Source organism: Erythrolamprus reginae, chromosome 12 (genome assembly GCF_031021105.1).
Source record: "Erythrolamprus reginae isolate rEryReg1 chromosome 12, rEryReg1.hap1, whole genome shotgun sequence".
In the NCBI taxonomy this organism is placed as follows: domain Eukaryota; kingdom Metazoa; phylum Chordata; class Lepidosauria; order Squamata; family Dipsadidae; genus Erythrolamprus; species Erythrolamprus reginae.
Genome location: NC_091961.1, coordinates 33,619,316 through 33,899,135, shown reverse-complemented (window position 1 = coordinate 33,899,135; position 279,820 = coordinate 33,619,316). Strand labels below are relative to the sequence as shown.

The window sequence follows — 279,820 nt, the reverse complement described above, 5'->3', positions numbered from 1 at the left end:
TGTATATTTGGAACACTTCGGGTGTAAAGTGTCACCCTCCTGGCTGCGGTGCGCCTGCTGGCACGATGCCCGCAGGCTGTTTTCGGACAAGCGGGTTGCAAGCGTTTGCCGAGAGGATTTGGGAACTTCGAGAACTTCTCCAGGGTAGCCTCCTGTTCCCATCATGGCTGGCCATATAAACCCCCGAAAATCTGCCCCCGGAGCCCAGGACAGCTTTCCCTCCCAGCCGACTGGACCCCAGCGCGGGAGGTCTTCCAGAGCCAATCTGGCTGGTAGCCACAGCTGACCTCCTCCTCTCTGCTGCCAAGTTATAGTTTGGCATGAAAGCAGCTGCCTGCAAAGGCCCCTGGATTGGGGCTGAAAGGCAAAAACGGAAGCAGTACGCCCCCTCCCGTAATTGGGTGGGGTTTTGGCCCTTCTCCTCCCTGGTTCCAAAACTCTCCAAGCAGGTTGTCCACACCACACTCTGTGTCCAAAGTCCACTGGCTCTCCCATCGTTCCTCTTTGTTGGACCCAGGGTCCTTCTGGGACCCAGACATGTGATGGGAGGAATCCTCGGAGAGGGGCAGTATTCAAATCCAATAAATGAATGAGTGAGTGAGTGATTGAGTGAGTGAATGGATGGATGGATGGATGGATGGATGAATAAATAAATAAATAAATAAATAAATAAATTTACTTCGTTCTCAGAAGAAATGATTTTATTCTCCATCCTAATTATCCCCCATCTCCTCCCACTTAGGACTGTATGACTGTAACTTGTTGCTTGTATCCTTAAGATTTTTATTAATATTGATCAGTTCTTCATTGTTTATTTGACCCCTATGACAATCATTAATTGTTGTACCAATGATTCTTGACAAATGTATATTTTCTTTTATTTCCACTGAGAGCATCTGCACCAAAGGTCCTTGTGTGTCCAATAACACTGGGCCAATAAAGAACTCTATTCTATTCTATTCTATTCTATTCCATTCCATTCCTTTCCTTTCCTTTCCATTCTATTCCTCATCTAAGAAAGCCCTCATCTTGTATCTCCAGAACCTGGTATTGGTTTAGGAGACTTCTTCAGTCCTGGTCAAGAAGATTGGCTTGTAATGCTGAGGGTTTTCTCAGAGCTGAGCTCAGCTGATGGGGGGCATGCCCAAATCCTGCTGGGATGTGCTGGGCATGAACCCATGTCCAGGAGGAGGAGAGGACCCCGTCCATCCTTACTTCTCATCCCCAATTCGGCCTCTGGCCTTTCCCACTCAAAGCGCCTGTGAAAATCCCGCCTTCCTTCCCCTGCCCCCACTCCGAGTGAGCCATGGTGGCCAAGACTCGGCTCCCCAGAAGAGCTCTTTTCATCAAGCGGGCGCCTGGCTTCGCTCGTCCAGGGGGTGACATTTCAGCTCGCCCTCACAAAGCCAGATTGTGCTCCTCCATAGATAGAAAGCTCGGAGAGTCCGGCCTCTTCAGAGCCCTTTAGCGGGATGCAGATCTCATTAGCTTCAAGTGGAGGAGGGCAGGAAGCCGGCTGCCTCGTCAACACTGCCTCCCTCCCCTCTCCACCCAAACGGGGCTGGGGGGAGATGAGAGCTAAGCCAGCATCCACTTAGGCAGCCACGCCCATTCCTGACGCAGCCCCACCGGCTCTGCAGTGTCTTGTATAGGGCAGTATTTCCCAACCTTGGCAACTTGAAGATATCTGGACTTCAACTCCCAGAATTCCCCAACCAGCCTCCAGGTTGCTTCTTGGGACTCCTTTGCTTCCCTGCCTGCCCCTGGGCAGAAGGCCGCAGCCCCTGTTTCCCCTGGACAGTCCCTCCTGAGTAGTCATGACTGACCAAACACGTTCACGTCCCCATATTCCCGCATCTTTCGCAAACTCCTTAAAACCCACCTCTGTCGTCAGGCATGGGGAAATTGATTCCCCTGGGCCGTTTCCGTTTTATGTATGGTTTGTCTGAGATATATGGCTGTTTTTTATATTAAGGGGTTTTAAAGTGTTTTAATCATTGAATTTGTACTGTTTTCTTGTTGTGAGCCTTTCCGAGTCTTCGGAGAGGGGCGGCATACAAATCTAAATAATAATAATAATAATAATAATAATAATAATAATAATAATAATAATATTTGCATCATGTCAAGCCCTCTGCCTGGCGTATCTCAGCCCTGAGTGAGCCAAGCAGCATCTTCCCAGGCCAAGATTCGGAGACAATCTTAGGCTGCCTTTGATCTTTGCTTGGAGAACCAGTCTCTTTCCACATCAACCTCCTTTTTGGCGTGGAGGCTGCGTGCTTTGCCTTAGGCTTCGCCCGTGATGCAGGCATTTCGTCCCCTTCCCAGGTGGCTATTTGATCCGGCAAAAGCATCTCCAACGGGCCCGTGCATGCGACGGAAGAAGGCAGCCTGTAATTAGGGCTGTGTTATCCTACCTGCAAAAATCCAAAGACCACAAGATGCCAGCGAGGAGGCAGAGGGAGTGCTGACTTGGCTGGCCAACAAGCCCAGATGGGTCATCCTATCCATGAGTAACTGGCCCCCACCCGCCTCTGCCCAGCATTGCCAATCCATGGCTGTGGGGAAGAGTCAGGCAAGGAGGGGCATTTTCTAAGCCCTCATTGCCGGCTGGGAGGGTATAATTTCCTGGGTTGCTTTTTGATTTGGTTGGTTGGTTAGTTGCTGGATTCTCTCCCTCCAGCTGGAAAAAAAAAACCACTTTTGAAATCCTCTCTGGTGTCATTGCAACCGATGCCACCAATTTAGATTGATAGTCTGGGGGAGGGAGCACGTAGCTTACCCCCCCTCCTCTCCCCCACCCCAGTCCCTTTTCTGCCTTGGTGTTTGCCCACAGGGACGGAAGATAAAGGAGGCCAAAACAGGAGTCTTAAAATAACCCTCCATTTTCTGGGGAAAGTTTTGGGGATTTGTCGGGAATAGAAACAAACCTCGTGTTTATAATATTTGCGGCAAAGCCAGGAATGTTTGGGGTTCAACCAAAGCCCTCTGGGTGAACATTCAGCATTAACTGACCAGTTAGGGTATTCTCATACCACGAGAACATAGAAACATAGAAGATTGATGGCAGAAGAAGACCTCATGGTCCATCTAGTCTGACCTTATACTATTATATGTTTTGTGTATTTTATCTTAGGATGGATACATGTTTATCCCAGGCATATTTACATTCAGTGACTGTGGATTTACCAACCACGTCTGCTGGAAGTTTGTTCCACGCATCTATTCCTCTTTCAGTGAAATAATAGTTTCTCACGTGGCTTCTGATCTTTCCCCTAACTGACCTCAGATTGTGTCCCCTTGTTCTTGGGTTCACTTTGCCATTAAAAACACTTCCCTCCTGGACCTTATTTAACCCTTTAATATATTTAAATGTTTCGATCATGTCCCCCCTTTTCCTTCTGTCCTCCAGACTGGACAGATTGAGAACTTTGACCCAAAGAATAAGACCAAGGAAAGAAGACCCCAAATGGCCTCGGGTCCCGAATTTTGTGCCCTGGCATAAATCTCAAGAGCCCGTGGCCTCCATCCCACCCTTGTTTCACGTCCAGGGAGCGTGGCACGTGGCAAACTGCACAAGAGGGAAGCCAGGAACATCAAAGGAGTGACCTTTATTTGACCAGCCCGTCCCACGCTGGGGCCAAATTCAGACCAGATGTCTTTATTTGCAGAAATGCTGGCACCGAGCATTCATCGAACCTGCCTCGTCTTTGCCCGAAAGCGCAAGGAGCTTTTGTGGCTGCGAAACCACAATTTCCTGCCCTGTGATTGAAAAGAGAGCGGAATGGAGAGGCTGCTTGGCTCATGACACTGCATTAAAACCAAGACTGCAGGTCGTGAACTCAGCTCGAAATGCTTCCAGCCCGGATCCTGTCTGAAAAGGCTGCACGGCAGGGAGAGAAAAGCAGACGGCGCAGAGCCTGCTGCCTACCAGGGCCTGGAAGGACAAATGGTTCCAATTATGGGGGAGACGCGGCCTGCCTGCCTGCGTGTTAGAGCAGCAAATGCCTTGGGGGAGACGCTGCGCTCCTGTTTCATGGGGTGGGGGGAAGTCTGCCTCTAAGCATTTACATCTGCTTAAGAACAACAGAGGGCGAGAGGAAGGGGGCTGCAGAAGAGGCTGACCTGCCCACAAGCCCCCTCCACTTGCAGGGAGAGCAGCGGGAGTGGGGGTCTCCCTCGGGATAAGGGGACACACCGCGTGCCAGGTCATGAGATGGCTTGTTGGGTTGACTTTTGGCTGGTGCCATTGCGGTTGGTGATGGGAGGTCTAAAACCTAACATGTTGCTCAGAAACAGCTGGATGTGGCTTGTTAAGAAGAAACATGGTTTAATTTAAACCTTCTTTCTGCCTTGAATGCCTTCCTCTTGACTTCAGCCCCAAAGGCTACTGTGCCACTGTCTCCCCTGTCCGTTGCAAGCCAACCCTTAGCCCAACTTTGATGTGATAAAGGTTGCGGCCCTGTTTGGACCAGAAGGTTCTGCACACTGTCACTCATGCCCTCATCACCTCCCTGCTTGATTACTGCCATGCACTCTACATGGGGCTACCCTGGAAGAGAGTTCGGAGACTCCAGAACGCAGCCACGCAAGCTGTTGTGCCTTGAGGGAGACATTACACCAACACTCCGTGTACTGCACTGGCTACCAATTAGCCTTCAGTCACAATTCCAGGTGTTGGTTCTCACCTATAAAACCCTACATGGCTTAGGACCAGACTATTTACGGGACCATCTCCTGCCGCATATGTCCTACAGACCAATCAGATCCCACAAGGTTGACCTTCTCTGGGTCCCGTCGACCAGGCAGTGTTGGTTGGCAGGTCCACAGGGGAGGGCCTTCTCTGTGGCGGCCCCGGCCCTTTGGAATCAACTACCCTCCAAGGTCCGTACTGCTCCCACCCTAGTGGCCTTCCAAATAGCCTTGAAGACCTGGCTCTGCCAGCAGACCTGAGGGCCGTGAGCATTAACATCTTAGTCCCGGCCGAATCAAGGCTCAATGGGTATGTTTGTATTGTTATTAATATTGATTGACTAGCTTCATGGGGTTTTATTGCTTAACATCTGACTTTAATTTTTTGTTTTGTTTTATTGTTGTATGCTGCCTGAGTCCTATGTGATTGGTAAGCATATAAGTCAAATTTTAAGTCAAAGTCGGAGAGGGGCGGCTTAATAATAATAATAATAATAATAATAATAATAATAATAATAATAATAATATAATATTCAAACAAACAAACAAATAGAGAAAGGGAGTTATGGGGGACACCGTACTGCAAAATCTTTGGAGCATGACCTTCGTCCTTTTGATGGGCAGTTCCAAGGGAGTCAGTCCAGGGACCGTGTCAGGGGTGACAATGCCCCATTCTGTTCTTGCTGCTGTCGATCACGGAGGACGCTCACGGCCAACTCCTGCTGTGTCTGAGGAGTATTTGGAGACACCACAGCTGTCCCGACAGAAGGCCAGCTGTCCTGATAGACTCTCGAGAGGGTGGGTGGGTGGAGGGGGGGTTGTCAGTGGCACTTGTCTACAAGTGTTCCTCAGCAACTGGCACCAAAGGCCTCCCTTCCTTGCTCAAATATGGCCATGGCCCTCTCTCTGCTGCCTGTCGGGTCCTGATGGGGAAAGGACTTCAAACTGATGCTTTGGGACCAGCATTTTGTAGGAGGGAGGAGGGGGGGGCTGTGGGGGTCCTTGGTAGTCTCTGAACTTGTTGTGTTCTTGAAGAGGTTTCATGAGCCGCCTGGGGAACATTATCGGTGCTACACAGGAGTGTAGGGTTTGTGGAGAGGAGGAGGAGGAGGAAAAGGAGGAGGAGGAGGAAAAGGAGGAGGAGGAGGAGGAGGAAAAGGAGGAGGAGGAGGAGGAGGAGGGCGGTGTGCTTGATGGCAATTTATGTAATAGTAAATAAGCACCATTAGATTTTGTAATACAGGCACGTCACAAAATGTCCAACTTTTATTTAAATGTTTTTTTCTTTTTCTGTGTGAGTTTAATTGTTTGTATTTTGTGTGTTTAAGTAAAGTTTACTTTTATTAATTTAAAAAAAAAAACAGAGTAGGGCCACTCTTGGCCCATGGGAAATGCCTGGGGGTCTCCTCCTTCCAGAATGAGACCCAAGGCCTAGGACCCTCTGCACAACAACCAACAATTCAACAATCAAGCAAGAAACCCAAAGAAACAAGGGTCAGGATTGGAGGAGCTCTTCTTTCCGTCCAGTATTTCTCCACCGTCCTCTTGCAAGGTTCCTCCTGCATCTCCATGGATCCTCCATTAGCTGAGCTTCTGGACTTGGCCGGTCCCCATCTCCACCTGCCTGGCCCTCCTCTCCCCCAGCCGCCGGCTGCTCTCTCTGCAGACAAGCCAAAGCTGCCAATTCCCCCCTCCCCAGGCTCAGCCGCCCCAGCACCGATCTCGCTTGAGTGCCAACGTCACTGTGCAGTGCTTCGTGCCAACCTCCTGCCCCCTTCTTGCTGCCAACTGCCGCTGCCTGGCACCTTCCTCCGGCCTTCATCTGCAGGGAGACCCAAGCCGAGCGGGATGTGATTCCTGGTGGGTGAAATCGGGACGGTTGTCATCAGCACGGCCAACAAATTGTATCAGGCAGCGCAAGAACTGGCTGGGCTGCAGCAGGTGCCTACGTGAGCCGCGAGCTGCACTTTCCACATCCAGGGAAGGCTGGGCGCCTCGATCCCCTCCTGGAGAGGCTGCGTTTTGCTTGCCCGACGCATCCCTTGTGCTGGGAAGGGGCTTCGTGCTGGCAGGGGCTTCGTCCTGTCCTCGCAGGCAGCCCTCCTCTCCTCCGTGCCCCACCTGGGAAGGAGTTGGAAGCAGGATCCGGGAGAGAGGCCGGGTTTCCTTGGCAGCAATTGGCACCCAGAAAGATTCCCTGCTGCTTTGTTCCCATGCAGGATGGAGGAGGAGGAGGAGGAGGGTGGGACGCTTGGGAGTCTCTGAACTTGTCGTTTTCCTGTAGATGTTTCATGACCCAATTGGGAAACATTATCAGTGGTAGACTGGAGAATAGGCAGAGATGGGTCAGGTACGCAGAACCGGTAGGAAAAATAAATATTTTTTTTCTTTTTCTCCCTTCTGGGCTCTGGGTCTGTTTTTCCTATCGCAGTAAATGAGGCTGAATGTCTATAATTTTAGAAGAGCTGTGCGTGTGTGTGTGTGTGTACATACACATGCAGTTTATATAGGAGACAATGTCTATTTTTGTGTGCCTGTGTGTAATATGTATGTACACATATGGCATATCTACATAGAATTAAAGAGTATATTTTGGATGTTCAGTCATAGTAAATAGAGAGGGAAATTGTCTTTCTTTGAGGCCAGGAGAGGCCAGGCACCCTCACCCAAACCTTTGAAGTGAGTGACGTCAACTTGGCCAACATTAAGCCACTCACATGACCTTTAAGCCACCGCTGGTCATATGAATGTCAAGCCACTCCCACCTGGTCACATGGCCATCAAGCCACACCCACAAAACAAGCCACACCCACAGTGTGGTAGTACATTTTTTGCAGTCCTTCACTGAGTATAGAGTTGGTGGAGAAGAAGGGGAGGAGCATGGTTGATGGCAAAGCCACTCCACAGTGCCCCACTTAGAGTAAGGCCACTCCTGGCCCATGGAAAGTTCCCAGGGGTGGGTGGGGTCTCTTCCTCCCAGAAGGAGACACGAGTCCTCCTCTCCCACCACCTGTACTGTCCACACACCCACCTGCTGACTGGATCCTCTTTTCAACTTCTCTACGTTTTCACTCCTGGGATTTATGCAGCCAGATTGCAAGTGGACCCGAACTGCCTGCGTGAAGCCCCCCACTGCAGTGCTCGTAGTGGGGAGAAGCACAGCTTGTTATTTTGTGTGCCCCAACCACATCTCCATGGACTGGTTCAACGGAGGTCCTGCAAAGACAAAGAGCTCATTTACACCAAGGCTTGGGAAAGGAGAAAGGACAAAGCCTTTGCTGGAGAGGGTGGAAAGTCCCAGCCAAGAGTGATTCATGGGTCTAAAATGTCCCTCCAGGGATGGGTGATCTTCCTCAAATGATGGACACTGTGGATCCTTCACTCCCCTATTTTCACTTTCCTATTCGAAACACTTCCCTCCTGAACCTTATTTAGAAACATATATGTTTTGATCATGTCCCCCCTTTACCTTCTGTCCTCCAGACTAGACAGATGGAGTTCATGAAGTCTTTCCTCCTGAGTTTTATGCTTAAGACCTTTCACCCTATTTGTAGCCCATCTTTTATCCATCTCTTTTTGTAGGTGAGGTCTCCAGAACTGGACACAGTATTCCAAATGGGGTCTCACCAATGCTCTCTACAGCGGGATCACAATCTCCCTCTTCCTGCTTGAGATACCTCTAGCTATGCAGCCAAGCATCCTACTTTCTTTCCCTAGTGCCTGACTGCACTGTTCACCCATTTGTAGACTGTCAGAAATCACGACCCCTAAACCCTTCTCTTCTGAAGTTTTTGTAGCCCGTCTTTGGACCCCTTCAATTTGATCCATATCTGTTTGTAGGTGAGGTCTCCAGAACTGGACACAGTATTATTCCAAGTGGGGTCTCACCAGCGCTCTATAAAGTCATGTCCAGCAACTCCACCTGAGGGTAGGTGGGATTCTTGCCCTCCAGCCATTTATCCCACCTAAGGTCGCAGGTGGACGCCGTGTTCTATTTGGCAGCCTTTGTTTCTCGGCACTGGCTGATTTGTAATAACTGTCAGATTTATTAGGGAGTCAGAAACGCTTCCCTCTCCGCAGCTGGAGAAGCTGTTCTAGCCTAAAAGTGGGAGGAATTCACCCTTTCGCTCAGACGCAATCAGGACTTATTTTCCCAACCTTGTTTTGTTGCTTTTGGGGGTTTTTTTGTTGCGCGTGGATCGCTTGATTTACAACCCTACAGACGGAGGCGTAGCTTGTGTCTCCTCCCCTTGAATTATATTCCTAGAGTGAGAAGCAACTTTTTTCATAAAATGGAAACCAACGTTGCATTTGTTATGCGGGTGTAAACTGAGCATATTTAACGCCTGGTATCCAGATATAAAACAACCACAACATTTGCATAAAGCTTCATTATTTGGGGCTGAGAATTGGAGAATAAAATATTGTGTTGGGCTGAACTTGGACTTTGCAGTCAGCGAGCATCAAGGATCCAGCAATGAGGGAGGAAGCGCATGGATTGGATGGAGGGAGCATTGCAGGGTGGCAACTCCTGGCCAGAACATCTTCTGCACCACTGTTGGTCCACTCCAGGCGGGACTTTCTGATGGCTCATCATAGTTAACCATGGACTTTCCCTGAGTAAGAAAAGCTGGATTAGGCCCTTCCTTCCTTCCTTCCTTCCTTCCTTCCTTCCTTCCTTCCTCCCTCCCTCCCTCCCTCCCTCCCTTCATTTATTAGATTTCTATGCTGCCCTTCTCCACAGACTCAGGGCAGCTGACAACAGTAACAATACAAAACCATATGAGAAATCCAGTAACTAAAACAATCTAAATTTATCTAAAACCGCAATAATCCAATTTATCTAAAACTCCAATAATATAAATTTATGTAAAACCCCTATTATAAAACACAATCAATCACGTTCATTCTACTAAGTCTTTGGAGAGGGGCGGTATACAAATCTAATAAATTATTATTATTATTATTATTATTGTTATTATTATTATTATTATTATTATTATTACTTATGCTCATGGCTGGAGCAGAGTATCCACACTCAACGGCTCCCTCTCTTAACACTTACGAAAGGCCAGGAGGGAAGGAGTAGTGTGAATCTCAGAGGGGAGCTGATTCCAAAGGGCTGGGCCCCCCACAGAGAAGGCTCTTCCCCTGGGCCCTGCCCAGCGACATTGTCATTGCCTAGCTGACGGGACTTGGAATAGGCCAACTCTGTGGGGCCTGACCGGTCACTGGGATTCGTGAGGCAGAAGCTGGTCCCATAAGCAACCTGGTCCTCAGCTGTGTAGGGCTTGTTATGGGAATCCGACGCAGCCTCTAAAGACCCCAGAAGTCTCTCCTGTAGAAAACCCCTTTGGTCAAATGTGGCCTCTGTTGGAAGAGTTTTCTGCATGCGGAAGTTAAACCCACCAACTCGCCACAGTTCACCACTCTACCTAATTGAAGTCTTCAATGAAAAACACAACAGCAGGCTTTCTTGTAAAAATATATTTTACTTTTCTTCTTATCAAAATGCTTCTCTAAATAACTCTACATTCTAAATGACTCTAAATTCTCTAAATGTAAAATCACTTTTGCATTTAACCACTGTAATAAACTATCCACAATAACTCTTATTACATCCACCACTGCAACCACTAAGCCCTAACTACAAACCACCCGGCACAAACCACTCTATAACAAACCACACCCATGCAAGGGGGTTACTCCTATTATATAAGTTACAGCCAATCAGGTTGCAGCACAATTACCAAACCCATGATTACATACTGACTATGGCTTACATCAGCCTTTCCTGTGGTTACAAACCATCGACTTGCATTGTAATATTACCTGCAGAAATATACTTATTTCTGGCATCTTCACATCAACTGGACCTGCTGGTGACATGGAGGCATTGTGGCTTGTTCCTTTTCCGAAAGCAAGGAAGATTCCTTGCTTTGCCTGCAGAGGGTCCCAGCTGGCCGTGGCATCTCCAGAGGGTGGGCAGTGGGTGGCCTGGGCTGGCTAAGAAAAGGCTGCCCTCCCCCTCCTCCAGGGAAGAAGCTCAGGTGCGGAACCCTGGAGGAGGGTCCTCTACAGAGTGACCCCAAGGCTGCAAGGAGGAGAAACCCAGCGGGGGCTCAAATCTCTTTCCAATCAGAACCGTTTTGCCCGAGCAGAACAAACATCCACCCAGAGTCACTTTCTGTTGTTGTTGTTACTGTGGCAACAACTCTGTGCACCATTCACGGCAAAATACAAAGGAATCGGCTCCTGTCTGACTCCGCGAGTCTCAGCTGCTGCTTTCTGCAAGAGGGGCACAAGCCTTCACAATGAAGGTGGACAATAACCCACGAGGCTCTGAGATAGACTGTCCTGGGCCAGGGAAGGTCTCTTCGAACTGAGAAGCCTCTTCTCTGCCCATCTCTCTCTCTCTCTTTTAGATAGAATTCTTTCTTGGCCAAGTGTGATTGGACACACAAGGAATTGGTCTTGGTGCAGTAGAAATAGTAGTGCAGACTTAGTAAATAGTTGGACAGTGTTGCAGGAATTATTTGTTTAGCAGAGTGAGGGCGTTCGGGAAAAAACTGTCCTTGTGTCTAGTTGTCTTGGTGTGCAGGGCTCTGTAGCAACATTTTGAGGGTAGGAGTTGAAATGGTATGTGACCAGGATGCGAGAGGGTCTGTAGATATTTTCACCGCCCTCTTTCTGACTCGTGCAGTCTACAGGTCCTCAGCGGAAGGCAGGTTGGCAGCCATTGTTTTTTCTGCAGTTCTGATTCTCCTCTGAAGTCCGTGTCGGTCTTGTTGGGTTGCAGAACTGAACCAGACAGTTATGGAGGTGCAGATGACAGACTCAATGATCCCTCTGTAGAACTGGATCAGCAGCTCCTTGGGCAGGATACTCTGCTTGCCATCGCATTTACACACACAACCACACAGAGCAGCTCAGAAGTCGCCCTGGTTGCTTCTCCCAAAGCCAACCATCTCTGGTAGGAAGGCTGAGGAAGCTCCTGGCCAGCCTGGACCCTCCTGCTGCCAATTGGGTCCTTGCCCCAGTTCTTGCCACGTTCCAGCGCTGGGAACTGCAGGTCTCCCAAGAAGCCCTGCTGGCTGGCTGGCTTTCTTGGGGCTGGGGGGCGCTTCCTCTGCAGCTCTTAGCTGGGCCCCAAGTGGGAGGCTGGGTTCCCCAGTCCAAGAGGCCCCTGGTGGTGGTCTTCTTCAGGACCCACCTGGATGTTACCTGAACTATCAGCCCGACTGAGAGTTGGCCAGCAGCCCTGAAGAGCCCCCAGCCTCTGCAACCACCTTCATCCCCACTAGATTTGGGCTAGAAAAGAAACATATTTCCCTCTTCTTCATTGAGGCTGGAAGGGGAGGAAAAAGCCATTAGAAAGACCTGAAATGCTCTGGCCTGCAGAGATGATGGAGAGAAAGATTCCTTCCTTCCTTCCTTCCTTCCTCCCCCTTCCTTCCTTCCTTCCTTCCTTCCTCCCCCTTCCTTCCTTCCTTCCTTCTTTCCTCCCCTTTCCTTCCTGCCTTCCTCCCCCTTCCTTCCCTCCCTCCCTCCTTCCTCCCCCTTCCTTCCTTCCTCCCCCTTCCCTCCTTCCCTCCTTCCTTCTTTCCTTCCTTCCTGTTCTCCTGCTTCCTTCCCTCCCTCCGGCCCCTCCCTCCCTCATTTATTTCTTTCTTTTTCTTTCTTTCTTTCTTTCTTGTTCAATCATGGCTGAGGGAATTTGCGTTTTGCAGATGCAGTTTCCTTCAGTAGCACTGTAAATTAAATTAAAGCTATTTACTCTGCATTTACAGGCTTGCAAATAAATCTCAGGAAGCATTTTACTGGGGAAGTGGGGGGAGTGGCAGCCGAGAAAAAGGGGGGCTGTATTTTCCAGGCCAAATATAACAAAACAACACACAAACCTTCATCTCATAATTACTTATTAGCCGAGGGAAAAGGGCGGACGGCGAGAAGGGCTGAGCCTTGGAAATCGAGCTAGCAAGCCCGAATGCAATGTTTTTCTCTCTCTCTTCTTGACCCCCAGATGTTGATGCAGGAGGTGGGGAGAGGAGGAAGGAGAGAAAGGAAAGCAGGAGCCCCCCCCTTTTTTAGCTTGTGAGTGATGCATGCTGGAAAGGGGAGAGCTCGGCATCAGGGCCCTCTCCCTGTTGGCCCCTAAACCAGACCTCTGAGCCTCCAAGCCAAAAATGATGCCGGAAGACAAAGAAAGCTGCTGTAACGGGTCCACAGGGCAGAGGAGGCCAGGATCTGGCTCAATTCTTTCCAGACACAAGTTGGGTGCAGCTCCAGCCGTGTCTAAGTTTACACCTGCCCGAGAGGTTGGGTTGCACCAGTGCCTGGACTGGCCGAGGATCGGCAGTGAAAAAGCTCTTCTGGGGGCGACTCTCTCCACGGCTGCTCTGGAAAGACCGGGCCCACCGTGAAAGCTGCCCTCCCTGATTTTACCCAGGCCGCTCCTGGCTCTCCCTGGGAGGCCTCGCCTGATGACCTTCAAGAGCCCCCGAGAACCCCACGGCTTCAGTCAAGCGTCTCACCGGAGTCAAGTGATTGGGTTGGATTGCTGTGGTTTTGGCTTCTTCTTTTTTCTTTTTTGACATTTTAAAATCTTTGTTATTTTAAAAGTATTTCTTACCCTTTTTCCTATGAATTATTTATTGCATACATAATACATTACTGAATTATGGTTTACAGCTGGTATGTGAAGGCACAGAACGGAACTGGTCCCATCCAAGCCTCCCCCACCACCACCACCGCCTTCCCACGCCCTGGAAGCTGCACACTCATCCCAGGCTTCGCTCTCCAGGCGCCCAGCCCACCGGGAGTCTTCTTCTTCTGCTGCAGGGAGGCTGCTGGAACTGGCTACCTCCTGCACCCCACCACCCCTTTTTCCTTGGGGAAACAAAACTGCTGTTTCCCACTCTTTAGAACCCAGGGGTCGTGACTTCCAACAGTCTCAGAAAATGGGTGAACAGTGCTGTCAGGGAAAGCAAGTAGAATGCTTGGCTGTATAGCTAGAGGTATCACAAGCAGGAAGAGGGAGATTGTAATCCCGCTGTATAGAGCGCTGGTGAGATCACATTTGGAATACTGTGTCCAGTTCTGGAGACCTCACCTACACAAAGAGATGGATCAAATGGAATGGGTCCAAAGATGGGCTACAAAAATGGTGGAAGGTCTTAAGCATAAAACGTATCAGGAAAGACTTCATGAACTCAATCTGTCTAGTCTGGAGGACAGAAGGGAAAGGGGGCACATGATCGAAGCATTTAAATACGTTAAAGGGTTAAATGAGGTTCAGGAAGGAAGTTTTTTTAGTAGGAAAGTGAACAAGGGGGCACAATCTGAGGTTAGGGGGGAAAGAACGTGAGAAAATATTATTTTACTGAAAGAGTAGTAGATACTTGGAACAAACTTCCAGCAGACGTGGTTGGTCAATCCACAGGAACTGAATGTAAACCTGCCTGGGATAAACACAGATCCATCCTAAGATAAAATGCAGGAAATAGTATAAGGGCAGACTAGAGGGACCAGGAGGTCTTTTTCTGCCGTCAATCTTCTCTGTTTCTATGTTTGTAAGCCCGTCCTTGGAAAGGATCCTTCAGGCAGATCGAAGTAAAGGGCTCCTTGGAAGGTCCAAACTCTCTGGTTCCTCCTTCCTGACCAGGGTCAGCTCCGTAGACCAGCCATCCGTGTCCTCCAAAACTCAGAAGTCTCAGCTCCGGCCATTTCCTTGAATCCAGAGAGGCAGAATCGTCCATCGTCTCCATAGTGGGGCCACCACATCCCAAATGTGTCCTCCAGTGACTTCTCCCAGAAGGTCCTTGGCAGAAGCTAAGAAGGGTGGTACCAGCTGAAGACCCAGCATGTGGTTCAAGTCCAGCCTGTTTTCTCTCCATGCCCTGCCAGAGGCCGCTTCGGGGAGACCATCTGTCCTGTTAAAGGGGAAGTTTGGAGTTGCTCTTATTTGGAGGGAACAAAATATGTCCCTGCTCCTTTCTGGCATCCCAGGAAATGAAGCCAAGACAAGTCAGGAACCTAATTCAAGTGGAGAGTTTAATATGAAAATGCCAACCTGAGACAAAAGATCTTCTTGGGACGTTTCCTGGGATGGGGCTTACGAAGCTGGCAGATGGAACCCTTGGCAAGTCATGCGCCAGCCCCCTACTTGGGCCCAAGGGATTAAGACCCAGATCTGCAAATCACCCCCACCTGTGTTTTTTCTTTTTCAGCCCTCTGCCCATCCTCACCTGAACTGGAGCCATTTCCTCAAGCTTCCGGGTTTCTCTTTGGAGGTTCTGATTTGACCTGCAACTTCAGGGATGGATGGCTTAGCCTGGCTGGCTGTTTTCCTCCTCCTCCTCCTCCTCGTGTGTCTTGTCTGTTGGATGGCAACCCTGCCATCTCCCTCTGCCCCTTTGGGAGAGCTTTGGAGTAAACATGCTTGAAATAAATAATTGCCACTCTCAGATCCCTCTGAGATACTTTGCAGGCCTGCAGGAGGCTTTCTGAGCTGTTCTGATGTAACACCCCCACACGCACAGAAGTCTCGGTGAGCAGGATGGTCAATGGGTGGCCTGGCTCTGAAGGGCTCAGCAATGTCGGAGGGGCCACTTTGCCTGGACAGGAAAGGTCTCATGGAAGCGGTCTGCAATCTCCCTAATGATGTCATTATTCTCCCACATTATTTTTAGGCCCTGCTATTCCTTCTTGCATTGAGCCTCATTAGGACCCTGTGGTCTCCTCTTTCCAGGCAGGAGGAAAACCCTGGCAATCCTTGGTCTCTCTCTGCTTGTGTGTATTTGTGTGTGTGTGCGTGTCGGGGAAGAGACTGACTGTCCATTTCCGGACCTCTCTTTGGCCCCCTGCTTCTCACCATCTCCAGAAGAGCCTTTCAGAGCGGTCTCTGCCCTTCTCGCCCCTCTTCCTCTGCCCCGTTTATCCCGTGGGCTCTCAGTGGGAAGGGAAGGCGTGGACGGGAGCAGTGGTGCCACGCAAGGGAAGATGAGGAGGGGGAGGCGGAGGAGGAGGAGGGGAATTCTGGGGTGCCATCAAGTTAGAAAGGGTGGAAGAGGGCAGGGGAGAAAGGTAGGGTGGCAAAAGGGGGGGGGGGGGTCTTCCCTGCCTGAACCCCCCAGATCTGCTGCAGGTCAGAATAATCAGCCGCCCAGAGTCCCCGGGGAGTAGGGCAGCATAGAAGCCCAAATAAATAAATAGAGAGCTGGGGTAGTGCAGCAGGTAGAGTGCAGTACCGCAGGCCACTGAAGCTGACTGTAGATCTGTAGGTCAGTGGTTCAAGTCCCATCACCGGCTTAAGGTTGACTCAGCCTTCCCTCCTTCCGAGGTGGGTCAAATGAGGACCCGGATTGTGGGGGCAATAGGCTGGCTCTGTTAAAAAGTGCTATTGCTAACATGTAAGCCGCCTAAGGAGAAGGGCAACATAAAAATTGAATGAATGAATGAATGAATGAATCAATCAATCAATAAACCAATCAATCGATCAACTCCGATAGGCCTGTCAATGGCTTGGTCCTCTTGGCTGGGAAGGGAGCAGCCCCAGAGACTTCCACCTTCTCATCATCAGAAGCAAGAATGGAACCACCAAGACGTCCCCTCCCATGTGTCACTAACCGAGGCCTCTTCTTGACTGGCGGGTCCTGTCGTGTCCTTTAACAGCCTTGCCCCTATGTGGCCCTGTTGAGCACTGCTGTCACCTTTCATCAAGGAACTGATGGAGTGGGGCTGCACTCACAGAATAACAAAGCTGGCAGGGACCTCGGTGGTCTTCCACTCCAACCCCCTGCTCAAGCCTGAGACTCCGTATCACTTCAGACAAAGCGAGGAAAGGTCTCTCTCATCTCTTCCCTTCTTCAGGGCAGGACTATAAAATAAAATAAAACAATTCTTGGCCTCCAGCTCTGAAGAAGGCTTTCAGCCTCTGAATTTGAAGCACGTGGTGGCCCTCCAACCCGTTTGGCCTCCCTGCCACACCTGCCCCACTGGTCTTTCCCTTCGCTGAAATGTCCTTTCTCTGCCCACCCCCCATCTCCAATAAAGGGCAGAAGGGCAGAAATGAAAGTCATGGGAAAGCAGCTTCCAGCCTTGGCCTGCCTCCTCCATCATCATCATCATCACCACCACCATCATCATCGCTTGAGTCTGGCCTTCCTCTTCAGCTGACCGACAAAATGGACAGCAGCAAGAGCAGAGGGGAGGGAGGGGCACTCGGGCCAAGTGTCCAGGAAACAGCCAGGAAGCTCCCCCCCCTCCTGGGAAGACTCAGGGAAGTTCTGTAGCGAGGCGGCCCTGGGGAGGGGGTGTGAGTGGGTGGGCTTCTGGATTGCCTTCCATGGCTCCCCACCCCAGATCCGATCATCACCATGGAGACTTCTGAGGCCAGCAAAGCCAAGATTGACCCTAATGAGCCGGGCCAATGGTCAGCTGTTTTGTGAGCATTGATGTATAATGAGAAATAACAGCATTAGCCGGGCATCGGTCTGCTCATCTGTCATAGGACAAGGGAAGTATTGGCACCTTGCTATGTTGCAGACAATGCTACTCATCAAGGCCCCTTGAGTGGGGTGGGGGTGGGGGTGAATCAAACCTGCCCCCAGGCTGAATCTGCCAGCAATGCCTTATCTGACCCCATGGGTGGGGATTGGAATGGAGGAGGACGGCGGAATGAAGGCCGAGCAAACCCATCGTAGGGACGTCCAGATGTAAAGGCCAAGAGATGGATGCCCCACTCCGGCCACCTCTGGGCTCCCAGGTGGCCCTTCTTGAAGGAGACCCACCATATATTCACCTAGCTGCCTTATCTCGAACAGATGGCTCTACCCACTCTTTGCATAGCAATCGCATTTAGCACTTAGACTTATATGCCACTTTATAGTGCTTTGACAGCCCTCTCTAAGCAGTTGACAGGGTCAGCCTCCTGCCCCCAACAATCTGGGTTCTCATTTGACCCACCTGGGAAGGAGGGAAGGCTGAGTCGACCTGGAGCTGGTGGTGAGATTTGAACCGCTGAACTACAGCCAGCACGTAGCGGAAGTAGCCTGCAGTGCTGTGCTCTAACCACTGAGCCTCCCCGGCATCTTAGCACCCGGTTATTTTCCTTATCCCAGATATTGTCATTTTCCACTCACTCTCCATCCTTCCTGCCCCACAGAAGGTCGAAAGGTTGGAAGCAAAGAGTTGCAGGGCAGTTTGGGGTCAGAAGGGCTCAGCGTTTGGCCTCGCCCAGAGGTTCAGCTGCCCCCTTGAAGGCCTTCCAAGGCCCGGTTGCTCCCTCTGCTCCCTCAGGTGGGCTCTGCCGCATCCTCTTGCAGGTGAGAGTGTGCGCAGGTGACCCCTCCCACTCTGGGCAGCCTCCCCAGGAGAGAGAGAGAGGCTGGATATCGGAAGCTCAGCAGTGGGTTGGATTTCACTGCTTAATGGTGCAAACTGCCTAAACGGGCCCTAAGTGCTTGGCGTCCACCCAACGTCCTTCACTTAGGCCAGGTGGAGTTCTTCTGGAGAAACTGAGCTGCCGCTAAGTCCCAGGGGTGCCCGCTCCCTCTTGACCTTCACTTTGTGGCTGGGCATTGTGCCATTCAGAGCCGGGTGGCTTCGTGTCTGGCTGGAGGCCAGAGACCCTTTGTCCGGGGGTCTTGTCCTGTTGAAATAGTCCCCTCTGTAGGTCTGGACTTTGGGGAAAGGGGCTTTGCCTTTTTAAAGGGTCACCTTTTTTCTCTTCTTCTCCTTCTGTCCCAGCACGAATCCCTCTCACCTGTGATTAGTGTACTGTATTTAAGTTCAGTCTGCTGTCTTCACTTGGTGGTCTCTTTCCCCTCTTTTCTCTTTCTTACTGTCCACACGTGATGGCGCATTATGTGCCCCCTTGTTTAGAGCGTTTTTATTGTTAGGAAAGGAATTATTTTCTCGGCATAGTTGCTTTGGTGTTGAACCAGAAATGTGTATTTTGTGGGTTTGCTTTTGATTTAAGAAAAACAAAACTATTTCTTTTCACTTTTCCACCGAGAGCTTGAATTGCTGCGCCATTGGCCAAAGGAGGGGCAGGAAAGGGGCTTCAGGGGCAGTGGGCCCAGCCAGCCTGGATCCCAGCCCTCATCAGAGCCTGGCCAGGAAATGGTCCTCAGTTCTGGCTGCAAACACCAGACAGAATAAGTCACGGGGTTAAATAAATGGGAATTGTTTGGAAGAGAAAATTTACTTTTGGTAGAGTGTTCATTTTGATTGTAGCTGTCCTTCCAAGAAGAGAAAGTTGTAATTTGTCCCATTTCTCTATATCTTTTTTGATTTTATTTATCAGTTTGTTATAATTATCCTCTTTCAGGCTTGATAAATAACTGGACGTTTATCCCACAACCCAAATCTGCTGCCCGATGAGGCTGCCTTTTGCCCGAGCCCCACGCCTGCCTCTGCGTCCCTCCTCCGTGGGTGACCCCCATCTGCCCAGAGGCCCCATTCCAGCCCCTCCTCGCCCTCTGAGTGACGTGTCCAGCCCCTCTGTAATGGAGCCCCCTCCCTCCTCTGCTTCCCCAGTGGACAAGCCCGGCTATTGTGCGGCAGAGAAAAGGGCTTTGCCGACTCCTCGGAGTTTCGTGACTGTGTTGTCAGCCGACAGGTTCGCAATCGGGGAGGACAAAAGTCTCCTCCACCAGGGGTTGTGATCCCTGGGCAGGAAACAAACAGAGCAACAAGAGGCAAAGAGGCTGGAGGACAGCAGTGGAGGTTGTCCCAGCATGTTCTGCGCTGGAGCTGCTGCCAAGACAAGGTCCCCGGTCACATTGGAAAGGCAGCTGGCAGCCTCAGACAACAGGTGGAGCCTGAAGGGGGCGGGGGGGGCACTCATGCGGCACAGCGGAGCCCGGCAGCGAAACCCACCCACCCCTCGGCTGCTGAGCCACAGCTCCAGGGCCCCCTCCCCTTCACGAGGAGGCAGCACATCACTGCCCCCCCCCATCCCAACTGAAAGGCCCCATGGGCTGGAGGGAAGGGGGAGATGGGAGAGTGTCCCAAAGGGCCTGGGGGTTGGGGGAGGAGAAAGCAGCAACCGGTCAGGGCCGGCAATCGGCCAAGGTGTGGCTGGCCACAGTGGGGAGGGGGCCGGACGGGCCCCTCTAGAGAGGGAAGTGCAGAGATGCAGTCAAGAGCCACCTGATATCTGGAAGAGGGTCCGCAGAGCAGAAGGGGTTTTAGGGGAAGGGATGCTGATGGAGACCCCCTCTAGCTACAGCCAAGGCCTTGGTGAGCCTTGGTGGTCCAGTGGTTAGAGTGAAGTACTGCAGGCTCCTTCTGCTGCCCAACAGATGTAGTTCAGCAGTTCAGATCTCACCATCGGCTCAAGGTTGACTCAGCCTTCCACCCTTGCGAGGTGGGTCAAAGGAGGACCCGGATTGTTGGGGGCAAGAGGCTGACTCTGTAAACAGCCCTCTGAGAGAGGGCTGTAAAAGCACCATGAAGTGATATACTGTATACGTTTAGGTGCTATTGCTTCATATCTGCACACTGTTGGTAGTTCAATCCTGACCAGCTCAAGGTTGACTCAGCCTTCCAACCTTCTGAGGTGGGTCAAACGAGGACCCAGATTGTTGCAATATGCTGACTCTGTAAACCACTCAGAAGGGGCTGTGAACCACTGTGAAGTGGTATATAAATCTATGCTATAAGGCCTTCTTAGTGATCTTGAAGTAGGTAGTCTGGACTTCCAGGAATGCCATAGACAGGGCAGAGGACGCTTCTTTAAGCTCCCTGAGCTAACTGACCACAACTGGCCTTAAGGGACGATTCTGCATAGTCATTGATGGAGCCAAGAAGCCCCCAGAAACTGCCCGTGTGTCGTCCCCCGCCCCGAGTCCAAGACTTGCCTTCTCTCAGACATGCACTCAATCACGTTCATCTTGAAGAGTCATTTTCCATGGAAACCAAATGACAGGTTTGTGTGGTTAAGGCAGTGCTTCCCAAATAGTGGGGCGGGCCCCCCTGGGTGATGCTAGGGGGGTGCATGACTCCAGGGAATGTGGTTTTTTACCACAGGGAGCAGGGTTTTTTTTGCACTGGACAATAGCAGACAGAGCCCAGAGCAGGAGATAGGAAGTGCAGATCACAAACCCTTAAGAGACACCATAGAAAAATATTGAACAGGGATGAAAAGAAAGGAGGAGAGAGACGGAGATCGTGAGACAAACGTAAGTCTCCCGAAAGCTAAGATAGGGAAATATGAGAAAGCATATGTAGCGCTTGGCTTCACTGTGACTACCGTGTGAGACGAGGAAAGACCGGGATGTTTACTGGGTCTAAAAATATTGGCAGTGGACATCATGAAGCCAAATAAATTAAGATGTCACTTAAACACATTACGGCCCAATCATGCTAATAAACCGCTTGAGTTTTTTCAGTGAAAACTTGCTGAATATTGCAAACAATTGTCCCAGAAGAGAGTTTGGGGGGGGGGGGCACAACACGTGTTATTTCTTCCTGGGAGGGCGTAACAGGGAATGGTTGAGAAGCACTGGGCTCTCTTGGAAACGATGCCCAGGAGCAGGTGGTGGACTAACAGCTGCAGCCTTGGGAGGGACCCATTTCCCCCCCCTTTTTTTGGCCCTCCCCGCCCCAGCTCTCCCAACGGACGGAGACTACAAAGGGGATACGGGTGTGGGATGCCCATGTGAGGCTGCAAGAGATTCTGATGCATTTCCAGCCAGACCAGCGGTGCAGCCTAATCCATGATGCATGAGCGCATTGATCTCCCTGACTCAGAACGTGGCTTAATGAGCCCCTGCTAACGGATCCTTTTTATTCCACCCCCCCTGCTAATATCTAACGGCTCCTCCTTCCACCGAGGCACCCTGTAATTGTGAGGGAGGTCTGGTCTCGGAGGCCTAGGGAGGGTGAACCCTGTGTTTTGGCTCCTCAGCTACTGGCATGTCGAAACAGAAGCTTCACTAAGCCAGTTATTAGGAGAGAAAGCAGCGTGGGTTGGGTTTTTTTTAATATACAGTTGTACCTCTACCTACGAACGCTTCTACTTACGAACTTTTCTAGATAAGAAAACCAGGTGTTCAAGATTTTTTTGCCTCTTCTCAAGAACTATTTTCCACTTACAAACCCAAGCTTCCAAAACTGTAACCAGAAAAGGCGGGGAGAAGCCTTCGTGGGGCCTCTCTAGGAATCTCCTGGGAGGAAACCGGGCCAGAAAAGGCAGGGAGAAGCCTCCGTGGGGCCTCTCTAAGAATCTCCTGGGAGGAAACAGGACCTCCAGCCTCCCTGTGGTTTCCCCAATCACACACATTATTTGCTTTTACATTGATTCCTATGGGCAAAATTGTTTCTTCTTACAAACTTTTCTACTTAAGAACCTGGTCACGGAATGAATTAAGTTCATAAGTAGAGGTACCACTGTATAGCGAGGAACGGTAAGAAGCAATGCCTTTATAATTCTTGGTGGGGCTCGTTTCTCATACGGAGCAGCCAGAGACGCCGACATATCTCAAAGCAGCTGAATTCTGGTGTGATCCACGGAAACAGGTGCCTGACTTTGGGGGTAGCTGGACCGCAGCCCATCCGGTTGGCACTCAGAAATTGTACATTACTTAGCAATGTAGATTATGCTGACTTTTTTTCCCCTGTGGCATTCCATCTGGCAGTCTTCAAAACCCAGGATTAATTATGGTGGGGCTCTGCATTCCCCCCTCCTCAAACTCACAACCTTTCCTAAGATGCTTCTGCTGACGTGGAGCAGGGCCTGGCCCATTTTTGTCAGGTGACAGAGGGCCGTGGCATAAATTCCCCGCTGAAACTAGGAGAGCCAGCAGTGTCCCCCAAATCCTGTCTGGCCGTAGTTGGAAAGCTCTGAGTCTCTACTGAGAGCTTTCTGAGTATCACAAGCAGGAAGAGGGAGACGGTGATCCCGCTGTGTAGAGCGCTGGGGAGACCCCATTTGGAGTAATATTGTGCTCAGTTCTGGAGACCTCACCTACGAAAAGAGATGGATCAAATTGAAGGGGTCCAAAGACGGGCTACAAAAATGGTGAAAGGTCTTAAGCTGCAAACTGATCAGGAAAGACTCCATGAACTCCATCTCTCTAGTCTGGAGGACAGAAGGGAAAGGGGGGACATGATCAAAGCATTTCAATATATTAAAGGGTTAAATAAGGTCCAGGAGGGTATTTGATAGGAAAGTGAAGCCAAGAACAAGGAGGCACAATCTGAGCTTAGTTGGGGGAAAGATCAGAAGCAACGTGAGAAAATATTATTTTACTGAAAGAGTAGTAGATGCTTGGAACAAACTTCCAGCAGATGTGTTTGGCAAATCCACAGGAACTGAATTGAAACCTGCCTGGGATAAACACAGATCCATCCTAAGATAAAATACAGGAAATAGGATAAGGGCAGACGAGATGGACCAGGAGGTCTTTTTCTGCCGTCAGACTTCTATGTTTCTTTGTTTCTACTTGACCTAGTGCCACCAGCCCCTCCCGAGGCAATCCAGAGCCTTCCAAGAACCTTTCCCCACCCCAAGGCAGCTGCTGTTGCAAGGAGGGGGAGGATGGGAGGGGGGGGGTCATGATGCCTGTTAGCAGCTGTAGGCACTGCACCAGGAGCTCCAAAGGCTGCTTACAATGGGGTGAGCCCCAGAGCTCGCAACACAAGCATCTCTGGAGAAGGGAAGGGAGGGGAGGTTCACGGTCCATTTGTAGGTACAACTCCTTTCGTCCATCAAGGCCACTGTGGTTGGAGAGCTTTTCCCTCAATGGTACCCGAGTCCCCAGCACTGTCACTTCAACCAACAGGCAGCCAGAACCAGACCCGCCATGTGCCCTGGACAATGCTTTCCAGGAGAGAGCATCACCACCACTGGGACAACTGTAGGCATTAAGACTGTGCGTCCGTCCAAATCTCTGAAAATCTTGGGTAATTTGTCAGGCAGGAATCTCACCGCTGGGAAGACATGATGCCAGGCAAGAGAACAAGTGGGGCCCCTCCAAGCCAGCCCCCTGGACCTATTTATTTAGGATATTTAGAAGTAGCCACTGCGTTTCCTCCCAGAAGGCCTAGGTAGACCTCCCTCCAGCTCCCCAGCAGCCCCCAAAGCAATAGCAATACCGTTTAGACTTATTGCAGAGTGTTTACAGCCCCCTCTAAGGGGTTTACAGAGAGTCACCCTCTTGCCCCCAACAATCTGGGTCCTCATTTGATCCACCTGGGAAGGAGGGAAGGCTGAGTCAACCTGGAGCTGGGGGTGAAATTTGAACTCTGAACTACAGCCAACAGTTAGCTGAAGCAGCCTGCAGTGCTGCACTCTAACCACTGCACCACCCAGGAAAAGGAAGGAAGAGAAAGGAAGGAAGGAAGGAAGGAAGGAAGGAAGGAAGAGCATTAGTGTTTAGACTTATATACCACTTCATAATGCTTTTACAGCCCCCTCTAAGTGGTTGACAGACTCAGCCTCTTGCCCCCAACAATCTGGGTCCTCAGTTTCCCGACCTCGGAAGGGTGGAAGGCTGAGTCAACCTGGAGCCTGCTGAGATTCGATCTGAAAAACTGCTGGCAGCCGGCAGCACTGCCCTCTAACCACTGGGCTACCGAGGCTCTCGGTCCTGTGCCCGTCTCCTCCCGTCCTCATTGCGGAGTCCAAGGCCGCGTCTCGTCCAGCCAGGTGCTTTTAGAGAAGACCTGCCGGGGAGTCAGGAGGAAAGTTTCCCAGAAGAAGTTGAAAGTCGGGCGAGATCAGAGGGGCAACCTCCCATCCACCAACAGGAAAATTGGTCTGACTTGAAAGTCTGGATGTCTTTGATTCCTTTTTCTCTTTGGGGGAGAAGAGGTAAACTGAAATAAGGCCTCTGAAGTTGTGGGGGGGGGGGCGGGCTCTCCTCGCCCCAGAGGAGGTGGGCGCAGCTGAAGCCAGTTCAAAAGCAGCCGAGGCTTTTGTGGGGGTCTCCAAGGTCGCGCACAGCAGGGTGGGGCCCCCGAAGGCCCCCTCTGTTGAAAGCCTCCATCCCACCAGGCACCCAGGCCTTGCTCCAATGCTGATTGGACGGCGCCTTTCCCTCCCCCCAGCCCCATTGCCTTGCCTTGCCTCCCCCTGACCCCTTCCCCTTCTCTGCACAGGGGGGGGCAGGGGGGGCCACGTGGAAAGTGGCTGTACGACTCGTGCAGAGCCTCCAAAAGGACTCTGGGGCACGAGAGGAAGAGGCGGTGGTGGCTCCGCAGAAGGATTTGACCTTCTTAATCTAATTTGCTTTAAATTTCAAATGATACTTCATTCTCTTATTATAAGGAGCCCTGCCATTGGCTGGCACAGATGACCGTTTCTTGTCTTTCCAATTGTAATAAATCCAATTCAAGCAGGCTCTTGATTTGGAATCTGTCACAACAAGACCCAGAGGGCACAGCTCCGCGGAGGAGCTCCTGGAGAGGGGCCATGGGAGGGGGCAAGGGGGGAGGGGGAAGCAAGCCGGCCAAAGAGATGAAAGAAGGTCCTCTCGGCCAGCCGCCACTTCTTCTTCATGCGAGACAGGGGGGAGATGCAACTGTGATGGCCCCTCGCTCGCTCGTTATTCAGCCCTAAAAAGATTACCGTGGCAGGGCAGACAGACTGGCTGCAGTGGTGTCTTCCTTCTTGGCCCAGGGGGTCCGTCGGGCTCTTTCCAGGCCTTTCTGCAGCTCTTGACTCAGGCTGCCTTTTTAGAATAGAATAGAACAGAATAGAATTTTTATTGGCCAAGTGTGATTGGACACACAAGGAATTTGTCTTTGGTGCAGATGCTCTCAAGAGTACATAAAAGAAAAGAGACATTTGTCAAGAATAATGAGGTCCAACACTTAATGATTGTCATAGGGGTCAAATAAGCAATGAAGAAACAATCAATATTAATAAAAATCTTAGGATACAAGCAACAAGTTACAGTCATACAGTCCTAAGTGGGAGGAAAAGGACGATAGGAATGATGAGAAAAACTAGTAGAATAGAAGTGCAGATTTAGTAAAAAGTTTGACAGTGTTGAGGGAATTATTTGTTTAGCAGAGTGATGGCGTTCGGGGAAAAACTGTTCTTGTATCTAGTTGTCTTGGTGTGCGGTGCGCTGTAGTGACGTTTTGAGGGTAGGAGTTGAAACAGTTTGTGTCCAGGATGCGAGGGGTCAGTCAATATTTCCACCGCCCTCTTTTTGACTTGTGTAGTATACAGCTCCTCAATGGAAGGCAGGTTGGCAGCCATTGTTTTTTCGGCAGTTCTGATTCTCCTCTGAAGTCTGTGTCGGTCTTGTTGGGTTGCAGAACCAAACCACACAGTGATAGAGGTGCAGATGACAGACTCAATGATTCCTCTGTAGAACTGGGTCAGCAGCTCCTTGGGCAGTTTGAGCTTCCTGAGCTGGCGCAGAAAGAACCTTCTTTCTTATGAGTGGGAGATGCAAAGGATGGAGGCCGTCAGAGCTGCAGAGGAAGCGTTTTGGTGTCTCCCCTAAGAAAAATCCCTCCCCATGGGCCTCGTGTCCAGAAGAAGGTCCTCAATGAAGGGTTTCTGGAAGGGGCCTAGAGTTTGAAGAGAAGACAAATGTTTTGGGGAATCTGTAAATATTGGGCCAGATGTAAACATCTACTTGACCAAAATGGCCTCTATAAACATATTGCAACCTTGGTCTGGTGGACCTGGGTGGAAGCTCCACTGAACTCCATGGGACTTCAAGAATAGCAATAGCATGTAGACTTATATACTGCTTCATAGTGCTTCTACAGCCCTCTCTAAGCGGTTTACAGAGAAGGAAGCATATAGGCTCCAACAATCTGGGTCCTCATTTGATCCACCTCGGAAGGATGGAAGAGGGAGATGGTGATCCCGCTGGTGAGACCACATTTGGAATAATACTGTGCTCAGTTCTGGAGACCTCACCTCCAAAAAGAGATGGGTCAGGAGGTCATTTTCTGCAATCAATCTTCTATGTTTTTGTGTTTCTAAGACTGAGTCAAGCTTGAGCCGGTGGTGAGATTTGAACTGCTGAACTACAGCTACCAGTTAGATGAAGGCGCCTGCAGTGCTGCACTCTAACCACTGAGCCCCCCCCCGGCTCTAGGGAGCCCTGCATGAGCTCTCTTCTAGGACCAGTCCTCTTGTGGGGTTTGTTTGGGGGTTTTCTGGTCTTTTGACAGCATGGAAAATACTTGGAGATATCTGGCCGCCCTCTGACCTGGGGATGCTTTCTCTGGAAAGGCTGCGCTAATTCTGGCCCTGTAAGCCTTGTGGAGCAGCTGCAGGCAAAGAAGGTGGGAGCTCGTGGCCTCTTCTTCAGCTGTTCTGAGCAGGCATGGCCGGCCCCTGGACCCTCCCTCCCCGAAGAACAAGTGGCCAGGCCTTGGGCTGCCTTTGTCTTGAGCCCAGAGACCACGCATGGTTCTGGGTGGAGAGCCAATGTTGCCGATGTCCTTGGATGGGCTGTGGAAGGGGGCTGATAATAACACATTTCTTCCACCTCTCCCGAGCCAGCCATTCTTTCCTTGCCCATCGGCAACCTCTGCTTCGGAGGGAAAGAAGACTCCCTCCCTAGAACCATGCAAAACGCAGCCGCGCGAGGGGTCATGGGCCTCCCTAGACATGCTTCTCCATGTTTCTCCAACACTCTGCGGACTGCATTGGTTGCCGATTGGTTTCCGGACTCAATTGCAAGTGTTGGTTATGACCTACAAAGCCCTACATGGCATCAGACCAGACTACTTACGGGACCCCCTCCTGCCGCATGAATCCCAGCAACCAGTGAGGTCCCACAGAGCCGGCCTTCTCCAGGTCCCATCAACTAGACAATGTTGCTTGGCAGGACCTAGAGGAAGAGCCTTCTCTGTGGGGGCCCTGGCCCTCTGGAATCAGCTCCCCCACCCCCGGAGATTCACACTGCCCCCACCCTCCTCGCCTTCTGCGAGAATCTTAATCCTTATCTATGCTGCCAGTCTTGGGACTATTAGATCTTGGCGAATGTTATGTGTGGTTGTTGTTTGAGGGGTATGATTGGTTTTTTTAATAATACTTTTATAGACTAGCACATTTAGTTTTTTAACTAATTGGATTTAGACGATTATATTGTGTTCTTCTTTTTTATGTATTGTAAGTTTTTTATCTGTTTTTATGTGTTGTAAGCCGCCCTGAGTCCTTGGACAGAGGCGGCATATAAATCCAAATGAATGAATTAATGAATGAATGAATGAATGAATAAATAATAATAAACAAACAAACAAACCCTTCCAGCAGTTTCCACTGAAGCCCCGGGACCTTCCTTGATGGCTCTCAGCCCTTTTGCATCAGTTACAGAGACAAGATAAATGGCTTGTTCCACCTCCCTTTACACGGCGCATCAGAGAGTTTGCTGATCCCATTTTTTTGACAAATACGCCACTTAAATTAGGAACAAATCTGGCATTCATCACAGGGAAAGTTGCATTACGGCCTGTGTGAGGTTGTAACTGTCTAGGTGTGTGTGTGTGTGTGTGTGTGTGTGTGTCCCGTGAAATCCTATGGCAGCAGCACATGTGCGCGAGGCAGTGAGAGCTGGCTCTCCTCTCCTCCTGTCGCTTGAGCATTCCCCGTCTCTCTTCCTCCATCTGATGGCAGGCAAGTGGGAGGCCCACAAAGGCCCAACTTCAGAGCTTCACCGCGGGGGGAGAGAGAGAGAGCCGTCCGTCCGCGGAGCTCTCCAATTTCCTTTCAGAAAAAGCAGTTAAATCCAAACGGCTTCCGATTGATTCTTCCTTTCTCGGGGTGGGTGGAATAGACTCTGAAATTCTCAAAGAGGGACAGGAGCTGCGGCCAGACGGCCCTTTGAATGGCTGTCGTGGAGCTTAGATGCCACCGAAGGCTTTGAACCTTCAAACGGAGCCTTAGATGCGCCGAGTTCAGAGGATGCGAGCAACTCCTCCATTGAGGTGCTCGGGGTGGGGTGTGTGTGTGAGGAAGCCCACTCCCAGAAACTCAGAACCAATTCACAGGTTCCCCCAAGACGCAGACCTCAGTCAGGGCAGGAATCAGCCGTTTCAGAAGGCTGCGAAAGGGAGGCTTCTCTGGATGCCTTCTGAGAAATCCAGCCATGTGGTATGGAAACCTTATTTATTTATTTATTTATTATTTGGATTTGTATGCCGCCCCTCTCCGAAGACTTTGCGCAGGGAAGGAAGGGTCTCTCTCCCAAAAGCCAGAGAACAATGGGGGTGTTGAATGAACAATGAACTGTCATGGGTTTCGCCCATATAAGAAGAGCCCTGCTGAATCAGGCCAAAGCCCATCGAGTCCAGCATTCTGTGTCCTACAGGGACCCACCAATTGTCCAGGGGGATCTTGAGCAGAAAAAGGAGGCAAGACCCTCCCTTTCCCTGGACCCCCAACCAATGGGACCCAGGGGAACCCTGCCTGCCTCAACCAACATAGAGGTGGCTCGTGGACATCCATTTCAATCACCACCTATGATACACTTGGCCTCCATGAATCTGCCTAATCCTGCCTTGAAGCTCTCCAGGCTGACAGCTGTCACGACCTCTTCTGGAAGGGAATCCCATCAACCAAGGACCCTCTGGATGAAGAAATATTACCCTTCATTTATCCTCACTTTCTTAACTATGAGCTTTAGGGAGGGAGCCCTCGTCCTAGGATTGTGTGATAGAGAAAATGATTTTCCACTATCCCCCTTTTCTATCCCCTGCATGATTTTATACCCTTCGATCAAGTCCCCCCTTCAACGCTTCCGTCTTTCGAGGCTGAAGAGACCCAGGCGTTGCAACCTGGTTTCATAAGGGAGGGGCTCCATTTCCTTGATCATCCTTGTTGCCCTTGCTCTTATAACATATAACACCTATGCTCTGTGAGCTACACTGGCTACTGATTGGTCTCCAGTCACAATTCAAGGTGTTGGTCATCACCTCTAAAGCCCTACATGGCTCAGGGCCAGACTATTTACGGGACCATCTCCTGCCGCATACTTCCCAGAGACCAATAAGAGCACACAGGGCTGGGCCTCCTCCCCTCGACTACGCAATGCAGGTTGGTGGGGCAGCAGGGAAGGGCCTTCTCTGTGGCTGCCCCGCCTCTATGGGACCAACTCCACCCCCCGATGTCCGTACTGCTCCCACCCTGCTGGCCTTCCAAAAGGCTACAAAGACCTGGCTTTGCTCGCAGGCCTGAATTGTCACCTATCATGGCCAAATTTGAGTGAATGGTTTGCATGTGTGTTGATTGGATTGCTGAGTTGTGGGTTTTAACTGGGGTTATTTTTCTAATTTCTCTGTGACTTCTTTTTATGGTTAACTGTCCTTTTTTATATTATTGTAAGCTGCCCTGAGTCCTTCAGGATTGGGCAGCATAGAAATCAAATAAATACCGTAAATAACTAACACATGTAGCTTTGGGGTTGGGGGAGAATGATGCCCCGGGTTTCTCTGAATGGTCACTTTGTCAGGGAGAGTGCGGAGGGGTCACCTTGTCGAAGAATGCAAAGCGTCTCCAGGCCATCAGCTGTCTGGAAATATTTGGGCAGGTTTCACTGCCTGGCTTGGAAGTGACAAATTGGTGTCATGAACATACAAAGGGGGGTCTGGATAGCTGGAGCCCTCGGCCTCCTTAGGACCCCTGGTGGGGGCAGCCATGGGAGGGGAGATGGCAGGGGGGCAGGGGGGACTGCGTGGCTGCAGCTGCCAGGGTTGCTTTTAGGACCCCCCCCTGACCCCTGGCAACAACCTCCCTTTCCACCAAGGCGGACGGAGTTTATTAATTGGACTTATGTATTAATTAATTGGACTTATGTATTAATTAATTTGACTTATTTATTTATTAATTGGACTCATATGCCGCCTCTCTCCATGTACTTGGAGCGGCTTACAACATTTCAATAAAAAATACAATATATAAAACACTTCTAATCCAATTAATAGAACTAATTAATTTAAAAATTATCTTAAAAAGCTAGACATTTTAAAAATCAAACATTTATATATAATATAAGGAATATAAGTCTAAACGCTATTGCTCGCTCTTTCTTTCTTTTTCTTCCTTCCTTTCTTTCTTTCTCTTCCTTCCTTCCTTCCTTCCGGTTGACTCAGCCTTCCATCCTTCCAAGGTCAGTAAAATGAGGACCCAGATTGTTGGGGGCAGGAGGCTGATTCTGTAAACGCTTCGAGAGGGGCTGGAAAAGCACTAGGGAGCGGTAGATAACTCTAAATGCTGTTGCTATTTCCCTTGATAAACACAGGGCAAATGTCTCCTCTTCCCTTGACCATCTTTTTCATGAGCGCATTTTCCTATTGATTTACTGTACCATTTTTATGACTGTATTTAAATGATGCCGTAATTGTAAACTGTGAAGGGAAGCAAGCTGTAAACAGAACATCACTAACCAATAAGGTCATTGTGTGGCTCTCATTGTGGCAACTCTTTGCATGAAGTCACCTCTGCCCTTGTTGCCTATGTTTTGCATGGTTAAAATTTGACCCCGTGGTCGCCAGAGGCTCAAACATCTACATACAGGTGTGAAATGGGAGCTGGTAAAAATGGCGGGGGAACCTGGAGCAAACCCATGTAGCATTTCAAGGGAAGACGGGACACAGAATTTGCCTAAGGCAGGGGTTGGCAAAGTGGGCTCTTCTATGGCTTGTGGATTTCAACTCCCAGAATTCCTGAGGTAGCACGATTGGCTGAGGAATTCTGGGAGTTGAAGTCCACAAGTCATAGAAGAGCCCACTTTGCCATCCCCTGGCCCAAGGTAAATGAAATAGCTACCTGAACTGCACCTGGCTGACGGTTGGAAATAAAATGGGAAGATTAAAGAGCTCTTAAAAGATCCTAGCAGACAAAGGATTTTAAAGCCCTTTAATCTTCCTGTTTTATTTCTTGTAGTCTAAGAAAACAAATCACAAAACAAAAATGTTGTGGTCTGCAAACATCTATATCTATAGCTGTCCCTCCCTTCATCCGTCCGTCCATCCATCCATCCATCCACCCGCCCTCTAACTGACTCTCCAATCTTGTGAACGCTGGAATAAGGACATGATGCGAAAACCGCCAAGCCCGGAGGCTGTTGTCCATTGTCTTGAGAATACCCACAAAATGCCGTAGCTGACTCTGGGCTTATGGCAATGTGCAAACCAGGCTGAGCCCCTCACGACTCACAAGAGGCCAGTGTGCGGAAGAAGCGCCATTGTGCTCAGCGGCGACAATTGTTGAATGGGCCAGAGGCCGGCAGGCTCAGACTGACATTTTAAGAATGTAGTAAAACGCGGCGTTGTTTTTAGAGCATGCATTTAAACTGCTGTCTAAAAAGGCTCCTTTTCATTTGGCAATTTAAAAGTGTAAGTGTGTGTTGCTGCACCTTCGCATCTTGCTAGTTGGCCTTGTTTTCCTCTGGGTTTTTCTTTCCTTTTTCTCTGCCAGAACTTCTATGCATCTGCTTGTCTTGCAGAGATATTTGGAGAGCAGGGCTGCCTCGTTTCTGTAACAAAGACCTTTGCACGGACCCCAGACCCAAAACCCAAAACCCACGAGCAAATGCATTGGACACATGGATGGATTTTTAAAAAATTCTCTTAAAAATCAGGTTGAGCAAACGTCAATTGTAAGTTATAAACTGGAAAGGCACCATCTGGCTCATGAAGTTAGCTGCATTAAAATGCAAAGATATTAACAAACGTCTCCCTATTTGAAGACTATTCCGTACGTAGTACAGTGGCATTTTGAGAGGGAGGGAACAGGAACGTGTTACCGTCAGGCGGTTCCTTGTATTCGTAACTTTCTTTTTCATTAAGTAGCTATGGCAACTTGGCACGTTACTCACCCAACGAGAGTGGCGATAGCATCTCCCCAGGCAGAGAGACGCCCTGCCCTCCGTGCTCTGCCGAAGGGGGCTGCGAGGGGGAGAAGGTGGGTCTGGGCAGGCTTTGCACCATGCTTCACCGGTGGCCCTGCTGGCATTCGGATTTTTATTCATTTATTTATTCATTAGATTTGTATGCTGCCCCTCTGCGTAGACTCGGGGCGGCTCACAACAATAATAAAACAGCATATGACAAATCTAATGTTTAAAATAATTAAAAAACTCTTATTAAAAACCAAACATACACACAAACGTACCATGCATAAATTGTATAGGCCTGGGGGGGAAGGAATATCTCAATCCCCCCATGCCTGACGACAGAGGTGGGTTTTAAGGAGCTTACGAAAGGCGAGGAGGGTGGGGGCAATTCTGATCTCGGGGGGGGGGGAGCTGGTTCCAGAGGGTCGGGGCCACCATAGAGAAGGCTCTTTCCCTGGGTCCTTTGTGGTTCAAACACCCAACTGGCACCTTGCCCAGGTGTCTGGCAAGATGGCCCCCTCCCCTTCCCCTCCCTTAACTGACTGAAGGCTCAGGTATTGGGGGAACTGAGACTCAAACACCTCCCATGATGTTGTAGAGTCTGACTCTGAAAACCAGGGTGGGGCTGGTGGGGCTGAGCCAAAGGAATCCCAATCAAAGTTTGTTTTCTTCCTCTTGTAAGTGATAGTAAAAGGCGACAGAGGGGAGCGAAGGAAAGCAGACTAACAGAGTTGAATGGGACCTTGGAGGTCTTCTACCCTTAAAAAACTTAAATCTTAAAAAACAATCAATACTGTACAGTCATAACTACACATAACTCTTAACGGTCAGAAAAGGGGATACATTAGTTGCCCCAGGCCTGGCGACATAGATTGGTCTTCAGGGTCTTGTGGAAGGCGATACATACCACTTATTATTATTATTTATTAAATTTGTATGCTACCCCTCTCCAAAGACTTAGCTGCTTCCTACCCTGACCCACTCATGCCAGGTGAAGCTTCCCCTCTGACCTGTGCTAAGGAGCCCCCCTTGGACAGGTCAGGAGGGGGGGCTTCCCAAACTTTACACCCTTCCCTTTTTCAGCAGCAGGGGGGGGGGGTTCCTGCCTGGTGCAGGGAGACCCCCGAGGGGATTTTCACAGACTTCCAGCCTTTGAAACCTGCCTTCTGCAATCTCCCGGTCACTTAGCGATGGAGACATCACCTGGGTTTGCTTTAACGGTTGCAATATTGATATTTATTATGCAAATTGGATTCCCTTACATCTGATGGTTCTGAATGCTTAAATTATTGTCCACCTTTATCCTCAATGTGAGTTGTCCTTCAATTTGACGCTTGAGCAGAACATGCAGCTGGCCACGGAGAGGAAGAAAGGAAGCAATTAAAGGAGAGTGCGTGTGCGTGTGTGTCCATCCATGTGTGCCGGACCTTCTTTCCCAAAGCCAAACGAGTTCAGACACGGAATCTTGGAACTCTTTGCTTGTTTTCCGGCCCCTGCTGGGCGCCCAGGTGCCTCTCGTGGGGGACGCGCTTGGCTGAGTTGCGGACTTGCAAAGGGCTCCCGCAGCTTTGATCTTGCAGGGGGCTCCTCGTTGGAGGCCCCTTTATCCAAACGAAAAGCTGAAAGTCCAACCTGCCTCTCTCCCCTCCGTCCTTCCCTGCAGACGGAGTCAGCGCTCGCCTCCGGAATCGGACCAGAGAGCGGCCTCCGGCTTCAGCGGGAGGGGGACTCCATCTTTGCTCTGCTGCAATGCAGGGGAGAGGCCCCCCGCCCCCCCGGGAAGGGGCCACGGCCGGAACATGGCTGGCTGAAAGGGGGCAAGGTCTGTGGGAGCATCTTTGCCTACACAGAGTTTGGCCTCCAGGCAGCATCACCCCCCCTGCTGAATAATAGCCTCCTTAGAGAGGCCAGGAGAGTGAGAGAGAGAGTGAGAGTGAGAGAGCGAGAGAGCAAGCTCTTTTAATCAGGAGATGGATGACCTGGCGAAGGGACGCTGCTCTGGGGCTCTTGCCAAAAGGAAAAACTGGGCCAAGCAAAACTCCCGGCCGGCCTCGACATAAAGGATGCAAGGGAGGAGAGGAAGCAGGAGGGGGCCCACGCGGGTGTCCCAGCTGCCCTCTGCCACACCACCAACAAGGGGACCAATGGGGTGCTCTGGGCTCACCTCCTGGCAGCCCCAAAGCCAGCGCCCCTCTGCAGAGGGTGCGAGAGTGATGGTCAAGGCATGCTGCATAGAAACCTAGAAGATTGACGGCCGAAAAACCCCTCCTGGTCCATCTATTCTGCCCTTATACTCATTCCTGTATTTTATCTTAGGATGGATCTATGTTTATCCCAGGCAGATTTACATTCTGTCACTGTGGATTTAGCAACCATGTCTGCTGGAAGTTTGTTCCAAGCATCTACTACTCTTTCAGTCAAATATTTTGTCACGTTGCTTTTGGTCTTTCCCCCAAATAACTTCAGATTGTGTCCCCTTGTTCTTGTGTTCACTTTCCTATTAAAAACACTTCCCTCCTGGTACTTATTTAACCCTTTGACATATTTAAATGTTTCGATCATGTCCCCCCTTTTCCTTCTGTCCTCCAGACTCTACAGATTGAGTTCATGAAGTCTTTCCTGATACGTTTTATGCTTAAGACCTTCCACCATTCTTGTAGCCCGTCTTTGGACCCGTTCAATTTGATCCATATCTTTTTGTAAGTGAGGTCTCTGGAACTGAACACAGGATTCCAAATGGGGTCTCACCAGCGCTCTGTACAGCGGGATCACAATCTCCCTCTTCCTGCTTGTGATACCTCCAGCTATGCAGCCAAGCCTTCTACTCGCTTTCCCTACCGCCTGACCGCACTGACCGCCCATTTTGAGACTGAGATGGAGTTCACAAAGACTTTCCTGATCGGTTTTACGTCCCGCGCCTGGTGGAGGGAGGCGTGGGTGTGGAGACAAGCAAGAGACTTGTTCACTGGGGGGCATGGAAGTCCAACCAATCAACCAACCCACTTGACAGGAGGGGGGCTCCAGGGGTGACCCAGGAAGCAGCGGCCTCCTTTGGAAGCACCACTGGGAGCAGCTCCCCAACACACACACACACACACACCTCTATTTATTTGTTATGTAAAAGACATAATTTGCCAACCGCATTGTTGACTATCACTATTGAGCAACCTAATATTAAGTCCCCCATCTACAGAGGGGGCAGCATACAAATCTAATAAACAAACAAATAAAAATAATAAATAAATATTTGTCGATTTCTCTAATTCTATTTAAATCTATTTATTTTAGCAATCTGTATCATTCTTTCAAAGTAAAGGAGATTTCTTTTCTATACAGTAGTTGCATTCACAATATTGCATGGAAATCAATCAATCAAACAAACGCCTGCATGCATCCACACATCCATCCACAGACGCTACCGGGCGGAGGTGCGGGCTGCCCTTGCAGGAGAGGCTCTGGCAGCTGCGCGCGGATCGGGAGCATCCCCGGGCTCTCCTCGCCGGGAAAGCGCAAGTCCCGGCCTGCGCTGAAGCGGAGGCGCCGGCGGGGCTTCGGGAGGGGCAGGGCGGACAGGCTGCGGGGCCTTCACCGGAGCTGCGCGAGGCCCACCTGCGACCAGCAGCCGGGCAAGGAGCGCTCGCCTCCCCCGCCTGCAAGCTCAGGCTCGGCAGGGCGACGGGCAGCGGCCTCTCCCGCAGCGCCAGGCGGGTGTTTTCCTCGGCCGGGCCCCGCTGAGTCGGATCCTGTCTCCTCAGGATCGCGCGCAGCCTGCGCCTTTTTCCTCGGCGGGGCGTTTCCCGGGCGCTGCGCCTGCGGGCCCCACGTTGAGAGCGGAGGTCGATGCGGGTGCGAGCGGGCGTGTGTTCTTTCCAGCAGCCACCGCCCCCATCCTCCACAGCCGGACGGGGAGCGATGGGCCCGCGAGTCCGAGGGCCGGCTCATTTGCGTACGGGGCGTGGCCTATCCCTCCGGCTCCGCCCCCGGCAGATGATTGGCTGTCCATCATGGGCGGGGCTTGCACGGGGCCATCCGGTTGGCGGGCGCCGGGGCCCCTCCCCGTGACGTGTCGCGCGCTCGGGGGAGGCGCCGTGTGGCTGGCGCGGCGGAGTTCGGGCGGCGCTGCCAGTGAGCCGAGCAGGTGCCCGAAGGATGGCCAGCCGCAGCCGGACGAGCGCGCCGCAGAGGCGGCGGCCGCAGCAGCAGCAGCAGCCCCGCCACCCACGGCCGCCCCCGACGCCGCCACCCGCCCTCGCCCTCCTCCTCCTGGCCGCCGCCGCCGCCGCCTCCATGCTGCCCACAGGTAGGAAGGAGCAGGGGCTTTGTAGTCCCCGCCGCCCGCCCGGGACCCTCCGCTGCCGCCGCCGCCCAGCATGGGCCGTGCAGTCCTCGCCCCCCAGCCCTCCCGGGAGACGCCGCCTCAGCCGCCGCGGAGGATGGGCTTTGGAGTCCCCGCCGCCCAGCGGAGCATGGGTTGTGTAGTCCCCGCCAATCCCCCTCAGCGGGAGCGGCGACACCCCCCCCCCCCCGCCCAGCCCTCCCGGGATGCTTCGCCGCCGCCGTGGAGGATGGGCCGCGGAGTGCCCGCCAACCTGTGGAGCCTCCCGGGGGAGCCGCGGGGGAAAGAGGGGCGGCCGTTGCCATGGAAGCGCCGCCCGAGCCCCGCTCAACCCCCCCGCCAGCCTCTCCACCCCGCGGGCCGCTTCTCGGGCGGTGCGGCGGGCAGTGGCGGGGGCTGCGGGGAGGCCCGATCCTGCGGAGGAGAGCCTGGGGACGGGTAGCGCGCGGGGCCGCAAGAGGAGCCGCCCGGGGGGCGGGAGGGAGGGAGGAGGAGGGCGCCCGGGAACAAAGCGCGGCCTTCAGGGGCTGGGGGCGGGGGGGGGGGGGTCGGTCGCCCAGAGTGGCTCAAGTTCCCTCCGGGGTCCGCGGGAGCCTCCAGGCGGCGTCCCTCCCTCGGGCGTCCTCGCCTCTTGCAGCCCGGCCGCTGGCGGACTCTGGGCAGCGCGGCGTCCTCCTGGCACGAGGTGCGGCTCGGGGTGCGCGGGCGCGGGGGTCTTGCGAGCGATGCTGAAATGGGGAGGGCCAAGGGGGGGGATGCACGGAGGGGGAGGGAGGGAGGCGGCCGCCCGACTCCAATTCTGCCGCCCTCCCCGCAGCCGTTCTGCACCGGTGCGGCGCCGATTCTGCGGGAGGGAGCCCGGCTGTCCGGGAAGGCGCTGCGGCTCTTCGGTTGCCGACTCTTTCTTGAGAATGGCCTGGCTGGACACGCGAGGCCTTTGTCTTTGGTGCAGGGGCGCTCAGTGGACCTGGAAAGAGAAGACGGAATAGAATAGAATATTGGAGAATAGAATAGAGTAGACTTCTTCGTTGGCCAGGAGTGATTGGACACGCAAGGGATTTGTTTTTGGTGCAGACGCTCTCAGTGGACAGGAAAGAAAAAGATTTTCAGCCTGGAGGAACATTTACGCATTAAACAGGGGCTTTGTTTTCGGTGTGTGTGTGTGTGTTTGTGATAGTGTGAAATGAGAGCCGGCTTTTCTCTCCTGGACATGACTATCTGTTGAAAGCCCATCGGACCAGTCAAGAGAGGTCTCCTCGTTGTGGCATGTTAGAATTCCGCCGTCCCCTTTTCCCTCCAGACCTGGTCAAGGCAAAGCGGAGGGTGAAGCTCCAACCGCCCTGGCCCTCTTTGGCTCCTCTGCCTGGGAATCTTCCGAGGGCCTGAGCCTTGGGACCCACTGCAAGGGGTCTTCAGAGGGGACGGAAAAGGGCTCGGACGGGTGCAGAGCAAAGACGGGAGGCTGCTCCTTCCGCTGGGCATTTATCAACTGGAAGGAGGCTTGACAGGCAGTGGAGGGGGCTCCGAGCTTGTGAGCCTCCAAGGAGCCAAGCGATGTTTGCCAAATCAAAAGCAGGCCTGACTGTTTCATGGATGAAACCGACCCTGCGAGGAGCATCCGAAGGCCCCTTCAGGGTTGCAGGCTCGGAATACCTGAGTCTCCAAAAGCGGCTGGGGGAGCCCTTGGCCCCCATCAAAGCAGGCGTGCCCCCACCTTCTGGTTTCCATTCTCCCTCCTCTGCTCACCCTTTGTATATCTTTGCCTTATTTATTTCCCTTTTCCTGACTGAAACAGTGTATTTACATCCTTGTTTTTCTTCCCCTTAACGGATACAATGTGAACCTAGCTGTTGCTAATAGTAGCACTGTTCAATATGTTAGCAAGAATGTGAGATATTCTCCTCTCTTCATTCCTGGTCTGGAAGAGGCCTCGCATGTGTCGTCGTCCTGTCCCCCCAGGGACGTGGGGAGATTCTGCACTTGGCAGGCTGCCCCCCCCATATCATTTGTGAGTCAAAGGACAGGCCTTCCTTTGGAGAAAACGGCCCTTGTGTTAACAGAGCTTTGGCTACGCGGTGCCCTTGGGTGTATCTCATGTCTTTCCCAGAGTCCGGAGCGGTTCTCCAGCCGAGGGGAGGAAGCAGGGGTCTGCATTCTCTTTGGTCTTGGGAACCAGCTGTGCAAAGGTTGGATTCTGGAAACAGTCTCCCACTGGATGGTTCAGTAACCAGGGCTGTGTTATTGAGCAGGCAGTAATTGTAGCAGAAAGCCCCAATTCTAGTTTGGATAATTGCAACAGAGCCAGGTCATAATTGAAACGTGTTTTTTAAAAAAAGCTGGTACTACTTTAATCTATACGCTCCTGTGGCTCCTCTCGCCTGCACATCACTCTGGCTTCTTAGTTAATGAAGCTTAGAAGCTGGAAAAAAGGGCCAGGATTCCGAGAGGGACTGAAACCTTGAGTTGGAACAGGCTGTGGACAGAGAGTGGCTACTGTGTGGCAACCCCCCTCCTCAAAACAACAGTGGCACACCAAGGCTGCGGTGCAAACAGGCTGACCTGGGATCGACTCTTGAGGGTGTGTGGGCCCCATGTGGAAGCATTGCAGCCGGAGTTCCTGCCCAGGCGGCCGTGTGGTTAAGGATCCCCATGCTTGCGTGATGCTTCAAACCATATAGTAAACAAAAATAAATATGGGAAGTGTATTCAAGCCGATGGGACAACAGCGTCACCATTAAGCTTCTCTACGGTTTGCCTGGTCCTTGTGTCGAGTGTTTTATCATTCAGAGGGAACAAATTGCTTAGGCAGCTCTCTCTCCTCTACTTGGTGCCTCCCCTCCCTGTCTTATTCGTGGTTCAATGCCCAGAATCCACATCTGGAGGCAACCAGGTTGAGGACAGCTGTCACCACACCTGTAATTTAAAGCCGGAAGGGCAATATTGCCTATAACCACGGCGGCCCTCCAAAATTACCAATCTCCAGATCGGTGATGAGCAGTTGTGGTGTTTTGCACAGATGCGACGAGGCGAATTTAGCTGGTTTCATTGTGATCGGCTGCCTCCCCTTCTTGCTTCCCACCCAGAACCGCTGCTGGTTGCATCATTGTTTAGAGTGCAGGTTTTTCTGTTTTCACCCTAGAAGCTGGGATTTTAATTAATTAATTAAATTAATTAATATATGTATATATTAATGTTTTTGTTGAATTTGAAAATTAAGGGAGACTACTAGGATAGATCTATTTTGGCCTTGTTCTGGCCTCATCAGCTAGCCATACCCTCACTAGGACTTGAAATTGCAGCCTTTGCCTTGTAAGGCAGAGAATTAACCTCTAGGCTACAGTATCCAATCCCTTCAGCTTTGTAATAGGGAAGGGTTATATGTTTTTTCTGTGTCGAATCACCCTGGTATATTGAGGGAGCATCACAGCTTCCTTTTTGCCTCTCGGCCCAACCTGGGGCCATTCCCAAGGCAGTTAGTTTACTCATTGCCGACAAACTATATTCTGTGTCACATGTTTTTGCTGAATTTGAAAATTAAAAATTAAATTAAAATTAAATATATATATGATTCAGTATTTGCAATAGCGATGCAGTTCCGGAAGAGCTTGTGAGTTGGTGTGGCACGTGTCAAAGGGAGGCTTGTGCGATTAGGGGGCGGGGGGGGGGGTGTCCTTGACCCAGCCATGCACAGAGGCTCAGCCTGTCTCAGCCAAAATCCTGGCTTTGTTGTGATGGGCGTCCAACGGGAGATAGGAGACCAATCTAGGCAAGGCACAGAACGGATGCTTGCTTATTTCCGGGAGGGATTCGGGTGTCCAAAGCCCTTGAAGTGATGGATGAAGGGGACGGTGTGGGCAGCATTGCAAGGCATCGGCCGCCTGGCTCCCTGGCTTTGCTGCTTGCCGCTGGCACCTGCTCCCTTGTCTCTTTGCTTTCCTTGGCTAGTGATGGTGCCTTGCCCTTTGCCCCCGGGGCCGAGCTGGTTTAATAATACGTCCTGCCAGGGCAGCAGGCAATAGACACGGTGCCTGCCCTGCTACTCAATGATGGTGCCACGCGTGAGACGTGTCAGCTTGCAACCCGGTGTGTGTGCGCCAGGTCAGAGTTAATAAAACGTATTTTGCTTTGGATCAGGCGTGCTGTTTCACTCCACATCAAAGAGGGCCCATTTAAATGCTATTACCATTCTGTTTGTGTGCACCAGAAATGACTTACCTAGTAATTTCCTCAGGGCTATGCAAAGAGTGTGCATGTGTCGGTGGGCTTTGGGCTGCCTTGACGGGAGAAACACAATAATTTTACCTCTCCCTAAGTGCCTTTCCTTTGACGGCATCTCGCGTTTTGCACAAAATAGGTTTGAGCGCCACAGCATCCATTTCCAGAGGTCCTTTCTCCACCCTTCAGGGCCAAAGATGGGAATGATACTTTAAAGGCTTTGTGAGTCCACATAGAAGATGGACGGCAGAAAAAGACCTCCTGGTCCACCTAGACTGCCCTTATACTATTTCCTGTATTTTATCCTAGGATGGATCTATGTTTATCCCAGGCATGTTTAAATTCAGTTCCTGTGGACTGACCAACCACGTCTGCTGGAAGTTTGTTCCAAGCATCTACTCCTCTTTCAGTCAAATAATATTTTCTCAATCAATATGGCTTCTGATCTTTCCCCCAACTAGCCTCAGATTGTGCCCCCTTGTCCTTGTGTTCACTTTCCAATTGAAAACACTTCCCTCCTGTGGAAAGGCAGGGGGGGTCCCCTGGGGGCATGCTTCCAGCAGGGTGGGGGTGACTGGTTGCAGAACGTCCATAGACCAGTCAACCAAAAGAAGGATATTCTCCCCCCTCCCCCCCGCTTGCTATTTTAGTCTCCATCCGTGGCTCTGAAACAGTTCTGGAGATACAGAGGGGGCTTGGCAGGGAGGTGCCTGGCTTTATTTTTTAAAAAATAATTTTTATTTACATATAACTGACATATACACACCAAAACACATACAGCTTTCAACCACGCTGGCTCCTTGATTGTTTCCTAAATTAAAGGTTTTTGTTTTAAAAAAACAACCAGCTTGCACAGCTCGGGTGAGAAGCAACAGTTTGTCGACTGCTCTGTGGGGTTGATTGTCTTCCACGACACCGGTGGAAACACGGCTGCCGAGGGGCAGGAGGGGCTCGGATCAGGGCGCTCGACAGCTTTCCTTCCGAAGCACCGATGTCCTCTACCTTCGGGAGTCAGCTAATTCCACAAGTCCTTATGTGCCAGTGCTCTCTCGAATGGCGTCTTTGGAAGGAGGCCGCTCTCGGCAAGGGGAAATAATGAAGTAGAAAAAAACTGACAACCAGGCTCTGATGCGGCAGAGAGGAAGAAGAAAGGAGGAGGAGGAGGAGGAGATCTGGGTTTGCAGTCAGTTCACACATCTTGGCTCCCTCTCACTACGTTGTCTGGTTTTGCTCAGAACACAGTTTTGTTTTCCAACACGGAGGAGGAGAATTTCCTAAAGATTTGGGACTTAGCTGTGCTCAAAAGGTCGCTGGGATTGCCACAAACCTGGATGGTCCCCAGATGGTCGTTTGTTGTTGTGTGAAGATGCCACATGCAGGAGACGGGTGCCGATTCTCCCGGATTGCAGCCCATGGAGCCTCTTCCTTCCTCGGTGCTGGAGAGCTCTGCCTCCACGGGGGACAAAAAACATCCAGGACGGGGCTGTTGGGTTTTCGTGCTGGATCCATTTAGTTTCAGCTCTTTTTTGGAGAGGCCTTTCAAGCTTTCTAAGTCTGGAGAATCTTCCGCCAGGCAGAAAACCAGCCGGGCCTGTTCGAAGGCCGCCTCCTATCCGAAAGACCACAGAAATTACTGCACAAATTGGGATAATTAAGGTTAAACTGACGTGGGGTGGTTATTCCAATATTTACTCTAGCATTATTATGTGCATTATTTATGGTGGTTGAATTTTGCTGTGAATATTAATGCTCGCCTTGAAATCTTAACGATGGGAACTAAAAATAAAAATTGCAGTGGCGGCCGTGCGCCTGTTTGGAAGTCCTGCTGAACTCATTAAAATTGATGCCCTCGGATGTGCTGGGAATGAGGAGCTTCTTCGCGTCCCTCCAGATCGAAGGCAGCGGGGTGGGTTGGACGTAGCTGGTGGCTGGTTGGCACAGAGAGAGAGAGAGAGAGAGAGAGAGAGGGACTCCCTTCTCTGGAGGGTCCTCCCTTTGGAACCCCTGAGCAAGCCCAGCATCACCCGGGCAGAAGGTCAGCTGGTCAATTGCATGGCCCTGGATCTGTCTGGGCCTCTCAATGAGGACCCTCTCGGAAGCCCCTTGGCCTCATTAGCATCATCACGTTTCCAAAGTTGCTTTTTCACAAAGCTTCTCATTCAAGAAGCTGAAGAATTGAAGGAGCTTCTTGCATGAGAAGCAAAACCCCTTCAAGGCAAATTCATTTATTTATCCATCCATCCATCCACTCATTCATTCATTCATTCATTCGATTTTTATGCCGCCCTTCTCCTTAAACCCAGGGCGACTTACAACCTGTTAGCAATAGCACTTCTTTTTAACAGAGCCAGCCTCTTGCGGGCATCGAATGCACGTCCTTCTTCACGCAGGTATCGGGTCCTTCTCCCCACCCTCCAAACAGTGCTGGTGCTGATGGAGGCTGCCTTGCCCTGGCAGAAGCTGTGGGGCTCCAGGAGGGATTCGCTTGAGCTTGGAGGTGCCTGCTTCCCCCGGATATCCGGCCCCGGGCTGGTCCCTTCGCCAGGGCCTGTGTTGGGTGATGAGAGAGAACATGAAAGGGCGTGTCTAAATCAATAGCTTCTTAAGCCTTCATAGGAGAGAGGATTTCTTTTAGAGTTTATGAGAGACTGTTTAGTGAAGGTTTGAGCATTCGTGATTTAGTCTCTGAGATTAATCCCACAGTAGGGTGGGATCTGGGGTTTTGAAGATAACTTCCCCTGCATTATTGCCTATGGATCTTATTTTTTTTTCTTTTTGTCTCCCAGTGTTAGTTCAAAACCAACTGGCTTCGTAATTATTTCCTCCCACGAGGGTATTTCCAGATGGATGGTTTCCAGGCATCCTGGCTGGCTGTCAGACCACCTTGTTGCTTCTGAGGGGGAGGGGACATCTAGGTCAATGATGGCGGAGGTGAAGTTTTGAGGACTTTGGTGTTTTTGCGATGCTGCAATTTCACTGATGCTCCCTTCGCTGGGAAACCCCACCTCTGGACTTCTGTTGCCAGCGAAGCGCTCATTTTTCTGATGCTGGGATTCCCCTGCAGCATCTCAAACACACAGAAGTCCAGAGGTGGGGTTTCCTATGGAGGGGAGCCTCAGGGGAATCCCAGCAGAGCAAAAATGGGCGCTTTGGCTGGCAAACGGGGTGAATTTGGGGCTTGCAGGCATTAGTCGCTTTTCCATTGATTGTTTCGTCTTACAAACTTTTCACCTTAAGAACCTTGTCCCAGAACCAATTAAGTTTGTAAGACAAGGTATCACTGTATTTGTTTAGCAGAGTGATGGCGTTCAGGGAAAACCCGTTCTTGTGTCTAGTTGTCTTGGTGTGCAGTGCTCTATAGCGACGTTTTGAGGGTGGGAGTTTGTGTCCAGGATGGGAGGGGGTCAGTCACGGCCCTCTTTTTGACTCATTCAGTATAGAGGTCCACCATGGAAGGCAGGTTGGCAGCCATTGTTTTTTCTGCAGTTCTGTACACTAGCAAGTGTTTGCCTGAGGCCCACGTGCCCTTCTCATGCCGATGTGATGATCAGTTATGGAAAAAGAGGACTTGGTGGAAACTGGGTCCTCTGAAAGAGTTGAACAAGGGTCAAATGCACAACCAGTAGATGAAGAAAGAGCAGAGGAGCCAAGAAGAAAGAGAAGGTTAAGACGGTGGGATGGATGGAGATCCTCAGAGGAAGAGGAAGGTGGAAGCGAGGATGTTTTGGAAAGAAAGAAAAGGGGTGGAAGTGGGAAGGGTAGTGAATATTCTCGATGGTCATTTTTATTCCGGCCGTTGACCAGCAGAAACGCTTTGGTAGAGCATGTTTTTGCTGTGACTCCTGGCCTTTGTCTTACCGGAAGGCTTTGATTTCTTAGCTTCAGTGCTTCTTTCTCTTTCTCTGTGCCAAAGGGGAGCGAGGCAAAGAGACTCTCTTGCAAGTTCCTTAAATGCCTTACTTTTGGTTCAGCTTTCGTGGGAGAGGAAGCGCCCTTTGCGGTCAAGAATCTCGACAAAATACGTTGCTATTTTCACTTCAAACTTGGAAAATCTCTTGCTCCCTTTACAGGAAGAGCTTTGAAATAAGAGCCACGCAGACTATGATGAGAGATATTTTAAGTCCATTTCACTCCAGCCCCACTTCCTTATTTTCGTTTTCTGCTGGACTAAATTGTTGTCTGGCTGTTCCAAAATGAAATGTTTTAAGACTAGTTGGCTGCGCTTTTTGCTTGGAAATGACAGAATTGCACTTGGACGCTTAGCAAGGCAGTCGATCCAAAGAGAGATTGGGGTGGTTGGTCACCCAGGGGCTTTTCTTTCCTTTATTGCAAGGCCTGGTTGGGTCCTTTTGGAGTGCAAATGAAAGATGGAACCCACCGGCAGCAACTCTATGCCGGCCAGCTGGATGTTGGTGTAGTTTCCAAAGTTGTATTTAAAAATGCCCAGAATTGGAAGCAAAGAAGCTCTCCAACAGAATAGAAAGACGTTTTGTCTTTTGTTGGCAATATCGTTATGGAGGTTGAAATGTTCTTGTTCATCTTTTGTTGTGAGATTGTCCAAAATGAATCCAGGAATGAAAAAATGTGTTGACCTCCAAAAACATTCTGGGCTTCCCAGCAGACCTACATTGGACCTCTGGGCTGCTCTGGTGGCATCTAGAAGCCATTTCTCCAAACTCCAAACGGTTTGGCATGGCCGACCACCGAGGAGAGTGTCCCAGCCCCTAAACAGACTTGATTGGCTTGAACTGATGGATCAAAGTTTACATGCTCCTATCACCGTTTGTGTCAAAGTCCCTCCAAATGACCTTCAGTTTGGGGGAGCAGTCTGGTCTTCTCTTTGGAGGACTCCAACAATATAGAAGATAGAAGACAGACTTCTTTATTGGCCAAGGGTGATTGGACACACAAGGAATTTGTCTTGGTGCAGATGCTCTCAATGTACATAAAGTAAAATATACTTGTCGAAAATCAGGAGGTACAACACTTAATGATTGTCAATAGGGGTCCAATAAGCAATGAGGAAACAACCAATATTAATAAAAGTCTTAAGGATACAAGCAACAAGTTACAGTCATGTAGTCCTAAGTGAGAGGAGATGGGTGATAGGAATGAGGAGGAAAAAACTAGTAGTAATAGTAGTGCAGACTTAGTAAATAGCTTGACAATGTTGAGGGAATTATATGTTTAGCAGAGTGATGACATTTGGGGAAAAACTGTTCTTGTGTCCAAACATTCTCTCCTGAATGTAATTTATTTCCATTTTTTTTAAAAAAAAAAGACTTGATGGAGGGTCGAAGGGTGTGGAGATTCCATACACATTCCCACGAGGTGAGAGGATGGGATAAATATATACATATATATTGGAATGTGGCCTTTCTTGACTTAAATGTTGAATTTGGCCCTCTTGTTCGAACGTGTTGTGCTCCTCCGATGGATGTTCAGGAGATGGTTGAGGAGACCCGTAGAAGCAGTGGTGGCTACCCTCCTGGAGGGGTCTCTTCCAGTGGTCCATGCCCCCCCACCCCCCGATGCAGGAGCTTGGGGGCAAATTGACCCTTGCTGGGCTTGAAAGCAGCTGCTTCTTTCTTCTCCCGTTCAGAGGCAGAAATATGAGCTGGTGTCGACCACCTCAAAAGATACATCAGAATTATCGGATTAAGCGTGAGAAACTGCTTGTTTTGGCAATTCTGTCTTGTAAATGAGCTGGCTTTGCAACTCCATTGCCGTGTGAGGACACTTTAAAATATTTGCTCTATTAATCTCCGAAGATGCTTTCTGTGAGCGGTTATGGGGCTTTGTCTGAAAAATGGAGTGGAAAATAAATTGTCCTCCAACGGCTGCTATAATAGACCTCTAAGGTGAGAAGGTTACAGATGGGACCCACTTAGATTAGAAACCTCATTCCAGGCGAGAATCTTCGGGCTCTGCGATTTATGGACTCTCTCAGTTGCTGTAAACATGTGGGTGGTCAGTCTTAAAGTATTGCAGGTAATCCTTGATTTGTGACCATCCATTTAACGACTGTCTGAAGTTATGACGGCCATGGAAAAGGTGGATTACGACCCGTCCTTGCCCCTACAACTTCTGCAGCTTCCCTGCAGTCGAGGGGTCAAAATTGGGAGGTTTGTCAAGTGACCTGCATTTACGGAGGGCTTCAGCATCCCAGGGTCATTCAGTTGCCATTTTGTGGTCTTAGCCGGGGGGGGGGGGTAGTGGGGGAAGCTGGATTTGCTTCACACTGCATGGTTTGCTCAATGATCATGGCAAAAACAGAGGTAAAATTGACCACAGAAGCCAGCATACAACCAGCAACAGGGCTGTGTTTGTACATTGTGTGTCAGGGCGGCATGTTAGCGCCCGTCTGGGAAACCAAGGGCTTTTCGACTTAAGAGCATAATTGCAATGATTGTGTGCCACCTTTGTGGTGTCACACATTGTCATTTTGTCATAGGGGTCAAATAAGCAAAATCAGGAAACAATATTAATAAAAATCATAGAGATACAACAACAAGTTACAGTCATACAGTCTTAAGTGGGAGGAGATGGGTGATAGGAATGATGAAAACTAGAAGTAATAGTGCTGCAGACTTAGTAAATAGTTTGACAGTGGTGAGGGAATTATTTGTTTAGCAGAGTGATGGCGTTCGGGCAAAAATGTTCTTCTGTCTGGTTGTCTTAGAGTGCAGTGCTCTGTAGTGGTGTTTTGAGGGTGGGAGTTGAAACAATTTGTGTCCAGGATATGAGGGGTCAGTCAATATTTTCCCGGCCCTCTTTTGGACTCAGTCTACAGGTCCTCAATGGAAGGCAGGTTGGCAGCCACTGTTTTGTTCTGCAGTTCTGATTCTCCTCTGACGTCCATGTCGGTCTAAGTGGTTGATAGGGTCAGCATATTTGCCCCACACAATCTGGGTCCTCACTTGACCCACCTCGGAAGGAGGGAAGGCTGACTCAACCTTGAGCTAGTGGTGAGATTTGAACTGCTGAACTACAGTAGCAGTTAGCTGAAGGAGCCTGCAGTGCTGCACTCGAACCATTGCGTTGTCCCGGAGAAAACTTGAGTTTAATCTTCAATCAGGACAACATGTCCCATGCTGGGTGGGCGGACGTATTGCTGCTCTGTTTATGCACATGCTGCTTACCTCTGGTGTGTGTGTGTGTGTGTGTGTGTGTGTAGCTGAACCTTTTGTGGGTTCTTCCCCCCTCCCCCAGCACCACTTAATCCCTTCTTTTCAGCTTTCCCTCTTCCAGCCTTTTGGTGCCAGCTGCTTTTCTGTGACAAAGCAGGGAGGTAAAACCCCATGAAACGCAGGCCCACCCAAAATGCAGCATTTTGCGAAACAAGGGCCTTAGTGGTGGCCAGGAAGCTTTTCTCTTTCCCAAGCTCAGGACTCCATCCCTTGTTGCCTGGGAGAAGCTGATTCTTTTTGGTTACTGAGATGGAAATAAGTAAAGTGGACATGCTGTTTTCCGGTTAAAGCGCAGGCGGCTTTGGGGCCGGTGGGATGCCAGCTTTTATTGGAAACTCTCAGTATTTAAGCCCTGCATTTTAAGTAAGAAAAAAAATATATAATTGTTTGGATAGGCCAGGATTGGGGAGGGGGGGGGCAGGGAGGAGGCAAACTGTTTTGTGCAGCTGCTTTAACACCAATATATAGAATGCTCCAGGAACAGGGTCCCTATGTAGAAAGCCCACCTGACAACTTTTCTCCTCCAGGCCTGGACTCTCCGGGCTTTGTGCCTGGGGGGAGGAGAGAAGGGGGGCTTTAAACCGCACTTTGGGTCAGCTGGGGCTTGGTGACCATTGAAAGTCTGGATCCTCTAAAGCAGTGATGGTAAACCTTTTTTCCCTCGGGTGCGGAAAGAGCATGCACTCATGCTATTGTGCATGCACAAGTGCCCATACCCCATAATTCAATGCCTGGGGAAGGAGAGGTAAAAACTCCCTCCCCCACCCCCCTGGACGCTCTCTGGAAGCCAAAAACGCCCTCCCAGAGCCTCTGTGCGAGCCAAGAATCAGCTGGCCGGCACACACATGCGCGTTGGAGGTGAGCTAGGGCAATGGTACGCGTGCCACCAGATATGGCTCCGAGTGCCCCCTGTGGCCCCCATGCCATGGGTTCGCCATCACTGCTGTAAAGGGGAGCAGCACAAGGGGGGCCATTTCAGTTGCAGCCGACCTCTGCTCTCCTTGTTTGCCCCTCTTCTGCAGTCGCCTGTCCAAGGAAACCCAGCATCGTCCGTCCTTCAGTCTCTGCTCGTCAGCAGGATTCTGGAATTAAATTGATTTGTGATACTTGGCTCCATGGTGAAGGTCTGTTTCCTCCTAATGTTTCTCTCCTTGTGGAGAGAAAGGAAAGTGGGTTTTAATGCAGAAGCCCCCGTCCGGAATGTTTCCACCCTCACCTGCAGGACAGAGCAGGTGGAAAGTGGCAAATCTTATCCCTGGAGATAGAAGGTGATCCGGAGGAGGAGGAGGGGCAGGGAGTTTCCTTGGTTTGGGTCCTTGCCCCAGCTCAGAGGCCTGGACCCTTGCAACACAATTCCACCTGGACCATTGGAGACCACTCAGGGTAGTGACAGGCAGGTCCAGGAGGTGAGCAGACGAGACCTTTCCTATAGAGAACGAGCCATTGTAGAAGAAAATATCAGCTCTGCTCAGGTGTGGCCCCAGGGGAGAAGGAAGAAGGCTCGGATCGGAGTGGGTGCAGAGGACCTCCCGTGGAAGGGCCTTTAGGCCAAAGAGGAGCCTTGTTGACCCAACTGACACATGACCCAGTCCCTTTGGGAGACCCTTCAAGGTCCCCACCCCAAGAGGCCGGGTCTTTGGATGCCCAGTCTAGTGGTATGGTGCTCCCCACCCCTTTGGCCCTTAGTTCATTTCACAGTGGCCTAGACACCTTCCAGGAGCTGCCATCGCATGCGAATGGGAGTCGAGAAGAAGGTCCACCAGTCCGTCCCACAGACGTCGGGTTGGGTTCATTGCTTCTTCCTAGCAGCCCCCAGAATATCAGGGCTGAGTGTGACACCCTCCTTCCTGGTTTTAGCCTCGCAAGGGCTGGGCAGCTGTACGTGTGGCCGATGGACCAACTCTAGCCAGGCATCCAGACGGGTTGACCTCGGTGCCGAAGGGCGTAAAAACGGCTGGATGCCAAGGGCGCCTCCCCATGTTGCATCTGGAACCTCATGCGAGGAGGATTCCCGCGACGACATCTCCAGGAACAGGAAGGGAGCCTACGTGGGTTTAAGTGGGAGGAGGAGATAATAATAATAATAATAATAATAATAATAATAATAATACAAAATAATTTATTAGATTTGTATGCTGCCCCTTTCCGAGGACTCGGGGTGGCTCACAACAACAACAACAATATAGTACAAATCTAATAATTAAAACTGTAAAAACCCACTGTCATTAAAAAAACAATAGATACTACATAATCATACCATACTCAAGTCTTACTAGTCAGAGGGGGTGCATTAATCTCCCTATGCCTGGCGACATAAATGGGTCTTCAACATCTTGTGGAAGGCGAGGAGGGTGGGGGCAGTTATAATCTCCAGGGGGAGTTGATTCTAGAGGGCTGGGGCCGCCACAGAGAAGGCTCTTCCCCTGGGTCCCACCAGACGACATTGTTTAGTCGATGGGACCCGGAGAAGGCCGACTCTGTGGGACCTAATCGGTCGCTGGGGCAGAAAGAATGGGGGGGTGCTGATGCCGAGTGCTCGTGTTTGGCCTGGGTATTAAAAATGGCAGGAGACGTTTCTGCCGTTATTGAAGTCGTCGGAAATTGGTCCCGTGAACTGACTTTTCCAGACGGATTACACAAGGAGCTTGAGATCTTGTTGGAAAACAAATAATTCATTCCGCCGTGATGAATAATCAACCCTCACCGTTTCATCTCGGGGGATTCCTTTGTTGGTGGCCATTTTGATAAGTTTGGTAATTGAAAGCTAAAAGCTATTACACCACCTGCGTGCCCATCCACCAGTAATTAAAAAAAAGGATGGTAGATAGGGCATTTTATGGGACTGAGTGGCTGAAGTCCCTTCCCTTCCTATCTTTAAAGTTGCCATTTTACCGCGGTCTCGGCCTGGGCAAGCTTCTTGAGTCGAATCTTATAAATATCAGTGAATTATCAAAATTTGCATACTATAATTTGAGACGTTAATAGATCACATTACTTCAGTGCAATCCAATTTAGGCAGGTTCCTTTTTTATTTTGCATATGTAAAATGCCATCTTTTTTTAGAGGGGCTTTTAATTAGATCTGACTGTGTCCGTGTAGGATTTAGATCTTAGGAGGATTTAATAGCAGCCCAAAGCAAAGAGCAGAACCTTCCTTTCAAAGCAGGCGGAGAAGAGAAGGGCAGGGAGAAGGGAGGGGAGCCACAACTGTCCTCCCTCCCTCTGAAGGTTCTCCCCAAATACGGTGGCTACTCTTGAGGGTAGATGGGTCCAGTAAATGGGGATGGAGGTAACTCAGGGCTTGGATGGGGGGGGGGAAAGGCCCCCGGGACACTTTTGGGTCTGCTTCCTGTTCTGAAATCGGATCGGATCCTGGTCTTCACACGTTGTGTTAGCAAAGAGATAAACCCAACACCCTCGCTTGAATGTCCTATTAAATCTCCAGACCCATCTTGAGTCCCTCTATTCATAGAAACATAGAAGACTGAATGCAGAAAAAGGCCTCATGGTCCATCTAGTCTGCCCTTATACTATTTCCTGTATTTCATCTTAGGATGAATCTATGTTGATCCCAGGCATGTATACATTCAGTGACTGTGGGTTGACCAACCACGTCTGCTGGGAGTTTGTTCCAAGCATCTACTCCTCTTTCAGTCAAATAATATTTTCTCCTGTTGCTTCTGATCTTTCCCCCAACTAACTTCAGATGGTGCCCCCTTGTTCTTGGGTTCCCCCTGGAACCTTATTTAACCCTTTAACCTATTTAACTTTGGAGAGCATCTCGTGATTTAATACGATGACAAGAGCAAGTAGTGGCAGATGGGGGATGGCTCTGTGGCAATATTCTTGAGCCGTCCAGTCTGAGTTTTCACGTGTACGGTTGCTATTCCAAAACACCCCAGAGGAAAACAGAGGGAAATGTCGGTGGGCAGACAACGTATTTTAACCTGTGGTGATCGATGTGCCCTGGGTATAAGGCCAACGGTGCTATGTGGCAGAGCATCTCATTATAGCCCCATAAATCTCCTTTCTAAGCTAAAGCCCCAGTGCAGCCACCTAGGTTTCTTCTAATAGGCCTAGAAGCCTTGTCCCCCCCATGCAAATGGGATTTGCACACCTTCTGCGGGACACAGTCAGCTCTAATTCTTAATGCTCGCCTGAGGCTCACAATGCCCGGTTCTTAGGGAAGATGCTTTTCCACATCCCAACTCGATGGATTATAAGCAGAGGCCTTCAAACGTGTCAACTTTGAGACTTGTGCACAGCTGGCTGGAGAATTCTGGGAGTTGAAGTCCACAAGTCTTAAAGTTGACAAGTTTTGGGACCCTGTCCAGCCTTAGAAGCGGCAGAAAGAGGGGTGGGCTCCGGTCATTCTGGATTGCATGACATGGTGTGATGTTGGGCGTTGAAGACCTTGGGTTGCCGTCCAGAACCAGCTCTCTTTATAAGGCAGAGCATGTAGTGGACCTTCCGTAATTGAAAGACTGAGCAAAACAGAGGCTGCTAGTATTGGTGGATCAGCCTGGCCTCTCCTGCGTTTTTTGCAAGTGCCGGGGGGGGGGGGGGGGTTTGAGATTAATGGGTTTCTGAGCACAAAGAGCTCCATGGATTCCAAGAGGGGCTGGTTCCTTTGGCATAAACGCCAGTTCTCTTCCCCCCCCATTTCGAATCCTGATAAAAGCCAAGGCAGAAAATTCTTTTTGGCTAAGGCTTAATCTGGCCGGCTCCGCTAAGGAATTAAACATGCTCCCACTCGTAGTGTAAATGATCTGAAAATGATAAATGCCTTCGCCGGGGAAAAAAAGAGTTTCAAAACAGTCTTTCATAATCAGGAAACATTTTTTTTCAAAAAAAAGAAAAGAAATATCCCTGGAATGCTGTCTGAGGTGGTTTATTTACAGCCCGTGCATTAAAGTGAAAAAGTACAGGAGGGGCCTTAAGTGGCAGGCTCCCTTGAAATACGGCTTGCTTTAAATAACAGAATCACTCAGGCTGATTGGTTGGGAGGAGCAGCCCAAAGAGGATCCTGAAAGCTTGGGAGTGGAAGGGAGGAGGGAAATTATGAAGTCAGGCCTGGATGTCCCCCCAACCCTTTCTCCGACTGAGGGGCTCCCCTGCAAAATGTTGTGCCTTGGAGATGTGAGGAAGTGGCACGTGATGGACACAACCCAGGAGGGAACATGCACAGCGGGCTCTGGATGGGTCCTTGGGAGCCCGTTGCTGTGGCTGAATTGGGTGGACGGGGGTCGACATTTGAGCTAGTGGTACAGAGGAGGTGCACATCTCCAGCTGAAAGTGTGGAGGGCACCATTAAAGTCATCCATCCATTCATTCATTCGGACTTATATGCTGCCCAACTGCCAGGGGGCTCTGGGCAGCTTACAACCAAATACACATAAAACCCGAGTCCTCAGAGAGTGGTGGCATATAAATCCAATAAACTGATAGATAGATAGATAGATAGATAGATAGATAGATAGATAGATAGATAGATGGATGGAAGGATAGATAGAGATATTAGATAGATAGATAGATGGATGGATGGATGGATGGATGGATGGATGGATGGAAGGATAGATAGAAATATTAGATAGATAGATAGATAGATAGATAGATAGATAGATAGAGATATTAGATAGATAGAGATATTAGGTAGGTAGGTAGATAGATAGATAGATAGAGATATTACATAGAGAGATTAGATAGATAGATAGATAGATAGATAGATAGATAGATATAAATAGATAAAGGTAAACAACAAAAGATTAAGAAGGAACATCAATCCCACCTGTTTACATGGCTAAGCTAGCAACAACCAAGCTAATTACAGGAGGGAAGGGAGGGAGAGGACTAACGAAAGCTTAGTTAATTTTAGTAGTTTTTAATAGAAGGCCCTTTCCCTCTCGGTCAGGCAGGACCTGGAGAAGGCCGACTCTGGGGATCCTTATTGGCTGCAGAGAAGCCTGAGATCCCTGGCCGATGGCTCACCTGTTGGTGTTCCTTCTGCCGGACGCATCAGAGAGCCCTTCTGCCCTTCCTGGACCCCAGACATGTCATTCGGGGTTTGTCTCGGGGCCACAACGGCTCTTTGTGAGCTTTTCTGGGAGAAAGAGGGCTAAGACGGGCGGCAGAGGTGGAAACGTGTTGCGTGGAAGACAATCGACATGTAAAGGACCCGCTCTGCATTTTGTTCCGTTTCTGGAGGGCCGGGCCTTTCAGGAGCAGGGAGTTTTAATATGAATCTGCCCCTTTGACACCTCCAGAGCTGGGCTCCAATATTTTGATGCGCAGGACTTGTGGGCTGGCGATGCTTGGTTTGAACTAATGACTTAAACATTCTTACAGCGGCTTTCATTGCCTTGTACATCAATAAAGGCGAGATGGCTGTTTAGCTGCATGGAGGGAGGGAGAATGTAGATAAAGCAGTCGACACTTCAAAATATTAATCAGCTCAGCCCCAGTCAGGTACTAGGAGGTTTTCTGGAGGAAAAAAAGAAAACGACTTTAAATAGCTCGGTATCCTTAGCTGCGTTGGTGTGTGACAGCTGGTTCCAGTAATTTGCTCTTATAGAGCGGTTTGTTGTAAATGAATGGCATGTTGAATATTTTACCACCATTTCAGATTATCTGAAGAATATTTTCTGGTTTACTAATTGGTAGCTAATGTTCAGTACATTCGTGTTGACATGAGCAAATGGATTTAAAATGATTTTGAAGTGAGCTTCATTAGGAGATGCTGTAATTCAGAGTCAACAAGAAATGTCAACCACTAGGCCTCCTCTTGCTCCTAAGGACCAGATAGCGTGACGCCAGCATCGTCTCCATCTTGGCAACTGCACAGAGCAAACCTTGCCCAGGCCTCTTTGGCTGGAAATGATGTGGGCCATTAACCCAACAGGGTTATTCGAAAGCAGGAAGGGATGGAATTCATCCAGGCAGCTGGTTTGCAGTGGTTAGAAACATAGAAGATGGACGGCAGAAAAAGACCTCGTGACCTCGGTTTGTCTCACTGTTATATTGTTTTTGTATTACTGTTGTGAGCCGCCTCGAGTCTTTGGAGAGGGGCGGCATACAAATCTAATAAATAATAATAATAATAATAATAATAATCATCTTCATCATCATCATCATTCATCATTCATCATCATCATCATAATCATCATGTCTGCCCTTCATGTCATGAAGAAATGGGAGGGCTGTGGATTTGGCCTGAAGGGGATTCTGGATTGAGACTCAAACGTGATTGCTTTGCGCAGATGTGTCTCAGGAGGAAGGAACAGCTGGAAGCAGCCCCAGTCAGTGGCGGCAGTGGGGTTGAGCTGAAGCAAGTAAGGAAGGAGTGGGAAAAGCCATGGGTTGTTGCCAGAGGAGCTATGGCAGTGATGGAGAACCTATGTCATGGGTGCCACAGGTGGCATGTGGAGCCATATCTGCTGGCGCACGAGCCATTGCCCTAACTCAACTCCAAGATTCACATGTGTGCCAGCCAGCTGATTTTTGGTTTGCTTTTTGGCTTTGGGAGGGCGTTTTTGGCTTCCAGAGAACCTAGGGGGGAATGGGGAGGGCATTTTTACCCTCCCCCAGCTCCTGGGAAGCCTTTGGAGCCTGGAGAGGATAAAACATGAGCCTCCTGGGCCCACCAGAAGTTGGGAAAGAGGCCGTTTCTGGCCTCCAGAGAGCCTGCAGGGGACGGGGGAAGCTGTTTTCGCCCTCCACAGGCATTAAATTCTGGGTGCGGGCTCTCAGGCATGCACGATAGTGTGCCTGCATGATTTTTCGGCACCCGAGGAAAAAAAAGGTTCGCCATCACTGAGCTATGGAGACGGCTCAGGGAGGTGGGTGCGAGAGACGCCAGCTGACATGAATATTTGATGCCTGCAAGACGGTATTGTGTGGGGATGTTATGGCAGGAAGCATTCAGCTGCCGCGAAGGAAGACGTGTGGCTCAGAAAAACCTGGATGGCCGAGGACTGTAAATCCCTACGTGACTCAGCAGCAGTGTTCGGCTTCAAGAGGTGGTAAACATAATTTTCTTTATTGAATTAGCTTCAACCTGGTGCTGTCAGGTCAGGGAATGAAATTTAAATCCCAGGTAGGACCGAAGCCCATCCTGGGGACACCAAAGGGGCCCTCTTGGATAGACACATAGAAGATTGACAGCAGAAAACGACCTCCTGGTCCATCTAGTCTGCCCTTATATTATTTCCTGTATTTTATCTTAGGATGGATCTATGTTTATCCCAGGCATGTTTCAATTCTGTTCCTGTGGATTTACCAACCACGTCTGCTGGAGGTTTGTTCCAAGCATCTACTACTCTTTCAGCCAAATCATATTCCCACCTTGCTTCTGATCTTTCTCCCAACTAACCTCAGATTGTGCCCCCTTATTCTTGGGTTCACTTTCCTATTAAAAACACTTCCCTCCTTATTGAACCCTTTAACATATTTAAATGTTTCGATCGTGTCCCCCCTTTCCCTTCTGTCCTCCAGACTAGACAGATGGAGTTCACGAAGTCTTTCCTGATAAGTTTTATGCTTGAGACCTTCCACCATTTTTGTAGCCTGTCTTTGGACCTGTTCAATTTGATCCATCCCTTTTTGTAGGTGAGGTCTCCAGAACTGGACACAGTATTATTCCAAATGGGGTCTCACCAGCACTCTACACAGCGGGATCACTATCTCCCTCTTCCTGCTTGCATCTCATTCCTGGTTCCTGGCCCAGAACTCCACCTGTTGCACCTGGGAAGCCTTTGAGGCCTGAATGAGATGCTGTCCTTCCACATCAGTCCTCCACAGCTGGGATTTTGGGTCTCCTGCCTGGGAACCGAGGGGTTAGAAGCAGCTCTTAGAGCTTGGAGCCTCTCTGGTGGCCCAGCCCAGTCTCCTTCCATAAAGGTCCGAGTTGGTAATGCTCTTCTTTCTTTTTGGCAGCAAGAAACCACTCAAAGATATATATATAGAGAGAGTTGAAAGTAGGTGATGGAGTGTAGAGAGAAGCCTTGAATCCAATTTCTCCGCACTTTCAAGAGATTGTAGGCAGTGACTCGGAACCGCCGACCTCCGTGGCCACTGTGTTTTTAGGCCTTCTGCCTGGACCTTCCTCAATTACAAAGCAATGCAGCAGAAATTGAGCTGTGCTACAGAACCGAAGGCGGACAAATGAGAAGGAGATGGGGATGAGGAGCTGGGTTGAGCACTCGACACGCAAGGGCCCCGGCGGCCTGACGAGTGACTCCTCCGCACGGCAGCTCTGGGTGTAATGGTGCAGCAGTTGTTGTTCTGCTGGGTTGGTTCCCGCGGCTTAAGACCCTCCAGTCTCATGGTGAATTCAGGGCACGACTGCCAAAGGGAGGAGTAGGTAGGCACGGGGGGGTTGTGCTTTCCTTGTTTTGAGGGCTGTTGACCTTTCTGAAGGATGCCAGGGTTTTGAGCAGGACTGACCCCTCAGTGGTGGACCACAAGGGGGGGAGAACCCTTATCCGAGGCCATCCATCCATCCATCTGCATAGTTCTTCAGTGGGTCTGACATGTATGCAATAAAAAATCTCTGCAAGGAGGGTGGGGGCAGTCCTAATCTCCGGGGGGAATTGATTCCAGAGGGCCGGGGCCACCACAAAGAAGGCTCTTTCCCCGAGTCTCTCCAGACGACATTGTTTCGTCGACGGGATCCAGAGAAGGCCAACTCTGTGGGACCTAACCGGCCACTGGGATTCTCTCTTCATGTGAATGTGGTGAAACATGCCTTGTTTCTGTGGCGGGACTTCTGTCATGGGTATATGCGTGAATCAAATTATTCACCTGAAAAGTCACGTTGCACCTTCAGAGGCAACGCCCTTGTCCTGCTCCACAGTCTTTGATGCTGGGGAAGGCGCCAGCCACAGATAGAGAAGAAACTGGGAAGCCACTAGGGGAAGATTCTGGTTGGGATCATTATTAAGAGCTTTGCTGGGGGTCTCCGCTCTGTTTTAAGTCTGGGGAGGGGAACGTTCAAGATGTAGAGGCTGCTGGGAGTGGAGCTGACATTATCGCTCCAGACCCTCAAGTCCTTCTGTTTGTTTATGTGTTCGTTTTAACGTGTTCATTTTGCCTGAGTTCATTTTTGTTTGCTCCACTTCCGGTCCATTTCCCATCTTGTTCTTTTCTCAGCTGTTCAGTGGCAGAAAACTAATGTGCTAAATATTTAACACTGTTAATTGATTCAATAGAGAGAGAGGGGGGGATAAAGTCCTGGAGATGGCTCAAAGCTGCGGTCAGCATTTTATCTTCAGCAGCTGAGCGATCCACTCGCCGTGACCCAAGATGGGCGGGTGGTGGAGTCTTTCGGCCGCCACATCCATGAAACTACGTCAAGAAACTTTTGGGGTTAATAGAAACCTAGAAACCTAGAAGATTGACAGCAGAAAAAGACCTCACGGTCCATCTAGTCTGCCCTTATACTATTTCCTGTATTTTATCTTAGGATGGATCTATGTTTATCCCAGGCATGTTTACATTCAGTGACTGTGGATTTACTGACCATGTCTGCTGGACGTTTGTTCCAAGCATCTACAACTCTTTCAGTAAAATAATATTTTCTCACGTTGCTTCTGATCTTTCCCCCAACTAACCTCAGATTGTGCCCCCTTGTTCTTGGGTTCACTTTCCCATTGAAAACACTTCCCTCCTGACCCTTATTTAACCCTTGAACATATTTCAATGTTTTGATCATGTCCCCCCTTTCCCTTCTGTCCTCTAGACTAGACAGATGGAGTCCATGAAGTCTTTTCTGATAAGATTTATGCTTAAGACCTTCCACCATTTTTGTACCCCGTCTTTGTACCCGTTCAATTTGATCAATCTCTTTTTGTAGGTGAGGTCTCCAGAACTGGACACAGAATTCCAAATGGGGACTCACCAGCACTCTATACAGCGGGATCACAGTCTCCCTCTTCCTGCTTGTTATACCTCTAGCTATGCAGCTAAGTATCCTACTTGCTTTTCCTACCGCCTGACCGCACTGTTCACCCATTTTGAGAGTGTCAGAAATCACGACCCCTAAATCCTTCACTTCTGAAGTTTTTGCTAACACAGAACTGCGAATACAATACTCGGATTGAGGATTCCTTTTCCCCAAGTGCATTATTTTACATTTGGAAACATTAAACTGCAGTTTCCATTGCTTTGACCACTTATCTAGTAAAGCTAAATAATTTGCCATATTACAGACGCAATCCTCTTCCAATTCGGTTTCTGGTCAAGGGTGTCGAGGAGGAAGTGCAGCCCCATTTTTCCCAGGGGACCAACCTCAGATTGGCCTGGCTCTCCTCTTGCCCTCATCCTGGCAAAAAACACAAATTCTGGAGCTCCTTTGGCCTTCACCGTGTGCCACGGGGTTAACTAAATATATTTGGAACATCGTGTGCTCCTGCTGCAGAACCCTTTGAAGAGACGATACGCAGAGGCCCAATTTAAGGGTGTTTAACATTTCTCAGCGCAGGTAATGCAATATTCCTCCCTGAGCTTTGAAAGTAATCTGCGGAGAGATCTGATATGAAGATGCACAAAAGGTTAGATGAAGGAAGACGGGAACTAAAGCATCAAACTGAATAGAAAACCGGTATTGTGCAACAGCATTGCTCTTTGCCATTCATTACCACAATTATAATTACGTGACTCAAACATATTTAATTGGCATCAGATCTTTTTTTACCACTGAATGGGTCCCATTGTTTCCCCTGGGGGAAACGCCCACCCCCCTTTCGGCTTCTCCATGGTGTGTGCGAATCTCTCTCGTGTACTCAAGAGCCCCCTTGTTTACCTGGAAGAGATGAATGGGATTACGATTCTTGTACGGTGGGATTGGCAGCGCGGCTCGAGGGAGGAGCAGACCCCCTCCAGACCCTCCTTCCCAAAGAGAACATTTGCGAAGCCGCCACATTCGTCCTGATTTGAGTGTCTCAGCAGACCTGGATGTGTTTGTGAGATGCCAAAGAAGTGGAGGGGAACTGGGTCACCAGGAGAGTCCACCCTGGGGTATTCTTTGGGCTGGATAAGAGATGACCTTTGGGGAACATCTGCTGCTTTAGCCCGTTTGGGGATCTGAGAGATAAGCAACCAAGAAGGGGGAATATATAGGATATAATGGAACTGGAAAATGTGCAAAAAACGGCAGCAAGAAGGATCAAGAAAATGGAGCCCCTCCCTTATGAAACCAGGTTGCAAGGCCTGGGTCTCTTCAGCCTTGAAAGGTGGCGTTGAAGAGGTAACTTGATCGAAGTGTAAAAAATGATGCATTGGATAGAAAGGATAGAAATACCAGGATGAGGGGGCCCTCCCTAAAGCTCATAGGTAAGAAAGAGAGGAGAAATAAAGGGAAATATTTCTTCCCCCAGAGGGTCCTTGTTTTATGGAATTCCCTTCCAGAAGAGGTTGTGACAGCTGTCAACCTTGATAGCTTCAAGGCAGGATTAGACAGATTCATGGATGCCAAGTGAATCAGTGGTTATTGAAATAGATGTCCATGTGCTGCCTCTATGTTGGTGGAGGCAGGCAGGGTTCCCTTGAGTACCATTTGTTGGGGGTCAAGGGAAAGGGAGGGTCTTGCCTTCTCCTTCTGCTCAAGATTCCCGTGGACAATTGTTGGGCCCCTGTGGGCCACAGAAGGCTGGAGTCGATGGGCTTTGGCCCCATTCAGTAGGCTCTTCTTAGGTTCTTATGTTCTTAGGAATAAAGGCCAGTGAGTGGTCCCAAACTGGTAGCTTTTTTATTAGGTTTTATGTAATGCCCGCTAGAACCTCCATGGTGCGGTTGCCAGTCACAAAAGTGCATTTTCTCTCTTACTGAACACAACTTTCTCCACGCTTAGCAGCTTAGAAGAATATCTCCGCCTGAGATGTAGGATAAACCAGTGGGGGACAAGTTAGGGTTTTGTCATTAAGAGAAGAAGTCCCTCTCTTTGCATTGTTAGTGGCAGCGCTACGGAGCATAAAAGCATCCTATGGGGTTGGATGAAGTCATGGTAGAGACAATTCATCCTATAAATGAATTCTCCGTTTAATAATGTCATACGTTTTGAACGTTTTGTGAATACTTTGTCTTCCAGTTGATGGCTACTGTTGGTAGTGAAATATACCAGTTTCTCTATATAGTAGAACCTTGAAAGTTGAGCATCGTTAATTTTTGTTGTGGTGAGCTCTGGCCCAGCTCCTGCCCCAAGGACTGTGGATGTGGGGGAGACATCCACATGCTGCAGGCCTGTTTTGCCCCCGGTGGAATCTTCTGATGAAGGCTCCTCTGACCAAGAAGACATGAGTGACAGGGAGGAGGAGAGTGTGGCAGACAGCTCAGAAGGAGATCAATTATCTAGCTCCTCCTTGGATTCAGAACAAGAGTTAATGATACAGCCACGCATGCGGAGAGAGCGATGCATAGGCAACAACAACTGAGAGATTATTATCAGAGAAAATGAGGCCACCTGTGGTTGGGTGGGGCTGTGGTCATTAGTGAGGCTGCTATAAACAGCAGCCTGTGGGTTTGGCCATTGTGGAGGATTATCTGATCGTTGTGTTTCGTGACTGCTTTACTGACTTTGACCTTTTGTGTGCTGATTTTTCCCCGCTTTGAAACTAAACCAGAACAAAGTGTGTTTCACTTTGTGAAAGAAGAAGGACTGTGAATTGCCTCACTGCTGCAAGCTAAGTATCACAGAACTGATAAGGGACTTGTACAAATTACCAGTTTGTTTGGAGACGAGTGCTCTTTGCTATACCAAAAGATGGCTTAGTTTAAGTGAATTTTCATTATAAAGAACATTGTTTTGAATTTTCAAACGTGTGTGTGTATCTGAAATTTGTACCTGTGAATTTTTGGGAGGATTCTACCAGAGAGCCCGACAGAACAATTTTCAGTAAGTCTTTCCCCAAAGAGTTGTAAGAAGAGACAGGACACATGTTTATGACCAAAATCCATAAAGACATCGAAGATGGAAAAAGACACAGCTCAGTAGAAGGGCTGTGAACTCAGGAAGAGGTTATAACCACAAACTAGTATGATTGAAGTGGTAAATATTAACTAATTCAAAGAAGACCAGGCAAAGATGAAAGGGTCTACTGGAATTGTTGGCAGTAGATAAGTCAGCATTGAAGATTCTCTTAACAAGAACTTCTAGGACTAGAAGATTATGATTGATCAGCCCTTCGGTCATGATCGGGTCAGTCAGCTAAAGGGCTTGAGAGAATATCTACTGGATTAGGACAAACAAGAGAATAAAAATCAATAGTGGTTCTAATCAAACTAGGCCAGGGCTAGATACCAATACAAAGAGTGGAGGATATCAACAGAATATCCAGACTGTTGCGCAATGCTCTTAATTTCCATGCTGTCAGAAGTGCTTAAGCTCACCCACCGCAGAGGAGAATCACGCAAGGAGTCGGCAGATGTTGGGGCTTGTTTTGGAAAAAGATGAGGAACACAAGACAGTATTGCTGATGCCTGCTGGATAATTGAGACAGCCAAAGCATATCAAAAAGAAGTCAACATGTGCCTCATCAATTATAGAAAGGCTTTGATTGTGTCAGTCATGCCAGGCTGTGGGATGTCTTTGGGAAAGTGGGCATCCAGAATACTTCACTCATCCTCCTTATGGGGAACCTGTAGCCAGGACAGGAAGCCACAGTCTACAGCAGGTGCCCAGATGTGCCACGTGATGGCCACACCCACACCCAGTATAGCAAGGGGGGGGAGAAGTCACGATACATCATGTGACAACTCCATGATGGCATCATAAAGCTGACTGCTAGATCGGCAGGTCAGCGGTTCAGATCTCACCACCGGCTCAAGGTTGACTCAACCTTCCATCCTTCTGAGGTGGGTCAAGTGAGGACCCGGATTGTGGGGGCAATACGCTGGCTCTGTTTAAAAAAGTGCTATTGCTAACAGGTTGCAAGCTGCCCTGAGTCGAAGGAGAAGGGCGGCATCAAATAAATAAATAGATCATAAATTATGTGATAATGCCAGTTTGACACCCCTGGTCTAGAGAGAAGAGGGCGAATCTGGCCGGTTCCCATTTGACCAAGGATTGAAACAAAGCGCTATGTTCTCCCTTTATTCGTGCTATTTGTATGCTGGGTAGGAAGAAGTTGGCAGTACTGATAACACTACTCTGGGTAGTGGAAATTCTAGCGACAAAAGTCCAGGAGCCCCGTAAATAAGAGAAGTAAGATTAAATTATAAAGAAGACCAAACTATTGATAACAGGTGCAGCCACCAGCCTTGGAATTGATAATGGAGATACTGAAAGGTCGGATTGCTTCTGCTCTGTAGGACTGTCTATTAATTCAGAGGTCTCCAAAAATGGCCACTTTAAGAGTTGTGGACTTCAACTCCCAGAATTCTGGGAATTGAAGTCCACAACTCTTAAAGTGGCCAAGTTTGGGGACCCTTGTATTGACTGATAATAGTGAAGAAAATATGCCAGAGACTAGAACTTGGCTGGTAACAATGAAGGTGTAGAGAAAGATATCCAGGGGCTACGATGTGTCTCTGCCTGCATAGATCAGAATTACGCAGCCCATGTTTCCCCCTGAGACCCTTTAAGGATGCAACATTTTGTCTTGGATGAAGCAGAAATAGAAAGAATATTGACCAATTTTACTGTCGACGTTAGATGTTCTGAAAATATCATGGATTGCCAAGAAACAATCCAATGGATTGTAGGAGAATTGTTCTGCTTCCACCCTTTTTGCCGCCCGTCTTTGGACCCGTTCAATTCGATCCATCTCTTTTTGTAGGTGAGGTCTCCAGAACTGAAAAACCTATTAACGTGGTTGCTAAGAGCCAACACCAACTTGATGGCCCACCATCTATTGTCCTAGCTACTCATTGCAATTGAAATGGAACTTGATGTACTTTCTTGTGCAGCTAGGCAGTAACTAGAGGCAGTGACTCTCTTCCTGTTGCTCCTGGTGGGTTTCGGAGCCTGTGCCAGCATGCGCCACTGAGCTAATGGGAAGGCTTTGCCCTGTAAGCAGAGAGGCCGGGTCGGCTAAGCGTTCCCTGGCCCTGTGTGCTCCTTGCGTTGTATTGCAATCCGTGGTCAGTGTGTTTCCATTGGCGGCTTTGAGCCTGTCGGATGCTATCTGGGAGGCCAGCCTTCCCCCCGGTCACAGTCCAGGGGAACCCTCTCTCCTCAGCTCACTGCCGCCAGATGCCGATGGGTTCCGGCTTCAATTTCTTGCTGGAATGAGTTCCTCACAAATACGGATAATTCCTCGTTTGATGTCTAGTCACTTGAATACCTCCCGGTATTCTTCACTGTCCACATCAAGTCTTTGCAATTTTTTATTTATCCTTGCCGCTGCGTGCTTATTCATTAGATTATATATATATATATATATATATTAGAGTTATGGTTGAGGTGGCACTTTCATTTCACTCTTCCCTTTGCAAAGGCGTATAACTTTCCAGGACAATTGCACTTGAGAGAAGAAAAAGTATGCTCCGGCAAAGTTTTTTAAAAAGGTTGAAGGGCATTTGATGTCGCAGAGGACACAATGGGACAGAAATTGTGGACAGATTTGGTTCCTTGGAATGAAATGGTTGAAACGGTGGTTTTAAGATTTGGTCTGAATTTGATTGATCCCATTTGACAGTACTTTATTACCATAATAATGATAATAATAGTAACATAAATGCTTAGGAATTATCTGCACTGCTCAATAAAAATAAAGGGAACACTTAAACAATACAATATAACTCCAAGTAAATCAAACTCCTGTGAAATTAAACTGTCCACTTAGGAAGCAACACTGACGGACCATCAATTTCATTTTGTTGTCAGCACATTCAACCTTGTACAGAACAAAGGATTCCATGAGAATATTTCATCCCTCCAGGTCTAGGATGGGTTCTTTGAGGGTCCCCTTGGTTTTATTTGAGCAGTGTATATACAAGGATAGTAGAAGGCAGTGATGGCGAACGTTTTTTTCCCTTGGGGGCCGAAAGTGCACTTGCATGTGCTATTGTGTACATCCCACCCCCTGTGCATATATGCATGACACCCCTGCACTGCCCTACTCCCTGAGCATGTATGCACAACCCCCCTTCTCTGTTCCCTCATTTCCCAAGTTCTGGTGGGCCCATTAGACCCTTTTTTGCCCTCCCCAGGCCCCAGAGGTTTTCCCCGCTCCCCGGGGCCCCCCAGAGGCCAAAAACACCCTCCCAGAGCCCCCACATGAGCGCAAAATCATGCACTGGAGCTGAGCTAGGGCAACGGCTCATGGGGCACCCTTGCCATAGGTTCACCATCACAGGTACACGGCCTACCCTCACCTGGAGAAGGTTTTAGTGTGTGGCATTTGAGAAATCTGTAAGTATCTTGGCTTATCTGATTTTATTTCATTTTATGCTTTTAAGTTTTATTTTTTTCATTTTGTTTGTCTGCAGATAAAGTGCTTGGCTGAATATAAAGACGGGTTATAAATAAAGAGTAATTTTAATCCTTGAGAAAAAGGAAATGAAAACACAGGCATCCCTACTCACAGTTTCCACCGTGGTGGTTTCGTGACCTCACTAATGGAGTGGAGGCTTCTAATCTTGAACATAAATTAGATGTGCAAAGCCTCCCCAAAGATTAGTGGTAGATTTGCCTAAGGCTGTTAGCAATCCTTAGAAGCTTAGGATGCTTAGAAACTGAACTTCTACAAGCCACACCAGCTGATTCAAGACAGAAGTTGGCCTCCCAAAAGCTTTGCCCTGAAGGTGTCTTGACCAGTGGCTGGAATGGACCAGCAAAACCCTACAGTAAAACGACTGCACCAAACCCCTAATGTTGATAAGGGAATGAGCGAAAGGACTAAGATTATGCTATGGCCATTTCAGGTTGCTCTGGAAAACGAAAAATAGGAAGGACACCAGAAAGGCCCCATAAGTAGATGCTATAGGCCAGTGATGGCAGACCTTTTTTTCCTTGGGTGCCGAAAGAGCATGGGTGTGTACTATCATGTATGCGCGAGTGCCCATACCCATAATTCAATGCCTGGGGAGGGCGAAAACAGCTTCCCTCGCCTCCCAGGAGGCCAGAAATGGTCTGTTTTCCAAACTGGTGGCCCAGTAGGGTCATATTTTGCCCTCCCCAGGCTCCAAAAGCTTCCCTGGAACCACGGGAGGGTACAAACACCCTCCTACATCCTCCTGGAGGCTCTCTGGAAGCCAAAAACGCCCTCCCAGAGCCTCTGTGCAAGCCAAAAATCAGCTGGCCGGCACACACATGCACCTTGGAGCTGAAAATCAGCAGATATGGCTTCACGTGCCACCTGTGGCCCCCATGCCATAGGTTCGCCAACACTACTCTAGGCCATGGAAAGTAGCCCCAAGGCCTTTGCTCAGAGCCCTTTGAGTAAGGAGATCTTAGGAAGGAGTTTGCACATCCAATCCTTTGTGTTGCGAACTCTCCGGGCTTTAGTAGCGTTCTGCTTTCCTGCACAGTGTTGTATATTTGCATTAATTGCATGCCACGGCTAAGTCACAACATGGAGGCTGGGCCACAATTAAGGAACAGTGTGAAGAGTTCTGTGCCTGCAAGTGAGCTTTCAATCTGTCGTGTTCAGCAGAGCCCGTCTCAGGCACTGGCTGCTGCCTCCCCACAGCCAAGGGGGGGGGGGAGAGAGGGGGAGAGGGGAGAGGAGGCTGCGAATGGAAAAAGAGGATCCGGAGCCTTCCAGCTCCTCAGCTTTTCCAGGTGGTTGACTTTGTTTTCTGGAGGCCAGAAGATCCTCTCGCCTCCTCTCGCTGGAGCGTGGCTCTCCACTACCTCCCCTCCCCAGCTTTGGCTTGGAGTCGTTGTTGCCCAGTGAAGGGCCGATCGTCTTCCGCACTACCGGTGCGCCCTTGGAGGTCAGCGTGGGTGCGCATGCCCATTGGTGTGAGATTTGGTTTCTGCACATGCGCAGCAAGCAAATTCTCGCATGAGGACATGCGCACGAGTGAGATTTTCACAGATTTTCAGCGATATTTTTGATTCCACGCATGCACAGAAGCAAAAAACTGGCAAAAATCACCGAAACCTCACTCATGCAAGTGTCCTCACGCAAGATTTCACTGGCTGCGCAACTGAAGCTGCGCACCGGTCCGCGTAACTAGCAGCCGATTCCTGTATGTTGCCCCTGTAAATTGGACAAAAAGGGGGAGGCTAAGGCCAGCAGCTGCTGCCAGTCATGAAGGGCCGAGCAGTGGAGGAGACCTGGTTGCACAGCTGCTGCTTGGACCTTGTGCGAATCATGAGCCATTGCCCTCGTGCCCTGCTGGCCAAGTGAGATTGGACACACAAGGGATTTGTCTTTGGTGCCGATGAAAAGGAAAGATACATTTGTCAAGAATCAGGAGGTGCAACACAGTGATTATCAATAAGCAATGAAGAAACAATATTATTGAAAGTCTTAAGGATACAAGCAACAAGTCACAGTCATGCAGTCTTAAGTGGGAAGAAATAGGCGATGGGAATGATGAGAAAAATCTAGTAGTAACAGTAGTGCAGACTTAGTGAATAGTTTGACAGTGGCGAGGGAATTATTTGTTTAGCAGAGTGATGGCGTTCGGGGGAAAAAACTCTTCTTGTGTCTAGTTGTCTTGGTGTGCAGGGCTCCATAGCGACATTTTGAGGGTAGGAGCTGAAACAGTTTGTGTCCAGGATGCGAGGGGTCTGTAGATATTTTCTCTGCCCACTTTTTGACTGGTCCTCAATGGAAGGCAGGTTGGACTGCAGAGCCTCATTTAGTGTGGCTCAGAAGGCAGCCCTGATGGCAGGGCAAAGGGTCAGCAGCAGAAGGGAGGGTCATTCCTGCTTGCTAGACCTGGAGCCAAGACCTGGGCCAGGCCACCTTCCCTTGGCCTTGGGCACCAGGCCTCCTCCCTTTCAACTGCCCAAGGATCGTTGCCGGGAGAATGTTCTCTGCCCCATTTGTAGGGAAAACGTTAAAGAAAGTTCTGATAACTGAAGTCACGTTTGCTTCCTATCCAGGCCTCAGAGGAGAAGTGTAAAAAGCAGAGAAACTTGACTGACAACCCATTTGGGAACCGTTGCCAGTGTGAGCCCAAAAGTGATATTTGCAGCTTACATAGCAATTTGGGTGGGTGTGGAGGAGGAACGAGAGAGAGAGAGAGAGAGAAGCAGGACGAAACCAGAGGAAAACGCGCTCCCCCCTTCAGGGCAGGCTGGGGGGCTGCGTTCGTCCGTCCATCCATCCAGGGGGCCAGTCCAGCCCTTTGTCTTAGGGGGGGTCGCTTTCCAAACGCTTTGTATTCCCTCTTCACACGTTGCATGAATAATTAAATTCTGCAAAAGCTGAAATAATTTTAGATGTTTACGTTCTCGCTCTTCCGGGTCTAGCAAAGTAGGTGGCTCTGCATATCCTTTTGGATCTGGTTCTAATTAATTCCTAATTAATTATAAGATGAAAGTTAGCAGAGGTTTGAAAAAAAAAAACCCATCCAGCTCTCCCCATAGGTGTTCAAGCGACAGATGGTGGCCGCATCACCAGGCTGGTCATTTTAAGTGCCTGCTGCACTCTGTCTTTGGGGCTTCGTATTTGGGAACTGACCGTAAAGGAGCCGTTTTTAAAAATTACGAGCCCTCGAATAAGGCACCGCAGCCCCCAGACGCAGAAGGAAATGAAACCACTAAAGGGAGGACACCGTTTTTTCTGGGGCATAAATTCCGAGCGATTGTCCCCATCCAGTTTTGGAAGCTGCAGCTCGCTCCTGTCTGTTGGTTAATCTTCGCAGTAGAGTGGGCGAAGAGAATATGATAGGCAGATATATTGTGTGTAACACTTGGCAGCCAGACTTGGAATTGGATTACAAGCTGCTATTCTAGCAAGTGAGCCCAAATGGTGTTTTTATAGCTTATCTCTCTTCATCTGTGTTCTGTGAGCTTTGCTTGCCAAGTGTTAACGGAAACATTCTCCACACTCTCAGTCCACCAGCTTCCCTGAAATCTCCCCCCCATCCTCCTCCCTCTCCCACTCCACAAAGCCCACGTCCTTCTAGCATTGATGATATTACCTAGTTCGGTAAAGAAACGTCTACAAGAAAAAACAAGCAAGCTCAGAGAGCACCAAGCACCTCACATTCCTCCTCCTCCTCCTCCTCTCCTTTTAAACAAGGTTCTGCTATCATAAATAAAAACTTAGCAGAATTGCAGATGAAATGAATTCTCCCCAAGTGCATGAAATGCCACCATTAAGTGTTTCAAAGGATTTCCCACTCGAGTCCACAAATTCTTATTGGTTTTAAGTGGGAAGAGCTCGCAGAGGGGTGGGGAAAAGGGCCTGAGATGATGACTTTGGATGCTGCTACTACCTAATTGTCTGTTTCTCCCTTTGGTTAGACAAAATGTGTTGCCTGAATGATGCTTAGCCAGGGGTTCTGCCAACTTGGACTGTTGAGTTCTCCTTATTGCCCATATATGAGTCTGAGTCCCATCCTGAATGCCCAGCATTCAATGGTGGTGGTGGCTACCTTCTGCCAATAATAATAATAATAATAATAATAATAATAATAATAATAATAACAACAACAACAACAACAACAACAACAACAACAACAACAACAACAACTCCTCCATGAAAGCAGAGCTGCAATCGAACAGGGGCCACAGACTGACTTATTTTTATTTATTTGTTTTGTCAAGTACATATTGGTGGTATACAAAGATATAACAATGTTTATATACATGATACAAGTAATAAAGATACATTAGGACAGGGGACAGAAGGCAGGCTGGTGCACTTATGCACGCCCCTTACTGACCTCTTAGGAATCGGGAGAGGTCAACAGTGGACAGTCTAAGGGGAAAGTTTTGGGGGGGTTGGTGATGATAACTACAGAGTTTCAGGCATTAGAAAATGGGATCTTTTAAATATTTTTGAACAGTAATTTAGATTTGTTGTAAATTGTTTTCACTTTGTTGTGAGCCGCCCCGAGTCTGCGGAGAGGGGCGGCATACAAATCTAAATAATAAATAAAATAATAAATAAATAAATAAATAAATAAATAACTACTCGGTTGCTAAAGTCGTATTTCCTGCAGTTGAGTTTGGAGCAGTTTACATCTGTTCTGTGCTCGTGTGTTGTTCTGGTTGAAGCTGAAGGAGTCATTGACAGGAAGGACGTTGTAGCAGATGATTTTATGGGCTGTGCTTAGGTCGTGTTTAAGGCGACGTAGTTCTAAGCTTTTTAAACCTAGGGTTGTCAGTCTAGTTGCGTAGGGGATTCTGTTGCGAGTGGAGGATTCGCAGCTTTCTCTACCTTTAGTATTGTAGCAATTCAGGTGTTTTCGGAAGAATGCCCAACTGCAAATATTGACGCAGCCTTGACAGGACGAGATAAGAATGGAATGGAAATGAAACTGGCCCACTGGGGAGATGGTACTGCACCACCACTGACCTTTTGGCCACACTGACCTCTCCTCTCTTCTCTCTGAATAAAAATCTGCATTGATCCCACATCCTTGGGGGAAAGGAAAAAAAAATCACTTTCCTAATCTTGACCGTTTTTTGCCTTGGCATCCCGGCCTTTGGCCATGGTAGACCCCATGCAGTTGAGAAAGGTCAGCTAGAGACGCCTTTCACTCTTGTCTTCGGGTGATTCTATGGACTTGCTTGGTTGCTGCATTTTGGGATGCCGGTGATGTTAACCAGAGACAATCTGCTCAGCCCCCAGGCCCAGCAAAGACCGCTGCAAGATAGGGTGGCAGCAGTGTTGTGCACAACCTCTACATGGCACAAAATGTGTACTAGTTTGAATGTCCCTTATTATTCATTTGTCATTTGCTCGCACAGTCATCACCATCACCACCATCGATTTAGAAACATAGAAACATAGAAGACTGATGGCAGAAAAAGACCTCCTGGTCCATCTAGTCTGCCCTTATACTATTTTCTGTATTTTATCTTACAATGGATATATGTTTATCCCAGGCAGGTTTAAATTCAGTGACTGTGTATTTATCAACCACGTCTGCTGGAAGTTTGTTCCAAGGATCTACTACTCTTTCAGTGAAATAATATTTTCTCACGTTGCTTTTGATCTTTCCCCCAACTAACTTCAGATTGTGTCCCCTTGTTCTTGTGTTCACTTTCCTATTAAAAACACTTCCCTCCTGAACCTTATTTAACCCTTTAACATATTTAAATGTTTCGATCATGTTCCCCCTTTTCCTTCTGTCCTCCAGACTAGACAGATGGAGTCCATGAAGTCTTTCCTGATACATTTTATGCTTAAGACCTTCCACCATTCTTGTAGCCCGTCTTTGGACCCGTTCAATTTTGTCAATATCTTTTTGTAGGTGAGGTCTCCAGAACTGGACACAGCATTATTCCAAATGGGGTCTCACCAGCGGGATCACAATCTCCCTCTTCCTGCTTGTTATACCTCTAGCTATGCAGCCAAGCATCCTGCTTGCTTTTCCTACTGCCCGACCACACTGCTTACCCATTTTGGGACTGTCAGAAATCACGACCCCTAAATCCTTCTCTTCTGAAGTTTTTGCTAACACAGAACTGCCAATGCAATACTCAGATTGAGGATTCCTTTTCCCCAAGTGCATTATTTTACATTTGGAAACATTAAACTGCAGTTTCCATTGCTTTGACCATTTATCTAGTAAAGCTAAATCATTCACCATATTACCGACCCCTCCAGGAATATCAACCCTATTGCATTTGTGGCAGTTTGGAGGCCCTTGCAATTGACTCCCATTGAAGGGACCTCGCACCTTCAGGGTATCCAAGGTGGAAGCTTTTTCTGAGCCAGCTAAGTTCTTCAAGGAAAAACAATTCCACCAGCAAGAAGAGAGGACGTGTGGCAGAGCTGTCACTTCGACTTAAAGAAAGATGACCTAAATAAATACCTTCCCTTGCCATATTTGTGACTTTCTTGTGTTGACTCTATAAACAAATTGACTGAACTTTGCAGGTAATCTCACATCACTAATAATGTTTCTGGAGAGGTTATTGGCTGCGTTCAGAGCTTTGGCAAAAGAAGAATTGAGCAAAGAAACTGGAAGATACACGGCCCGCTCTTGACGCCTGCTTCGGCTCTGTGGGCTTAACAAAGCACCTTCTGCCCCAAACACCCATTTTTAACACTTTGGAGTAATAAATAGGTCTTGGACACCCTCCTTCCTGGCAAGAAGGACCAGCCATTACCTGCTCTCAGCCTTTCCCGTCTGCAGCGACCGAGAGGATCAGCGGGTTGATTCTCTATCAAAGGCCTTTGCCTTTGATCTACGTTCTTGGCAGTTTTTCTGCCGGTGACATCTCATAATTAACCTGTCCAGATGTTGACAAGTGGCAAGTCTTGCCTGGGCAAGGCCTGGTTTTTCAGTTGCTCGATTATGCGGGGGGAGATGCTGAAATCAATTAGCTTGGCTTGCAGGTAGAATAATGGGGAATTCGCAGCTGGCTGGGAGTTGGCTCCTCCAATGGCTTTGCTGGGCATCCTGTCACTGTTGATTGATTGGCGGAAGATGGCTGTATTTTTCTCACTGAACCAAAACATTCCTGAGTTAATAAGTAAGATTTTAAGATATAAAATAAAGATAAGCAGAATAAAACTCAGCCATTTTGTGGCTTTCCACCCAGTAAAACTCAGTAACATCGTTGTCTCGGTGAAACGCTTCCTTTTCCCCATTAAGGGAGGTTGTTTTATGATTGTATCAACAAACATGAAGCCCCTTTTTTGGCTTTATGCAATGCATTTAATAAGGTTCTTAGTCTTAGTTAAGTTAGTGTGAACCTTCAAGGGCTTTAGTATTGTAGTTTTATTATTTGTTTATCCATCTTGGATGTTTTAATTGGTGTTGGTTTATTATCTCATTTCCCTGTTCCTTTGATTTTATGAAGGCCACCACAAAGAGCCAGATTGCAAGTTTTTTTGAGCTAACGAGGACCTTCAGAGGCATTTTGAGGCTTTCACCGGGTGAGTGTCTCAGGTTCTCAAGAACTGGGCCGTGTTCCTTTAGTTCTGGGATGTCTCTCCTTTGAATGTCATGGAAGCCGTGCCTAGGACTCTGTGACGGATCCCTAATGCCAACCGTGGTGCGTTACGTGGCATCCGGGAAAAAGGAACTTGTGATTTTAAGAGGAAAACATAAAGCTCAGAGACCCCTCCTGTGGGTCTCAATTGCAAGCAGCTTTTGGAGTTGAAAAACAAAGTGTATGACAACTGCACGTTGAGAGGCAGCCTGAAGCCTTTCGGTTCCTAGTCCTCAGTCTAAGAAAAACCCTCTAAATGGTTAGGGGATTATTGTTCCTCTTTTGGTGACGGTGGAGGCTTCTAATGGGGATGGAAAGGTTCCAAATTCCTCAATGAGGGGGATTGATGGGGCAGAAGGCCAGGTGGGCTGTGGTTGGCTTGGAGGACAAGAACCACTTCTGATTTTTGGAGCCATTGATGCCAATCAAGGAAATCTCAGACAAATGTGGTTGGGTCCCATTTGTTGGGGGTCAAGGGAAAAGGAAGGTCTTGCCTTCTCTTCCTGCTCAAGATCCCCAGGGACAATTGGTGGGCCACTGGGTGACACAGAATGCTGGACTCCATGAGCTTTGGCCCCATTCAGCATGGGTCTTTTTATCTTTTTATGTTCTCTCTGTCTTTTCCCTTCCTTCCTTCCTTCCTTCCTTCCTTCCTTCCTTCCTTCCTTCCTTCCTTCCTTCCTTCCTTCCCTCCCTCCCTCCCTCCCTCCCTCCCTCCCTCTCTCTTTTAGTTCAGGCAGGCAGGGTTCCCTTAGGTACCATTTATTGGAGGTCCAGGGGAAGGGAGGGTTTTGCCTCCTCTTTCTGTTCAAGATCCCCATGGACAATTGGGGGGGCCCTGTGGGACACAGAACGCTGGACTCGATGGGCTCTGGCCCGATTCAGCATGGCTCGTCTTGTGTTCTTATGAATCTTCTCTGTGGCCAGGGATGAAGGGAAGGGGTGAACCTGCTTCCTGGTGAACTCATGGCAGAAGGCTATCCTGAGTGGTGGGAACCTCCTGGAGATGTCAATACCTCCCTGCCACTTTGTTCTTAGGCATCATCTTAACTCCCCCCCTCCCAGCCTACGGAGAACGCTCACGAATCCACCCAGCAACGTGAGGCGAGATGGAAGGCGTGGGTGGAGATGGCAGAACCCGGCCTGTTTCTTTCTCTTTTGATAGTCTGGTGGAAAACACATCTCCTTGCAGAGCAGGGAGTAAATAAACCTCGGTTGTCATATCTATCAGCGGCTGAGCATGTGCACGCACACAGATGCCCAGGGGAGGGCATGGATTTTCCATTCAGTTCCTCGCGTCTCCATCCAGGAGGTGGCAGATCCAGAGGCTGTTGTGTTAATAAGCAAAGAGGGGCCATGCTTGAATCTCACAGCCACCTCCCCACCTGCAGCGCTGGTCTTCTCGAAGGTGCATCTACCTGCGTTAAGGACAAAAGGCCTTGGGCTGATGGCCGCCTTGAGACGGACATGGGGAGCCTTTGGGAACAGCCCCTGCCCCGTTTCTGACCCTCTGACCCTTTCGGGGTGTCAAGTCCTCTTAGGGCCCCCTCCCCCTCTCTATGGAAAAATGGAAGTGATCAGCTCTGAAGCTGATAAATGGAAACTGTCATTTCATTTTTATCCCCAATTATACAGCTCGGGACCAATTTTTCAGGTGGAATGTTGGAGCCATTAAAAAGAAATAAGTAAACTATGCCACATTCCATCATTTTCTGGCAGCTGCCCAATGGTCTGCGCCCTTATTACACATATATAGATATTTTTCTCTTGGTTTCTCCTCTTTTAACTCCCTATTGTCTTCCCTTGAGGCAAGAACATGGCCCCCCTGTCCGTCCTTCTTCCTCTCCATCCGTCTCTTTTCTTGGATGGAGACAAACCGCCTTGTCTTTGGATTCATAGAGAGATTCTTCTGCCCACAGATGGTTCCTTCTGTGGTCTCTTTCTCTCAAGGTGTTAAGGTGCTGTTGCAAGAGGTTGACTTTGTAGCGGGGCCCACTGGACAGTTTGGAAAACAACTCAATTTTAATAGTGTCGACAGAGCTGTCTCATTAAAAGAAATTCTTGCAGAAGAAATATCTCTTAGACCAGTGTTTCTCAACCTTGGGTGTTTGAAGATGGGTGAACCTCAACTCCCAGAATTCCCCAGCCAGCAATGTTGGCTGAGGAATTCTGGGAGTTGAAGTCCACCCATCTTCAAATGCCCAAGGTTGAGAAACACTGTCTTAGACCAGAGTTCTTCAAACGTGGCAAGTTTAAGACTTGTGGACTTCAACTCCCAGAATTCCCCAGCCAATTGGCTGGGAGTTGAAATCCACAAGTCTTAAACTTGCCACGTTTGAAGACCTCTGTCTTAGACATTTCCTTCTTATTTATCAAGGTGCAGACTTAGGTTTTGTGACCTATACAATATTGGGGGATGAAACAGCTTTTTGAACCTGATCCTGTTTATTAAAATTCTTCTTTTGTAGTATCGGGAGATTAAAAAAAAATCCAAATTTTTGTATGTTCAGTTATGCCTAGATTCTGGTTTGTGGTTCTCCCCCCTCCCATCTTTTTGGCTGATGGAGAGCTTCTTTGGCAGCTGTTAGAAACATCCCACTGACATTTGTGTTTTATTGTGTGTGAGTAAAATTATATGGTGCCTTGGTCCTTTCTTTGTTCCTCTCTGGTTTGTTGTCCAGACACAATAGCAAGGCGCAGCCACCGGCTTGGTACTTGAATAGAGCTCCACCGAGGAGACTTTTTGGGTCCCTGCCTGATTTCTTCCCAGGCTGAAAATCTGCAGGCTGCAGCCCACCCTCACCTTTGGACCGAAGGAGAAAGCCCTTCTTAAAACCCCTGCCATAGCTGCCCCCTGGTTGATGCGAAAGAGGCTCCACACAATTGGAAAAATTCTTTGTTTCATGTTAGGAAAGAAAATAGATGGCATCATTTAAAATGCTCTGTTGGAAAAAATCTGACAGAAGAACGTTTACATTTTTCAAGGGTTGCAGCCTTAATAACAAAAGAAACTGGGAACAATTTCCTCACCTGTTGATTTCCTCCAAAGTGGCCGAGACTCCAGGCTCACTGCTCCAACCCAACGCCCAACCCTACAGGACGGTTGGCCAAGGGAGCGATTCTTTAAACCTTAAAAAAGTCTCCATAGGAAACAGTGGGGGAATATTTTGATTTGATTTACCGGGTAACTGGCGTGAATCATTACTCCCGGATGTAAAGGAGGAAAGGAAATAGACCCCGTTTCGGCGAGCAGCCTTAGCACATTCACATTCTAATCTACTCCGTAGCCGGAAGATTATATTCTTTCCAAAGTCAGAGAAGATTTAGGCCGACAGAAGGATATCAGGGAATTTGCAAGCTGAGCCTAATCAAGTTAACATGCCAGGGAGCATGGGATGAATTCTTCCTTCTGTTTAGTACTGGAAGTGCCATGATTTCGCACAGGCAAGGGGCAGAATTTAAACCTCTCCGTCCTGTTTCCTCTTTGCCCCAGTGGAACCCATCAGCTCACCTGTCATTTTTCTACCTGCAATCCTGGGTTGTACCTGCTGGGGCTTCAGCATCTGTAGAAGCCCTTCCAGGTCATCGGCTTCTCTGTTTTGGGGCCGAAAACATGTTTGTTAACCAGCTTCCTTTAATTATGAGCCCTCTTGCGATTCATCCATTTCCAGATGGGATTGATGCTGACGTTTAGACTTGCATGCTGCTCTGAGTCTTCAGAGAAGGGCGGCATACAAGTCTAATAAATATTAATATTATTATATATTAACCTATTCCCCCATTGCGCATTTAAGGAGCTTTCCTCAGTTTTCTTTCCTCAGTTATGGTTGTTTGTGTGTTTAGACACACTGCATCCCATGAATATAAGACCCTAAGAGGAGCCCTGCTGAATGTGGCCAAAGCCCATCGAGTCCAGCGTTCGGTCTCCCACAGTGGCCCACCAATTGTCCATGGGGATCTTGAGCAGAAAGAGAAGGCAAAACCCTCCCTTTCCCTGGACCCCCAACCAATGGGATCCAAGGGAACCCTGCCTGCTACAACTCAAAGACAGGACGGAAGGAAGGAAGGAAGGAAGGAAGGAAGGAAGGAAGGAGAAAGACAGAGAGCACCTAAGGACCTAAGAAGAGCCCTGCTGAATGGGGCCAAAGCCCATAGAGTCCAGCATTCTATGTCCCACGGGACCAATTGAGCAGAGAGAGAAGGCAAAATCTTCCCTTTCCCTGGACCCCCAACAAATGGGACCCAAGGGAACCCTGCCTGCCTCAACCAACATAGAGGCGGCACATGGACATCCATTTCCATAACCTTTTCATGGCCCACCCTAGACAGCTATGCTCGACCTCTTGTAAGTCACCCTGATTACCCGAAGCCTCTTGTGGTCTTCCTCCGTGGATCCTCATGGCAGAGCCTGATTTAAAAGCGTGGCTGGGATGAGGAATTGTGGGGTGGGCTGAGAGAGTTGCATCCCTTCCCCGAGACCCCCTCAGCCTTTTCCCTGCTTGAGATGCAGTGTCATACTTGATGACCTCTCTGGGGGTGGGGCGAATTGGCCGGCTGCCCGTTGCTTACTTAAATATATAGATGTTGGCCTTGAAACAACTTGAGTGCTGGCAGGCTAATGAATTCAAGGGGCTTTCTCAATCCCTCTCGGTGTAAAATGTAATCCTATTAAAATAATTGAGTATTTCCAGAGCAGAGAATTCCTTCACCCGCCTGCCCACCAGGGAGATGGGAGTCATAAAAAGCGGGGTGACCTTAGGCGGGGTGGGGTCTCCATGCATTCCTTCTGGGAACTGTCAATCAGCAGGGCAGCTGGAGGTCATAACAGGCTGTGTCTCACAAGATCTTAGTTGAGTTGAGAGTCGAGTCCTTACTTCTATGTATGGGAAGCTTTTCAGGGTGGGGGTGGGCTTCCCGTTGGAGCCTCCATCTTGTGCAGAAGGCAAGGAATTCACCCTGATGGGGTTCAGAGGGGAAGCCTCCCTCTTTTGACATGGCATCCCAAAGCTCTCACCCCTGCATGGGAAGAACAAAACTTCTCCCCTTACCTTTCGGACTCAACGTATGAGATTAGTATAATTGTTTTTAGAATTGTTAGTTTTTATAATAATGGGTTTTTTAATATAGTTTATATTGGATTTGTATTTTATTGTATTTATTGTTGTTGTGAGTCATCGGAGAGGGGCGGCATACAAATCTAATAAATAATAATAATAATAATAATAATAATAATAATAATAATAATAATAATAATACTCTGCCTGGCAGAGTCAAGCAAAAATGAGCATAACTGTGGCTTCCTCAGCTACTGATATTTCTCCACGGCTTAGCCGTTTGGTACGACATTATCTACGACTGCGCCTTAACTAGATTGCAGGTTATAGGGAAATGTCAGGGAGATATCAGGGAATTTCAAAATGCTTTCCCCCCGGACACCTTCATTTTTGCATTTTAGTTTTATTTAAAATATTGAGGCAGTGCCTTCAGGACAGAATATCCACTGATGGGGTCCAATAGTTTGGAGAGAAGATAAACTGAGAAGGCAACCCCTTTTTCCGTCCCAGACTGGTGCAGAAAAAGAATGTTGTGTCCAGCAACGTGGGTGTTGTTAGATCAGCCGAGTGGAAATAGATGTGTTGGTTTTCCCCGTTTAATTAGGAAAGTCACCATCCCATTTGCTCTAACAAGCACTTGGAAAGAAATGAGAGGCTTTGATCCTCTGGGGGGCCGTTCTCAACCCTGGTCTTACTCCCAAAGAATGGGGTTCTCTTTCCCTTGAACAATTAACTGTCCACAAAATACACGTGGTGGTGCCGTTTGTGGTGTGTGCAGCTCTATTTTTAAGGAAATGGCTGCCCTGAGAATTAGGGAGTCCAGTGTCTGCGGCCGAGAAGAGGACTTCTGGTTGGGAAGTCCCTTGTGGCTGGAGTTAAGCTTATAGAATAGAAATAGAATGGAATGGAATAGATTAGAATTCTTTATTGGCCAAGTGTGATTGGACACCGAAGGAATTTGTCTTTGGTGCAGATGCTCTCAGTGTGCATAAAAGAAAAGAGACATTTGTCAAGAATCATGAGGTCCAACACTTAATGATTGTCATAGGGGTCAAATAAGCAATGATGAAACAATCAATATTAATAAAAATCTTAAGGATACAAGCAACAGGTTACACTCATACAGTCCTGTCCCATCCATCCATCCATCCATCCATCTCTATCATCCATCCATCCATCCATAGCTATCCATAGCTATCACCCACCCACCCATTTTTATAACAAAACACATGTGCCTTGAAATGTATCAATAAAATACATATACATTTTCAACATTCCACAAACCAATATCTTATTTTGCAGCCTTTCCAGCTCTTATTCTTCAGTCTGACCCAACCCTCCCATCTCTCAACTTCCACCCCGTCTCCCTCCTTCCTTCCTCCTTCTCTCCAACCTTCCTAAACTTGGCTTGGCCTGGAGAAGGAGCTCTTTGGAGACCCGCCATGGGTATTTTTGCCATTCTCTTGTGCTCGGGTACATGGAGTGAGGTTTTCTTTGCCGGATGGAAAGATGTTTTCTGTGTGTGTATTTCCAGAGCCAGCAAGAATGGAATCATGTTTAGCTATTAAGACCGGCAAAAAAGAAAATAATGTTGATTCATCTACTGTGGCATTCTGTACTTAATCCCATCCTTGCCAGCCAGTGAAAACCGCAGTTTAGTGTTTATTTTGTGGTTCTTGTTAAAAATTAGGTATTTACAACTTTCTGCTGGATGAATTCCCTCATGGGGACACAGTGGCCAAGCTGGCCCGGACACTTCCGAGTTTTATATCTTGTTTGTTCAGCTTCCCTTGCCCTTTATTCCTGCTTGGAAGATGGAATTTCATTTCTAATCATTGTCATTGTGGACAGAGAAGTTCTCATGGGCAGATTGGCAGCTCCAGATGCCAAGGAAAGAGGGAAACCGAGCCAGGATCTGAATTAGGAGCGCTGGCTTGGCCAGGATGGCTGCTTGGCGCCTTGGCCGCGGAATTTAGATTTCCGAAATTGCAACTCTATTCCTTTTATTAGGCTATCTTCATAACGCGCACATATTTATTTTAATTATTTTTTCCTAATGCGTATGTAAAACGCTAGACTTTCCCTTTAAAAAGCAACAGTCATTTATTTTATCTTAGAAGCATTAAATTAGCTGTCAGCCATGATGCACAGGTGAATGGTGGCTTTTGAACAGGATGGCCACGTTGTTCTTCCCAAAGCATTTTTCATCCTTTTTCTACGATGAAAGGAGGGGAGGGGAGGGGGCCAAACGGAACATTAGGGTGGTGGTCACACCAGGTGGGTGTCTCTGCTTGCCTCCACTACCGGCCTGGTTGCATCCACAGCTTCGCCTGACCGGCATGCGAGTCGGAGTGAGTTTTGCTTCTGTGCATGCGCAGGAAACAAATATTGTGAGAAGATGCACAGGTGCATGAGATTTTGGTGATTTTTTTGCTTCTGTGCATGCACGTCCTGCACATCCTCTCGTGAGATCTTGCTTCCTGCTCATGCACAGAAGCCAATTCTCGCTCTGATGTGCCCTCGCACCTGCCAATCACCTGAGTTTGGCATGCTGTGAGTCAAGGGCGGGGAGATGTCAAGTGAACGAGTCTAGGCAGTTTGTATTAATTTATAGATTTATTGTTTGCTTAAGTTCTCTACAAGAATCTGAGCTACTAAGGGTCAAAATGAAGAGAAGAGTCAGTGGGATTCACGGTGGGCTGGAGGGAGGTCTCTTGAGGGTGCACACAAAGGGTCTTGAGACAGGCTTGGCTCCCCCCTCCCTCGGGCCCAGCTGGGTCACCTCCTGCAGGAGAGTTGGTGTGGCAGCTGTCAATCCACTGGGTCCCAGTGGCCTTTGGGCTGAACCCTAAACATTCTTCACGCCTGCTCTCCAAGCCACCAAGCGAGTTTCTATCTGATAAATGGAACTTGCACGTTTTTCCCCACAGCCCCTTTACCCCCAGATTTGTTGTTTTATGGCTTGTAAACATTGCTTCCAGCCCAACTTGTTTTTCAGCATAATCCGGTCTTCGGCAAAGAGCGGCTGGAGGAGGAGGAAGGGGGGGGGGAGGGGGGAGGGGGGCCTGCAGCAAGCAGCTCCTTTCTACTCGGCCTTGCCTGCCCGCCAGCCGCCCCCAGCCGAGTCCCCCTTCCGCTCGGTGATTAACCCATCTTTCAGCTCTCGTTGGCAGAGGCTGCCGGGGATGGGAGCCGCTGGGGGTGGGCCCGGGTAGTTGGGAAGTGGGTCATGCCAGGATTAGAGCGTGCAAAACACAGTCATTTGGCTGGACAGCGAGGCCCTTCCGCTCCGTCAAAGGCTGTCCAGGGCAATCATGGAAGCGCAGCGGAGGCTGGCTCTCCCTCCGGCCCCACTGCAGAAGGGCGGCAGGAGCAGCCATGGATCGCTTGGGACCGATGCGGGAAGGCTTCAGCCCAAATCCAGCTGAGGGATTCGGGCCCAGTCCCCCCTCTCTCCTCTCAGCCCACCTGGCAGGCAGCTGTTACAGGGGGAGGGGGAGGAAGGAGAACTGAGGATGTTCCCCCACTGGAGTTATTTATAAAAATAGGACAGGCGGGATATAAATAAGCAACACATAAAGGAACCTCCATGTCCTCGCTTGGTTCTTTCGGCCCAGGTGGACTCGTTGAATTGGCGTAGATGGCAATAAGCCCCGAGTTTGGTGAAGTTTTAAGAAAACACAGGATCGTGGCCGTGTCCATTAAGATGCGAGAGGAAAACGCTTGAGTTGCGCTCAATGTTGCCGTTTCAACATGATGCTGCGCGGCCAGGCCGGAGAAGAGAGATACGGGCAGTGGTGGGCAGGTGCCGGTGCGCTCATGTTCTACGTCCCGGTAGGAAATTTCCCCCCCCCCCAGCATGAGATTTGGCTTCTGCTCATGTGCAGGAGGCAAAATCTCCCACAAGGGCCCTTGCGCGATTGATCCAGGTGCATCGACCCTGCCTGGCTCATGAGGTCTGTCTCCTTTACCTGCCTCTCTCAAGGGAAGGATGGTGGAGCTCTTTGTCCAGAATCTCCTTCCCAAAAGATGCCCTGGCACCTGGAACAAGCTTTGGGGCATCAATCAGGTGGGGAGGGACTCCTGTTTCACCAGATATTTTACATGTGCACAGCAGCCAGAATTATCTAATGAGCAGGCTTCCTTTTAGAAAAAGTGGGTGTCGCCTTGAAGCATCACTGCTCCAAGAAGGTTAGGACACTGCTGTTCCTTAAATAAACCTGGTGATTGTCAGCCATTTTCTAAGGCTTCCTTATCCTCGGACATTGCAAAATTCTTTATTTTGATTGTTTTTTACTTGACTCTGGTACCATTGCCAGTCAATCCAAATTGGATTCGCTTGGGCGTAGAACAAATGCTTGCTACCTCCTGGCTTAAAGGAGAAAAGCCATCCTTCCTGTTGCAACCTCCTGCACAATAAGATGTCATTCCGTTGGACTGGGTGAGCAACACCCCCTCCACCACCCTGTCTACTCAGTGGAAGGAGATGAGCTTCTATTGCCCTCCCGCTCCCCCCCCAAGTCCTTTCCATTGGGTCACAACAGCCTTCCTTCCTTCCTTCCTTCCTTCCTTCCTTCCTTCCTTCCTTCCTTCCTTCCTTCCTTCCTTCCTCCCTCCCTCCCTCCCTCCCTCCCTCCCTCCTTCCTTCCTTCCTTCCTTCCTTCCTTCCGTTGATTGGGATGGGCCTCAGGTTGCCCATGCAAAATAGCGATGCTTCTCCCATGGATTCCAGGCCGGAGTTTCACCTGAGTGGCATCCGGAGATGGTGTGGGTTGGGTGTGGGGCCATCTGCATGCAAAGCCTGCCACCCACCCCCTAGACCCTTTGGCAGAGACTTCGTGAAAGTCTTGTGCTTTGCCGGGAGCTACTTTGGCAAAGCCATGATGGTGAGGAGCCTGTCAACCTGGTGCAGAAGTTGGTGAGAAATCAATGGCTTACCACACTATCTGTAGAAGGCCTGATGTCTATGGGAACTTGGGAGGGGGGATTTTCAGGAGGGAACAGAGGCAGCCACAAAGCATTTTTTTGAGTGGTTTCAAGGCCATCCTAGGCCCACCCACCAGGGCGGAAGTGGAAGGAGGACTAACCACGCTGGCACAACCTGAGTGGGCAACATGACAAGTTTGTGGAAGGGGGGGCAGGGATGTGAACTTTCAACTGGGTGGGGAACTTAGATTCAGGTTCCCCAGTGTGGGGGCCAGAATGGCTCAAAAAATAAATTGGAAGTTTGACTTGGATTCTGACTTAGTTCGCATGTTACCTGGGACCTTGGAGGACTAATAGGAGCAGGGAGGCCATCCTGCCAGTTCCTCCTTTATCTTCCCCAAACTCTCATGGCTTCTGCAAGGAATCTTGTTCCCTCCCTCTGGACCAAAGGCTCCGGATGGGGCTGTGGGCTTCCTTCTCCAGGGGCCTCTTGCCTTGAGTCCGGGGCCTCTTCCTGAGACTCGGAGGTGGCTCCCCGTAGCTGGGCTTTCGATTACAGCCTTTGAGGATCCTCTCCCACAACTCCTCCCCCTAAGCCTGCAATGGGAACAGAAGCCGACCGGTTGAAATGTAAATAACTGATTTCTGGCCACACGTGTGACCTCCCTCCCTCCCTCCGAGTCCAGCACTAAACACCAAATCATAATTCTTGCCATTCCCGTAATTAAATCACACGCACAATGTTAAGTAATAAAACTCATTTATATGAAACATCAGAAGTGACACTGTCTCTCTGATTAGAGACAAATTTACAACGGTCGGTGGTAAACGTTGCGTCCAGCTACTCAATTCTCTTTCCAGAGCTGCCCATTTTCAAGTGCAGCCTGCACAATTTTTGGCCTGCACGTTTTAAACATCACAAAACAAACTCCTCTCCCGAGTCAAACACTCTCCCTTGGCCATTTTGTTTTCTCCTGTTTGCCTACGTTGTGGATGATGTCCGAGGCTGAGCTGGGTCAGACATGCCAATGGTCCTTCGGACCTCTTCCACAGGGGTTTTCTCTCCTCCCACCCTTCCTTCATTTCTTCCTCCACTAATATGTTGCCTTTATAAGGACCTGTGGAACCAACACAGCCCATGAAATTAAAAGTAAAATAAAAGCATAATATTGCTGCTGCATTGTTCCCATGACCTTGATAGCAGGAGAAGCCCCTGCAGGTTGCGGCAGGAAGATAGGTGGCCAGGGTTGGTGGATTGATGCAGGATGAAGCCCCCTCCTCTTCTCATTCGAGAGGACCTGAAAGGTGGGGAGGGGGGGCCAGGGGGCTGCTCCTCATCAGAATTTCCAAGGAAGGAAGAATCTGAATCCAGCTTCTGGAATCTTAAGAAATCCAGGTGCCTCCTGGACCCAGAAAGGTGGAAGGAAGTGGGGCAGGGAAACCCTTGCGTCACATGGGGCAGTTAAGACCATTGCCACGGAACGAGCTTCGTGGTCTGGCTTATCCTCATCCCCAACCATGGTGGTAATGCCATTTTGACCTCTATATTCTTAGCTGCCAAGATTTCCCCAGGGAAGACGCTGCCCCAGAATCTCAGGGAAAGGCAGAACAACGTCCCAAAACTTTGACCAGCCTGAGAAAATTCCTGCCATTTCAGAGTCATGGAAAATGATGGTGCTTTGAGAAGAGTCGTTTGTTGTTAGATAGTCCAATAGCTATGATGGAAAATAGCCTTGGGAATTTATCCTAGTTTTCAGAGTCTAAGACACACTTGCCTCCTACAAGAGAATGGAAATGTTGCTGGTGCGTATTAACTTAGAACTAAGGAGAAATTTCCTGACAGTTGGAACAATTAACCCGTGGAACAGCCTGCCTCCAGAAGTTGTGAATGCTCCCAGCACTGGACATTTTTAAGACGATTCTGGATCACCATCTGTCTGAAGTAGTGTAGGGTTCCCTGCCCAAGCAGGGGGTTGGACTAGAAGACCTCCAAGGTCCCTTCCAACTCTGGTGTTATTGTTATTTATTACACACTGAATACAGACATTTGTGGCCTCCTGAAGCCCCACCCCGCATGGAACAGATGTGCAGAGGGTTTGGGAGGTCTGCAGAGTGCTCCTGGGGGGCTTAACTTACCTCTTCAAGATCTGAGTGTGTCTTATAGCCCCCACCACCAAAAATACGGTGCTCGATAATATTAATGCTGCTGCATTTTAACTGCAGTTTGGAGCTAAAAGTGGTGGAACATATGAGAATGGGATGAGGTGTTCCCATCTCCACAGAGGACAAGATGTGCAACCTCCTGGTTGCACAAGACACGGGAAGAACTTGGCTGTGTGGTTCTTGGATGGCAACTCCTCTTAGGAATGGCGTGATAACCTCGGTGTTGTATGTCCCACTGGAGTTGCATTTGGTTTCTTCACCTTTCCAGCAGTGCCAAATACCTTTGATGTGAATCTCAAAATCTTCTAGAAGGGACGGTACATCTGCTGTGCTCAGCCCTATAACTGTGGGGAGAGGGGGGGCGAGGCTTCTCCCCACGGGGTCTCCAGCCCTACAGTTTATCCCTCCCAGCTTCCCTCCTGCCGCATCAGGTCTGTGGCAGCGGTGTGCACTGTAGCCGAACTGGCATTTTCGTGGCAGCTCTCCATAATTCATCTCCTTCCCTCCATAAATAATGCGGCGCTGCCACCACTTCAGTAAACTGTGAATAGCTTTCTCAGTGTAAAACACAAATCCGAGACGATTCCTTTTTTGTAAGGTGCGAAGTCAGAGCTTTGCCCAATTTAGATAAAGAGAGCTTACTCCGAGAGGAATGTTTGCCTGCGAGAAATAAATAAATGTCGACATAGCTTAGATTGGAGAGATGTTTGACTTCATAATAAGTTTGCCAGGCTACAGGGCTTGGATTTTCATTCCCCCGATGTCCGCAGTACATCGCTTGCTGAGCAACGTGGCCCTGGCTAGATGTGGCCTTACCTTCCGGCCTGAATCCGTGAAGACAGCACACCAGTGGCCATCTTCTTCCTCCCATAGCAATAGCCCTTAGACTTATATACTGCTTCCTGGTGCTTTTCCAGCCCTCCCTAAGCAGTTTACACAGTCAGCCTCTTGTCCCCAACAATCTGGGTCCCCATTTGACCCCCCTCAGAAGGACGGAAGGCTGAGTCAACCATGAGCTGGTGGTGGGACTTGAACTGCTGAACTACAACTAGCTGAAGGAGGGCTGCACTCTCACCACTGCCCCACCCCAGCTCTGTGAATGTGGAGTAGAGGGAAGCATGTATTATGTAGATCAGTGTTTCCCAACCTTGGCTACTTGAAGATATTTGGACTTCAACTCCCAGAATTCCCCAGCCAGCGAATGCTGGCTGGGGAATTCTGGCAGTTGAAGTCCAGTTATCTTGCAAGTTGCCAAGGTTGGGAAACACTGGTGTAGATGACCAAACACTGTCTTTTAGAAAGCAGGCACCTGCTATTTTGCTCATGCCTTTAAAAACAAAATAACAACCAAGACCAAATCTACAGCTGCAAAAAGTCTTTAATTGTGCTCTTGCCTTAAACACAAATCTGTGTACGCGCAGGTGAGAAAGCCACAGGTAATGAGTGAGAAACACCCATGTGCTCTCTTTTTTGTTTGTGATGGGAGAACGCCACTGTTGGTGCAGCCAAGAACACCCCCCCCTGTTTCCGTATTTGCACCTTGGAGAGAGGCGCAACCCCACGGGGGAAGGATGGGTCTATGGGTGTCCCCTGTGTGGCCGGCCAGGAGATGCTCCCCAGAGGCAGAATTGGGGGGGGACATGACTTGAGAAAGAGGCACAAGAGCACAAGAAACGATCTCTCGTTGTGGAAAAGGACCTGCCTGCTTTCATCTGGGAAGAATTAAAATCTGCAGTGTTGGAAAATACCGTAAAAGGCTTCCGAGAAGGAAAGAGCAGAAACGAGAAGCCGCCCCAACCAAGCCCTGCAAACCGGGGATGATTCTGGGGGGTGGGGAGGGGGATCCTTTGCCTGCTGCTCCGAGGGGCTCCCCGCATGCATTTAAAAGAGAGGCGCATTTGCTGCATAATAGCTTGAACCGCTGAAGTCACACTCGCGGTTACCTAGCAACAGGTGGGAGCATAACGAGAGAAGGAGGCGCGCATGTCACTCGTTGAAGTGGGTGAAAGATACAGTGTGCGGCTGGCTGCCTTCTCAGAAAAAACCCCCCAGGAGAAAACGGGAGTTTTGGCTTTGCATTTTGCTCAACGGCACTTGGGTGTGTCTGTCCATGGCTGTTTCTTTCCCTTCTTCTGCCCAGCTGATTCCTCCCAGTCCGTCTACTGCAGAAAAGCTAATGGCTGGTTGCAGGTCAACAAACCCTCTTGCTCTTTCCGAATTTCAAAGATTTTTACGCATTCCCACATTTGCCTCCCATCAGGGCTGGGAGACAGGCTGGTCCCACTGAGGGCTGTTGGCATGAACCCATTTGGGCTTTGATAAACGTCAACAAAGAAGCCTATGTTCAGTTCTGCAGACCTCACCTACAAAAAGATATTGATGAAATTGAAGGGGTCCAAAGACGGGCTACAAGAATGGTGGAAGGTCTTAAGCATAAAACGTATCAGGAAAGACTTCATGAACTCAATCTGTAGAGTCTGGAGGACAGAAGGAAAAGGGGGGACATGATTGAAACATTTAAACATGTTAAAGGGTTAAATCAGGTTCAGGAGGGAAGTGTTTTTAATAGGAAAGTGAATCCAAGAACAAGGGGGCACAATCTGAGGTTAGTTGGGGGAAAGATCAGAAGCAACAGGAGAAAATATTACTTGACTGAAGGAGTCGTAGATGCTTGGAACAAACTTCTAGCAGACATGGTTGGTCAATCCACAGTGAATTTAAACATGCCTGGGATAAACATAGATCCAGGAAATAGTATAAGGACAGACTAGATGGACCAGGAGGTCTTTTTCTGCCGTCAATCTTGTAGGTTTCTATGTTTAAGACACGATGACGTCTCTCCCTTTCAGGGTTCCTGGGTTTCTTGCTCTTTGCAGAAACACGATGCCCACTCTGGACACTCCCAACTTAGACAAGGCTGCATTGTTTATATCTCCCTTTGAGGGGCTTTCTCAAAGGTGGAGCAGGTGCAGGCAACCTCGGGATAAAACATGTGTGGCCATGTGTGAAAACTCTTTGGGGAGCCTTGAGAAAGCCGCGCCCTTCAACAGGGTCTTCGATCCAGAGCAGGCTCCATCCTCTCCCACCACGACCGACCTCAGTTCAGTCAATGCACAGTTGAGAGCAGTGTTTCCCAACTTTGGCGACTAGAAGAGATCTGGACTTCAACTCCCAGAATTCCCCAGACAGCATTCGCTAGCTGGGGAATTCTGGAAGTTGAAGTCCAGATCTCTTCAAGTCGCCAAGGTTGGGAAACACTGGTCTATAGAACTAACCGACAGAGGTGACCCACCTGGGATTCCCCTGCCGATCTGCACGAGAAAGGACGTATCAGGTAAGAACCGACGTCCAGGCTGTGTTGTTGTGCAGAGCAGTGGGAATCCAGGCTTTGTTGTTGTGCAGAGCAGTGTAAACATAGTTCCCACGTAGTTACTCACACTTAGAATCAGCCTCTCTCGCTGTCTCCAGAAAGCAACCTCCCTCTTATCTCCTCCTCCCTTTCCAGAGCTCCTCTGAGTAAAAAGGCTCTTGGGCTTCTACCAAGGGCCCATCACACTCCCCGTGTTTACCTCTTCCTTTCTCCCAGTTCCGCTCTCGAGATGCCGTGTAAATAATTGCCCGATAAGCAGATATCACTCAAAGTGCTGGAGTGCCATCCTGCTCTTCTGTTTTCAGTACTTTTATGGCTGTTGCATTTGGCACTTTCTTGGAAAAGGGAAAAAAACAACAACAGCTTTAACCACACAAGACAATTTCTATTATGAAAAGTTGAGGACAAAGTTCCGCAGAACTCAAGTGTCTAAAAAGAGACTCTCAAAACATCGGGATGAAGGATGCGAACCGAGTGCATTTGGGGGATCGAAACGCCGTATTATTGATTCTTGTTGCGTGTGGTTGGAAGTGTCCATCCACGGGGAGACATTTTCCCTGCAAAAAACCACCAGCAGGTAGGCTTTCTAATGGCTTGTTTAATTGCTAAGTGCCGCCTTGCCAATAAGTCCTCAGAAGTCAGCAACCACACACAGCTATGCTGAGCCACTATGAAGCGGGTGAGTGTGGCTAGTTTAGCCGTTATGGTTAACGCGAATGGGAGGAGCCTCCGAAGCTTTAGGCTAAGAGTTTTTAACCTTTTCCCTCGCTAGGTCGCTGGCTGTTGAACCTGGAGCCTTCATTTGTGGAAAGCAGGCTTCCATTAGGAATGGGATAATAATAATAAAAATAAAAATAACAACAACAACAACAACAGGGACCTTGGAGGTCTTCTAGTCCAACCCCCCGCTTAGGCAGGGAACCCTACACTACTTCAAACAAATGATTATCCAACATCTTCTTTAAAACTTCAAGTGTTGGGGCATTCACAACTTCTGGAGGCAAGCTGTTCCACTGGTCAACCGTTCTGACTGTCAGGAAATTTCTCCTTAGTTCTGAGTTACTTCTCTCCTTGTTTAGCTTCCACCCATTGCTTCTTGTTCTACCCTCAGGTGCTTTGGAGAATAGCTTGACTCCCTTTTCTTTGTGGCAATAACCCCTAAGATATTGGAAGGCTGCTATCATGTCTCCCCTGGTCCTTCTTTTCATTAAACTATCCATGCCCAATTCCTGCAACCATTCTTCGTATGTTTTAGCCTCCAGTCCCCTGATCCTCTTTGTGACTCTTCTCTGCACTTTTTCTAGAGTCTCAACATCATTTTTGCATCGTGGCAACCAAAACTGAATGTCATATTCCAAGTGTGGCCTTCCCAAGGCCTTATAAAGTGGTATTAACACTTTGTGTGATCTTGATTCTCTCCCTCTGTTGATGCAGCCTAGAACTGTGTTGGCTTTTTTGGCAGCTGCTGCACTCGGCTGGCTCCTATTTAAATGGTCGTCCACTAGGACTCCAAGGTCCCTCTCGCAGTTACTACTGTTGAGCAATGTACCACATAGACTGTACCTGTGCATCTCATTTTTCTTCCCTAAATGTAGAACCTTCCTTTTTCCACCATTGAATTTCATTTTGTTAGATAGCACCCATTGTCCACGTTTTTCAAGGTCCTTCTGTATTTTGAGCCTATCTTCTGGAGTGTTGGCTCTCCCTGCCAGTTTGCTGTCATCTGCAAATATCATGACTCCCCCACCTGTCCCCTCGTCCAAGTCCTTGATGAAGATGTTGAAGAGTCCTGGGCCCAAACTCAGAGCCTTGGGGTTCTCCACTGCATACACCCCTCCATATAGATGCAGTTCCATTGAGCGCTACAATGGAACTAGAAAAAGTCCGTCTTTCCTGCCTGTCCAGCTGAGGGTCCCCATTTCTGCTTCTCCGCTTTGGCCATCCCATCCGGGTTCCTTCCAGAGATGCTGTAGACCTCCACTGATCCCTTCTCTCCTAGCGACCCTGCGTTCCGTCCGTCAAGGGCTTCACCCCCAGGCATGGCCGGGCCATCTCCTCTTCCTTTGTCTCCGCCATTTAAGGGGATTCTGAACTTGGCAGCCCCCCCCAGCCTTCCGCTCTCCGTATCCTGCCGCCGCCGTAGGATGCTGCGTCTCTGTAGCAGATGGAGCTATTAGTGCGCTCTGCTATCTTGAAGAATTGCTTTCCCAGGTAATCAGCCAAGCTCATTTAGGTTGCCGGTTCCCCCACCTCCATGTGTCAGCTCGGAAAGCGGGGATGATTAATGGCTGCAGCCCGGATACTGCACTGGAAGAACCACACTGGGGTGTGTGGGTGTGTATATGTGTGTGTGTATTGGGGGGGGTGTTCCAGGGAGTGTCAGGACCCCAGGGAGCTTAAAGCCCTTGGATACAAAGAGAGGGAGGCGGGAGGAGAGGAACAGGGTGCATGGTGGTTGCGGTGTGCGGAGTTTCTGTGGCAACTGAGCATTGACACATACACACACACACCCTGTGCGAGAGGGACACACAGGAGCCCCTCCCCCCACTTCATGGCTGCCTCCCTGTTGTTGCCCTGCTGAAGTGACTCCACCGGCCTCTCCCAGCTTTTCCCTAACTGACTCCCGTCACGCTTGGAGGGACCCATCACAACGGAGATGAATACATAGAAGGAGCCTCTGTTAAAGATACAGGCCAGTTATATTTTAAATGAGTTGGAAGTAATTTTGGGGGGAGGGCGCGGAAATCAATATAGGTTAATGGTGTTTCTAGTCGGTGATTTTTATCTGAGAGCCCCTGTTTTTGTGGAGCAGGACTCCCGACACGAGCCACTGAGCCCAGGGGGGGGGATGCCCTGCTCGGAGGCTGAAAGGCTGGAGAAGCGGAGGTGGCAAGTGGGTCTTCTTGCTAAAGCGAGCAGGGGTTTTCTTGGGGGGGGATGAGAACCGCAGAGGAGGGATCTCCGGCAGAGGGGGCTCCCCTTGGCCCACATAGAGCAGGATCCGGCCTTTGTTGTTAGGCCTGAGAGCCCAGTGCTGAACTTCACAGGGGACCCTACATGCTCCTTATAAAGGAGAGAGGAAACCTTTTCTCCCACTTTGAATAGAATAGAATAGAATTTTATTGGCCAAGTGTGATTGGACACACAAGGAATTTGTCTTTGGTGCAGATGCTCTCAGTGTACATAAAAGAAAAAGGGACATTTGTCAAGACTCATGTCGTACAACACTTAATGACTGTCATAGGGGTCAAATAAGCAATGAAGAAACAATATTAATAAACATCTTAGGATACAAGCAACCAGTTACAGTCATACAGTCCTAAGTGGGAGGAAAAGGGTGATAGGAATGATGGGAAAAAACTAGTACTAATAATAGTGCAGGCTTAGTAAAAAGTCTGACAGTGTTGAGGGAATTATTTGTTTGGCAGAGTGATGGCGTTCGGGGGAAAACTGGCCTTGTGTCTTGTTGTCTTGGTGTGCAGGGCTCTGTAGCGATGTTTTGAGGGTTGGAGTTGAAACAGTTTGTGTCCAGGATGCGAGGGGTCAGTCAATATTTTCCCGGCCCTCTTTTTGACTCATGCAGTCTACAGGTCCTCAATGGAAGGCAGATTGGCAGCCGTTGTTTTTTCTGCAGTTCTGATTCTCCGCTGAAGTCCGTGTCGATCTTGTTGGGTTGCAGAACCAAACCAGACAGTGATAGAGGTGCAGATGAGAGACACAATGATTCCTCTGTAGAACTGGGTCAGCAGCTCCTTGGGCAGAGGGTTTGTGGGATAGAAAAGTGGGCAAATAAAAATGGAAATAACAATAGCAATACCAACAATATCGCTACAACCAGTTTTGCTCCAACAGAAAACTCTTTTTCACTGTAGCTTTTTGACATATCAAACATTGACGCCTCTCTTAATAAAGATAGTTGACGCTCGGGGAATTTTATATATTCATTTATTTGGCCTCGCAGAAAGCTGGATTCAATTTGTCTCACAATTTATGGCCTCTGCTTCTGCAGGAGGAGGCACATGCGCCGTCGTGCAAAGCCAGAGCGAGAGCAGCTTTTAGTGGGACTGCAGAGAAGTAGTGCCTGCGAAGGAGATTTATTTTCCCTTTTTTACCAAATGTATTTATTTATTTGTTCAATTTGTAAGGCACCTCACTCACCTGAGCAACCCAGGTGATGTACGGTGTAGGGCAAATGAAAAAGAGTAATAAAGAAGCTGCGAAGGATTTGCTGCGGTTAGGTAGATAGATACCATCTTGTGCCAGGTGTGGAAGAGGGCCAGACCCGATCCATGTGCCAAGACACGGTTCCATCTACTGGGTCTTGGAGGGGGAAGAGGGCTCAGCTCTTCGATTATTCCATTCCCTGTTATTTCACGCACCGCTGCATTTTGCGCCAGCTGAAGTCTCAGAACACTCTTCCAGGGTCGCCCCATGTAGAGCGCATTGCAGTAGTCAAGAGCAGCTGTTACCAGAGAAGCAGGAAGGGCCAAGCTGATCCGATCTGTCCAAGAATATAAAGACGGAATGCATAATGTGTAGCCGTGGCTTCACCATGGAAAGAGATGCGTGTTGCGTGGGGTTGTGTTAATGCGGCTAAGACACACTAAGCCAAATAGGGAGGTTTCCTCAAAACTCACATTTGTTTTTATTTGGGAAGTACCGGGTGCCTGTAGCAAGATTTTGAAGTTTAATTGCCCAGATGTAGATGGCAGGCAAGATGAAGCATTACAAGAAGACAGCTGTAGATGAATGGATCGAGAGAATAACCTCCGGGCATTTGCCTACGAGCAGACATGTATAAATGCATTAATTCTGAACCTTCTGACATCAAATATTTTGTATAGAAATGTTTAAGTGATGTTTGATCATTCTGAATCAGAGGACCTTTCCCTTTTTGCGCTTATGGGCGCTTCTGAAACCCCCTCACCCATCCCGTGTCCTCAGAAGTTATCAAATGCATTTTCCAGCAATAGTCTCTGATGGAAACCGGTGGCCACAGCCCCAAACTGACCTTCCTGCCTCTCTTCCCTGCCCGCCATGGGTGGAATTGCCTTCCGAATCCTTCGTGCTTTCCTGGAGGCCTTAATGCCCCGAAGCTTCCTTCTGCCGCGCTGGCAAGTTTTATTTCCCGGGTTTGCTGGTCCTCCTTCTGGAGTCGACTTGATTTATCATTTGAAATTGGAGGCTGCCGCCAAAGAGGTGAGCCTGGTCACTTGGAAGACTCTGGGGAGAAAGAGGCTCCAGCCAGACTCCGCACTGACTGCAGCTGCTAATTGAAAGGAGGCCTAATCAGATTTTTACACCATTATGTCCCCCCCCCCCCAAAAGAGTTTTTATGTGTTCAATGGCTCTTCGTGCATGTAATTTACAATCTTGATGGAGTGGAAGCCATGAGCCGGTATTGCTCAAGATTAAAAACTGTCTCTTTTGGCGATTCGGTATGTCCAGTTCAATGGAGATGCCCAAAAGCTACTGTAAATAAACAAATAATCCATGGTTGTGATTTAAGTGAGCCTTGTGGGACCATCTGATGATAGGCTTGTTCCAAACTCATAGATAAAAAGGATTCTTGAAAATACTGTTTTTCATGCTGTTATTTCTGAACTTTTGACTAATTTTGGGGCCATCTTGGCCTCGGGCCAGATCACCTGCATGAGTCCCAGCGACCGGTCAGGTCCCACAAAGTCGGTCTTCTCCAGGTCCTGCCAGCCAGACAAAGTTGCTTGGCGGGGCCAAGGCGAAGAGCCTTCTCTGTGGTGGCCCTGGCCCTCTGGAATCGGCTCCCCCCGGAAATTCGCACTGCCCCCACCCTCCTCGTGTTTCCCAAGAGTCTTAAGACCAACCTATGTCGCCAGGTCAATGAATGTGATGTGTGGTTGAGAACTGAATCTGCATGATTGGTTTTTAATATATTGGGATTTTAGGTTATGTAGTTTTAATTAATTAGATTTGTCTTTGTATTTCATTGATTTATATTATTTGCAGTAAACTGCTCCGAGTCTTCGGAGAGGGGCGGCATACAAATCTAATCTAATAAATAAGTCAGTCAGTCAATCAATCAATCAATCAATCAATCCTGACCTTTCTCTGCTTTGCCGAAAGAGTGTGTGTGTGCACTATTGTGTATGTGTGAGTGCCCACACCTATAACTCAATGCCTGGGGAGACTGAAAACAGCTTTCCCCACCCCCTACAGACCCTCTGGAGGCTGGAAACGGCCTGTTTCCCAACTTCTGGTGGGCCCAGTAGGCTCGTGTTTCCCCCTCCCCAGGCTCCAAAGGCTTCCCTGAGACAGAAAAGGGTAAAAACGCCCTCCCCCATCCCCTCGGAGGTTCTCTGGAAGCCAAAATCGCCCTCCTAGGGCCTCTGTGTTAGCCAAAAGTCAGCTGCACGGCACCTACATGCCCGTTGGAGCTGAGCTAGGGCAACGGCTCATGTACCAGCAGATATGGCTCCGTGTGTCACCTATGGCCCCCATGCCATAGGTTGGCCATCACTGGTTTTTAGGAAGGAGGTGTCCCATGGCCTGAGAATTCTTGCTTTGGGCTTCTAAAAACCTGGATCTGGTTACAAACTCCCCATTTTGCTTCGCTCTGGTGACCTTCCTTTTGGCTTTCTTCTAAAGCAGCGTTTCCCAACCTTGGCAACTCGAAGATATTTGGACTTCAACTCCCAGAATTCCCCAGCCAACTGGGGAATTCTGGGAGTTGAAGTCCAGATACCTTCGAATTGCCAAGGTTGGGAAACGCTGTTCTAAGGATCGTAGTGCAACAAGAAGCTGGGAGAGTGACCATCTGCCGGCAGGAGAGAGCCACAAAAGGAACACGGCGCTTCTCATTAAGATAAGGGGCTCGGTTGTCCTTGATATCAGAGTCAGCAAACAAAGGGGAATGAGCAGCTTGTGGGAAGAAGAGATCAAAAGCAGCAATTGAAATGCCAGTGGGCTCCTCCTTGACTTTGACTACAGGCCTCTCTTGAATCCTGGCTCTGGACCCGGCCAGACCAAGCGGTCAGCTTGCAAGGAGTAGCTGGGAAAGATAGGAACGTGGGCAGAAAGGGGAGATCAAAAGCCCCCGTGTTTATAGCCTCTGCAATTCAGAAATGAAGGAAAAAATGGGGGGGGGGAAGAGATTTGGCGGCCTCCCTTTCTCCCCACCGCCAAGTCTCCCCCTGGCACAGCCACCGTCCACTGGCAAAGGCAGCCCCTTTTGGTGGACGGTCACTGGTGGACTCCAGACTATGGCCAACGAGGTGGAAAAATGCAAAGCAGGGTTGCCAAGAATGAAGATGAGCTGAGATAATTCACTAGCGGTGGGAGAAGAACCCCCCCAGCATGCTGGAGATTTTTTCTTTTTTTTTATTATTATTATTATTATTATTATTATTATTATTATTTATTATATTTGTATGCCGCCCCTCTCCGAAGACTCGGAGTGGCTCACAAGATGCAAACATTGAAATATTTGAAATATTTTTAAATATTTAAATATTTTTTATTAATTTTCCACTTTTTTTTTAAGAAAACACAATAGTAAGTACAGAAGAAAATCAAAGAAAATTAAATTAATGATAGTATATATGGATATTAGCATTATATTAGCATTAAAGTCACTATATTTATATTATATTAATTGTACACTTGACTATCATTTGTCTCCAGTATATAAATTAGTACATGCTTTTTTCCCATTAACAAAATAATGTCATATACACTTCAATGATTTATAATGCAGGCTGTATTGGCCCCCCCCCCCAATTTTTTTTGTAAAGTCTAGATTTTATTTATTACATATTTCAAAATAATCAAAGTAAAAATAATAAACAAATCAACATTATTAAAACAACTGTAAAGCAAAACTAAACTCTCTATCCCTTTCTTTATCTTAACGTGTGTTTATTTCATTTATTTCAAAAACTTTTATGGCCGCCTCTCTTAAAACCTCAACTCTGCGTAGCTCACAGCCCTTCTAGAGAACCAAACACCATGAAAAGATAAAACCTGCCCCCAGAAGCAGAAAAAAAGAACCCTGATTCCGTCACCAATCTATTCCCTCCATGCAACCCACCCTACAATCCATCCTCCAGCCTCAACTTCCTTGCAGGGGGCGTGTTACAGAAGGGGAAGGGGTGGTGGCTGGCTCGACCAGGATGCCATGGAAAAGTTACACGACGGTCCAGGCGAACAAAATTATGGATGTTGGGGATCGGGATCTGAATCCTGAAAGTAATTTGGACAAATATCTGGGCCTGCTTCTTACACGAGGTGTGTTTGGTGGCCACCGAGAGCAGGAGACCTCGGTTGGGTCCCCCACCACCATCTGTATGGAACAGGGGCCTTTGTCCTGTTCTTGTCCTATTCTGGGAGAGAAATGGGTCAGTTCAGGGACCACGTTGAGCTTGGGAGGATCACACCAAGTGCCAGACCTCCAGAAATAAGGGGCGTGCATAAGTGCACTCGAGTGCCTTCCATCCCCTGTCCTATAGTCTCTCCTATATCTCGTATTTCTTCTCTACTATAGCCTCTATAACCTTCATTGTGTATTGTGTATTGGACAAAATAAATGAATAAATAAAAAAAATTAGGAGAGGCATGACCCAAATCAGCCGGACCTTTTGGGCACAGCTGTGAGCTCAGGCCGAGACAAGCTTGGCAAAAGTTGCACATCTTGAGCTGCTTCTGAAGTGAAGTTTGGACCCACGGACCCCTTCTTCCGGTTATCTGCCCCTTTGTTGCCAGGTTCTCCAGCCTTCACGTTTAAAGGCGGCTTCCTTCTCTGTCTGGCTTTGTCTGGTTAGAAGGTTCCCTCTGATCTTTCAACCAACGCACACACCCCTCACTTGACGCTCAGTTGCTTAACCGGTTTGGCCAACTTTTATTATTTGTTTGCCCCTGATCTCTCCGCCTTTGTAACCAGAGGAGTGAGGCCCGGCCGTTTCCATCTTTCTCATGAGGAAAGGGCTTGAGGGGGTGGGATGCTCTGGGTCAATCAGGGCCTTGCTGGTTTTGGCTCCTAGGAAGACCTCCAGGCTTTGTGGAAGATAAATTCCAGGGAAAAGGGTGCCCCTAAACATCTACCACTTAATAATAATAATAATAATAATAATAATAATAATAATAATAATAATAATAATAATAATTAAAAAATAATAACAACAAAACAACAACAATAATAATGATGATGATGATAATAGTAATAATAATAATAATAATAATAATAATAATAATAATAATAATAATTTAGATTTGTATGCTGCCCCTCTCTGCAGACTTGGGGCGGCTCACAACAACAATAGTTATTATTATTTATTATTGTTATTTATTAGCTTTGTATGCTGCCCCTTTGTATGCTTCGTGTGGCAGAAGACGGTGCTGGAGGTATTCTGGTCCGATGCCATGTAGGGCTTTATAGGTCATCACCAACACTTGAGGTTCAGCAGGAACTAATGATTTGTTGGTTTAAAGCAAGGGTGGGCCACGTTGGCTCTTCTATCAGACTTGTGGACTTCATCTCCCAGATTTCCTGAGCCAATCATGCTAGCTCAGGACTTCTGGGAGTTGAGGTCCACATGTCATAGAAGAGCCAACTTTGCCTCCCCCTGGTTCAAAGCTTGCAAGCTATGCCACCAGAGGGGTCCTCCATGAAGGTCGCTTTGGAAGAGATGAAGGGCAGTTGAGTTTGAGCCTCTTTCTTGGAAACAGTTTTCAGGGATCGTTTGCCTTCTCTCAGCTTCCACGGCTCTTCCTCAATCTTGCAGGTCACCAGAGAGACCATGGTCAGCGGTTGTTTTGCTCTTTTCAAACAGGGCTTTGTGTTCCATCGGTCAAAATCTTGCTGAAGAATAACTTGGTCATGATTGGCTGTGTTTGCTGGGGCTGATGGGAATTGTAGTTTAACAAGCTGTTTCCGGCGCCACCTTTCTGCTTACCCCTCGGATGGAAAGAGTGCTAGACATTTACACGGAGAGGCAACCCTTGCAAATACTAAATATAGAATTCATGCAATGTCTTAATTGTGGAATCTGACGGCTTGATGTTAACGACATGAAAAGACACGAAAAGATTGATCTCGGTTATCTCCTCATAACATTTAGAGCATATCATTAACAGAGTTTTATAGCCCTGGGAGTTTATAGAACACCCACTACCTGAATTGGTTATAATTTTGTAACCAGGTGTTTGGGCAGCTTTTTCTAGAGATTAGGCTTAAAAAAACACCCCACTTAAAAATAATAATAATAATAATAATAATAATAATAATAATAATAATAATAATAATAATTTTGTTTGGTAATTGGGAACGAGATCAAATGTTTATTGGGCTCAGTTTATTTTTGCTTTCTGAATATATAAATATTTAAGGAGAGGAATGAGACATATATTCCTGTTGGGACATGTGTTGATGAGAAGCTTCCCAATTCTGCAAAAAAAATTCTTGTCTGAAATCCTGGAAAAAACCTGCTAGCTCTTTGGAGGGCAGCCCCGGGCTCAGTGGGCTTGTCGGTTCTCCCTGGAGAATCTGAAGAATGCATGCAGATTTCCTCCAGAAACTCACAGGGGCCACAACAACCACAGCACGCTATCCAAATGGTCTGTAAATATTTCTGGACTCCTGAAACAATAATCTTGTTCAAGGATTATTATAGGCTTCTACAGGGTGCGTTCCAAAAGTAATGCAATTATTTATTTTAAGTAATTTATTGAACAGATTTGCACAAACACTTAAAATTCTTCAATGTACTGTCCTTGGGCCTCTACACATTTTTTCCAGCGACTCTGCTGTGACCGGTACGTGCCCTGGAAGGCGTCTTCGGTGACTTCTCGCAAGGTCTTTGTCACGGCTGATTGGATCTCGTCTATGGACGGAAAACGGGTTCCTTTCAGGGCTGGGAACAAAAAGAAGTCTGCTGGGGCAACGTCAGGACTATAGGGGGGTTGGGGCAGCGTTGGCACCTGGTGTTTGGCCAGGAACTTGCGGACTCATAGCGTGTTGTGGCAAGGCGCGTTTTTGTCCAGAGAAGAGATCCAATCAGCCGTGATGAAGACCTTGCGAGAGGTCCCCGAAGACACCTTCAAGGGCGCGCACCGGTCATGGCAGAGTCGCTGGAAAAAAAGTGTAGAGGCCCAAGGACAGGACTTTTAAGTGTTTGTGCAGATCTGTTCAATAAATTACTTTAAAAAAAAAATTGCATTACTTTTGGAATGCACCCTGCATGTAGCTATCTCTCTGACTCTTGGAGCTCAGCTTCCGATCTCCTTGGTCATTTCCATGGTTTGGACTTGCAGAGATTCCCTCCTGCTTTCCAGAAAACGCCACGTTGGAGCCCCTCCTCCCGCTGCTTTTGTTCCAGCCGAAGCCTAATCTTCCAAGATGGGTTGTCAGGGTCTCCTTCACTTGGATTTAAGGCATGTAACGCTCAATGGGATGCTTAACTCCGGAGTTCCTAATTAATTTGGGGGTGGCTGATAAACTTTGGCATTTGGTCCACGCAATCTTCTTGACATTAATATGTATAAATCCAGCAATGAATTAGACATCAACTTGAAACTGGCCCAGCGCATTTATAAAGCATATCTGGCTGAAAGCTAATTGTGGCTGCAGAAGAAAGCATGAAATAATCATTTCTCTTCCGCCTGCAGTGGCCTCTGCCTGGCCTTCCCGGGGATTGTAGGGTTCCTTCTCTGCCCCCTCCCCCCATCTGCCTGGCTGGATCAAAGAGGCAAAGGGCCCAGGGGTGATCTATTTCTTGCTACATAAAATGATGCTTGACAGGATCCCTCTTTTCTCCTGCTTAAAGCTTCAAGATGGCAAAGAATGTGTCTCTGCTTGTGGCTTTCCTTGGGTTCAAAAAACTCCCTTAATGCAGGAACCAACCAACAGCACTAAAAACAAGACGCTGCGTGGAGAGAAAGTGGTTGGAATATTAATGTGGAATGCTTTCATTTTCACTTCAAAAAAAAAATCTGTGAAAAAACCAGGTTACCTGGGGCCCAACGTTGAGGATGGACGGGGCTCACATTGCCACAGATGATTAACGTGGCCTCGCCAGGGCTTCCCCACCCCGTGGCCTGTTTTATCTGCTGATTTGATTTGTGGTGGAAACATGATTAGAGGTTCGGCAGGGAGAGATAAGCCCACAGCCGTTAAGCCTAATTCAAGTCCACCTAATTAGATTGAAGGAAAATCTGCCCTTTAGGCACACTCTTGTCCGGCGCAATGGTGACCACGTGTGACTGCGGTTATTAACCTGGGCACCTTTATGGAGAGATTTGACAGAGGTTAGCAGGGGAGATGGATGGGCTTTTGCTAACAGTGTGTGTTGCAATGAAACTCGGTTGCTAGAGTTAAATTCCCGGCGGCCACAGTCAACAAGGTGTTGGTGTTTGTGTTTATTGGATTTATGAGCTGCCCAACTCCTGATGGACTCTGGGTGGCGTACAGTGATAAAAACAATATAGAATAGAATAGAATAGAATAGAATAGAATCTCTTTATTGGCCAAGTGTGATTGGACACACAAGGAATTTGTCTTTGGTGCAGATGCTCTCAGTGGAAATAAAAGAAAATATACATTGGTCAAGAATCATGAGGTCCAACACTTCTCATAGGGGTCAAATAAGCAATCAGGAACAATCAACATTAATAAAAATCTTAGGATACAAGCAACAAGTTACAGTCCTACAGTCATAAGTGGGAGGAGATGAGTGATAGGAATGATGAAAAAAACTAGTAGAAATAGAAGTGCAGATTTAGTAGAAAGTCTGACAGTGTTGAGGGAATTATTTGTTTAGCAGAGTGATGGCGTTCAGGAATAAACTGTTTTTGTGTCTAGTTGTCTTGGTGTGCAGTGCTCTGTAGCAACGTTTTGAGGGTGGGAGTTGAAAGAGTTTGTGTCCAGGATGCGAGGGGTCAGTCAATATTTTCACCACTCTCTTTTTGACTGGTGCAGTATACGGGTCCTCAATGGAAGGTTGGCAGCCATTGTTTTTTCTGCAGTTTTTTTAACAACAGTTAAAACCCAATACAAAACCAGTCATCACATTCTGGGCAGGAGCAGAGTCCTATAGCTCAGTGGCCCCAGGCCTGCTGGCAAAGCCATGTTTTTAAGGCTTTCCAGAAGGCCAGGGGGTGCTACGGATCTCCAGGGGTAGCTGGTTCCAGAGCTGTGGGGCTGCCACAGAGAAGACCCTCCATTGTGGGCTCTGATCGACCGCTAGGAAGTCTGAGACAGAGGATGGTCCCATAAATAATCTGGTCCTATGCCACGTGGGGCTTTGTAAGTGATGACCAACACCTTGAATGGTGACCAGAGACCAAGTGTAAGCCAGTGCAGCACACAGAGAGTTGGTGTAATGTGGGTGTACCTAGGTCCCCCTACGACAGCTTGCACGGCCACGTTCTGGACTAATGGAAGTCTCCAAATGCTCTTCAAGGGTTGCCCCATGTAGAGCGCGTTGCAATAATCAAGCCGCCAGGTGATGCAGCAGACTTGGCCTGAATCTCGCAGAGCAACCATGGTTGGTACCAATGCCAGTCCTGGATGCCCTTCCTTCCTGGTGTTTCCAGCAGGCAGGAAAGAACCATTTTATCTTCTGGTGGGTCATTCGATTTAAGGGCTGGTGGTGATGGGGGAAGAGTTGAGTCAGGTTTGCATTTCAGAATGAGTGAACCTGGCCGTGAGATTTGGTCTGGATTCCGATCTATACGTCTGGCCTGTGTGGCTCAAGGGAGGGAGCCGTGCTGCACTTCCAACTGGTACAGATTGTGCTAAAATCCCGGGCGTGCGGTGGTGGAGGAGGAGGAGTGGGAGAAACCGCACAGATATTAAAACAATGCGTTCACGTCAGATGCAGATTCCTTTCTGGATGTTACGGGGAAAACGTGTGCCGGGTTTTATCTGAGAGATCCCCTTAGTCATGTAAACCTAATCACGGGAGGCAGTGACTCAGAGACACGTATGAGAAAGTGGCATTTGATATTAATGAGTGGCAATTAGATGTGCAATTAATAAGTGTAACCAGGGCCTTAAAGGGGGATATTAGAGATCCTGTCATCCTTCTTGATTGATGGCCCCGTTTTGCCCTTACAAGAAATTATTCTGATTTCATGTTTCGTATGTTTTTTTGTCTCCAATAAATCTTCGGTAGGCACGCGAGCAACAGAAATGTTTGGCTCCAGAGGTCTCAACAGTCAGGAAGGACTTTGCTTTGCTTTACTCTATTGGTTGATCATTTATTAATTATTTCGATTTCTAGGCTGCCCTTCTGGGTAGGAGCTGCGGTCCTTTCCCCAAGCCTGGATTTCTGGTGGGGCCTCCCTGAAAATCTGTTTCCATTGGAACATTTCTTCTCATTTTCATGCTGCTTTTCCTTATGTAATCTTTTTTTTTTTGGCAAACCAGCAGGTTTCTCCAATACACCTTTCCACTGGTGCCCACTTTTCAATTGGAAACCACACCACCATTTATTAGATAAATGCGATGGCCAAAGGATAATTATATTCCGGTTTTCCAGTTGCTTTGAGTAGTATAGATGAGTTTTGATCCATATTAAAAATCACCATCCAAAGTCCGGGAGGAGTTGGGCAGCTTATAAATTTAATAAATAAGTAATAAATAAAATTTGACCGTGTTGCTTTTCCATCTCTGTTTCTTCTCCGTTCTCCGCTGCGATGAAGGGGCTTAGCATCTCTTGCAAACCGACGCAGGGCCTGGCTGTGTTTGAGGGTGGGGTGGGAGAGGTGGGCACACTTTGTGCCCAGGTGATGTAGAAGATGCTCCCCAAAGGGTGAAGAAAGAAGGCCAGGCTTCGCTAGGAGACTTCACCTCTGGACTTAATCCAAAGTCCCATCAGCTTCCAGAAAAACCCATGGCCTTGTCTTTGTACTCATTGCAAGGTCTCTGCAGATACATATTTTCCACTGGATTATGCCTACCCGACGTTTGAAAATAGCAATTTTGAAACCCACCTTTTCCGGAGGGTTCAAGATCGTTCCCCCCTCCTCTCTCTCTCTCTCTCTCTCGCCGTTTCATACGGCACCTGTAGTTCTTTACAGGTTTTCTGGGGATTTAATGAGCCCCATCCATTACCACCTGAGAGAGTCCAGAAAAAAAGTGGTGTGAACTCTGTCCAGGGACCCATTAAGGCCTCTTAATGCTCCCTACTTATTATCCAGAGCTGAAAATGTTCGGTCCTGCTGCAAGCTTTTGCAATCAGACACATATTTTGCACTAATAGTTCATTTCCCCCCCCCCCCTCCCTCCCTCCCTTCGATAAGTGAATCATTTGTGGGTGTGCCAGTTGTTCTGGCCCTGTTCCGGCTTGCAGAAGCGGATGGAACGAAGCAATAGCATGATCCTGCACCAGGGGAGCTAAAGAGGAATAACCGTGTGTCACCGTGCGCACAAGGCGCACATTGTTTCATAGGTTCCTTATGCATTCCAGAGAAGATGTTCATCTGATGTTGGCATTTTAGAAAACACCCATGTTGAGATGGGCCCTTCCTGCCTTTTCCAATGGACTGAGAGCGTCTCCATGGGCTCTTGTGGAACAGGATTCTGAGCCAAACATAAGGAAGGAGGAGTCTCTTCTCCACTTATAGACCTGGCGAAAGAATAGTTGTCCACTCAAGCCGGACTGCAATCTCCTAAAAGTCCAAAGTACCTCCAGGCCAGGCCACGAAAGCAAAGGGTGGAACTAAGATGGACAGTGGGAATGGAAAAGGAAGAATAGAATGGTATGCATGGGTTTAACGGTGGTCTTTAAATTGTTTTAACACCGTTTTTCTTCTTATTTGGATTTTTGGTTGTGAGCCGCCCAGAGTCCCTAGGGATTTGGGCAGCATAAAAATGGATGGATGGATGGATTGAATGAATAAATAAAGCTGGAGAAGGACCCCTCTTTGGGGACAGGGAGCTCCCAGTCAAGGGGCTGCTGCAGAGAAGACTCAGTCCTGTGCAAAATAATCCCCGGATCCTGAAGGTGGGATCTGCTCATCCAGGGAAGTTCACTTTTTTGTTGCCATATAATAAATCTTTGCAGGAGAGGAAGAGCAAAGGGGCTTCAGGGAAATCCGTTCTGTGGGGGGGAAATAATAATAATAATAATAACAACAACAACAACAACAATAATAATAGTAATAATAATAATGTAATAATAATAATGTAATAATAATAATAATACAGTAATAATAATAATAATAATAGTAGTAGTAGTAGTAGTAGTAGCAGTAGTAGTAGTGGTAGTAGTAGTAGTAGTAGTAATAATTATAACTTATTCGATTTGTATGCTGCCCCTCCTTGAAGGCTGCCATGCCTGTTAAGCCACTGTGTGTAGCAGCGCAGGAGCATGGAGCACAGAAGCCCCCCTGGGTGGAAGGGCGTGGGTGGGTGGGGTGGGTGGGCTTTGTGGGCGTCTGTGGCTCTTCCTCCCAGCCAGGGAGGCAGGATCCGGAGGGGGAAACGTGTGTTTGCCTGGAGCTCCTAATTACGCCGCCAGTGTGGTGTAGCCGTGGTGCCTCGCCTGCTTTCCGGTAGCTCATGGCATGTGTAAGCGCTGCGATCATCCCCATGGCAACCGTCCGGGGCTGCAGCCGAGGATGATTAAATGGCAAGAGTGCATTAAAATATAATGTTACAGGCCCGGCGTTCAGAGGTTCCCGCTCAGGCCGGCTCTCGCGCAATGTCTACAAACCATTTTCTTTTTCAAGCTGCCACGACGGCTTTGGAGCCGTGGCTGGGGGGCCCCTCGTCCCCTCCCCTCCCTCCATCCCAGCCCAAGGCGGGGAAGACTTTGTGGCGGGGCTTTAAACGGCCAGTTTGTTCCCATGGAAACAGCTGCATCCCAAAGAGGGCCGGAGCCTGCATGTCCAGTGATGGAGGAGGAAGGCCGCTAGAGACATTGTTAGGGCTTGGGCTTCGGATGCGGCTAGAGAGGCCTTGGTGGCATCGGGGAAGTGTTGGACGCCAGGGCTGGGCGGGCACTGTGGGCCACCAGCAAGCTTTGGGGGGCCACTTGGGGCTCATTGGGGGGTGCTTACCTCTCCCTGGAGGGGGGTGGGGGCTTTCCTGATGTTGGGCAGGTGGAATTGGCAGGAATTGCGGGCAGAAATCAAAATCTCCAGATCTTCTATAGGAACATAAAAGAGTTCAATACTGCAGGCTACTTCTGTTGACTGACTGCAGTTTGGCAGTTCAGGTCTCACCAGGTTTGGTTAACACAGGTTGACTCAGCCTTCCTCCCCAGGTGGGTAAAGTGAGGACCCAGGTTGTTGGGGACAGTATCCTGTAAACCACTTAGAGAGGTCTGTCAAGCAGCATAAAAGTCTCAGTGCTCTTGCTATTCTACTTCTGATGCATCATCTGGTGACCCAGCTCCCAGGAGACGGTCCACAGAGCTGGGAAAGCTGGAAGGAAAGAGAAGTAGAATATAAGGATTCAGAGCCCTGCTGAATCAGGCCCAAGCCCATCGAGTCCAGCATTCTGTGTCACCCAGTGGCCCACCAATTGTCCATGGGGATCTTCAGCAGAAAGAGAAGGCAAAACCCTCCCTTTCCCCTGACCCCCCAACCAATGGACCCAAGGAAACCCTGCCTGCCTCAACTCAAAGAGAGGGAGGGAGGGAGGGAGGGAGGGAGGGAAGGAAGGAAGGAAGGAAGGAAGGAAGGAAGGAAGGAAGGAAGGAAGGAAGGAAGGAGAAAGACAGAGAGAACGTAAGAACCTAAGAACAAGGGGACACAATCTGAAGTTAGTTGGGGGAAAAATCAAAAGCAATGTGAGAAAATATTATTCACTGAAAGAGTAGTAGATGCTTGGAACAGGAACTGAATGTAAACATGCCTGGGATAAACATATATCCATTGTAAGATAAAATACAGGAAATAGTATAAGGGCAGATTAGATGGACCATGAGATCTTTTTCGGCTGTCAGTCTTCTATGTTTCTATGTTTCTAGCCCTGCTGAGTGGGGCCAAAGCCCATCGAGTCCAGCATTTCTGTGTCCCACAGTGACCCCCCAATTGTCCATGGGGATCTTGAGCAGACAAAGAAGGCAAGACCCCCCTCCCTTTCCAAATGGGACCCAAGGGAACCCTGCCTGCCTCAGCCAACATAGAGGCACTGGCACTTGGGCCTCCCTTTCTATAACCAACCCCTCTTATCTCCAGAGTTTCCTCCGGGCCCCTTTCAGACAGCTACCTTTGCCTAGTGGAGGGGTTGGCAGGTTTCTTGCTGAAGGTGGGAGCTCTGAAATGCAGCATTTGGTGATATATTGCAGGCTCCCTTTAGACTTTGCCTTCTCGTAGGAGCCTCTGGAGGGGAGGGTGGGATCCTTTCGAAGGTTCTCCCGGCTCTCCTCCTACGAGGGGTTGGTGGGTAATCTGTTCCCGTTGGAGCAGCAGCAGCAGCAGCATTGTTGGTGTTCAGGGAGGTGAGGATTTGAAATAGTGAATTTAACTCCTGTCACCTCCTTAAGGGAAAATAAGGCAAATGCCCCGGGATTGCTGCTAAACTCTTTAAAAAAATCCTTGTCTCGGAGAAGATTAACAATGAGCACCCACTAAGCTTTTTATGATGGAAGCCAGAGAAAATGAAATGTGAACAGGGAAGCAATGAATATTTTTATGGTGACTTTAACTTTCATTTCATTTCTTTACTTGTTCAGACGTAGCTTTTTAAAAAAAGGATGGCGCTATCCTTCCCTTAAAGGAAAATTATCCATGAGGGGGCTCCTAGGGGGCTCTCACTGGAGGTCGGGGGCTTTTTAACCCTAAAAGCCCTGATCTAATTCATTGGAACTTGGGTAAGGAGGCCCAAAGAATATTGCCCTGAAGTCATAATGCAGGTAATTCCAAGGGCAGGATTTAGCATTCCTATTATTTAGGGTTAATAAAAATTGGATGTATGTATGTATGGATGGATGGATGCATTCATTTAAATGCAATAGCATTTAAACTTATATACCACTTCCTAGTGCTTTTCCAGCCCTCTCTAAGTGGTTTACAGAATTAGCCAATTGCCCCCAACAATCTGGGTCCTCATTTGACCCAACAAGGAAGGAAGGAAAACGGAAGGAAGGAAGGACAATAGCAATAACATTTAGATTTATATCGTGCTTCACAGTGCTTTTACAACCCTCTCTAAGCGGTTGACAGAATCAGCCTCTTGCCCCCAACAATCTGGGTCCTCCTTTGACCCACCTTGGAAGGATGGAAGTCTGAGTCCACCTTGAACCTGGTGAGATTTGAACTGCTGAACTGCAGCTAGTGGTTAGCTGAAGGAGCCTGCAGTGCTGCACTCTAACCACTACACCATCCCGGCAGGCAAATGGGACTTTTTTGTTTTGCAAAAGTGTTACATTCACAAAGTTTGGGGCTTGAAGGGCAGAACTTTGAAACCGACTCTCAACGCAAGCTCTGTTTGTTCTCAGGTTTCAACTGCCAAGATTTGGGCACAGATTACTGGCGATCCCTTCCCGGCTCTTCTGTGGATTTAACCGAGTGGTTATCTGGATTAAATATTAATCTGTGAAACTTCTAATGAAACCGGCAGCCTTCTAAGCTGCCCTCCTAGGCCTGTAGAGCTGTGGGTTGTCCAGAATGACAAAGGGGAGAAGCCACGCTGCGTCTCCCATAGCAGAAGGGGGGCAGGTGGGGCTGAAGGTGAGCGATGGCCTGGCCCAAGGCTCAGCTGCCCCTCTTCCAGCTGCCTGGTGGGGAAGGGCTCTCGGAGAGGCTCTGGGAAGCCGACAAGGGGCGATTATGTGCACCTGTATTCGTGCTGAAGTCATGTTGGGCTTCTGCCATTATCCACCCAGGCTACAATAAATTCTGCTGGATAAAATCCCAGCCAACATTTGATTATAAAAGCAAATTGTTTGCCTGTTGTTTTGTTTTGTTTTCAGAAAAAAATGCATTGCAAGTTCTATTGGTAAAGCAATTCTCATTGTAATGAGTCCCAATACCCAATATGATATGTGCGTTTGTGTGTGTTTGTATGTGTGTGTGTGTATGAGCCAAGATGGCACAGCGGGTAGAGTGCAGTATTGCAGGCCACTAAAGCTGACTGCTGGATATGCAGGTCAGCGGTTCAAATCTCATCACCGGCTCAAGGTTGACCCAGCCTTTCCTCCTTCCGAGGTGGGTCAAATGAGGACCCGGATTGTGGGGGCAAGAGGCTGGCTCTGTTTTTAAAGAGTGCTACTGCTAACAGGTTGTAAGCCGCCCTGAGTCTAAGGAGAAGGGCGGCATTAAAAAAATCAAATGAATATATATACTGTATATTCATGTGTGTTTATAGGTATGTGTATGTGTGTGTGTGTGTATAAATAAAGACTGCTGAATTTTGGACTGATCTGGAGAAATAAATCTGGCTAATTCCAACAGTGGAAATAGAATTTATGTACTAGCATGTTTCCTTGGAAGACCTAGGCGATGGGTTTTTTTATGTTTGCTTGCAGGGGCTGGAAAACATCCCACCCAGTAGGTCCACTTGGCTTTGGTTGAGAGAGAGAGAGAGAAGGGGAGAGGAAGAGAGAGAGAGAGAAGGGGAGAGAGAGGAGAGAGAGAGAGAAAGGGGAGAGAGAAGGAGAGAGAGAGAGAGAAGGGGAGAGAGAAGGAGAGGAAAAGAGAGAGAGAAGGGGAGAGAGAGAAGGAGAGAGAGAGGGGAGAGAGAGAAGGAGAGAGAGAGAGAGAGAAGGGGAGAGAGAAGGAGAGAAAAGAGAGAGAGAAGGGAAAGAGAGAAGGGGAGGGAGAAAGAAGGAGAGAGAAGGGGAGAGAAAGAGATAGAGAAGGGGAGAGAGAAGGGAGAGAAAGAGAGAGAGAAGGAGAGAAAGAAAGGAGAGAGAAAGAGAGAGAAAGAAGGGAAAGAGAGAAGGAGAGACAAAGAAGGAGGGAGAGAGAAAGAGGGAACTTGTGAAAAGCCCAAGACCGGGGCCAGCCACCTGACCTGAGGTTGTGTGTGTGTGTGTGAGAGAGAGAGAGAGAGAGAGAGGGCCAAAGCTCCCGCCTTGTCTGGCTGTCCATCTCGTTTCAGAGCTTGGAGTCACTCAAGTCCAGGCTGGACCAGGGGGCCTTTGGAGACCTGTGAAAACAATGTAAACTGTGAAAACAACAATTTTTCTTTACTGCCTGCTGCCTGCCCCCCCTCCCCACTTTTCTTTTGACAGGATTGATTTAGACAAAACCTGCAGCCTTGTGGGAGGACAGGGGTGTCCACATCCCCCCCCCAAGACTGCTTTGAATCTTTTCGCATTTGCAGGATTCGAGTGTGGTGTTTCCCCCACCATTCTGACATCTTCTGGCCTCCCTTCTTCTGTATTTGGGCAGGGTGGGGGTGGGGGGGATGCTTTCCTTTGGAGAACCTGGAAGCTCCCCCCCCCACTTTGCCAAGCAGGGCTCCAGCCTTTTCTTCTCCCCTCCATCCATTCTCTGCCCTCCCCACTTTTCACCGCATTGCAAAATCCATTTTCGTTACCGAGAACCGTAATAAGTCTGTCTGATCTCCAGGACTGTCGAGAAGGCTACGATAGGTTTGCGTGCCGCTTCTTTTAACCAGGGGTCCGGAGAGCCTGATTTAAGTCCCGCCGTAGCGAGCAGGAGAGCCATCCATCACCCACCGCCAGCCTTTGCGTCTTTGGATTACGGCACACAAAGAAAGATGGATGGGAGACCCTCCGCCTGGCGCCTGGCACCCCCAAACACCAAATAGAATCCAAAGCTCTTTGCAGAAAAAAGGCTTCAATTACCTTGGCAAATAAGGGGCGTGCATAAGTGCACTAGTGTGCCTCCCATCCCTCGCCTGTTGTCTCTCCTATATCTCCTATATCGTATCTACTATTCTTCTATTCTATTCTTCTTATACTACTCTCATAATATCCCTTCTATTCTCTAATTCAGTGTTTCCCAACCTTGGCAACTTGAAGATACCTGGACTTCAACTCCTAGAATTCCCCAGCCAGCGTTGCCAAGGTTGGGAAACACTGCTCTAATTGCTATATTGTATTCCTAAATGTTCACTTCTATTCTTTCTCTAATATAGAGTATAACCTCTACAACCTTCATTGTGTATTGTTCTGCATTGGACAAAATAAATAAATAAAATAAAATAAGCTTGATGGTCAGGACTGGAGAAAGGAGGGGTGGGACCCCAGGATATCAATTGCTGATTTCTGCAGGTTAAAACGAAAACATTATTTTGATTTGCTGGTGTCCACCCACGTTGTTGTGGGGGCTGAGCTTTCCTGGGCTGGCTGGCTTGATAGAGTCCAGTTTTCTTGGTGTGTCTCTTTCCTTCCCTTTCCCGATACCAGGTGCGCTAAAAACCCAGGCAGGGTCCAAGCGGAGGGCCCCACGACACCAGCACCGGCACCTGACAAAGAGGGCACTTATGAAGGAGACGCAGTTTCTTAGATTAGGAGAGTGCTTCTCAATTATTTTCTGTTATGCCCCCCCTAGGAAGAAGTAAACATTTTGCACACACACAAACACACACACACACACACTGCCACTCTCTGCCAGGACAATTGTTTGCAATATTTGGCACGTTTTTGCTGAAAAAAACTCAAGCGGCTTATCAGTGTGATTGGGATGTGATATGTTTAAGCGACACCTTATTTGACTTCATGCTGTCTGCTGCCAACATTTTTAGACACCGTCAACATCCTGGTCTTTCCTCGTCTCCCTCCGTAGTCACAGTGAAGCCAAGCGCTACATATGCTTTGTTGTATTTCCTCCTCTTAGCTTTCAGGAGACTTTACGTTTGTCTCACGATCTCCGTCTCTCTCCTCCTTTCTTTTCATCCCTGTTCAATATTTTTCCATGGTGTCTCTTAAGGGTTTGTGATCTGCACTTCCTATCTCCTGCTCTGGGCTCTGTCTGCTATTGTCCAGTGCAACCCCCCCATATTTCTTGCAGCAAAAAAAGCACATCCCTCCCCCCGAGCATTGCTCCATGTCCCCCCAAGGGTGCCTGCCCCACTATTTGAGAAGCCCTGGTTTAGGGGAAGGATGGCTTGAATGATGCAATTCAGTCCGTTATACTTGGTTGCCTTCAGGCAAGTTGTTAGTTGTGTGTATGCAAAAAAGGTTTGTGCCTTCCTTCCTTCCTTTCATTACTGAATATGCATGTTAATTAACCACTAACATTAAGGTGGGTGCTTTGAAATGAGTTGCAAGAACTATTCATTTCCGAGGGTTCTTTAAAAAAAAAAATCAATGGTGTAGCAGGAATTAACATCAATATGACAGTGATTCAATAATACTCCAGGTCTCTCTGCTTTTTGCCCCTTAGCTAATGGAGGAGCCTAATTAGCCATTAAGGTGATTTTCCCTTTGCACCCTCCCAGCCACACGGGCCTGGCTGCCTCCTGTGATGAAACAAGGTCCCTGGAGCTCTCACCTTTGCACCTTAAGTGAATTTGTGGGCTCGGATTTGCCTGCTGGCCGAGTGCTTCTCAAGGCAGCTCCCTTACTTGGGGATTGAACCTACTTCATTTATCTGGGGAGAGAGAGACACACAGAGGAATGGACTCATCAGGATGAAATGTTGAGGTCTTGGCGGATGAAGGCAGCTAGGGGTAGGTAGGGCTTGTAGGTGTCCCTTAGAAACATTGAAGATTGGCGGCAGAAAAAGACCTCCTGGTCCATCTAGCCTGCCCTTATGCTATTTCCTGTATTTTATCTTAGGATGGATCTAGTCTCCAGTTGCTTTCCTTAAGAAGAATCCAAGAGTGTCAGGTGGTGGTTGGTTGACCATCAGTGGTGTGGACCATCCCTGAGGCTACTCAGAGTCACACTGTTTGGGCTGTGCAGCCTTTTATGTACATCGAATCAATCCATCATTCTGGGGAACTAAGATGTTTGCATTCTCTCCCAGTACAGTTCCTCAGTACAAATTATCCACTAATAGAAAGCTTGGTATCTTCCTTGGCCAAAACCCTGATGGCTTTACGGGTCGGTGTCCTACTTGTTGGTCAGAGCATCTGCCACGGACGGAGGCTCTTTCTGTGGCTGCCTCTGCTCCTCGGAGAAATTCCAGAGCCCTGGGAGCCCGGTGCAGGCTCTACCAGGGGCATCACCCCCCTTATCTCTGTCTGCGTCCTTTGTTCTCAGGTGTCTGCGTGGCCACAGATCTGTGTAGCACCTGATCTACGTTATCCGTTTCTAAAGAACAATCTCTTCCTTTGAGTGCCTCCGAATTGAATGGGAGCTAATCTTGGCTTGAGTGAAGATGAATATAGAATATTGCACTTCTATCAGGCAGATAATATTTTAATTATACTTTGCACGCCGCTCTTTGCGAATGTGTTACATTCTGTTTTTTCACGAAAAAGCCCATTCTTTGTTTGGCTTTGCCTTTCCTTATCTTCCGGCGCTGGCGGGCTAAATGTCTGTTTGTTCTTCCCAGGCGCGACGAAGCATCTCGGCTCTGGCTTCCCACACCTTCGGGTAGCCTTGTCCAGCCTGAGAAGGATGCTTCCCACGAGTGTTAGAGAGGGTGGGTGGAAGAGGCAGACAGAAGCAACAGCTCTTAATTGACAAGTGTTTACAGCCCAGCAAAGGCTCCGTTTGGCAGCCAGCCCTTCGATCGGGAGCTGCCAGACAGCCTACACCAGGTGCAGGCAAAGTTGGCTCTTCTATCACTTGTGAACTTCAACTCCCAGAATTCCTGAGCCAATCATGCTAGCTCAGGAATTCTGGGAGTTCAAGTCCACATATAGAAGAGCCAACTTTGCCTACCCCGGGTCTAGCCAATCAGCAGTCAGTATTTGACTGAGCCTCAGTGGCGCAGTGGTTAGAGTGCAGTACTGCAAGCGCCTTCTGCTGATCGCCGGCTGCCAGCAGTTTGGCAGATTGAAACTCAGTAGGCTCCAGGTTGACTCAGCCTTCTTCCATCCCTCCAAGGTGGGTCACATGAGGACCCAGATTGTTGGGGTTTGCAAGAGGCTGACTCTCTGTAAACCACTTAAGAAGGATGTAAAGCACAGTGAAGCGGTATATAAGTTTAAATCAGGGGTAGGCAAAGTTGACTCTTTTATGACTTGTGGACTTCAACTCCCAGAGTTCCTGAGCCAATCATGCTAGCTCAGGAATTCTGGGAGTTCAAGTCCACATATAGAAGAGCCAACTTTGCCTATACCTGGTCTAAATGCTGTTGCTATTTATTATTATTTATTTATTTAATTGGATTTGTATGCCACCCGTCTCCAAGGACTCGGGGCAGTTCACAACATATACAAAGAAACAATAGTAAAATCAATCCAATTAATATAGATAAAAACAATCCTTAAAAATCTACGTTAAAAACTTCCATTACATTCATTCAACTCTTGCTATTTTCCCTCCAGAACGGAGGACCTGATTGAAAACTATGTGCTTCAGTCTGAGAATTTCACACCTGCTAAGACTGCGATACGCTTCCCTCCACATTCTCCATCCCCCAAGTTCCCCGAGCAGCCGATCCCACGAACGGCTCAGAAATCGAGTTTCACCATTTGTCTATTTCAAGGGGGATGAAGTCATTGCCTGCTCGACTTTCCAGCTAGAATAATGGAGCCTTCCACCCTTCCTCCATTCTCCTCTCCCCCCTTAGGATGGTGGGCTAGAGTCGACTTCTTTTCTCTTGAGAGGTGCGTATTTATGGGCCCTGTGAGTAATGCACAAGTCACTCCTTTTCGACCCCCCCTCCCTCTCAAATGGCTTCTCGGTTACCCTGCCCCTGTTCAATTGCATGGCTTGAGTTCTTTTTTCCAATCCCTTTGGAAAAAAGGCCCATCCCTTTGGCACCATCCCTTTGTTGCTAAAGGCCCAGAGAGACAGAGCAGTGCTGGGGCACCTCCACCTGCCCAGAGTGACCTCTCCCAGGTCCTTGTTTGCTTCCACCATTTCCATCCCGATCTGGGGGCTTCGTCTCAGCAAAAGCTGAAATTGCAGGTTCTTTCCAATTAAAGTAATTTGGGTATTACTCAAATTGGAGTAATCAGTTGCTTGTTGGAGTTGAATTATCCAGGTGCCTGCTGTGTAGCTGAGATGTGCGATGGAAGCCTTGGGCCCCAAACATCTCTGCTTCTAATGCCTCCTCTGGGCTCCATCGCCGGAGAATGCCGAGTGCAAACTCCCCATGCGCCGGGGAAGCTCCAGGAACCCAAGAGGAAGGGCAAGTTCTGGTTCTCGGGTGGCGCAGCATGTGGTATTCATGCGCTACCCATGGGCACCGCAAGGAATATTTAGCTGCGAACTGTGAATTACCGTCTTGGGGTGGGAATGGATGTCTCGGGAAGCTGCCTCCCTCCACAGTGGGAGCCTTTAAGGAAGACCTACTTTAGTGATTCCAAATCCCCCCCCCCTTCAAAAGACAGTGGAGCGTCATTATGTCCCCCTCCCAGCCCATCAGCAGGCCTGAAAAACAAGGCACATGGCTGATCTCACTTGCTGATGGTGCACCTCTGGCCTTCCAGCTTTCCCAGTCAGCCACCCTTTCTGGTCCCAGGGCCACATCCTGGTAAAGCCTCCTGCATTTTTCTTGACAATCCTTCCTTCCTTCCTTCCTTCCTTCCTTCCTTCCTTCCTTCCTTCCTTCCTTCCTTCCTTCCTTCCTTCCCTCCTTCCCTCCCTCCTTCCCTCCCTCCCTATTCTCCTATTCCTTCCTTCCTTCCTTTCTTCCTTCCCTCCCTCTCTATTCTCCTATTCCTTCCTTCCCTCCTACCCACCCACCCACCCACCCACCCACCCACCCACATACCTACCTACGTACTTGACATCTCCAATTCAGAACGTCCAGAAAGGCACCTTCTCTTGACCCACACAATGGGCCCTTCCACCCCTACGGAAGTATCTCACCCTCCCTTTGAACATTGAAAAGAGACCCTCCCCTGGCCAGGTTGCCAGGTGACCGTGGTGGCCACGGCGCCTCCTGCCCCCCATCCCTCTCCTGCTGGTCCTTTGTGCTGGTCCGCCAGGTTCTGTAGGTCAGCTGCCATTCTGCTCACCCAAAAGAGAGAAGAATTAAAGTTGACTTTAAAGGACAACTCTGACACGGTCAATTAATAATTAAAACAGTTTTTAATGAGCTCGGCAATTACCTGTGTGTCCCTGGAGAGGATGGTTTATGGGACTGCAACACGGTGCCCTTTCTTTCGTCACGGCGCGTGACATCTGTCATTTAAAGCAGGCCGGGCTTTCTGGCCACGGAACTTTCATTAACCTTGTCTAAAGTTGGCTAGTGACAAATGCCTCTCCAAAGTGCTTTTGTCAAAACATGCCGGATTAAATTGAAAAGGGGGACTTCATACAAGGAGATGGAGACTTCTTCCTTCCCCTGACACATGGGCATGGAGAGCTTTAATTAGCGTGGAGTGACACCCGAGGGCTACGCAGACCGCCAGGCTTCGGCCTTGGGCCGCCTTGGCCTGGGGGGGGGGCTTTTGCCAGCCCTGCCCACAGCCCTCTCCCACCCCCAGATTTTCAGGGTGTAAATAATGATGATAATGATGACGATGACGATAATAATAATAATAATAATAATAATAATAATAATAATAATAATTTATTAGATTTGTATGCCGGGGCGGCTCACAACAACATAAAACAGTGTACAAATCCAATTATTAAAAAATACAATTTAAAACCCTTACAATAAAATAATCACACAATCCAATCAAACCATACACCAACCTTGATAATTGGGTTGTGTGTTAATTTCCCCATGCCTGGCGGCAAAGATGAGTTTTTAATAACTTATGAAAAGCGAGGAGGGTGGGGGCAGTCCTAATCTCCGGGAGGAGTTGATTCCAGAGGGACGGGGCCACCACAGAGAAAGCTCTTCCCCTGAGTCCCTCCAGACAGCATTGTTTTGTGGATGGGACCCAGAGAAGGCCAACTCTGTGAGACCTAATCCATTGCTGGGATTCGTGCGGCAGAAGGCGGTCCCGGAGGTATTCTAGTACGATGCCAGTAACCCCGAAGAGTTCATGAGTTTGGGTCCACCAGGAGACTCACTCCGAAAGCCCATTTCACTCCAGCTTCAGTCCCTCGCCCTCAATTCGGACTGTTTCTGCCTAGAGACAAAACAGCCCCCCCCCCCGGTCTCAGTGTGCCTGCGTGTGTGCGGCTGAAACAAGGGAGAAGATAGAAATTTCTGGCAAATTGGGGCCGATTGCCTCCTTTTCTTTCCCCCTCTCAGGGTTTGCAGGCTGCCTCTTGCTTTGTCACCTGCCGAAAACCTGATGGAACTTAAAACTTGCGGGGCTCAGTCCTGCCTCCGGTGAGAAGTTAATTTGCTTTTCCACTGGAGCCGGGATTAGAGAGTAAAAATTATCTTGGAGAAAGAAAATGGCTCTTTTAAGGGCAGCGTTAAAGGAGATGGGTCTGATAGTAAGGACTTACTTTGGGATACGTCAGTTGGTTGGGCAATGCAACAGGTCTGAGCAGTCCCTCCTCCTCCTCCTCCTCCTCCATCTCCATTTAAAATAGATTTGGACTGTTTGCCAGCTGATATTACTCCCAAAACAGGGCTGCTTTGGAGGCAGGCTAACGAAACCAAAATGGTTATCCCAGACAACGTTTTTAATTATTGGATTTGTTATATATTGTTTACTATTGTTGTGAGCTGCCCCGAGTCCTCGGAGAGGGGCAGCATACAAATCTAATAAATTATTATTATTATTATTATTATTATTATTATTATTATTATTATTATTATTATGAAGCGTCTTGCTGCTCACCGTATGTCTCAGAAAAATGGAATATTTGTGCTTTGCATTTCGTCATATAAAAATAGAGAGAAAGGGCTAAAAGGAAAAGGGAAAGAAAGGAAAAATGGAAAGAAAGTGAAGCTCCATTTCCTTCTCACCCTTTTCAGCCAATGGGTGAAGATGTCGGTCTGTAACTGGCTGAGATCCTCGTTTATTTTTAACGTGGAGAATGAATGAATCTTTGGGAAGGCTTTGCCCCCTTCTTCTCTGCCTTTGAGGGCACGCACTCTTTCCTTGGGACGAGACCACCTTGGCTCCAGGTGGAGGTCACGTCTGTCAAAGCCGATGAGGCTCCATACACAAAACAGGTAAACAAACAAGCAAACAAACAAACTCCTCGCCCCTCCCTCCTTTAATGGCGGTGGTGGTTAAGATGCCCCTGGAGACGTTGTTGATGGTTGGTTTTCTCTGGTGCAAGATGGAGGCCTGAGCAGAAGCTGCAGGGACGGGAGCTGTGTCTCCCCCTCCCCTCTTTTCTGTTGTCTGCTGTAGGTTTGTTTTTGAGCTGTAATTTTTTCCTGTAATTGGGGTGTTGCGCAAAGACGGCCCTTTCTCGGAGGGCACCAACACAACATTTGTAACTCAACTCCGGCTTCGGAGAGTCTGCTCGCCTTCGCTTAGTCTGGTGACTCATTTTCACTCTAATGAACATAGTTGAGGCTCTGCCTGAGTCTACATTTCGGGGCTCATTTAAGCCGAGAAGACTTGCTTATGCATATGTAGTTTTCCGTCAGTGCCAAGGGAGTTGAGGGAAGTCTCTCTCTCTCTCTCTCTCTCTCTCTCTCTCTCTCTCTCTCTCTCTCTCTCTCTCTCTCTCTCTCTCTGCAAATGATACAAATCGGATTCATGGACCGAACTGTCCAGTTTCCCACTCTTTGGGGAGAATTTGGAGACTCCGCTTCCTTTGTGCCCAACTGCTCATCTCCCCTTCCAGCTGACTGGGGTTCAGCCCAATGCAACCTGCCTTCCACCCACAAACCTTTGACACCCGTGATGCTCCTGTATCTGGCCAGGGTTGTGCTTAGCTCCCTATCCTGAAAACGTTGTGTGCTTCAATTACATAAATTTGTTGAACTCCATCGCTTGTTTCTTGTAAGTTCATTGGCTGAACATCTGGGGAAGCTCTGCTGTTTTTGGCTTCAGTCTTTGCTTCAGGTCTCAATGGAAACTGCAGCTTAACGTTTCCAAATGTAAAATAATGCACTTGGGCAAAAGGAATCCTCAATCTGAGTATTGTATTGGCAGTTCTGTGTTAGCAAAAACTTCAGAAGAGAAGGGTTTAGGGGTTGTGATTTCTGACAGTCTCCAAATGGGTCAAGTAGAATGCTTGGCTGCATAGCTAGAGGTATAACAAGCAGGAAGAGGGAAATTGTGATCCCGATGTATAGAGCGCTGCTGAGACCCCATTTGGAATAATACTGTGTCCAGTTCTGGAGACCTCACCTACAAAAAGAGATGGATCAAATTGAACGGGTCCAAAGACGGGCTACAAAAATGGTGGAAGGTCTAAAGCATCAAACTTATCAGGAAAGACTTCATGAACTCCCATCTGTCTAGTCTGGATAGCTTCAAGGCAGGATTAGGACCACAAGGGCTTTGCTACAGAAGAACTAGGGGACGATGGGCGGTACGTACAGCCAGACACCTTGTTTTTAGTAGCTCCTCATCGTACTAAGATTACCTACGTTAGCAAGAAGGAACCGGAAATAGTAGAGAAAAAGCCAGTGATGGCGGGGTTTTAATAATCGCTCCGGTTAGATCCGGAACCATGTAACGGTCGTGGTATCAAGACTGATTCGGTCCCTGATTTCCGGGATGAAAAAGGGCTTTGTGTTTTTATTGAAAATCCATACAGATTTACTCAACCCTTCCTTTTGTTCTTTTAAGTTTTCCTGTTGCATAGCAACCACTGCCTGCCTTCTGGACTGGTAGGCTAGCTGTGGCTGATGGGAATTGGAACCCCAAACCTTTGACGGCTACCAGGTTGCTTCTTTCCTAATGAACTGGTTTGGTTTAGTGCCTTTCTGGATAGATATGTGCCACTCTCTGGAGAAGTGATGTGAGCAGGGCAGGTCTGTCGCCTCTTTTCAGTGTTCGGTGATGCTGTCTGGCAGCCCCCCCCCCCAAAAAAAAGAGGTTTTGCATTTACATTTTGAATTCCGCCTGTTTCCAAGCCGCCACCTCTTGTGTCGTTGCGTGATGTGCCCCTTGCAGGGACTGTAATCGCGTGCATAGGGAGCCAGAAATGGGCTGGTACCAGCTAAGCCCACTTACGACTGCGCTGTGTATTTACTGCCCTTATATGCCACTCAGTCACTCTCCTAAAAGCAGAAAGAACGCAATAAAAAAAGGTAACATAAAAATTATGTCACAAAATAGAAAACCAATAACAGCCACCACAATAAATCTTTTTCTTATCCATCATCGCAGCGAGGAAACTCATTCTGCGTAACAACCAACTCCTGCGGGGTGGAAACTCAGCCCATGTTGCATCTTCAAAAGCAGCTTGGGGGCTCCCCCCCCCCGTGCTGGAGAAGCCCAGGCCCAACTGGCATTGAGGGGAGGGGCAGTGGCCGCTAGAAAGGGGCTGTGCGGTCCGAACATTGGTCAGCTTCCTGGAGGGAGGCGGTGCCAGGCCAGGATGCTGTCGGATTATTGCAGTAACTGGAGTCCCCCACCACTGCAAAAATTGGAACCTGCTGCGCCTCCGACACTTATTGGGGAAAATAGCAAGCAAAACAAGGTTAAATAGAAAGCTCACACCTTTCGCGACACATCTCATTATTCATTGCTAATAGAAGTCTGAACCATCTGTCTCTGCAAGGATTTAGATGCAACATGTGTATTGCAATTTTGCAAAAAAAAAAAAATCTCCTCTTCAGTCAAATATTTATTTACGGCTGTCTCTGCAGTAGTGGATTTTGTGCAGCTCTTTGGCATGGAGAGGCTTCCTTGTTCCCGAAAGCCGCTTGGACAGTCTGAGGCTTGAGGAGATGACCGGGCTTAGCCCCAGCCCCAGAATTACCAGCTCGGGCCGTGTCTCCAATGGCTGAAGGTCAGCTGGCAGAAGCAGCCCATAAAACTTGGGCTTCCCAGCAGACCTTGGACCTCCGATGTCTCCATTCAAAGGTGCTTGAGTGGTCTAATCTTGTGTTTTGGACGCTCCGAGAGCCTCACTCAAATCTTGGATGGACTGAAAGGGGTTTTTCTTCCTGTTCACGTTCAGAGCTGAGAGTTGGCTCCTGCAGGAGTCTGGCTGAGCTTTACAGAAGAGAGAGAAAAGGCTGGGAAGTGGCAAGACGCTTGTTGGATGGAGAGCATCCTCCAGTGAATGGATATTTTTAGACTGGAACATGGCAGGAGGGTCAAAGCAGAGCTGTTGGGATGGATGAAGGATAGATGGTGAGACCCCACTTGGAGTCCTGTGTACAGTTCTGGTCATTGCACCTCAAAGAGGATAGAATGGAACTGGAAAAGGTGCAAAAAAGGGCAACAAGAATGAATCAAGGAAATGGAGCCCCTCCCTTATGAAACCAGGTTGCAAGGCCTTGGTCTCTTCAGCCTCGAAAGACGGCGTTTAAGGGGGGACTCGATCGAAGGGTATGAAATCGTGCATGGGATAGAAAAGGTGGATAGAGAAAAACTCTTTTCTCTATCCCACAATACTAGGACAAGGGGCCCCTCCCTAAAGCTCACAGGTAAGAAAGTGAGGACAGATAAAGGGAAATATTTCTTCACCCAGAGGGTCGTTGGTTGATGGAATTCCCTTGCAGAAGAGGTCGTGACAGCTGTCAGCCTTGATAGCTTCAAGGCAGGATGAGACAGATTCATGGATGCCAAGTGTATCGGTGGTGATTGAAACGGATGTCCATGTGCCGCCTCTATGTTGGTTGAGGCAGGCAGGATTCCCTTGAATGCCATTTGTTGGGGGTCCAGGGAAAGAGAGGGTCCTGCCTTCTCTTTCTGCTCAAGATCCCCATGGACAATTGGTGGGCCACTGTGTGACACAAAATGCTGGACTCAATGGGCTTTGGCCTGATTCAGCAGGGCTCTTCTTAGGTTCTTAGGTTCTTATAGCCGGGCATGGAGTCCTCCTCCTCCTGCTGTTCCTCATTTCTTCTGAAGGTTCTGGAGAAGAAAAGCACCTTCTCAAGGAATGGAGCTCCCCCGTGTTGCTTCTCCAAGGGGCCTTACGGGTTCGGCTGGCTGTTTTCCTGGCCCTGTGGGGGCTGCCCCAAAAGGGAGGGTCTTTCCTGAGGGCATCAACCATCCAAGGCCAAGAATCCAACACTTGTGAGTATCAGCAGAAGCAGAGGTGGAATTGCTGCCGTTGCATCGCGTCAATTGTTCAGTCGGAGAATGTGCAACGTTTGCTATGAGCGGGATATGGAACCTTTGAAGAGGATTTCTGTCTTCTCTAATCTTTTATCTTCCGTACTCTTCTGGTGACATCGTTAATTCCCATAATTTAATAGAGGATGTAATTTGCATGGGGCTTTGTTCTCAGTCTGTCTCCATCCATCCATCCATCCGGTGTAAAACCTCTCTAGATGCTCCTAACAGCCTCCTTCCCAAAATAGATCTTTGTAATACCTTTCCAAATCCAAATCTTTCGGCAGTTTTAAATCTGGGATTGAAGAGTGATGATGTGCATGTTCCTGCAGTGATTCAGGGGAAAGGAAGGAAACAGGACAAGGGGCACTTCATCCCCTCGAGAAGGCCACGTGAGTTGCCTTAGCATGGAGGAGGGGGCTGCTAAGGCTGAAAAGAACATGAGGGATTCATTCTTGGGGGCCCACCCTGATTATATAGCCATAGAATATATCCCTGTCACAGAAAGCAGGGTAAAAATGTGAACCAGAGTAGAGTGGCACCTCTACGTACGGACTTAATGTGTTCCGTGACCAGGTTCTTAAGTAGAAAAGTTTGTAAGAAGAAGCCATTTTCCCCATAGGAATCCATGTAAAAGCAAATAATGTGTGCGATTGGGGAAACCACAGGGAGGGTGGAGGCCCTGTTTCCTCTCAGGAGATTCCTAGAGAGGCCCCACGGAGGCTTCTCCCCGCCTTTTCCAGCCCTGTTTCCTCCCAGGAGATTCCTAGAGAGGCCCCACGGAGGCTTCTCCCCGCCTTTTCCAGCAATGTTTCCTCCCAGGAGATTCCTAGAGGGGCCCCATGGAGGCTTCTCCCTGCCTTTTCCGGTTAGAGTTTCGGAGGCTCAGGTTTGTAAGTGGAAAATGGTTCTTGAGAGGAGGCAAAACAATCTTGAACACCCGGTTCTTATCTAGAAAAGTCCATAAGTAGAGGCATTCATAGGTAGAGGCACCGCTGTATGTCCTAATACCCCTTTCTGACCCTTCAAATGTCCTCTGCTGGTTCTGCCAGTAATCCAGCAATGCAGGTGCCTAGAAGTCTTTATCTGCTTTATCTGAGGCTTCCATTAATACAGAAGCCTTTGTCTTTTAGGTTAGCAGAATCCACAGAGCTGGCTGGCCCCTTGGAGGTCTTGGGATCCAACCGCCTGCTCAAGCAGGAGACCCCAGGCCAGTGGTTCCCAATGTGGGGCCCACATCCCACAGTGGGCCAATTGGAACCTTGTTTAAACCAAGTTAATGGCCCTGTAGGCTTCCTCCGCGTGAGTAGGAGTTCACTTTTTGAATAATGAGGCTTATATGTCACCTGGGGTGGGGGTGGGGGAAATGGGTCATCTGGATTTTAGAGATGCTTAGGTGGCACATGGCCACACACAAAAAAAGTTGGGAACCTCTGCCCTCCACCATTTCAGACAAGGGCCTGTCCGGTCCCTTCTTAACCCCCCACCCCCCTCAAGTGAGGTTGCTGCAGAGCAGAATCCCTCCTTGTGTTGTTGCTCTCACAAGACAATGTTGCAGCTTTGCCAGGATTTGCTGCTAGGATGCTTGTTGGTTTCTTCCCATTTGGTGATTTTCGTTTTGCTTCTTCAGCTTTGGGGATTTTCTCATCCAGGCACTAATGAAGCTTGACCTTTCCTTGTTCAGGATCAGCCAAGATTGGCTAAGGGCTGCCTTGATTCTAATGCCACTTGGCCTGGATGTTTTAATCTCTTGGACATCTCCTGAGCCAAACAGGCTGAGCTTTGGGGTAATTGTGAGGCTGTTGTTTCTAGGTGGACTTTTTTAAACATAAAAAAATTAAAAAAATATTGTAAGTCATGTCAGGCAGGAACTTATCCCAGATATGATGGGTGTCAACAGACTTAAACTCAACCCTGATAAGACGCAGTGGCTGTAGGTTTTGCCTCCCAAGAACAATTCCATCTGTCTGTCCATTAGCCTGGGGGGGGGGAATTACTGACCCCCCTCAGAGATTGTCCGCAACTTGGGCGTCCTCCTCGATCCACAGCTCACATTAGAGAACCATCTTTCAGCTGTGGCGAGGGGGGCATTTGCCCAGGTTCGCCTGGTGCACCAGTTGCGGCCCTATCTGGATGGGGAGTCATTGCTCACAGTCACTCAGGCCCTCATCACCTCGAGGTTCGACTACTGTAACGCTCTCTACATGGGGCTACCTTTGAAGAGTGTTCGGAAACTTCAGATCGTGCAGAATGCGGCTGTGAGAGCAATCATGGGCTTCCCCAAATATGCCCATGTTACACCAACACTCCACAGTCTGCATTGGTTGCCGATCAGTTTCCAGTCACAATTCAAAGTGTTGGTTATGACCTATAAAGCCCTTCATGGCATTGGACCAGGGACCGCCTTCTGCCGCACGAATCCCAGCAGCCGATTAGGTCCCACAGAGTTTGCCTTCTCCGGGTCCCGTCGATGAAACAATGTCGTCTGGCGGGACCCAGGGGAAGAGCCTTCTCTGTGGCGGCCCTGACTCTCTGGAATCAACTCCCTCTGGAGATTAGGACTTTGCTGACTGGCATGGCGAAATTGATTCCCCTGGGCCATTTCTGCTTTATGTATGGTTTGTTTGGGGTGTATGACTGTTTTTATATTAAGGGTTTTAACTATTTTTTAAACATTAGATTTGTACTGTGTTTTGTTGTTGTGAGCTGCTCCGAGTCTCCGGAGAGGGGCGGCATACAAATCTAATGAATAAATAAAATAAACTCTGGACGTCAGTTGTTGAGACCCAGTGACTTTGTGCAGTTCTTTCCTGGGCAGATGTGACCGATTGCTCATCTGGCAATCAAGCCACATCTGTCTGCAAGGTAGCTCTGTATAACAAGGGTATTAAAAATAGATTATTGCAGCCGATATCTCGCATTCTTCTCCACTGCCACGGATGCCATTTGGGGTGTAAAGTTTACAGAATATTATGGTGGGAAAGAGGGGTTTTAATGGGGGAAGAAAGAGATGGCTACCCTTGCCATCTGCATCCCCTCTCGGTCGGCCAGGCAAAGCCTCCGAGCTGCATGTTCAACCAGTCAGCTGGAAAATTGTCAGCCCGATGTGGAAATTATATTTTAGTTGAGAGGAACATCTGTAGAACACTGCTCTCCTCAAAATTTGCCATCGTTTGATGGGCAAGGCAGATGCGACACTACCCTGGCAATATGCATGAAATAATAATGATTTTTTTAAAAAACCCAACAATAGTGGTGTCGTTAGGAGGCTACAAAAATGGTGGAAGGTCTTAAGCATCAAACTTACCAGGAAAGACTTCATGAGCTCAATCTGTATCATCTGGAGGACAGAAGGGAAAGGGGGGACAGGATCGAAACATTTAAATATGTTAAAGGGTGAAATAAGGTTCAGGAGGGGAGTGTTTTTAATAGGAAAGTGAACCCAAGAACAAGGGGACACAATCTGAGGTTAGTTGGGGGAAAGATCAGAAGTAATGTGAGAAAATATTATTTGACTGAAAAAGTCATAGATGCTTGGAACAAATTCCCAGCAGACGTGGTTGGTAAATCCACAGTCACTGAATTGAAACATGCCTGGGATAAACATCCTAAGATAAAATACAGGGAATAGTGTAAGGGCGGCAGAAGGCAGTCTTAGAGATAATCTGGTCCGATGCCATGAAGGGCTTTAAAGGTCATCACCAACACTTTGAATTGTGACCGGAAATTGATTGGCAGCCAGTGCAGACTGTGGAGTGTTGATGACACATGGGCCTATCTGGGGAAGCCTGTGAGCTCTCGCGGCCGCATTCTGCACGATCTGAAGTTTCCGAACACTCTTGAAAGGTGGCCCCACGTAGAGAGCATTGCAGTAGTCGAACCTCCAAGTGGTGAGGGCAGGAGTGTCCAATTCTGCTCCCTTCCAAGTCTGTTGTGCTGTAAATTCCTTCTCAGCATTTGCATGAAAACGAGCGCCTGAGCCTTTGCCCATTAGTCACGCCAGTGCTGCGTAGCTGCCTTCTCTCCCCCTAGGGCTGGTGGGCTTTTGTCTCGGAATATTTACTTTGACAAAGCGTTGTGTTAACATGCCTACCAAAGGCAAAGGGCAAGTTGTTTGGCATCCAGCTGAGCTCCTTGCCAGCCCCTAATTCCTCGCGCCCTGCAGAGACGGGAGCCCCCTGCCGGTGCACAATGCGGCTGGCGTGGGCGCCACTCGGTTGCTGGGGCAATGCGCAGGTGAGGGGCTGCGGAGTTGGAGGAGGCCCTGACAGGCTCCGGAGGTTTGTGCCATTGTTGGGCAAAGAGGAGGTGGGCTCCCTTTTATGTGGCTGGGCACGCGGAGGCCTGGTTAAAGAGCTTCGGCTATAATTTTCCTTTCTGTTAATATGCTAATGTTACATTAAGGTTGTGAGGAGTTGACGGCAGCGCTTCATTAGCTCTGAGCCACTGAAGGGGCCACATGGCACTCGCTCAAGGCCGGCTGCAGCCCCGAGCCCTGCCTGCCCTGGCTTGAAAGGGGGGGAACCTCAGGTCTCCCTGAGTCGCCTTTTGGACAGTCATTAGCCAGCCTTGGCTTCAAGGGATCTGGGGTCAGGAGGGGTCAGGGCTTGGAGTCACCTCTTTAGATTGATCGATCGATTGATAGAGAGAGAGAGACAGATAGACAGAGAGACACAGAGAGAGACAGAGAGAGAGATAGGTAGGTAGGTAGATAGATAAGATAGATAGATAGATAGATAGATAGATAGATAGATAGATAGATAGATAGATAGATAGGTAGATAGATATAGAGATAGAGGTAGAGATAGATAGAGATAGATAGAGATAGATAGATAGATAGAGATAGATAGATAGATAGATAGATACTGTAGATATAGAAAGATAGATAGATAAGATAGATAGAGATAGAGAGATAGAGATAGATACATAGATACATAGATACATAGATACATAGATACATAGATACATAGATGATAGATAGATAGATGATAGATACATAGATACATAGATACATAGATACATGGATACATAGATGATAGATAGATAGATAGATAGATAGATAGATAGATAGATAGATGATAGACAGACAGACAGACAGATAGATAGATCAGTCAGGGGGGTAGCAATAGTCTTGAGGACAGAAGGGAAAAGGGGGACATGATCAAAATATTTCAATATGTTATAGGATTAAATAAGGTTCAGGAGGGAAGTGTTTTTAATAGGAAAGTGAACACAAGAACAAAGGGGCACAATCTGACGTTAGTTGTGGGAAAGATCAGAAGCAACGTGAGAAAATATTATTTTACTGAAAGAGTAGTAGATGCTTGGAACAAACCTCCAGCAGATGTGGTTGGTAAATCCACAGGAAGTGAATGTAAACATGCCTGGGTAAACATAGATCCATCCTAAGATAAAATAAGGGCAGACTAGATGGACCAAGAGGTCTTTTTCGGCCGTCAATCTTCTATGTTTGTAGAGGGATAGAGATATATAGATGTGTGTGTAACATAGTTTTGCTGAATTGAAAATGAAGGGAGACTACTGTAGATCTATTTCAGTCTCATTTGCCCTCATCAGGTAGCCACACCCTTACTGGGATTTGAACCTGGGGCTCTGCCTTGTAAGGCAGTGGCCTTAGCATCTAGGCTACAGGCTCGCCTCCTGTATCAGCTTGTACCAGGGAAGGATTATGTGTGATTTTTTGTCGAGTTACCCTGGTATATATACCAGGGTGACTTGGCAAAAATCTCTCTCTCTCTCTTCCCCCCCCCCTCTCTCTTTATTGAAAGTAAACACAGAAAGGAAACAGAATTTTTTTTAAAAGAGAAACAGAGACAAATACAAATATGTAATTTTTCCATTGAGTCTCTTACATAATAAACATCAAGAAAAGAAAAGAAAGAAAAAACATAAAGATGAAAAGAACAATAAAAAATATATACACATGTGCATCAATCTATTTCAAAGACGCGTCAACTATCCCATCGCACAGCCTCTGTCATTTATTGTACGTGTTATTTTACAATTCTACTATTTTTCTATTTAAATTTACTGATGTTGGGTTTATTCATCTTTGGCTTCTTAATTTCTAATTTCATTCTGAAATGCCCAACAGTTGCCAGTGGGGGGGCTTTGAAATGACCCCCCCCCATAGTTGCCATTTTGTCTTACAGGAGTCATTGGTCCTCCTAACCATGTTGCTTCTCATGTTGAGCTGCATTGTGGTACAAGAATCTCAAGAGAAAGGGGGGAGGGAGGGAGGGAGGGAGGGAAGGAAGGAAGGAAGGAAGGAAGGAAGGAAGGAAGGAAGGAAGGAAGGAGCTAACCAGCTTTGTTCCAGTTATGCTTTCTATAGTTGCCACTTGAAGATGTAGAACCTTGGTTTAGATGAGTCATTGGTCCTCATAACCATCTTACTTCTTGTGCTGAGCTGCATTGTGGTACGAGAATCTCAAGAGGAAGGGAGGAAGGAAGGAAATAAGAAGGTCACCATTTTAAGTGACCATTAGAGGTCAGCATGACAGCTCTTTCCTGTGGTTGTCAGCCTCAAGCGAGCAGCATCCTTTCCCAACCGAACTCCTCTGCACACTCATGTCGGTATCCTCATAGTTGGACTTGATGTAGACCAACCACAAGGCTGGAAAGGCTACCACGAACCCCAGAGGGTCTTTTGGTCCAGCCCTGGAGCTGTTCCAGCTGTCATCACAAATAACTGGAAGACCCTCTGAGGTGGGGAGGGAGGGAGGGGGCTGTCCATCCCTTCATGATGAAGCAAGTTCTGACCCCTTGTAAGTCAGCAGCCTGTTGGGTTCAGAAGGTTGGGTTTTGGTGGTCTTCAGTGTGGCCTTCTGGATACTAACTCTGAAATGGGAGGGGGGGGGGGTTCTGTGGGACGGGGGAAATATTAAGACAGATACACCAGTGGCATTGTGGGCGAAAGAACCAGTGGCTCCTGTTCATTTAAATCACAGGGTTTTTTCCTTTTAAAAAATAATAATAATAAACCATATCCCTCCTTCCTTCCTTTGTTCCTTTGCTTGAAGCCCCTGTCTATCTGCCAACCTTTCTGAAATGTCATGATGTAATTATTTTAACAGGCAGTGTGTGTTCCTTTATTTGGGAGATATTAACCTTTGTAAACAAAAGGAACGTTAATATCCACTGGAGACTCAACTAATGGGATTTCATTTTTCTTGTTAGGCGAGAGACACGGATTCTTTTTAAAATTATTGTGAAAAAAAAAAGAATGCAGCAGGAGAAATAATTGCCTTAAGCTAATCCATGATAGCAATTTTAAAATGTGAATATCCAGATCATTTTTGTATGTGGATTGGAAAGAATAATGTGATTTCCTTGTTTGTATTTGCTTTGCCTAAACAGTGTTGAAGGATGATATAAATTCATTGAGTTCAAAACAAAGGGGATGCTAATTTATGCACTGTGGGTTTTTCACCCCCTGTACTATAAAGCCTCTGATATTTTTTTTCCGTCTTTGGGGGGAAAAAACCCTGTGGCCTATTTAAGTCTAGTTATTGCATTTCTGGAGGGTTGGGAGATGTTTTTCTAATGCATTAAGCTCAGTAAAACACTTCACTTCTCTCTCTCTCTTTCTCTCTCTTTAACCACTCCTCCCTATTTCATTCACACTTCTTAACAATATCAATTAATTTCTCCTCTTACCTTCTGGATTCTGAGCAATGGGTGAGAGGCTGGGGCTTTTCTCTGGGGCTTCCTCCAGGGGGAGGCTGCCCCCTTCTTCCCCCTCTCTTTCTCCTTCCTTCTTTTTCCTCTCCTCCTCCTCTTCCTTTTCTTTTTCTTCCTCTTCTTCCTCCTCCTCTTCTTCTTCTCCTTTCACATTTTTCCTGTTCTCCCTTTCTCCTCCTTCTCCCCCCCCTTCCCCCCCAAAACCCCCTTTCTGTACTGAAACAACTTCTGAGTGGAGGAAACTGAAGGCATCAGGTACAAAGAAGGGGAGAAAATAGCCATTAACATTTGCATATTAACAGAATGGCAAATTATAGTCAAAGTTATTTAAACAGGCCTAAGTGAGGCAAATAAAAGGAAAAAGCCACCTTTTCTTCCCCAAACAATGGAAGAAAAATCCCTTTCCCAGAGCAAGAAAGAGCTCCCTGCTCCAAGCAAACCTCTTTGGCGGCCTGTGGATTGGGGGGGGGGAGGTGGTGGGTTTCCTTCCCCAGGAGCTTCTGCACCTCCTTCCTGCAGCGGGGAGTATGAGTGGTGAATGTGCACCCCCTCCAAGGGGCTCGGCGTGGGCCACGGGTGTGGAAGAAGCCACCACTGGCTGGGTTTCCACCCTTGAAGCGCCACCGGCCGAGTGGGGCCATCTGAACCTCCGCAGCCTCCCCCGAAAGCCCCCGGCTCTCCCCAGAGATCGCCAGGAGTGGCTCCCAGATTGTAGTTAATCAGACAGGAGGGGAAAATATTTAACTGGGGAGTGATCGTATTAATTTTGATTCATTTAATTTTAATTGCATTGAGAGGTAAATGAAATCAAATCTGGTCCTTGTCTTGCAACCATCCACCTGCAACATACGATCTGCGAACTTCCTTCCTTCCTTCCTTCCTTCCTTCCTTCCTTCCTTCCTTCCTTCCCCATCTCCATCCTTCCTTTCCCTTCCTTCAATTCCCATTTCCTTCCTTCCTTCATTCCTTCCTTCCATCCTTTGTTCCCCTTCCTTCCTTCCTTCCTTCCTTCCTTCCTTCCTTCCCCATCTCCATCCTTCCTTTCCCTTCCTTCAATTCCCATTTCCTTCCTTCCTTCATTCCTTCCTTCCATCCTTTGTTCCCCTTCCTTCCTTCCTTCCTTCCTTCCCCATCTCCATCCTTCCTTTCCCTTCCTTCAATTCCCATTTCCTTCCTTCCTTCCTTCCTTCCTTCCCCTTCCTTCCTTCCTTCCTTCCTTCCTTCCATCCTTTGTTCCCCTTCCTTCCTTCCTTCCTTCCTTCCCCTTCCTTCCTTCCTCCCTTCCTCCCTCCCTCCCTCCCTCCCTTCCTTCCCCAGCTACTTTGGGGTTTAGCTGAGGCTCATGTAGACTTGCCAATCTGCTTCTCTTCTTGGCCCTCTTGTCAACCTCCCATTGTAGCATCTCTTGTTGAAACATGCTGGCTGGAATTTAATACAACCCTCAGTGTAGAAAGAGGAGTAAAATTGGGGTTGATTGTATGTCTGAGAGAATATCTGTGTTTGATTTATGCCCTAATTTTAGAACAGAATCTCCTTTTGTGCTGCTAAAATGTCACATTAGCATCTCTCTTTTTAATATAATAGAGTTCCAGAGAAAACACATGCTTGGGTTGAGTCGGCAGCAGAGATGGACTCTCTCTGTCTCCTGCGGACTCTGCCTTCCCATCACCCACAGAACTGGGGCTTACCAACAGATTACACTGCCGGCCTTCAGAGACCGAGCGGGTCACGGCAGCCACCGTCCAATTGACTCTTGGCCAGTTGGTTCACGAAAGACATCAGTGCTGCTCTCTTGGTCCCATTTAGAAAGTTGGTCACCTCTCCTCTCCTTTCCCCTCCTCTCCTTCCTTCCTTTCCTTCCTTTCCCTTCCCCTCCCCTCCCCTACTTTCCTTTCCTTTCCTCTCCTCTCCCCTCCTCTCCTCTCTCCTTTCTCTTTTCCTCTTTCCTTTCCTCTCCTCTCCTTTCCTCCCCTCCTCTCTCTCCTCTCTCCTTTCTCTTTTCCTCTCTCCTTCCCTTCCTTTCCTTTCTTTTCCTCTTTCCTTTCCTCTCCTTCCCTCCCCTCCCCTCCTCACTCTCCTCTCTCCTTTCTCTTTTCCTCTCTCCTTCCTTTCCTTTCTTTTCCTCTTTCCTCTCCTCTCCTTTCCTCCCCTCCTCTCTCTCCTCTCTCCTTTCTCTTTTCCTCTCTCCTTCCCTTCCTTTCCTTTCTTTTCCTCTTTCCTTTCCTCTCCTTTCCTCCCCTCCCCTCCTCACTCTCCTCTCTCTTTTCCTCTCTCCTTCCCTTCCTTTCGCTTTACTTCCCCTCCCTTGTTATTTGACAACTGTAGCTTTAATATTTGCAACAAAAGATTGTTAATAGGGATTTTCACAGACTTCAAGGTCCAGTAAACATTTGATTTCAGATAATATTTGGGAGTGATTCAAATATCTCCAGATTTCACTTGGGCTATCAGCCTGATCCCGTGTTTAACGAAGTTGCTTAATGTTTTCCATCCTTATGAAGAATGGGAAGTGATGCGTTTCACGCCTCAGAGAAAAATGGCAAAAAAAACCCCTCCTTTATTTCTTAGCTGAATTAATAGATTTGTGAGGTTTCCAAAAACAGGAAAAGCAACACGGTTGTATCTTTATGTTTTGGGGTCTGTTTGTGGGGAAATGTCAACAAGCTGTCTCTGCAGAAGGACAAGGGCAGGGATTAGAAGAGAAGGGGGCGCATTTTAAGCTGTTCTGAGCAAAGGCCTCCGAGAGGGTTGATGGGGAACATCTGCAGCTTAGATGGGTTTGGGCAGGAGAGGAGCCACCCAAGGAATCCAGGTGGACATCCATCCCTCTCGGCTTCCTTTTGTGGACATGTCACAAAACATCCCACATGGTTCATTTAAACTTCAGCGAAGCCTTCTCGCTTCTCTTTAATAAATAGGTTTAATTAGTTTAGTTTACTAGTTTAACTAGTTTAATAAATAAGATTCTGTCTTCGGAACTCAGCCAATGCACATTGTGGTTAGTTTTATTTTTCAATGCTCAATGCTTTCTTTCATTGTGAGCAAGGCGGCTTGAAACATAGAACATAGAAACGTAGAAGACTGACGGCAGAAAAAGACCTCCTGGTCCACCTAGTTTGCCCTTACACTATTTCCTGTATTTTATCTTAGGATGGATCTATGTTTATCCTAGGCATGTTTAAATTCAGTTCCTGTGGATTTAGCAACCACGTCTGCTGGAAGTTTGTTCCAAGCATCTACTATTCTTTCAGTGAAATAATACTTTCTCACGTTGCTTCTGATCTTTCCCCCAACTAACCTCAAATTGTGCCCCCTTGTCCTTGTGTTCACTTTCCTATTAAAAATACTTCCCTCCTGAACCTGATTTAACCCTTTAACTAATTTAAATGTTTCGATCATGTCCCCCCTTTCCCTTCTGTCCTCCAGACTAGACAGATGGAGTCCATGGAGTCTTTCCTGATACGTTTTATGCTTAAGACCTTCCACCATTCTTGTAGCCTGTCTTTGGACCCGTTCAATTTTACCAATCTCTTGGTGTAGGCGAGGTCTCCAGAACTGGACCCAGTATTATTCCAAAGGGGGTCTCGCCAGCGCTCTATATAGCGGGATCATAATCTCCCTCTTCCTGCTTGTGATACCTCTAGCTATGCAGCCAGGCATTCTACTCGCTTTCCCTACCACCTGACTGCAGGATCTCAACTGAGCAAGAAAGAAGAGCTTTTAATGGGATTGCAATACAGTACTTGGAATTATTTGGAATCTTGTATGCCTGGAAGACATGAGGTCTTTGCGGGGGCTGCAAAAACAGGGTCCCCTGCTTTGCTAAAGCTTCCCTCTTACTCAGTGGTTGAGATTGTAGAGTCTTCAAGTGAACTTGTGCAGGGGAGGGGCAGCTGGTCCATCTCTTTGAAAAGTGTTCAAAGTCACAAAGGCTCCCTCGGGATATGCCTGGTATTTAAGCACACCACAAGATTCCACAACCACCACCAGCCTCTACAATTCTAGACTCTCCCAGTGTCTTATGTGGGACTCTTTGATCTAAGTGGCGCTGCCTAAATGATGGTTTGCAGTGGTTGTTACTGGAAAGCAGCCAAGTTCCTAGGGTTTTTAGCTGAGCTCTGTTTCCCTTCCCTTTTCTCTCTTCCTCACTTTCGTCCTGGATGCTCCAGTGCCCAGGGCAACAGGACTGAGGTCAGACAGGGAAGAGCAACAGATAGGACCAAATTAACTACGGGACCCTCTTCTGGCTTATGTATCCCAGTGGCTGATCAGAGTTGGGCTTCTCCAAGTCCTGTTAGCCAGGCAGTGCTGTCTGCCACGGCCTAGGGGAAGAGCCTTCTCTGTGGTGGCCCCATTCCTCTGGAATCAACCGCCCCCTGGAGATTTGCCTCACCCCCACCCTCCCAGTCTTTCGCAAAGCTCTGAAAACACATCTCACTCGATAGGCCTGGGGGCACGAAGAACTTTTGATATCCCTGGCCCATGAATGAAGAATAATGAAAATGAATGTGGATGTCTGTTTTTTTAATATGTAGGAGTTTTTAGAATCAATTTAAATTAGATTTTTATCTTTTAGTAGTGAGATTTTTAATATACAAGCAACAAGTTACAGCCATACAGTCCTAAGTGGGAGGAAATGGGTGATAGGAATGATGAGAAAAAACTAGTAGTAAGAATAGTGCAGACTTAGTAAATAGTGTAGAGGGAATTATTTGTTTAGCAGAGTGATGACGTTTGGGAAAAAACTCTCCTTGTGTCTAGTTGTCTTGGTGTGCAGTGCTCTGTAGCGACGTTTTTAGGGTGGGAGTTGAAAGAGTTTGTGTCCAGGATGCGAGGGGTCAGTCAATATTTTCCCCACCCTCTTTTTGACTCAGTCCTCAATGGGAGGCAGGTTGGCAGCCATTGTTTTGTTCTGCAGTTCTGATTCTCCTCTGAAGTCTCTGAATCTGTGTGTGTAGTAGGCGCGTCTTGTGCTTCAGATCTCCCCGTTGTTAATCTCTGCTCAGAGGCCAGGCTCCTCTTACAACAGACCGGCCATTCTCTCCCCTCAGTCCATTGTCTTTCATAAACGAGAGTCTCCTCCTGGCCTCCATCTGGTGAACACAATCTGAGATTTCCAGCCTTAGTTTCCAGGCAAGAGTGATTTTTTTTCCTTTTTTGCTTCTGTAGTTTCCAAATAATGTGCGCTTTGATCATGTCATCATGCTTAAAACCATGTTATGCATCTCTTCATCTGGAGAGACTTTTTGGGATATCTAATAACCGACTTCTAAGGAATCAGATTAAAGTAATCTCTTAAGCAGAGCAGGAGAGAGAGAGATTTTTGCATTGTCACTGTAATTCTCAAGGCACGTTAAAGTTATTTCAGTTTTTATTTATCTCAGGAATGACAAACATGACAAATAACTGGCATCATTCCTTTGAGTTGGCTGATCAGTACGAAATGGAACTCTTCCTGAAATTCATCAAATTTTTGTTGAGGAACATTGAATTAGGTACTGGAGTGTTGGCACTGATTTCAGCTCCAGCTTGTTATAGTCATGTAAAATTTGATTTTTGAAATGCCGTCGTGGTAACTTTCCACTGCCAGAATAGTTGACGTACGTGGAGGGAGGTCAGGATGGTTACTGAATGTCTAGTTGGGCCATAAACTCCCCACTGGGATAAACACAGATCCATCCTAAATAAAATACAGGAAATAGTAGAAGGGCAGACTAGATGGACCAGGAGGTCTTTTTCTGCCATCAGTTTTCTAGGTTTCTATGAATGTGGAAGGAAGTGAGGGAGGAAAGAAAGAGAAGGAAGGAAGAGAAAGAAGGAAGGAAAGAAAGAAAGGGAGGGAGGAAGGAAGGAAGGAAGGAAGGAAGGAAGAATCCACAGGAACTGAATTGAAACATGCCTGGGATAAACATAGATCCACCCTAAGATAAAATACAGGAAATATTATAAGGGCAGACTAGATGGACCAGGAGGTCTTTTTCTGCCATCAATCTTCTATGTTTCGAAGAGGAAGAGGAAGAAGAAGAAGAAGAGGAAGAAGAAGAAGGGAGAAGAAGAAGAAGAGGAAGAAGAAGAGGAAGAGGAAGAAGAAGAGGAAGAAGAGGAAGAAGAAGAAGCTCTCTATCCTGAATGGGATGATGGAGAATGCCGCAGAATCCGTTGGCCTTCCAGCTCTTTTCAGCGCCTCGTCTCCATGTAGATATTCTCTCCCTGGTCTTCCGTACAGGGACATGGGTTGTCTGTCATGTCCAGGGAGGTGCAAGAGTGACAGCCACGACCCTTGTCTATTCGCAATAGATTGTGCCAGGCAAAGGTGAAGAAAGCATCAATGGTGCCTCCTCGTTGCTTCTCTTGGCCATGGATGGTTCCACCTGTCTGGACACCTGTCCATGAAACAGGGAGCTCTCTTGCATCAGGAGATGCGGGTGGGGGGCAAAGAACTGCAGGCTTGCAGGCCCCCCCAACCCATCTGGAGAGTTAACCCTTCAAGCGCCCGGCATGGAGCAGGTGTTGGCTGGAGAGGCCATCGTGTGGGGACAAGAAACCAACTGGGGAGAAGAGACTAAAGAGAGTTGGTAATTGGTCCTTCTTTGTGGAAAGGGCCACCAAAGGACCGAGGCTGGCTCATTAACAAAGCGCCAGTGTGCATCGAAGAGGGAGGCAACTGGTGTGCTAATTAATCTCATGTGAGGCTAAAAGTCTTGGAGTTGTAGGCATAGGAGTAGGGGGGAGCGCATGAAAGAGGGCTGGGAGCTGAGATCCTATTAGGATGACGAGAACTCTCCGGCAAACAAACCCCGGGAATATCAAGAGTTTCCTCTGGTGAATGTCCTTCAAACCCAGGATTCTGTTGGGAGGGGCCCCACTTAATCAGAAAAAGGAGCACTGGATACTTGAAACGGTTGGACGTCCTTAGATGTTTAGTAGCGAGGCTGCAATTCTATTGAAATCTTTGTGCCAGAACTCCCTTCTGGACTCAGCACAGCTTACAGTCTCCAAATGAGTGAACAGTGTGGTCAGGTGGTAGGGAAAGCAAGTAGGATGCTTGGCTGCATAGCTAGAGGTAGAACAAGCAGGAAGAGGGAGATTGTGATCGCGCTGTGTAGAGCTCTGGTGAGACCACATTTAGAATAATCCTGTGTCCAGTTCTGGAGACCTCGCCTACAAAAAGAGATGGATCAAATTGAGTCCAAAGACAGGCAACAAAGATGGTGGAAGGTCTTAAGCATAAAAGGAAGGATGGAAGGAAGGAAGGAAGGAGGGAGGGAGGGAGGGAAGAGAAGGAAGGAAGAGAAGGAAGGAGGGAGGGAGGGAGGAAGGAAGGAAGGACTCAGCCTTCCGTCCTTCCAAGGTGGGTAAAATGGGGACCCAGATTGTTGAGGGCAAAATGCTGACTCTGCTTAGAGAGGGCTGTAAAAGCACCAGGAAGCGGTATATAAATCCAATTGCTATTGCTGTTGTTATTCCGAGCCCTTGGAATTGCCTTCACAGCTGAGAGCTGGGACACCTAGGGGTTTTTGGGAACTCCTTCCTCCCCGAATGATGTTCCAGGGGACCCCAGGCAGGAAGCAGGTCTCTCCAGGGACCGAGGGACAGGACGGCCCAGGCAAGTGCCCTCTCACATTCTCATGCTGAAATTCTGCCTTAAATTGGAGATACCTTTTTTTTTTTTTTTTGGAAATGAGGTTTTAAATGCCAAGCGCCAAGGAGAGAGAGAGAGTTGATATTAATATTAATGAGGCTTAAAAAGTTATTTAGTGAAATATTTGTGTAATTCAATTTTGCTCATAATCAAGCTTGGTGATGGAGCTGAGAAGTCTGAGAGAGAGAGGAGGTGCCTGGTTTACTCTTGCATGGGTATTGTTTTACATGCATGGGTGAATCAATTCATCTTGGTTATTTTATTATATTTTATTGTTTTGCCAGATCCCTTGTCTTGAGAGATGAGCTGGGAGTAGAGCTTGTGTCTCTGCTCCCAGCCTCCTCTCACCCTCCCACCCCCCAATTTCCAGTCTCCTGTTAAAGCCCCCTTCTTCTGGATTCAGTTTTCCTGGGCCCTGTGAAACATTTCAGAAAAGAAGAGGGAGAGGGTGTGACTTTGACTGAGTGAGGGTCGCAGAAGACCCTCCTTCAGTCAAGGACCTTGGAGGACTCATTTCCAATGACCTAAGTGCCAGAGCCCACTGCAACAGCATTGCCAAAAAAGCACCAAGAGTCACAGACTTAATTCTACGCAGCTTCTTCTCCAGAAGCACCGATCTACTAACCAGAGCATACAAAACATTGGTCAGACCAATTCTTGAATATAGCTCACCTGTATGGAATCCACACTGCATAACAGAGATTAATCCAATTGAAGGAGTCCAGAAATACTTCACAAGAAGAGTCCTTCACTCCTCCTCACGCAACAAATTACCTTACTCCTCCAGACTTCAATGACTACGTTTAGAAAATTTACAGCTACATCGTCTCCGAACTGATTTATCTGTTGTTCATAAAACCATACATCACAATGTAAGCGGCTACTTCACCTTTAACAACAACAACACAAGAGCACGCAATAGATACAAACTAAATGTAAATCGCTCCAAACTAGACTGCAGAAAATACGATTTCAGCAACAGAGGGGTCAACGTCTGGAATTCACTACCGGACTCTGTGGTTTCTTCCCCCAATTCCAAAATCTTCAACCTTACATTATCTACGATTGACCTCTCCCCCTTTTCTAAGGGGTCTGTAAGGGGCCTGCATAAGTGGACCTTCGTGCCTACCGTTCCTGTCCTAATGTCTTTTTTATCTTTTCTATCTCTACTTTATACTTATATTGTGTTAAACATACTGCACTACAACACTATATTTGTATGACAAACAAACAAACAAACAAACAAATAAAACAAATAAAATAAAACAAATAAAATAAAATAAAATAATAACATAAAATAATAAAATAAAATAAAATAAAAGGCAGTGTTATTGTTTTCAGAATCCACCCACCTATTTCATCAGGCAGGAGAGGGCCAGCTCCCTCCAGCTTGGCCAAGATAGAGCATCTCCAAGGGAGCCTGCCCTCCCCCACATCCTCCCCCCAGGGGAAATGGGATTTAATTTGAAGAATTAGCATCTGACTTGGCATTCTCTCCCCCCCCACCTCCTCCCCCCCCTTTCTGCCTTTGTGCTGTACTTTGTAGACCTGAAGTCTGCAAGCAGAAACGATGTCACTTTTATTGATTGGATGTAAGCTCTCTTGGAGTCCTTCCAGCAGCATTTAATTACAAAGAAATAAAGTAATAAATAATATACTGCCTTGGGAGCAACTCCACTTTGGAAAAACAGGTGAAGTCTCTCTGGGTGGGGGGGAGAAGTGAGTGATGTGGTTCAAGATGCTCCTTTTATTTCTGTCCAGATTCTTCTCCCAATAAAACATTCCTGGAATATTTCCTGCTTTTTAAAATTGGTACCTAACATGTTACAGACATTCAGATGTGTTTAGAAATACAGCAGATCGAGAAATAGATGTGTGAAAGAACAGAGGAGCCAGGAAACCTTCCCTTTTTAGATCTCATGAAGATGGTATAACATTAAATAATTTGAACAGAAAATGCTGCAAGAAAGGGTCCTTCGGTTTCAGAAAATTGGGCTAATTTTTTTTTTTTAAAAAATGAATATTCTGTGTCTCTTTTCCTCTTCCCCATTTTTCTCTCAACTTATTTTCGAAAATAATTTTATGTTATTAGCTTGCTGGAAGAGAGAAGAAAAATGCAGAATGTATTGCTGGAAAAATGGCAGTTTTTAGAGGAAATTGATGTCTTTTTCACCCAGGAAAAGTAAACAACTCCTATTAATATCTTGGGGGGGGGGGGGCTCATATATTCACATCTGTTAGGCCTTTAAGCCACTTTGTCAGCATATCCTAAAAAGTGGGATAATTAAATTTTTCACCCCAAAAGAATATAGGATCCAACTAATCTGTTTATGGGGCTTATGGCTGGTGAGAAAAGCTGACATGATTTAGGAAGATCAACCATATGAAAGATGCCCCTTGACCACCAGGGTCAAATGACCAGAAGGAAAGGCACTGTAGTCCATCCCAGTTGGATTTCCCCTTTTTAATTTTTTTTTAAATCGATTAAAAAAATATAGAATATAAAACACACACACACACAACATACAACAAGTGCTCAGTGATTTGTGCCCACCACCAGACAAACATTCACACCCCTCCACCAAATTGTGGGTATTTCATATATATAGAATAGAATAGAATAGAATTTTATTGGCCAGGTGTGATTGGACACACAAGGAATTTGTCTTTGGTGCAGATGCTCTCAGTGTACATAAAAGAAAAAAGTGACATTTGTCAAGAATCATGTGCTACAACACTTAATGATTGTCATAGGGGTCAAACAAGCAATGAAGAAACAATCAATATTAATAAAAATCTTAGGATACAAGCAACAAGTTACAGCCATACAGTCCTAAGTGGGAGGAAAAGGATGATAGGAATGATGGGAAAAACTAGTAGAAATAGAAGTGCAGATTTAGTAGAAAGTCTGACAGTGTTGAGGAAATTATTTGTTTAGCAGAGTGACGGCGTTCGGGGAAAAACTGTTCTTATGTCTAGTTGTCTTGGTGTGCAGGGCTCTAGCGACGTCTTGAGGGTAGGAGTTGAAACAGTTTGTGTCCAGGATGCGAAGGGTCAGTAAATATTTTCACAGCGAGTGTTGGCTGCGGAATTCTGGGAGTTGAAGTCCAGATATCTTCAAGTGGCCAAGGTTGGAAAACACTGGGTTAGAGAATCTCAAAATGACTCTTGACGCCTTGAGAAAGTTGTATGTGTCCAGTAGGAGGAAATATAATGGAGGATCAGTCACTCCGAGACCCCACAAGGTGGACTTTTAGAGGGAAAACAGTGGGGTTCTGCTTGAAGATCCAGCTGTTTATTGACTTGCCCGGGCTGCGCCTCTTTTCATGCCTCCAGGGGTCTCCCCCGCGGCTGGCTTGGCCTGTGCGAAGGGCTCCGGGGTGGCTCACGCAGCCGGCCAGCCAAGCGCATGGAAAGGAAGGCGAGCCTCCCGGCAAACGCTCCCGGCCAGCGTATTTGGTTAGCCTGGTCTTCTCTGCAAGGCGTCTGCTTCCCCCTGCAGGAAGCGGGAGGCAACACGGGCCTTTCAGGGACATCAGAGTCCTCAGCGCTGCCAGCAATATCCTGGGATGGGCTGCTGCTGGTGGACCCCCTCCCCTCTGTCACTGTCCCTCATGGAGGAAGGGAAACAGGCAGGGCCATATTGACGGGGCCTGCAATTGGCCTGTCCTGCAAGAATTAAAGGCACCGCTTTCAAAAGAGAAGCCTGCAAACATTTTGGAAAAATAGTGGATGGGTGGGGCTGGTTAATGCTCACCCTTAACCCCCCCTCCTCCTGCCCTGTCCAGCTCCGAGACCACTTTATTTGTTTCTTTACAGGACTTATAAGGGGGGACATGATTGAAACATGATTATTATTATTATTATTATTATTATTATTGTTGTTGTTGTTATTATTATTATTATTATTATTAAGATTTGTATGCCACCCCTCTCCGTAGACTCGGAGCGACATACAAATATGTTAAAGGGTTAAATAAGGTTCAGGAGGGAAGTGTTTTTAATAGGAAAGTGAATCCAAGAACAAGGGGGCACAATCTGAGGTTAGTTGGAGGAAAGATCAAAAGTCACGGGAGAAGGAAGGAAGGAAGGAAGCAAGGAGAAGTGGAAGGAAAGGAAGGAAGAAAAAGAAAGAAAGAGCAATAGCATTTAAACTTATCGACCACTTCCTAGTGCTTTGACAGCCCTCTCTAAGCGGTTTACAAAGTCAGCCTCTTGCCCCCAACAATCTGGGTCCTCATTTGACCCACCTTGGAAGGATGGAAGGCTGAGTCAAGCTTGAGCCTACTGAGATTCGATCTGCCAAACTGCTGGCAGCCGGTGGTCAGCAGAAGTAGCTTGCAGGACTGCACCATCCAGGCTGCCGTTCAGTGCCTTGTCAAGGGCTTAAGAGGCTTGGCTCCCTCTGAGTCTCTGGGGAGGCTGATTCAGGATGGCTTTGTTTAACAGAAGGGATTTAGAGCAGGGGTCTCCAACCTGGGCAACTTGTGGTGGACCTCAACTCCTCAGCGGGCAATTCCTCAGTTGAAGTCCACAAGTGTTGTTAAAGTTGCAAAGGTTGGAGACCCCTGACTTAGAGCATGCCCTTATGCCATTGCTTGTGGTCTGGGCTTTTCCTTCCTTCCTGGACATCTCAGAGCAGGGGGTCATGTAACCTTTTGGACCCAACCGTCTGAACTGTGCAGGGATTCAGCGAAGGCCTCCTGGACCGATGGCTGAAGACTCCTGTTGAAGAACAACCCAACCCTTTCCTGGGTCTTTGGCTGGTCCCATGGCCGAAGGGTTCCTCTTGTTAGCCAATCTTCCCTTAAGGCTCAGTTGGCACTTCCCTCCCGTGTTTTGGAGACCTGGTGACGGGAAGTGTTGCTCAACCTCCCGTGTGAAGCCTCCTCTCCCAGGTGAAGAGGGTCTATCACACCCAGCCTCCTTCTCTCCTTCTCAAGGCTCACCAGATTTATCTAACATTGCAGGGATAATTCTGTTTTCATATCTGCGCATTGCCTTTCACTGCCTGATTTTAAAAAAGATCCTTTACTCTGGTTGCATTTCCTTTTTTGATCTCATAGCTCGATATTCAAGGTGCTTTAGACTTCGACGGCTGTTTTGAGAGAGAGAGAAAGAATGACAATAATGGAGAAATGTCAATTTATGGCTTATGATATTGGCTTCCTCTGACGGTGGAAAGCCCTTGAGTTTCAGAATAGACCCTTTTTTCAAAGAACGGCTCTCGTAGCTAACATATTTTCAAGAGCGATAATGATAAAAACAGTCGGGCTGAGAAATTGCACGGAATCCATCAAGACGGTCTCGCCAGATGGATGTCCTTAAGGAAGAACTTGGCATCCTCTGATTGCCCAACTCCCAACCCTGGCTCAGATGGTCTAAGCAGCTCGCATTTGTCTCTGGTTTTCCTCCCAAGAAAGACCCCCTAACACGGACGGGCAGATTAATGTGCCTCGGTTCTTCTCATCAGCGCCATATGCGCAATAATCAACATGAAATACTCACTGGCTCTTCACGTTGATCTATGAGGAGTTTTTAATCTAACTCTGGTTGCTTTGCACATGTGAGCCTCATTTGTCTCGGGGAGGCTTCGTTTGTTGGGAGTTTGATATTCAATCTGAGCGCAGGAAGAAACCCTGGGACAAAGACCATTTAGTGGAAGGGTCTCCAACCTTGGCCACCTTTTGAGACTTGTGGACTTCAACTCCCAGAGTTCCTCAGTCAGCTGAGCAGTTCTGGCCATTGAAGTCCACAATTTAGTGTAAACTTCATTCTGGGAATTGGTGGCAGTCCTCAAACTTCGTTTGGGCAAACCAAGGAGAAAACTGTTCCAAGGCCTTTTTAAATCTCTTTATTTGGGAAATTTCCGTTGAGTCTTATTTGACTCTAGGAATTTTGCAACGTTCAGATTGCTTGTAGGGTATAACTTTGTTTTTCTTCTTCTTCTTCTTCTTCTTCTTCTTCTTCTTCTTCTTCTTCTTCTTCTTCTTCTTCTTCCTCTTCTCCTCCTCCTCCTCCTTCTTCCCTGACACACTTTCCGCCATTGTGGTTATTTCTACGTTACTTCTGTGTGTTCCTCCTTGGGAGTATTGTGGCTTAATTTGCCCCTGTCTCCCACTTGGGGATTGTCCCTTTTGGCAGTTGAAATGCTCTCCTGGCCTGTGAGATTGGCAGATTGAGGACCAACCCAGCTAAAAGGCTTTAGGACGATCTACCTCTTCCTTAGAGGAAAAGGGATGGTGGGCATGGCCGGACCCAACGAGAAGGCATGGTTGTGGGTCTGATTCAGCACTAAAACTCAGCACCGAAGGGCCTCACTTCATGGGGTGCATCTTTCAAATAGTGCAGGTTGGGGGGTAGACAATGGGGCATGGTGGAAGTTGAGGGAAGTGCAGCAGGTAAGTGGAAAAGTGGTTTCTAAAAAGTCTCAATGGCTCAGTGGTTAGAGGGCAGTGCTGCAGGTTACTTCTGCTGATCACCGGCTGCCAGCAGTTTGGGAGATCGAATCTCACCAGGATCAAGGTTGACTCAGCCTTCCGTCCTTCCAAGGTGGGTCAAATGAGGACCCAGATTGTTGGGGGCAAGAGGCTGAACCGCTTAGAGAGGGCTGTAAAAGCACTGGGGAGCAGTATATAAGTCTCAATGCTATTGCTAAGTACGGAGAAAAATAGAAGCAGGTGGCCTGATCTCCACCTACTTAGGTTGGAACCTAAGCTGGTGAATTGTGACCATTTGGCAACCCTCTCCAAGGAATGAGAGGAAGGAAGATAGAAAAGGAGGAAGGGGAGAAATTGCCCTAAAGAAAGGGGGAGCATTGGTAGGAAAGGAAGGAAGGAAGGAGAGAAGGAAGGAAAGAAAGAAGAGAGAAAAAGGAAAGGAAAAGAAAAGAAAGGAGAGAAAGAAAAAAGAAAAAAGGGAGGGAGGGAGGGAGGAGAGGCAGGAGGAAAGGAGGAATTGACTCAAGGAAAGAGAGAAAGGGTCACTGGTATATTTTTCTGGAAGCCCCACTCGAAAAGTGGTCTCTGGTCAGGGAGGAGTTGGCTCCGTGCCACCTTTGTAGGTCCTCTCCTACTTCAAGGAGCTGGGGATGAGCAGAGAGGAATAATTGCTACTATGAAATAATTTTGCAATTAGCTCTGTAATTAAGGGCAGTTTGTTAATGGGAGTGCTTGGTGAATAATGACTGCAGGGCAGCTCCACGCAGAGCCCGGGGTTGGCGTGATGGAAGCGGGTGGGGAATCGGCGGCACAGCTGTTAGGGCAACACCACGGCTGCAGCAACGGTGGGCTCTCCGGCCCACCGCTAGCTTCCCACCCAGGGAGCAGGACGAAGCCTGGCCGGGGATGCGGGAGCCTTTGGGTGGAAACACTGGCATGCCAGAGGGCCCCCCCCCCCCCCCCCGATTTCCTGGGCTTCAAAGCATTGCCCCTGGTCAGGCCAAGATCTACGTGCGGGATTTGACTTCAGGAACATATCATTATTGTGCGTTGTTCCTTTCCAAGGAAGGTTTTAGGTGCAGAATCAGAGGGGGGAAATGGGGGATAAGTTGGAGACAGTGATATAATTGAAGGGGTCCAAAGACGGGCTACAAAAAGGGTGGAAGGTTTTAGACATCAAACTCCTCAGAAAAGATTTCATGGACTCCATCTGTAGAGTCTGGAGGACAGAAGGGAAAGGGGGGGCACGATCGAGACATTTAAATATGTTAAAGGGTTAAATAAGGTTCAGGGGGGAAGTGTTTTTAATAGGAAAGTGAACACAAGAACAAGGGGGCACAATCTGAGGTGAGTTGGGGGAAAGATCAAAAGCAACATGAGAAAATATGACTTGACTGAAAGAGGAATAGATGCGTGGAACAAACTTCCAGCAGACGTGGTTGGTAAATCCACAGGAACTGAATTTAACTGGGATAAACATAGATCCATCCTAAGATAAAATACAGGAAACAGTATAAGGGCAGACTAGATGAACAAGGAGGTCTTTTTCTGCTGTCAATCTTCTATGTTTCTATGAAACACTCAACTAATGAAACCATTTTGTCCATCCATGGGCAAAAGAGAAGGAAGAAGATGTTTCCACAACCTCATCAGTCCAGAAAAGGAGAGCCACAAATTACGGCACATAAAACATTAACCAAAGAGAATTTGCAATGTTCCTGCGGTATTATTTCTACTGTTACTGTTGGCATTTGGCCACAAGAGGTAACGCTGCCGAAAAGCCATGGCGACAGGAGCCTCTGTTTGAGGACTGCTGAGAGAACCCAATTATAAAATTGGCTGGTTGAAACTCGTGCCCCAAATCCTCCTCGCTTCCCTTAGACAGTGCGAGAGCTAATGGGTCTTCAGTTTTTCCCCCCTTCCATTTTATGAAAGTCTGGCTCCCGGTAACGCCTGCGATATATTTTTGTTATGGTTGTGTTTGTTGGTGCTTTGGCAGAATATCAGCCCAGATCTTTGGAGAAACCTGGAGTCTCACTGTTTTTTCTTTTCTCTTTTCATTTGCAGGTAAGAAATGTGGATCTTATCACCTCCAGCTCCTCGCCCATTGGCGGATGGTAGACAGTGAGAATTCTGCGATAGATCACGTTTGACAAGCTTTGTTAACCTCGGCTGAAGTTTAAAGTTGACATAAATGGCTGGTGACTGCGGGCATCCCCATGTTCCCTTCTGGCAGTAAGAACCTCTCTTTAAGATTACGGCTTTTTAAAGACTTCAAACGCGAAATGCTTAAAGTGCAGAGGCTCAAACTTTGGAATTGTCTCTTTGCAAAAGTTTGCGGTGCCAGGGCCTTTCTCGACCGCTCGGTAGATGGTCTCGTACTTTACCTCCCCTGCTTGAATCCTTTTGGCCTCGTGGATGGCGAGAAGCAATTTTTACATTGTGGTTGTTGTGGGCTTTGATCCAGCCCGGAGGTACACAGAGCAAGGGTAGATGTCTTAATAATTCTTTACAATTATTATATATTGGCGTTAAACCTCAGCTCCGGCCTTGAACAGGAGACATGAAAACCTGCTGGGCTTTGAAAAACACATTTTTGAGACCTTGTGATTCTTTAAAAAAAATAAAATTCTGCCCAGAGACGATGAAACATTTATATAAGTTCCGTTTTATTGACCCAGGCATTCATACGGAGCCATGATTTGCAGGAGTTTTCATTTTCCCTCTGCCTGCTCTCTCTCTCCCCCCTGCCCTCCTTGGGGGGGGGGGTTGGGGTGCCCCTCCCAGGGGTCTCCTGGGGCTCCACTGCCCAGCAATGCTTCATTAATGGGCAGGAACTGCGGAAGTGGGGAAAGATAATTGCTGCTTTGGGCCTCCCAGCCCAGTGTTGTCGCTCATCACATCCGGATGGGCAAATGTTGTGACAGGCCTTTCGTGGCGGGGATGTCACAGCGCTGATCCGTGGGTGTTCATCCTTCTGCTCTCGGCTCTTGGCAGCTTTGATTTGTGGGTCACGTAACCAAGAGGAAAATCCTAACACCAAATACGACTGCTAGGAAAACAGGCGGCGAAGCTGAGCCGGGAACGGAGGCTGCCTGCCCACCAGTTCTCCTCTGCCCCCTCCCCATGTCACCCCTGCCAGTTCTTGGGGGGGGGTCAGCCTGCTTTTATTTTAGCACAGAAAGGGCGGAGGTGGAGACCCCCCAACTGAGTGTTACGATGAAGAGCCAAAGCAAGAAGGGCTGCGGTTGCCTCTGAGCAAACCACGGGGGCTTCTTAACTTCTCCTTTGCCCCTAGGACCCCCCCCTTTGATGGCCTTCCTCCCTCCCTCCCCCCAACCCAGGCAGGGGTCCCTACTTACCACCACTACCAGTGCAGTGCATGCGCAGCTGTGGGTGACTGGCGGGTGCACACGCACATCTGGGCGAGATTTGGGTTCTGCACATGCGCAGGAAGTGAAATCTCGTGAGAGGACATGCGGACATGCGAGATTTCAGTGATTCCGCACATGCGCGGAAGCAAAATATCACAGAAAATGGCCAAAATCTCGCACGCAGATCGTCTTGTGAAATTTCACTTCCTGCACATGCACAAAAGCTAAATCTCGCTTGAATGTGTCTGCCAGTCACCCAGAGCTGTGTGCGCAGCTCCGTTTTCGCTACCACTATGCAGTGTGGCTCATACCAGGTAGTGACCCATGACTGCTCCAACCCCCCTTGGCCTCCTCTCTCCCCTGGCCTCTCTGAAGATCCACACCCCAAATCTCAAGGGTCACGGGAAAGATTTGGGAAGGTAGGAGGTAACGGTGTCCCTGCCCACTCGTGTCCAGTTCTGGGGCATCATGCTCTTCTCCGTTTCTTGGCCAAGGGAGTCCAGCATTGTCCGAAGCTGCTTCCGTGGTCACGTAGCCCAGCATGGCTATGCGCCAAAAGCACATGGAACAATCTCCGCTTCCTACTGAAGTGGTACCTGTTTATCTATTCCCACTTGTCTGCTTTGGAACAGGAACTGGGGAGGGGGCCCTCCTACACTGGTGGCTTTACTGGGGAAAAGTGAACATGGAAAGTGAAGGATCTGGAGTGTGTCTATTTGCTTAAATCTAATGTTGATATCCATGGGTTTGGTTTTTATCTCCTCCGCCTGTTGTTTTTCTTTTGTTTTGACTTGGAGATTTCACTGAGGGATTAAGGGTGGCCCTTGATTTGAAAACAGTGATCAATCCCTGGTCACCTCCCCGTCCACTCGTGTCCAGCTCTTGGGCATGATGCTCCTCTCTGTTCCTTGGCCAAGGGAGCCCATTGTCTGAAGATGCTTCTGTGGCCATGTAGCCCAGCATGGCTATGAACCAAAGGCACACGGAACAGTTTTTGCTTCCTACTGAAATGGTACCTGTTTATCTAACGTGAAGGATCTAGTGTGTGTTTATTTGCTTAAATATAATGTCAATATCCATGGGTTTGGTTTTTATCTTCTCCACCTGTTCTTTGTTTTATTTTGTCTCCGAGATTTTGTTCAGTGTGCCGCTTGATTTGAAAACAGTGGTCAATCCCTGGTCAGGGGAGTAATTGCTTTTTTGAAAAGTCCCCCCATAATTTGGGGAAAACCTTTGGACAGCGTCGTCTTGATTATCTATTTGCATAGTTCATTCAAGGTTTTTGGGAGGCGGCCTGGCTTCTGTTTTGATTGACGGGCTTTCCTTCCCTCTCATCCCCTTTGCTCTGTTCCTGCTGTTTTCTTTCAGTTGCTGAACGGTGCGTTTTATTTATTGAAATTATTCTTAGAAATTCCTTGATACGTAAATAGCTGCAGCTATTTTTGTCTTTTGTCAGATTCCATAGTAGAAACCTGAAGAATCTGTTGCAAACCTTGTAGCATCACTCATCCCTCTATTTTTAGTCCAGAAAGTGGTAGCTGAGTATTTGTTTCATACAGGTGAAGTCTTTTTCCTTACAGCTGCCCTACCTAACACACTGGGTCTCTTTCCCCCTTTTATTGGATGGTGAAACAAATGGAAAGGCTGGGATTTACCGGAGCTGCTTAAATGAACTCGGGAGTGTGAACGATTTGAGTCCCTGGTGGGGTTGGAGATGGTGGGGAAGTTGAGTGATCTTTCTTACTGATTTCTGTTTGGTGGGTTTGGATGGGTGACTTAAGTAGGACAGCAGACCCTTCAAACATCGGAAGGAGGGCACCTGGAGGTTGTGGGGAGGATTATAGGGGCAGCAGAAGAGGTCAGTCTCTCCCGGTAATATTGTCAAAGCAATTTTTCCTCCATTTGTTTCTTTCTCTTCCTGAGTTTGGAATGAAAAAATAAGAGTTCGCACATTGAGCTTTTTCCCCTCCATCAATTTAGACCAGGGGTGTCAGACTCGATTTCATTGAGGGCTGCATCACGGTTGTGTTTGACCTTGAGGGGGTGGGTATGTGTGGCCAGCTCAACATCCCTTGTGTTGGAGGTGCCTGTGGTGCGCCTGCCAACAAAAACGGAGTTCGGGAGGCAGTGACGGCCTCCTGCAACCTTCTGCCAGGGAAAACGGAGCTTGGGAGGGCCGTGCGCCCTATTTTTGCTGCAGGAGGCCATTGCAGCCTCTGAGCTCCATTTTCGCTGGCAAACACACCATTCCTTCAGCGTTCCTGGGTGGCCCTGAGGGCCAAATTCAAGCACCCCACGGGCCGGATGTGGCCCGCGGGCCTTGAGCTTGACACCCCTGCTTTAGATCTATAAATGGGCCTGCGTAGATACGCACATGCGCCTACAGAGACAGACAAGGTTTTAACAAATATGCAGCCCCCCAAATGGGAGGAGAGCAATGGATTTAATTTTCCGTCTTTATTGGGGAGATTAGCGAGGAGATAGTAAGTCGCTGTTGGCCTTAGAGAAGGAGCCCGTCTCCTCCTCCACCTTCTTCTCCACGTGTGATGTCTTAAGTTGGAGGGAGATTTACAGATTAGTTGCTAGGTTGGGGATTTATTTATTTATTTGCTTGTTGTGGTTGACACTTTTCTTAATTGACTGTCCCCTGCCTTCCTCTTAGCAACCATTTTGCTGGAATCCGCCCAAGGATTCCGATCACGTCTCTCTCTCTCTCGCGCTCCCTGTCAGAAGAGGCTCCGGCTTTGTCTGTGAAGTGAATCCCTCCCTTCTCCTCATCTCCGTTCCCGTCTTGGGGCTGCCTGGGGTCCCCTCACCTGGTTCCCTCTTGATCCAGGTGAGCTGTGCAGGTGGAAGGATGAGGGGACCTCATAGCTGCTCCCAAATTCTGCATTGCTACCGTGGCATAAAGTGGCGGCAGCTTTTGAAGTCCCCTCAATCAGGATCCGGCAAAATGGGGGAGTCATTTATGAAGTCTGCAACCACCATCTTGCCCATGCTCAGGAGACCAGGGGTCCATCTTCTTGAAGAGGCTGTCTGTCTCTGCTTGATTGGCGGGTGTGGCTGCTTCCTTTCCCTGGGCGAGGCAAAGCCAACCACTTGGTTCGATTTGGAGAGCTTGTCAATCACCCAAGAACCTGGAGCAGAGATTGGCTGCCTCACTATTTGCCTGCTTGTTTATTTCCTCCTCTTCCTCTTCCTCTCTCTCTCTCTTTTTCTCTTACCCCATGAGGAGTTGAGTCCCAGGGCCTGGGAAATGCTTCTCCTCACTCAGCCAATAGATTTACACCGCCTTGGTCCTGTCCCCTTGCGCAGAACCTGGCACAAATCAATAGGGCGAGAGAGAGAATGTAGAGAGTGTTGAAATGAGTTTGATTGTCTCGCTTAATATATACTCTTTAAGTCTTTCTAATGCAACAGCATGATGCTAACTTCCTTTGACATTCTAACTGTGCATTACTCACTACATCAATCGATCATGGTTCTGCCCTGCATGGAGTATTGATGGACAACTTAAATTCTCTCTCTCTCTCTCTCTCCCCCTCCCTCCCCTTGCCCTCCCCCCCTTCCTTTTTAAGAGGAGCCTGGGTAATTAAGCGATGCACTCTGCAAGTGAGGCTGGGTGTCTTTCATAAAGAACCCATAATGAATAAAAAGTGCATTAACCAAATTAAACTCTTGCGTGCCTCTAGCTCAGTAATGATGGGTTTAGCTTTTATGAATTTCATTACTCGGGAGCAGGCTCTGTTCCTCAAAGGCTGCAACAGGAAACGTCCGTGGACTTAAGATGCCCCTCTAGTGGAGGGCCAGCAGCTAAGAGAGAAGGGCCTCATTGGGTGCCTGGTCCCTTTGTTTAAACAAGGAAGGGGGGGGACCTCTCGAGAGTGCAGGATGCAACATCTCCAAAAGACCCACAATCACAAGAGTCCAGAAGTGGCACATCCTTAAAGCCCTTAAGAAAAATGCTCCAGCAGGTCATAAGGACATAAGAACCTAAGAAGAGCCCTGCTGAATCAGGCCAAAGCCCATCGAGTCCAGCATTCTGTGTCACCCAGTGGCCCACCAATTGTCCATGGAGATCTTGAGCAGAAAGAGAAGGCAAAACCCTCCCTTTCCCTGGACCCTCAACAAATGGGACCCATGGGAACCCTGCCTGCCTCAACCAACATAGAGGTGGCACTTGGACATCTGTTTCAATAACCACCAATACACTTGGCATCCATGAGTCTGTCTAATCCTTCCTTGAAGCTCTCCAGGGTGACAGCTGTCACGACCTCTTCTGGAAGTGAATTCCGTCAACCAAGGACCCTCTGGGTGAAGAAATATTTCCCTTTATTTCTCCTCACTTTCTTACCTCTGAGCTTTAGGGAGAGGCCCCTTGTCCTAGCATTGTGTGATAGAGAAAATATTTTTTCTCCATCCACCTTTTTGATCCCATGCAGGATTTTATACCCTTTGATCTTAGGGGCAGCTGCTGACTTCCACAGAGTTTTCCATCCTTGCCGCCTGGAAGTGTTGCTCTCCTTCTCCTGGTTCAACCATCAACCTTAGAATACCATCAATTAAGGGAGAAACTGACCGGGTTCAGTTCTGCAGAGGGAGTCGCTTTGGCCAAAGTGCCACCGTGGACAGGAAGGGCCGCTTAGTGTTACTCCAAGCCGAGGTTTTGTTTTTTTGTTTTAGCGCACTGTCAAATTAGCTTTGTGTGGCGTGTTTCAGATAAAGCCTTTTGATCCTTGTTTCTGCAAGATAATCCCAAATTCTTAGTTGGAGAATAGAGGACCATGATGGGTTTAATTCCTCCCCAAAAAGACCAGGATGAAAATGCAGGCATCTGATAAGGTAGGATTTCCTAGTTGCTATAGTAACACCCCCCCCCCCCCCCCGGTCATGAGCCCAAGAAAATAAAGTGAGGCCTGAAGGCAGTAAGGATGATTATAAAATTTAACTGTCATTCTTCATTTGGAGTTGATGGCAAACATTATTTACTTAAGTTTATCTCCTGGCAGGCAAAGATTCTCGGAGCTGGGGTGCAGATCCCTGGATTGGGCCTGAAAGGAGGTGAACCCTGCATTTCTTATTCTAACCAGGCAATTTGTACCTAATCTTCTCCTAAGCAGCGACGCCCACTAAGAAACCCACAGCGTTTTCTGGCAAATCAAACTGGGAAAAGGTTTTGTGGGCCCCTCCTTCCGATACACGGCGGTGCCCTTCCCCACCAAAGGAGCCTGGAGGAGGGCACTCACCCACGCAGCGGGGCAGGGGTCCTTCTGCTCAGATGCCAGGAGGGTTTGGGTCCCTCATATCAAGGGGTGGGCTGGAAGCAAATAAATAAATAGACCTTTATTACAGTCAAAGACCATCAATATAATAATAATAATAAAAAACGGCAGATGGAAGCGCATGGCACCGTATAAGAGCAAATGCTTTTCGGTGGTTTGCTGGAAGTAAGTGTTGTGGTTGGCTCTGGGCCAGCTCCTGCAACGGGGAATTTATTTATTTATTTATTTGATTTTTATGCCTCCCTTCTCCTTAGACTCAGGACGGCTTGCAACATGTTAGCAACAGCACTTTTTAACAGAGCCAGCATATTGCCCCCACAATCCGGGTCCTCATTTGACCCACCTTGGAAGGATGGAAGGATGAGTCAATTGGGTGCTCTCGGCGGGTTTTTTGCAGGTGTTTCATTACCCAAACTACAAAACATCATCTGTGCAACTGATGTGCAACATCTTCAGTGCAATGACATCAACATTGGCACTGATGAGGATGCAACCTAGTTTGGGTAAGGAAATGTCTGTAAAAAAGATGATCTCAAAGGAGCACCGAGGACCCCCCCCCTCAATTCAACCCTGAGCTACAAATGTTCTCCTTTATTGGTTCCAGCAACCCAGTGTGACAACTGAGTTCCAGCCTTTGAACCCAGCATGATTGGGTTGGCATTGACCAAGCTTGATGTGTCTTTCCCCAGGACGATTTCCCATGGTAAAGGACTAATTCTTGTTGTTGAGGCTACTTTGCACTAGTTTACCTTGAGTAGAAGGAAGATGTGTGTGTGTGTGTGTATGTCATTTCCTGCAACCTTTTGAAAAGAGAGTTAATTGGGCCACCTTAACAACTTGAAAAGGCTTTTGATTGTGTTGGGTGGGAATGGCCAAAGCATTGGGACAACCCTCCCCCCTAGCACCATCTCTTCCTGGGATCTAACATTTGAGCAGGTCCAGCTGAGTAACCCATCCATGGTCATCAGTTGGAAAAGGTGTCCAGTCTCTTTCCACCTCCCCTCCAAGGAAAAGGTGTGCACCTATTTATCCTTTTAAGATTCTGTAGGAGAGAAATTGAAGCCAGCAATAATTCACTCTTAAAAGTATTCACACAATATGAACAGCCAGTTATTTTTGCCCATTTAAATCATCTGGCATGTTTTTCCTTCCCTATTTATAGCTTAATTTTAACTTGGGTGAAATGAAAAATGGCTACATTTGCCAAAAGAAGTGCCGTTAAAGTAGCTAATGTGAAATTCTCATTTTCAATCAGAAGAGAATTATGAGGGGTTTTATGCAACAGATTATTCCTAAACGTGTCTCTCTCTCTCTCTCTCTTTTTTGCCTGTAAGTATTTAAATATTAAGCTGGATGTTATTTCCTTCCAGGGTCGGTATAAAATTTCCCAACCCAAGCAAGGAAGCTTCGATTTCTTTAGGACCGAAGAGTTGTTGGTGTTGCTGCGATTTGTGGTGTCCTCTCACTTCCAACAACTCAAGCAAAGGAGTCCATTTCTCCACGGTTGCCCCAAAGGTGCTTTTTACAAGAGGCAACTGGACTTTCTGGTTTTTCTTTGAAGACATTTTGCTTTTCATCCAGGAAGCTTCACCAGCTCTGACTTGATGATGGGGAACGTAAGGAGCTGAAGATGCTCCTTGGATGAGAAGCAAAGTGTCTTCAAAGCAGAAGCAGAAGAGTCCAGTTGCCTCTTGGGAAAACCATGACCTGGAGGATGGAGAATCTGCATGGACATTTCTCCATGGTCTTTCTCACGTCCACTGGTGGGACTGGTGAGAAAGTGGATGGGGTTTTTCTGAAAGCCCAGTGGTATCTCTACCTAAGAACGCCTCTACTTAAGAACTGTTCTAGATAAGAACTGGGTGTTCAAGATTTTTTTGCCTCTTCTTAAGAACCATTTTCTACTTAAGAACCGGAGCCCGAAAAAATCTCCCAGGAAATTTATGACCAGTTTCCTGCCATTCCCCCTTTAATCCCGGCCATCCCGGGCTTTTCTGGGCTGCCAGAGGAGCCTTTCGGTGGTGCTTAAGGAGGCTTTCTGCAGTCCAGAGCGAACAAAGCGTTTCCTTTTCTCTGGGCACTTGGAGAGGGAATAAATCTCTGCCAACACCCAGAGAAAAGAAATGCTCCCTTCACTCTGGGCAGCAACTGTCCTCCTTCTCCTCTTCCTCCTCCTCCTCCCACCCAAATTCTGAGCTTTTATTTCTTTCCTAATGGTTTTGCATGCATTATGTGCTTTTACATTGATTCCTATGGGAAAAATTGCTTCTTCGTACAAACGTTTCTACTTAAGAACCTGGTCACGGAACAAATTAAGTTCGTAAGTAGAGGTGCCACTGTACTTTGAGAATTATTCGGAAGGGTCTGTCCCCACCCTCTTTCTCTCACATGCACCATCCGGATCGAGTTGCCTCTTGCTGCAAATGAAGTGCACCCCTTGCCAGGAAGATCTCAATGGTCCGAGACTAAGGGGCTTAGAAGTGTTGCCTTTGTCATGGTCAGACCATTTTCTGCTACGGCTTGACTTCCTGGCTCCAATCCTTCCCCGCAGGGAGGCAGAACCAATGAAGATGTTCCGCCCCAGACGCCTGATGGACCCAGAGGGCTTTCAGATGGCGCTTGGGGTTATTCCAGAGGCACTCGTCCACAGTTCGGCGGAGTCCCTTGCTGAGGCCTGGAACAGGGCTGCGGCAGGGGCTCTTGACCGGATTGCACCTTTGCGACCTCTCCGCGGCGCTAGACCCCGTAGAGCCCCATGGTTCAACGAGGAGCTCCGGGTGTTGAAACGCCAAAAGAGACGTCTAGAGAAGCGATGGAGGAAGAGTAGGTCCGAATCTGATCGAACACTTGTAAGAGCTTTTATTAAGACTTACAAAGTGGCGCTCAAGGCGGCAAGATGCGCGTACCATGCCGCCTTGATTGCATCAGCGGAATACCGCCCGGCTGCTCTGTTTAGGGTGACCCGCTCCCTTCTTAATCAGGGGGGAGTTGGGGAGCCCTTGCAGAGTAGTGCCGAGGAGTTTAACACGTTTTTCGCTGATAAAGTCGCTCAGATCCAGGCCGATCTCGACTCCAATTGTAAAACAGAGTCGACTGACAACGAGTCAGTCGAGGTGACTGGGGCACGTACTTGTCCACCTGTCTGGGAAGAGTTTGATCTGGTGACACCTGATGAAGTAGACAAGGCCATCGAAGCTGTGAGTTCTGCCACCTGTTTACTGGATCCGTGTCCCTCCTTGTTGGTCTCGGCCAGCAGGGAGGTGACACGGAGCTGGGCCCAGGACATTACCAACGCTTCCTTGGGGAGGGGAGTCTTTCCAACACTCTATAAAGAAGCGCTCGTGCGCCCCCTCCTCAAGAAGCCCTCCCTGGACCCAGCCGTACTTAATAACTATCGTCCAGTCTCCAACCTTCCCTTTATGGGGAAGGTTGTCGAGAAGGTGGTGGCACACCAGCTCCAGCGGTCCTTGGAAGAAGCCGATTATCTAGGTCCCCGACAGTCAGGTTTCAGGCCCGGTTACAGCACGGAAACCGCTTTGGTCGCGTTGATGGATGACCTCTGGCGGGCCCGGGACAGGGGTTTATCCTCTGTCCTGGTGCTCCTCGATCTCTCAGCAGCTTTCGATACCATCGACCATGGTATCCTTATGCACCGGTTGGAGGGGTTGGGGGTGGGAGGCACTGTTCTCCAGTGGTTCTCCTCCTACCTCTCTGACCGGTCGCAGTCGGTGTTAGTGGGGGGTCAGAGGTCGGCTCCGAGGTCTCTCCCTTGTGGGGTGCCTCAGGGGTCGGTCCTCTCCCCCTTGCTATTTAACATCTACATGAAACCACTGGGTGAGATCATCCAAGGACATGGGGTGAGGTATCATCAATATGCCGATGATACCCAGCTTTACATCTCCACCCCATGCCCAGTCAACGAAGCGGTGGAAGTGATGTGCCGGTGCCTGGAGGCTGTTGGGGCCTGGATGGGTGTCAACAGACTCAAACTCAACCCGGATAAGACGGAGTGGCTGTGGGTTCTGCCTCCCAAGGACAACTCCATCTGTCCGTCCATCACCCTGGGGGGGGAATTATTGACCCCCCTCAGAGAGGGTCCGCAACTTGGGCGTCCTCCTCGATCCACAGCTCACATTAGAAAACCATCTCTCAGCTGTGGCGAGGGGGGCGTTTGCCCAGGTTCGCCTGGTGCACCAGTTGCGGCCCTATCTGGACCGGGACTCATTGTTCACAGTCACTCATGCCCTCATCACCTCGAGGTTTGACTACTGTAATGCTCTCTACATGGGGCTACCTTTGAAAAGTGTTCGGAAACTTCAGATCGTGCAGAATGCAGCTGCGACAGCAGTCATGGGCTTACCTAGGTATGCCCATGTTTCACCATCACTCCGCAGTCTGCATTGGCTGCCGATCAATTTCCGGTCACAATTCAAAGTGTTGGTTATGACCTTTAGAGCCCTTCATGGCATCGGACCAGAATATCTCCGAGACCGCCTCCTGCCACACGAATCCCAGCGACCGATTAGGTCCCACAGAGTGGGCCTTCTCCGGGTCCCGTCAACTAAACAATGCCGGTTGGCGGGTCCCAGGGGGACAGCCTTCTCTGTGGCGGCACCGGCTCTCTGGAACCAACTCCCCCCGGAAATTAGAACTGCCCCTACTCTTCCTGCCTTCCGAAAACTCCTTAAGACCCACCTTTGCCGTCAGCAGGGCCGCCGATAGACGGGTATTACTGGGACTGCTGTCCCGGGCCCGGGGAAAATTGGAAAATTGGGGGGCCCCGGGCCCCCCAAACACTCCCCAACCCCGAAGAGAGCCTGAATAATGGGGGGGGGGCGGGGCTGGCGCTTCTGCTGCTTAGCCCAGTCTTCTCCCGGTGGCTTTCGACTACTGCAAGGCTGGCCTCGGCTCCCCTTCCCTAAACCCCCGCCAGCCCCCTTCTTCCCTTCCCGCCCTGCCCTCCTTCCCCAAGGCGTCCCTTGCCCAGCTCTTCCGGTGAGGGTGGGCCTCCGCCCGCGCAGAAAGCATCCTCCCTCACACCCAGCGCCGGCCATGGGGGCTTCCGCCGGCGCCTTCCGCAAGGCCCCCAGAGGAGCCGCGTGGGTCTCCAGACTTCTCCTGGTGAGTCCCCGCCGCAAGGATGCGGACGAGGGAGAAAGGGGAACCCGGCGCCTTGCGGTAGAGGGGTAGTTGGTTTGTGGGGAGCGGGGGAGGGAATTGTAAAAATCACAATTTCTTGAGTTGCTTTTTCTTTCTTTCTCTCTTTCTCTCTTGCTCTTTCATTCTTTTTTCTTTCTCTTGCTTTCTTTCTCCCTCTTTCTTTCTCTCCTTCCTTCCTTCCCTCCTTCCATTTCTTTCATTCCCCCTCTCTTTTTATTTCTCTTTCATTCTCTTTCTTTTTCTTTCTTTCTTTTCTTGCTCTTTTTCTTTCTCTCTTTTACCTTCCCTTCCTCTATTTCTTCTTTTCTTTCTCCTTCCTATCTTCTTCCCTCCCTCCCTTCCTTCAGTCCTTCCTCTCTTACTCTCCCCTTTCATAAGTTTCCTTCCTTCCTTCCTTCCTCTGTTCCTGTCCCTTCCCCCTTTCTTTCTTTCTTTCTTTCTTTCCTTCCCTCCATTTCTTGCTTTCCTTCTCCTTTCTCCCTTCTTTCCTCCCTCACTCCCTTCTTTCACTCCTTCCTCTCTTACTCTCCCCTTTCACACCTTTCCTTGCTTACTTTGCACCCTCCCTCTGTTCCTGTCCCTTCCCTCCCTCCTTCCTTCCTTCCCACCCTCCGTCCATTCATTCACCCATTCCTCTCTTGATCGCCCCTTTTACAATTCCTTCCTTCCTTCCTTCCGATGTGGGCCCGGGCCGGCAGAGTAGTTTGCTTTTGCACCCCGTCTCGAGCTCCCTTGGTGCCAACCCGGCCCTCCCCACTTCAGAGAGAGGGGGGAGAAAGAGAGAGAGAGAAAGAGAAAGAGAGAGATAAAAAGAGAAAGAGAGAGGGAGGGAGAGAAAGAGATAGAAAGAGACAAAGAGAGGGGGAGAGAAAGAGAGAGAGAAAGAGAGAAAGGGAGATAAAAGAGAAAAAAGAAAGAAAGAGAGATAAAAAGAGGAAGAGAAAGAGAGAGGGGGAGGGAGAGAAAGAGAAAGAGAAAGAAAGAGAGAAGGGGAGAGAGGGAGAGAGGGAGAGAAAGAGGTAGAGAAAGTGAAAGAGAGAGGGAGGGAGAGAAAGAGATAGAAAGAGAAAGAGAGAGGTTGGGAGAGAGAAAAAAGAGAGAAAGAGATAGAAAGAGAAAGAGAGAGAAAGGGAGAGAAAAAGAGAAAAAGAGAGAGAAGGGGAGAGAAAAAGAGAAAAAGAAAGAAAAGTAGAGAGAGAAAGAGAGACAAAAAGAGAAAGAGAGGGAGAGAAAGAGAGAGAGAGAGAGATAGAAAAGCAGGTGGGGGGGGCACACCTATTTTGCCAGCCCTCGGATGGGCCATAGGGATACGGTGTATGTGGAGGGAGAGGTCCCCAGCTTCTGTTCTGCAGAGGGGAAGCCAAAGCCCCCGCATGGGTTATGCAGAGTGCCAGTGTTTGGGGCAAGGTGGGGGGTGGGGGTCTTCCTTAACCCCCATTTCTTTGGTGGGGCTAAGAGGCCTGCCCAGCAGGGCTGATGTGTTGTGGAAGGTCTTGTTGAGGGAGACCAGTGGAGCCCCCGCCCCGCTCCCATCCCCAGGGAAGGGGGTTCTGGCATCACTGCCACTGGCTTTGGAAAGAAGCCCCCGGCCTCTTCAGGGGGTGGAGGGAGGGGTCCATAGCACAGGGCTGGACAATGGCTGAAGACAGTTGACTGCAGCTTTCAGAATTCCTCAGCCAGGAATATGAAGAAGACAGTTTGAAAATTTAAAAGGGAAGGAAGGTAGGAAGGAAGGAAGGAAGGAAGGAAGGAAGGAAGGAAGGAAGGAGAGACGGAGGGAGGGAAGGAAGGAGGGAGGGAAAAGAAAAAGAAGAGAAAAAAGGAAAGAAAGAAAAAGAAGAAAGAAAGAAAGAAAGAAAGAGGAAGGAAGGAAGGAAGGGGAAAAAAACCAAAAGAGGAAAAAAAAGAAAAAGGGAAGGAAGGAAGAAGGGAGGGGGGCCCCAGACACTTAGGCTGTATGGGGCCCCAAAATTCCTGATGGCGGCCCTGGCCGTCAGGCATGGGGAAACTAAACATCTCCCCTGGGCACGTTAATTTATACATGGTATGCTTGTGTGTGTGTTTGCTATTACATGGGGTTTTTCTTAAATCGTTATATATTTTAATTAATTGGATTGTTGTGACTGTTTTACTTGTTGTGAGCCGCCCTGAGTCTTCGGAGAGGGGCGGCATACAAGTCCAACTAATAAATAAATAAATAAAGACCTGACGGACCTGCAACGGGCTGCCAGGGTGGGATTCGAAACCCCCCTGCAGCCACCCAGCCTTGGCAGAAGGGGAGAACAATGCAGCTGGCTCTGAGAGAAGCGAAGCCACAACATGAGAAAGCTCTGGGGCTTCTTTTGTGTGTGTGCGCGCAAAATTTCCATTCCTTGCCAGGCCCCTTTTTCTCCCCGATGTGTGAATGTATCCAGTCGGTTGGGACGATGGATCTCGCAGTCAATTATTCACGAACATATGGAGCTCAATTTGCACACAAGATGAGGCGACTTGTTGACTCCAGAAGGAAAGTTTTCTGAGCAAGAGTGGCCATCTGTCCCAGAAACGGTAATTAAGCCAGAAAAGCCCATCCCCTCCCTCCAAAAGGGGGCAGATTTCTCTAGGTGGAGCCCGGCTGAGGTCCTACCACCTTCCTTCCCCGGAAGAGTCCGTGCTGGGGCGAGGCAGGTCCAGGCACCACCACGTGAACTAACAAGATTCTTAGGGGTTTGTGAATGGCTCTGTGTTTCCTGCTCCTGGGTGGCATCGCTCCTTGGGCAGGGTTGCGTAAGAAAAGAGGTCCTGGAGTTGCCTTGGCTCCACTTCTTCTCCTTGGAAGCCTCTGATTGCAGAGTTGAGGAGGAGGCAGCCAACACCCTTCCTTCCTTCCTTCCTTCCTTCCCTCCATCCTTCCTTCCTTCCTTCCTTCCTTGCCTCCTTCCTTCCTTCCTTGCCTCCTTCCTTCCTTCCTTCCTTCCTTCCTACCGACGTACCTACACCCGGTTCTTATCTAGAAAAGTTCGTATGTAGAGGCCTTCTTGGGTAGAGGTACCACTGTCTACGGTGGATGCAGCTAGTAGAGTCTGGCAAGATCTTGTCTACCGGTGTGAGACAATAGAGAACAGCTTCCTTCTTGGTTTGGGGCCTGAACGTCCGTTCAGGTTTTAATCCGTCCCTTTCCTCGTTGCCCCCATTTCCCTTGTGATTCCTGCATTTCGGGAGTGGCCAAATCCCCAGCGAAGAAACGAATGGCAGCCGGCATTTCCCCCAGAGGGAAACGTGAATTTATTTTATTTATTAATTTTGCCCAATACCCAATAATACACAATGAAGGTAATAGAGGACACTTTCGAGGAAATAGAATTAGAGAAATAATAGAAGAGAGAATACAGGATGAAATAATCCGATAAGGGAGTAGAAGAAAGATAGAGGGATAGAAGAGAAGATATAGGGGATATAGGAGAGACAATAGGACAGGGGTCGGAAGGCACTCTAGTGCGCTTATGCACGCCCCTTACTGACCTCTAGGGAATCTGGAGAGGTCAACTGTGGACAGTCTAAGGGTAAAATGTTGGGGGTTAGGGGATGATACTACGGAGTCCAGTAATGAGTTCCACGCTTCAACAACTCGATTACGAAAGTCATACTTTTTACAGTCAAGTTTGGAGCGGTTAATATTAAGTTTAAATCTGTTGTGTGCTCTTGTGTTGTTGTGGTTGAAGCTGAAGTATTCGCTGACAGGCAGGACGTTGCAGCGTATGATCTTGTGGGCAATACTTAGATCATGTTTAAGGCGTCTTAGTTCCAAGCTTTCTAGGTCCAGGGTTGAAAATCTAGTTTTGTAGGGTCTTCTGTTACCAGACAGACCTGGGTTGGCTACCCCAAAACAACCCGTGCTGTGGAAAATGTGCAGAGGTGCTTTTGTGTGCATGTGTGTGTGTGTGGGTGGGGGGCAGTTCTAGCAAGTGTGCAATGGTGGGGGGGGGCTGCTCTCTTTGTAAGGGAAAGGTCAGGTTGGGGAGGCTTTCTGAGCAGGGGGCCTCCGTTTGCTGGGAATGAGAACGAGTATCTGATTTTCTTTCTCCCCTGACCTTTAAAGATGCTGCTTTTAGATTGATAAGCAGGTTGGTGCTTTTAGTAACTGAATCCAAATTTTATTTCATGCATTAGTCCTTTTTTGTATCTTTTCAAACGCAAGCTGATATTGCTTGCGGGGAAAAAAGATTTCTCTTTTGGCAAAACTCTGGAGGAAAGAATACAATGATTAGCTTCTCTGTGGCAGGAGAAGAGGAGGAGGAGGAGGAGGAGGAAGAGGAGGAGGAAATATCGGAGCCTACTGTACGTTAAATTATGGTTGCAAAAAAAAATGTGCCTGCTGCTTTTTCTTCTCTTTTGGAGCAATTACAGCACTCAGAACAGCTCAAGTATTTGCATTCCAGTCAATCCGCACAACAACATTGATATTATCAGTGGCAGGTGGAGAAGGTTGTCCTTGCTCAATAGAAGGAGAGGGAGGAAGCAAGAGAGGACCAGGAGAAGGTCTCCAGAGCCAGGCAGGGCTCACCTTTTGCTTAGAAAACTCAACAATCTTGGAACCTCACATGCTTGTGTCATAATCAAGAGAGGCCTTCTCCACCGGTAGTCCAGCCCATTCTTCATCAGCTAGCTAGAAACTTCACACTAGCTGTACAGTATATCCAAAAATGGACCAAGGGTCTAAACTTTTTGCTGAAGGAAACTTCATGGGTGAATGTTGCAGTCAGGGGGTAGGGAAAATGAGTCGAATGCTTGGCTGCATAGCTGGAGGTATAACAAGCAGGAAGAGGGAGATGGTGATTCCTCTGTATGGAGCACTGGTGAGACCCCATTTGGAATAATACTGTGTCCAGTTTTGGAGACCTCACCTACACAGAGATGGATCAAATTGAACGGGCCCAAAGACAGGCTACAAAAAGGGTGGAAGGTCTTAAGTATGAAACTGATCAGGAAAGACTTCATGAACTCCATCTGTAGAGTCTGGAGGACAGAAGGGGAAGGGGGGGACATGATAGAAACATTGAAATAATTGGCTGCCCAAGAATCAGCCCGAGAGCCACAACGTTGACAGGAAAATCTCCAATGGGCGAAAAACGATGAAACTGAGGAAAAACCGGACACCGTCCATTATCTTCAGTGGGAAGCTGAGATGCTGAACCGCCATTTCGCTTTGGCCGCTTCAGTGGTGATGGGGTTTTTTTCCATTAGGCAGAACACTCATCATTGGCTCTGTTCCTGGGTTGTTGTGTAACATTTGTTCCAAGATCCTGTGTAGGAGGATTTAATCTCGGAAAACCAGCCCATTAACAGCTGCTGTGGCCGCTCCATCCTTCCTTCTTGCTCGACTCTGAGTTTTGCTGGTTCTCTGCCTTGATCCTTGCCTAGCAGAGCGGGGACAAGGGTGTTTGTGTATTTGTGTGTGTGTGTGTCTCATATGGAGGTCCACATCTCCTTCCTCCTGTGCAGCCTCAGGCTTCTGTAGGTTTCTTTGGCCATCTGTAGCCACTGGTCAACCACCAAGCCAGCTTCTCAGAGCTCTTGCTTGCTTGCTTGTTTGATATTTCTTTTTAAAAAAAAAATAATCTAAAGTTTTTACATATAAAAATAGAAGGAAAAGAAAAAAAAACATATAAGAGAAAAAAAAAACCCAAGAAAGACAAATGAACATATAAACTTGAACAACATATCAGTTATAGTAGTGTTCTTTATATTAATATTAATTGATGATAAGCAAATAACTATGTCTGTGGGCATGTGTGATATGCCACTATTTTATTTATTTACAACAAATAGAACAGCGCTTAAAAGAAACAGTTTAAGAATTTTTAAAAGAAGACAAAAGGGGGAAAAAAGGGAATCAGCCCATACAATGACCAAGGGAAGGATCCACAGATGTTGACTGGTGGGGCCGTGGAGAAGAGCCTTCCCTGTGGTGGCTCCAGCTCTCTGAAACAAGCTGGTCTACAGATACCTGTATCCTCCCCACCCTACCGGCCTTCCACAAAGCTGTAAAGACCTGGCTATTCCGGCCGGCCTGGGGGCATTGACCACATGAGATACTGTTTAGATCTGGCCATAAGAGATGGGTTTTTTAGTAGTACTCCCTCCCTCCCTCCTTCCTTCCTTCCTTCCTTCTCCTCCCCTCCCTCCGTTCTCTCGTTCCTTCCTTCCCTCCATTCTCTCCTCCCTCCCTCCTTCCTTCCTTCTCCTCCCCTCCCTCCCTTCCCTCCCTCCTTCCTTCCTTCCCTCCATTCTCTCCTCCCTCCCTCCTTCATTCCTTCCTTCCTTCTCCTCCCCTCCTTCCCTTCCCTCCTTCCTTCCTTCTCCTCCTCTCCCTTCCCTCGTTCCTTCCTTCCTTCCCTCCATTCTCTCCTCCCTCCCTCCCTTCCTCAAGCTTCTTCCACCTTCCACTTTTTGCTCCTAAAGAAACTGGGCAGAGCCTCCGGTTGGAGCCTGGAAGGGCTCCGTAACTTGGAGGCTCCTGTTCCCGGCTGCCCTTCGACTGAACTGCCAGGCGCCATTTCTGCGACTGTAATACAGCGAAAAGCAGCTGGCATTTCCTGTCATTGCACTGAAAGTGAGCTTGTCCTGATTCATCGGTCCATCTGAAAGTTGATTATATTAAATGGCTGCTGGCAGCTTGCAGATGTCACGAGTGGCCACTTTAATCCTGTACATTGCGCAGAGTCTTCTCCTCGTTTCCAGGGCCTGGCCTTCATTTTGGCTGGCCTCCTCGTCCGCAGTGACCCTCCCCACTCGCTGGGTGCCGGGTCCAGATGTTGCAGCTGCTCCTGAAGCAGCTCTGGGTCTGCAGCGGGTCCAGCACAACCCATAAAAAGCAGCAGGCCCAGAAAATTCATGAATCTCAAAGGAAGTCCTCCTTTGCTACTCTGAAGGACTAGAAACATACAAACATAGAAACATAGAAGACTGACGACAGACTAGAAGGCAAAGATGTGCCACCCAGGGCAGTTTCCCACTGACTAACAACAACAACAACAACAACAACAACAACAACAACAACAACAACAACAACAGAGTTGGAAGGGACCTTGGAGGTCTTCTAGTCCAACCCTCTGCTTAGGCAGGAGACCCTACACTACTACTTCAGACAGATGGATATCCAACATCTGCTTAAAAACTTCCAGTGTTAGGGCATTCACAACTTCTGGAGGCAAGTTGTTCCATGGATTAATTGTTCTACCTCTCAGGAAATGTCTCCTTAGTTCTCAGTTGCTTCTCTCCTTGTTTAGTTTCCACCCATCGCTTGTTGTTCTACCCTCAGGTGCTTTGGAGAATAGATTGACTTCTTCTTCTTTGTGGGAACCCCTGCAAAGTGTTTTTAACAGGAAGGTGAACCCAAGAACAAGGGGGCACAAACTGAGGTTGGTTGGGGGAAAGATCAGAAGCAACGTGAGAAAATATGATTTGACTGAAAGAGTAGTAGATGCTTGGAACAAACTTCTAGCAGACGTGGTTGGTAAATAACTGAATGTAAACATGCCTGGGATAAACATATATCCATCCTAAGATAAAATACAGGAAATAGTATTAAGGGCAGACTAGATGGACCAGGAGGTCTTTTTCGGCCGTCAGTCTTCTAGGTTTCTATGGTGCAGCCACCTGGAACGCAGGCTGTGGTGTGACCCCGAGGTTGTGGAGCTGATTGTTCTGCCCCCGTCACCCCTTTGCTGCCAAGCAGCCTTGCCGGGGGACTGCCGGCTAGTTGATTCCCGAATTCCCGCTGCCTTGCCAATCTCTTGTTTAATAAGTATTGAAGACATTTTAAGCAAGCACAGACTACACCTGAAATGTCAAAGGGATTGAGGGAGAATGTCTTTGCCGCTCCACCATCGCTGTTCCTTAACCTCCAAGAGCGAGAATTAAAGCACACTTGATGCATTATATAATCGCTGCAGAGGAGCCCTTTTTTTAAAAAAAGGAAAGAAAGAAAGAGCAGTTATATATTTCTTTTCTCTTTTTCCTTCATTTTGAAGTTATGAGTCAGAAAGCCCTGAAATTAAATACAGTTAATGCAGATAAGTAATCTTCTCTGACTTTTGTTCATGAAATGGATAACTGCCTGTGTTTAAAATGCTGCCTAGCTCCGAGAAGGTAGAATAAATTGAAAATTGCCTCTAATAAGCTCAGTGAGGGCTTTTTTTCCCTTTCCCTTTCTTATTATGGTTTTCAGCTGGATAAAAACAAGGGATGTTGAACTTTAAATAAGTCTGTTTCCGTTGTCTTCTGGTGGAGGGTTCTTCCGTTTGGCTCTTTGCAAAGAGACCCTCTCTAAAATAAACTCCCAGTAAATCAAATAAAAGAATGGTCACCCACAAATAAAGCGAAGGGCAACCGTGACATCTCGTTTAATGAACAAGCCGTGATATATGTTACGTTTCGGAGGCCCAGCCATAGTTGGCATTTGAATATCTCCCAAGCACAATGAAAATTTCAAGAGACACTCGATGAGGTCTAGAGAGGGACACACCGAGCCATTTCTGCAGGAGGAGAAAATGCTCGAAAGCTTCTAGATGCTTCTCCTTCTCCCAAGAATGGATGGCTGCTCCAAAAGGATCAGATCCCACTGAGAAGATCCTGGGAGCTCTCCAGAGGAAGAAGTTGGGGGAAACTGCAGTTAGGGAAAAACCCAAGAAGCCTAAAAGAAGAGTAAACGATAGATAAACCAGAAGGCACCCAGAACCTCCCAGAGTGGGGCAGCATACACGTTTAATCAACAACAAATCATAGAGTGTCATTGGCCCATAATTAGCGACTGGATCAGTGACCATGTTTGGAACCAGGTTTTAAGAAAAAAAACATTGGGGCAATAGATCATAAGAACACAAGAAGAGTGCTGCTGAATCAGGCCAAAGCCCACCGAGTCCAGCATTCTGTGTCCCACAGGGGCCCACCAATTGTCCAGGGGGATCTTGAGCAGAAAGAGAAGGCAAGAACCCCCTTTCCCTGAGCCCCCAACAAGTGGGACCCAAGGGAACCTTGCCTGCCTCAATCAACATAGAGGCGGCACTTGGACATCCGTTTCAATAACCTATCTATCTATCATCTATCCATCCATTCATTCACCATCCATCCATCTCTATCTGTCACTTGTCTGTCTGTCTCTCCATCCATATCTGTCTGTCTGTCTATCATAAGAACATAATATGCTGAATCAAGCCAAAGCCCATCGAGTCCAGCATTCTGTGGCCCCCAGTGACCCCCCCCAATTGTCCATGGGGATCTTGAGCAGAAAGAGAAGGCAAAATCCTCCCTTTCTCTTGACCCCCAACAAATGGTAACAAAGGGAACCCTGCCTGCCTCAACCAACATAGAGGCGGCACTTGGACATCCGTTTCAATAACCACCTATGATACACTTGGCATCCATGAATCTGTCTATTCCTGCCTTGAAGATATCCAGGCTGACAGCTGTCACGGCCTCTCCTGGAAGGGAATCCCATCAACCAAGGATCCTCTGGGTGAAGAAATATTTCCCTTGAGTTGTCCTCACTTTCTTACCTCTGAGCTTTAGGGAGGGGCCCCTTGTCCTAGTATTGGGGGATAGAGAAAAGATCCAATTTTCCAGGGCAGTTTCCCTCCCCAGTTTCCAGGTGGGACTGTAATTCCCACCTGGAGGGGTTAATCTTCCAGAAGCGATGGGATAATCCAGCAGTGTTTCCACTCTCTTCTGCGTTTCTTGTATCCAGAAGGAAATTGCTCTAGAAGTGTTTCAAGACCCGACCCACCTCTGATCCTGTGAACTGAGCGGCACTTCTAGACGAGCAATGCCATTAGTCTGCATCGAACTGAATAGTCACAATGGGGCATGAAGTCTGGATATACAAATATGAACTCTTATTTTCCTTTCTCTTCCATTTCTTTTGCTTTATTAGTTTGTAAAGAGAGGTTAAGAGGCTGGGTGGTGCAGTGGTTAGAGTGCAGTATTGCAAGCTTCTTCTGCTGATCACTGGCTGCCAAGCAGATCGAATCTCGCCAGGCTCCAGGTGGACTCAGCCTTCCATCCTTCCCAGGTGGGTCAAATGAAGACCCAGATTGTTGGGGGTGATATCCTGACTCTCTGTAAACCGCTTAGAGAAGGCTGGAAAGCAATAGTCTAAATGGTGTTGCTATTAAACTAGGGGTGGAAAACACGTTGAGTGAGATAAAACTCCTGGCTTCATGATATCTGCCAACTTTCTTTGTGGGTTGGGTACCCCTGGGCAGATGTTTCTTCTGAGAAAGAAAACGCTTGGCAGCCAAAAGAGTGAAATGGGGATGAATGAAGGTAATGGCTGGATTTCCATTAATCCCACCTTGAACCCTTCCAGAGTCCAGCAAAGAGACTCTCTCTGTCTGAAACTTCACCCGTTTCACCCTCCGTTCATTTTAGCAGAAAATCCCACGGCCAGATGTTCTGGAGATGGTATGGTACATGTGAACCACTATTATTTTTATCTCTGTATTAATCCACAAACATTCTCAAAGAGTTCCCAGCCAAGAAGTAAATCTTGCTTTTCTTCACCAGCTGTTCTTCTTCTTCTTCTTCTTCTGGGCAAAGAATCTCCCGTGGGTGATCCAGGAGGCTCTAAAAAGGGAAAGGCCCCTTTGGGCATCACCGTTGGAAAACTCCGGCTTTGGGATTCACCGCCAGAACCTTCAAGATGCATCTTAGCCAGTAAACAAGGGGGCCAGGCAGTTATTGCTGCCACCATCCAAAGCAATGCCAAGCAGATGGGCCCAGGCTGCCCCCACCCCTTCTTGGCTCATGCCAACCTGCCTTGCAAAATGTTCCTTCAGATGCTTTGCACAGATGTCCATGTCCCTGTCCACTTGGTGGCTTTTTCTGGGTATTTAAAAATAGCCGAAGAGCTCTTGCTTATGAAGGTGGGGTCTTAACAGATTGACAGAGCTGGAAGGGACCTTGTAGCTCATCTAGTCCAGCCCTCTACCCAAGCAGGAGACCCCACTACACCATTTCTGACAGATGTCAGTCTAGTCTCTTCTTGAAAGCCACCAGGGATGAAGCTCCCACTATTTCCGAAGTTCTATGGGTTGATTGTTCTCACTACCAGAAAATTCCTTAATTCTAGGTTGAATCTCTCCTTGGTCAGCTTCCATCCATTATTCCTGGTCCAGATTTCAGGTGGTTTGGAAAATAGCTTGGCCCCTTCCTCTCTGTGGCAGCCCGTCAAATATTGGAAGTCTGCTCTCCTGTCTCCCCTGGTCCTTCTCTTTCCTAGACTAACATTTGTGTGTCAAAAGAATGAGACACTCTTCAAGGGTTGTCCAAGTGCCACCTCTATGTGGGTTGAGGCAGGCAGGGTTCCCTTGGGTCCCATTTGTTGGGGGTCCAGGGAAAGGGAGGGTCTTGCCTTCTCTGTCTGCTCAAGAGCCCCATGGACAATTGGTGGGCCACGGGGTGACACAGAACGCTGGACTCGATGGGCTTTGGCCCCCATTCAGCAGGGCTCTTCTCAACAATTCATCAGAGGAAGTTTACCTGCAGAAGCTGTCGGTGCTCCATCACCGGAGTTTCTAAAAAGAGATGGGACTACCGTCTGTCTAAGATGGATGTAAGGTTTTTTGCTTGAGCGAGGGGTTGGACTAGAACAGTGTTTCCCAACCTTGGCAACTTGGAGATATTTGGACTTCAACTCCCAGAATTCCCCAGCCAGTTGAAGTCCAAATATCTCCAAGTTGCCAAGTTTGGGAAACACTGGACTAGAAAACCTCCAGGGTCCTTCCCCCTCTGTGGTTCTGAATGGACAAGGAGGGCAAGTGTGCTGTGCAAGCCTTGTTCCTGGTTGGGGCTTCCCTGTGAGTCACCTGGCACGCCCAGGTTCCTTTTGGAACTGGTGTGTGTGTGTGTGTCTAAATCTTTCGGTGTGTTGGGTGGGTTGGGCAGGTCATCTCCGTTCTTCCAGGAGGGCTGCACTCCTCCCTTCCCCAGATGTCACCCGTTCAATATTCTTTTCCTTTGCTGCATCCAGACCTGTAAGAGGAAATTAACATTTCAGTCAAGGAGATGAGAATATGAAACGTGAAGCCTCCCCCCCTCCGCCCCCTCCCTCTGCTGTCTTGTTTTGCCTTAAAGCTCCTTTTTTCAAAGGCGGCCGAGAATGTAAAGTCTCTTGCTGTAGTCAGTCCTTTTTTCCTTCTCCCCCTCTCCTTGTCTCCGGGCGCTGTTTTGATAAATGTTGATGAGTTTATAACTGTAAAACCAAATGACATTTCTAGAGTGGCACGTGTTTTACCCACTGCGTAATTATATTTAATGGCGGTGCATGCAAAAAGGCATTTACCATCTACTTGGCTTAAAACCACCATTTAAACCCCAAGGCCTCCACATTTCTTCCAATACGAGCAAAAAGGCTTAATTAAAAACTAAACACAGTTTAGCGTATCAGGTTTACCAAAGGGAAGAGCTGCGTGGTTTTTGCAGGGCACATAAAATAAAGCAAACATAGAAACCTAGAAGACTGATGGCAGAAAAAGACCTCATGGTCCATCTAGTGTGCCCTGATACTATTTCCTGTATTTTATCTTAGGATGGATCTATGTTTATCCCAGGCAGGTTTCAATTCAGTTACTGTGAATTTACCAACCATGTCTGCTGGAGGTTTGTTCCAAGGATCTACTACTCTTTCAGTCAAGTAATATTTTCTCATGTTACTTTTGAACTTTCCCATCAGATTGTGCCCCCTTGTTCTTGTGTTCACTTTCCTATTAAAAACACTTCCCTCCTGAACCTTATTTAACCCTTTCACATATTTAAATGTTTCGATCCTGTCCCCCCTTTTCCTTCTGTCCTCCAGACTATACAGATTGAGTTCATGAAGTCTTTCCTGATACGTTTGATGCTTCAGACCTTCCACCATTCTTGTAGCCCGTCTTTGGACCCCTTCAATTTTGTCAATACAGTATCTTTTTGTAGGTGAGGTCTCCAGAACTGAACACAGTATTCCAAAATATATTATATTATATTATTACATATTATTCTATTATATATTATTCTATCATATACTATTCTATTCCATTCCATTCCACTCTGCTCCCTATTCTATTCTTATTCTATTCTACTCTACTCTAATTCTCATTCTATTCTATTCTATTCTACTTCAGGCAGCATGAGAAATGACCCTCCCCCCTTCATTCCACAGAAAAATCTCTCTCCACCAAACCGGTCCCTGGTGTCCGAATGGTTGAGTGACGCTGCTCTGGACACATCCAGATTGTGCCCAATGAATTTTTTGTTGTTGTTGTTGTTGGGTTGACTAGAATCCTGTTCCTCTGATTCACAAACTGCTATCCCCAGTTAATTGCACAGTTTACTGATATTTTGGGATTGTAAGACTTGATATCTGTTGCATCTGAAAAACCCCAAAGTCCCCCTCCCTCCCTCCTTCTTTTGTGTCCTCTGTGTAGTAGAAAAACCAAATAGTATGGTAAGTAGATTAATATGTAAGAAACCCCCCCCCCCGCATCAATCTCTCCCCCCCATCATTTATAACTTCAGCCCTGGCAGGTGGAGGACTAAATCAACATTCTCCCATCCTCTCTCAAATAATAAATACAGCAAAGTAGCTTTATGTAGCCTTTATCATCAGAATAAATCAAATCACAACAGGAGCTTAAAACGTATGAATGGATGGACTTTGGAGCTTCTGTTCATCACCAGCCTGGTTTGATATTGAAAGTGCTCTTGTTTCTTTTTCTTTATTCCTGGCCCCTGCCAAACACAAACTCGGCATCTCTAAGCCTGCAAAGTCACACAAGTTGCACGACCCTTTTTGTGGCACTGTCCAGGGGCGCTGTGCCCAACACGAGGCGTTGCAAACCATGGCGTGCATCAGGTTTGGAACATTGGGAGGCAGGAGAAGAAACGGACTGTCTGTTGAAGATGCAGGTGGCAAAATATTCTTAGCTTAAGGACTAGAAGCAATAAGGGTCAAATAAGCAATGAAGAAACAATCAATATTAATAAAAATCTTAGGATACAAGCAGCAAGTTACAGTCACGCAGTCCTAAGTGGGAGGAAAAGAATGATAGGAATGATGAGAAAAACTAGTAGTAATAGTTTGACTGTTGAGGGAATTATTTGCTTAGCAGAGTGATGGCATTCGGGGAAAAAACTCTTCTTGTGTCTAGTTGTCTTGGTGTGCAGTGCTCTGTAGCGACGATTTGAGGGTAGGAGGTGAAACAATTTATGTCCAGGATGCGAGGGGTGAGCAAATATTTTCACGACCCTCTTTTTAACTCCTGCAGTCCACAGGTCCTCCATGGAAGGCAGGTTGGTGGCCATTGTTTTTCTCTGAAGTCTGTGTCAGTCTTGTTGGTTGCAGCACCAAACCAGACAGTGATAGAGGTGCAGATGACAGACTCAACGATTCCTCTGGAGGGTCTCAGAAGCCAGTGGAATGCTAATGCATTTCAGTTAATCCAGTATAAGATGTTCTCCTGCGCTTTTGGTGTTTGGTTCATTAAAAATTTAAATTAGTAGGTTTTAATCATGGCTGTTTGATTGGCAGGGTGTCTCTCCCCCTCCCCTTTCGCGATTCAGCAGAGCCCCTCGTGCAGAACGGCAGAATCCTAACAAGTTCATTTGCTCACATGATGTTGGCGAGAGCAGCAGCAACCAATATGGGGGTGTCAGTGTCTTACTTGGAGTGTGAGCAGCCCCCCAGGAGAAAACATTTGCAGCTTGTTCGTCTTCTGCTGGCTGTGAACTACCAAAAAGCTGGTTTTTCCATCCGGGCAAAAGGGAGACCAGTTTCATCTCTCCCATCAGTTGGAGAATCCACAGCCTTTGGGGGTTCAACCGCCTAGATTAAATTTAATTCTCTTGGCCCATCCTGCCAGGGTTTTTAATCCCCTCCCCAAATAATAATCAGTTTCTTCCCCATCAATCCTGGTAACTATTTGGTGCTAATCCTTCGGACAGGACTGTGTGCCTCTTCTGTTTCTCCATTGTTCTTGGGAAGAGCTAATTGTTTTCTGAAGCTGAACAATTTTGAATATAAAAGAGTTGATGGAAAAGAACCTAAGAAGAGCCATGCTGAATGGGGCCAAAGCCCATCGAGTCCAGCATTCGGTGTTCCACAGTGGTCTACCAATTGTCCATGGGGATCTTGAGCAGAAAGAGAAGGCAAAACCCTCCCTTTCCATTGACCCCCAACAAATGGGACCCAAGGGAACCCTGCCTGCCTCAACCAACATAGAGGCGGCACATGGACATCCGTTTCAATCACCACCAATACACTTGGCATCCATGAATCTGTCTAATCCTGCTTTGAAGCTATCCAGGCTGACAGCTGTCATGACCTGTTCTGGAAGGGAATTCCATCAACCAATGACCCTCTGGGTGAAGAAATATTTCCCTTTATTTGTCCACACTTTCTCACCTGTGGGCTTTAGGGAGGGGCCCCTCGTCCTAGTATTGTGTGATAGAGAAAAGAGTTTATCTCCATCCACCTTTTCTATCCTATGCATGATTTTATACACTTCGATCAAGTCCCCCCTTCAACGCCGTCTTTCAAGGCTGAAGAGACCAAGGCGTTGCAACCTGGTTTCATAAGGGAGGGGCTCCATTCCCTTGATCCTTCTTGTTGCCCTTTTTTGCACCTTTCCCAGTTCCAGAGGTACCAAAATTGGTTGTGTGCACCCTGCCTGGTGGTGAAAACAGGCTTTTAATGCTACGTGGGTTTCATAGAATTTACGCCCTGCCATTCCACTCCAGGGATGTGCGAGGTGGCTCACGCAGCAGTAGAGAAAGGTACAAAAATCACAATAAGCGAATCAATTAAAAACACACGAGAAACCTAATGAGGCAGCCCTTCACGTGGGAATCTTCTCCCATTAATTTCCTGTGACGAGACTCCCGCATTGCTCTGACAGGCCATACTGCACCTTAATTGTATTTTCCCCCAGTGCTTTGGATGGCACGGTTTCATCATTTTTAAAGCAGATATAATAAAGTATTGACAGAACGGAAGGTTTTCCTAAAGAAAAACGGCATTTTTAACCAGCGTTCCGGCTTGTGCCGCGCCTCAAATAAAGATGTTTTGGCTTTGAAAGATGGGGAGGGAGCAGCCGGTGTTGTGCCCGCCACATCCATCAACCGTAGCCATTTTAAAAGGCCGGCTGGCCCTTCTGATTGTAGCCTTGAGTTGGGCTTTTCATTTCATCGAAGGCGTCCAGATTTTGCTCCAATATTTTTGTAAAATACGCAACCCTTGGACCGCATCAATTTTCTATGATTTGGTTTTATTTCGATTTTTATCTGCTGTCTCGGAATGGGTCTCCTTTTTTTAGAATTGATCAATGACTGTAATAAAGTTGATTGATTGATTGGTGCCTGTGGCTGATGGAGGGTCTTTTATCTTAAAAGCCCAATTGAGCTTCCAGGAGGAGGAGGAGGAGGAAGAGGAGGAGGGGGGGTCTCCTTTGAAGGGCCCTGCCACCCCCCTTCCCCTCCATTTCTCCAAAGGGAAAGGAAGAAGAGTCGAATAGCGTCCTCTTCCTTCTGACTGTGCAGCATCAATATTCATTCTGACCTTTGCAAGAGACATCCAGCGATTCAACCGTGTTTTGTAGTTCGGGCGACTTCCTTGACAAAGCCAACTTAGGGATTCATCCAGGCTGACAAAGGAGCCGGCTGACAGGATTTCTCATTAAGTTGTATCCCTGCAAGGGGGAGGCTGGCAGGGCTTTAAATTCTGGAGAAGGGAGAACCCCCCCCCCCAAATGGACATTGCAGAGATGCCAGCCCTGCCCATCCAGGCCACCTGCCCTTCTCTCTTCTGAAGCAGAGGTCCAAGGACCACCTCTATGTTGGTGGAGGCAGGCAGGGCTCCCTCGGGTCCCATTTGTTGGGGGTCAAAGGAAAGGGGGGGTCTTGCCTTCTATTTCTGCTCAGTTGTACAATGGGGGGGCTATGTGACACAGAATGCTGGACTGGAGGGGCTCTGGCCCTATTCAGCCTGGCTATACTTAGGTTCTTAAGTTCCTTCCTTCCTTAGCCGATGACCTCAGCGTGCCTGGCTGACTGGCTTGTTGGGTGCCCAGATGTTCCTCTGGTCTGGCTGGCGATCTGCTCCTCAATCCGAATTTTCCCAAACTCCCTATTTGCAGGCACGAGACGACCCACGTGGGAATCCTCCTGTGACTTGCAATTATGTCTGCCAGTGGGAACTCTTGCAGGCAAACCCGCTTGCCTCTGTAAAAATATAAGTGGGTGTTTGATCTGGTCTGTTCTGCCACCGGCTCCTTCCCCCCCCCCACTTCAGAAGCAGAAAAGCATTGGAGCCCATTCTGCGCCCCCCCAGGCCAAGTAGCAGGAGGTTCTTTATTCCCCAATGGCTGCCATGCTGCTCTCCCGGCAGAATCCTGGAAGCTGCAGCCGGTGGTGTCTCTCCGCTTGTGGCAAATGGTTCCTGCCTTGGTCAAGTATGGGTGTGCAAGTGTGTAAGCAAGGCCCTTGCAGGAGAGAAGGGACAACTGGTTGGTGGTCCTTCAGCTGGAGAAAGGACAGTTTTCCTTTCCTCCAATTTCCTCTTCCTCTTCCTTTTCTTTTCTTGTCTTTCCTTCCCTTCCCTCCTCTTCCCTTCCCTTCTTTCTTCCTTTCATTTCTTTCCCTTCTTCTTTCCTTTCCTTTCCTCCAATTTCCCCTTCCCTTTCTTCCCTTCCCTCCTTCCCTTCCTCCAATTTCCTCTTCCTTCCCTTTCCTTTCTTTTCCTTCCCTTCCCTTCTCTTCCTCCCTCCTTCCCTTTCCTCCAATTCCCTCTTCCTTTCCTTTTCTTTCCTTCTTCTCCCTTCCTCGTTAGTCACCTGAAAAGGCTGAAATATCTGGGAAGGTCTGTGGGTCAGGCTTTTGCCCCCTCTGACCCAGTAGGAACTCATGTACTTATGCGCCTGGCGTTTTTGTTCCTTTCTTAACCTCCGTGACATGGCCGGGATAGTTATGTGCACTCGGTTGAAGCTCACAGTTCATATTTTTTAATGTTATCCAAGAACATGAGCTTGTCAGCGAGTATAAAAGACAAATTTTCTCTCCCCTATAAAATGTGTTTCTCTTCTTCCAGCAAGGAATAAAAATGAAAAACTGGGTCTTCAGAGCCGAATTAGGAGGGGGGGGGTTGATGGGGGGGGGCGAAAACGGTTCCACGCCGTGTGTTTCCTTCCTCCTGCCTGCATCCTCAGTGGCCCAACTCATTGGTGATGTTTTTCTTGTGGGTTGTGACAGATAAGATCCATATTGATTTTGGAGTATCTACTGGCAGTAACCTTTCAAAGGTCAGACAATGCTCTGCCACAGACTATTATCTATCAATATCAGGGGGAGCAAAGAGACAGGGATGACACCTAATCACACCACAGTTGGCGAGTCATAAATCTAAACTTGATGTGGCTGGGTCCAGGGAATAGGGGGCGGGGACGGGGGTCCAGGAACGAGGGAGATGCTGCAATCACACAGACCAAGAAGGTGGCCCCAAAACCGGAGAGCCACGTCGGTTCTTTCCAGCAGGTAACCTGGAGAATCATCTGCTGGGCAGTGGATCCACTAAAACAGGGGTTCTTATTATTATTATTAACTATTTCGGGGTCTTTTTCTTATTGATTGTCCTGAGTAGCCATTCATTAATTGAAAAACATCTCTGGGGCTTTGACAGAAGTCAGAGTCATGTGTTGGTGCTGCGTTCAGCGTGTCCCTTGAACCGGTGGGCCAAACGCTGCCGGTGAACGTGGTTCAACTCTCCCCACACATCAGTGGTGGGGCCAGAGCACGTTGGGTGCGAGCGGTGGGCACTGGGGAGCTGTCACATTCTCGGATTCGGCGACTCAAGTGTTTCTTTGGACCTGGCAGCTCTTGGGTTGAGTTGCCTCCGGTGTCAGGTCAGAGAAGAGAAGACGTTTGTGGGAACAGGGCCTCCTCCACTCTGCAGCTTCTCCGTGTTTGACTTCCCCCCCCTCCGCGGATGAGAACCCATCACAATAAGCTTGCAGGCATGAGTCACCGCAACCTAATTTTCCACTAAGAAATTGCCCCCTTTTCACATAATAATCCAGGCCCATTTGGCTCCTTTTGTGAAAAACGCAATTTTCACCTAGCGGTATTGTTCAGCCCGATCATTATCACCTGTTTACACCTGTCTCATGAACAAAATGTCCTGTTTTCCATCCGTCCTCCGCCCCACTTTCTCCCCACCTCACCCCCCCCACACACATTTCACACGGAAGGACTCTTGTGGAACACTGCCGGAGTAGCGGGGTCCCCATCCACCCACATCACCCCAAAACTGCATTTCATGAATCACAACAATCACAACAATATACAAATCCAATATTTAAAAAGAAACAAAACATTTAAAAAACCCATCATTAAGAACCAAACTATATGTGCTCAGGGGTATCTCAGTTACCCCATGCCTGGCAACAAAGGTGGATCTGGAAGGCTGGAAGAGGTCATTCTGGGGTGAGGAATCATTGGGGTGATAGTCTTCTCAGATGATGCAATGCCAATTTTCTTCTTAAAAAAGAACATTTTTAAACGGGGATAAAAAGAACAATAAAAATATACTTTTAGCCATACTCCTTTTTTATCCTTAACACCTAGATGAGGGTCAATAGGTTGTGTGAAGATGCCCGGAGTATTTCACCAATGGGATGTACTAAAATCATAGAATTTGTCTGAGAGTTTGCCTAATTGGTTTTCGGCCGAGGCAGCTGTGAATGTTGAAAACCCACCTTTACAAAGAGATATAGATACAGATATGGAAAAGCCAATAAAACCCTCCGTGCCTCTTCACTTAAAGGCTTGTATTCTCCGTAACCTTTCACCAGCAGTGATTCCTCCCCCCAGAACTTCCCGTGTGACATTTTGAGTCGAGATGAGCGGCGTCTCCTCTTTATTTGTCAATAAGGGAGTTCTTCAGTGAATGAAATTGAGTAGATGTCAAATCAACAGAAAAATGTTATCGCAGATCTTCAGGTGGTTCGGCTAAATGACATTCCACATAATATCGCTTAAGAAGCATTGCAGGCAAGAGCATCTTTTAATTGAAAGATACACCAGCGTTGTGGTGGCGCGAAAAGGGGCTCTTAATTTCCATGGTGTTGTGTAAGCAAAACAAACATTAGCTTATCTTGGGTGACCCTCTTAACTCGAAGCTTTGAGTTCAGGCAAGAGAAGACCTCGTTCAGATAATGAAGGTAGCAGAGATTTCACGAAACGCGCCAGGCCATCAAAAGCATCTTCTGCTTTAAGTGTCCTCATCAGGATGTTTAAGAAGCAAGACGTGTTTTGTGAAAGAGATGAGTGCTTCTTTTATGGAGAACAATTGGACATCATGAACCAGACATTTTACGAAGAACTCATTTCTGGCGCCTGCGGTGAAATTCCTCCTGTGCTGAACAATCGTCTGGGGAAACCACAGGTCAGAGTTTGGGGTGCAGAGAGTAGAGAACTTATACTCAGATGCATTTTTTCTGACGTGATGCTTTCCTGATGTTATAGAATGGAATGGAATGGAATAGAATAGAACAGAATAGAACAGAATACAGTGACACCTCGTCTTACAAACCCCTCGTCATACAAACTTTTCGAGATACAAACCCGGGGTTTAAGATTTTTTTTCCTCTTCTTACAAACTATTTTCACCTTACAAACCTGCCGCCGCCACTGGGATGCCCCGCCTCCGGACTTCCGTTGCCAGCGAAGCACCCGTTTTTGCTTGCTGGGATTCCCCTGAGGCTCCCCTCCATGGGAAACCCCACCTCTGGACTTCCGTGTTTTTGTGATGCTGCAGGGGAATCCCAGCAGCACAAAAACGGGCACTTCGTTGGCAATGGAAGTCTGGAGGTGGGGTTTCCCATGGAGGGGAGCTTCGGGGGAATCCCAGCAGCGCAAAAACGGGCGCTTCGGCTGGTAAAAGGGGTGAATTTTGGGCTTGCACGCATTAATCGCTTTTCCATTGATTCCTATGGGAAACATTGTTTCGTCTTACAAACTTTTCACCTTAAGAACCTCATCCCAGAACCAATTAAGTTTGTAAGACAAGGTATCACTGTACTTTATTGGTCAAGTGTGATAGCAAAAACAAGGAATTTGTCTTTGGTGCAGATTCTCTCAGTGTACATAAAAGGAAAGAGACATTTGTCAAGAATCATGAGGTCCAACACTTAATGATTGTCACAGGGGTCAAATAAGCAATAAGGAAGCAATATACAGTGTTCCCTCGATTTCCGCGGGTTCAAACTTCGCGAAAAGTCTATACCACGGTTTTTCAAAAATATTAATTAAAAAATACTTCGTGTTTTTTCCCCCTCTACCATGGTTTTTCCTCGCCCGATGACATCATATGTCATTGCCAAACTTTTTTCCGCCTTTAATAAATATTTTTTTTAATAAACTTTAATAAAAAACCCTGGTGACTAATAATCTAAATGGTTGCTAAGGGAATGCAAAATTGCACTTTAGGGGTTTAAAGTGTTAAGGGATGGCTTGTGATACTGTCCATAGCCAAAAATAGTGTATTTACTTCCGCATCTCTACTTCGTGGAAATTCGACTTTTGCGGGCGGTCTCAGAAGGCATCCCCCGCGAAAATCGAGGGAACACTGTATATGGAATGGAATAGAATAGAATAGAATAATATGTAATAGCATAATATATGGAATGGAATCAAAAGCAACAGAACAGAACTGGATAGAATATATAATGGAATATAGAGTAAAGTAAAGTAGAGTAGAACAGAACAGAAGAGAATTGTTTATTGGCCAAGTGTGATTGGACACACAAGGGATTTGTCTTTGGTGCAGATGCTCTTAGCGTACATAAAAAAAAGATATACATTTCTCAAGAATGTTTTGGAATCACGATTAATAAAATTCCAAAATGACTTAAGTACAAGGACCATGATTAGAAATTCTGGGCAAAACAGGCCCAGCGGATCCAGAAGATGCCACATTGAGGGAAGTTCTCAAGAACATACCATCTCTGTATTGGATTTTGTTCTTGGGAAGCCAACCAGAAGCTTCTGAAAAGCCCAGCAATGAATGGCCAAGGGGTGAGGAGATCTGGGCAAAAAGACAGTCCATCTCCTCCTGGGTTCAGTCACCATCCTCTTCCTCCCAAAGCCCCCTTCTCCTTCCTTCTCTGCCCTCATTGCGGCTCCTGCCAATAAGCCCTGGCTGGCTGGAAGATGATCCATGTAGATCAGTGTTTCCCAACCTTGGCAACATGAAGATATTTGGACTTCAACTCCCAGAATTCTCCAGCCAGCATTTGCTGACTGGGGAATTCTGGGAGTTGAAGTCCAAATATCTTCAAGTTGCCAAGGTTGGGAAACACTGATGTAGATGACAAATGCCGTATTTGGAGAGCAGTGGCTCCATTTTTCCTCCATGAAACCCACGTGGCCTTGTTAGTCCTGCTGCAGATTTGAAAAAGGCTAAAATGCATCAGCCGCTTTTGTCCTCCCTATTTTCTTGCGATAATTCTGACCGGAAAAAGCAAATAATGTTGACGTCTTCTTCCCAACAGCTTCGTCTTTAAATCGCCCCTTGTATTTTTCTTGAACAGATGTCACTAAATTAACGCCATTGAAAGAGAAAGTTTTATATTGTCAGCATAATTAACATACATTGTCCATTCTTCTCGAAACTTTCAGTTTTTGTAATTGAGCGTCGTTTTTTAAAATAGTCTGACGATTTCCCACCCAGATGCAGCCTCTTGTGGGGATCGTCTCACAAAGCCCAGAAGGAGCGACCACTCAAGAGGCAGCGGTTCCTTCCCCAACGTTTCCACAGCCAGCTTCCTCGTTCTGCCTTCTGCATCTCAGAGGGTTGGATTGATTGATGTTGTCCATTGCACAATGAGAGTTATATTGGGTATACATATAGTAAATACATAATGAAAGTTATAGAGGAGATACTCATAGTAAAATATATCCAAGAAAGAAGAGAAGAAATAGGAATAAAATATATCAGTGGAAGAATAGAATAAATATAGGAATAGAAGAAATGGTATAGGAGATATAGGAGAGCAATAGGACAGGGGACGGAAGGCACTCGAGTACACTTGTACTCGCCCCTTACTGACCCCTTAGGAATCTGGAGAGGTCAACCGTGGATAAGCTAAGGGTAAAGTTTTGGGTGTTGGGGGATGACACTACAGAGTCCGGCAATGAGTTCCACACTTCGACAACTCGATTGCTAAAGTCGTATTTTTTACAGTCAAGTTTGGAGCGGTTAATATTAACTTTAAATCTGTTGTGAGCTCTTGTGTCGTTGTGGTTGAAGCTGAAATAGTCGCCAACAGGCAGGACGTTGCAGCATATGATCTTGTGGGCAATACTGTTTACAACTCTTGAAGCCTTCTTGGCTATGTTGTTGCAGTGGGCTTTGGCACTTAAGTCTTTTGTTATTAATATACCGAGGTCTTTAACCGAGTGGTCAAAGGGGGTTGGAGATGTCGCCTTTGATCCCTGAATATGTCTCTCACCAAAGAAGCCAGTACGAGGTGGAGACCAAGATTTAGAATTAGATTTAATCGGATTTGTATGCCACCCTTCTCCGGGGACCCGGGGCAGCTCACAGCATATACAGAAAAAAAAACCAAGAACAAAAATAACAATCCAATTAATACGTTAAAAACAATCTTTAAAATTCTAATTAAAAAACCATCAATATAATTCATTCAACAATCAAACTAAAGCATTCATTGGTCAGGGGAGAAGATCTAAGGAACCCCAGGCCTGGCGGCAAAGATGAGTTTTTAAACTCCTTCGGAAGGCGAGGAGGGTGGGGGCAGTACAAATCTCTGGGGGGAGCTGATTCCAGAGGGCCGGGGCCCCCACAGAGAAGGCTCTTCCCCTAGGCCCTGCCAGCCGGCATTGTTTGGCCGATGGGACCGTAAGGAGACCAACTCTGTGGGACCTCACTGGTCGCTGGGATTCGTGCGGCAGATGTTGTGCATATCTCAGGCAAGAGCCCAGATTGGACCTGCCCAGCTAGATACTTTTCTTTTCTTCTCAGCATCTGGGGTGTATTTTTTAATAGGAGTCGAGCTATTCCCCAAAGCACCTGAAGGTAGAACAAGAAGCAATGGGTGCAAACTAAACAAGGAGAGAAGCAATTTAGAACTAGGGAGAAAATCCCTGAGAGTTAGAACAATGTGGAACAGGAGTTGCCTCCAGAAGTTGTGAGTGCTCCAACACTGGAAGTTTTTAAGAAGATGTTGGATAACCATCAGTCTGAAGTAGTGTAGGGTTTCCTGCCCAAGCGCTTGAGACAAAGGGAACGGGTGTGTGTGTTTGTGTTTTCGAACACGCTTAGAAGTATTGCCTCCCCGCCACCTTGAATTGCTGCACAATTTAGTTCCATAGATCGACCCAAAGAAATTGTGTTATTTTGTAGGCCTTCCCGTTGCAAAGCCTCCATTGATCTCATTTTGGGAGAAAAAGGCCCATCCTCATTTATGAGCTGGGATTCAAGAAATTCCAGAAGTAATTTCCTGTTTGTTGATTTACCTTCACGCTCCCTGCTATAAAGTATTTTGCTGGAGCATCAATCAAGCAGCCTCGGAGAAGAAGCATCGGTTTGTCATTCAAACGGAAGAAATGCAATTAGGAAAGAGACCCAACGTTAGGAGAAGGGATGTCCCCATTTAGTCCCCTCATTGCAAAGACGGTCAGCTTGCAGCCGGTCATGGTGAGCTGTCCGTCCAGCCTTAGAGCTGCTGCTGCTCCGATGTTTTCTGAGTCTCCATCACGGCTGAGCATCCCCCTCCTCCCGTTTCCCTTCCCTCGCGGAGCCAATGAAGAGAAGGTGCAAACGAAATCCGTGTCTCTTTCTCTCCCCTGTTGCTACATCAACCAAGCCTTGCGTTTCTCCAATTTGTTAAACCCACCAGCGCATCTCAGTCATAATATTTCAGGCACAGATAAGTGCGGGGTCTCTTAAAGCATAGCAACTATATTATGTTTGACAGCCATTTACATTTCGTGGGTTTCATTTAGTGATTAGAGCTTTCTGGAACGTAAGCCAAGGAGAGAAAGGGGTCCCAGATTAGGTGAAAGGGGCAATCTTGCTGAAAGAAGGAAAGCCCATTGCAGTTGTACCCAATTCGCAATTAAGACCCACAAGTGTATTGCTTTCGGGGAGTGGGTGAGTTCTAAAATGCTTTTAGTGTTTTATCTATGCCAAAATTTAAATCATTTTTTAAAAATCATGCACCTGTTTTTGAGGATAATGCTTGATGACATACAGTGGTCCCTCTACCTATGAATGCCTCTACTTAAGGACTTTTCTAGATAAGAACCGGGTGTTCAAGATTTTTTTGCCTCTTCTTAAGAGCCATTTTCTACTTAGGAACCTGAGCCCAGAAAAATTTCCCAGGAAATTTGAGAGCGGCACAAAGGCCCGGCCAGTTTCCTGCCATTCCCCCTTTAATCCCGGCCATCTCGGGTGATTGAAAGAAATGAATGTAAATATAATTCCGTTATGTTATAAAAGAATCATGCCTGTTTTTGAACAGCATAAGCTTTTGTGTGGCATTCTTTGCCTCTCCCAATTATTCAGTGTACACCAACAATAATATCTCATTTTCCTCAGTCTTCTCTAAAGTCAGCTTGAACACCTGTCCTGACATCACCATGTACAGTTTGGGTTGGGTAAATATTAATTTGTTAACAGAGGAAATTAAGAATATTATACAATTGTTTGTACAGTCTGTTATGTCTCTTTCCATTGGTATTGGAAAATAACCTCTTGCAATTTGTTGACCAGCATGTGTTGTAGTCCAGATTTGCTATGATGCCTTGATAAAAACCATTACTAGGAAATAATAATAATAATTCTTTTATGTACAGCTTAAACCCCAATTTACAACGGCGTCTTTTTCATGGAGGAGGTGGCATTGACTCTTCTCTGCCGCCAATTTGTTTTGACCATTCGTGGTTTAGATTCTTGTCAAACTGACTTTGCCCAAAATTGGCTGTTTTCCTGGATTGGTTTGAACCTTTTTGCTTTCCCCTTAATGGGTTTACTAGTTTGTTGCCGCACCAAATCGAGCAGGAGGGTCTATGAGGCCACCAGGGGAGACAGTGGCCTTTAATCGTTGTCAGGAAGATGCTTGGCGGAAGTATAGGAGGCGCCCACGAAGGCAGGAGGCGCTCCCCTTGTGTGATGGAGCCTTCCCCCCTCTTGCCAGGGCGCCTCGTATTTACTCTGAGTTGTAATGATTCCAAAGGAGCTATTATGGACTGTTATGTGGCTCACATCTCTAAACGGCGTAGTTAAAAACCTTTTGGAATTTAAAACTCATCAAGAAGCTTTCTATGGTGAATATCCAAGCTGGGAAGATAGGATTCTAACTTAACATTAAAAATTACAATAGCAGATTAATTAAACGAAAGAAAGAGTGAAAAAGAAAGCACACAGATTACCATGTGTTCCATTTGGGCATAATTAACTTTAATTGGGGGGAAAATGTGCATTGTGAATATCTGCCAGAAATATTCCACTTCTCTACCCCCACCCTCGGTCCAAAATGGAGTGCTTGTGCGAGGGTTTTGTGTGTGTGTGTGTGTGTGTGTGTGTGTGTGTCAGAGATGGTTTACCAAAGAATTTTCTTTTGCACTGGCTGATTTCATTTTTTTTTTTAAATAATTCTAAGAGAGAAAGAGGCAGGCAGGACTTGGGGGGACTTTAAGCCACCACCCCACATCTTAGTTCCCCCCCTTTGAACTGGAAGGCCTCCAGGAAGTCAGTCTCCAGGTGGGTCTGCAGAGGATGCTTGGAGTACCATCTCCCTGTCCTAAGTAGCTGAAGAAGAGGAAGACTTTGGCAAACCCAAGAGACTCATCTCTGTTTCCAGGCTTGGGACAATTAAATCTTAGGCCCCAAGGCCGAAGAAGGTTTTGTATGGTTGAGGTCTGAATGTGCCTGGTTGATTTTTAAAATACACTGCTCAAGAAAAAAAATTAACACTTAAACAACACACTATAACTCCAAGTAAATCCAACTTCTGTGAAATCCAACTGCCCACTTAGGAAGCAACACTGATGGACCATCAATTTCACCTGCTGTTGTGCACATTCAACCTTGTACAGAACAAATTATTCAATGAGAATATTCCATTCATTCAGACCCCACAGGTAGAGAACTGCTGCTCTAGGGTCTCTTGTCTGAGCTGAGGGTTGGAGTGGAAACCCCCAAGGTTCCTTCCAATTCGGTTATTCTTCTATTCTGTATAGATGCCTCTCCCAATCGTCCAAAGCAGGGGGCTCCAACCTTGGCAACTTTAAGACTCGTGGACTTCAACTCCCAGAATTCCTCAGCCAGCAAAGCCGGGAGTTGAAGTCCACAAGTCTTAAAGTTGCCAAGGTTGGAGACTCCGTGGTCTAAAGGAAAGCAGTCCCATCTTGTGGGATCCTGGCACAAAACACTCTCCCAAGATCCCAATGGGAAGCTTCCCGTGCAGTTTGAGGGCAACAGTCCAAATTCTAATCCTCGGCGAGTATTTGGTGGCTGGATTTATATCCGAGAAGATACAGGAATGGCCACCTGAAAGTACTTCCTCCGCTTCTCCTCTTCTCCTGCCTTTGGCCATTTCCATCATAGGGGACGGTGTTTCTAAAACCAACAGCCTCGCTGCCCTGAACCTCAGATTATCTTTTCCCAAATTAGTTTCCCCCATAAATTCTTATTAATTCGTATAGGATTTTGATTTGATATAAAACTGGGTAAATGGGGGGATGAGATTAATTAATTGAAAGATAGGATTGTCTTCAAGTAAATGTTTAAAAGAATATGCTGATAATGGCTGAGATGGAAATCAAATCTTAATGACTTTAATTTGCTGTGAGCTCTGGGTTGATGGGGAAAAAAATAGGAAGTTTCCTGCAGAATCCTCCCCCCTCCCTCCCTGCAGTACTCATTAGTTTTGGTTTGATAGCATTATGAAAGATCCGACTATTGGCTCTGCAGGCTTCCGCTGGAGAAATTATTTTCTCTTTGTTTGTGAGTAGTTAGCAACACAAATTAGCAACACAAAACCTGCGATAGATTTGGATGGAAGCTGCAGGCTAATATGGGCCCGTTCTGCTCAGAGGTTCACCAGGTATCTCCTCATTTCCCTACAGGTACTCATTGACACACATGCTAGAACACACACAAACACACACACACCAAAAAAAGGTTCCCCATCACTGTTCCAAACTCTCCTGGTGAATAGGCATCCGAAGTCTTTTGCCTTACATGTTCACAATGTTTGGGGGTGGGTGGGAATGTTTGTTTTAACATTTACTATTTATTTACTATTCTTTTTTTTAAAAAGAGTTTGTTTATTGATTTTCACAAAATAAAAATAAGTCTCATAGTCTTCTACAGATCATAACCCGTGTCCATTGCATTTTAAGTTTGCAATTCATTACGACATGTACTCAGTTCCGAAAATACGTTACAGGTATTAATATGCAGTTGTAATAAATAAGACAAAAGAGAATACTAGTACGTGTAAGTATCTCTTATTCTAACCAGTAAAGGAATAGTTATGCTCATAGTACTTGTTTCATCTGTAGCTATTGCTCAGATCTATACTGTGTGAATATTTATTTTTAGATACACTAACAACCTATATCGTTACATTTTATTTCTATTTTGGATCTATTCTTACCACTTGTAGCATATCTTGTTAGTTTCTTTCTCTTTTGTGTTATTATTCTTGAGCAATGTCAAAATCCTGTGAAAAAGAATGGGGGGGGGGGGCATCTCTGCATCCATTTACAACCCTCGCCTGGGTTTCTCCTCCAGACAAGTGGTTGCCCAGGCTCATCCTTTAAGCTGGCACCGCACCCCCTCTCTGTCCACAGTCGATCCGTGACATAAAACCTGGGGATTAGATGGATATTGTTGTGGTTAGTTCTATTTATATACCGCTAAATCAGCAGCGACTGCAGGCGCTTTGCCAACTAAGGTCAGCAGCATCCGTCCCCGTTAAAACAAGCAGCGGGCCCCAATCAATAATTCTGGAGTCAACCTGATCATCATTCCGGCGTTTGCTGTGGAGCTTCTTACATTTTTAGCTCGCTCGCTCCTGTGTTTGTTGTGGCAAAGTGAACTTTGAATTCCTGGGGTAAAGTACAAGCATGGAGATGTCCCTGCTCCCCTTGACCATCTCAGTAAAAAAAACACCTGAAATTCTACCGGTGTTTTATCTCTAACAAGGAAAAGAAAAGGCAAAAAGTTGCACGGAGAGACCACGGATGCTGGTTTCCTTTGTTCTGAGCCTGCAATAAGGGGAAGCCAGACCTGGAAACAAACGCGGCCCAGCGAAGCCCCTTTTTTCTTTGTGGCTTTTTAGGCAAATCTCTTGTGCAAATTTTTCCCTCGGCTGCTCGGCAGCTGCCTGCCACTATCAAAGGACAACATTCATTTGGATTTGTGCGTTGGGTGACTTTGGCACAGACTCAACTGGATTGGGAGGGAGGGACTCCCTGGACCGTTTCTGATCTGAGATCAGGTAAGCTGGAAGGAGACCACCTGAGCATTTCTGAACTGCAGATGGGCTGGGTGGTCTCCTGTCCATCCATCATTGTCTTAGAAAAGAACCATAGGTGACATCTCTAAGATGCCAAGAAAACTACATACGAGGGTCACCCAGAAAGCAATGCACCCCAGGTTTTTTCTCAGCCTACAGTAACGGTATGAATGCGAAACTTTAGATCGACATTATTTCAATAGTCAGATAGATTGTGTAGCTGCAGCCGTGTTTCGAAATGGCTTCTGTAAGTGTTGTACATTACAATCAACATGTCGTCATTGAATTTCTCACTGTGGAGAAAGAAACTGTTGGGAACCTTCACAGATGTTTGTGTAGAGTTGATGGGAGAATCTGCAGTCGACAGAAGGACGGTTAGTCACTGGACACAGAGGGGGAGGCCATTAGAGGTGCAGAAATGGCTTCGTGACCCGAACAAGGAGTGGTACCGACAGGACATACACGCCCTTGTGTCTCGCTGGAGGAAGGCCAAGGGAAGGGACAGAGAGACGGAGGGATGGCCAGATGGACATCCTGGACCCTTCCCTAAATGTGGGGAATAAAAAGGGAGGGATGGAATGTGTTCTCTCTGCAGAAAAAGAAATAAGAAAAGGCCCAGGAAACAAAGGCAGAGAAGAAAGACAAGCCCAGACCCTGGCCTCTTTCTCCTTCTGCAAACCCCCCTGAGGGCCAAACCGGGAAGGGAGGGGAGGGGAGAGAAGGGGAGGGCTCCTGCCTTCTCCTCCCTCTGGGCCTTCCTGCATTGGGGTCGAAAGGGGTCCAGTTTGTGCAGCTGGAATGGTTCTTTCTAAGCAACAGCCCAGCTCACTGCTTAATTGTGAAAATCCAGGACAGTAAGATGCTCTGCTCTGGTCCCCAACAACAGCCCTCCACCACCACACACACACACCATGCAGCCCTGACAGTGATGTGTTTTCGATTTCCCTTTTAAACCCCCCCTCCCACATCCCCCCCTTCCACGAAATCTGCATTAAATGGTTTTCTTCTTGTTTTCCTCTCTTCCCCCCCCCCCATTCCTTTGAATGGACATGGACTTAATCTGTGTGTTTCTTATTGATTGCGCGCTGGTGTTTGTTTGAAATGGGTTTGCACAGGGAGTGACGTGAGATATAAAGTTTTAAGAATATAATGACATAATTACGCGTGTACCACCAGCCATTTCCAGCGTGAGCTTGGACAAATCTGAACCGAAGAGCCTCGTTTTGCTGCGGTACTTCTCCACGTTTTGGGTGAGGGGATATCTGGGTGGATGGGCAGGAGGGACCAGCAGCCGACAGGTAAAAACAGGTGCTGCCCATCTGAACGAGAAAATCAGAGGAAAACCTGCCTTAAGATCAACAGAGTTCAGGCTAAAACATAGGAAGAATGGTTGCAGGAACTGGGCCTGGCTAGTTTGATGGAAAGAAGGACCAGGGGAGACATGACAGCAGCCTTCCAGTATCTCAGGGGTTGCCACAAAGAAGAAGGAGCCAAGCTATTCTCCAAAGCACGTGAGGGTAGAACAAGAAGCAATGGGTGGAGACTAATCAAGGAGAGAAGCAACTTAGAATGAAGGAGAAATTTCCCGACAGTCAGAACGGTTGATCAGTGGAACAACTTGCCACCAGAAGTTGTGAATGCCCCAACACTGGAAGTTTTTAAGCAGATGTTGGATAACCATCTGTCTCAAGTAGTGTAGGGTTTCCTGCCTACGCAGGGGGTTGGACTAGAAGACCTCCAAGGTCCCTTCCAACTCTGGTGTTGTTGTTGCTGCTGTTGTTGTTGGTATTATTATTATTATTGTTGTTGTTGTTGTTATTATTAGATACAATATTTGGAGCAAAGGGGTCAATTAAGTCAGCCCGCACCAACCTTCCGTTCACAGTCCAGCTGCCACTTTCCTGGGAATCCTCTGATGATCTTCTGACTTTGCCCACCATTGGCTGAGTGGGTCCAGCGTGGGAACCCCCGGCGAGGCCAGGGAGCCCAACCCGCCAAGGTTGACGCCCGCTTTCCTTTCTCTTCCACCTCTTCAGGGGACGGACAGAACCTGGTGACAGAGGACGTAACCGTGGTAGAAGGCGAGGTGGCCACCATCAGCTGCAGAGTCAAAAACAGTGACGACTCCGTCATTCAGCTCTTGAATCCCAACAGGCAAACTATTTATTTCAGAGACTTCAGACGTGAGTTCGAGGCCGGCTGCCAACCATTTTAATCTCAATATTTAGGGGTTGGTGGGAGGATTCGGGGGGGGGGGCACGATGTTTCTCTCCCACTTTGACCGCCAGGATCAGCCTTCTGGAATCCTGTGTCCATTTCTGGAGACCTCCCCTACAAAAAGATATGGATCAAATTGATCGGCTCCAAAGACGAGCTACAAAAATGGTGGAAGGTCTTAAGCATAAAACTGATCAGGAAAGACTTCATGAACTCCATCTGTAGAGTCTGGAGGACAGAAGGGAAAGGGGGGACAGGATCAAAACATTTATATAAGTTAAAGGGTTAAATAAGGTTCAGGAGGGAAGTGTTTTTAATAGGAAAGTGAACACAAGAACAAGGGGGCACAATCTGAGGTTAGTTGGGGGAAAGATCAGAATCAACGTGAAAAAATATTTGACTGAAAGAGTAGTAGATGCTTGGAACAAACGTCCAGCAGACGTGGTTGGTAAATCCACAGGAACTGAATGTAAACATGCCTGGGATAAACCTAGATCCATCCTAAGATAAAATACAGGAAACAGTATAAGGGCAGACTGGATAGACCAGGGGGTCTTTTTCTGCCGTCAGTCTTCTAGGTTTCTAGGTTTCTATGTGTCTGTCCCTTCCGCAGCCTTGAAGGACAGCAGGTTCCAGTTGGTGAATTTCTCGAGCAGCGAGCTCCGAGTCTCACTGACCAATGTCTCCATTTCGGACGAGGGAAGATACTTCTGCCAGCTCTACACAGACCCCCCACAAGAGTACTACATGACCATTACGGTGCTCGGTAAGAATCCCACCCCTATGTTCTGCTCCTTTGGAGGCAGGCAGGAGAAAGTAGCCTCGGTCCTGGGCACCTGCTCAGCGCAGCTTGGAAATAAATCCTCATGGTTTAGATTGTCCATGTCCCCATTATCGGTGCGAGTCAGGGTGGATGTGACAAAAGTTGAAACTGGAAGAAGCAACAGAGAGTAGAGTAGAGTGGAATAGAATAGAATAGAATTCTTTCTTGGCCAAGTGTGATTGGACACACAAGGAATTTGTCTTTGGTGCAGATGCTCTCAGCGTCCATAAAAGAAAAAGAGACATTTGTCAAGAATCATGTGGCACAACACTTAACGATTGTCACAGGGGTCAAATAAGCAATGAAGAAACAATATTAATTAACTAAAGTATAATTAAGGGCCAGGATCTAGGAAAAAATTAGGATAAAAAAGCCTGCTTCACACCAAGTTTTCTCTTGTCTCTAATATTTTTATTAGGTTATAAGGCAGGGATGGCGAATCTTTTGTTTCCTCGGGTGCCGAAAGAGAGTGCGTACACACTATCGTGCCTGCGAGAGTGCCCACATCCATAATTCCATGCCCGGGGAGGGTGAAAACAGCTTCCCCCATTCCCCGGAGTCCCTCTGGAGGCCAGAAACGGCCTGTTTCCCAACTTCTGGTGGGCACAGGAGGCTCATGTTTCCCGCTCCAAAGGCTTCCCTGGAGTTTGTGGAGGGTAAAAATGCCCTCCCCCATCCCCCTGGAGGCTCCCTGGAAGCCAAAAACGCCCTCCCAGAGCCTCTGTGCAAGCCAAAAATCAGCTGGCCGGCACACACATGCACCTTGGAGCTGAGTTAGGGCAACGTCTTGCGTGCCAGCAGCTATGGCTCCATGTGCCACTTGTGGCACCCGTGCAAAGGGTTCACCATCACTTTATAAGGTATTATAAAATACAAAAGCAAATAAGAGGACTGTGTAGGGGAAGGGAAAAGAAGGAAATAAGAGTGAGGAAGGTAGAGAAAGAAAAAGAAACATTGACTTCCAACTCTTATCTGTTGCATTAACAACAAAGCACAACATTTTGTTTTACCACAATAATATGAACCAGTCAGTTCTCCATAAATCTATTGGTCGATCAGTGAAACCCAAAATCAAAGTTTCATTCTTTTCCAACACCAAGCACAAAGGTCAGGAGCGGTTTCTGTGTGGAAACAAAAGTATTTGTCTGTTTTTCTTGGGGCAGAGCAGCCAATTTTGCCCTTTCCCCAAGTCTTCTCTGCAGGAGCCTCTCTCCCATAAAGCCTCTTCAGGCTTCAACCCATCCTATGCCATCTCTGAATGCCTCTTTGCCTGTTGGGCTAAGTAAGCCCAGCTCTGCTTTTGCCAGCAAGCCGGCTGGGGAACTGGTCCTCCCAGGCTGTCCTCCTCCAGCTTCTCCTCATTCCCAAAAGTAACCTGAGGGCTAAGCCGATCCATCAATCCTGGTTAACGAATTCCGCAAGACTTCTTCTGATTATGGCAGCCTCTGACGCTCCCGGTAATGAGGGAGCTTCAATTGCGACAAGAAATCTCCAAGTGAGATTTGGTCTCCTTGATTGGTTGCAGGGCTCCTCCTCTCCCTCTGCATCTCACCAGGCTCAGCTCTTAGTTTGATGGTATATTACAAGAGCTTCAAATTAGCCTGCAGTACGAATTTCAGATGCAGCTTTGGAGAATGGGCATTTTCCTCCAGGGATTCCTTTCCATTTCCTGGACCCAACCAGGTTGCCTTCTGCCTTGGTGCAGGGCATCTCCTGGGATACCCTCCATGCTGAACACACACACACACAGAGAGAGAGACTACTTCAGCTTCAACCACAACAACACACGAGCACACACCAGACACAAACTTTAACTAAACCGTTCCAAACTAGACTGCAGGAAGTATGAGTTTAGTAACCAAGTAGTTGATGCCTGGAACTCACTTCCTGACTCTGTAGTATCATCATCACCTAACCCCCAAACCTTGACCCATGGACTGTCCACTGTTGACCTCTCCCAATTCCTAAGAGGTCAGTAAGGGGCATGCATAAGTGCACCAGTGTGCCTTCCGACCCCTGTCCTTAATGTTTCTTTTTTTTACTATTATCATGCATATGATGTTATTATATCTTTGCATACCACCAATACGTACTTGACAAAACAAACAAACAAAATAAAAATTGTTCTGTCGGGCTCTCTGGTAGAATCCTCCCAAAAATTCACAGGTACAAATTTCAGACACACACACGTTTGAAAATTCAAAACAATGTTCTTTATAATGAAAATTCACTTAACCTAAGCCCTCTTTTGGTATAGCAAAGAGCATTCGTCTCCAAACAAACTGGTAATTTGTACAAGTCCCTTATCAGTTCTGTGATACTTAGCTTGCAGCTGTGAGGCAATTCACAGTCCTTCTTTCACAAAGTGAAACACACTTTGCTCTGGTTTAGTTTGAAAGCAGGGAAAAATCAGCACACAAAAAGTCAAAGTCAGTAAAGCAGTCACGAAACCCAAGGATCAGTTAATCCTCCACAATGGCCAAACCCACAGGCTGCTCTTTATAGCAGCCTCACTAATGACCACAGCCCCACCCAACCACAGGTGGCCTCATTTTCTTTGATAATAATCTCTCAGTTGTTGCTGCCTATGCATCGCTCTCCACATGCGTGGCTGTATCATTAACTCTTGTTCTGAATCCAAGGAGGAGCTAGAGAATTGATCTCCTTCTGAGCTGTCTGCCCCACTCTCCTCCTCCCTCATGTCTTCTTGGGCAGAGGAGCCTTCATCTTCAGATTCCACTGGGGGCAAACCAGGCCTGCAGCATGTGGATGTCTCCCCCACATCCACAGTCCTTGGGGCAGGAGCTGGGCCAGAGCTGACCACAACAAAAATAAATAATAAATAGCACTGGCATTTCTGGGGACAGTTGGGGAGGAACGACTGCTACCAGAAGCATCCTTGGCCAACCTGGAAGGTGGTGGGTGCCAACTTTTTCATTCTTTCAGGGTTTTTTGGAAGCCCCCCCCTCCCCAGGCGATTTTCGGAATATCCTTGCGGCTCAGCAGAGAAGCAACAACTCCGCCCTGGTTTTCATAGCCGAATCACTCAACCGCATCATCAGGACAAACCCAAATCAAAAAGGCCACTTATTCACATCCGCATGAATTTAAATCTTTGTTTCAGAGCTTTGTTAAATGCCAGCAATCATCTCCTAATGCCAGGATCACTGATTAAAAAGTAGAAGCCGCAAAGCTCTTTCTTGTCCCTCTCTACTTCTCCCCTCTTTCTCTCTCTCTGTCTGTCTCTCTCTCTGTCTGATTCTCTCTGTCTCTCTCTCTTTCTCTCTCTCTCTGTCTCTCTCTCTCTCTTTCTCTCTCTCTCTCTCTCTTTCTCTCTCTGTCTCTCTCTCTGTCTCTCTCTCTGTCTCTCCCTCTCCCCCTTCTCTCTCTCTCTGATAGAGGGGCTCTTGCAGATGTTTTAGTTGGTTCATGGTTCTCTAGTTATGCCTCCGATTATCCTCAGTTGAAGACATGGCTGGATTTGTTTCATCCCTTCGGCTTTGAGAGTCACTAGTATGAGAAGAGGAGAAAGGAGAAAGCCCCTCCCTCTAAAAAAATGTTTTCCAATGCCCTGATGGCTCCTATGGGCATATGTAGGCTGTCTCTTTGAGATCTATCAGGTGGGGGACATTTCTGAAGTTCTGGATTTTGTTAATAGCTATTTTATTCAGATTTACTATCAAAGAGTTAAAACTAATATAAAAAAATAAAGGAACAGAAATTAGGAAGTGCCAAAAGGGAAAAAGAAACCAGAAAAGGAGAAATGAGAATATGGTAAAGAAAAATAAAAGAAATATATAACAAAATGACTTTCTCCATTAAAAACTTACCACCTTCTCTAAAAAATGCAACAAATGATCTTTTCCTCCCAATTCTCACCTCTTACCTGTAAACAACTCCTTAAAGCCTCATCTGCAGTCCTGATCAGCAAAGCCCATTAAGGTTACCAGAGATAACAACATACCTATTTTAACTTTGATCAAAAAAACCAACTTTAAAGTCCTTCGTTTTATTTTTAACAATCTTGATCTTTAGTCCCTTCAAATAACATCCTAGAATTTGATTCCTTTTCATTTCTTCTTTGTCCTTTCTCACAAAATTCTTCAAAGCTTTAACAAGTCACTTTTGTAAACCCAATATGGGAAAGTTATCCAGGTCAGTCTCGTGGTTTGTTTTTTTGTCTCTATCCCTTTTAATTATTAAGACATCGCATCATTGCGCCCATAGGGGCAGACACAAAATTAAAATTAACTTCTGGGTTCATTCTGGTTTGGGGATTTTAAGTAGAGAAATCAGGCTTCTCCTCTTAGCCAGCCTTCTTCATACCACTAGAATAGGTTATGTCGTTCATTATTTGGGGGCTATAAAAGTGGAGAATTGGGGCTCCAGAGATGTCAAAGAAAAGGAGGGATCTCTGAAAATGCAGGTAAGAGCTGCTTTGGTGTTGAAATCCGGGTAAGGTTTCTTGATGGTGCCATGTTGGATTCCAAATCACTGAGATTGTCTCCTTTTTGTGTTTTTGACCTGTTTCGTTCCAGTCCCTCCACGAAACCTGAGGATCGAATCCCAGAAGGACACGGCAGTGGAAGGAGAGGAGATTGAGCTGAATTGCACGTCCATGGCCAGCCGGCCAGCCACGATGATCAAATGGTTCAAAGGCAGCAAGGAGCTCTTTGGTAGATCGACCCCCTCCTCCACCCGTCAACTCAGTGGTGTAGATTTAGAGGTGTCTTGAGGAGGAGGAGAGATGATCTCATCTCAGATGGGGAGACGGGGCCTGGTGTGGCTTCTGCTGACCCCCATGGGTTTATTTTCCAGGGAATGTAGGGTTGACTCACATGAGCTTCCTACCTGAGAGCCAGCAATCCAAGTATCTGAGGACAACCTCAGAACCTGAAATTAGGCACCTCGCCCAATATGCTCTTGGACCACCAATACGACCTGCCCAGAACCAGAACCAGAAAGCCTCTCCCCAGCTCAGACATGGTTTTCCCCAAACGTTCCTCCTAGGAGAAAAAGATGGGGTGCTTCCTCTGTCAGCTTCACTATGGAACCCCTTGGCAGAGGACACCCCATTCTCTGCTTTTCGACCCACCTCCTTCTAAAGCCCTGGGTCGCCTTTGTAGGTTCTTATAAGATGGTAGGTGAACCAGCCCTGGGAAGTGAAGTCCAATCCTTGCCATCACCTGGTCCTTCAGAGCTGGACCCCTCCCATTTTTTACCTGTTGGCATTGTCTTCCATCCCGTTCTTCTTCTTACTCAAGAGAAGACTTCCCAAAGGTTTCAACCGTGTAACTGAGACAAGATAGCAATAGCATGTAGACTTATATACTGCTTCACAGTGCTTGACAGCCCTCTCTAAGCCGTTTACAGAGTCAGCATAACCAACAATCTGGGTCCTCATTTGACCCACTAAAGAAAGAAGGAAGAAATAAAGAGGGGAGAGAGGAAGGAAGGAAGGAAGAGCAATAGCATTCAGACTTATATCCCGCTTCTTAGTGCTTTTCCAGCCCTCTCTAAGCAGTTTACAGAGAGTCAGCCTCTTGCCCCCAACAACCTGGGTCCTCATTTGACCCACCTTGGAAGGATGGAAGGCTGAGTCCACCTTGAGCCTACTGAGATTTGATCTGCCAAACTGCTTGCACTCTAACCACTGCCCCACCGAGGCTCTTAAGATCACCCTGCCCTGCTTCAGAGGGGCCTGGTTCTCTCGGTGTGGCACCTCACCCTCCCTGCCAGCATTGTAGTCGAGAAGAGCCACTTCCTCCCTGAAAAGAGACAGAGCTTCACCCCAAGAGTGACATCACGGACCAGGCAGGTGCCCATCAAGCAAAACACGCTCTGGCTTCCATCTACCCAACGTGGCCTTCCCTGGTCTCCCCCACAACTTCTACCAAGTGAGCAAAGCAACCCAGGGTTGCAATGCAAGGGCTTTAGGTTTTCCTACTTAGACTTTCCTGTTCGTTTTGCCTGTGGGGTGGGGGCGGCCCCCAGCTTTCCCTCCCTTCCTCGCAGCCCTCCTCCTCGTGTTCTGCCCTTCTCCTTCCCTTCCTTTTGGCAGGGAGCCCTGTGGGATGTCTCTGTTTCCACCCGCTGCCACCGCGTTTTCCTGGCCTTCAATAGTACCCGTGCTTAAATATTTTAATTACTACTTTTAATTATGTAAATCCATGGAGTCACTTTCCCTCTTAATTATTGATGATGGCTTTTGGCAGTAGCATCAGAGGAAGAGGGGAGAGGATTTTGGGCTCCGTTGACTTGAGTGTTTGGAAGACATCCTGCAATCCTAATCCTGGCGGTTGAAGGTGGTAGATCTTGTGTTTAACCACACGGAGCGAAAGGGGGGTCTCTCTTCCCTTGGAATCCAGGCGCCGGGAGGAGCACGAGCTGGCCAGCTTCATTTTGCTGGTAGGGGGGCTCCGTGACTTTGGAATTCAGCCTTTTCTCTCCCCTTCATTCAAGTCAGGTAGTAGGGAAAGTGAGTAGGATGCTTGGCTGCATAGCTAGAGGTATCACAAGCAGGAAGAGGGAGATGGTGATCCCGCTGTATAGAGCGCTGGTGAGACCCCATTTGGAATAATACTGTGTCCAGTTCTGGAGACCTCACCCACAAAAAGAGATGGATCAAATCGAACGGGTCCAAAGACGGGCTACAAAAATGATGGAAGGTCTTGTGCATAAAACGTATCAGGAAAGACTTCATGGACTCCATCTGTAGAGTCTGGAGGACAGAAGGAAAAGGGGGGACATGATCGAAACATCATTTAAATATGTTAAGGGGTTAAATAAGGTTCAGGAGGGAAGTGTTTTTAATAGGAAAGTGAACCCAAGAAGAAGGGGGCAGAATCTGAGGTGAGTTGGGGGAAAGATCAGAAGCAACAGGGGAAAATATTCTGACTGAAAGAGGAGTAGATGCTTGGAACAAACTTCCAGTAGACATGGTTGGTAAATCCACTGTCACTGAATGTAAACATGCCTGGGATAAACATAGATCCATCCTAAGATAAAATACAGGAAATAGTATAAGGGCAGACGAGATGGACCAGGAGGTCTTTTTCGGCCGTCAATCTTCTAGGTTTCTAGGTTTCTAAGTCTCCAATCAGGCAGTTGGGCAAAATGCTTCCATGGGAGTAGGGTCTACCCCCAGGTTTGGCCGTCTGCATCTTTGGGATGTGCCAAAACAGATGTCCACACAAGGTGTGGAAGATCAGGAGATGTTCTTGAGGTCTCCAAAGACAGAAAGAACAGATTCACACACACACATTTTCCAAACTACAAACCTGTGGGAAACTCCGGGGTGGATGTGAAATGCAACTAGGTTGCAGAGGAGGTCATCAGGCGGTGAGGTGGCCATGTGTGGTCCTTTGTGGCTGACCGTCTCTCTCGTCTCCCCGGTCTCTCTTTTTCTGCAGGCAAAACAGAAGTGGAGCAGTGGTCAGACATGTACACGGTGACCAGCCAGCTCTTGCTCAAGGTCAAGCGAGAGGACGATGGGGTCGCAGTTGTCTGTCAGGTAGACCATCCTGCCGTTAAAGACTTGCAGACCAAGTACTACCTTGATGTAATGTGTGAGTACCAAGATCGCAAGCCCTTCCCTCTATGCCTACGCGGTTTATGTCTGAGTTTCTTAAACTGGATTGTTTGGACTGTGGAATGTGACCTTGGAGCTTTGCCTTCAGGGTTTTGCTTTTAATCCATGTCTTCTCTTTTGAAAGAGTTCTGCTGTTCACTCTTGGGCGAATCACACAAACCTGTCTGTCGTTTTCATGCAGACATCTGGCTTTCATGAGCTGGTGCCTTCCAGATAGTTTGGGACTACACTTCCCCATAAATCCCAGCCGTAGGTCCACATTGGCTAGAATCTATGAGAGGTTCCCTTCAGCAACATCTGGAGGATATCAGCTTAAGGAAGACCAGAGGTTCAGTATAGTTGTGGGTTTCCGCAAAGCCCCGAAATCCTGAACAAACCTTTGGAGTGGGTGTTGAAGAGGAGTCTTCCTGCCGTAGAGTTCCTCCAGTTGTGTTGGAATACAATTCCGAGTCTTCTGGCCATTGGGTCTTCTCAGCTTCTCATTGTAGCTGAGCCTTGGGGCTCAGTTAAAGCTCTGCTGAATGAACCCACCAGAAGTTAATAGTCACCAGCAGCCTTTGAGCTGCCCGTTCTGGGCCACATCAGAGATTGAGGAGCAGCGAGTTCAGGTTCACCATCGTCAAATTATGTTGAAATACCCGCAGTGGCCCTTCTATAGACCCTGTCAACGTTGGCATGGCTCCTGGGTGGTTCACGCTTCTCCAACCAACTGCTTTTCCCATTTACTCTGTTTTCCCTCGGAATCTTTGGCTGCCAACATTGCTTGATGCTGGAATGCTGCATAACCAGCTCCCCTATAAATATTGCCACTAGAGGATAACTTCAAAGCTAAATTACTGGCTTGGCACTAAGCTGCGGCTTCCTGTTTCGGGCAGCTAGAGAAACCAGAGGGCGGCAGGAAAAATCTGGGCTCTGCCGATGGTTCCTTTCGCTGCCTGCCTTGAAAGATTGCCCAGAACTATGGCAGCCCCGAGCATCGATCCCAGGGGCTGGCATGCGCCCCATCCTGTCTTGAATGCCATTCAGCTGCCGCGCCATACGAAGCATGGAAGGAGGGGTGGTGGTGGAGCAGCCCGAGAGCCAGAACTGCACCAGGGCGATGCCTGCCTGGTTTTTTGCGTTTGCAACTCAACCATAACGTTACACAAAGAGCCCTCCCCCGTGTTAATTTACTTCGCCTGCTTCATTATGTCGTTCCATTATGAGCATTTCGCCCACAATTTTCATATCACCCCAAAGTATTGGGGAAGGAACATCCCCGTAATGGAAAAAAACAAAGCCAACCCCCCCATCAGATATTACCCAAATTGGCAGGTTGTGGCAGCCTAGTCACTGTGCTAATGTCCATTAGCATTTCTGGAAGAGCCCCATTAGCTTTTAATAACGTATTAGCACCTCTGCTAGGTCTGATCGGAGGAGCTTTCCCAGGTACTCGCCCACACGTGTGGGTACGCTCAGTGGGGCTTCCTGGGGGAATGGCCAAGGCCTCCGTCCTTCCAGCACCAGGGAGAACCGTGCAGGAGAACTCCAGGAGTAGTGAGCGGAGGTGTCACGGCCATGCCGCTGTTTATTGACAGGGATCTAATCCGAACATTTCTGAGGTCAAAGATCTCTCGGATTAATTCTATCAATGGAGAAACGGTGCTGTTCAGAGAGTGTAGTAACTTCTCCCTAATTGTGTCTCTCTTACCTAAACTTAACCTCTTTTATTGTGGTCAGCTGCCCAGAGTCCCTGGGGAGTGGGCAGCATACAAATTTTATTAATAAATAATAAGTAAATAATAAACCAAACCTTGCTGGCTTCTCTCTTGGCAGCTGACAGAGAAGCAGGGAAGTCCCCATGTCTGTTGCTCGCAGTCCAGCTCACTACAGGCCCTGGTAGAAAAATAACACTGTGTAAACACCCGGCCCAATGACAGCCCATTCTCCAAAGCTTTTTCTATTTTTTTCTTTTTAAAATATTTTTTATTAATTTTCCACTTTTAAAAACAACAACACAATAGTAAGTACAGAAGAAAATCAAAGAAAAATTAATAGTAGTATATACAGATATTAGCACTATATTAGCATTAAAGTATATTATATTAATTTATATTATATTAATTATATTATATTAATTATATTATATTATTTATATTATATTAATTATGCACCAGACTATAATTTGTCTCAAGTATATAAATTAGTACATGCTTTTTTTTCATTAGCAAATTAATTTCATATATACTTCAACAATTTATCATGCAGGCTATATTGCCCCCACCCCCAAATTGTAAAGTCTATATTTTATTTATTTTATTGATTACATACTTCATGGTATTTTAAAAAGTAAAAACAATAAACACATTAACATTATTAAAACAAGCTTGTTTGGGGTCTGGGATTTGCAATCGGAGCCTAGAGTTGGGCTCACTGTTACCACGTCATACCTGTTAGATGATCATCCTGTTGTTGCCAGGACCCCAAAGCGCCAAGCCAGGGGGGTCTCAAGGTTGGACTGCAAGGCTTCATCCAACCTTCTGCTCCCTAGTTGGCAGGTGGAGAGAGAGAAAGACCAGGTGGGAGAGGACACGGCAGGTCCTGGATCCCGGTTCCCTCTGCCTGGTCCAGGTGTGAACAGATCCTGTCATCCTCTTTCCTGAACCAACGAATGCGCAGTCAGAGCCCGTAATTTTTTTCACTCGGGCATACTTAGTAGAAGATAGAAATCAGAAGGTGGCAGCTTGTAATAGAAAGGAAGGCATTAGCAGGTGAAATTCAAATTATCTATGGAGCTTCTTTTCAAGGCTGTGAGCTAATTCGTGTTTGCTCAAAGGCTCGAACAGACAGCTGTGTGTTAGCATTAGCACAGGAAAGGAAGGAGAGAAAGAAGTCGTTGAGAATGGCCGCAGGGTGGACGAGGCTGGCGTTTGGGAGCCCTTCACCTTGAGCAGAAGATTCTGGACAGGTTCTTAAAAGGAGGACATTAACCTGAAACCCATCTAGAGACGTAGAAGAAGGTTTGACATGAGAATGACTGAAAGGCAACTTTTCACGCATTAAAAAAGAATCCCAGAAGCCTCCTGAGCAATTAGCTTCGATGTGGTGAACTGTGGTTTGCACAAACACTGTTGCCACCCATCCAAGAAAGTTGGCTTGTGGCATATAACAACTGGAGTCTCTGCTGGTGTCTAGAAGTGTGATCGGGCTAGTCTTGGGCTCATGTCTATGCATGTTGGAAGCCTCTTCTTGGACCAAAGGAGCATGTGTTGTCTCTCTTCGGTCCTACAGCTATAAAGGTGCTTGAATGAATAAGGAATGGTGGGCTGATGCCTTCTCCCACCACTTCTAGCTAAGGGTTGCTGGAATATTGGGGTGATGAGGACAATAAAACAGGTGGCATTTGGGATATTTTGGACAACAAGGAAGGGTTATGGTGCCTCTTCCTGATAGTTAATATTTTGAAGTTTGGAGCAAGCTGTTAAAAGTATTTGTAACTCTCACACACACAAGAGGGGAAGGAAGAGAGGCTTTGAATTGGTGCAGAGGTCTTTCAGGCAGTAAGCTGCATTTTGCCTCTGGCAGGGCCTTTTTTTGTATGATAGCATTTCAAAGAGTTGGGTCTAAACCAGCGATGGTGAACCTATAGCACAGGTGGCACGCGGAGCCTTATCTGCTGGCACGCGAGCCGTTGCCCAAGCTCAGCCCAGTAGTTAGAGTGCAGCACTGCAGGCTCCTTCAGCTAACTGCTAGCTGTAGTTCAGCAGTTCAAATCTCACCAGGCTCAAGGTTGACTGAACCTTCCATCCTTCCGAGGTGGGTCAAATGAGGACCCAGATTGTTGGGGGCAAGAGGTTGACTCTGTCAACCGCTTAGAGAGCGCTGCCAAAGCCCCGTGAAGCGGTGTACAAGTCTAAATGCTATTGACTGTTTCGAGGTGCGTCTGTCTGCATTGGTGGACTTGCGCACAGTCACAGCCAAGGAGGTGACGACGGTGTACAACCTCATTTCTAAAAACAGAAACGGTGCCTATAAAGCAGATGGAGCCACCCTGAAAGTGCTAAAGAAGCGAAGGGGAGTTGGGGGGGGGGGCTGCCTTCCTGCCTGTGTTTGCAGTGCCAAGGTCCCCCCCGCCCTGTGTTTTGAGGGGAGGGGGCAGCAGAGCCTTAAAGCCGGAGGAGAAGACACGCAGAAGAGAGCCATAATTAATAGAACCCGGATATTTGTCACGTCTGCTTGTACGCTTATGAAAACATACAGCCGGGGAAACCGCTGCAACCTCTGTTTGTTGTCGATGCCAAGAGAATACCCGGTGCCCAATTATGTCTAACAAAGAGAGGGAGACGCCAAGCGATGTAGGCGCCTCGTGTTTCTATTAATCTGCCGGCTTCTGGCGAGTGCAGATATTAATTGCACCAGTATGCAGTGGAGTGATTAACTTCAATATAATTTATCATCTGGAGATTTCTGAACATAAATAAATGAGCTGTTTTGTTCGGCGAGGTGTTGACCCTTTCTGAATATCTGATTTAAAAGGGGGGGGGGTTCCTATATTAGTAGTAGCGTTATTGTAAATATCAAAAGACCCCAATCAGCCGATTTGTATCCTCGTTTGGTTTTTCTGGAGCATTAGCCTCTCTTGTTTGTGACATTTCCCAGTTGGGTGCTCATTTGCGAGCTCATTGATAGGCCTTTCCTCAGAGGAATTTGGTGGGAAGCGAAGAGCGAAGGCCGGAGCAGCATAGGGCTGTCACACCCAGCAAGGGGGCAGTTGAGTGGGGCTGGGGGGTTGGAAGAGGGACGCCCGATCCTGAGCCCCAAGGGCCTGGGATCTGGGAGGGACTAAAAGGCCACATTAATTGGATAATAATAATTGGATAATAATATTATTAATCATTATTATATTAATAATTATATGAATATAATTTATAATTATATTAATATATTACTTATAATAATAACAATAATAACAGAGTTGGAAGGGTTGTGTGTTGGAATTGTGTGTGTGTATGTGCATTGCCCCACCATCCTTGATTACCAAAATGGTCTTATACCTTGACGACGTCTCAGCCTCTGATGTGAGGAATTTCTCTGCCTGCAACGGAGCCAAATTGTGCGTGCCGCTTGTGATTGGTGGCAAACGCCGAAGGGTTTGCAGTCTTTAACCAGCTAATTTAACAAGAAGTCGGCAGGTTTTTTTCTCTTTCTTCCTTCCAAGAACAAGGAAGCGAAAGCATTTTGAAGGTTATTTAGCAAATCCCGGCCTAATCTCCAGACTGAAATATCTATTACTTTGTCAGGGAATAAGGGAATCAGTACAGATTTGTGCCCGGGAGTGAAGAGGATTCAATTTTTATCTGAACTTGCCGAATAATGCGGAACTATTTGCTTTGTTTTCCTATGTTCCTTGCCCTTCAGTGCTTCTCCAGCATCCTTTAGGGCTGTGGTGGCAAAGCTATGGCAGGCATGCCACCTATATCTGCCGGCATGCAAGCCCTCACCCTAGCTCATCTCCAGTGCACAGTGCATACTGGCCAGCTGATTGTTGGCTTGTGTGGAGGCTCTGGGAGGGCATTTTCAGCCTCCGTAAGGCCTCTGGTCAGGCAGGGGAGGGTGTTTTTGCCCTCTGCAGGCTCCAGGAAAGCCTCTGGAGGGCCAAAAATGGGCCTTCTGGGCCCACCGGAAGTCGGGAAGCAGGGCAGCATGGGAGGAGGTGGTGTGTCGCACATGCATGCTCAGGGGGTGTGGCACATGGGAGGGCGTTGAATGATGGATGTGGGCAGGCATTTGCATGCAATAGCGTGCGCATGTGCTTTCACGGGGAAAGAAAGATTCTCTATCACCGCTCTAGGGGACGATGGGCTCTAGTCTCCCCCAAGCATTTCTGTGCCTGAAGTGGCTCTAATGCCCCCTCCCCATCATTGACCCATTGATGGGCCCAGCTGCTCTGCTTGTCCTCCTGCCCTGCTTGGATGGCTCCTCTGTCCCACCGTTTCCTGCCACATCCCTTCCGTGGTTTGCAGCTCTGGACGGGCCACGCCTGACGAGAGGGGTCGTGGCCACGGAGTCCAGCGGCTTCTGCCTTCAAGATAGGCAGGACGGGTTAGTTTCCACTTCGGTCCCACGAGTAGTGGGAGCAGCCCAATGTCTTTCTCAACCGGATTTGTCTTTGCCAAGTGACTGTGTGTCATAACTTCTGAGTGTTGCAGAGAAGAAAATATTGGACACAGTGTGTAGAGGCAAACAAGCTGCCTCTGGAGCCCAGAAAGGTAGGTTTGCTGAATTCCCGGAGGTCACTGGGACATAAATGCAGTCTTCTCCCTGATTTCAGAGGATGTGTATTGACCTTCTGTGTGGGGTGTGAGTTCTAAAGCATGCCATTTGCTCATAAAAGTGTACTTGGCCTTCAAATATCAGTGCTTCTCAACCTGGGGGTCGGGGCCCCTTTGGTGGTCGAATGACCATTTCACAGGGGTCGCCTGAGACCTTCATGGGAAAAGTCAAATTTCCCCTGATGTCAGGAACTAAAACTTCTATTCTAGCGCCTTGGAATATATTTTTACAATCTGACCAATCAGGCGTTAACAGTGGCAGTGCCCCTCTGACCTTCCTGCCAATCAGCTTCAAGCTCTGTTGGGAGAATTGGCACTAGATTTATGGCTGGGGGTCACCACAACACAAGGAACTGTATTAAGGGGTCACGGCATTAGAAAGGTTGAGAACCACTGCCTTAGATGTTCTCCCAAATGTTTCCCATTGTGGAGGCATCTCATTTGAGGTTGTTCTGTTTCCATGATGAAGGTGCTTAGGGGTGTCAATTCCATCCCTCTGAAAAACAGCCGCCTTGTTCTCAGACTTTGACGAGAGAAATGGCTCTATTTATTGAAGACTGGTTGGAAAGCCCAAGTGAGGTCAAGTGACCATCACAGAAGTTCTACAATGGACACTGCTCAAAATAATAAAGGGAACACTCAAAGAACACATCCCAGATCTGACTGAATGAAATATTCTCACTGAATACTTCGTTTTGTACAAAGTTGAATGTGCTGACAACATGTGACATTGATTGTCAATCAGCGTTGCTTCCCAAGTGGACAATTTGATTTCATAGAAGTTTGATTGACTTGGAGTTACATTGGTATGTTTAAGTGTTCCCTTTATTTTATTTTGAGCAGTATAATCCTTCTCTACATTGTGGGAAGCTGATTTTCTAGATGGGGAGAGATTTTCTAGTTATTGGACTTGTTCAATACTTATTGGACTTGTTATTGGCCTTGTTCAATACTTATTTCCAACTACTAGGAACAAAGCTCCCCTTGGAGTAACCCACTCCCAGTGGAGGATTTATGCATTCGATCAGAAACTACTAGAGGTCCAAAGACATGGAATCTTCTTGAGAAGGTCGATTTTTATTCCTCCAAGCCCTGTGGAATACTCAGGGGCTCCTAGGCACCTCGGTCTGTTAAACTTTGAGTAAACCTGGAGAATTGGGTTGTGCCAGGCAGCTGGGGGGGGGGGGGAGCCAGTGCAGCCCCTTCTTCGAGAAAGGAAGAAAACCCTGTAATTATCAACCAGTGAACTTAACATCAATACCCAGAAAGATGCTAGCGCAAATAATAAAGCAGCCCATTTGTAAGCATCGTGGAGATAAGGCCATTATTGCTGAGAGTCAGCAAGGCTTTGTGAGGAGCAGGTCAGGTGAGACAAATCCTGTCTCCTCCTTTGACAAGGGGGCTGCTTTATTGGAAAAGGGGAAGGCGGAGGGAGGGGATAATCTGCCTCCCTATTAGCAAAGTTTCCACATGACATTCTCATTGACAAGCTGCTATAGTTCTGCTTTAGACGGCAGAGCAGTAATATGGATTCATGACCTCAATGGCTAAATGCAACCAGGGAGTCAAGGACCCGAGGAAGCTGGAGGCCCTTGAGATGCTCAAGGCTGGAGAGGAGAGGGGTCTCCAGGGTGCAGATCCCCCTGAGGATGCCCCAGGGAAAAGAGAGCGAGGGCTTATTGTTCTTTCCCTTGTTGCAAACGTAAGGCCAGAAATGATGAGTGCCAATTGCAGCGACCTGGGTTTTCACTGAACTATCATGAAAACGCTCTTAAAGATCTGTGCAACCTTTAAACTGTCTTTATCTGCGGAGGTTTTGGGGTCTCCATTTGTAGGGGCTTTTCAGAAGAGGTTGACTGGGTTTCCTTACATGCTGCAGAGATGTTGGACCAGAGGATCCTTGAAATCTTTTCTCTAACCCCGCGAGTTCTTCCTTCCTCTGACGTCTGCTATTAAAACTGATTTTCTCTTACGGAAACGGTGCTCAGTTTTGCTTGCTGCAGCCTCTACTTCCAGTGCTTTTCACGAACCCATTTTTATTTATTTATTTACAGCTGTTGAGTTCCTGCCTTTCCTGCTGGGAGATTTTTTTTCCTTTTCTGATTTCTTTTCATGCTAAGCTTTCTGTTATTGCAGGAGGATGAGGAAGATGGCTTAATCTTTACTGTCTCTGGTCTATGTCCCTTAAAAAATAAAAAAGACTTTGATTTGGTTGCTATCGATCCGACACTTTTGTGCTAAGGAAAAATGCGCTTCTCTTCCTGCTCTTTCTATTATGTAGAATGTGTGTGGTTTTAATCTCAAAATCAAAACTATTGATTTATTAGGTTTACTAAATTTATACTTGCTGTTATCCACAGACGCCGAGTGGTTAATGATAGCCCAGTGTCAGTCAACAGTACAATAACACTACTATTTTTGCTCTTCGTTTTTCATTATTAATTGAATCTTGACCCATTTTCCCGTTAATAAGCTACACCAAACTCTACTACCCCCATTAATTCTGTCTACGGTCGCCCCTCTTCCCTTGTGTTTTGCACACTGTTCTATTGTTGACATGTTGTGAGCCGTCCCGAGTCCACGGAGGAGGGGGGCGCATAGAAATCCAATAAATTTAATTTAAATTACCGTAATTTATTTCATCCTTGTGAGTCTGCTAAAATGGCTTTATCCAGTGTTTCTTTCCCCCACTTTCAAACCCTTGTTTCTGGATACTCAGCATGCAACAATAACCCTGCCTCTCTGTTCTATTTTTTTCCCTTGTCTCCTTTGTTAGTTGCCTTTCTGCTTTTCATGTGCGGCTTAAGACCCTGTTCCTCTCCTCCTGGTGCCTTTCATTTCAGATTTTCCCTCTGGTTTCCTCCCAGTCTCCCTTGTTTTGGGGGAGAGACGGTTGCTCATTAAACCAGCGTGGCTCTCCCACCGTTTTCTTTTCATATCCCTGGGAGTCTGTCTTAGCTGATTTTTTATTTAATTGGTTTCCTTCATCCCCCCACACCCCCCAAAAAATGTTTTACTCCCATTTGCTTTCTTCCTCCTTCGGTTTTAGGGTTTTCTCAAAAATTGATTTTCTTTCTCAACCCAAGTGCATCAAAGCCTACTTTTCTTGAACTGAGCAGAAGGAGGAGATCCTTGGGGGTTTCAGTGCTAATCCTGGGTCACCTTCTTTCTTTCCAAGACTGCTTTTGTGTGTGTGTGTGTGTGTGTGTGTGTGTGTGTGTGTGACTTGCAATGGTGGCCATTGGAGACTTTTGAGTCCCAGGTGAGGAGGGGAGTGGGGCTGATGGGAATTTCAGACTTGGGTTACCTTACATGAGAGGTCCAGATACTTCCCTCATCTCTCATTCCGGCCTGGAGATTGTTGTACAACTTTGTGTAGTTGCACCAACGGAGCCCAACACTTGCCCTCCAACAGTGTCAAAAGAGCTTCTGGAAAAGCTGTGGGTTGTGTTGTCTTGGTTCAATGTTCCTTGAGTGTCTGCTTTTGAATTACCATTGTGTTATCTTTTTTTACTTACCTATCTTAAACGATACCGTCAATTCCATAATAGCATTTTCAAATTATAACTACTGACTTGGGGGGGGGGGGAGAGAATGGGAGGGCTGTGTGAGTCTGTTACAGAGAAAATGAGTTTTGTGGCGTGAGATGTTGATGCGGTAATACGTTTGTGACTCATGTAAAGTGTATCACGTTCTCCTCTAGCTTTTTTCAATCTTGTGTGTGTCATACTAGAGAGTTTGCAAACGGTGATGCCTAAGACACCTTATTAAGCTATTTTCTTATAGGATAATTGGAAACCTTGCACTTGGTGATAACTCAGTCGTGGTGTTGACTGTTATTTACAGTGTTGCTTGTATTGTCCTCTGATTATGAGAACTGGGTTGAAGGGTCCTTATCTCATCAATTAAGGGCCAGATCTGGCCAAAACTTTCTGCCTTTAGGTTTTGCAAAAAGATCCAACTTCATTCTCGCCAGGACAAAAAAAATGTGGTTGCTAACAAGTGTTCTGTGTTTAATTGTGAATGTCTTGTGTTTGTCTTTTAATCTGTCCGTGTCTATTCCTAACCTGGCTTCTATCCCAGGATTTGTAGTGTTGGGTGGGGGGAGATTATCCAGAATCTAACATGTTTCTTTATTGTTGGCCATTCCTAAAATTACCACCACAGGCGCTGCGGATTCAACGTGTCCACATGAAGGGTTCGATTAGCTACTTTATTATTGCTCCTGCCTATAACACAGGAATCTTCCCAGACTGGTGCTTTACACCTGGGTTTACACACTAGATAAGGTTCAACGGCATTCAAGGGGCGTCAGTTCCCCCTTTCTGGCTACACAAGGATTCCAGACTTATTCCCTGCTTGACTCCTCCTCCTCCTGGTTTGGCCCATGAAATATCCACGGCAAGGAAGAGACGGTCTCACTCTGAAGGTGTCCTGGCAATGTTGGGTATTGTGTCTGTGTGGTGGTTGTGGTTTAGGGCCACCTGCTCCGTAACTGCTCTTCTCCTGCAGGGTCTTTCCAAAGGGTTCCCAGATTCTCTCCCTGGGCGTAAAATGCTTTTATCCCCTTGCTGTTTATTGAGGGGTGGGGGGGATTGGAGAATTCCCTCGGCTCAGCCTACTACTCCTTCTTGACGAATGCTCCCAGAAGAGCCCGGCCTATTAATTTGCCACCGCACAAAGGATTGCCAGCCCATAAAATATGATGCATGATAAAAGGTATCAATTCCGAACGCCGCAAATCTGCCGTTTTGCCCTAGCGTGAAGGCAAATGAGTTTCCTTTAGCTCGAATGAGTTCAGAGATAAACTTCAATTTAACAGAATTTCTTTTTTGCAAGAACCAGGGGGAGCCGCTGCCTCGGCGCTCAAGGTTTCTTATCAACATGTTCGGTTTGGAGCTTATGACTCAACTTAATTTGGGGAGACGCCGGGATAATGTACAGACCAAAAGGTCCAACCGCCCGGGAGAAGCCCTTGACCGTTTTCTTCTGCAGGACTTTGCCTCTTTAAAGAATTGACCCAAGGAGCTCTTTGGCTTGGTGTCTTTTTGTAATGGGGTGACTCATCCATCCGTTCATTCGTTCATTCTTACTTTTTGTTTCCTCTCTTTTTTCATTGTCTGTGTGTGTCTTTGATGTGCAGATAAGCCCGAGGTGCAAGTCTTGCAGAATTCTCCTCCGCAGCCGCTCACAAGGAAGGGGACCTGCTGGAGCTCCTCTGCAAGTCAAAGGGAAGCCAGAGTAAGTGAGGCCCCCACGTGGGGGGTTGGGCCGGCTGCCACCGAGCAGGGCCTCTCTTGGGTTGCTGTGTGGCCCCTGCCCCCTTCTTCAACCCCTGCGTCTTCTCTGTCCTGCTCCTGGTCCTGGGCTCTCTGCCATCGGGCAGTGGAGGCACCCAGGTGGCCATCCACCATCCTGCTCGAAGCAACCATTGAAGGCCTTCCTTCTAGAGCAGAAGAAGGGGACCACGCAGGGGCCGTCAATCATTCTAGAGCAGAGCCAGGTGGTGCAAGTGGTTAGAGCGCATGCTCCTTCAGCTGACCGCTAGCTGTAGTTCAGCAGTTCAGATCTCACCACCAGCTCAAGGTGGACTCAGCCTTCCCTCCTTATACTGTGGGTCAAATGGGGACCCAGATTGTTGGAGGCAAGAGGCTGATTCTGTAAACTGCTTAGAGGGGGCTGGAAAGCACTACGAAGCGGTATATAAGTCTAAATGCTATTGCTGTTGCTCTGGCTACACCCCAGGAAAGAAAGAGAGGCAAAGAGACGGAGAAGGAGAGGAAGGAAGGAAGGAAGGAAGGAAGGAAGGAAGGAAGGAAGGAAGGAAGGGAGCCATGGTGGTGCAGTGGTTAGAGGTCAGCACTGCAGGCTACTTCAGCTGATTGCTGGCCTGTAGTTCAGCAGTTCAAATCCCACCACCAGCTCAACGGTGGGTCAAATAAGGACCCAGATTGTTGGGGGGCAAGAGGGCTGATTCTGTAAACCACCCAGAGAGGGCTGTCCAAGCACCTAGGAAGCGGTCTACAAGTCTAAATGCTAAAATGCCAAATCCTTCATTCTAGAGCAGAGAAGGTGACTATACAGTATGTGGACCTCTGTTGGGGCTGCACATGGGAATTAAGCAGAAGAGCTGGGAGAGGCTTCCTAGTTGAAACATGGCAGGGGTGGAATTCTAGGAGAGGAAGATCCCCTCCTCACCCAGGCCTAAGTACTTCATATTTGTCAGGTTTTCATTTCCCTAAGCTTCCAAATCCCTAAATGGAGGTGCTAATAAGCTGTTGCAAAAAATTGAAGCATTATAGCAGGGGTTTTTTTCCCCGGTAGCTTTTTATATCCAGGCTCTTAAGAGCCATTTCTGAGCAGGAGTGAAATCTTTTTCGCAGTGCATTAGTGCAGAAGAAACGACAGATATTTCGAGCAAGGGAAGGGGTGGTGGTGGGTTTTGTAGGCTGGGTTTTTACTTACTATTAATTCTTTACAACTCACCGCTTTTGCATCCGAGCCTCTTCCTTTCTCAGTCGTCTCAAATGAATTAAGCAGAACCAGAGATAACCGTAATCCTGTGTTTTTCACCCTTTGCACCTTTAAGATGTCTGGACTTGAAGTCTGCGCCTCTTAGAGATGCCAAGGTTAAGAAACGCTCTGTTCTAATCGATATATTCCTGGTTGAGCCAATAAACACACACACACACACAACCAGTCACTCCACTATTTCCCCCCAACACACAGCAATTCTGTTCAGTGGAGCTCTTGGACAGAAGAGACACATTCCGCTAGGTAAAAATCTTTCAGTTCTTTCTTTCTTTCTTTCTTTCTTTCTTTCTTTCTTTTCTTTCTTTCTTTCCTTCCTTCCTCTCCTTCCTTCCTTCCTTCCTTTCCTTCTCTCTCTCTGCTTCTTTCTTTCTTCCTTCCCTCCCTCCCTCCACCCTTCCTTCCTTCCTCTCCTTCTCTATCTCTGCTTCCTTCCTTCCCTCCCTCCCTCCTTCCTTCCTTCTTTCCTTCCTCTCCTTCTCTATCTCTGCTTCTTCCTTCCTTCCTTCCTTCTTATTTCTTTCTTTCATTCCCCCCCTCCTGTTGGCTCGGCTTGGTTGCATGTTTCTGGGTTTTGCTTTTGAGTGTTGTATTTTGTGGTGTTGTCTTTCCCGTTCTCTGTGATATATTCTAATTTATTCATTGTGTGGAACCCATCACACATTGTGGCTTAACATGAATGTTTACTCTTCCTATGAAGGAACGAGAGAGAAACAGATTGCTATCTAGGCAATTACATTCCAGGTGCCCAGAGTAATTCAGAAAGCCATAAGATTTACCACTGATTTATGTAGTGGTTGGGGTAGGTCTGACTTGAAAGAAAAGACTCAGCTCCTGGCTTGGACAGATCAGGGGTGGGGGGATCATTTCAACCCCCCCCGACCCCCCAAATCCTCCCCCAAGGATGCTTCTCTGTTTGTGGTTAGCTGATTCCTCCGTCCGGAGACAGTGTTCACCACCTTTCTTTCTTTCTTTCTTTCTTTCTTTCTTTCTTTCTTTCTTTCTTTCTTTCTTTCTTTCTTTCTTTCTTTCTTTCTTTCTTTCTTTCTTTCTTTCTTTCTTTCTTTCTTTCTTTCTTTCTTCCTTCCTTCCTTCCTTCCTTCCTTCTTTCTCAGACAGACTCACTGGGGCTGGAGTTTATGCTGGCAGGGATGGGGGGTGTCCAGGTGGCCCGGGAAGCTCTTTCACGATGTTCTTCTTTGGGTCTTCTTCTCAGGCCGGTTGATGTGACGTGGTTAAGAGTCGACGATGAGATGCCCCAGCACGTTTTGGTCTCAGGGTCAAACCTCCACATTGACAGCCTAAACAAAAGCGATAACGGCACATACCGTTGCGAGGCTTCCAACCAAGTGGGGACGACCCATTCTGATTACACGCTTTACGTATACGGTACGTCAGACCAGCACGCCTTTTCTTCCAGACGCCTCGATGCCTGATTGCACGCGAGATCTTTGGGGAGGGGGCGTGGTCGGGGTCGGCCAACGAGCCCCCTTGGGCTGGAGTCAGCTGCCTCCCTTGGACCCAGGCCCAGCATGAGCCGACTGAACTGGAACGAAGCTGGCTAGTTCCTTCCCTTCCTTCCTTCCTTCCTTCCTTCCTTCCTTCCTTCCTTCCTTCCTTCCTCCCCTTCCTTCTCTCGTTCCTTCCTTCCTTCTTCCCTTCCTTCTTCCCTTCCTTCCTTCCTACACTTCCTTCTTTCCCTTCCCTCTCTCCTTTCCTTCCTCCTCTCCCTCCTCTCGTTCCTTCCTTTCCTTCCCTTCTCTCCTTCCTTCCTTCCTTCCTTATTTACTTCCATCCCTTCTCTCATTCCTTCCTTCCTTCTTCCCTCCCTTTCCTCATTCCTTCCTTCTCTCATTCCTTCCTATGTCCCTTCCTTCTTCCCTCCCTCCATTCCTTCCTTCCCTTCTCTCCTTCCTTCCTCCCCTCCCTCCCTCCCTCCCTTCCCTCCCTCCCTCTTCCTTCCCTCCTCTCCTTCCTTCCTTCCCTTCTTTCCTTCCTTCCTTCCCTCTCTCCCTCCCTCCCTCTTCCTTCCTTCCTTCCCTCCTTTGCCTGACTCCAGGGTCACTTTCTCCTTGCACTGAGTAGACCGGTCTTGCCCTTGCGATTTCCTTAGTGGACGGAGCACCCCCAAACCCAGAAGGGGAAATGCTGGGGCTGGAGGGGGTAACCGTTCACTCCCTTCTGGCGGGACACGTTCAGCCAGGTCTCCAAACATATTTTATTTAAGTTGTGAAAACCGTGAAGAAAAACTTGGGTGTGGGAGTTTTGTTTCCCTGGTGGAGCCCCTTCCCCTCAGGTCATCAGCCGAGAATGCGACCGGTGCACAATCTAAGGGAAAGCAACACCATTCTGTCAATCTTTTGCAACTAAAAACTCTCTGGAAACTGCTCTAGGCCGCCAGGCTATTTCCTTTCCTTTGACCAGGACTTCGCGTTGGGCATCGACAGCCGTAATGAACTCAGGCCCCTGGGCAGAAGCCTGGATTCTGCTCGCAAATGGGTTCAGCCCTATTGAGATCTGGGGGGTCGGAGGCCACGACAGCCAGCCACTCCGTGACAGAGAGGGCAGATGGACTCCGAAGCCCCCAAATGAGAGCTGCCCCTGCAGCCCCTGTTGTCGGAAAGTCCTGCTCAGTGAAATATCACAATGGAAACCGGGGGAATTAGTTGACCCAGCCAGCTCAGCAGGAAATGTGAACGCTTAGGTAATTGAGTGGGGGCCTTGCCAGCCCCCTTCCTCCTTCCCCCTCTGAACTCTCCCTTCCCCAGGCCTGCACTAGCCCCCCGGGGGAGTTCCCTGCGTGCCGGGTCACCTTGGTAGGGATTCCTCCGAAGCTTCCTCTGGGCCCCAAGCTAAGGAGCCAACTTGTTCCTCTTAGGGGCCGGTGGAAGACGCCCATCAGTCAACCAGTTGCAAAGCCTTTCTCTCCCAGGCTAAATAGGGTCGGTCATTAATTCATTAATTTGTTTATTTCTTCATTGGATTTCAATGTCGCCCCTCTCCAAAGACTCGGGGCGGCTTACAGCATATAAAAAAACAGTAAATTTCAACAAAATTAATCCAATTAAATTAAAGTTACATGGATATCTAAAATCCCTGATTGTATTAAAAATCAGTCGCACCCATTCGTACAACAATCATACGGTCATTCATTGGCCAGGGGGCTTAGATCTCATCGCCCCAAACCTGATGACATAAATGAGACTCTTACGGAAGGCGAGGAGGCTGGGGGCAGTACAAATTCCAGATGTCCGGGGGCCCCACAGAGAAGGCTCTTCCCCTGGGTCCCACCAGATGACATTGTTTTGTCGATGGGTCCTGGAGAAGGCCGACTCTGTGGGACCTGATCGGTTGCTCAGATTCGTGTGGCAGAAGGTGATCTTGGAGCTAATCTGGTCCGGTAATAGGCCATAACCAACACTTTGATTTGAGTCCAGAAACCAATTGGCAGCCAATAATTATTGCCTTTAATAAGAATAAGTGTGTGTTTATAGAGAATGGATGGGAAATGTAGAGTCACCACTTTAGAGATGATTGCAGGTGTGGACAGGTAGACATCTTCCCTGGTGGTGCCATGTTTTGGAGAATGGAGAGCATTTTGGCGTTGTCAGCCCTCTGGTGTTTCTTTAAAAAAAAACCCACCTCTTCTTCCTGTATGACTGAGCTTACAGGTGTCCTCTAACCTTCCCAATGAAACAATGGTCCAGGGAGTAGACACTGGTTGGTCTAGGAAGGTCAAGAAGAAGCACCAGTTGCATGAGAAGAGGCTCTCCTTACAGGTTGGGCCCTCTCTTCTTTTAAGGTGCAAATGGAATCATCTTCATTCCTGCCCAAATTGAGGCCTCTGACGGCAGCTGGCCAGGTGTGGTGGTGCCTTTGGGAAAACCAAGCAAGCCGAATGGTGGAACTGTTGTTGGATCCCAGAGGAATGGGTAACCGAAGGAAGCCATGCTTAAATTCTGCACTCCTGCACCTAAAACACGGCAGACCACCCCTGATCCCCCTTGGCTACAAGTCAGGCTTGGACTCCAAACCCAAATCTTCTCTTGCTTGGCTTAGTTTTTAGCGGGACCCTTCCTGGTTGAGGGTCAGCTGGGCAGAAGCTGGCATGCCTAGCATATGTGAGTGGTGATCAGCATCCCTGCTTTCTCCAAACAATGACAGGTCAGGTCAGCCACCCCAAACTGGTGCTTTTCACGTGGGCTGGAGGTTTCCAGCCAGCTGGGCCAGCGGTAGGCAAAGTTGGCTCTTCTATGACTTGTGGACTTCAACTCCCAGAATTCCTGCTAGCTCAGGAATTCTGGGAGTTGAAGTCCACATGTCAGAGAAGAGCCAACTTTGCCTACCCCTGACCTGGGCAACTGCTGGCCAACTTTGTTCTTGCATGGAGAAGTCGGAGATCTTGGGCCTCAGGGCATCCCAGTACTTTATCCTTTTGATCTCCCTCTATGCTTGATCAGCTGTCTAGAATAAATATATCTCCCTGCCTTTTGAGTAGGAAAATGGTGTTTTCCTGGAGGAGGTCTTCAAACTTGGCAACTTCAAGACTTGTGGACTTCAGCTCCTAGAATTCTCCAGGCAGCTGGTGGGAGAATTCTGGGAGTTGAAGTCCACAAGTCTCAAAGTGGCCAAGTTTGGGGACCCCTGCCATAGTAGCACTGATGTTTCCAAACTCCTCCTCCTCCATAAGCCATCCAGATGCTGTTTGTAGGGAAAGCAGCTGTAGCCTGGAGCTGCATCTTGCCTTTGGGGAGCCCCAGCTCGGCCACCTTCTAAAATGAGCCTTGGCACATTTATGTGGGAGGTGGATTTACAGGGTTAGAAAAAATAGATGAAAATGGAGCCTCTCTCTTGGTTGGAGATCAAACACCTTTGTTCCCTGCTGCCAGCTGTCCCAGAGGCTTTGGAGGCCGATCAAGCTGGGCCGGCTCTCCTGAAACTGGACTCGAGGATCAAAGCCTTCCCAGATGGTCCAGCCCTTTAATTCGGTGCCCAAAAGGCCTCGCTCGCCTGGCCACCTGCTAAAGGGATGTCGGGAGGGTTGGGCTGCTTCCTCAACAGCCCTGCCACATCTACCAAGCACCTGAAGAAGTGGTGCCAAGCCACACAATTAAGGTGAAACACGTAATTCAACTCTGCATCCGTTAATTAGAAAATCCAAGAGCTCTCTTGAAGATAAAAAGAGCGGTAGATGTCTCCGTGATGAGAAGTTTCCCACGCTTAAGATAAAACTCCAAATCAAAAACCTCCGAACCGTTTCAAGCTCCATTACTGACGATTCATTCCCAAGTTCAAAGTCGGGTGTTGTGCTTAACACATTCGGTTTGATCATTTGGGTAGCGGTATGTGGCGCTTCCTCTTTCCCCCCATGAGCCCCCCAGTGTCTCCTCTCCCTCTCCTCCCTCCTGTCCTCCACCCAGAGGAAGCCCTTCATGGCATCGGACCAGAATATCTCCAGGACCACCTTCTGCCTCACGAATCCCAGCGTCCGGTTAGGTCCCACAGGGTTGGCCTTCTCCGGGTCCCGTCGATGAAACAATGTTGTCTGGCGGGGCCCAGGGGAAGAGCCTTCTCTGTGGTGGCCCCGACCCTCTGGAATCAACTCCCCCCGGAGATTAGGACTGCCCCCACCCTCCTTGCCTTTCACAAACTCCTCAAAACCCACTTCTGCCGTCAGGCATGGGGAAATTGATTCCCTTGGGCCGTTTCCAATTTATGTCTGGTCTGCATGAGATGTATGATTGTTTTTATGTTAAGGGTTTTAAACGGTTTTTTAAATATTGGATTTGTACTTTTTTTTCTCCTTGTTGTGAGCCACTCCGAGTCCTCAGAGAGGGGCGGCATACAAATCTAATTAATAATAATAATAATAATAATAATAATAATAATAACAACAACAACAACAACAACAACCCCGTAGCAAGCCAAGAGAGTTTCTTTGGGTGCCTTTAGGAGAGACGGTCCACCCACCTCCTAGACCAGGGATAGGCAAAGTTGGCTCTTCTACGACTGCTGGACTTCAACTCCCAGAATTCCTGAGCCAATCATGCAAGCTCAGGGATTCTGGGAGTTGAAGTCCACATGTCATGGAAGAGCCAACTTTGCCTACCCTTGTCCTAGACCAACGGGGCCCGAAAGGAAAAGGGCAGAATCCCCCCTTGGTTTCCATCCACTGGAGAGTGAAACATATTAACCGGAAGAGAAACGCAGGAATCCTGGGCTGGGGATGAATATTTATAAGTTCCCAAAGACATGGACTTGATGTGAAAAGAAAATCTCGCTAAAGTCTTCCATGCATCCAACTTGATCTTTAGTGGTGACGTTCTCCTTCCCTCTTGTATTTATCACTGGCTTAGAAGCGCTTTTATATCCTGCTGGGAGGGGCTGACGGAGGGGGGGATAATGAAGGGAACTGCTCCGGAGAAAGCAGAGGGGACGAGGGGCAGAATTATTGGGCGTTGATATTTGGTCTGCTAAACGCAGGGTTGGGGGGGGTTTCCTCTGCCTGCAGCTGGACGCCTGCCCCCTTTTTTTCAGACGCCCAAGCGCCACCTGAAGAATGCCCAAACCAGCCAGGCTTCCGTGGGGCTCCTAAGCAGTGCAAATCTATGGGGTGCATGCAACTGCAGTGGGGCTCTGGAGGGGAGGCCCATGCCATGCGGTCTGGCATCTGTGACTAATTTCTGTGCTCCATCTCCTGTCCATCTCCCCCCCCCCATCTCCCTATCCCGGGTGGGAGGGGCAGGGCGGAGAGGGAGGGGCGGTGGGATCTCACCCACCCCACCCAAAGCAAGAGCTGCATCGTCCTTCACCCTCCGGCCACCAGGACCAAGCCAGGCCACTAACCGCCATCTTTTTGTGTTTGGCTTCTTTGTTGATTTTGTTGACCATTTTGTGTGTGTGTGTGTGTGTGTTTCTGATCATTTCTTTTTTAATTTGCCTTTTTTCCCATTTTCTTTTTTTCTTTGTTTATGCTGTTTTTTTATCTAGATCTTCCCACCACACTCCCTCCTCCCACCACCACACTTCCCACCACCATCATCACCATCCTCACCAACATCGCCGCAGGTATAGTACCTTCGCCAGCCCTGCCGGGGTGGGTGGGAGCCCAAAGGTCCTGCTGCTGTGCTTTCCCTAACAAGGGGGGGCAGGGGGGGGGCTGGGGAGGGGAAGAGTTGTAAAAGGGGGGGAGAAGGTTTCTTTCCAGTTCCACTTATTCCTGAGTTATTTGGGTGTTGTCTGGTGTTTTTCCCCTGGCCTGGGTGATCCGAAAGGCTTTGGCCCCCTCCCCGATGGTGGCAAAGGTCCCTGGCATCTTTAGGCTACTCTAGTCCGTCATTGGATGCGTCAAACTTTGGCTCAACCTGCTTTTCTTCCTTTAAAATGCAGAGGCCTGGTTCTCCTTTTCAGCTCTGGTCCGCAGGCATCCGAAAGGGAATTAATGTGATTTTTGGTTTCTGTGCACCTACCTCAACCTCTGCAGCTGCCGTGCCCCCTCTCAATCAGCCCCTGGTAGCCCCACCTTGGCCCTTCACAGGCATCCTTTGGCCGCTGCGCACCTGCCTTTCCCAGGGCACCTGCCTGTGCTCCAGCGGATCACCTGAGCGCCCCCCTCTCCCGCCTCCCTCGTCCCCCTGGGGCTCTTCTCTTGCAGGGCCTCCTCCTCTTCTTCCCTCCTGGCCAGTCGAAATCCAGCACAGGAGGCGGAGGTGACGCTCTTCTCGCTTCTGCCCGGCTTCCCTCACCTGGCCGCCTTTGGCCCACCTGTCCCGATGCTCTCGTCCCTCTCCTAGAACCCCCACGCGCCGCTTTCTCGCTCAGAATCGCTCGTCCGGCTGAAATAACCAAACCTTTCCTCTCCACGTGCCTTTACCACCATTTCTTTTCCTTATGTTGACCGTCATGTGTTACAATTTCCTCCTTCCAGACTCTCTAAGGAAGCTAATACCTTTGAGGCCTTGCTTTTGCGGCTGGTTTATTCCCACAGTTGCATAGCCATAGGGTCTCACCTCCTCTGTGGATTGCTTGGTGGTGTCCATTCCAGGTGGCCTTCACTCCCGCTGAGGAGCAGAGGAAGGGCGAGCTTGGAGGGGAGGGGGGCATAAAGTCGGCATTCCTCTCCTCTTGCTGACCCCTGGCCGTGTACAAGAGCTTCGTTCGTTTGAATTCATGCTGTGTCTGCCTTTTGGGGTCTTGGGGTGATAATTGGGGAGGATTTGCAAGGGTGGGGGTGCCTCCAGCCTCAAGGTGCTCTTCCTGGAAGAAGCCCAAGGAAACGGCCTCAGTCGGGTGGGGTCACAGGGCCCTGCCGTGTGCCGGTCACTCTCCTTCATTGCTCACTGCTCCTTGTTGTGCTCCTTGACTTACACAAGAAGACAGCGGCTCTTTCATTCCCGTGGATCCTGCATGAGGCTCTCGGGCTGACTCCCGACAGCCAAACAACCGTGGATGTTTCAGGAAACAATGGACATGGGTTGGAGTTGGTTAGTAAGTCAGGAGAGCTGACCTCAAAGGCTTTGGAAAGGGGAGAGAAAGGGTTGACGGCATAAAAAGACCTCCTGGTCCATCTAGTCTGCCCTTGTGCTATTTCCTGTATTTTATCTTAGGATGGATCTATTTCTATCCCAGGCATGTTTAAATTCAGTCACTGTGGATTGACCAAACATGTCTGCTGGAAGTTTGTTCCAAGCATCTACGACTCTTTCAGTGAAATAATATTTTCTCACGTTGCTTCCAATCTTTCCCCCAACTCACCTCCAATTGTGCCCCCTTGTTCACTTTCCTACTAAAAACACTTCCCTCCTGAACCTCATTTAACCTTTTAACATATTGAAATGCTTCGATCCTGTCCCCCTTTTCCTTCTGTCCTCCAGATGATACAGATGGAGTTCATGAAGTCTTTCCTGATACGTTTCATACTTAAGACCTCCCACCATTTTTGTAGCCCGTCTTTGGACCCGTTCGATTTTATCCATCTCTTTTTGTAAGTGAGGTCTCCAGAACTGAGCACAGTATTATTCCAAATGGGGTCTCACCAGCGCTCTCTACAGCGGGACCACCATCTCCCTCTTCCTGCTTGTTCTACCTCTAGCTGTGCTAGCTAGGATGATGGGCTTAGAAAGAGTTGACCTTGGCGGAGAAGGATCCAGCTGTTGGCCAAGTCCAGCCTTGGTAGAGCAAGGGGGTTGACTCAAGACCAGTTCTGGCCTCTTGGGGCCAGGCAGGGTTGGGGAGAGCGTGGACTGGACAGCCCCGGCCTCTTTTTCTCTCACTCAGTACTTCTTTGAGCCGACTTTTGGCCAAACCCTCTACACCCCTGAAGCCTTTGACGTCCCCCAGTCACAATGCTACAATCCCAGAGCAGCTCCAGAATCTGCGGAGCCCTTGCAGCTCTGGTGTCCCCAACCCCAGCCTTCTTCATCTATTGTTGAAGGATTTACAAACACACCACCACCCAAAATATTTATTTATTTATTCATTCATTCATTCATTCATTCATTCATTTATTAGATTTGTATGCCGCCCCTCTCCAAAGACTCGGAGCGGATCACAACAACAAAACAGTACAAATCCAATGATTAAAAACAATTTAAAACCCTTAATATAAAAACAATCATACATCTCCTACAGACCAGACATAAAGCGGAAACGGCCTGGGGAATCAATTGTTCCCCATGCCTGACGACAGAGGTGGGTTTTAAGGAGTTTGCGAAAGGCAAGGAGGGTGGGGGCAGTCCTAATCTCCGGCGGGAGTTGATTTCAGAGGATCGGGGCCGCCACAGAGAAGGCTCTTCCCCTAGGTTCCCTGATCTTTTCCAAATGGGATGGAGGGCACCTTCCTCTGTGTCTTTGTGGGGAGTTTTTTACCTGTTCATTTGGCTTCTCCTCACCTGAAATCCCCTCCTCGTCCCTCTTCTGTTTTCCCCTCTGACTTTGTGTGAGTGATAAAGATAAGCCTCCCCTCCCATCTTTTAAGCTCCCTTCCTCCTGAGCTGCTGTGTCGCTTAATTTTGTTGCCAGATTGCTGCTGACAGACGCTAATCTTCTTTGTGGAGGGCTGCGTGAGGCTTCCTTCTCCTCTTTCCTCCCCTCTTTCTCTCCCCGCTGTGAGTCACCTGCAGCCGGAGAGACAGAGGCGAAAGTGCGGCCTGATCTGGGCCTCTTGGTGGGATCCAGACTCCTCTTGACTGCTTCCCCCGGGCCTTGCGTGTTTGTGGTGCGGTGCCCAAGGGGTCTGGCTATCGGGGGGGGGGGGGGGGGGGAGAGGATTAATTCAGTGAGTTTAAGCTAATTGATTCGGCCTACGTTTGTCCTTGGTGGAAAGCACCATTCCTGAACCATATATTATAAAGCCCAACCAGTTATACACATGGTGCTCACAGGAGATGCCTTCTCTAGATAGCATGGAAGGAGAGTGAGATGTTCTCCCAGAAGACCCAGGGCTGCTGGACCTCTGCAGCAGAGGTCTCCGACCTTGGCAACTCTGCAGCGTGTGGACTCCCACTCCCAGAATTCCTCGGCCAGCTTGGTAACCTTAAGACTTGTGGACTCCCACTCCCAGAATCCCTCAGCCAGCAAAGTTGCCCAGGTGGAAGACTCCTGCTCTGCAGAACGTCCATAGAAACATAGAAGACTGACGGCAGAAGAAGACCTCCTGGTCCATCCAGTCTTCCCCTGTACTGTTTCCTGCATTTTATCTTAGGATGGATCTATCTTTATCCCAGGCATGTTTACATTCAGTTCCTATGGATTGGCCGACCACATTTACTGGAAGTTTGTTCCAAGCATCTACTACTCTTTCGGTCAAATCATATTTCCTCACGTTGCTTCTGATCTTTCCCCCAACTGACCTCAGATTGTGCCCCCTTGTTCTTGGGTCCCCTTCGAAGCACTCAGCCACCCACTCCCCTTTCCCCCAATAATCCTGTCCCCGCGAACGCTCCCAAAAGGCCCCGTAGCCTTCAGCCCAGGCGGCTCCCCTCTGAAGGATATCTCCATCCTCTTCCTCTTTCCCAGCCCCCCAAACGTCCTTGCTGCAACATGCACCATCTGGTGCCCAGGCGCAGTTAAGCTGAGATTGCCACTCGAGCAATTTTGTCAAATCCCCTCTTTTGATGGATAGGATCTGGCCGCTGCATTGCTGTGTCTTAGCAGACAAGCTGTGTATGTATTTATCTTATCCGGAAGCCTTTGCTATATCGCCCGCCTGGGATTTAACTTAGGCTCCCTTGGTCTCTCGCTCTCTCTCCAAACAGGGGGAAGGTGAGGGGCCAGAGGCTGACCCCCTCCTTCCCTCCTGCCAGGGAGTGGGTGGCCTGCTTAAATCCGCTCGGCTGTATTATCTCCTGTCAAATGGCTACCGAAACAAATTTCTGCCGAGCTCGGAGCCACCCATTAGCCGTAAAAGCCTCCACAGGCAAACACCGGTGATTAAGTGCCAGCATAAAACTCCAGGAGTCTATTTTCTTCTCCTGCGCTAAAGGTTGATATAATGGAGACCCAGTCTCCAAATGAAATTAGCATAATTACCCACACTTTATGCAGGGCTCGCTAGGAAGAACGCTTGCCTAAAAGCCTTGGGGGTCTGCTGCTGCTCTTACCTTCTCGTGCAGCCCCCTCCCCTTTCAGCAAAAGGCCCATTGTCTAAAGCAGCCTTACCCAACCTTGGCAACTTGAAGATATTTGGACTTCAACTCCAAGAATTCCCCAAGTGGCCAAGGGATAGAATAGAATAGAAATTTATTGGACACACAAGAAATTTATCTTGGTGCAGATGCTCTCAGCGTACATAAAAGAAAAAGAGACATTTGTCAAGAATCATGAGGTCCAACACTTAATGATTGTCATAGAGGTCAAATAAGCAATGAAGAAACAATCAATATTAATAAAAATCTTTGGATACAGGGAACAAGTTACAGTCATACAGTCCTAAGTGGGAGGAAAAGGATGATAGGAATGATGAGAAAAAACTAGTAGAAATAGAAGTGCAGATTTAGTAAAAAGTCTGACAGTTTTGAGGGAATTATTTGCTTAGCAGAGTGAGGGCGTTCGGGGAAAAACTGTTCTTGGTTGGGAAACACTGGTCTAAAGGCCTAAGTAGGGATTCTTTGCATGCATCCCTTCCAGGAAGGCTGAAGCTTGGGTGTCCTTGGGCACTTCCTACGGCAGTGATGGCGAACCTATGGCAGGGGGGCCATAGGTGGCACACAGAGCCACATCTGCTGGCATGCGAGCCGTTGCCCTAGCTCAGCTCCAATGTGCATGTGTGTGCCCACAAGCTGGTTTTTGGCTCTTGCAGAGGCTCTGGGAGGGCGTTTTTGGCTTCCACACATCCTCTGGGGGATGGGGAGGGCGTTTTTACCCTTACCTGACTCCAGGGAAACCTTTGGAGCCTGGGGAGGGCGAAACACGAACCTACTGGGCCCACCAGTTTCCCAAAAGTTGGGAAACAGGCCTTTTCCAGCCTCCAGGGTGTGGGGGAAGCTGTTTTTCCCTCCCCAGGCATTGAATTGTAGGTTTAAGCAGTCGCTCATGTGCGATGGTGCACACCCAGGCTCTTTCGGCACCCGAGGGAAACAAGGTTCACCATCCCTGTCCTAGGGGCTGCAGGAGGGACCTTGGAGATTTCCCTCTCAATGCCACAGGCTCCCAATTGTCCAGGGATCGTCCCAAAGGGCCAAAATGTCAGCATTCCCCCAAAACCTCTGAGAAATAAAGCCATGCAGATTCGCTTAACAATTGGGGCCAAATGCCGTCGGATGGAAGTCACTTAACAACCCCAGTGAAAGTTCCGGTGCCAAAGACGTCCTGGATTCTCTCCAGGAAGTGACCCCTTGTTTAGGACTTTGGAAACAGCCCAATGTCAACCAGGGAGGGGACCCCACTCCCACCCTTCCCACCCCTCACCCCCTGGATCCCTGACTAAGGTGCATCCCTTCCTCTTCTCTGAGATCGTTGTTACTGTGTAGGGCACAATGGAGGAGGGAATTCACCGGCACCATTTCACAGAGGGAGGAAAAAAGATTTCGTTCTCGCCAGTTATTTATTCTCTCTCTTTGGCTCCTTGTGCCTCTGGTAAAATGTCAAGTTAATTTAGCGTGGTCCCTGCGATCGCCTGACCTTTCCAGCCTCTCTCCAGCCACATTCAAAGGGGGGGTTTCTCCCTCCCTCCCTCCCTCCCTCCGAAAACGGCCAAGTTTCTGCTGCTGAGCTTGGCTGGTGCCCAGGAAGGACGTCTTGTCATCTTGTCTTCTTGCATTGAGGCGTCTGCAGGGTTTGGGTCCCAACGGTTGGGTGTGAGAAGTCCTGCCAAAAGTTTGGGTCAGCCACAGTTCATCAGAAGCAAAAGGCAGAACGTTTTAGTCCTGGCTGAGCTGAAGTCTGGAAAGATTTGGTGGGAGAAGTGGAGCAGGCCGTTCCGTCTCCCCCTTTCCTTTTGGCTTAAAATTTTAGAAATAAATAAGAACCTAAGAAGAGCCCTGCTGAATCAGGCCAAAGCCCATGGAGTCCAGCATTCTGTGTCACCCATTGGCCCCCCAATTGTCCATGGGGACCTTGAGCAGAAAGAGAAGGCAAGACCCTTCCTTTCCCTGGACCCCCAACAAATGGGACCCAAGGAACCCTGCCTGCCTCAACCAACATAGAGGTGGCTCTTGGACATCTGTTTCCATAACCACCTATGATACACTTGGCATCCATGAATCTCTCTAATGCTGCCTTGAAGCTATGCAGGCTGACAGCTGTCACGACCTCTTCTGGAAGGGAATTCCATCAACCAAGGACCCTCTGGGTAGAGAAATATTTCCCTTTATTTGTCCTCACTTTCTTACCTGGGAGCTTTAGGGAGGGTCCTCTTGTCCTAGTATTGTGGGATAGAGAAAATAATTTTTCTCTATCCACCTTTTCTATCCCGTGCAGGATTTTATACCCTTCGATCAAATCCCCCCTTAAACGCCGTCTTTCAAGGCTGAAGAGACCAAGGCGTTGCAACCTGGTTTCATAAGGGTGACCTTGATCATTCCTGTTGCCCTTTTTTGCACCTTTTCCAGTTCCATTTATATCCTTCTTGAGGATACGCACATACATATACACACATAACATACAATACAAAACAAAGACCTTTTGAAAGAAAATTGGGCAACTGCGGAGCAAATCTCTGTGTGGCTGTTCTAACTATATACACATTCTATTACACAGAACTGCCCTATAGATTTGCTCCACATTCCTCCAATTTTCTTTCGAAATGTCTTTGTTTTGTATTGTATGTTGTGTGTATATATGTATTTCAATAAAATTTATTTATAATTTTTTTTAAAAAAAAAAAAAAGGAAAGGAAGGGAAGGACCGGCCTGCCCCACTTCTCTCCCTTTCCGAACCCCTGGACCGGCCTCTGGACCTTCCCAGCCCTTCTTGCGCTTCCTTCTCAGCCTCCAGTGTCCTTCCCCAAGGAAACTCCTCCTGCCCAGAAAGACCCCACCGCCCCCTTCGGCATCCAAGCCCCACATTTCAGCCCCTGCGCAGACCACCCTAAACCCAGGGATTCCATGCTGACCACTGCTCTCCATCCCGCTGCTTTGGATCCCGTTTGGCCTTGACTGCCCCGTGGTTTTCTCCAGCACGCCTAGAGGCTCCCTCCCGTCTATCTAAGGAGGCTTTCCACCTTCAGGGGCCTCCAAATGGTCTTATCAGCAAAAGAGAGCCCACCTGGGCCCCCTTGGGAAGCCCTGCTTAGCACAGCAAATGCAAATTGGCCTGAAACATCTACGGTAGGACTTGGAGGGAAGGGGGGGGGGTTACAAAGAGCTGAGCAAGGCTTTATTGCACGGGGGGAGGGGGGCTATGCAGGAGACCTTTGATAAAACAACCCTTCGGAGGTGCGTTTCTTGCTGATCAAGGCGGTTTCCCTTTTGCCAGGGAAGGAAGCCGGGAAGCAGAGTGGAGAGGAGTGAAGCATTAAATCACAGATCCCGTCTGCTGCCATGGTAATGATAATGATGATGATGATGATAATAATAATAATAATAATAATAATAATAATAATGATAATAATGATGATAATGATGATGATGATAATAATAATAATAATAATAAGGATAATAATGATAATAATAATGATAATAATAATACACTAATGATAATGATGATAATGATAATAATGATAATAATGATAATGATGATAATGATGATAATGATAATAATGATAAAAATGATGATAATAATAATAATAATAATGATAATGATAATAATAATAATAATGATAATGATGATAATGATAATAATAACAACAATAACAACAACCATAATTTTAATTTTAATAATTATTTAATTTAATTATTTAATTTGGTAATTTAATGTTAAATTTAAATTAATTTAAATTAATTTAATTATTTAATTTAATAATATCAACAATTAATAATACAATAATTAATAATTAATGAAAAAATGAATAAAAATTAAAAAGTGTGGATTGTTGATGTCGCCATAGCAGGGGACAGTCGAATTGATGTGAAACAACAAGAAAAACAGGTATCAGGATCTTAAAATCGAACTACGATGACTCTGGCATAAACCTGTACAGGTGGCCCCAGTGGTAATTGGCACACTGGGTGCTGTGCCAAAAGTCCTCAGCCGGCATTTGAAAAGAATAAACATTGGCAAAATCACGATCTGTCCATTGCAAGAGGCCCCTGTACTTGGATCTGCGCACATTGTACCAAAATACATCACACAGTCCTTAGACACTTGGGAAGTGTTCGACTTGTGATATTGTGATACAAGATCCATCTTGTTTGCTGTGTATTACTGTTTTTTGTGAATAATAATAACAACAACCACAACCACAGAAAAGCATTGAAGGAAAGTGTGATGGCAGCCTTGCATGGGCGTGTCTTGAAATGGAGCCATCAAGAAGGAAACAATTTTAGTACTCGCTGCTCAAGAACAAGAACTACAAACTAATGTCCTGAAAGCGAAGATGCAAAAATCCACTGACAATCCAAACTGCCGAATTAATATGCTAATATTAACTATATTAATACTCACACTTAATAGGTGAGTGCAGCAAACTGATTACAAAGCTAAGACATGATCGTGTTGCTAAATCACTGGTCACTTATGTAAAAAATATGATGATATACGAAACGTCAGGGGAGCAGAAAGTGGGAAAAGTTACTGAAAATGAGACAGTGAGGATCTTGTGGGACTTTTGAATACAGGCCCTAGAACAAGGACAGAAGAACCAGCCTGAAGATGACGAGTGGGACCTCGTCGAAACGTCACCAGAAATATCTGAATCCTACAACGGAAGAAACCTGAATATGGCAAGACCGTCATGCCTGTACCCGTGAAAATCTACGAAAATATATATACATACACACAAACAAAACATACAATGGACTTACAACATACACATAACATAACATACATCTAAACCAAAATCAAATAGAACGTTATTAATTCTTTCTTTTTTCCTTTACAGCTTGTCGATACCATATAGAACATCCTATATTTTAAGAAGATACTTGGTTGATACCTAGGACGTTGGCAGCAACCCTTAACAACTATGTTCAGTTGACCGAGTGGGATGAATAAAAGAGATAATAATAATAATGATAATAATAATAGTAGTAGTAATAGTAATAATAACAACAACAATAACAATAGTATTTGGAGAGGGGCAGCATACAAATCTAATAAATTATTATTAAATTATTATTAATTAAATTATTAATAATAGTAACAATAATAACAATAACAATAATAATAATAATAATAATAATAATAATAATAATAAAAATAAAAATAATAATAATAGTATTGCATGCTACACAAAATTCCTAAAAGGATCCTGATTACAAAACTGATTATTATTATTATCATGAGCCGCCCTGAGTCCCTGGGGTGTTGGGGGGCATAGATATATACGTAAATAAAATAAAATAAAACATCCGATCTTCATGCAAACTGACGTCTCTCGGCGCTCTCTCTCTCTTGTGATTTGGACTGTTCTCCATCCTCCCCCCTCTCTCTGTATCATTTCACGTTCTGCTGTGATCGGAACCATTCTTGAATTTCCCTGAATTTAATCCAAACTGAGAAGGCAGGTTTTCCATCCACGCTTTTACAATCGCAGCAACGTGGTTCCACCCTGTTCCGCTTCTGAGAAACCAGATTGTCCGTCTTGGGTGAGGCACCTAAGATTGGTGCTGCCCAGTTCGAAACCAAAAACTGTGGTATTTTGCAGTTTTGGACCTGAAATCCAGGAAGATAAATAAAACCTAATACATTTGTGAATTATTCAATAACGTTCCTATCTAAGCCGAGTCCTCTCTGCCGAAAGTCATTTTGTCCCGTCACGGTGATGTTGCCAGGGCATCGGGCCCCAGATCTTGGAAACGAAACCTGGCTCCGTGCTTGGGGTCTGCCCCCCCTCCCCGTCAGCCTGGGCCTTTTCCGATGCTGGTGGGTGAAAAGAGGGGTGGGCAACCCAAGTCCAGGCAGTTTTTCAAGGCCGCCTTTAATTCCTTCCATCCGATTTCGAGACGCCCGGCTTTGCCTCTGCAAACTTTTTTTAGGGCATCTATTTAAAAGAACCGTGTCCTTGGGTTTTCATTTTCATTTTAAAAATCCATTCTGCGAGAGACTGTGGACTAATTTTATGGATTAGTTTTTAAACCCTCAGCCTGTCACATTCAGTGAACAATTTTAAGTTGGAGAGAAGCCATCTGAACAGATCAAACTCTGCCGCAAAGCAGGTTCGGCTCCACCGTTTCCTATGAATATTGCTAAGCTGTCTCCCGGGGTGGGTGGCGGGGGTGGAGGGGTGGCGGTGGGAGGGGGCTCCTTAGCGATTTCCTCTCCGCAACCTGGTTTAAAAAAGGGATCCGAAAAGTTTGGACCCTTCTAGCGTTTTCCAATTCGGTGTTTAATTTGATTGACACGCAGTGATGGGCTGCCCAAACTTTTACTACCACACTGTGGGCGTGGCTTATGCATTTTGTTTCAACATCTTTCAGTGCAAATTGGGGGCTCTGGGGTGGAGCTCCAGATTTGGCTACCGGAACTGCGTTGCTGACCGTTCCCGTAGGAGCCCATCACTGTTTCTATGCCACCCAATCCCATGTTGCACAGCTGGGTAGAGGAGGTAGAAACCCAACATAGAAACATAGAAGATTGATGGCAGAAAAAGACCCCATGGTCCATGTAGTCTGCCCTTATACTATTTCCTGTATTTTATCTTAGGATGGATCTATGTTTATCCCAGGCAGGTTTCAATTCAGTGACTATGGATTGACCAACCACGTCCGCTGGAAGTTTTTTCCAAGCATCTACGACTCTTTCAGTCAAATAATATTTTCTCACGTTGCTTCTGATCTTTCATCCAACTCACCTCTGATTGTGTCCCCTTGTTCTTGTGTTCACTTTCCTATTAAAAACACTTCCCTCCTGAACCTTCTTTAACCCTTTGACATGTTTCGATCGTGCCCCCCCTTTCCCTTCTGTCCTCCAGACTCTACAGATTGGGTTCATGAAGAACTCAACAATCCTTCCCCCCCTTTGTTGGACTCCTAGCAATTACTCTGGAACTGGGTTTTGCACTGTTCCTCGGTGCCCCCTCCAAAGACTGGAATGGGGCTGGGTTTTGCACTTCAGAAGGAGCGGGTGGGCGGGTGGCCTTTGCATGACTGAAAAAGTGCCTTACGGGGTTTCTCCCTCAGCGCCTCGACCTCTTTCGCCAGGGAAAGGCAGCATGGAAGTGGGGAGGCGGCAGGAGAGGCCGGGGGCCCTTTTATCTGACTCCTCCCTCTAATCGCAACTTTTGCCATTCCAGCTTTCAGCCAAGGGGACGTGGGAATATTTCTTTGCCTTAACCGCTTGAAACTTTTGTGCTCCAATTTTGTTCCTTTACCTCCTGCTCTGTCCCTGGACGGGAGAACCCGGCTCCTTAACCGACCTTCTTTTTCCAGCACACGGACGGGGGGGGGCAGATTCCTGTAGAGTTTGGTGTCTCCCGCAGCCACCCGGAGGGCAGGCGGGGTTCCTTACAGAGACGCCCCCAAATTGCAGGACGGGAGGCCCAGCTCAGGCTGACTCAGCTGTCCGGCCCTTCTGTCTGTCCCCCACCTTCACATCTGCACCGAGGCCTCGGGCTGCCCTTCCCCGGGAGGCCTCCTTGGCCCGGCCCTGGAGGTAACGGAGGGCCAACCTCCTCCTGTGTGGCTTGCGCTGACCTGGGTTCCTTTTGATGCTCTGACTTGGCCCCATGTGAGAACATCGCCCAATGTCCAGTGGCAGGTGGCACCCAGGACGGGTGGGATCAGCGAACATTTAGCAGGAATGGAGCTGCACATGCATTTCCGTGCTCCCCAACATGTGCATGTGCAAGATTTGGCTTCTGTGCATGTGCAGCAAGCGAAATCATGTGTGATCATGTGCATAAGCAAAAAACACGCCAAAAACCAGCCAAATTTCATGTGTGAGAGCATCCTTGTGCATGATTACCCTTGCTGCACATGCGTGAGGATGCTCTCACGTGAAATTTGGCTGATTTTTGGCGTATTTTTGCTTATGCGCCTGCGCAGAAACAAAGAAATTGCCGAGAATCGATGAAATCCCCCACACATGAATGTCCTCGCATGGGATTTTGCTTGCTGTCCATGCGCAGAACACAAATCTTGCGCTGATGGGCATGTGCGTGCCCGCAGGAGGTGCGCACACCCACAATGGTCCTGAAGAGCCTACCAGTAGCAGCCGGTAAGTGCCCCCCCTTCCTGCTGATGTTCTGGAACCCTTCAAAAGGCGCCTGTGATGGAGGGGGGGCAATGTGTGGGCAAATGGCAGTCCCGTCACTCTTTTAGTTGCGCAGAAGAGGCGGTTTTCCGTCAACAGATGAGACGCATGACAAGGTTCCCTCTGTAAGTGGGGCAGTCCAGGCCTCCCTTTATTTTTCCCCGTCCCCTGCCGTGGGGGCAAGAGGGAAGGTCCACCCACCCTCGGGAAGCCCACCGTGGAGAAACCCTGCCCCACCCCTCCCTCGCCAAAGGGGGGAGGCCCTTCGTAGGCTCCGTTGTGTTGTGTTGCAGCGCTTTGCACAAAGACATGCTTTTTCCCCCCCATTTCAACATTGCCTCTGCTGACTTGAGAAAGCCTCTGGGGATGTGATTGTGTGTCTCAGCAATGTGACCGCACAGGTGGTGCTGAAACAACTGTGACCTTTTAGGCCCTGGGTTTCAGAGAGCAGAAGGACAGGCTGACTGGTCAACAAGGCATCCAAGCCACCACCACCTCTGGCATAAAACGTTGGGTGTAGAGCAAAACTCCAGAAAACTTTTGGTGTTGCTCCTCTTGAGTCCCAAAAGAGATACAGGCCTAACCCAGGGGAGGGGGGGTATTGGAGGGCAGGGGTAGGCAAAGTTGGGTCTTCTATGACTTGTGGACTTCACCTCCCAGAATTCCTGGGCCAAATCATGCTAGCTCAGGAATTCTGGGAGTTGAAGTCCACATGTCATAGAAGAGCCAACTTTGCCCACCCCTGTTGGAGGGGGACTGTATTGTGATCTTGACACCCCAACAGACATTCACAATTATCTGACCCCCTTCCGCCTGACACTCTTGCACTCACCTACACCTGCTCTGGGGGAACTCGGTGTCTCTCTGTGTGTGTGTGTCTGTGTGTGTTTGTGTTGATATCCAAATGGACGTGTCATTTTATCAAGCATAGCGTTCTGGCCCTGCTCTGTTTTGCTAACCACAACAGTTGGAGGGTGGAGGGCTTTCGCAGGACCCCTCTCTTCTCCCCCTGCCAAAATGGTGCCCACTCCTCCTGCTGTCTCCTTCCGTCATCTCTGCATGGTTTGCAGGAGTCACAGCTTCTCTCCCGCCACAGGCCTGGCTTTCCAACGGCAAGAAGGCAGCGGTGGGTGCCTTCGTCCCCCCTTCCCATACATGGGGAAGGGGATGGAGGCCGTGTGGACCCTCCCGCAGTCCAGCCCAGAGGGAGGCCCCCACCGCAGAGGCAATGTTTGAATGTACGAAGACCCCCCACCTCTCCTGTCTCAATCTGGGACTGCTTTCGGCTTCCCTGGGGGGCAGCAAGGGTCTCTTCAGCTTTGCATGCGCCCCCCGCCAGAAAGCAGCGCTGTGGCCGACCTCTGGGTGCCCGGCATCCCGGGGGGTCTTCTCCCTCCCCGTCCAGCTTCCAAGCGCAAGGCATGACTCTCGAACCAGTGCAACTCGCTCCCAAATGCTTTTGGCCTTCCATTTTACGACTGCTCGTCACGCAATGTTCTCTGGGAAGCTTGCTCTCATATATGATCTGTTCCATTTTTTTCCATTTCCCTTTTTTTGCATGCCGTACCTCCTGTTTCTTCCCTTCCTCCAAACTCTGTTCCCGTGTGTAGACACGACGGCGGCGGGAGAACCGGCGGTTCACGGTTGGTATTGCATTCCTCTTTCTTCCTCCTCTTTTTTTGCTGGGCTGCGCTAAGGGGGCAAGGCAAGCCTGGGGGGGGAGAGAAAGGGAGGGTCCAGGAGCGGGGAGGGGCCGAGAGGGAATTGGGGCGGGGGCGGGGGCAAAACCACCTTTCCAAAAGGGCTCAGAACCTCCCCTGGGTTTTATAAGGCCTGGAAGCGGGTCCAGGTGGGTCCCTCCCCTCTGCCCCACATCTCCAGAAGCATCAGGGTCTTTCAGAGCAGAAAAGGAAACAGGGACCCACTTTTAGGTTAGTTAGTTAGTTAGTTAGTTAGTTAGTTAGTTAGTTAGTTAGTTAGTTTATATGCCGCCCAACTCTAACCAGACTCTGAGCGGCTCACAACAACAACAACAACAACAACAACAACAACAACAACAACAATAATAATAATAATAATAATAATAATAATAATATAATATTAGATTTGTGAGCCACCCAGAATCTTTGGAGAAGGGCAGCTCACAACAATAATAAACAAAGTACAAATCCAATATTTAAAAACACAATTTAAAATAAACACAATAGTTAGAAGAACAATATAAAATGTAAATAGCCATAAAGACAACATACACTGCTCAAATATATATACACAAAGGGAAAATCAAGTCACACATCCTAGATCTGAATGGATGAAATATTCTCATTGAATACTTTGTTCTGTACAAAGTTGAATGTGCACATGAAATTGACTGTCAATTAGTGTTTCTTCCTAAGTGAACAGTTCGATTTCACAGAAGTTTGATTGACGTGGAGTTATATTGTGTTGTTTAAGTGTTCCCTTTATTTTTTTGAGCAGTATAGAATAAAGTAATAACCCTTAAAACCATTCATGCTCGCAATAATAATTTAATAATAATAATTTATTAGATTTGTATGCCGCTCCTCTCCGATGACTCGGAGCGGCTCACAACAGTAATACAATACACAAATCCAATGTTAAAAGCAAAAACTGTTTTAAAGCCCTTAATTAAAAACAATCATACAACCCAAACAAACCATACATAAAACAGAGGCAATCATTACTGGTCCCAGGCCCGCCGGAAAAGTCAGGTTTTCACAGCTTTTTGGAAAACCGGTAGAGTGGGGATACTACGGATCTCCGGAGGCAATTGGTTCCAAAGGGTCGGAGCCACCACAAAGAAGGCCCTTCCCCACGGTCCCACCAGCCGACATTACTTAGTGGACAGGACCTGGAGAAGGCCGACTCTGTGGGCCCTTATCGGGTGTCTGGGTGATTTCCTGAAGTGTGCCACAGAAGTGTGAAAGTTTCATGTCTGGCTCACCCATGTTGCCATCCCTAGTTCAGGACCGGTGAGTAGTCAGGCACTCCCATGCTCCTCTCTTTCCTACATGGGTCCTTGGACAACTTCCTCACCCGAGTGCCCATGTGTGCAAGTGGGGTGACTCTTGGACTCTTAGCCATAAAAGTGCAGGAAAAAAAATGCTGGAGAAATGACTTTTAATTCCTTAAGCTGACTGTGCTCCAGTTAAAATAGGCCTCCCTCTATTTACGGCTCAAAATGCTCCCCTCCTGTCTTAAGAGACACGTAGCTTGGCAGGTCATTAGAAAGGCTGTCTAGGAGAATAAAAGGGAACATGGTTTGTTTGTGCTCAGGTTAAGAATCCTGATCAGACTCGGCGGAGTTTGTGCCTCAGCTGGTTCAGCAGAATTCCATTGCTGGCTCCGTTAGGAGCTGCCTTTGCCCAGGGGGCTCCTCAGAGGAGGGCTGCGTTACTCCTTTTAGTAGGGCATTGGCTACTCTTGGAATGTAGCCTTGTTCTGTAGCAAAGCTATGCCCGGCTTCTAAATGATGGCCTGTCCCCAATTTTGTTGCATCTTGATGCTTCAATTGAAAGATTGAAAATTCATGAGGGTGGCCAGGAGTCTTTCCCAATTAGCTGAGCTTGCTTTGTGCTGGGAAGCTGCCAGAGAGGCTGGAAGGAGAGGTCAAGCGAGGACCTAGCTTGGAGTCCTTGCACAGCTCCCCCAAGATTCATGAAGCCTTCTCTGGCCCTTCCCAGGGGAAGACAAGCGGTCTAGAGCAGGCGTAGGCCAAGGTGGCTCTTCCATTACCTTGTTTGAAAGCCTCTTGAGAGGCTTCAATCCCAAGAAGCAAATCTTGTGTAGTTCCCCTAGAACAGTGGTTGGCAACCTTGGCAACTTGAAGATATTTGGCTGGGGAATTCTGGGAGTTGAAGTCCAAATATCTTCAAGTTGCCAAGGTTGGGAAACACTGCCCTAGAAAACAGATTCCCTTTGTTTTGAGGTGGTGTTTCCAGCTGTCATCGGCCAACCTCCAATTTGCAAATGTAATTACCCTGCACTTTCTGCCTTAAAAAACCCGTGAGGGGGAGGTTCTTTGAGACCCTCTTTAGCAAAGGGGCCCTTTCTCTCCCCCCCCTTGCAACTCCTCTCCGTCTCCTTCCAAGCTTGCATTGCCGGAGTGTGTCTGAAGTTGACCTGCTGTTTCTTGTTTGTGTTGGCCATTCTGTGCTGACCGATGTCCAAAGAAGCATCAGCATGCCTGTGGATGGGGAGAAGTGCATGATGGGCATGGCCCTCCCCCCAAAACCCCGGGGAGTTCCTGCCAAAGCAGTCCAGGTTAGAGGAGGGTCCCAGAAGGCGCCTGGTCCCAGGGGGCCCGGAAGGGAGCAAGCTGCTTGGGCCTGCTCCTCCCTCCCTCCCCCCCTTGCACCTTCCCTCCCCCCCCACTTTGGGAACCTGTCCCAGAGGAGAGAAGAGGTTGTAGAGTGCATGCAGGACTGCAGCCCCCCCCTTCTCCAGCCCCCCCAAGACCTCATCTCAGAACACAGGGCTGACCCACAGGTGGGCTGCTAAGGTGGGACAGTGACGTGTGCTCATCCCCATTGCTCTGAGTGCTAGCGGAGTCCAGCGCAATTCTGCTACTGCACCTGGGCAGGTAGCAAAATCTCCATGGACACACCTGTGTGTCCGCACGCGATTTTTGCCACCTGCCCAGGTGCAGTAGCGCAATTGTGTTGGACTCCGCTAGCACTCAGGGCCAAGGGGGCGAGCACACGTCACTGTCCCACCTTAGCAGCCCCCCTCTGGGCTGACCCACAGCAATGCATGGCAAGTTTAAAGCACGGAAACTGGACTCTTTCCTCTGCCACCGAATGCCCAGGGTTCCAACCTTCCAGATTTCTGTATGTGTCTCTCTGGCCCTTCCCGGCTGCATTCCTTCCTTGGCCCAGAGCTCTGGTCCGAACACGCTGCCCTTCCAAAGAGCCACCCTCCCTCCTCTTTTCAGAGGCCTTTTTTGGACCAATTCACTCCCCCCAGATCTGTTGAACAACAAGGAGAAAGGGCTGTTTTTTCCAATGTGCTTCCCGGAACACACTTAGTATTCCTGGAAAGGCCCAGTGACCCTTTTCTGTCTCTGGAATTCTTTTCTTCTCTCTCTGCACACTCTCTGCCCTTTCTCCTGGCCGACCCCCTCGGTGCCTGCATGAGAACGGGGGAGCCCTTTCGAAACCCCCTCTGCATTTCAATGATACCGTTGACAAAGAAAGGAAGTAGACCCAGGGCTCTCCAGGGCTCCCTGTGGCCAGCCTAGGTGGAACCCCCCCCAAAAAAACAGGCAGCATCTGTGCATAAAAATTCAGAAGCCCTTTCAGGGGTGCTGGAGGGCCATGGGATCCTCTCCCCCAATTACTCCCATTAATTCGGGCCTTTGGGAGAACCCGGCTTCCCTCGCAACCTCCTCCTCCTCCTCTCCTAATCGTCCTAGAGTAGAAACTCCGTAGCCCATAAATCCACTTCCAATTTAGTGTTGCAGCCTGTTCAGACCTCCATGAAGGGGGCGAAGAAGCTCTATGTCAATCTCAAAGCTGATGAAGCCAACTAGAAGGCAGAGACAGAAGTGAAGTCCATGCTGTGAATTGCAGGAGGCCATCGCAGCCAAAAACGGAGTTTGGGGGCCTCTTTTCTCTGGCAAAGTCCCCCCCCAAGACATGTGAATTCAAGCTGGCTATGCCCACCCTGGTCCCCAAGATGAAACCCAACCTGATGCGTCCCTCAGTGAAATGGGGTTTGACATCCCTGCGCTAGACTGAAGGCTGAATGCAAACTTAGTCAAGTTCATAAGCTGACAAATCAAAACGAATATAAGTTGAAACAATTCACCATTCTGACCTTCTGGCAGCAGTAATTAATTCCAGGTTGTGGTGGTGACGTGCTGCCCTTGTTTATAGCCAAGGACTCAGGAGGCGATGGCTTAGGCCTGCCTGGCTCCCTGCACTTCGCTTAGGCAGGTCCACACAGAAATGAAGACCACATTTTGCCTTGCTCCATCTAGGGCAGTGATGGCAAACCTATGGTACAGGTGTGACAGGTGGCATGCGGAGCCATATCTGCTGGCACGCGAGCCGTTGCCCTAGCTCAGCTCCAACGTTCATGTGTGTGCCGGCCAGCTGATTTTTGGCTCGCACAGAGGCCCTGGGAGGGCGTTTTTGGCTTCCAGAGAGCCTCCAGGGGGATGGGGGAGGGCGTTTTTACCCACCCTGGCTCTAGGGAAGCCTTTGGATCTTGTGGAGGACGAAGCACAAGCAATGAGGAGGCTGTCCGACTGGACTCTCTCTGACTCTTTGATGCGTTGGGCAGGTCTTGTCTTCCTCCTGGTTTCATGGCTTGGTTTGAAGAGCAAGTGGACAAGGTAGCAGGGGAGCTTTAGCTGGCTCACCAGCCGTGGCCTTACCTGAAAAGGGAGATGTTATCCCTCGATTAGGGGGATTGAATTTACTCTACATCAGGCTACCCTTGAAGGCCTCCCTCCAGTTAGTCCAAGATATTTCTAGTGGTCAGTCACACTATGGTCAGGTTGCACCTCCACTGTTGAAGTTTTTTGAGCACAATTCCAGGTGCCAATCACTCCCTCGAAAGCCCCATAATGTCTCCTAGAAGCCTCCACCTAGGGAGGGAGCTACCAACAGGTTTACTCCATGGCAGTTCCCCTACTTCAGCCTCCCACTTTCATCTGGAATCAGGTGGAGATTTGGGTCTTCGGGATTTAAGTAGCAACAGAGGTACCTACTCAGTCAATTTTACTTGCTACTCTAAGTACCTGTTTAAATCAAGACATAGATTACTCCTTTAATTGATCACTGAACTGATTTGCATGGCATTTTATACCATTATAACCTGCCCCAAAGTCCTGGTTTTAAATCTCGGAAGTGATTTTATATGTATCACTTTCTTTCAGCGATCACCCGATTCCTGCCGATCGAACCCTCCATAAAATGTTCATTTCTCCTACCGGAGCTGTTCGAAAGGGTCCCCACTCCCCTCCGCTCATTCTCACTCAGGCTGATTGAGGGGCACCTTGATGTTCAAACGTCTCTATCGTGTCTGCTGGCGGAATCCCATCAAGGCCACTTCCTTATTTAGATGTTAACCAGCTTTTTTATATCCTGTCTGGAAACTTGAATAAGTTATTTGCATTATTTAATAGCTCCGCAAGACTTATGCCACGAACACAATATTTTCTTAATTTTTGTTTTAAAATTTTAAAGGAAGGGAAATTGATCGCTGCTCTCAGATCAATTCTGGAAGCCAGAGGAATCATGTTGGGCAAATAGAGATCAGCAGAAGGAAAACCCCTCTCTCCTTTCAGCCCAAACCCTCCAGTGTGACTCATTCGGATGATATTCATTCCTTTAAATGGTGAAAGGACCTAGGAGAAACTTAGTTTTCACTTCTCCAGAAAGATTGCAAGAATATCCAGATGCACAAAGGCCTTAAATAGTCACGTGAATTTAAAAAATGAAAGTAGCCGAGGCTTTTGCATGACATGTTTTTAAGATCCCTCGTGACTATTTCTCCAAATATTTGTTGACATTTATGGGGGAGAAAAGTTGAACTATTCAATTCCCTTTGTTTCGTAAAAGATGCAGCTTTGCTCTCTTTTTTTTCATGGCTCAGGGGGAAAAAAAAATTCTGACAGTGAAAACAACCTGAAAATAATGTGATCTTAAGTCAGTTTGCTCCAAATCCATAGATATAAATAGCTCATTAATCTGAAAGCTTTCTCCTCTTAAGCAGGGAATTGATTGTCTAGATGCTTAGCTCACCCAAACTGGGCTTCCCTGTCAGAAGCTAGTTAGAAGCCAGAACCAGTAGGATGGACAGCACTGGGGTTACTGGTGGTGATCTAAGATCTGCCCAAGCCCTACCATGCATTTACTGCAACTCTACTCTTGCCAATGGAATGTCCCATGTGGGGGCAGAAGCACGGGAGTCTTCTCTTTTTACCGACACCTTTATTACAAGTCTCCCTGTTTCTCATGTTGGAACGTGGAGTTGTTACCCAAGTTGTACTACCCAGGTGCTCCTCAACCATTCAACAAGCTTCACCATTCTAAGGGCTAACAAGAGTCTTTGGCAGGGAGGGAGGCCTTCTCCTTCACAGGAGGGTCAAAGGCTGAAGTTACAAAGATCTTTCTCCAAACACCAGGATGGGAAGGTGGCCTGATTTCACCAGTAAAAAAAGAGGGACACTGGTCGGTTGGGGCTGACACATCACCTTTAGAGTTTGGGGTGCATAGGAATGGGTCACCATCATAGAGCACTTCCCAATCACAGCTTAGACTAGAGCAAGGGTGGGCCAAGTTGGCTCTTCTATGACTTGTGGACTTCAACTCCCAGAATTCCTGAGCCAATCATGCTAGCTCAGGAATTCTGGGAGTTGAAGTCCACGTGTCATAGAAGAGCCAACTTTGCCTACCCCTGGACTATAGTTTCCGTCTATGAAGCTGCTCTCCAAGGTGACAGCTCAATGTCGAAGGTTTTCTCTGGCCCCAGTGCACAAAGTCACAAGAGATCTAAGAACTCCTTGGTTGCCCAGAAGAAGGATCATTTGATGTAAACAAGGCTATGGATGCAGCTGAACCAGTGGCATGATTGACAGCCAACCTCCTTTACTCTTCCCTTGTTCCGTGGCCAGGAGGTCGTCTCCTCCTTGAAGTTAACTTTTCAATTCAGCAACTGTAACTCGAATGGCCAGCAAAGTACCAAAATAAAAGAATGAATCAGCCAGCTGAGAGCCCACATTGTGTAGCAGTGATGGCTCAGCCTTTGTCAACGCCAACCTCAGTTCAGAGCGGAAGGTCTCCTAGGAGCAGTGAGAACATTGTAGAGTTGGGAAGGAAGCAGAAAAGAGTCATCTGTCATTTGTCAACTCAAAACATGCCCTCAGAATATTTCTTTCCCTCCCTCTCAAGGCCACCTCCACCTTCCACCTTCTCTTCTCCCAGGGTTTTTCTCCTCCTCTGGGGTCTCTTGGGTCCCCAAACAAGCACAATGTCTTTGCGGGAGAGCGACGGGCGATCTTCTCCCTCCCATCACTTTTGAGCTGAAAACAAACAGCCATTTCAAACCTAGCGAATGTCTGAACATTCACACTTCAGGGTTTTGGATAACAAAGTAGTTCCAGGAAAGCTGGAGAAGGTTTCTGTGCCCCTCCCTCCAAAAACCCTCCCAACATGTCCTTTATCAGCTTTGAGATGACTTTCTAAGCAACAGACCCTTGGGGATTTTTTCCAAAACATTTCCCATAAAAACACCCAACTCACCCCAACTATAAACCTGGTTTTTTAAAAATACAACCCAGCAGGGCTCTATATTGGCCTGGCCACAAGACTGACATGTATACAGAAACCTGGAAAAAATAACCCCACCTGTCACACGTTAAGCATCTAATGTTTCATTTAAAAGAACCGACTCCTCCACCCTGGGAAATATTGCAGTCACACAAGTTGGGGGGATCCCTCTTGCATGCACTTATGGGTGAGTGGCTTTGTGAATGTCCCCCTTTGTGTTTTGTGCTTTTCAAATAGAGTAGACCAGGGGTCCCCAAACTTGACAACTCTAAGACGGGTGGAGACTTCTGGCTGGAGAATTCTGGGAGTTGAAGTTGAAGTCTTAAAGTTGCCAAGTTTGAAGACCTCTGGAGTAGACCAAGATTTATTTTTTTCCCCTGACACTGTGTTGGTCTTCTTGTAGATTTAAAAGACACAAGAACTCTGCCAACATGTGTGTTTATATATGTGATGTATGTACACACACATGCGTGTCTCTTGGTGGGAATTGTCCGAGGAGAGCCTCCTTTGCAGGCCAACTGGACTCAGAGGGCAAATGGCCCCTTGGGGAACGTCCTCCCCCTCTGTGCTTAAGTGTTTTTGCTTTTCTTGCCCTGTGGAACCTGGAGAAACATGAGTTTGTTTTTATTTGTAAGGCTTTACTCAGTTGCCCAATACTGCCGAAGAGCTGGACTATGGGGACCTCTCAGGTAAGGGCTGGCCTTCGTGTGGTTGTCTACATCTGCTCCATGCCTTGTTTGCATTCGGCCGCTTCTTCCAGCGCAAACCCCTCCTCCTGCAGGGGAGACCCTCCGCAGCATTGCTGGTCTTTGGACCCTGGGCAACCGTCTCCCCCAAGCCCCCCACTCCCACCCCGAGCCAACTCTTCCCGGCTGCCAGAAACGGAGCAACCTTGGTTGCCCAGGATGGGAACATCGGCCACAGTGGCTAGAAGGCTTCAGGCAATGAGGGTGAACCTTTTCTACCTTGGGTGCCGAAATAGTGTGCACATGGGCTATCGTGCATGCACGAGTGCCCATACCCATAATTCAGTACCTGGGGAGGGCAAAAATAGCTTCCCCCACCCTCCAGAGGCCCTCTGGAGGCTGGAAACGGACTCTTTCCCAACTTCTGATGGCCCAGTAGGCTCATATTTTGCCTCCCCAGGCTGCCCTGTAGCCGGAGGAGGGTAAAAACACCCCCTCCATCCCCCTGGAGCAGTGTTTCCCAACCTTGGCTACTGGAAGATATTTGGACTTCAACTCCCAGCATTCTGGGAGTTGAAGTCCAAATATCTTCAAGTGGTCAAGGTTGGGAAACACTGCCCTGGAGGCTCTCTGGAAGCTAAAAACACCATCCCAGGGCCCCTTTGCAAGCCAATCTTCAGCTGGCCAGAACACACATGCACATTGGAGCTGAGCTCGGGCAATGGCTCACATGTCAGCAGATACGGCTCTGCGTGCCACCTATGGCCTCCGTGCCATAGGTTCACCATCTCTGGCTTAAGGGGTGGGGAGAAATGACTGAACAACTTGGGATTTGCAGCTTTGTCATTGGGGATTCTGACTCCTGGTTGGAAAGCCTTCCCCCCCCCCTCAAAACGTGGATTATTTTATCAAAGGTGTAAAGGGAGGGAGCCTCCATATTGCTGCACCCAGGGTTGGGGGGGTGCTTGGCATGGCCACCTGTCCCATCAGCCAGGCGAAGGAGGAGGGTCCCTTGCCTGCCCAGCCAGCCCCCACATTAATTGCACCCCGACTTTATTCCTTTACAGCAAATGGTCCGTCTGCCAGGACAGAGGGGGTGGGCGAGAAGGACGCCCCCTCCCACCTTAATGCCTGCCCTTTGCTTTGCACAGGATGCTGCCCTGACCCCCTCCGCCCCCCCCCCCAGCGCAGCCTGTTCTGTTTGTGCTTTTATCTCCTCATCAGCAGCTGCAAATCCAGGTTAAGAAGGCTGCTGCCTCGCCTGCCTTGTAGATGGTTATCTGTCCGTTCTCTCCCACTTTCCGTCTTAGGAGACTAAGCGGGCTCCTCTTCCTGCAGCCCCCCGAGAGCTTCCTTCCCTTTTCTGCAGGTTGTAGAGCATTGGCACAATCAAAAGGGACCCGTGTAGTTTGATTAACTAATCAAAAACTGATTAGCACCTTTGTTCATTGGGGATGCTGATTAATCAATTACTATTGATTGCAAGCCTGGCTTTGGAAAAGAGATGTCTGGAGAAGCAGCCAATAAAAATTGAGCGCCTGTCATAGGGATTAAATTTATTAAAACAAAATACATTATTTTTTATGAAGCTATCTCGAAATGGGTCACTGAAGGGGAACGTATTGATTGGGGAAGGATGAACTCCTTGAATTTCACTCGCTTAAATTAGAGACCAAATTCAATTATATTGCAAGACAAACTCTGGGTTTAAATAGCCCATCACTAAATTAGAGAAGGCGAGGGGATCAACTGGGCTAATGAATAATGCCAGGCAGTCAGGAGGGTCCCATTCCCCTCTCCGGAGGGCTATCAGGGGAGTAAACATTCCTGAGTCGCCGCCTTAAATGAGGGTCATCCGTCAAGCTTTGAGCCACCCCAGTAAGCGAGACTTTCCTCCAGAGGTTGCCTACATTCCTTCTCCAAGCCGCCTGGTTCAGGGGTAGGCCAAGCTGGCTCTTCTATGACTTGTGGACTTCAGCTCCCAGAATTCCTGAGCCAATCATGCTAGCTGAGGAATTCTGGAAGTTGAAGTCCACAAGTCATAGAAGAGCCAACTTTGCCTACCCCTGGTCTAGTTGGTCTCTGGAAGCCCATCACTGCATTCCAGGAGAAGGAGAGGTTGGATAAAGTCTCTTTTTGCCAGGCTGTGGAAGACACCCTGGATCAGACCCAGCTTTAAATATCTGCAGAAAGGGGACCGTGGGCATCTCTCGCAGTCTTTCAGGGCAGAATCTGGGGTCTCCATCCGTTAGAGTGGGGGTCGGCCAAGTGGGCTCTTCTATGACTCGTAGACTTCCACTCCCAGAATTCCTGAGCCATTCATGCTAGCTGAGGAATTCTGGGAGTGGAAGTCCACATCTTTGCCTACCGCTGCGTTAGAGGAAAGGAAGGGGAGAGATTTCTCGTTGCCTGAAGCAAAGGCTGCTCCTTCTTTCGTTGTGGTGGAGTTGGTGCATCTAGGAAGGTGAAGCCCTTTGGGTGTGGGTCCCACTGGGAGGGGAAACGCCAGGGCTGCAGTTGGGAAGGATGTTTTGGCCCCTCTCTGGATTCTGAGGTTTATTATTTATTAATCTAATTTATATGCCACCCAACTCCTTCCAGTCTCCAGTGCAGCAGCCTTTCCTGGAAAGTTTGATGTGCCCCCAGCTTCCATTGTGCATTTTGTGGCAGAGAGGCCTCGTCTGCCGTTGGGCATTTCCGGGGGTGGCGACTGCAGCATTGTCCAGAGGGGAAGGTGATGGGGAAACCAAAATGTTTCCGCGGGGGTGGGGGTGAGGGAGGCAATGGTGACATGTGCTCGTCCCTGTGGCTCTGAGTGCTAGCGCAATTCTGCCACTGCACCTGGGCAGGTAGCGAAATTGCATGTGGACACACAGGTGTACCTCTTATGCACAATTATGCTACTGCCCCTGCGTACCTGTGTGTCTGTGCGCGATTTTGCTACCTGCCCAGGTGCCATAGCACAACGGCACTGGATTCCGCTAGCACTCAGAACCACGGGGGGGAGGGGGGCAAGCACCGTTCCCCCTTCGCAGCCCCCCTCTGCCTCCGTCCCCCTGATGGATGGCCCTGCAGTCTGCGGGGAGAGGCCAGAGGGGGGCGAGGCGCTCCTGCCACCGAACCTTCCTTTACAACAGGAGCAGTTAGAACTTTTGTAAGAGGAAGCCTTAAATCTAAATTTGCCACAATTAACAGCCAGGCTGAGCCCACTCGGTAACCATCCATCAGCCCTTTCGCTTTTACAGCACAAATGCGGACGGGAGGAACTTGGTCTGGCGCGACCCCTCCCGTTCCCTAAAGAGAACCCGTTAATACCTGGGCCGACATAACTTTAGCCGGAGAAAGCGAGGCCCCGCGGAGCACAAGAGGTAAATCACCGCGACGAAACGTCCTGGGTTCCTTAAGTGCTCGGCTTCTATGGTGCCTTCAACATGTCAACAGCAACAGCAGCTTGTAGACGGTGCTTAGGGGGAGCAAGAGGAGGAAACATGGCTGGAAGCCCCTCTGGGCAGTTTGCACCCAGTTTGCGGGCAGCCTTGTTGTCCTTCCTCTGCCAGCACTCCCAGTATGTGACACAGCCGGTGGTAGAGAAGCCGGTGTGGTTATGGGCAGCCTGGATTTCAAGGGTCCCGACTGGCTCTGAATATTCTCTGTTAGGAGAACCTTCTCTGTCCCCTGTGACCCTCAAGAGCCGGGGTGGCGCAGTGGTTAGAGCCCAGGACTGCAGGCTGCTTCTAACTGCTAACTGTAGTTCAACAGTTCAAATCTGAACACCGGCTCAAGGTTGACTCAGCCTTCCCTCCTTCCGAGGTGGGTCAATTGAGGACCCAGATTGTTGGGGGAAAGAGGCTGAGTCTGTAAACAGCTAAGAGAAGGCTGGGAAAGCACTAGGAAGTGGTATATATGTGCTATTGGAAGAAAGAGGAAGGAAGGAGGAAGGAAGGAAGCAAGGAAGGAGGGAAGGAAAGAAGGAAAGAAGGAAGGAAGCCGGAGTAGCGCAGTGGTTAGAGCACAGAACTTCAGGCTCCTTCAGCTAACTGCTAGCTGTACTTCAGCAGTTCAAATCTCACCACTGGCTCCAGGTTGACTCAGCCTTCCATCCTCCGAGGTGGGTCAAATGAGGACCCAGATTGTTGGGGGAAAGAGGCTGAGTCTGTGAACCACTTAGAGAGGGCTGGAAAAGTACTACAAAGCCGCATGTAAATCTAAATGCTATTGCTATCAAGCCAGGAGATCGTGCCCTCCTCCCTCCTCTTTGGGCTCAGAACGTGGTTAGCTCCAGCTTCATTCCGGGGAGGACGAGGCTTTGAAGCTTTGGGGGACATCAAGGGAGGTGGAGGCAGTTGGGAAGGAGGAAGAATCGGTCACAATGGGGGAAAACAGCTGCAATTCAGCTGAAGTTGTTTTTTTTCCTCAAATGGTCTGCGTTAATAGCTCCTCCATCCCCGATCCCAAGCAAGAAGGTGATTATTTGCAACCCGTCACTCAGCTGTGCAAACAATGTTGGTTTCTTAAAAGTATTTTGAGACAATTTCACCACTGGGAATGGGCCGTTCTAAGCGCTTGTGGGATAATTTTTGTGAGTACGATGTGAGGGAAATGGAACTGGCGAAGCTTAAATCTTAGAAGAGCTAACATCTTTCTGAGATCCCGGCTTAAACTCTGGCTGTAAATGAGATAACTCGTGGTTCCTATTATTGATAGACTTCCAAAGTTTGGCAGTGCATAGTGAAGATTGTACCAATTTGTGGCTGGGTTAGGGTTGTTGTTGTTATGGGAACCATTTTTTGCTGTTTCCATAGCCCCAAAGCGGAGGTCGTGTTGATGCTGTCCAGTTTTGGGGAGTCTCTCCTAGCATTGGACAAGGCGCTTCTGAGCCACAGCTCCAGACCAGGCAGCAGCATCCCCACTGGTGGTCCTGCCCCCCAAGTTGGAGGTCACGGAGTAAGCTTGCAGTGGGAATCTCTGGGGCTCTCAAGGTTGGCCTTCCAGGGCAAAGGCTCTGATGCCAAGGATAGGTTTGTTTCTTGCCCGTTGCACAGCAGGTTCTTAAGTAGAATGATGTGGGGGTTGGTGAATGGCATAGGCTGCTGCCCCTCCCTCGAGAATATGGGATTCTCCTCCCTCCGCTGGTGGCTCTTTTGGCCCGGGCAGAGAGCGCTGGGCACAGGTCTGTCCCCCACCTCCCCCTACCTCTTCCTGGGAGACACCTGGATAGAAACGCTAGCAGGCTAAGATGTATATTAACATCTTAATGAAAACGCCGTGCATGGATCTACGTTTACTGCTCAGTCTGACAAGAAGGAATTAAATGTCAGAAGGATTTGTAGCATCTGTAATTGAATTGGTGCTGAGAAAAGCAAACCTTAAGGAAGAAAGAATAACACATTAGGATTAGCGGAAAATGTGGCATTTTCTCGGAGTTTGCCGGTGAAAGTCTCCCCCACTCAGCCCTGAACTGCCGTCCTTGAGCTTCCGCCTTCCTCTTAAGAGAGCAGGTGGGCTGGGACGGGGCTTTTCAGCTGCCCCTTGTTGTCAAGGTCAAATGATAGTGTTCCACACAGGCCACTCTGGGATTCCCCCCAGTTGTTCAGCAGAGGCGCTTTGGGTACATCAGTCGGCAATGGTCCCCTCTAAGGAAGAATGCTGGTGGACCCCAACTGGTGGACCCCAACTGCTCAATTGCCAGGTGGATCAGCAGATAAATCTTCTTGGACGCTCAAAATACCTCCAACAGAAAGTGATAGATAATATGAAGTAGCCTAAACCAGGGATGGCAAACCTTTTTTTTCCTGGGGGTGCCGAAAGAACAGGCACACACTGGGGAGGGCAAAAACAGTTTTCCCCACCTTCTGGAGGCCAGAAACGGCCTGTTTCCCAACTTCTGGTGGGCCCAGTAGGCTTGTGTTTCACCCTCCCCAGGCTACAAAGGCTTCCCTGGAGCCAGGGGAGGGTAAAATCGCCCTCCCCCATCCCCTCCGTAAGCTCTCTGGAAGCCAGAAACGCCCTCCCAGGGCCTCTGTGTGAGCCAAAAATCAGCTGTCCGGCACACACATGCACCTTGGAGCTGAGCTAGGGCAACGGCTCGCGTGCCAGCAGATATGGCTCTGCATGGCACCTGTGCCATAGGTTTGCCATCACTGGCCTAAACTGTCCATAAATCGTCTTGGCATTTCTTCCATTGAAAAGCTGGACTACAGTTCCCAGAATTCCCCACCCACCTGGCCACGCCTGCCTGTGAGTCCCGGAGGGGATGTCCACCCAGATTGACGTTGCCCAGCCTTGGATGTACCCCGGGGGCTTTAAACCAGCCAGGGTCTGGAGGAGGAACAGTTCCTTGAAGCCTCTCCTCATCCGCAGACCCTCACTCACCAATGAGGATTTAGGACATTGAATTGGGAGAAGCTGCTGTTCCCCATTAACATCAGTTGAAAGGGGGGAAGAACAAAACAAGAAAGCCCAGCTGTTTTTTGGAAAAAAAAAACACCTTTGGGACCAACCACCACTTGGGTCTGGGCACTCGGCAGAGGCAGCAAAGCACAGAACCCCATCCACCCCCAAAGCAGCCAAGAGAGGGACCCATTTGGCCTGTCCCAGCAGGTCCTCCCATCTCCCACCTGAGCCAAAGCTCAAAGGTAGAATTGGGGAGGGGGGATGCTGCTACTGGCTGGGGAATTCTGAGTATTGAAGCCCACCCAACTCAAAGTTGTGAAGGTTGAGAAACGCTGGTCTAGACCAAGCGTAGGCAAAGCTGGCTCTTCTGTGACTTGTGGACTTCAACTCCCAGAATTCCTGAGCCCATCATGCTAGCTCGGGAATTCTGGGAGTTGAAGTCCACAGGTCACAGAAGAGCCAACTTTGCCCACCCCTGGTCTAGAGGCACCTGGACTCACCTTGCAGGCAGAAGGAAGGACCCTTGGGATCTTGTGGAGGACGAAGCACAAGCCTACTGGGCCCACCAGAAGTTGGGAAACAGGCCATTTCTGGCCTTCAGAGAGAGGCCATTTCTGGCCTTCCGAGAACAGGCCATTTCTGGCCTTCAGAGAGCCTCCAGGGGGCAGGGGAAGCTGTTTTCACCCTCCCAAGGCATTGAATTATGGATGTGGGTACTCAGACTCTTTTGGGACCCGAAAAAACAAAGGTTTGCCATCACTGATCTAGGGCCACTTGCAGGTGGAGATTAAGTGGAGCTACATCTGCCCCTGCCTGATCCCCTTCCCTTGCCGTGGGTGGAAGGTTGGGGGTTGACCCACAGCAGGGGCAGCCTCGTTCCCTCTGGCGCCCTCCGGGTTGCCCTTACCTGTCTCCTCCTCTCCCCAGGTGGGAACCAGGGTTTTGCTCTTCCTATCCCAATCAGACAGTTCGCCTGGACAGCATCTAACAGGCCCTCTGGAGAAGACTCTTAATTGGAACTATATTTTTTTTAATTAATGTTCATTTTGCAGCAATTTTCGGCCGGGAGTTATTTACTTACCTCCGAGTGTTTAATCATGGCGCAGATTTGATGCTATTCAGGGGGATCGTAAATCCTTCCCCCCTCCCCACCCGACTGAAAGCCTCCTCTCTCCTCCAAGAAGCCCCCTTACCTGCAGCTGTCACCGAGCGGCACGCTTGATCGATAAACTTCAAACACGATTAGAGGGCGGGGGAGGGGGCTCCGAGAGAGAGGACCCACTCGGGGGAGAGATCAATCTTTCTTAAAAAATGGGCTGGAATTTGCACCACCGGCTCTTCCTGGCGAAAAAGCATTTCTCTCCGGTAGGCGGGTGGGCAGGGGGCTTTTATTGGCCCAGCACTTCTTGTCGCGAAAGATTTAAATGGCAAATCCCTCACATCGGACTTCACAAATCATGTAAAGTTAAAAGAATTTTACCATTTCGGTTGCTGCTGTGCTTAAATTGTAAGGGACGGCCAGTAAATCATTTTAATGGAAGTGTCACGGTTAAACTCGATCAAAAAAAATAAAATAAAAAAGAGGGGGGGAGGGGGGGTAAAGGCGACCAGGGCTGAGCTTCCGTTCCAAAGTCTTAATGTATTAATCAACAGGAGAATAATTGTCTTTTGCTCCCTTATAAATCTGGGCTGCCATTAGAGTTGCAGGGGGGGCTGTTGGAGCCCCTGCCCCTAAATTAAAATTGTTTACATTGCTATACATTAATTTTATGGGCCCATCCCTCACTCGGGGTTCACCACGGCTTCCCCCCAGCTGAGCGAGACATCCCTCTTCCGACAGAGAGCATTTGGGGAGGGGGGGAAGAAAAGAGAGAGCGGCTCATAAAAGCAAATTAATTGCGAGGCAAGATGTTAAATAAATAAAATAGAAGCAATAGGCAATGATGGCTTTTTGTCTTCAGTTCAGAAGAGGTTGAGGGTGCGGGTTTTTAAAAAAATCTCCTATAATGGAGAGGGGCACAAAGGAGAGGGGGGCCACTAAGGTGGAACGGTGACATGTTCTTGCCCCACGTGGCTCTGAGTGCTAGCGGAGTCCAGCACAGTTACGGTACTGCACCTGGGCAGGTAGCAAAATCGTGCGCAGACACGCAGGTGCGCCTGTCCAGGTGCAGTAGTGTAATTGCACTGGACTCTGCTAGCACTCAGAGCCATGGTCACACCTGCGTGTCCGTGTGTGATTTCACTACCTCCCCAGGTGCAGTAGTGTAATTTCACTGGACTCCGCTAGCACTCAGAGCCATGGGGGCGAGCCCATGTCACCGTCTCACCTTAGCAGCCCACCTCTGGCACGGAGAGAGGTTCAGGGTTGGCCCACCGCAATCTTTTCCCCTCCTTGGACAATGGAGAAGGTAGCCTTCCTGTTGCTCCTTTAGAGAAATGTGGCCTTTCTTTGAGGTTGGGGCTGCAGGTACAAGGTGTAGGTCCCCTGTATTGGGAGGGTCCCACAACTAATGTCTCCAGTGCTTCCAATTGCTCCCAATTCTGCGAACGTCCAGTAATTCGAGTCTTCGGAGAGGGGCGGCACACAAACCTAATAAATAATAATAATAATTCCCACCAGCCAGATGCTCCCCAATGGTGCCCAGCAGCCTCAACCCCGGGCTCCCATTTGGGTCTCTCTCGGTCTAAACCCTTTTTTCCCCTCGGGTGCCGAAAGTGCATTCACAGACACTAGCCCTCCTGCACAAGTGCCCACACCCATAATTCAGTGCTCGGAGAGGGTGAAAAATGCCTCCCCTGCCCCTCCCAAAGGCCTACGGAGGCCAGAAACAGCCCGTTGCCCAACACCTGGTGGGCCCATTATGCCTGTTTTTCACCCTCCCCAGGCTTCAGAGGTTTCCCTGGGACCTGGGCTGGGCTTTTGCCACCCCCATCCTCTCGGAGGCCCTGTGGAAGCTGAATTGACTTCCCGGAGCCTCCGTGAGGGCCAAAAATCATCTGGCCAGTGCGCTCATGCGTGCTGGAGCTGAGCTAAGGCAATGGCTGATGTGCCGGCAGGTATGGCTCTGCCTGCCACCTCTGGCGCCATAGGTTCCCCATCACTGGTCTAAACCCTTGGCAACCTTTAAGCCTCGTGGACTTCGGTTCCCAACTCTGGGAGCTGGAAGTCCATCAGTCCTCAGGTTGCCAAGTTGCCGGCCCCCCCTGGTCTAAACTAAGCCCCACCCCTGTGAGGAAGGGCAATGGAGCAATGCCAGGGTCCACCCTCTGACCGTCTTCTCATCATGGCAGATTCTCGAGCGGGAGAAGAGAGCGCCATCACGGCGGTGGACCATGCGGTGATCGGCGGAGTGGTGGCCGTGGTGGTCTTTGCCATGCTCTGTCTCCTCATCATCCTGGGGCGGTACTTCGCAAGACACAAAGGTCAGTGCCAGTGGGAGGCTGGTCGGCAAAGGTGGGATCGGGCAGGGCAGAAGGGTCCTTGGGTCCCCCCTGTCCTCTCCCTGCCTATTTTAGGGTCCCCGGGGTTCTCATAATTTCAGCTTCTTTCGGGGGGTGGGAGCGTAAAGAAGGGCCTGGCAGGGTGGTAGGTGTTAAGGAGTCAGCTGTGCTGCCCCGGCCCAGAGGAAAAACGTGGAGGTAGCAGATACCCACCTAATATCCCAGAGATGTGAGCAGTACTTCAAATAACCAGACCACCTACATTAAATGTACAAATATTATTTACATTTGGCAAATATCGTAGTCAGTAACAGTCCTAGTCGTTGACAAATACAGCAACCAATATTGTCAATACATATACAATGCAGGTCTTACTCAATACATATAGAGACCAACATTAGAACACATAGTTCTTACTACACACAGTAGTCCTTACAATGGAATAGTCATAGAGACAAACCAGCATAGAATCAGAGAGAGAGAGAGAGAGACGCTGCTGACTTCCTCTTATAGCAGATTGCAGCACAAGCCCTTGAGGCAATAGTGTGCTAATTCCTTTAACTGTACATTGCTGGCTACTTATATACAGTGGTACCTCTACCTAAGAATGCCTCTACCTACGAACTTTTCTAGATAAGAACCAGGTGTTCAAGATTTTTTTGCCTCTTCTCAAGAACCGTTTTCTACTTAAGAACCTGAGCCTCCGAAACTGTAACCAGAAAAGGCAGGGAGAAGCCTCCGTGGGGCCTCTCTAGGAATCTCCTAGGAGGAAACAGGGCCGGAAAAGGTGGGGAGAAGCCTCTGTGGGGCCTCTCTAGGGATCTACTGGGAGGAAACAGGGCCTCCACCCTCCCCGTGGTTTCCCCAATCGCACGCCTTATTTGCTTTTACATTGATTCCTGTGGGAAAAATGACTTTCTACTTAAGAACCTGGTGACGGAACAAATTAAGTTTGTAAGTAGAGGCGCCATTGTATTGTAAAAACCCAACTAGTTATACACACAGGGTGAAGCAGAGAAGGTCCTAGCTGAAAGCTTGCCACATAAGATGGGAACCAGGGTAGGCAAGGCCTGGTCGGAAGAGGCTCGGGGGGGAGTTCTGAGTGGGCCCGGCAGGGTCTCTGAGGCCTCCCTTCTCATTGGTGCAGGTACTTACTTCACTCATGAAGCCAAAGGAGCTGACGACGCAGCGGATGCCGACACTGCCATCATCAACGCCGAGGGGGGACAGAACAATTCCGAGGAGAAGAAGGAATACTTCATTTAGAGCCCCCTCGTTCCAGGAGGCGTCCAACGGCCGGCCGGGCGGAGGGAGACCCCGGCCCTCCCGAGAAGATAAAAGACAATGATGTTGGAAGATGCTACCAGCTTACGGCTTTTTTAATTTGTCTCTTTGTGTGTCCTTTCTTTCTTTCTTTCTTTCTTTCCTTTTCTTTCTCTTTTATTTTATTTTTTATTTTTTTCCAAATTTACGGCTGGCAAATGTGTGGGAGTTGAGGAGACCCAACGTTTTGAGAAAAAGAGAAAAAAGGTGTCCTTTGTGAAGTACACTGCTGTGTGACACTTTCTGTATCCTTGGGTTGTTAATTCTCCGACCAAGTTCACCTTGGATTTAGTTTCGTTCCATCCTTTACAGAAAATTCTGTGCCTTGTTTTATTTTTTATTTCCTTGGAGGGAGGGGAGGAGGGAGGGAGGGGGGGAGAGAACCTACCGTTTCATACAATTCTTACTTTATCCCCCCCCCCTCCTAGTCTTTCTTGGAATTGTCTGCTGGAATCCCTTGAGAAGAGATTTGGGCTGGTTGGTTATTGCGTTTGGGTTTCTTTTCATCTCTCGTTTGGTTTTGTTAGTTTTTTCCTCCTCTTCTACTATTTCTTCTCCTCCTCCTTTTCCCCCCCCCCTCTGTTTGTTTGAGATTCTGAGTTCTATTTTGTTGTCGTCGTTTGAAACCGTGTCATCAAAGGAGAACCAGCACACCTTAGATTTCATTGTTTGAAACTGAGTGTATCCATCATCCATCCCAATCCCTTGTTGTAAGAGCTTGGACCAATAGGCTTTGTAGGAGAAGAGGCAGCCGCTGCCTCAGTTTCCAGTGCAGCAAATCGGAGCACCTGGGCTGGTTCTGCTTCTCACCGGGAGCCCAACGGGTGCTCACCTGAGCACCTGCAAGCGAAGTGTGCCTAGGGAGCCAAACCTCCTTTCCGTCCGGGCTTTTGTGCGCTCCTGAAGGTCTGGACGGGCGCCATCAGCCCGCAGGTAACCTTGTCCAAGATCTCCCCCAACCAAAAAAAACGGTTGCCACGAAAGGAAAGGAAGATCCTTTGGGGACGACATTCGTACGAGGGGGAGGAAAGGTTTGAGTTTGGCTCCGATTATTTTGGTTCCCGTCGGTGGCTTCCCCCATTCGGCCCCACATCACTGTCACTTGCTGGAGACAGAAAACTCTGTGAATCGGCCAACTTGTCCCCCCTTTTTGGCTTTTTTCTTTTTTAAAAAAACCCCTTTTCCTCCCTTTGTTTTTTGTTCTGCGCATTCCTTCCGGCCTCGTTTTTATCCCTTCTTCCCTTTGGGGGCTTTGCAACAAGAGGTGATCTCGGCCTTCAAACCCCCCTGCGTGGACGACCCATATTGGGCACCCCAAAGTCAACCAAGGTAGAGGCTGGGCGAAACCTGCCACGCCTTTGGATGCGATTGTCGGACAAAGTGCAGTGGGGGGGGGGAGTGGAAGAGAAGTGAGGCTCGGTCTCCGGCTAGGCAGCCCCTGTGCCTCTGCCCCCCCACCCCCCAGGAAATCAGCGCAGCGGCTGGCGGGAGAACTTTTCATTTGCTTGATCCAAATTCTTTTCAGGCTGAGTGGGTGTGCAAGACAGAGAGACAGAGAGAGAAATATTATTATTATTATTTCACCTGACTTCCAAATGGAGCCTTGGGTCCCTTCCCCGGGCTTCACTTCCACCTGCCAATAATGTGTCAATCTTTCCATGGTGGTGGAAGCAGTGAAGAACTAACCAACACTCCCTTTTCCTGGTGGGTAGTTGGAAACCTAAAGCTTTCTTCTCTTCCCCAAGGCTGGCAACGGAGACACCTCCCTCTCCGAAAGCCTGGGGCAGGGGTAGGCAAAGTTGGCTCTTCCAAGACATGTGGACTTCAACTCCCAGAATTCCTGAGCCAATCATGCTAGCTCAGGAATTCTGGGAGTTGAAGTCCCCGTGTCGTAGAAGAGCCAACTTTGCCTACCCCTGGCCTGGCGGAAGGAGGGAGGAAGCATTGCTCCAAACCTAAGACAAGGTCTCTCAACCTTAGCAACTTTAAGACAAGTGGACTTCAACCGCCCAGAATTCCCCAGCAGCAAGACAAGGCTGGAATTCTGGGAGTTGCAGTCCACTTGTCTTAAGGCTGCTAAGGGGGAAGAGCCCTTTGGGAAACGGGGGCTCTCCGAGAAGACCCCCCCATTGGAAGCAGGGTTGAGTTACAGGGAAGCATTTAAAGGAGATGGACCGATAGATTTGTATGGCTGTCCTGTTATATACTTGCAAAGATTTATGGTGGGGGAGGGGTGGGAGGGAGAGAGAGACTAGCATCTCTTTAGGTCAACATCTTTTTTTTAGGAAAAAAGAAAGGCTTTTGAAAATATTTATTTTTAAATTATTGGCAGAAACCTTTAGATGTCCAACTTTCGCTGGAGAATTTGGCACGCGAATCTCGTCCTTTTTAAAAAGAACCTTCCCATCTTCCCTCCCCCGACAACCCCCCCCCCCGCCCCCCTTGCCATCCTTAAGCCATGAACCCAAACCCGGCCTTGGGCTGCCCCCCCAACCCCTTTTGTACCACACCCATCTTGTTTCTCAGCCTTCGGCACCACCAGAAACCCCGGTCGGGGCTGGGGTGGGGGGCACACTGGCAGGCAGGCCATGGACAGCTTCTGAATGGTTTTTCCAGAGGGAGGGGGCCCTTTTTTTAAACCACCACCGATCCCAGAACTGGCACATCCTCTGCGCTGAGCGGCTCATCTTTGTTTTGGAAAAGTGTACAGTAGTGCGGTGTTTCCCGATGTAACTTTGACTTAATACTGTTGAGATGTCTCAGGTTCACGTGTTTTGACTGGTGTTTCCGTCTCAGGTAGATTGCAAACTTTTTGGATCCCACACCTTGGAAGAGACCGCCAGGAGCACAACCCTGCCCTCCCCCGAAGGAAAGGATGGGGAGGGGGAGATAGCCCTCCATCACCGCCCGGGAAGGAGGGGGCTCTTTTGAGGAGGGGGTTCGCAGCGGTTGCTCCTGCAAGTGTTCTGTGCACTGTTTGAAATGTATTGTTAGCTATTGATTTGTGCAGGCTTAGATTCCAAGAGTTGAGGAGTTGAGAAAGAACAAACTTGTTTCGGGGGCTTTGGTCCTTCGGATGTGGTTTTATTTCTTCCCCCCTTTTTTCCTTAAGACCGAGCAAAAAGGAAAGTTGCGGAGGGAGGCGAGGGGTGCGTAGCTCATGCCAAATAAGCTTGTTCTCGACTCGCCCTTAGACCTGTTTTGATTTCGCCCCCTTAGGCCGATTCTGTTTAAGGTGTCCATGGATGATGTTACAGTGTAAGAAAACGCATAACCATCTCTTCCCATTCACATTTTGTATTGGTTCATGTATACCATTTTTACAAAAGAGAAAGAAGTACTACAAAGTATCTGTCTTCTTAATAAAAACAAATTAATGTTACAAAACTAGCTCCGAACCCCGTTGGTGCTTATTTCTCCCTCGTGTCTTCCATGGCTCACACTCTGAAGCTGAGAAGGTTTTGCCCACGGAACCCCCTGCCAATGCAACTTTGAGACAAGTGGACCTCAGAACTGCTTCTCAATGGTTGTTGGTGGCACCAGAATTTATCCAGAAGGTCAGACTGAGGGCCTTCCCCGATCCAACAGCACTGAAAAACCTTGTGAATCTCCAAAATTTGGCCTCTGCTTCCTTCATGTGTCTAGGACAGTGATGGCGAACCGTTTTTCCCTTGGATACACGCGCAGTATCACACATACGTTAGTGTTCACACCCATAATTCAATGCCTGGGGAGGGCCAAACATCTTCCCCACCCCCTGGAGTCCCTCTGGAGGCCAGAAACGGCCTGTTCCCCAACTTCTGGTGGGCCCAGTAGACTCGTGTTTCATCCTCCCCAGTCTCCAAAGGCGTCCCTGGAGCGGGAGGAGGGTGAAAAAGCCCTCCCCCTTCCTCCTGGAGGCTCTCTGGAAGCCAAAAACGCCCTCCCAGAGACTCTGTGTGAGCCAAAAATCAGCTGGCTGGCACAAACATGCCCATTGGAGCTGAGCTAGGGCAACGGCTCATATGCCAGCAGATTTGGCTCTGCATGCCACCTGTGGCCCCTGTGCCATAGGTTCGCCATCCCTGGTCTAGGATCTTGACCAGCAGTGGTCCAGAAGACCTTTTCTCCGATGGGTCTGCCTGCTCAGGGCTCCCACAGTGACATTGACGAAAGCCCCGCGAGGCCAACGGGTAGAGTGAAAGGCCTCTGGATTCTGGGCTTCCTTCTTCCTCGGGGTGTGCCGTAGTGTTTTCAAGCTTGCCCTTAAATTATTTGTGATGAAATGCTCTCCAATGGAGCTGCAGGGGAGATTTTAATTCCCTGACAAGCCTCCGTGGTTTCTTGTCTGATTTCAAAGGAAGATCAAGGGAAGCCCGCTTCCTTCAGGGCGGGCACTGGAGTTGGCAGGTGACGTTTCCTGCGGACATTGGTGTTGGCAGGGAGGCGAGATGGGCCCTCTGATGGCCCCGTCATTCATCGTCCTATGAAAACCATAAAAGGAAAAGTGTACTCGATAGGAGAGAGCGCTTCCTCTGGAGAAATCGCGCTCTTTGCTGCTAGAAAAAAACAGCCTGTCGTTCTCAACGTCTTGTCCTTCGTCAAATGGAAGCTTCATCTGATGATGTTTTTTGAGTGTCAGGATGAAGGGAAAAGGGATCTGGACTTACCTCTCAGGATTTGGTTCTTTCCCTTGATCTCCTGTCTGGTTTGATCTGCTATCTGGTTTGAGCCCACTTAGTACTCTCATAGCCCCTTTCTTCTCCTTGGCTGAGCTGTAATAGAAAAGGTGGCAAGAAGAGACAACCAGCTGGATTTCTTTGGGCAGAAACAGCTGGTCTAAAACTGAATGGTTGCTCATTCGCTTTTCTTCCTAAGCTAAACTTGAGTGAGTTGAACTTGAGGGCCTGCTCCGAGATGTCTTTCCTTTGTTCATTTGTTCCAGAAGAGGAGGTTTTTCTTGAATAATTGCTGGCTTGAATTGGATCAAAATCTAGACTGCTCGGCCTATTTTCCCAGGCAATCCCTATAGAATTGAGTTCATGTTGGGTCAATGGTCACCCCAACATTCCCAGTCTTCTTGAAATGGTCCACCTTTAGCTTTGGGTTTCAGTTGCTCTTCTGTGTCCCCAGAATATCTGAGTACATTCTAAGGAGCAAACGTCAGCCGTGATGCAACTCCTGTGGGCTCCAATCCCATACGTGACATTGTCATCTTGTCCACAATGAAAGTCAACATTTGTTTGGACAAACTAGGCGGCCCTCCTCTGGATTTGATGGCCAAGCAGTTGACCATTTGCAATCTGTTCCACAAAATCCGAGTGTCTGCTTTCCTGCAGCTCCACGGGTTTAGAAACATAGAAGATTGATGGCAGAAAAAGACCTTATACTATTTCGTGTATTTTATCTTAGGATGGATCTATGTTTATCCCAGGCATGTTTCAGTTCAATGACTATGGATTTACCAACCATGTCTGCTGGAAGTTTGTTCCAAGCATCTACTCCTCTTTCAGTCAAATCATATTTTCTCAGGTTGCTTCTGATCTTTCCCCCAACTGACCTCAGAAGGGATTCCTGGGTTTGCAAATAGGATTATAAAATAGCAAACCACCAGGCTGATGTGAATCTACCAAAACATAGCAACAGCTGGGGTTCTCCAAAAGCTCAATGCTAGCTCCTCTTCCCTGGTTGATATTTGTTCATGTCCATAAGGAAAAGTAACTGTTTGGCCAAAACATATTGACCCAGGCTTTCAATAGGGAACAAACCACAAAGTCTTTAGATGTCTCCTTTTATAAGAGGGTGCCATGATGTGGAGCTTTTCAAACACTTTCCTAGTTCTTTGGATTGTGGGCCAGAATTATTTCATGAGCCTGTGGCTTTACCACGGCTTATCTATGAAAGGAGAATGCCCAAGTCTCTGAAGCTGGTCTTTAAAGCCGGGAAAACAAGAGGCTCAGCCACAGGAGAAGAAATCAAAGTTTGCTGCTCCTTTCTAGAGACTGGCTGCCTTCTCCTTAATATGCCTGGTTGCTTCGTTTTCCCCAACCCCATCGCCTTAAATCTTCCTTAAGTGATATCTCCTCAGGTTAATTAATCTCCAAGCTTAAACTTGCTGTGAGCAGCAGGCAGTCGGTCCCGAAGTCAGCAATGCTACGATTGCATCTCCTAATGCTGTTTATCCTGCATTAGTGTTTACTTAAGGAGAAAATTGATCTGTAATTGATATTTCAATCTTCCAGAGCTGATGTGGGGAGAGACTAAAAAAGCAGACTTTAGCAACACAGAAAAATTTGCATGTCCATCTCTCTTCGGCTCTGCCTGTCCCATATTGTTGATCCAGTTCTACAGAGGAATCATTGTGTCTCTCATCTGCACCTCTATCACTGTCCGTTTTGGTGCTGCAACCCAACAGGACTGACACAGACTTCAGAGGAGAATCAGAACTGCAGAAAAAACAATGGCTGCCAACCTGCCTTCCATTGAGGACCTGTAGACTGCACGAGTCAAAAAGAGGGAGGGGAAAATATTGACTGACCCCTCACATCCTGGACATAAACTGCTTCAACTCCTACCCTCAAAATGTCACTACAGAGCCCTGCACACCAAGACAACTAGACACAAGAACAGTTTTTTCCTGAACGCCATCACTCTGCTAAACAGATAATTCCCTCAACACTGTCAAACTATTTACCACGTCTGCACTACTATTTCTACTAGGTTTTTCCCATCATTCCTATCACCCATTTCCTCCCATTTAGGACTGTATGACTAAACAAATAATTCCCTCAACACTCTCAAACTATTTTCTACGTCTGCACTTCTATTTCTGCTTTATCCCTTTTTCTAACCAACGGCAGCATTTGTAAAAATCGGATTCTTCTTTATTTTGAATTTCCAGCGTTAATTTATCCTTGGCTCTTCTGTGACATATGGACTTCAACTCCCAGAATTCCCAACCTAGTGTGATTGGCTCAGGAATTCTGGGAATTGAAGTCCACAGGTCATAGAAGAGCCAACTCTGCCTACCTTTGGTCTGGGATGATCTAAGACCCTGAGCACATTCCAAGCCAATGCTCCAGTTCCCTTTGCCCCCTGAGCAGCTTTCGCCCACCGCAAAAATTGGAGGTCCTCTTCAGGGTTTTAGCCTGCAGGGCTCCCTGGAGCTCTCCTTGGTCCTGATTTGGCTGCCTGCTCTGCACAGAATGGCTGATGGGGCTACTTGCTGGCTTCTTAAGTGAGTGGCCCGTTCTAAACTTCTCCTTGTGAGTTCAAGCCCCCTGCCTAGATGTCACCCAATGAGAAATCATTGGGTTTTCTGTGTGAGTCTTAGGTAATCAGAGCATTCTCTTACTCCTTGTATTTTATCTCATAAGATCCCTAGTTGGACCCTCAAGCCCTCTTTGTAAAAACGTCTCAAAGTAGTTTGAGGTTCCCTGCTGCTCCTGCCTCCAGCCTCCCTCTGCTTTTACCTCCGCCCCCCACCAGCTAAACCTAATCCTAGACGTGTTTCTTTCTGATGGTTTACTGAGATACTTTCAGTTTACAAGAAAGTCCATGACATTACACAAAAGAGCTGTTTTTTTATAATAAAAGGAGGAGGGTTGGAAGTTTGACAATTTCTGGTCCAAATCTGCATAAGCATTAAATATTATTATTATTATTATTATTATTATTATTATTATTTAGATTTGTATGCCGCCCCTCTCCAGACACTCATAACAATAAAGGAGAAAAGAAAGCTTTAGTTCATCTGCCCCCACAACCCCTTGCCCTGTGTAATAATAATAATAAATAACAACAACAACAACAACAACAACAGAGTTGGAAGGGACCTTGGAGGTCTTCTAATCCAACCCCCTGCTTTGGCAGGAAACCCTACACTACTTCAGACAGATGGTTATCCAACATCTGCTTTAAAACTTCCAGTGTTGGAGCATTCACAACTTCTGGAGGCAAGGAGTTCCACTGATTAACTGTTCTAACTTTCAGGAAATTTCTCCTTAGTTCTCTCTCCTTGTTGATGTAACCACAAACCCTTTTGAGAAACTCAGTTGGATAAGAACTTCCTATCTTCAGGTGTTTTCCAGAGCTATTTCACAGCCTCCCTTTGGTTTCCAGAGACTGCAAAAACTGTGTGTTTGCTGTGGATGCTGTGCGTTGTTCTTTGGCTGAGCCGAGCCATTATTCTTACTCTGTGCACATCCTCTTAGAAACACCTGAGGTTTATGTGGCTGCCCGGCTAGAACCAGCGAAATCTTTTGTAACCTAATCTGACTGCAATGCATCTTTGGACGACTTCCAAGAGAGGCTGCAATTCTATTACAGCTTCCCACATACTGCACGAGGTGGAACGACCGAGCGAGGGAGAGAGAGAGAGAAAGCGCAGCTCTGTTTGGGGAATATTAGAACCATGTGCATTGAGACAACAAGGTTAAATCATTCTGTTGTGTTTCACTGCAGAGCTACAACTTGGAACCCTCAGATGGATCCTGCGGTGCTCTTTTTTTTATTTTAATTTTTTTTAACTTTTATTGAAATACATCGATCAACACAATACACAAAACAACACAAAGGCATTTAAGAAGAAAAGAAAGTTGGATGAAAGTGAGGCTCACCCTAATAGTGGTTCTAACTATGTTAACATTCTATTACAACTCGTATTTGATAGGTCATATACACCAGTTTTGTTGAGAATAAAAATCCCAAATCCTACAAATAATCTTCTATCTCTATTCCAAATGCTGGTTGGGAAATTCTGGGAATTGAAGACCAAATATCTTCAAGTTGCCAAGGTTGGGAAACACTGGTCTAGACAACCTTTGAGCCTCAGTTAGCATGGCAATTTCTCCTTCTGCACAATTGCTGTACAGTAATCCCTCGCTACTTCGCGGTTCATCTTTGGTGGATTTGCTACTTCACGGGTTTTCAAAAAGGGGGCTTCATTAAAAATTCATAAAATTCCTCTACAGTACTACTGTTCTCTATTAAAGAAACTGGTAGGATATCCCATGCCGTTCCAGCTGAGAAACATTATAGAATGACTGCTTAATGCAAAGGGTGGGTTTTAAAAGTCCAAATACTCGTTAAGTACATTTAAAAAACACCTCTACTTCACGGAAATTCGTTTTTCATGGGTGGTCTTGGAACGCACCCCTTGCGAAAAAGGAGGGATTACTGTACTGCTTTCAAACTGTAAAAATGTTCCTTGTTTGGAGTGGCAGTGTTCTGTCTGGGTCACTCCGGAAGCCAAGACCAACCCAAAAAGAGAAGCCAGACACACCGATAAAAGGCAAAGGCAGTTTATAAAATTCAAGAAAAACACAGGTAATAGAAAATGTCCTTACAAACAGGAAAATGCTGTATCTTCAAATATATCCACGAAGGCAAAAGTCCATGCAGCAATACAGGATTCTTGCTGCCAAGACGAGGCTGTAGATAGCAGACCTACACCTCCCATGGGTCTTCCAAACTGCTGGGCCACAAGCCAGGAACAGAGACGTGGAGAACAAAGCAGGACACCGTAACTCCAACTGATAACACTCCACATGGCTTCAAGGGCTTGCCTGCCTTTTAAACCCTGCTAAGGAGGACCACACCCAAGCCCAGCTGTTCCTAATTCAGTGCTGATAATACTTCTTTAATTGCTCCTTTCTTTGATCTGACTGTCTCTGTCGCATGTCAATGACGGCTTGTGCTTCATCACCTAATGACTCCAAGCTACTGGTTGGGGAGAGCCCCCCCCCCCCCGGGGCTCTCATGCTGTTCTCCTTCATCCCATTCCTGACTTTCCTCTCCCCCATCCGGCTGTTCAGCCCCCTCCTCTTCGCTGTCATCCTCCTCCGGGCATGGAGCCAGCAGAGACACAGCCGGTCCCTGAGCAGCCTCAGACTGAACCACAACATGGCCACAGTTGAATTTTGGTGGGTTAACTGTTCTTGCAAGTGTCCAATATCAGCCAGAAAAGCAAATGCTGCTATTTGTATCTCGTGTGGGGGAAACAGAAGGGCATAATAGAGAGTTTCAATCTATTTCTGGGCCCTGGTGCTCTTTTCCCTTTGCCAATTGTTCTTGCTAAGGATGAATTACAGTCTGCATATTGAGCCAGAATTGCAAAACTCTGGGTCTCCGCCAACGTTTTGATCAGTCTCCCCAAGTGAACTCTCTTGCGCCGAGCAATTTTGTCCTGAGCACACCATCTGTTTTGCACCATTTGGAGGGGGGAACTCAACGCACTTGCAAGAGCAGTGGCAATGCACGCTGGCCGCCCGAGTTTGTGGAGCTCTGGGGAGCCCCCATGGAACCTCAAATTGGGAAGAGGAGCGCTGTGCAATGGTTTTGAGAGAAGCTCACGAGACAGGGGAACTTTCTTGGGTTGGATCGGTGCTTGCGGAAGGCGCTTGCTAGCTGGGACACGTGAATGAGTGCGTTGCCCATGTGCTAGTGCAACCGTTTGTGAATTGCACCCCGTTGTCAGTCTGGAAGTGCTTTCTACTCTTTCATCAGAGGGTGTAATAATGCAGAAATGGCTGGAGATGAAGAAAATAAAGCCGAGAATTAGAAAAACACTGCAGATTTCTTAAGCAAGAGGACTCCAGAAAATCCATAATATTGAGGCGGGTTTGTTAAAGGCCAAATCAACTTGATACTTGAGCAATTGGCTTTTGAAGTGCACAAGAGTGGGTTTGTCAGAATGAGGCTTTGGAGAATGCTAACTGAAGACCCTGCAGTGCTGCCCCTCACCTGGGCTTTGCAGCCCCTGGAAACACACAAACACACACACAAACAGCTCTTCTCTGCCCTTCCTTCAGGCAAATGCATCTTACCCCATGCCAGATCTCAACTGCAGAGTCAGGAAAGGATGCAGCTGCTTTAAAGAGCGGTAGGCAAGAATTCCCTTCCGTGTCTCCCTTTGTCTCTTGTCATTTTGTCTTTAAATCCAAGAATTGCACAACCATAACAGCCTTCAAAAAGAGCAATATTCTGTTTCTGGAAACTAGGGTAGAATGTTAAGGTGAGGAAACGGTCGTGGCTCGGCACCTGCCCTTCCCCACTTTCAGGGTTGCTCTCCGAACTCTTTCTTGGTGCTTTGTGATCGTTTTTCATCCTGCCCACAACATGGAGGGATTCTAAGGGGTCCCGGGTCTCCCGGAAGCCTCTGAACTTTGATTTAAAGTACATTGTTTGCAGTAGTAAGTCGAGCACTTCCAAAAGAATGAATAATTTCCCCCTAATTGCACAATTATTTTATTTTGTAGTCTTCCGATCCGCGGAACTTCAGCTACATCGAGTGAGGTATTACTTTAATTAATAAATAGTTTTGCTCCTGATAATTACTGCCTTGACTTTTCTGAAAACTTAATGCTACTAAAAGTCAAGGCTTTCATCTCTAGTGCTGCATAAAGTAATTGTGCAATTAGTGATAAATGTTGCTTTGACTTGTGGCATGTTAAGGAACAAAAGCAGGGAGGGCCGTCATGTTGAGTGCGCACGTTAGCTATGTCACGGAGAGGAATCGGGAGACGGTGCCACCTCGAAGCACGGATCCGAGATAACTCGCCATTGATTGAGAAAAGGCCTTGACAGCAGCCTAATAGGTTTTCTGAGGCTTCAGTCACAACTCCCAGATATTGGTTTGCGATGCCGCCCAATGCATCGGCTCTCCTCATCCCCTCCTATCCTCCAACATTACTGTATTGATTTGAAAGTCCCGGAGTTCAGTGCCTACAAGTTCCCATTTGTCACCTGGGCAGCCTTCACTCTGGCAATATACAGAAGGAGGAGTCCCTTTCCTTGGGATGTTTATACCATTGCAGGATCCATAGACCCCCCAAGAGCCAGGGTGGCACAGTGATTAGAGTGCAGCACTGCAGGCTCCTTCAGCTAACTGCTAGCTGTAGTTCAGCAGTTCAAATCTCACTACCGGCTCAACGTTGACTCAGGGAGGGAGAGAGACAGAGAGAGAGAGACATAGAGACAGGGAGAGACAGAGAAGGAGAAGGAAGGAAGGAACAAAGAAATGAACGGAGGGAGGGAGCCGGGGTGTTGCAATGGCTAGAGTGCAGCACTGCAGGCTCCTTCAGCTAACTGCTAGCTGTAGTTCAGCGGTTCAAATCTCACTACCGGCTCAATGTTGACTCAGGGAGGGAGAGAGACAGAGAGAGAGACAGAGAGACAGGGAGAGACAGAGAAGGAAGGAAGGAACAAAGAAATGAACGGAGGGAGGGGGCCGGGGTGTTGCAATGGCTAGAGTGCAGCACTGCAGGCTCCTTCAGCTAACTGCTAGCTGTAGTTCAGCAGTTCAAATCTCACTACCGGCTCAAGGTTGACTCAGCCTTCCTCCTTCTGAGGTGGGTAAAATGAGGACCCAGATTGTTGGGGGCAAGAGGCAGAGCCTGTAAAGTGCTTAGAGAGCACCTTGAAGTGGTATATAAGTCTAAATGCTATTGCTATTCCTCTCCATTGCCTTAAGGGGAACTGAGCAAAGCTTTGAAAGATGTGGTGTCTCAGAGACAGCAGAAACCAGGGTGCCCTATCCCACCCTGTTCTCCACCATGTGTTACCCTTTAAGGATGGACACAACTGTTGAGTGTCTCATTTCCCCCCAAAAAATGGAGGCTGGTCTCTCTGTTTATCCCAGTAGTTCCTGGGTTGAGAGTCTTGGGTTCCAGAACCCCCAAACTCACTGGGAAGTTGCCACCTTCAACTTTCCTTTGAAATTCTGATCAAGTAGACCTTCCACATTATATCTCCTTTTGGCCATCATGGTCTTCCCCACCCCCACCCCAGTCCTTCCTTTCCCTATCATGCTGCCCAAAGAAGAAAGTTGTAGATCTGTAACATCTGCCCTCCTTAAAAGTAAGATGTACTGTTGTCATCTCATCAAGTCCTCCAGGCAACTATAACTCAGAGTTTCACAAATTAGTTGCAGATCTACTTTTCAGTTCTTAAAACTCATCTTTCCAAGAAGTTGAATACTTAGGTTTTTCATGAATGAAGGTAATAAGGATAAGGTTGCAAGATCCAATCTTGGTTGATCACGAAGAGGTTTCCTGAAGATGGGCTCCAGCAAGAATCTGAAAGCTCCCGGTGACCAACCTAGATTGGATCTTGCAACTTAGGTTTCTGCCTAAATCAGGGGTAGGCAAAGTTGGCTCCGCTATGACACATGGACTTCAACTCCCAGAATTCCTGAGCTAGCATGATTTGCTCAGGAATTCTGGGAGTTGAAGTCCACAAGTTATAGAAGAGCCTACCCCTGGCCTAAATCAAAGCTTATTTTGCAGGGGATAATTACAGTGTTCAGGTCCTCCTTCTCTTCATAGGCTAAATGCAGGTTCTAATTTCTCTTCTAAATAGCAATCGGCCCCGGCCAAAATGGACCTATCTCGATCCTACAATTTTCTTCTATGACACTAAGATGCAAGTTATTCAAAAGCAAGCATTTGTATGGAGGTGAAGAAGGAAAGAATGGTTCTATTTATAGCCTTTCCGCAGGGTCTTCATGCCAAAGCCTCAAAACCCACTTGCATAATGAGTGAAGGAAATAGAAAACAGGGAGATGCATAAAAGACATCAAAGCAACAGATGAGATGTCTGTGTTTTTTAAAGCAAGCAAATCCCATAATGTGCATTGAGACACCAGTAATGAATGGAAAACAGGAGAGTTAGAAACACAGCCCTTGACAGGCTCGGAGAATTGGGAATTAGCCTCACCCCCACTTAGACATCTCCCCCCTCCCTCCCCCCTCCTCCATCCATCTGTCTGTCTGTCTACCAGATACTACGCAGCCCAGAAAAACCTCAGCTCATCTCAGTGTGGAACTCCTGCCACTCACCTTGAAGGGAGGGGCACAAATTTGCTTGACAATGAGCTGGTGCAAAGCTCAAGGCTTCCATGAGCAGGAAGGGGCTTCCCTACAGAAGCTACCACGCATTCTGGATGAAAAGGCAGGACAGAAACATAAGGCCAAAACATTATGTGTGGAAAACTCAGGAGATAAGCTAGAGAGCATAGCTGGGGAGCTTCTATTTATTCGGCATCCACTGCGGCTCTCAGGATAACTGTGTGTGATTGTATAGCACCCAGAGGCCTGAGAGAGGAGTCACTATTCATATAGATGTGACTCCCAGCTCTGGCATTGCGTTTTAGGGAAGCGATTGACAGGTTGAGAAGATCACCAAAAGAGCAAGGCAAGTGACAGGGCGCCTGGGGGGGAAAAAGCCCCACGAGGGATGGATTGGAGGTGGTGCGCATGGAGAAGACAGGCTGGGAGAAGACATAATAGCTGTCCTCCAAGATCTGTAGGGCTGTCATGAAGATGATGGGGCTGAATTGTTCAGATTGTTCCAGGAACAAGGCAAGAAACAAAGCATTGAAATTACAAAGGCGGCAGAGAACAGCTGGACATGAGAAACACATGGAAAACGCCGTACAACAAGGGGTCGCTCTGCTTGGGAGACAATGAGTGTCCTTCATAGGAAGAAGGTGGACAGCGGCTGGAGGGTGATGCTGCGATGGTGGTCTGCATGGAGAAGGGAGCTAGTCCAGGTAGCCAGTCCAAACTGTTACGTGTGCCTCCTACATTAATGAAAACAAAGGCATTTGGTTTGGACACCCTTCCTTCTCCCACCACTTTCTATTGACATGAAAGCATCTCCTTAAAACCTTGCAAAATGAACAAACTCCAAATAAAGAAAGGTCTACAACACTCCACACTGCCTTCTCTCACTTTAGAGAAGCTCCCTGGAACTTTGTTGAGTCCTCCAACGTAAAATCTCTCCAAAAGACCCTCCAATTTCTTCTCCAGACCCCAAGAATTGCCTGGTTTCTAGACGCATAAAGGCCCACCCCTGACCTTTGACCCTTGAGAAGGAAAAATCAGCCACTGGCCACTCTGGTTGTCCACCAGCCTTCTTTCTCAAAGATGACCACTCCAACCCCCCCCCCACCCTTGGTTTTTGTGGGAAAGTTTGAACAGGCAACAAGATGCAAGTTCATGTCCCCAAACCCTCCAGTATGAGAGGGGTGATTCCTTTGTGCCCCTCCCAGCCCCCAAACTGGCCTGAGCAAGGAAGGGTGTTATAGGTACCTAACAGAGTGCTGAAGTTCTCTGGTGTGCCAAGGTGGCTGGATCCCCTCTAGATGCAGGACAGGGCTTCACATGAAGTTAGCACACCTTCTTGTGGAAGAGTTCATGTTTTCCCTTTCTCTGTCTACCAGGTCTTGAAGATGGAAGAGTGACTATTATTCCCTCTCCTCCCCCCACTTCATCTCCCCAACTCCAAATCTCCCCAAAACGTTGCATTGGCAACTGCCCTTGGGAGCATCTGGTAGGGAACGGATTGTGCCCACAGTATGGATCTACCTCTCCACCAAGTTGCATTTGGGGGTTCTTCCAGGACAGATGGCGTTCCTTCCAATTTTCTCCCCGTTGGCCACCAGACGCCTTCTCCTACATATGTTGGCATCGCCCACTCTGTTCTGTGAAACTTTAATTTGGGAGACCGGTTTGCAGCAGTGACCGACATCCTAGTGAATCAGCTCTCTGTAAATGCTGTAGCTAGTATAACTGTGCCCATAGTTAATAAATGACAGATTTAAGAGTATTGTCGAGTAAAAGACTAGGCTAAAACCATGGCACCACCATGTACACTGATGTAAAAATAGCAATAGCCTAGCAATAGCACTTAGACTTATATACCGCTTCACAGTGCTTTCCATCCCTCTCTAAGCAGTTTATAGAGAGTCAGCCTCTTGCCCCCAACAATCTGGGCCCTCATTTGACCCACCTCGGAAGGATGGAAGGCTGAGCCAACCTGGAGCCTACTGAGATTCGATCTGCCAAACTGCTGGCAGATGGTGATCAGAAGAAGTATCCCTAACCACTGAATTGCACCACTGAAACCCCTTCCCTGAGTTCAGTACGGTTCCCACCGTACCCACCGTTCCCCCCATGCCCTAAGAGTGACCCATAAATCTCTCCGGACCTGTCTTTACTCCCAGACCTGGGATGCAATGGCAGCTGAGCCCAGTCATTTTGGAGGAGGGGGGAGGCATTGTGTCTTTCCATTTTGGTGGCCTTGTGTTGTGTTGCCTCTGACATTCATTTCTTTTATTTTGCTATTTGTGATTTTTAGTACATAAACCATCCAGACTCACTTGGTGGTCTCTAAGCTATTGGGCCTGGGAGTTGGGAATCGAGACGGGGCAGCCTCTCCATTGGATAGATTGACTTGTGACTTGTGCATCATAGCCAGCACCCACTTGGTGAAGCTTTCGACTCAGTCGAGATGAACCCAGCCAGCCAAAAGGCCCCTTTCCCAACACGGAACCCTTCCAAGTCAATTGAAACCCACTTTCTCTTTGGCTGCCTTAGATGGGTGAGGCACCTGGACGTTTTTAGCCCATCTGGAGGGCAGAAGAAGGAGATCGGGTCCTGCCCCCAGAGACGTCAGGAGGCTCCCCTTTCAGCAAGAGTTAACGAGGGGCTCAGCAACGCCTCCCAGGAGGCCTCGATCCCAGCACCGGCTACATGTTGCAAAGTGAGCCTCTGCAACTCCTTTGCCCCTATTGCCTGCCCCCCCTTTGCTGTCAGATGGCACTGGGGTCCCCAGGTCTTCCGAGCTGCTGCTGGAAGAAACCACATTCCAGGAGACATGAAACAAACAAGGGAAACGGAGAAGCAGCTGGCTGTAAAAGGAATTTTTGATCACAAGCCCTCTGTCCGCTCTGTGCGAATCCCCTGGGAAGCCCCTTCCTCAGATACCAGGCTGCCATGCGCCTCTCATCTACACAGGGCTCTTCCTCCCCCCATCAGGCTGCCCCTCCTTGCCCGCTGCCCTCTCCCACCTGCGCCTGCCTCTCCCAACCCCCCTCCACCTCCCCAGGAAGCCCACCCCACAGGCCCTCCACTCTTCCAGAGGCCTAAAAGCTTCTCCCCATCGGCCTGCAACCTGTCACAAGGCAGAAGACCGAGGGCTCTGGACTCTTGCTTTCTGATGCCCATTCATGTTCTGATGAGGGTCAGATGTTCGTTATGTCAGTGTTCCAAATAACATCCAAAAATAAACCAGAGTCCAAACCTTGGCCTTCTTCCAAGTCCAAAGACGGGCTACAAAAATGGTGGAAGGTCTTGAGCATAAAACTGATCAGGAAAGACTTCATGAACTCAATCTGTCTAGTCTGGAGGACAGAAGGGAAAGGGGGGACAGGATCGAAACATTTAAATATGTTTTTAAATAAGGTTCAGGAGGGAAGTGTTTTTAATAGGAAAGCGAACATAAGAACAAGGGGGAACAATTTGAGGATAGTTGGGGGAAAGATCAGAAGCAACGTGAGAAAATATTATTTGTCTGAAAGAGTAGTAGACGCTTGGAACAAACTTCCATCAGATGTGATTGGTAAATCCACAATAAGTGAATGTAAACATGCCTGGGATAAACATAGATCCATCCTAAGATAAAATACAGGCAATAGCATAAGGGCAGACTAGATGGACCATGAGGTCTTTTTCTGCCGTCAGTCTTCTATGTTTCTATGTTGGGTTTCTACCTCCTCTAACCAACTGTGCAACATGGGATTGGGTGGCATCTAAATCAAAATAAACACCGAAGTGGAAAACGCTAGAAGGATGCAAGCTTTTCAGATCACTTTTTAAAACTAGGTTGCGGAGAGGAAATCGCGAAGGAGCCCCCTCCTCAAAGACGTCCCGATTCTCCGGTTTGCACATATATTTCTTCTTTCAATATTTTTATTAATTTTCCACTTTAAAAAAAGAAAACACAATAGTAATTACAGAAGAAATTAAAAGAAAATTAAATTAATAGTAGTATATACAGCTATTAGCATTATATTAGCAGATATATTTCTAATGAACCTGGAATGTATTCCAAGCCTTAACAGCACCCACCGTTCGTCCTTTGGGGGTCCTTCCCCCCATTGTGAGGTGGAGAAGGGCGGGGAGGGGGGAGTAAAGGATTAGAACCAGAGGCAGAATTTGCTAGATCAGATCCCCGAGACCCTCCCTCTTCCTTCCCCTTCCTCCCTATCACCACAGCACCCCATCTCAGGGCTGCTCTGATTGCCCTTGATTTGATTCCTGGGAAGAAAAGGATCCTATCTCTGCAAAGCAGGGGGTGGGTGGGTGGGCGGGTGGGGGCTGCAGCGGATCCAGCTGCACTCCTTCTTTTAGCGGTAGAGTGCCAATACACTTCACAGAGGGGCTTCAAAAGCCTCCTGGATGAGCCTTTGATCAAAGCACCCTTTTAAGAATGGCATGGCCCTCGTGCACAGCCTTATTCCTTTTTTTGCAAATAAGAGGTTTCCCAGAGTGGGGAGGGGGGAGGAGGCTTCAGAAACGATCCAGGGCTGGCACCACGAGGCTCGCCCACACCACGTCCCCCTTAGGCCCCCTTGGCTGGTCCTGAAGACAAGACCAACGAGGGGGGGGGGAGCTCTGGGCAGAGTCACGGCTTCCAGGTGAAATAGCAATATCATTTAAACTTATATACCGCTTTACAGTGCTTTTACAGCCCTCTCTAAGCGGTTTTTCTGAATCAGCCTCTTGCCCCCAACAATCTGGGTCCTCATTTGACCCACTTCGGTCGGAAGGAAGGAAGGAAGGAAGGAAGGAAGGAAGGAAGGAAGGAAGGAAGGAATAGCATTAGCATTTAGACTTATATACCGCTTCATAGTGCTTTTACAGCCCTCTGTAAGCAGTTTACAGAATCAGCCTCTTGCCTCCAACAATCTGGGTCCTCGTTTGACCCACCTCGGAAGGACGGAAGGCAGTCCTGCAGATATTCTGGTCCGATGACATGTAGGGCTATACACTATAACCAGTGGAGCTAAAGAAACAGAGAACTCCCTTTACGGTAGTTGGGAAAAGGGACCATTCCTTCGGCCCAGGAAACCAAGTGCTCCCCCTGCCCTCTTCTCACAGCGAGTGCCCCCAAATCCCCCTGTGCTACAGTTCAGTTCCGCATCAGAGCACTTTCTGGGAGGGCAGGAAAGTGCCACCCCTCCTGCCCCAAACATCACAGGGAATGGGGGTGGGTGGGGGGAGGGGTGAAAACTCTGGGTGCCTCTTCAAGTTCAGGATCCCGGAAGAGCCCTTTGGCGCCTCTCTTTGCCTTTTCTCCCCTCGCCTGGGACTGAGCATCCGAGGCCAACGTCTCTCAAAGCGAACATATTCTGAGCGTCAAAGGCCAACGTGGCTGCCATCTGCTCTGACGCGCTGCCCTTCTGTTCCATCTAGCTGGGGGTCTGGAGCGTTTCCCTCCCAGCTCTTGCCTTGCTCGAAAGGACGCTTCACAAGGTTTGGCGCAGATCAGAAATGCCAAAGTCACGCCCTCGGTTTTGGGGTCAAGGGTGGGTCTAACCATATCAACACATACACACACGAATGGGGGCTAGGTAATGATACTACAGAGTCAGGTAGTGAGCTCCAGGCTTTAACTACTCGGTTACTAAAGTCGTATTTCCTGCAGTTGAGTTTGGAGCGGTTTACTTTAAGTTTGTATCTGTTGTGTGCTTGTGCGTTGTGGTGGTTGAAGCTGAAGCAGTCGTTGACAGGAAGGGCGTTGTAGCAGATGATTTTATGGGCTAGGCTTAGGCCAGGGGTAGGCAAAGTTGGCTCTTCTATGACTTGTGGACTTCAACTCCCAGAGTTCCTGAGCCAATCATGCTAGCTCCAGAATTCTGGGAGTTGAAGTCCACATGTCACAGAAGAGCCAACTTTGCCTACCCCTGGCTTAGGTCGTGTTTAAGGCGACGTAGTTCTAAGCTTTCTAAACCTAGGATTGTAAGTCTAGTTGTATAGTGTATTCTGTTGCGAGTGGAGGAGTGGAGGGCTCCTCTAGTAAAGTATCTCTGGACGTTTTCTAGAGTGTTTATGTCCGAAATGTGGTGTGGGTTCCATACAGATGAGCTGTATTCAAGGATTGGTCTGGCAAAAGTTTTGTATGATCTGGTTAGTAGTGTGAGATGACTGGAGCAGAAGCTACGTAGGATTAAGTTAACAATCCTTGAAGCCTTTTTGGCGATGTTGTTGCAGTGAGCTTTGGCACTTAGGTCGTTTGATGTATTTGTTGAATGTATGTGAGGTCAGTGTATCTCTATATGGTCCCCTCCTGCAAAAGAGGGAATGGTGCCCCCCAGCATTCACGTTCTGCTTGTGTCCATATCCTCCGAGCAGAGCTTCATCTGTCTTGCCTTCACACATGCAAAGCCCCAAAGAGCCTTGTCAGTTTCTCTCTCAGCTACTCCGAGCCTCTTCCTACCTTCTTTCCTTAATTAGCCATTCTGTATTGCTGGGCAGAACTCTCGGTGACGGTGGCCTCTTCAAAATAATGTTGAAAAACAAGACAAAACTAAGCGTGTAAGGTCTATGCAACGGCTCACGCTATTAGCAAAAGGCTCGGATGCTCGGAAAACGCAGGGCTGCGTTTGTGCTTTTTTCTTTGGTCATTAAAAAAAAAAAAGCCTTTCCCTCTCTGGGAGAGTAGCTAAGGTGGATTTCTGGAAGGCAGCGCTGGGCGTGGGGGGGTGGGATGAATATTTTATGCTTTTCAACATAGTAGAATGCTGGGAAGAGTCGAGGAGTATCTCTCTTGGCTGGGAAAATCAGTCAAAACATTTATCAGAAATCTGTACTGCTGGGCTCAGCATTACTCGGAGCCAGTGGTTGCAAGATCAGAAGACCTGACCCACAGAACTGCCAAGAACCGGACGGTTGTGACTGGTCCACGTCCGGCTCAGCTGCTCAGGGATTTTGAGGACCAGCATGATTGACACCCGAGTCTGAGAGTGAGAGTGAGGCAGAGTTAGAGACTGAGGATCAACCAGAGACTGTAGCCCCCCCCCCACCCCCAATTATGGCATTGAGTGAGTCAGGGGAGGAAGATGAAATAGAGGAGGGGGCCATGTTAGACGCTAGAGTGAGGAGAACTATGTCCAAACAAGAAGAAGAAAGGGAACTGCCTGCTACCGCACGAATCCCAGCGGCCGATAAGGTCCCACAGAGTCGGCCTTCTCCGGGTCCCGTCGACTAAACAATGTCGTCTGGCGGGCCTCAGGGGAAGAGCCTTCTCTGTGGTGGCCACGGCCCTCTGGAATCAACTCCCCCTGGAGATTAGAACTGCTCCCACCCTCCTTGTCTTCCGTAAACTACTTAAGACCCACCTATACCGCCAGGCAGGGGGGATTTGAGACACCTTTCCCCCAGGCTTATTATAATTTATGTGTGGTATGTATGTGCTGTTTGGTTTTTAATTATGATAGGGGTTTTAGGTTTTTTTTAATATTAGATTTGTGCCAGTATAATATTGTTTTTATCGTTGTTGTGAGCCGCCCCGAGTCTTCGGAGAGGGGCGGCATACAAATCTAATAAATTATTATTATTATTATTAATTATTATTATCTTTGTGTCAGTTGCTCCTTTTAAAATTGGGCCCCCCAGAATTGAACACAGTATTATTCCAAGTGTGGTCGCACCAAAGTCCCGTAGAGAGGAATAATTACTGCACGTGAGCGAGATTCTATGCTCATAGAAGAAAAGTAGACTCGTCCCCTCTTGCATTGGGGTCTTCCCTTTTTTTGCCTCCCCTCCTTTGCCCCACAATTCCTGAGATGGCAGCCCACTAGTTATTCTGGGTCTGTTTGGTTTACTAACGTGGCCTTGTCTCCTCTCCAAAACCCCGACATGGCTCCAAAGTTTCCAGCGGAATTTCTTCCCCTAAAAGAGCGATTGCATCCCCCGCTTTCTCTCCCCCCTCCCATCCCACCCCCCAGTGAGCAGGCCAGGGGTCCAGGGGAGGGCTTTCGTTTTGCAGTGGAATGAATCTTCTTCCCTGCGAACCATCTCAAGTGTTGTCTGCAGAGATCCAAAGTGAAGACCACATTTAGAAACCTCATTTAAGCTAATACAAAGAGAGGACTCTGGGGTGGGGGGAGAATTAATTAATTTTCACGCAGATGCAGATACTTTTAATTAAATGGGAGTGCGCATTCCTTTCTGAAACCATATTTTAAAAACCCCAAACCTGTGCTTTTGTGCAACTTTGGCGCATAGAAGGAGGAGCTGCTGAACTTCTTGCAGGAAGAAAAGAAATCTATTGAAGCCAGAGGGGAGAATAGGCAGCAGCAGAAACTGGGTTATTTTGGGGGGGGGGGGGGTGTTGCTTTTATCAGAGTGCGTATTTGGGTAGGTGTGAATGTGTAGGTCGGGGGGGGGGGAGGCTGAGGAAGGTGGAGAAGACACGTTAGAAGCTTAATTGCAATGCCAAAGTAGTTGGGTCATTGGCAAGCCTGGTGAACTGTGGTTTGTTTTTCCTCTGTGGAAAGTGTTCCTGGCAGGAGAAAGATGACCTGGTTTGCCTCGGAAGAGGAGATGGAATGGGTGCAGTGGTGGGCTCCTGTCGGTACGGCTAACTGCGTGTGGCTCTGGAGCTCTGGGGCATGAGTGCGGGATCAAGTGCAATTTTGCTTATAGTATCATAGAGGTGGAAGGGACCTCCAGGGTCATCGAGTCCAACCCCCAGCTCAATGCAGGATACATTAAACCATCCCAGAAAGTCTCTGTTTGAAGACCTCCAGTGAAGGTGAGCCCACCACCTCCTGGGGCAAACTGTCCCACTGGTTTATCACCCTTAAAGTTAGAAGGTTTTTTCTGATATCTCATCTAAATCTACTCCCCTGCAGTTTCATCCCATGGTTTCTAGTCCTTCCATGTGCTGATGAGAACAATGCTGATCCCTCTGCTCTGTGACAGCCCTTCAGATACTATTTGTAGACAGCTATCAAGTCTCCCCTCAGTCTTCTCCTTTGCAGACTAACCATCCCTAGATCCTTTAACCGTTCCTCATAGGACGTGGTTTCCAGGCCACTCACCATCCTTGTGACTCTCCTTTGAACTTGCTCTAGTTTATCAATGTCCTTTTTAAATTGAACTGAACACGGTATTCCAAGTGTGGTTGTACCAAAGTACTGTAGACAAGATTTTGCTACCTGCACAGGTGTAGGAAGCCAAATTGTGCTCTGTCCAGCACCTGCGCTCTGAATAGGTGGCATTTTGAGGCCTCATGATCAGGTTGCCCTGATCCAACAAGCCACCAGAGGTGGGTTCCTACCAGTTTTAACCAGTTCCTTAGAACCATTAGTAACTAGGCGATGATGCCATGATGAAGCTATTTTGTAATTGCTGCAGGCACTTGGACATGGAGCCACCCTGAGCAAATTAGCAGCAAAAGGATCCAGAATAGCAGGAGCATTTAGACTTGTATACCACTTCATTGTGCTTTCACAGCCCTCTTGCCCCCAACAATCTGGGTCCTCACTGTACCCACCTCGGAAGGATAGAAGGCTGAGTCAACCTTGAGTCTGCTGAGATTTGAACTGCTGAACTATACCTAGCAGTTCGCTGAAGTAGCCCGCAGTGCTGCACTCTAACCACTGCGCCACCATGGCTCTATCCACCCCTGTACCCGATGGCTTCTTGTAAAAGAACCCTGGTTGACTCTTCCCATGAATGCAAGTAGCCAGCAAACCAGTCAGTGCCAGGCCTGGCTTCGTGGAATGATTTGTCTTGTTTCTGGAGCAGTGTTTCCCAACCTTGGCAACTTGAAGATATTTGGACCTCAACTCCCAGAATTCCCCAGCCAACATTCGCTGGCTGGGGAATTCTGGGAGTTGAAGTCCAAATATCTTCAAGTTGCCACGGTTGGGAAACACTGTTCTAGAAGAAGATTTCATTTCACCTTCAACAAAATCCCAAAGAAGCATCCCACCTTTTTGTTCTGGTGGGACAGGGCCTAGGGGTCAACTCCATAAGTCAACAAAAGAATGAGGTCAGAGGGGACATCTTGGTTTGTTGCAAGACCTAGTCATTGTTGGAGGAAGGGGCTCATGATACCCACAAGTAGCTGCTTGGGGCTGAGACGAATTGCATTTATTACTTACTTACTTACCTGCCCTCTCGCGGGACTCAAGGCAGCTTACAACATATAAAAAGAACAATACAATACAAATCCTAAATCCAATTAATATAAAACCCACTTATCTAATCTAAAATCCCCATCATATTAAAAAATCAATCACTCCCACCCAGCAACAACATACACTTCATTCGTCGACCAGGGGGCGGGAGACTAATGGCCCCAATTCCTAATGGGCATAGATAAGTCTTTAGACTCTTACAGAAGGTGAGGAGGGTGGGGGCAGTAGGAATCTCTTGGGGGTGGGGGAGCTGAGGGCTGGGGCCCCCACAGAGAAGGCTCTTCCCCTGGATCCTGCCAAGCGACATTGTCATGTTCCACAGGCCCAGCTGTAGCAGAGCGGGCACAAAGCACCTCTGGCTGTAGCAGGAAGAAGACGAAAGCCCCCGACCCCCCTCAAAGACTCGAGGCCTTCCCTGGGGAGCTCACACTTCCCACATTGATTCTGCCGTGCTGCCGTTTTCCTTCTCAAGGAAGAAGCGGCTCCTTTAATTTCAGCTGTGAAAATGAACCGGGCAGATCAAAGCCTGGTTTTCCTCCACTCTCCACAGCTGGCCATCCGTCCCTGATATTAAACAGGCTTGCAAACCAGTTTGGGCAAGCGCTGCCAGCAGGACACCTGATTGGGGTGACGGTGGGTGGGAGAGGAGGCTGAGGAGGAGCTCCGGGAAATTGCACCTCCTGCGAGAACCTGCAAATAGGACTCTCCAGGCTGCTGCCTCCCCCCCCCCCCCCCCCCGAGACAGGCATCGCTTCCTGCCAAACTCTGGCCCATCCTTCCCACAGGAGATCAACAGCTATGCAATCTCACAGGAGGGACTTTGAGAGATTGTCCATCTCTGTGTACAGTTCTGGTCACTGCACCTCAAGAAGGATCGAATGGAACTGGAAAAGGTGCAAAAAAGGGCAACAAGAAGGATCAAGGGAATGGAGCCCCTCCCTTAGGAAACCAGGTTGCAACGCCTGGGTCTCTTCAGCCTCGAAAGACGGCGTTGAAGGGGGGACTTGATCGAAGGGTATAAAATCTTGCATGGGATAGAAAAGGTGGATAGAGAAAAATCCTTTTCTCTATCCCACAATACGAGGACGAGGGGGCCCTTCCTAAAGCTCACAGGTAAGAAATTGAGGGCAAATCAAGGGAAATATTTCTTCACACGGAGGATCCTTGGTTGATGGGATTCCCTTCCAGATGAGGTTGTGACAGCTGTCAGCCTGGAGAGCTTCAAGGCAGGATTAGACAGATTCATGGATGCCAAGTGTATCCATGGTGGTTATTAAAATGGATGTCCAAGTGCCGCCTCTATGTTGGTTGAGGCAAGCAGGGTTCCCTTGGGTCCCATTTGTTGGGGGTCAAGGGAAAGTCTTGTCAACTCTTTCTGCTCAAGATCCCCATGGACAATTGGTGGGCCACGGGGTGACACAGAATGCTGGACTCGATGGGCTTTGGCCCGATTCAGTATGGATCTTCTTAGGTTCTTATGTTCTGTGGCATGTGAGCTGGACCAAAGTTATCCATGGTTCACATGTATTGCTGTAAATTAACCACCTCGTGGGCCAATGCTCCTGCTCTTAGAAAATATGTATCATGAAAAAATGAGTCATTAATTGAATCATCCTGATCGAATACTTAGATTTCTGGACAGATGGAATCTAACCTGGTTCTCTGCTTTTACAGAACACGTCAGTTCTGCTATTTTTACGAAGCGTTTAGCGGTGGAATTGTGACACTTAGAAGCAAAGCAGCCACCTCAGCTATTAAAATGGGATTCCTATACATCTGGGAGTGAATAGTTGTCTCATTTTCTGACAAAGAACCTGGGGCTTTAATTTTGAAGGCCAAGACTTTTGCACCCAACTGTTGTAATTCAACAGACTTGGTTAGAGCAAAGCAAGTGCTTCTTAATTTCAACAAAGTGAATGAAAGCAAAGCCAGTTTGTCCAGAAACATGGTTGACCACAGATGGCTTTATCACCGCCCCCTGCATGATAAATTCTTTTAGACATCTCGTGGCTTTCTCAGAAATTCTCAACAGATGAAGAACTATTTTTATACCATCATCTGTTGTCTTGCGAGCTCCAAAGTTGGTATCAAATTTGAAGAAGAGACACAAAGGCAAGAAATGAAACCTGGGTCTACTAGCTCAGAATTGTCTGCATTGAGAGCAGATTGGGAGGGGGGTTCAGAATGGATTTTGATAAATGAGGGGGCCAGGGATGGACTTCACGTGAGAGGTGTATCCAACTGGCTGCAGCCTTTTTTCCAGGAGAGGAGATATTATTAGAGGCTCCCAATCATCTCACACACAATCACAGCTGACTTGATTTCAAATAATATGATACTTGAGTTGACAAAACCAGATGAATGGTTGCTAAGCAACTGAGTAGACCAGTGCTTCTAATATGCGCAGGGTCAATAATGCTGGTTACCCAAGTACTGGGACTGCGAGCAGGCGCCCACTTAATATATATAGGACCCCCCCATCTATGTCCTTCTTTCCCTCTGGAACAAATTGTGGGTCAGGCAGACAGAGGGGTGTCCTGGGGCATGGACACTAGTAAGTGCCCAGGGTCTGTAGCAGGGGAAGAAAGATTCCCTGGAGCTCTGGGTTTATCTCTCATCTTCTCTCTCTCACACACACACACACACACTCCCACCCTTTTAATTTGACTTCTCATTGAACCTGATGAGCATAGTACTCCAGGGTGCACTATTATCTCAAGTATGTATCATCAGCGTTCAGGAGATGACGGTTGCAGGCAAACGTCCTTACGCCATTGACATTTTCAGCTGCCTCCATAACAACATTGCTGCTATGCTCAGTTCAGCTCATTTCCCAGGGAGCAGCACCGACATTCCCAGAGACTCTTTCTCATCCTGCTTGCAATCTTTTTGGGCTGCTGCCGCCTGGACGAAGGTACAGAACAATTAAAACTCGGACCACCACGTTTTCTGAGCAGTTTTTATCCCACAGCTGTAATTGCACTTAACAATGTACTAGGGCAAGGGTAGGCAAAGTGGGCTCTTCTATGACTTGTGGACTTCAACTCCCAGAATTCCTCAGCCCATCCTCCTAGCTCAGGAATTCTGGGAGTTGAAGTCCACATGTCATAGAAGAGCCCGCTTTGCCTCCCCCTGTAACTAGGGGGTCATCATCAATAAACTGCTGGACAATACTACTCGGTCTGTTGTGTGGGTGTTGGATGGTTCAGGTGGGAAATTGTGATGGGTTGAGCATGTTATTTCGGATTGTTGTGTATGTTGAGATTGGTCTTGGGCACCATACAAATTTTGTTGCGTGTATATACATACAATGACAATAAAGTATTTATTGTACATAGTTTTCTTGTATAAATGTTTGGTTTCTAATCTTCAGGATCTGGAACGAAAGAAAAATAACAGGGATGGGCACTTAGAGCTTTGCCCTTTAAAGCGAGACCACTTGAGGTGATGGGATTCTGGCAGGGTCCTGGATGAAAGTATCGATGAGGGTTGATTGATATAAAAACATATTTATTATTTATCTGCCATCACTTTGTGTGGGGCATTATCCCTGTGTCCATGCTGGGGGGATTCCCTTGGGAGTTACTGATGCGCAACTTCACAAATAAACAAGTTTTAGGATGAAGAGGACAGCTGTTGGGACCTCAATGGAGTCAGAGAGGAACCAGAAAGAGAGAGAAGAGAAAGAGAGATGTGTTTTTGGCAAGATTCCATCACAGACTTCTTTATGCTGAACATTACTTGAGTTTTACACATTTTCCTCTTTCAGAAAGAGGCTCGAACATCTGAAGCTGAGCCAAGTAAACAAATAAGGAGGAATATTGCCATGGTTTTCATTCTCCAAACAGCTTCAATCGTCCATGGAGATTCTCAACCATCTTGTCCCAAAGGGAACCTTTTCAAAAGGCCATTGGGTTGTTCTTTTCTTGCTCTTCAAGAAGCAGAGAAGAAGCTTCTGGGATGAGGAGGAAAATATTTTCAAAGGAAAAAACCCCAAGAAAGTTCATTTGCTTTTGGAATAAAACCAAATGCCTTTGGGAACCACCTCCAGTCTTTCCTCTGCTCTGTCCCAATGGAAGCTGCCACTGGCTGAGAACTTCTCCAAAGGGTCTCGGGGGCCACATTTTTATTTCTATTCCTAGTTTGTGCTGGAAGGGACCCTGTGGGTCTTCTATCCCAACCTCCTGCTGCTTCGTGAGACATCTCCAGCCTTGCAGCCATCAATGTGTTTGTGTGTTTGCCCAGGTCTCTGTGTACATCGTTTTCTTGTATAAATGTTTGGTTTCTAATCTTCAGGATCTGGAACGAAAGAAAAATAACAGGGATGGGCACTTAGAGCTTTGCCCTTTAAAGCGAGACCACTTGAGGTGATGGGATTCTGGCAGGGTCCTGGATGAAAGTATCGATGAGGGTTGATTGATATAAAAACATTAAAAGGAGC

At 48.0% G+C, this 279,820-nt stretch overlaps 1 protein-coding gene and 1 long non-coding RNA gene across 2 annotated transcripts; one reads left to right on the top strand and one right to left on the bottom strand.

Moving 5' to 3' along the window:
* Positions 1 to 5,922: 5,922 nt before the first annotated feature.
* On the bottom strand, positions 5,923 to 10,877 carry LOC139175009 (uncharacterized). Its single transcript, XR_011560454.1, has 2 exons — positions 10,525 to 10,877; positions 5,923 to 9,308 (listed from the first exon to the last, which is right to left on the bottom strand). It is a non-coding gene; the product is annotated as an uncharacterized lncRNA (long non-coding RNA).
* A 25,763-nt stretch (positions 10,878 to 36,640) lies between these two features.
* Positions 36,641 to 254,795, top strand: CADM1 (cell adhesion molecule 1). Its single transcript, XM_070765600.1, is given in 14 exon segments — positions 36,641 to 36,810; positions 189,039 to 189,185; positions 189,833 to 189,985; positions 194,581 to 194,718; positions 197,455 to 197,610; positions 209,088 to 209,135; positions 209,138 to 209,164; positions 209,167 to 209,185; positions 211,692 to 211,864; positions 217,466 to 217,543; positions 231,874 to 231,906; positions 240,198 to 240,251; positions 249,933 to 250,064; positions 251,230 to 254,795. Coding segments are annotated over 14 exon segments (1,428 nt in total). The 5' UTR covers positions 36,641 to 36,659; the 3' UTR covers positions 251,349 to 254,795.
* The last annotated feature ends 25,025 nt before the right edge of the window (positions 254,796 to 279,820 follow it).